The 288,358-nt window shown below is 41.7% G+C and overlaps 6 protein-coding genes and 1 long non-coding RNA gene across 8 annotated transcripts; 3 read left to right on the forward strand and 4 right to left on the reverse strand.

Moving 5' to 3' along the window:
• Window positions 1-10,604: 10,604 nt before the first annotated feature.
• Window positions 10,605-11,839, reverse strand: LOC136943067 (uncharacterized). Its single transcript, XR_010876656.1, has 3 exons — window positions 11,726-11,839; window positions 10,848-10,898; window positions 10,605-10,725 (listed from the first exon to the last, which is right to left on the reverse strand). It is a non-coding gene; the product is annotated as an uncharacterized lncRNA (long non-coding RNA).
• A 3,085-nt stretch (window positions 11,840-14,924) lies between these two features.
• On the reverse strand, window positions 14,925-16,974 carry LOC136944890 (Fc receptor-like protein 5). Its single transcript, XM_067238817.1, has 3 exons — window positions 16,944-16,974; window positions 15,270-15,542; window positions 14,925-15,187 (listed from the first exon to the last, which is right to left on the reverse strand). Exons 1-3 carry the CDS (start codon window positions 16,972-16,974, stop codon window positions 14,925-14,927), a joined length of 567 nt encoding a protein of 188 aa, XP_067094918.1.
• Window positions 16,975-40,924: 23,950 nt separating this feature from the next.
• On the forward strand, window positions 40,925-43,562 carry sycp3 (synaptonemal complex protein 3). The gene is made up of 8 exons (XM_067236081.1): window positions 40,925-41,027; window positions 41,129-41,186; window positions 41,345-41,379; window positions 41,526-41,643; window positions 41,733-41,832; window positions 42,562-42,660; window positions 43,194-43,298; window positions 43,509-43,562. The coding sequence occupies exons 1-8, from the start codon at window positions 40,925-40,927 to the stop codon at window positions 43,560-43,562; spliced, it is 672 nt and encodes a 223-aa protein (XP_067092182.1).
• Window positions 43,563-45,353: 1,791 nt separating this feature from the next.
• cept1b (choline/ethanolamine phosphotransferase 1b) lies at window positions 45,354-51,770 on the reverse strand. The gene is made up of 10 exons (XM_067235909.1): window positions 51,613-51,770; window positions 50,619-50,894; window positions 50,120-50,294; window positions 48,085-48,232; window positions 47,871-48,012; window positions 47,261-47,345; window positions 46,889-47,020; window positions 46,525-46,683; window positions 46,265-46,390; window positions 45,354-46,036 (listed from the first exon to the last, which is right to left on the reverse strand). The coding sequence occupies exons 2-10, from the start codon at window positions 50,810-50,812 to the stop codon at window positions 45,920-45,922; spliced, it is 1,278 nt and encodes a 425-aa protein (XP_067092010.1). The 5' UTR covers window positions 50,813-50,894; window positions 51,613-51,770; the 3' UTR covers window positions 45,354-45,919.
• Window positions 51,771-75,052: 23,282 nt separating this feature from the next.
• Window positions 75,053-90,487, forward strand: LOC136942888 (zinc finger protein 250-like). Its single transcript, XM_067235920.1, has 2 exons — window positions 75,053-75,275; window positions 89,491-90,487. Exons 1-2 carry the CDS (start codon window positions 75,083-75,085, stop codon window positions 90,468-90,470), a joined length of 1,173 nt encoding a protein of 390 aa, XP_067092021.1. The 5' UTR covers window positions 75,053-75,082; the 3' UTR covers window positions 90,471-90,487.
• A 16,443-nt stretch (window positions 90,488-106,930) lies between these two features.
• LOC136942577 (zinc finger protein ZFP2-like) lies at window positions 106,931-114,576 on the reverse strand. Its single transcript, XM_067235555.1, has 2 exons — window positions 114,318-114,576; window positions 106,931-109,032 (listed from the first exon to the last, which is right to left on the reverse strand). The coding sequence occupies exons 1-2, from the start codon at window positions 114,508-114,510 to the stop codon at window positions 107,552-107,554; spliced, it is 1,674 nt and encodes a 557-aa protein (XP_067091656.1). The 5' UTR covers window positions 114,511-114,576; the 3' UTR covers window positions 106,931-107,551.
• A 721-nt stretch (window positions 114,577-115,297) lies between these two features.
• On the forward strand, window positions 115,298-234,068 carry LOC136942599 (zinc finger protein 271-like). Of its 2 annotated transcripts, XM_067235588.1 has the most exons (5): window positions 115,298-115,516; window positions 132,923-133,786; window positions 133,867-134,030; window positions 221,304-221,309; window positions 233,126-234,068. In XM_067235588.1, exons 1-5 carry the CDS (start codon window positions 115,324-115,326, stop codon window positions 234,014-234,016), a joined length of 2,118 nt encoding a protein of 705 aa, XP_067091689.1. In that variant the 5' UTR covers window positions 115,298-115,323; the 3' UTR covers window positions 234,017-234,068. The 2 variants fall into 2 exon arrangements, with proteins under 2 accessions (XP_067091689.1, XP_067091695.1); XM_067235594.1 differs by lacking the exons at window positions 115,298-115,516; window positions 221,304-221,309 and adding an exon at window positions 141,090-141,096 and having other exon boundaries at window positions 133,715-134,030; window positions 233,055-234,068.
• Window positions 234,069-288,358: the final 54,290 nt, after the last annotated feature.

Raw genomic sequence — 288,358 nt, forward strand, 5'->3', positions numbered from 1 at the left:
TTGTTCACAATGTGTGCTTCATGTTTTGGCTACTCGCGATGTTTTGGCTATCTTGCTGTTATGATCAGTGACCTATGCACTTTGTAAAGCTCTCTCTTGGAAGTCGCTTTGGATAAAAGCGTCTGCCTAAATGAAAAAAAACAAAAAAACAAAACCCTCTTTAGTTTTTGTTACATTTTGTTACATTTTGTTTAGATAAGGGGGAGGGGGGGGCTCCCCTCCCTCCACATACACCACCAGATGCCACTGTAGAGCAGAGTACTCTCTACTACGCTCTCAACGAAGGCAGTCGCATTTTCTTTCCCTCTCCTCCCCCTGACCTTCCCTGCTTGCTTCCCTGCTTGGCTACTATCGTATTGTCTAGTTATTCACGGAGAAATGCTCTGAAGTTTCAATCATTTGGATAGTTTTTGAAGATATTACTCAAAATCAAATACTACAAAAAGGAACAACCTGAGAGGACTGAAGCCCAAGGAGAACAGAAGTATTTTTGGCTGCCCTCCAAGACTGACCACAGGCAAGCCAACTAAAGCTTGTTCCCTGTAGAACTATGGCTTGTAATGACTGCAAACAACTTACTCAGAGGATAGTCGAACTGGAGCTAAGAGTCAGAACCCTCTTAGATATCAGAGAGACCGAAGACTTCATAGATTCCATGCTACCTAGCCCGGAGGCTAAGCTACCTGCCAATGAGCCACCCTTGGAACCAGCTTTCTCTCCACCGGCCGTTGGACCGGATGAGTCATGGGCTGCTCTCGGCGCTAAACCAAAGAGGCCTAGCGCCGCTTCTACCTTCATCAGAGATGGGACTGTCACCAAGGATAAACAGCAAAAAAAGCGAGGCAGAAACTCTTCCCGCATCACCTCTCCTCCTGTCACACTCAGAAACAGTTTTGAACCACTGGGAACTTTCTCTCCCTTGTGTGTGGAATCCAAGGCGAAGAGGCACAGGAGTGCTAGCCACGCAGCTAACAAACATGAAGGGCCCAGATCGCCGACACACCATGATGGTAGCTACTACACACATGCAAATCCAACACATCATCGTCTGCTGCGACCGGGAGTCCCCCATTTCACTCCAAGCCCCTCTCGGACCACTCGGGGCGCTGTTCGACCCCCTATCAAGCCTAATCAGACAACAATATCACAGGATTATCAAGATCCAAGGTATGCTAAGACTACCCACAGCCCATCAACACTTAGAGGAGCTAACACTGCTAGCACTATAGAATCTACTGCTAGCACTAACGCAGTGTCTAACCTTGGTCTAGCACAAGGTCCTATCATTGCTAACCCAAATAAGATAAGAACTGGCCCCGCAGCTACTGATAAGGCAAACGTTAGAAATGCAAACACAACACCACATATGACCACTATCTTGATTGGAGATGCCATGACGGCACATGTTAAACTGGCAAAGACAGAAAATATTTGTCTTAGCAACACATCTGTCGAGGAACTGTCCTCAGAGGTACAAACAATCCTCAACAATAAACCAAACAACCCTAAGATTATCATCCACACTGGCTCGTTTGATATCCTACACAAGAAAACTGGCACTGAGATACTTAAAAAACATTTCACCCAGCTACTAAACACACTTAACAGATATCAAGATGTATTCATCAGTGGACCGATTGCATGCTTTCGCAGAGGAAAAGAAGCCTTCAGTCGACTACTATCTTTCAACACATGGTTGGCATCTGTCTGTCTGACACACAAACTGAGATTTATCGATAACTTCAATGTGTTCTGGAACTGTGCAGACCGTTTTCAAGCTGACGGACTCCACCCAAACCGTAGAGGATCTCGACTACTAACAGCAAACATCAATCACGTGCTCCTGACCACAAATCAAGCTTCCCTCCCTATCCCTGTTGTGTCTAAGCTGACTGACGCATCCCAAACAACCTCCCATGGAACAGAACAGAACATTCAAACAGCCTCCTGCAAGGACATGGGCCCTGCACAGATCTGCACCCCCCGGATGAATTCCCTTGTGATGGAACAGCTCAGTGACAGAGACTTTCCCAAAGAAAAGCTACGCTAGGACAGCCACCATGCTATTTCATTGGACATACCGGTCATCATCACAAACAGAAAATGGCATGGTAAAATGCATGGTTACAAACCTGAAACTAGTGTTAGAAGTCACAGAACTATCCATATTCTTCCAACAGATTTATCTACCCCTGTTTTATCTGTTAATACCCCACAGATGAAACTGGCCCTTCTAAATGTTAGATCACTAAATAACAAAACATTCCTAGTTAATGATCTGGTCAAAGAAAACAACTTACACTGCATCTGTCTAACAGAAACCTGGCTAAACAATGACACGGCAACAGCAACTTTGATAGAAGCGTGTCCGCCTGATTACAGCTTTCACCAAGTTTCAAGGACATCAAAAAAAGGTGGAGGAGTCGCAGCTATTTTTCCTCTAAACTGTTGTTCAAAATCACTGAGCTAGGTGAATTCACATCATATGAATATCTTGCTATAGAGCTCAAAACCGAATCAATACTTTTTGTTATTATATATCGGCCACCCAAGCACTCGTCAATATTCATACAAGAATTCTCTGAACTATTATCACTATGTGTCACTAGATATGACAAAGTAGTTTTAAACAGAGACTTAAATATCCAAGTAAATAAAAAAGCAGACCCAAGAACTATTGAGCTCTTAAATATCCTTGACAGTTTCAATCTAACTCAACACATAACAGACCCAACACACCGGCACGGAAACACACTAGATCTAGTGATAACAATAACTGATCTACCCCTCTCAGACCATCATTATATACTTTTTAATGTGGAAATGATCCTAACAAAAACCAAAAAAGAATTCTTAGTCCATAGAAGATATTTAGACGATACAGCTATGATGACATTTTCTGAACAATTTGCTCTATATGAGCCGACTAACCATGATTGCTCTCTGAATGAAATGGTAGAGAACCTCAATGATGCACTATTATCTGTGTTAGACTCTGTTGCACCACTGAAAACCAAAAAGAAGTGCACAAACAGAACCTCCCCATGGCTGAGAAATTAAAATGTTAGTGAAACGAAAAGAAAATGCCGTGCAGCAGAGAGAAAATGGAGGAAAACAAAGATCACTATCCACTACAATATCTACAAAGATACACTAACCACCTATAACAAAACCATCCGTCTAGCAAGGAGAGAATATTTCTCCAACATTATTACAGAAAATGCCAGAAATTCCAGAGTTCTTTTCTCCACCATTGACCAGCTGCTAAACACTGTCCCTGCCCCACCTCCATCCTCAGCAGTTAAATGTGAAGAGCTTGCTTTGTTCTTCAAGAACAAAATAACTTTGAGAGCGAGTATTATTAATAGTGGGGTCGAAACTGACATCAGTAGATTCTGCAACATAACCATGAGCACATTTACCTGTATCACACTTAGTGAACTTTCCAAAATTGTCAGCGAATCTAACTCCACAACCTCAGATATTGATCCTATACCCACAACATTCTTTAAGCGAGTGTTTGATAGTGTCTCAGGTCCGGTGCTAGAGATTATAAACACATCCCTTAGAACTGGCGTCTTCCCAGATGCCTTCAAAACAGCTGTTGTAAAGCCCCTATTAAAGAAACCCAAATTGGATAACAGTCTACTTGCAAATTACAGACCAATATCAAACCTTCCATTTATTAGTAAAGTACTGGAAAAGATAGTTTTAGTCCAATTAAATTCTTTTCTTGAAGAAAATAACATCCTGGAAGTCTCGCAGTCAGGTTTCAGAAAATATCACAGTACTGAAACTGCTCTCACCAAAATAATTAGCGACCTCAGACTAAACTCTAATGCAAATAAAGTCTCTATCCTTATCCTGTTAGATCTCAGTGCAGCATTTGATACAATTGATCACGACATCCTAATCAATAGACTGGAAAAGCTTATTGGGTTCACGGATAGTGTATTGAACTGGCTGAAATCATATATCACAGGAAGGAAGTTTTATGTTAGTTTAGGTGACCATAGGTCCAAGAAACATGAGAACTGCTACGGAGTTGCTCAAGGAAGCTGCTTAGGTCCATAATTTTTTTCTCTTTATATGTTACCACTCGGCGACATAATCAGAGAACATAACATAGATTTCCATAGCTATGCGGATGACACACAACTATATATATCCACTGAACCCAACGATGCAACGGCCATCAATTCCATTACCAACTGCCTGTTGGCAATAAACAAATGGATGAATGATAACTTTCTTAAATTAAATGAAGACAAAACCGAAGTCCTACTATGTGGCCCCAAATCCAAAAGAGAGATGCTTATTAAGAATCTTGGAGGCTTAACCCCCTGTCTTAAACCAGAGGTGACGAGTCTCGTTGTAATCCTGGACTCAGATTTGAAATTCAACTCTCACATTAATAAAGTGACCAAAACAGCTTTCTTTCACCTGAGGAATATAGCAAAGGTACGACCATTCATAAACCAAAATGATGCAGAGAAGTTAATTCATGCTTTTATATCCAGCCGGCTGGACTACTGTAACGCACTTTTCACTGGTCTTCCCAAGAAAACCACTGATAGACTACAGCTCATTCAAAATTCTGCAGCTAGATTATTAACCAAAACTAAAAGGAGAGAACACATTAGTCCTGTCCTAGCTACTTTACACTGGCTCCCTGTTACCTTCAGAATTGACTTTAAGGTCCTTTTCCTCACATACAAAGCTCTACACGGACAAGGACCTAGCTACATTGCTAACTTCTTTATAAACTACACACCAGCTAGAACACTGCGATCATCAAATGCAGGCCTATTAGAGGTCACCAGAAGCAGTCATAAGAAGATTGGTGATTCGGCCTTTGTCAATTACGCCCCAAAACTATGGAACAAATTACCCATAAATATTAGGGAAGCAAACACTCTAGACATTTTTAAAAGACAGCTTAAAACCTACCGAAGCATTTAAGTAATTTTATCTAAAAATGTTATCTCAAAAAGTTTTCCTACTTTTAAAGTTGTTTTCTCTCTTGAACAGAGATCTTATTGGGATTTTTATTTTTGTTTGAATTGTTTATCACTTGTATTATTGTTTTTATTGATTTTATGTAAAGCACCTTGAGCTACAATTCTTGTATGAAATGTGCTATATAAAAAAAGTCTTACTTACCCCACTGTTCCATAAAGCGAGTTTACCGAATAAGCCAGACTTATGTCAGTTAGTCGGACTCATTTCTAGTTCATTCGGTTCCATAAAGCTAGCTCAACGTAGTTCGAACTCGGTTACTATGGCAACATAGGCTGCGAAACTAGTCTGGTCAGGGTCAGGCAGGTTTAGCGTGACTTTGTGATTAACATGTAACTGTATCACTGACTTAACCTCTGTAACCCCACTGCATATTTCTGATCACTACTTTATCCAATTCTCTATCTCTCTCCCTCCAACTCCTTCTACCTCCCCTCCCCTTGTAACTTTCCGGCGCAACCTCCGCTCCCTATCCCCCTCCCATTTCTCCTCTATTGTAACATCCTCCCTCCCCCCCATTGACGAGTTCTCGTCCCACCCCACTAACACTGCCACCGACACCTTGTTAACCACTTTAACTGCATCACTTGATTCTCTCTGTCCCCTGTCAACCAGGCCTGCACGATCTTCTCCCTCCTGCCCGTGGCTTACGGATGTTATTCGTGAAGAACGGTCCACCCTTCGGGCAGCTGAGAGGAGATGGCGCAAGTCCAAAGGCGGTCTGGACCTTGATAAGTATCACTCCCTCCTCAAATCCTTCTCTTCTCACATAACTGGTGCTAAAACCCTCTACTTTCTGAACAAAATTAACTCTGCTTCAAACCCCCACAAACTTTTTTCTACCTTCTCCAACCTTCTTAACCCACCTCCCCCACCCCCTCCCTCCACCCTGACAGCAGACGACTTCTCCTCCTTCTTTGAGAAAAAAGTCGCCGACATTAGCAGTCGGTTCCCTAAACCCACCTTTCCTACCCTCTCACCCTCCATGACTGACCCAACTAAATGTCTAAACTCTTTTTCTCCCCTATCTGAGGCAGAGATCTCTGACCTCATTCTCTCTCATCGCCCCACCTCCTGTCCCCTTGATCCTATCCCCTCCCCTCTCTTTCAAACCATCTCCCCCTCCATCATAACTTTTCTTCTCCATGTCCTAAACTCCTCTCTTACCTCTGGCACCTTCCCCTCTGCCTTCAAACAGGCTAGAGTTACCCCTCTTCTCAAAAAACCCTCCCTTAACCCTGCCGTCCTCCAGAACTACAGACCGGTATCACTGTTACCCTTCCTTTCAAAAACAATTGAACGTGCTGTATCTAACCAACTGTTTAACTTTCTCTCTCAGAACAACCTGCTTGACCCCAACCAATCGGGCTTCAAGACTGGCCACTCCACAGAGACTGCCCTCCTTTCAGTCACCACTGCCCTCCAGTCTGCCAGAGCGGCTTCCAGGTCATCCGTCATCATTCTGCTGGACCTTTCTGCAGCGTTTGATACGGTTAACCACCAGATCCTGCTCGCCAGACTTTCTGAGATGGGCATCACTGGCACTGCACTCCAGTGGATCTCATCCTACCTGTCGGGAAGATCATACCAGGTTTCCTGGGGAGGCAAACTGTCAGGACCACCGCCAGCTCTCCACTGGTGTCCCACAGGGCTCCGTCCTTGGACCCCTCCTCTTCTCTCTGTACACCACCTCACTTGGACCAATCATCACCTCCCATGGCTTCTCCTACCACTGCTACGCTGACGACACGCAGCTGTACCGGTCGTTCCCCCCGACCGATCCGGGGATCTCAGCTAGGATTGAGGCCTGCCTCACAGACATCTCCGCCTGGATGACCGAGCATCACCTCCAGCTGAACCTCGCCAAAACAGAACTTCTCATCATGCCGGCTAAACCCTCCATCTCCCACAATCTCTCAATCACCCTGGGATCTGCGACGGTGACCCCTTCATCCTCTGCCAGGAACCTTGGGGTTACCATGGACGACAAGCTCTCCCTCACGGCCCACATTGCTGCGGTCTCCCGGTCGTGTAGATTCACCCTCTACAACATCCGGAAGATCAGGAGATACCTGTCTGAGCACTCCACCCAGCTGCTAGTCCAAGCACTTGTCCTCTCCAAGTTGGACTATTGCAACTCGCTGCTCGCTGGTCTCCCAGCATGTGCAACCCACCCTCTTCAGAGGATTCAGAACGCAGCGGCCCGCCTGGTCTACAATCTACCCAGACGCTCCCATGTTACCCCGCTCCTCATCTCTCTCCACTGGCTACCTATCATGGCCCGTATCAGATTCAACACCCTGGTATTGACCTTCCGAGCAGTGAACGGGACTGCACCCGTCTACATCAAGTCTCTCCTGCAGCCTTACACCCCCACCCGTCACCTATGGTCTTCTTCAGACAACCGCCTGGTGGTCCCACCGCTCAAGACCGCCCGGTCCCAACACAAGCTCTTCTCCTGTCTGGCCCCCCAGTGGTGGAATCAACTCCCCACCTCCATCAGAGACACTGACTGTCTCTCCACCTTCAAGAAAAGGCTCAAGACGCACTTGTTCCGGGAGTACAACGGTACTTAGGAATGGTTCGCTTGACCCGATGTTAGTTTCCTCAAGGATCACAATGACTCTTGCTCAGAGACTTGTTGCTCTTGTGGTTAGTGGTAACTGATTTACATTTTTTGTACTCGCTGTGATATATTGTTTTTATTATTGTTGCTTGTTTTTTCCACAGGTACACTTGCACTTATAGCGGTTCATGTTGTTTAATTGTAACTTGTTTAACTACATGCTCTTATGGTTCTTCCCTTTGGCACTTACTTTGGTTGTTCACAATGTGTGCTTCATGTTTTGGCTACTCGCAATGTTTTGTGGCTTGTTCTTGTTGTTATGATCAGTGACCTATGCACTTTGTAAAGCTCTCTCTTGGAAGTCGCTTTGGATAAAAGCATCTGCTAAATGAATAAATGTAAATGTAACCAGACCTTCCTGTAACACTGACCCAACGGGAAAACGATGATTTACCACGTATATTCTCATTTTCTTATTCTCATCAGTTCAATATGTTCAACATTCATAGAAAATCAACTTAAATAGCGTACATAGGCTACAACATTTAGCCTAATGCATTAAACGATGATGAACAATGATTTGATACACGCCACGTTAAACTTATGGCTATATAACCTAGTTTGTGATTGCATCAGGCATAGGCCTATCTCAATCTAAATTACCCGAGTATAATTATCATGGCTATATAGGCCTAGTTGTTAACAGTAGTCTACAATTGCAAAACTAACCTAAATCCATATGCTACATCAATATCCTCCATTTTCCCGACACAACAACCATGTTATAAAGTTAGGCTACTGGGTAATGTATTGATTAATAGTAGGCTATTTATTTAAAACGATGTCAAAAAAGTCTATTTACATGTGTTTAGAGGGTGTCTGTTTTTAATCAACGAAGTAATTAAAGGTCTAAAAAAGGACCTTGACCTACGTAGCCTATTGTTCAAGTCAATCATGGCGTGTCGTTTCACTTTGATGAAGCGGTGGATGAGGGAGCTGTCATAGTACACGGCTTAAAGGGAACGTTCTTTCTGGAAGAAGTCACGTGGCCGTGTGCATTGCTTTTGCCGTGGTGGATTGTATGATCCATTCATCAGTGACATGTTTACTAGTCTGTAAACAACAACAGGTCTCTTCATCAGTGACATGTTTACTAGTCTGTAAACAACAACAGCCACAATGACAACACACGTCTGGGTCACTACAGCTGGAAGCTGTTGAGGTCACAGTTCCAGTTAGAAAGTCCATCCTTGTATTGTCTGTTAGATGTCATCTTACTGGCTGGCGTGTCTGTGAGTTGACAAGTAGAGAGGCTCTTTCCCAACAGTTCTGATCAGTAGAAACACGAGGCTTCACACCTCAAACTGACACGTGTTGTTTGTTCCAGCAGGCGGTCAAAGAGCAGAGTTTCAATCAACAACTTTGTACGTCTACTCCAAGCTCTGTCTTGTGGTAAAGAGCAGGTTGCATGCCAGCAGAGTGCTAGGACAGAAAGAGCGGTCTACCACAGCTAAAACAGCTCATTCTTCCTCCTCTACAAATAACCCTGCTTCTGATCAGTACATCCTCTGTTTCTTAAGAACAGAGGATGGATGCCTTAGAGGTGTGAAAGGTGAGGGGCACAGATTGGGGGGCCTGTAGACAGAGGCTGAGAAGTAGAAAGGGTGGTAAACCGTGTCTTAAAACTCCCTTTGAAAACATGTACTGAGAGGTGTGTGTGTCTGTGGTGTGTTGCTGTTCATGTGTATCTGTTGCTATGTGCATTCATGTGTGTGTGTGTATCTGTTGCTATGTGCATTCATGTGTGTGTGTGTATCTGTTGCTAGGTGCATTTATGTGTGTGTGTGTGTGTGTATCTGTGTGTGTATTGTGTTGTTATGTGCATGTGCAACGTCTCAATCTTTCCCCTCGATCCCGGAACCTCAGCCTAGCAAGCGCAACTCCTTGTTCTGATTGGTCATAATGGTCCAGAGTGGGGGGTGTGGTGGTGGTGCAGAGTGGGGGGTGTGGTGGTGGTCCAGAGTGGGGGGTGTGGAGGTGGTCCAGAGTGGGGGGGGTGGTGGTACTGGTCCAGAGGGGGGGGTGGTGGTGGTGCAGAGTGGGGGGTGGTGGTGGTCCAGAGTGGGGGGTGTGGAGGTGGTCCAGAGTGGGGGGTGTGGTGGTGGTCCAGAGTGGGGGGTGTGGAGGTGGTCCAGAGTGGAGGGGGTGGTGGTGGTCCAGAGTGGGGGGTGTGGTGGTGGTCCAGAGTGGGGGGTGTGGTGGTGGTCCAGAGTGGGGGGTGTGGTGGTACTGGTCCAGAGGGGGGGTGTGGTGGTCCAGAGTGGGGGGTGTGGAGGTGGTCCAGAGTGGGGGGGGTGGTGGTACTGGTCCAGAGGGGGGGGGTGGTGGTGGTGCAGAATGGGGGGTGGTGGTGGTCCAGAGTGGGGGGTGTGGAGGTGGTCCAGAGTGGGGGGGGTGGTGGTACTGGTCCAGAGGGGGGGGTGGTGGTGGTGCAGAATGGGGGGTGGTGGTGGTCCAGAGTGGGGGGTGTGGAGGTGGTCCAGAGTGGGGGGTGTGGTGGTGGTCCAGAGTGGGGGGTGTGGAGGTGGTCCAGAGTGGGGGGTGTGGTGGTGGTCCAGAGTGGGGGGTGTGGTGGTGGTCCAGAGTGGGGGGTGTGGTGGTACTGGTCCAGAGGGGGGGTGTGGTGGTCCAGAGTGGGGGGTGTGGAGGTGGTCCAGAGTGGGGGGGGTGGTGGTACTGGTCCAGAGGGGGGGGTGGTGGTGGTGCAGAGTGGGGGGTGGTGGTGGTCCAGAGTGGGGGGTGTGGAGGTGGTCCAGAGTGGGGGGTGTGGTGGTGGTCCAGAGTGGGGGGTGTGGAGGTGGTCCAGAGTGGAGGGGGTGGAGGTGGTCCAGAGTGGGGGGGTGGAGGTGGTCCAGAGTGGGGGGTGTGGTGGTGGTCCAGAGTGGGGGGTGTGGAGGTGGTCCAGAGTGGATGGTGTGGTGGTGGTGCAGAGTGGGGGGTGTGGAGGTGGTCCAGAGTGGGGGGTGTGGTTTGGTACCTGCAGCTCAGCCTGGTCTCACTGAGAAGTAGATTACATCAGGTTCTGGGGGGAGGGGCTTCTCTGGAACACACACAGTAGGTCACACCTGCTCCTGCTGAACCTGACACAGGACAGAGATAAACTTGACTGTGAGGATATATGTGTGTGTGTGTGTATGATGTGCCTGTGTATTTGTGCATGTGTGTATGCATGTGTGTGTGTGTGTGTGTGTGTGTGTCTCACCTTTGTCTGTCCTCACTGCTGAGTAGACAGACTCTGCTGGAGAGGGTCTCTCTGAGGAACATCAACACTGGTCAGATACATCTCTGTGTCTCTCTGCATATCTTAATTCTCTCTACCTCTCTCTCTCTTCCTGTGTGTGTCGGATGTCAGTGTAGGTTACATCTCTGGGACCAGCTACCTCACCATGACGTGGAGGAACACACATACCACACACGCACACGCACACACATACACACACACACACACACACACATACCACACACACAAACACACACACACGGCAGAAAATACTCTGAACAACTGTCAGTAAAGATCCCATGACATGCTGTTTTTGAATGCTTTTATATAGGCCTTACTGGTCTAATACTGTATCTGAAGTCTCTTTCCCGAAATTCAGCCTTGGTGCAGAATTACAGCCACTACGGGCAGTCCCACAATGAGCTTTCCTCAGCACGTTTCTGTGTCTGTAGCTTTAAATGCTATGAGAAAGAAAGAGGCGGGGCTAACTGCTATACTTTGGTCGTTTGCAAGCCATGATGTCGCGAGGAAAAAACAATATCGCGCTCGCACGGTCGTAGCTCATCTTCTCATTGGTGGGCTAAATTCTCTGTGTGGGAAAAGCAGAGAAAGGGGAGGTAACCTTCCCTATTGTGATGTCACAATAGGGGAATTTTCAAAACCGAGCATTTGAGCTCTCATTTTCTCAAAGGCGGAGAAGAACACCCAGGGCTTGGTTTAAAAATTTCTAGCCACTGGGGGACCAAAGGCAGGCTAGGGGAACTCATTAATGTTAAATCACCTCCTAAAGTGAAGTTTTCATGTCATGGGACCTTTAAATGACTACATATTAAACACTGTGACATAACAGTGAGTCTCACCTTTACGTCTCTTCCTGAGGAGCAGCACCACCAGCAGAGAGACCAGAGAGACCAGAGCGAACGAGAGACCAGCCACCCCCACAGAGACCAGCACAGGGAGGGAGGAGGAGGGAGGGGAAGAGGGCGAGGGAGGGGAAGAGGGAGGGGGAGAGGAGGAGGGAGGGGAAAAGGGGGAGGGAGGGAGGGCTAGAAGAAGGAAATATCAACCATCAGATGTACTTGTAACATTGTGGTCTTTGGAACTGATTACCTAGCCTGGTCCTAACCAGACTCTCGTACATTTTATTTGTACAGAGTCTGGCCTCGCTCCATTGACAAGCGTTAACTTCCTTGAAGGCGGGTACTCTGTTGAAGTTTAAAACTATTGGATCTGCCCAGAGCCACTCTGATCTGCCATAACCAATCGCTAGCGTTAGCTTTAGCCAACTCCTTCACCACGGAGCTAGCTGCCGTAGCTGGAAAATCAAACTTTTCCTGAACCCCGTGGGGAGGAGGGCCACAACATCATGACCACCAACAAAACTCAGCAAGGATTGTTCTTGCTCCGGCTTGAACTTATGGCTCTGGTAGAGATCATTGTCAGTAACAGTGCGTGTCCACTGAAGCGACGCGAATCGCTTGCCATCGCTCGCCTTCCCACAGTTCACCACGCTCGGGGGCGTTTCAAACAGATTAATGTAGAATGTAGTTCTCTAAAGTCACTGTTGTAGTTGTCATGGCCAAGTGTGCAGACTTGGGTTTACGTACTCGCAACATCGATCAAAATACAACTTGTATACAAAATACAAAACTGTTTAATAGACATACACGTTGACATGTGTAAAAAACGTTTATTATATTACTCAAAGTCTCTGCTAATCTGTCGATACGATAGGGAGTTCCAGCCGGGCTAGCTAGTTAGTTACCACAGAACGAAGTTACGTAATGTGACTAGACTGAGTCTAGTTTCTCCTCCACCTTGAAACCTAGAAAGCTAGAAATGTTCACCATGGTTGCTACGTTACGAGAAACAAGAAAACACTCCGATTGGCCATCGCTAGCGAAAATCGCTCCTCATTTGCATAAAGTTGAGAAAATCTCAACTCGGTCGCGTCGCTACCCACAATGCACCACTCAAGCGATTCGCCTGGCTCCATAGAAAATGAATGGAAAACATGTTGTCGCTCGCATCGCGTCGCTGCAGTGGACACGCACTGTAACGACGCAAAGTGCCATATAGCCCTGTGTGGGGAAGCTGCCCCGGTAAATTGTAGTGATGTGTCGTTCGTGAACGATTCGTTCATTTTGAACGAATCCTTACGAGGACTCGGGAGTAACGAGTCCTCTCAAAGAGTGATTCGTTCATTTTCTCGTGGCCGCGCATCGGGACTGTTGCATAGGCTCGTCCAAGTAAACATAAATGATTAGTTCATTTCCCGACTCGGTCTTCGGGTACGAGTATTTGGATCATTTTTCACGTGACCTGCATAGGCTCTGTAGTGGTAGCTAGAGGAAACGCTAGAGGGAACGATTCGTTCGTTTCCCGACTCAGTCTTTCTACGAGTCTTTGGATAATTTTTCACGTAACCTGCATAGGCTCTGTACTGGAGGAAACGAACGATTCGTTCATTTCCCGACTGTCTTTCTACGAGTCTTTGGATCCTTTTTTCACGTGACCTGCATTGTATTTTTTAGTAGAGGAAACAGTTTCCTCATTCCCTTTCGCGTGGCCGCTGTTTTACTAAGACGTGAATGATATTCGCTCCAGTCATCATACTGACTGGTTTTGTTATTTTCACTTTACATTTATACTTACAGTTTAGTGCACCCCCACCCCCCACGTTGAAATGAACAAATGACTCGAAAAAAGATTTGTTCATTTTACTGAACGAGATTCAAAGAACCGAATCAGTAAAATGATCCGAACCTCCCCTCACTAGTAAATTGTACTACTAGTACATTAGACTACTTCGGTGTTCGTCTTGGTAGCGATTGCGTTGGTTGAATTGGATTTAACGTTCCGTACTTATTTTCATGAACAGATTGACAAAGTTTAGACTGTGGCAATGAAGTTCAGGTTAGTAGTCAGATAGTTTCACCTATTGAAAGAATTTTGATTTAAGTAAAGTGAGTGCCGAACATGTTCTGTCGCCGTTTGACTTCCTAAACAGCAGATGTTTTTGTAGTGTGTCTCGCGTAGCCTACAGCGTTGCAGTGAGCAACACTGGTTTGAAACCACAGGTAATGATAATTTCACCAACAAATCGTTTACTTGTAATGTAATGTCATAATAAATCCTACAACGAAAATGTATTTGTGAGGAGTGTTTATTTTAACGATTGAAAACAGATGCATCATAAACCACTGTAGTATGTATTGCCCGGGCAACAGAGGCTAATGTCATGATGCTAATGCTTCAGTGAAATAGTAGACTACCGTTTCCGAAAGTAGATGTGGGCCTACTTCCTTAATAATATCAGCTAATATTGTACATTACATTTCACAATTGTGTTTCACATCACAAAGTAAAATGAGTAAATAGTTATCACCCTGGCCTCTTTGCTTGTGGCGTTTCTGCAGGTGCTTTGCAGTAAAGCTATAGTTAGCCTAGCTATCCCCCAAGTTAACAGATGCGAAACGAATGTTCTGCTACAGGTAGTCACGCGTGTTTTCGTGACGTCAGTGACTGTGGCTGGCAAATTAGCCACCGTTAGCTTCACTTTTCGCCACAAAAACTTAACTTGAGCCTAAACCATGCAACGGAGGGTAAATCCAAATACAAGCAACTCAATCGCTACCAATACGAAACTTTTGACACCTAGGTTGTCTATATAGTCCAAATATTGACTGAGACTTAGGGGGGCAAAAATAAATAATTATAATAAATATATATGTGAGAGAACAAAGGTTGTGCCCTTGCCGAAGGCAAAGCACACCCAACTAGTGCACGACATCAACGTCATCGTTCTCAGCCACTCCCTCTGTTCGCTGATTGGACCTACACAAGTCAGTCGGTTTTCTTCTGAAAACCGACTGATGCACTGAAATCCCAGACCTAGTACAGGAGCAAAATCCAAATTGAGCGGAAGTACGTAGGAGGGCAGAGCCAGGCTACTGATTACCCCCAAGACAAGCTAAACTAAAAAAGAAAATGATCTAAATGATAATATCATTATTATTCAGCTAACAGTTTCAAACATTCCTCCAGTGAAATCATATTTTAAAAGAAAGTCTCACCTCTCACAGCCAGCCAGCTCTCTGGAGATCTTCCCCGCTCAGAGTTGCTGCACCTGTACAACCCTGCATCAGACGTAGACACAGCAGGGATGGTCATCTCTCCTGCAGCCTCAGTCCTGACCAGAGATCCATCCTTGTAGAAGGCAGCAGTACGGTCAGAGGGAGGAGGCTGGTATCTACAGTGTAGAGTCACAGCTTGTCCCTGGTTCACAGGGAGGACAGGACTGTCCAGGATCACAGCTCCATCTACAATAGAGGAGATAGATTCAAATGATCTTTCCAGAATTCAATTAAACGACAGTGATTTATTCAGACCATGTGAACGTACCATGTACTGTGATGTTGACAGCATGGCTGTGTTCTCCTGAGCCAGACTCACACCAGTACACTCCACTGTCCCCTGAGGACCCTGAGGACAGGTCTTTCACATAGCAGGAGGAACCCACTAAAGACCCCCAGCCTGCTCCACACTGTGAAGACCTTCCTTCTGTGGTGGTCCTCCTCACCCTCCCTCCAACAGAGCTCCCCTGCTCCTCACAGCTCAGGGTGAAAGTGTTATAATTGAAGAACTGAGATCTCCTGGGACTGACGCTCAGAGAGACTGCAGGATAGAGAGAGACTGTAGGAGAGCATGGGCAACACAGAGAGAGGAGATCACAGCTGTAAACTGTATGTCACATCATAAACAACTTTCAACCTGAATTGAGAAACATGCTCTGTAAGCTAGTCAGAGTGCTGAGAGGATAGAACTGTGAAACAAGGATAGAACAGTAGATGATGCAACAGTAGAACCAGGATAGAACAGTAGAATATGCAACAGTAGAACCTAGATAGAACAGAAGAACCAGGATAGAACAATGGAACAGTACTCACAGCAGCAGAGAGGTGAGAGGATGGAACAGCAGACACAGAGCATCAAGCAGAGTGGTGTGAACTCCATCCTGTCTGGCTGCTGACTGACTGTCTAACCAGCAGGGGGGCGGATACCATGATACACACACACACACACACACTGTCTAACCAGCAGGGGAGCGGATACCATGATACACACACACACACACACACTGTCTAACCAGCAGGGGGGCGGATACCATGATACACACACACACATTGTGTAACCAGCAGGGGAGCGGATACCATGATACACACACACACACATTGTCTAACCAGCAGGGGAGCGGATACCATGATACACACACACACACACACATTGTGTAACCAGCAGGGGAGCAGATACCATGATACACCCACACACTGTATCAAGGCCGTAGCCATGGAGTCAACATTGGGGGGGACGAATGACATTTTTTATGATACTTTCGGACAGCGTGCGTGGTTGCCTGTCGTAGCGTAGCACATTTATATTTTTATATCAATATATTAGGGGGACATTTTGACCAGATTTGAATATTGGGGAGGATGTGCCCCCCCCCCAATATGTATTATGATTACAGCCTTGCACTGTATAAGCAGCAGGGGCCTGGTACCATGAGATGCATATTTACCTCACTTCTTGCTTCCTGAGAGAGAGAGAGAGAGAGAGAGAGAGAGAGAGAGAGAGAGAGAGAGAGAGAGAGAGAGAGAGAGAGAGAGAGAGAGAGAGAGAGAGAGAGTGAGAGAGTAGGAGGGTATGAAAAGTATGTGTGTGTATCTATTGGTGGTGTAAGGAGAAGTTAGCTGTGAACGTGGGTTGCATGCAGTTTATCCACTAGGGGGTGGTGTTGAGTTGTAAAGGGTATCAGTACAAGATACTACACAAAATGTTGTCGACCACTAACTGTGAGTATTTCTCTCTCTGTGATTTGAACACACACAATATTGTAAGAGAAACTGCTCTGTAGGAAAACCTTTTCATGTTATAGGTACTGTGCAGCTTTGTGTATGCTGGTGGGGTTCAAGTTTGAGCCCTGTTATCTAGTGGATGAAACAGGGCACTACAGGGGTACTACCGCAAATTTTCGTTCGCCTTCAGACAGACTTATATATTAATAGACACCGCTACTTCTGTCTTCCAAGATGGCGTCCCCATTCATTTCTATGAAAAGTGCTCAGTGGCGCAGTGAGGCAAGCGAGAGCGCGAAACCGGACCGCGCCATCTTTCCAGTTCCGGCTCGTCCGGTCTTGCGCAGAACATTGGCTCGCCTTTTTCCTAGCTCCGAGCATATCGTGCATGCTTGCAACTAGCTGTACACGTCATACTTTGCGACAACCAGTCGCGAGCGTGTGAGCTAAGGCATTGCATTGGAGTTAATGGGGTACAAGTCCCATCAAGATGCAGATAGCCTACATCATGTGAACTTTACGAAAATCAATGGTCAATTGGTCAATCAATTGGTTTTTAGAAATATAGGCCTATTCTAGATGGAACATATGTTCCACACATGACTCAGAATCAGAATTCGGTTTATTCACCATGTATGTTATACAAACACAGAATTTACTGTGGCAGGGAACATATACGAATCTTAAATTAAGTAAAGGTACAGAAGTTGAACTATTCCTAAAAACTAAACAATCTAAGAATAAAACAATTTAAATAAAGAAAAGAAAATATATATAAAAATAAAAATAAGAATAAGAATGAGCAGCATGAGTGGTCAACATAGTGCAATAGTGCAATCAGATACTGGGTTAAATAATGAGTGAATGTCAATGGGAGTCCTTGGCCTTGTTGAAGAGGCCAGTAGCAGATGGAAAGAAACTGTTCTTATGCCGTGAGGTTTTGGTCCTGATGGACCGCAGCCTTCTGCCGGAGAGGAGTAACTGGAACAGGGAGTGACCAGGGTGGGAGGGGTCGGCCACAATCTTCCTCGCTCGCCTCAGGGTCCTCGAGGTGTGCAGGTCCTCGAGGGTAGGCAGATTGCAGCCGATCACTTTCTCAGCAGTGCGGATGATACGCTGCAGTCTGCTCTTGTCCTTGGCAGTGGCAGCAGCGTACCAGATGGTGATGGAAGAGGTGAGGATGGACTCAATGATGGCTGTGTAGAAGTGCACCATCATTGTCTTTGGCAGGTTGAATTTCTTCAGCTGCCGTAGGAAGTACATCCTCTGTTGTGCTTTCTTGGTGAGGGAGCTGATGTTAAGTTCCCACTTGAGGTCCTGGGAGAGGATGGTGCCCAGGAAGCGGAAGGACTCCACAGTGACTGGGGAGTCGCACAGGGTGATGGGGATGAGTGGGGCTGTGTTCTTCCTGAAGTCCACAACCATCTCCACTGTCTTAACCCTTGTGTTATCTTCGGGTCATTCTGACCCATCAGTCATTGTGACCCACCGTCGTATTGCGACAAATTTACCACATACAAAAACAAAGTGAAGCCTTTTCTTTTAACCGTTGGGCTGTCTCAGACCCCCCACATTGCAAAGGTTAAAAGAAAAGTATTTTTATTTGTTTTTGTATTGGGTAAAATTGGGTAAACACAACGATGGTTCGTTATGAACCTTTGGGTAACATGACCTAACGGTTAAAAGAAAAGGCTTCACTTTGTTTTTGTATGTGGTAAAGTTGTCGCAATATGACGGTGGGTCACATTGACTGATGGGTCAGAAAGACCCGAAGATAACACAAGGGTTAAGAGCATTGAGCTCTAAGTTGTTCTGGCTGCACCAGGTCACCAAGTTGTCAGCTTCCCACCTATAATCAGACTCGTCCCCGTCAGAGATGAGCCCAATGAGGGTGGTGTCGTCGGCAAACTTCAGACGTTTGACAGACGGATGACTGGAGGTGCAGCTGTTGGTGTACAGGGAGAAGAGCAGAGGGGAAAGGACGCAGCCCTGGGGAGATCCGGTGCTGATGGACCGGGAGTCAGAGACTTGTGTTCCCAGCTTAACGCACTGCTTCCTGTCAGACAGGAAGTCTGTGATCCACCTGCAGGTGGAGTCGGGCACGTTCAGCTGGGACTCACCAAATAGCCTATACGTTGTTATTTTTGCTTTGTGTTTTTAGTATGACTGCTTAAGTAATGTGGGTCAGGTGGCTGAGCGGTGAGGGAGTCGGACTAGTAATCCGAAGGTTGCCAGTTCGATTCACGGTCATGCCAACTGACGTTGTGTCCTTGGGCAAGGCACTTCACCCTACTTGCCCCGGGGGAATGTCCCTGTACTTACTGTAAGTCGCTCTGGATAAGAGCGTCTGCTAAATGACTAAATGTAAATGTAAATGTAATGTAATGTGTTGGATTAAAGAAACTGTAAATTTGAATATCTGGCTCCGTCGTTGTTCTAGCTCGGCAAAGCAAACAAAATTAAATAAGCCTATATATGTTAATATTATAATGATTATGAGTGTTGCTTTACTATTACTAGCTTACAGTTATTGTTAATGCCATCATTGTGGTGTTAAATGACATAACGTTACATAACCATAACAATATTGTGGTTATCAGCTGAAATCATGTCTAGACATGATTTATTGCTCTGATTGGTTGTAGGCCTATCCAATTGAGCGAAGAGGCTTTTTTTTTCCGGGTTCGGTTGAAACACGCCCCATACTCACAGCGCAACGGAGCGGTATCAGACTCGTATTCTGACTAGAATTATGAGTATGACAACGTCAGGCTAACGATTAACATGCCTTAACATGCCACGATATCACTTATTATATTAGGCTATAATTACGTTTGTCATGCCATGAACATAATAACGTTCATTACAAAATGGGTAAATCTGCTTTAAAATAACGGAAATAAACTCTACAAACAACCGTCATGTATGTGTGCAACCATTTGTAAAACTGGCTACAGCTAAGGCAGGCAACTGTAGATCATCAAGCCTAAAGAATGTATAATACATTACAACACATATTCTAGAACTGTAATCACCAGCTGCATATCAGGCACGGCACTAACTATGATCCCAGTTATTAATATGTGTGTCATTTGAATCACTGAATGCATCACGGGCACTGTGCACGAGTGAATATAACAACAGGATTTATGAAGGAGGCATGTCTTAAAGTTATGTATTGTGCTTATTAAAGTTATGCATTGTGCTTATTAAAGTTATGAAACTTAGAAGTGTGCTCAAGCTTAAACATTGGGTCTCACACTGAGTGTGGGAAGCAGGCTGTTCTTTGTGTCTCTATCTTTTCATTTTCAGAAACAACCTTGAATCTGGGTGGAGATGGCACCCAAGCAGGTGGGACGCGGAGGCAAGAACAACTCCCTGATGCACGAGAGAACAAGCTCAACCCTCTTTTCATCTTTCTGTTTTAATTGCACTGCATATTATATGCTGGGGCAGGGAAAGATAGCCAGTTGGACTTCGTGAACCAGCCCAAACTCTGTTGCGGGTAGGGAAACGTAGACAACCCCAGAGCTCTGTACTTGTTGATTTCCAACTGCTGCATTAAAGCTGATATTATCGGACCTCTGCGACTCCAGACCACTCTTTCTAGAACACAGATTTGTGTCATAGAATACCATCATTACTTATTGGAATAGACACAAAGATTTAGAATCCTTCAACTGGTGACCCCGACGCTGAAAAGAGGGAGTCCAGAGGGTTCCGGCCCGACCGACGGATCGGGGGAGAGACCCATACACCGGTGCGAGGAGACAGACGTAATCGTCAGAGGCCTCAACATAAAAAAAAAGTAAGCAGACACCTGTTAATTCAAAGTACTGCTATTCGGAACTGAGAACCAAATTTAGACGATTACTATGTTTCATCGTACCTAGTCAAACCAACAGTGGTGGGAAATCAACCGTTTTTGTGTTTTGTCTTGTCCAAGGGGAGGTTAGAGTCCTCTCCAGGGGTTAGAGTCCCTAAATTCGTTGTCTTGTCCAAGGGGAGGTTAGAGTCCTCTCCAGGGGTTAGAGTCCCTAAATTCGTTGTCTTGTCCAAGGGGAGGTTAGAGTCCTCTCCAGGGGTTAGAGTCCCTAAATTCGTTGTCTTGTCCAAGGGGAGGTTAGAGTCCTCTCCAGGGGTTAGAGTCCCTAAATTCGTTGTCCTTATCCAAGGGGAGGTTAGAGTCCTCTCCAGGGGTTAGAGTCCCTAAACTCGTTGTCCTTGTCCAAGGGGAGGTTAGAGTCCTCTCCAGGGGTTAGAGTCCCTAAACTCGTTGTCCTTGTCCAAGGGGAGGTTAGAGTCCTCTCCAGGGGTTAGAGTCCCTAAATTCGTTGTCTTGTCCAAGGGGAGGTTAGAGTCCTCTCCAGGGGTTAGAGTCCCTAAATTCGTTGTCCTTGTCCAAGGGGAGGTTAGAGTCCTCTCCAGGGGTTAGAGTCCCTAAACTCGTTGTCCTTGTCCAAGGGGAGGTTAGAGTCCTCTCCAGGGGTTAGAGTCCCTAAATTCGTTGTCTTGTCCAAGGGGAGGTTAGAGTCCTCTCCAGGGGTTAGAGTCCCTAAACTCGTTGTCCTTGTCCAAGGGGAGGTTAGAGTCTTCTCCAGGGGTTTGAGTCCCTAAATTCGTTGTCCTTGTCCAAGGGGAGGTTAGAGTCCTCTCCAGGGGTTAGAGTCCCTAAACTCGTTGTCCTTGTCCAAGGGGAGGTTAGAGTCCTCTCCAGGGGTTAGAGTCCCTAAACTCGTTGTCTTGTCCAAGGGGAGGTTAGAGTCCTCTCCAGGGGTTAGAGTCCCTAAATTCGTTGTCTTGTCCAAGGGGAGGTTAGAGTCCTCTCCAGGGGTTAGAGTCCCTAAATTCGTTGTCTTGTCCAAGGGGAGGTTAGAGTCCTCTCCAGGGGTTAGAGTCCCTAAATTCGTTGTCTTGTCCAAGGGGAGGTTAGAGTCCTCTCCAGGGGTTAGAGTCCCTAAATTCGTTGTCTTGTCCAAGGGGAGGTTAGAGTCCTCTCCAGGGGTTAGAGTCCCTAAACTCGTTGTCCTTGTCCAAGGGGAGGTTAGAGTCCTCTCCAGGGGTTAGAGTCCCTAAATTCGTTGTCTTGTCCAAGGGGAGGTTAGAGTCCTCTCCAGGGGTTAGAGTCCCTAAATTCGTTGTCCTTGTCCAAGGGGAGGTTAGAGTCCTCTCCAGGGGTTAGAGTCCCTAAACTCGTTGTCCTTGTCCAAGGGGAGGTTAGAGTCCTCTCCAGGGGTTAGAGTCCCTAAATTCGTTGTCTTGTCCAAGGGGAGGTTAGAGTCCTCTCCAGGGGTTAGAGTCCCTAAACTCGTTGTCCTTGTCCAAGGGGAGGTTAGAGTCTTCTCCAGGGGTTTGAGTCCCTAAATTCGTTGTCCTTGTCCAAGGGGAGGTTAGAGTCCTCTCCAGGGGTTAGAGTCCCTAAACTCGTTGTCCTTGTCCAAGGGGAGGTTAGAGTCCTCTCCAGGGGTTAGAGTCCCTAAACTCGTTGTCTTGTCCAAGGGGAGGTTAGAGTCCTCTCCAGGGGTTAGAGTCCCTAAATTCGTTGTCTTGTCCAAGGGGAGGTTAGAGTCCTCTCCAGGGGTTAGAGTCCCTAAATTCGTTGTCTTGTCCAAGGGGAGGTTAGAGTCCTCTCCAGGGGTTAGAGTCCCTAAATTTGTTGTCTTGTCCAAGGGGAGGTTAGAGTCCTCTCCAGGGGTTAGAGTCCCTAAATTCGTTGTCTTGTCCAAGGGGAGGTTAGAGTCCTCTCCAGGGGTTAGAGTCCCTAAACTTGTTGTATTGTCCAAGGGGAGGTTAGAGTCCTCTCCAGGGGTTAGAGTCCCTAAATTCGTTGTCTTGTCCAAGGGGAGGTTAGAGTCCTCTCCAGGGGTTAGAGTCCCTAAACTCGTTGTCTTGTCCAAGGGGAGGTTAGAGTCCTCTCCAGGGGTTAGAGTCCCTAAACTCGTTGTCTTGTCCAAGGGGAGGTTAGAGTCCTCTCCAGGGGTTAGAGTCCCTAAACTCGTTGTCTTGTCCAAGGGGAGGTTAGAGTCCTCTCCAGGGGTTAGAGTCCCTAAACTCGTTGTCTTGTCCAAGGGGAGGTTAGAGTCCTCTCCAGGGGTTAGAGTCCCTAAACTCGTTGTCTTGTCCAAGGGGAGGTTAGAGTCCTCTCCAGGGGTTAGAGTCCCTAAACTCGTTGTCTTTGTCCAGAGGGAGGTTAGAGTCCTCTCCAAGGGTTAGAATCCCTGAACACTGTCTATTTGTGTGGAGTCAGATTGAGTTTAATAAAAATAGAGAGGAGTGTGGTGTGTTTTTTCCTTTGACCAAGAAGTTAAAGAAATCCCGAGGAGAGTTGGAGAAAGGTGGGGGCTAAAAGAGTCAGTTACGTCGAGATCTTACAAAGGTTATCCCAGAGGGTATACCCCTGGTTTATAAATAGGTTCTAATACAATTGGAAGAGTTATACTAGAGCAAAATTAAGTGAATAGACGGTAAACGCTAAACAGCTGTGTTGGTCAAAGAATGGTTTGAGGAAATGTATGTGAAAAATTATGAGGAAGCAATTGGAAAGTTACATAAAGGATTGGTTTAGAGAGGATCATGGAAGGTTATGAAATTAAACAAGAACGTTTTGTGGATGTGAAGAGATGATTGGTTTAAACACTGATGTTTTGAAGAGGAAACTATGAATATACTTTGAAGGTATATGGGATAACATTTTAAGTCAAAATAGTAAAATCTAGGGTTTTTAAGAGTTTTGATAAAAGTATTAGATGTAATTTGGTTAAAAATGAGAAAGAGAAAATAAATAAATGTACTTTTATTTGGAGTTTAATTATAATTTGGTTTTAAGTTTTATTTGAGAGTTTTATCAGAGCCTGGCATACTGTTTGGGATAAACAGTTAGGCTGTGATAATGTTGTATTATGAAGAGGGTTATTATAACATTAAGTTCTGAAATAATTTGGGAAGACTCATCAAGTCTGATAAATTGTGGTTATGATGGTTTGAGCTAATTGGCTCGTTTTGAACTGCAGCAAAACGAGTTATGAAGTTCTACCTATCTGACCTTTATAGAAAATATAGTTGGGAAAAATGTTTGGTTAATAGCTACATTAAGAACATGATTTGGTTTATATTTCATTTAAGAAGCATACGGATTCTGGTTTGGCATAATGAAAATTGCTTTGATCATATCTTTGATAAAAAGAGCTGTGATTTGGTAAAATAGAGAATCTAAAACAATATTGGTCTTAAACTTAACTGTTTTAAAAGACAGAAAAGGTTTTTTGGAGTGAAAGAAATTAGACTAACAGTTGATTTTCTAAAGAAGGGAACAAAGAAACAGATTGTCATTTCTAGGCATGACTAATAGGAGTTGACTATCAAATGATGATGTATGGTCTTATTAGATGCTGTTACATGTGTTTGCTCAACAATAAGAAAACTGAAGGGTCAATACTGCCTGGTAATTATAGATATGTTTACATTGGATTGAAATCTTTCCCAGTCCTGTACCAGATGCATTAACAACATTTGAATTGAATTATAGAAGATCATAATTACACAACTTAAACCTAATGCTAACTAGAAAAGAGATGTCTTCTGCTAAATTCTGTTCCAGGTGAAGCAGTATACCAAAAAGTGGAGGAGTCAAACGAGGAGATTGGGTATTGATTAAAGTTATCAATGAAAGGAGGGATCTTATGAAATCTTTAAAATATCCTGTCTAATTTCTGGTTTTTCTATTTGTTTCGAATTTATTTAATTTTATTACAATTCTAAAAGCTTGGCTGAAGTTGTATCTATGTGGTGAAGGGGGCCTGTGAGCATGTCCAGGTCTGCCGTGGATACATGGATGTCGAATGTCCACTCTGTGGAGTGACGGTGGGTTTTCCCCTATAACATCATTAGGGTTTTCCCACTGTGTCCAGTGTGTCCTCACCACTTGGCCATAACGCTGCATAGTCTCATCATTATTGTTGATTTGTATGCCAACATTGTGTAATCAGTAATGGGATATTTTTAAATTTGTGTTTGTTGTCACACCCTAAAAGGGTGTGAGAGGAGGGATTTATTTGAACTTTAAAAATATCCACTTTAAATCCTTAAATGGGTTCTTGATTTCAATATCTGTGTTTAATCATTGGTGTTCGACTGTTCGCATCTCATTTGACTCAGTTACTGCTTGATCATGGGAGATAAGGTGATGCTGGGACTGTAACTCTTTTCTGCTTCAGGACGAGTCAGACCGGCGGGTCTGACTACCTAACCCCTGTTCTAAGGCCCCATTCCCCTGGAGACCCTGCCCCCCCCCCCCCCTTCTCACTGGATGATCTACCCATTCCCCTGGAGACCCTGCCCCATCTGCCCCTATGCCTCATCAGACCTATGAGTGGTCTGCCCCCCCCCCTTCCCCTTGAAGACCCTGCCCCACTTGCCCCAATACATCATCCGATGTTCGGAGAAGCCTGTTGTACATTTATGGACAGGACCATTCAAGGTCATCGAGAGAACCTTGCACGCCCTAAGGGTGCTGGGGAAAGGAAGTACGTGGTACCAGTGGAGCATGTGTTGTGCTGCTCCAGAATCCAGTTGTACGTTGCAGGAGTTGGTGGAGAAGGGCCAGTGAACCTTTTGCTATTGCTACGAATGTCCCTGTGTAACAGGATCATTGTCTCGGCTGAGGATAACCCGACGAAGGGGTTCCAAATGCCGTTGCTGGGGCTGGCTGACCAGGACGAGGAGGCGGTGGTTGGTCCGGGCTATGTTGATTGATCTCTGGTGTTTTCAGAGATCAAAAGAGGGATTAAAGAATGTATAATACATTACAACACATATTCTAGAACTGTAATCACCAGCTGCATATCAGGCACGGCACTAACTATGATCCCAGTTATTAATATGTGTGGCATTTTAATCACTGAATGCATCACGGGCACTGTGCACGAGTGAATATAACAACAGGATTTATGAAGGAGGCATGTCTTAAAGTTATGTATTGTGCTTATTAAAGTTATGCATTGTGCTTATTAAAGTTATGAAACTTAGAAGTGTGCTCAGGCTTAAACATTGGGTCTCACACTGAGTGTGGGAAGCAGGCTGTTCTTTGTGTCTCTATCTTTTCATTTTCAGAAACAACCTTGAATCTGGGTGGAGATGGCACCCGAGCAGGTGGGACGCGGAGGCAAGAACAACTCCCTGATGCACGAGAGAACAAGCTCAACCCTCTTTTCATCTTTCTGTTTTAATTGCACTGCATATTATATGCTGGGGCAGGGAAAGATAGCCAGTTGGACTTCGTGAACCAGCCCAAACTCTGTAGCGGGTAGGGAAACGTAGACAACCCCAGAGCTCTGTACTTGTTGATTTCCAACTGCTGCATTAAAGCTGATATTATCGGACCTCTGCGACTCCAGACCACTCTTTCTAGAACACAGATTTGTGTCATAGAATACCATCATTACTTATTGGAATAGACACAAAGATTTAGAATCCTTCAAGCCCTTTCTCCTTGTGCTCATTTAGCTCAGGTAAATCAGGGATCGGCTAATGTTCACTTTTGTGCTTGTGCCCTATTCGTATCTGCGAGCACATTTCCAGGCAACTTTTCATGACGTAAGCAAATAAATGGGGTGCTCGTTTACCCATTTTGGATTGGTTTCAAAATTAGCCAAAATCGGGAAAAAAAAATCTATGAAAAAGCTAGTAGTATGAACCAGGTTCGTGAATCGAATAAAAACTATTGGGGGACATAGTTTTTTTTCAATCAACGAACAGAGGGAGTGGCTGAGAACGATGATGTTGATGTTGTGCGCTAGTTTGTGTTGTAGTTCCGTAATGGCGGCGGAGAAAGATAAGAGCGAAGCTATTCGATCCGTTGTGGCAACACTGCCAAATATCTATAAACTAAAGCTGGAGCAAGAACAAGTTTTGCTGAGTTTTGTTGGTGGCCATGATGTTGTGGCCCTCCTCCCCACGGGGTTCGGGAACAGTTTGATCTTCCAGCTACGGCAGCTAGCTCTGTTACAGTAGTGGTGAAGGAATTTGCTAAGGCGAACGCTAGCGATTGGTTATGGCAGATCAGAGTGGCTCTGGGCAGATCCTATAGTTTTAAACTTCAACAGAGTACCCGCCTACAAGGAAGTCAACGCTTGTCAATGGAGCGAGGACAGACTCTCTGTACAAATGATATGTACGAGAGTCTGGTTAGGACTAGGCTACGCTCGCCTACCCTCGTCACTGTGAAGTATGCATTCAAAGTACCGCGAGAGAGTTTCGAGAGCAGACGGCTGGGTCTGAATTCTTTTTAATATCGAACTTCTAACTTAAGCTACTTTACCACAGTGTGTACATAACCATAATTATGTTTGTAGCCTGGCCCAAGATGTTCTTCCATGTTAATATACGTCAAAAATAACATGTAGGCGAATCCATCTTGTAGATGGAATAATGAGAGGGTTGTCATCGCCTGCTTCTCTAAAGTATGTTGTTATGCAGAACTAGTAACCTACATAAGCCACATTCTGCGATTGTCTGACAAGTTTTGCATGAGGTCACCCCAGGTTAATATTTGTATTTTCTTTGCATTTAAATTGTGATTTGTGAAATTGTCTCTGTATGTTTTGTTATCAAATAAAATACTGCAAGAAGGATATTTGTGTCTCCTCTGCTCATACGTACCTGTTCTATTATACCTTCACTTACCATCCTGGTTTGTTAGTGTTTGATTACATCAAATCCCAATAATTAGTCAAAGCGCATACACAACACACTGTTAGCATAGCTGACTTTATTATGTTGTAGGATGGAACATTGGTTAAATGTTTGATTCGTATGTTCATACTGATCAATGTGTTTTCCTTTGTTCAGATCCACCTTGAGAAGGGGCTGATCTAGAAAAATATCCATGGGGTGGCAAGAGAGTGGCAGGAGATTTTGAGGGGTGGCACTCCGTGGCAAAAGTGTGTGAGATAAAAAATGAAAAAACTAAAGGCTGTGCAACATGTATGCATAGTCAGTGAACACTCAAAAATGGATTTGAGGTATATAGGTCCCATGACCAAAAAGCTATTGAAGTTTCAAATTTTCAAAAATTAATCTAAAATAGTGTGAGGTGAAAATGAAAAAACTAAAGGCTGTGCAACATGCATGGTCAGTTAACACTGAAATGAATTTGAGGATTATAGGTCACATGACCAAAAAGCTATTGAAGTTTGAAGATTTATTTAGAATAAAAAATATTTTTAATAACCTGAGATGAAAATGAACAAAATAAAGGCTGTGCAGCATGAATGCATACACCTTCAACAGTTTAACATTATTTTGACGCTCCTAGTTGATGTTGTTGAAAAGCTATTGACTTTTGACATTTGTAATTTGTTGACGGTCCCTAAACATACGCGTTGTTTGGGCAGACAAAAGCATTGGCTAAGCGGCCGGTCATAGCGGTGCTAAACGTCGGTTAAAATAACACAATACTGGGCGTCCGAATATCTGTTGAATATCGAACTTCAAACTAACTTTACCACGGTCATCTTTGTTGTTGCTTTCCCAAAGCATTCACGAGTTAACGTTATTAACCTCAATTCAACAGGACAAGTAACGATGCAACTCCGTTAGCCCTGCACTTTTCAAATTATTCTTAGTCATTTATAGATAATTGCAAACACCTCATTCCTCCGGTGTGGTCTGCTGTCCGTGCCAACGATTGCTTCCTTGAGTTGGAGCCTTCTATGGTCAGATCGCGCCTTCCTTGTGTTCAAATGAAAGCAACTTCGGTCGGCGGAGTGAGGAGGGTGGTTGGAGTCGTCTAGTGCTGTATTCACTTGCAGTTGCACTTGAGCCACAACTTTTCTTTGTTTTCAAAACTGCCAACTGGGGTGGCAAGGCTTTTTATGCCACCCCGTAGATCCGCCCCTGAGACTTTAGTTTGGGCCGCCTATCAGTAGGCCTAGTGTCACTCACAATCCTGTATTGTCAACAAATCAATAAAGATCAATAAAGTCGTACATTAAAAAACCTTTAACAGGCCTACGAATAATTCTTCAAGCCACATTACGCGTTACCATGGAAACGACAGGGTATGTTTCTGAGAAAGGAAGCTGGCTACAGGAACCGAGAACTGCTGCAAAACCACAGAGGAGAGAGCTGTGGTTCGACCGGGGAGGGAGACAGCAGAGATCATTTCCTTTCATTGCGTGACCTTTCTTTTAATGTTTATTGTATCCATAACACAGGTGGACAGAGACAATAAACTAAGGAGTGAGATTGAGGGAAGACGTGCAAGAAATGGCCTCCACCAGATTCAAACCTTAGGCATTAGTCTTCATGGTAAACACTCATCCAAGTGAGCTAGAGCCATGGAAGAAAACAGGGTCCAATGGAATATAGAACACTGTATCCAGGGAAACATTGAAGCTTTGAGGTCAAAGGGTTACATTAAGAACTGTTTATGGCTTTCCATAGCCCCTTGTGGAGTTCTAACATTAAGTAAACTGTTTCTAGATGGCTCTATTGCTGTTACAAAGAATAAATAATATGTCACCTTCAGCAGCATCCTCTAGTGTACAGCCTCACAAAAAAACAGGCCTGTGTCTTTTAAAGTTTGGCGGAAAACACAGAGAATCAGACCGTTTTTTGAGGCACAGACCACATAACCAATCTTCTTTCAAGGCATCCGTGACCAAGCAGATGATAAAACAAAAATTAGATGATAAAACAAAAATTAGTAAAAAAAAAAAAGCTACTTTTGACAGTAAAAATGACACAAGTCATGCTTTCCATACACTGAGCCATTAACCTGAGGCTCACCAGCACCCCCTGCTGGACATGACTATACATGGCATCCCAGGATCCTGTGGACTGGGTGATGGTGTAACCTGGAGGGGGGTGGGTGAGGCTGGACTATGGGCGATGGTGTAAGTGGTGTGGGTTTGGTTTGAACATCGATGGGGAAAAACATATTTTTCCCCATCCAGTTTTGTTTCCTGGAAACCCTGCCTTGCCTGCCTCTATATCTGTTAACTATTAGCAGACATCCCAATCGGGCTGGCTAGATTTGTAGCTATCAATTACTGATTTGTTTTGATGCTAGTTATGATAATTGTTTTTACAGATCGCAAATAACACGAGAGTGTGTTCCGATCACTTCCCCGAAGAGTCCTTCACAAAGACGCTATGTGGAATCAGGAAACTGAAGGAGGGGGTTGTACCAACAGTTTTTACATGGTCCTCGATCAAGCCTGGCAGGCGGAAGATTGTTAGAACAGCAAGGTATTTATTTTTGGCAATGTTTAACAACCTTCGTCCAACAGTCAGTATTGATCAGTGACCATCGATTTAACTAAATACTACTGAATTGAATTAATGTGACAGTTTGTTTTTCAGTCATGTTGCCACTGCCACAGGTGGAGAGGATGCACTGGGTGAAGAATCAGATGTCAAGGTAAAACACCCAAAGCCTATATGAGCTAATTGGTTAAATCTAATGTACATTAATTTTCTGCTATCATTTGTTCCTTATACATAAATAACGTTATATTTGATCGTTTCTGCAGTCACTCAGTGGGACAAGACCCCCAAGAGGACATTGGCTGCACATCAATGTGAGCCCTATTAGGGAGTCAGGTGGCTGAGCGGTTAGAGAATCGGGCTAGTAATCAGAAGGTTGCCAGTTCGATTCCCGGCTGTGCAAAAAATGACGTTGTGTCCTTGGGCAAGGCACTTCACCCTACTTGCCTCGGGGGGAATGTCCCTGTACTTACTGTAAGTCGCTCTGGATAAGTGCGTCGTCTAAATGTAAATGTAAATTATCTATGGTAATTTTGTTGCACTGTCACACTAGATTCAGTTGAGATTATTTGGATGAAATGCTTGTGATTAAGAAAGGCATACCTACAGAACAGAAGCATTTAATTCAAATAATCACTGGAAAAAAACAAGGGTGGCAGTAAATATTTAAGATAGTTGTTTTGTTTGTGGAGGAGGAACTCATGTTTGTTCTTGTAAAGCATCTTACCATTTATTTTTTTAACCTTGCCATTCCAGCGAAGTAGAGACAAGCTTGCCATACGCAGATCATGACTATACTCAGCGGCCCCTGTCCTTGGAGGAGCAGCTTCAAGAGGCCTGCAAGACCATCGCTTGCCAGGAAGAAGAAATATCGACACTTCGTAGCAACCAGTTCCTCCTCAAACGCTTTCAGTGTGATGACAAACAAATCCAGTTCTACACAGGATTCAGAGACTATAGTACACTCAAAGCTGTGTTTACAGCTTTACAACCTACAGCTGAGCACATGGTGAGATGGAGTCAAGCACAGAAGGTAAAGCAAGCCGGTGAGCACATTAGACAGGGATTTAATGTGCAAAGCCTAGCTTTAATTTACCAATTTTTTCTTTATCTTTGCCGTGTGAGACTGGGCTGTCTACAGCAGGACCTCGCTAATCGCTTTAACGTATCACAATCAACCGTCAGCAGAATATGTATCACCTGGACAAACTTCCTCTACTTCATGTTGGGATCGCTCCTTATTTGGCCTTCAAGAGAGTCTGTAAATGATCTTATGCCTCAATGCTTCAAAAGTACATTCCCAAAAACCAGAGTTATTTTAGATTGCACAGAGATACATGTACAAAAACCAAGCTCAAAGGTACTGAATTCTGAAATTGACTCCCATTATAAAGGAACTACAACCTTAAAGTCCCTAATTGGTATAAGTCCGTCAGGTTTAATTACATTTGTTAGTGACCTATATACAGGATCGATATCAGATAAGGAAATTACCAGGAAGTCAGGCATTCTCTCTTTGCTTGAGGAAGGGGATCAGGTGATGGCAGATAAGGGGTTCCTTATTGGAGACCTTTTGTCTGACATCAATGCTAGTTTAGTTATTCCACCCTTTCTGGGTGCAAATGCACAGTTCAGTGAGGAGGAGGTGCGGCACACAGGAAATCGCCCGCCTTAGAATTCATGTTGAACGGGCCATAAGAAGAATAAAAGAATATCACATTTTTGATAGAACATTACACATGACAGTTATGGGGTCTGTCAACCAACTGTGGCCTGTGTGTGCCAGCCTTACAAATCTTCAAGGACCATTGTTCTGAACTTGAAGTAACAATCAAAAGCATGTAAACTGAGGAATACCTGGACTTATAAATGATGGAATACATTTATTGCAAAGATATTTAGAATTAAAACTCAGGTCATTTTCATTAAACGTGTCTACAATAAAGAGTGGAAAATACAGTGTGTGGTAGTTATTTCATTTTACTTATATATATATACACACATCTTTTGGATTACTGATTTACTTAGTTTTATAGTCAGTACTTTATTAATCCCTGGGGGGTTATACCTAAATAGTGCTGGCAAGAAATGCTGAAATTAGAAGCAGTCTAGTTTAGATTTAACTTCTTCCCACTTTTTGACATCGAAGTGTAGTCGCTCCAAGTGGAAGTCATTGTGAGACATCACAAAGAAGTCACACCACTTTGCTCCACTAACACCCATCTATCCGAGTATCTGAAATTGATATTCATGGTCAACTTTTAATGCTAAATCACCATCTGCCTGTCGGATAAGATACGGACACTCTGCACATGTGCTTTTGTCTGGGCACTTAATTTCTAAGAGGCTGTAGGGAGAATCTTCGGATTGGTCAATCACTCTTCCGTCTGGGGATGCTCCTAAGTGGGGAGCGTTCGGGTTTACCACAAAACCACATGGTAGAACAACGGTTCCTGTTAATGCAGTGTACTTTTCTGCAGCCACTGGTTCCATTTCAATTCCCCTCCGCATAGCTTTGGTATGCACTGTTTTTTTTTTTATCCCTCATGAGCTCTGCAGCAAGACTGTCAAAGTCAGCTCGTCTTGAGCACACCCTTTTAAAATTAGACGAGGTAATGCGCTGAGACCGCACGCGATGCCAGACCTTGTTCATGCTTTGGCCTCTTGTCTCGTTCTCCAGGAGTTCAGAGTCAGTCTGAGTCATACATATACCACTGTAGTAGTCCATCTCCTCTTCACCAAGAACAGTGGCATAGTCTCTTGGCTGTGGGGGCAAAGGGAAGGGGGGGTAGTCATCAGACTGGATAACTGCAGGGCGAGTCTGATAACTCAGGATGGAGCCCAGAGGTACATCACCATACGGTGAGGGCGCATACTGTGGCTGATATGAGGGCAAGTTCATTAGTGTGGCCAACTGACATGTACTACCTATGTCATTAAGATTTGACTTCAGCCTCTGTGCAAAATCCTTACAAGGGAGTGGGAGTGGCACTGGACAGTACAGATTGCTGACTATTCCTTCACTTCGCATCTGTTTGGCAGGGGGAAAGTCATTTTGCTGGGGTTTTATTTTATTTATTTGTACGTCAGTAATGGGTTTTGGACTTAACCCCATTGAGCGTCGGGGGATGTGCCAGGTTTGTGGTAAAGAAGTCTTGCTCTCCACAGGAGGGACAGACTTGCAGCCTAATTTTATATAGTGTGCTACAGTGTAGTGCAACCCAATAACATGTGCACAATGTCCTTGGCCTGCTTTGCAGTTGCATTCTGCCTTTTCAATAAAGGGACTCTCCAGTGAAAGGTCCACCTGAAAGGTGTAAATGACAAAAATAAATGTTAAGTGACAATCCTTGTGTTTAATCTGATTATCTATACTGTTCTGTGAGTATGATAATTTATCATAATATTATGAAATGCACCATACATACCATGGAATGTGTGTGCCAGAATACTCTAAAACCTCAGAACGTGAGCAACCTTTGAACAGCCTCTGAACGTGAGGAACTATTTTGCCTTAACATCTAACTTAGCTACCTGGACCATGTAGGGGGGCTCATTCTTTCTCATAGAGGGAAATGCCCTCGCTCTCACACTTGCCCTGTCGCTCTCTCTCTTTCTGTCTGCAAAAGCATTGTTATTCACAAGATCATCCCGGTTAGAGAAGAAAATATGCTATGAATCACCTGTCATTGTACACATTTTTGACTTATCGTGCTAGCAATTCTGACAGTATAACTTAGCTTCCAATTGCAAGCAAGCAAAGTAGTAGAGAATCACTTCCGCTCGACCAAGCCTCGTTTTCGTTTTCAATATGGCCTCGACGTGACTAACGAGGTAGAAGCAGAGCCTGTTTAAGGAGAGCCTGGCCACTCCCTATTAAGCCCCATACCGAATTTTTTTGCAGTTCCACCAGAGTTCCACTGGGAGTGATCGTGGTCAAGTGCAGAATGAATGGGAGTCTATGGAGCTAAACGGCTAAATTTGTCTCTTTCACCTGATTGTCGTTGAGAAATCTCAGATTTGGTTGTAGTTTTTGCATTCTCAACATGGATTAAAGGTCGAAAGTTGAATGAACGAGTACTTATGTCCTTTCTTTTTCTTACAGGATAAGTCGTTGTTGCCCATAACAGGCTAGTGTTACACCTGAGCTCTTACCTCCAACAGGTTACATACAACAACATTCAGAGCACAGTATTCCAAGTATTTCAACTGTCAAACGGAAAAAGCTTTTTTCGAACCACTCGACCTGTGCTGTGCTCTCTTTTTTGTATCTCGTCCGCACCAGCGCCACCTTTCGGCGGAGATATACAGACAGTTAAATCCAATGCGAACCAACCAACTAAGAATGTATTAGAACAATTCTATTAATGTTTTAGACAGTTCAGCCAACACTTGTTCAAGTGCTACACTAGCATTCTGCTAACGAATGCTGATTGGTTAGTGAACGACTGACTACGACCAGAGCTCCCGCTTGATGGCATCCGAAGTGGAATCAGAATGTCAGAGCATTAGCAACATTAGCAACAACATTAGCAAACCAAAACTCTTTCTAGAATGTGTATTGACAGGGAGAGCCTAACCTGTCAGCTGTGTTGTCATGCTTCGAGAGAAAAGTGGAAGTAATCAGAGCTTGTCGTCAAGCAGTATCTCGGGCCGTACAATGTGTATGACGTCATTGACATTTTAAAAGGCTTTTTAGAACAGAAAGGCAACCTTTAAAAAATCTATCACCCAGCGGTGTGTATTTTTTTTTGCCTCCCCTTTCGAATTCAGAATTCAAATTACTAGACAAAAAATTATATCCTGAGGAAAGTGGATTTTGACAGGTATAGCTCCATAGACCTCCATTCATTCTTCACTCGACCGTTAGCGCCTCATATGGAACTAGAGTGGAACTGCAACCAGTTCAGAACCCGGAAGTTTCCCGAGAGTGGCAGTTCTCTCTATATTAGACATTCTCTGGTATGTTCAAGTATAGAGTTAATATTACTAGAGGAAGCAACTTTTGTCTTCCAAGATGGCGTCCCCATTCATTTCTATGAAAAGTGCTCAGTGGCGCAGTGAGGCAAGCAAGAGCACAAAACTGGACCGCGCCATCTTTCCACTTCCGACTCTTCCGGTCTAGCTTTAAACAGTGGCTCTTTTTTTCCTTAGCTCGGAGACCTCGTGCACGCTTGCAACTAGCTGTACACGTCATACTTTGCGACAACCAGTGGCGAGCATAGATTTATATGGTTGCGAGCGTGTGAGCTAAGGCATTGCAGTGGCAGAATGGGGTACAAGTCCGATAAGAATCAGAGACATGATGCAAACTTTACGGAAATGTATGCTGTCACTGTATAGTATTCCTTTCACTTGGTTTCTAGAAATAGGCTATAGGGCTAAATATAGGGCTAGATGGAACTCATCACATATGTTGCTTTTTTTCTTTGTGATATGAGTATGATTTCCAACGCATTGTATCGGATTAAATAAACTGTTAACATGAACACCTAGCTCCGTCGTTGTTCTCGCCAGGCAAAGAAAGCTTAATAGTTATTTTTGTAACAGAAATCTTCCATAATGCAGACTTACCATAGCTTACTGTCAACTTTACATTCAAACGAAATTTCACGAAATTCACACTGCCTTCAATTTAACATCAGTGTAGAAATGTGGCCTGTGTTTTATGTTCAACCTACAAAACCAAACGCCTATTAATGTATATAACATGATCGAACAAGACTTGGTAATAAATTGAGAAGTGTGTCTAAAATATAGTCTACTTTATTGAACGTGCCTTTGAAAGGGGCATATTAACATAACTACGTATATACAAGACGTTTCCATCAGATATAAGTGGGGGTGAAACATAGTCACTGAGGACCTTCATTGTCCCACAAAAGCAGTCTGGCTTTGACACGATCAAAAAAAGAATAATGAGTGTGTTTAACAAAAGCTTCTGAAGGCAAGACTAATATTATTTAAATATATATCATTTCCTATTGTGGTTATCAGTTAAAGTATTAATCTTCGTCTTTGCTCCACATGTCAACAATCTATGCTCACGTAATATTAACATAATATAATATTTGCCATCATGTCATGAACATTTTTACGAAAAATCAAATCTGTTTTAAAATAACGGGAATAAACTATATTAACAACATTTCATGTATGTTTGACAACCATTTGCTAAACTTGCTACAACAGGGCAGGCAACTCAAGCCATTTCTTTCAGCTGCAGGTAAATCGGCTATCGGCCAATGTGAACTTTTGTGCTCGTGCCCTGTTAGTATCCGCGAGCACATTTGCAGGCAACTTTTATTGACATAAGAAAATAAATGGGGTGCTACTTTACCCATTTCGGATTGGTTTCAAACTTAGCAAAAATCAGGAAAAAAAAATCTCTGAAAAAGCTAGTAGAATGAGCCAGGTTCGAGAATCGAACACAAATTATTGGGGGAGATAGTTTTGTAAATGTTGACTGGGGTTAATAGAATAAAAACGACCGGAAGAGCCGGAAGTCTAACAAGAAATGCAATACCACCTACATCCACTTGGGCCGTTGCCCCAATAGTGGTTTCTCTTGACTTGTTATAATTATTTTTATTAATTTTTTACTTTACAAATCCTTCCTTTATTATTTTTTTTACCTTATCTTACATTATATATGATATCATGTTCCTCTTATAACATGACTCCCCCACTGGCATAGCCATGCACACTGAAGATTATAAGAGACAATAAGTCAACAATTAATCCTTCTCCAAATGTTGTCAGGTCTTCTGACCGCCCCCCTCTGACCCCATAACTGTTTCTCAGCTGTGGTTGCTGCTTCTTGAATCTCAGCCGTGTCTCCCTGAGTAAACTCAGTCTGCGTGTCCACTACAGCAGAGCGGGCGGCTCGTCGGCTTCCAATTCATTTTCAATGAAACCGGGCGTTGACGCTCGCGTAGGTCATTCGCGTACTTTCATCATGACTGCAGCGGGGGTGGCCCTCGCTGCCTATATTCCCATCTCCTCTGCATTGTTGTTACCTTTGTCTCATGCATCTGCACCACTGCATAGCCAACCTTCCGCCCATCCGATTCTCTGTAACAAGAACCGTCTACAAAAAATTACATCAGCACAGGCGAGCGGTTCTGCGCTCAGGTGGGATCTTAATTTAACATACTCAGAGACCTGTGCTTCACAATCATGAGGCTCGCCTTCATGCGGAAGTGGTATGCTGTCTGCTGGATTTGCGGTGGTGCTTTAATACTAACCTCTGGATACTACAAGCTGGTGGAGTATACCGTAAACCTTTGTTCGGTCCAGTACAAGCTGTTCCCTCTCAATCAGGCCTGCCAACTTGTAATGTGTATGACTGAGCCCAAAAGAACCTTGTCGATATACATAAGAATGGTGTTTGATAAAATACTTGGGTCATCACGGTACATTAGTAAGCAGTGTGTATGGGTTGGGTACTACTGTCTCAACTGCATCTGAGTGAGCTTTCTCAGTTCACTTCTGTCATTTTCCCACGTCTTTGCCTCCTGCTCTCTGAAATGTTCTATTGCATGGACCACATGATTGGAGAATTGATCTAAATCACTGTGCCTTTCTCTGGAGCCCCCCCCCCCCTTCCACATGACAGTCTTTTTAGTGCAGGGGCGTTCAGCTTCTTTCAGCTCAGCTCTGACATGAGCGTATGCTCCCTTACTACTCCTTCCTATACATTCTTCGGTGTCTTCATCTAAACTGTCATCTTCTTGGTCAGAGCTCTCTGTCCTTGCCCCTGAATTGAAAGACTTTTGGCTCCAGAGCTTGTACGATCGTCTGAGGCCCATATGGTGGGGGCCTCTCAGACAGCTTGGTGAGTGATAATGTCTTGGATTCAGGGGGTTGGAGGCTCTCTCGACAGGCCTCGGCGGTGGCACGGCCACTTATCACATGCCCTAATCCATAACTACTTATGGATTCTATTGGTTTTGGATCTATCTGATCACCCCATTTGGGTGACTTCATTGCTATCTGGGGATCTATCTATATACCCCCCCATTAAGGTGATATCATGTGTTATGTGTATGATAATGCACATCAACACATTTTATTCTATAATGTGTTGACATCTTACCATATGGAACCATTCAGTACAATCATTCACAAAACGTTCACCATGTACAGTCAGTAGTTTACATGGGTTTCTTTTTAAACTTCATTCTTTCAGCACTTTCTTTCAATTCGTATCTAAGTTAGACAATCATTACATCAACAACAACAAAAAACTCACTCAGAATCTTTCCTCATACATCAATAGCATTGTGCGTTCATACAGCACCATGCGACCACTGTTTTGCCAGATCTTTATTTCAGTCATTCACCATGCTTGGTTACTCTGCACTCGCATATGATTACTCATTCATTCATATAGCCGATGTTAGCCCTGACACTTAATGCTAGTCCTGGCATTGCTGCTGATACCTTCAGTAGCTTGTGTTTCCTCCAGAGACAGTCCAGCTGCCTGCAGTGTTCACACATCAACCAAGGCCTTCCTAGCGAATCCTTGGTATTTTTTCTAAAATATCTGTGGTCAGATGGCTGAGCGGTTAGGGAGTCGGGCTATTAATCAGAAGGTTGCCGGTTCGATTCCCTGCCGTGCAAAATGACGTTGTGTCCTTGGGTAAGGCACTTCACCCTACTTGCCTTGGGGGGAATGTCCCTGTACTTACTGTAAGTCACTCTGGATAAGAGTGTCTGCTAAATGACTAAATGTAAAATGCTGGCCCTTCATTCAGCTCTATGCTACAGCCTCATGGACCCAGTCCAACCCCAAAGAGATTTCCAGTAACTTAAAACAGAAGTGAGAGATTCTTTTTTATGAAAAGGACCTCTTCTTAAAACCCCCTTTAAAGGGTCATCAGGTGTTGCCTCATAAGCTCAGCAGCTTCCCAGGAATGCCAAGCTGACAGTGCATGAGACAACCCGCTCTTCCTCAGGAATTATGAGCGACTAACAGGGATGAGAGTGCAAGGAATTATTTTAAACCGAGAAAAAGGAGATGCTTAAATAAAACTTGAACATGGGTGAGAGATCAGACCAGAGCTATCGTGGAATGATATTAAAATCAAAAGGTTCCTGAATCAGGGTTCATCAATCAAGGCTCCTAAATCATTCCTAAATCAACCCACAACAAAGAACAGACACACAGAATCCATCTGTGTCATAAATATGTGTCATGGCATTTCTTTGAAAACTAGTTTTTAACTGTGGAAAAATAATCAAGCCCTACAGTAAACATGTAACCTTCATCTACAGTGTAAAGTAACCCACTCCTCCCTGCCACACGTCCCTAGAGAAATCTGACAGGTAAACTATGAACTACATTTTCAGAAACATGTTTTTTGTCAACACATCGAGTGTTCTGCATCTTGAGGGTAAATAGACTCACCAGCAGGAGTGCCTCCAGGGATGAGGAGCACCAGGAGACACAGTAGAACCAACAATGCTCTGGAGACGCACAATTATACTGCTTTATATTGATTGTTAGACACACACAAGTATACTGTTTATATTGACTATTAGACACACAATTATAATGCTTTATACTGACTATTAGACACACAATTACACTGCTTCATATTGACTGTTAGATACACAATTATACTGCTTTATATTGACTGTTAGACACACACAAGTATACTGTATTGACTGTTAGGTAGGCTACACAAATAGCCTAATGTTTTATATTGACTGTTGGACACGCACAATTAAACTGTTTTATATTGACTGTTGGACACGCTTGAACAATTATCCAAAGACTCGTAGCCGAAAGAACTTCACCTGCCGACCTTATTCTGGAAAAAGATTCGCTTATCTCCAGATCGTGTCTTCGGGTAAAAGATTAGTTCATCTGCCGACCGTGTGTTCGGGTAAAGGATTCGTTAATCTCCCGACTGTGTCTTCTCGTACGAATCTTTGAATCATTTTTTACATTATCTGTAGTCCCTATAGGCTCAGAAGAGGAAACAGAAAGTATTTGCTTACCTCATTCACTTTCGCGTGGTGTAGTTAGGGTGACCAGATTCTAGTTTAGTAAAGTAAGACGTGAATGTATTCACAAGTAGGCCTGCAGGTTTTGTTATTTTAACTTTTTAACTTTACTTACAGTTCAGAGCAGTGTTTGTTTGCCGCGATAATTAAATGCTAGTGTGATAATAAATGACAATTTCAAATAAACTGTCATGATGTAGCCTATTGTATTTAATGCATGAGTTTTTCTTAGAAAAATATTATCTGCCTCACAAATGTGTAATTCCCTTCTATCCTACTCAAATTTATCTTGGTTGGTTTAGATGCACTAAGAGGATCCAACGACTTGTAGGCTATCCGAAGATAGGTCACGTGAAAAATGATGCAAAGATCGTACCCGAAGACAAAGTAGGGAGATGGACGAATCATTTATGTTTCCTTTACTGAGCCGCAACAGACCGAATTACAACAGAATTAAAAAACATTTCTATCCATCCTCGTGCAGTGTCGTAGTGTTGCTTGGCGCCCTGGCCTGGCCGAGTGACACTCAGGTCTGGTACTATACGGTAGTCTACCTCAAAATTTGCTCAGTTAGAGAAGGTCACCCGCCCTTACAGCTTCTCTTCTCAGACCAAAGAGAACCCAAACTGTGGAAAATCACCAGTAAGTAAAACCACCATTACAACGTCAAACAGTTCACAATAATTACCAGTATGGTTATTCATGTTTTTAAAATGAGGTTAGCCTACAGTAGCTCAAACCCGCCAGAAATGAAGAGACAAAGCGAATGCTAATCTAGCTAGCTTAGCGGTTACTACTGTACAGGCTAGCCGTTGTAAATGTCGTTACGTTAGCTTGCTGGCTTTACCTGCTAAATTATCGGTTCATTCTCTTCACTTATCTTTCTGTTTTCATAAAAAAAGAATAGCTAAACCCAACAAGATGGCAACTAACAAAGGACGTGCTCAGAAAGCCAAAACGAAAGGCCATATTACCGCCTCAAGCCACTCTCACGGAAACGGCATGAACGAATCAGTGACTGAAGGTGCAAATCGACAGTTTACCACCACACTATTAATAAAGTTCTGAAGTTAGCTAGTTCTTTTCAGGATTGTTATCGAAAATTGGACATGCTTTCTGTGGCAGACGCATTGGTGGGAAGGAAAAGAATGGCCTCTGAAGAAGAAGATAATATCACCGAAGGGTACAGTAGCGTCGACACCGAATGTTTTTGTCTGTAGGCCTATTCTGCTCACGAATTTTAACTCCTTAGCGATGTAAAATACATGTGTATTATATTTGAAACACGGAGAAATCGGATCAAATGAAATGTCTGGTTTTCACCAATTTGTCTGTGTTCAGAGGGAATGTTACGATGATGCTGGACAGATTTGGAGGTAGGGTCAAGGTGGCACTTAAACTAATTCTCCTCTTCCAACAAATATTTGTTTTGCTCTGATGTAGATCGGTATGTGATCTGGAATGACGCAGCTATTGACAACGTTGCTGTCTGTACATCAGTCATGGTTCCTTTTGCTTCCAGCCGACATTACCAAGGCGTTCCAGGCCAAGCGGAAACGCTTAGAGACCTTCACCAAGGCTTCCGTGAAGACCAGCAATCACAAGATAGAGCAGCTCTGGAAGACTCAACAGAAAGACAGGTCAGATACTGATAAACTGCTAAACATGAGCATTAACGGAACAAAGAGAAATGCATATGAATCATTTGGACTTGATATCTGCCCTGCAGGAGTGAGGTGACAGAGGCGTACTCCACCCAGTTCAATGCAGTCTTCACACAGTGGGACACAGATGTACAGAAGTCTAAGGAGCAGGAGGAGAAACTTCTGGTAAGGGGCTGCCAGGCACCACACACCAACCATTCATCAGGAAAACTGAACTGTTATTCTTAAAACCACAAGGGAGTCAGGTGGCTGAGCGGTTAGGGAGTCGGGCTAGTAATCTGAAGGTTACAGGTTTGATTCCAGGCTGTGCCGAATGAAGTTGTGTCCTTGGGCAAGGCACTTCACCCTACTTGCCTCGGGGAGAATGTCCCTGTACTTACTGTAAGTCGCTCTGGATAAGAGCGTCTGCGAAATGTAAATGTAAAATGCTGGCCCTTCATTCAGCTCTATGCTACAGCCTCATGGACCCAGTCCAACCCCAAAGAGACTTCCAGTAACTTAAAACAGAAGTGAGAGATTCTTTTTTATGAAAAGGACCTCTTCTTAAAACCCCCTTTAAAGGGTCATCAGGTGTTGCCTCATAAGCTCAGCAGCTTCCCAGGAATGCCAAGCTGACAGTGCATGAGACAACCCGCTCTTCCTCAGGAATTATGAGCGACTAACAGGGATGAGAGTGCAAGGAATTCTTTTAAACCGAGAAAAAGGAGATGCTTAAATAAAACTTGAACATGGGTGAGAGATCAGACCAGATCTATTGTGGAATGATATTAAAATCAAAAGGTTCCTAAATATGTGCCGTTTTGAAAGCGACAACCAGAACTTTGGTCATTGAACAGGTCTCTTATACAACTCCTCAGTTTGACTTTTACAAACGCACTTTGTCCCTGAACACAGAGCATGTTCCAGCACCAGCAGAAGATGTTTCAACACATGAGGGCTTCACAGAGTCAGAGGCTGAAGACCCTCAAACAGCTCCTAGAGCAGTACATCCAGGTAAACACACCTCTATAGAGCAGTACATCCAGGTAAACACACCACCTCCATAGAGCAGTACATCCAGGTAAACACACCATGTCCATAGAGCAGTACATCCAGGTAAACATGTCACCTCTATAGAGCAGTACATCCAGTTAAACACACCACCTCCATAGAGCAGTACATCCAGGTAAACATATCACCTCTATAGAGCAGTACATCCAGGTAAACATGTCACCTCTATAGAGCAGTACATCCAGGTAAACATATCACCTCTATAGAGCAGTACATCCAGGTAAACATGTCACCTCTATAGAGCAGTACATCCAGGTAAACATATCACCTCTATAGAGCAGTACATCCAGGTAAACATATCACCTCTATAGAGCAGTACATCCAGGTAAACATATCACCTCTATAGAGCAGTACATCCAGGTAAACACACCTCTGCAGCAAAGCAATCATAAATGAATTGTTGGCATGCTAGCTGGAGGTAAGGATGTGAGTGAAGTGAAACAGGAACAGTGCGTGTCCTGGCTCTTCCCCGGTAGAGCCTGGAAGCGATGGAGAAGAACCACACCAGCCAGCTGACTGCCGTTCAGGGAGATCTACGCCAAGAGATGGCCTTGTTCCAGAAGAAGATTCTCATGGATACTGTGAGTAGACAGGAATGACAGAAGCCTGGTTGAAGTTGACTCAGGGGGTCTGATTGTGTCTGTGGCTGCACTCTGGTGGTGGAAAGACCCCTCAGAGTCTAGGTCTAACCCCATTCATGTTATAATGTGCTCCATGACTAAAGGGGCACCAATGTATATTCAAAAAACAAACATATTCTCCACCAACAATGGATCTGTTTGAATTCACAGCAACAGCAAGAGATGGCCACAGTTCGCAAGTCTCTCCAGTCTCTGCTGATGTAGGATGTCAGGGTGCAGGAAGCTGAGGAGAAGTTGTCCTACCTGAGAGCGTCGGGCGGTGATGGTTCACCAGTGTCGCTACAGCTAACGGTTCATGAGGAACGGCAGCAGGCTCCTTTATGCAGTGAAGATACAGCTTGTTCTGGTGGTTTGTTGACCGGTTAGTGTTTTACTGAGTGTACACCTTTTAGATGGCTGTGTTTACTTTGTCATTTAAGCCTGTTAGTTTACTTCATTGAAGCCATGTTGGGATGTGGATGGGATTTTAAAAATATCTCTATATATATATATATATTGTTACCAGTGAGTTATATAATAAAAATAATACATGTAATTGCGTTTGTGGACAGCACTAGTGTTTACATTAAGAGATTAATTAAATATGACAACTGACACACCCTACCTCAAGAAATAAAGAGTGAAATACTGGGACAAACAGACACAAACTGTTGCCAGTTTCCTTGTTAGAACATTTATTTGCATTGGTAGTTGAAGGAGAGATTGTCAAGTGATCTGTTTACTCTATGCCTTCGGAAAACATGGTTTTTATACCTGAGCTTGACTGTGGCCAAATGTAACAAGGACGGAATAAAATGCAAGCCTGTACAGGACAAAGATACCAAATGCCCAGCTATGAAAAGGCATGACCATTATACTGTAAAAACTGAAAAAAGAAAAAACTTTAAGGCAACTTTTACCAGTCAGAGAATGACAAGACAACTGATCTGACAACAGAACCAGCACATATATTGGGGGCTGTGTGAACTAAAAACATAAGCAACATTGTCACGTCAATGTAAAGGACTTTTCTGTAACACAGATGAAGTGAGGGCTTAAGTGAAGCACACGTCATTGTTCATATGTCGTACCCTCATACATTTGTCCAGTTCAGTAGCTCTACTCTCCTGGCAGAGGGTAAAATACACGTTTTCTGTAGACATGATACAACCATCAGAAAAATTATACAATAACCCAAACTACTCTTGAATACATGTGATTGTTTATATCTATGTTCATCTTAAAACTAAAACTTTGACAGAAAATATCAATGAATGGGTCTGGAGACTTACATTTGTAAAATGTATAGCCATTGGTTAGGTTCTTATCAGGCACACCAATAAACACTAGCAAATAATCTGCTTTACAGCATCACGCAGTGCAGACAAACATCTTAATTACAATATGTGACTTTTTTTTAACGCAAATAATTCATAATTTTCAATAAGTCATCAACATAATTTTGTTCTCATGGAGCACAGAGGAAGTTAGCATAACAGGAAAAATTAAAACAGGCACAAAGATGCAAAAGCCAGAAAACAAATGTTTACTAACAAAAATGATCTTGCTTATAGTACAGCTATAGATAGCATTACTACATAAAACAAATCTAAGCAGCAATGTTTAACATATAGAAAAGCAGCTAAGCAACCCTGCATATAGTGCTGTAGCTGAAATAAAGTTTAGTAGAATAAAAATAAAGTTCGTGGCCCAACAATCAGTGTGCGCATTATACGTCATGGGAGGTCAGTGCTCCAACATTTTAAAATGTGCAATATTATAGATGAAAGACGCTCTGAAATTAAAATGACGGACTTAATTTTTCAAGTATACACATACAGTAATGTACGTGGGACTGATGATGCCAAAGCAGCAAATATGAATCAACAGAAACTGCCCAAACAACACTTTTAACAGTTTGTTCATTTACGATGGCAAAAAGTGAGGTTATGCAAATATTGCTGAATTATATAGTATATATATATTCCCCCCCCCCCCCCAAAAAAAAAACCCAAACAAAACATGAATAGAAAGCAAAGCCTTTCAAACTATTCATGTACATTTCCTTTAAGATAAATTACATATTTTTGTTTTTGTCCACAGTGAAATAACTATTAAATTAACAAGGTACATTACCACCATTCTCAATCACACTGCAATCCTGAAATCTATTTTAATTTCTCATCAAAAGAACAGCATATATGAAAAGTAGCCATAGATTTCAGGAAGAAATGCTTTCCTGTTGCCTGTTTTCCTGGCAACACAGATTGGGCTACACACGCTTTTGCAATGATTAATAAAATAACTTAATTGAACTCAATTGATGAAGGGGACAAGATCCATCGTCTGTTCGTCCACATGAGCCTGTGCCGGAGATGGTACGTCACTTGTATTGCTCGGTAAATACCACCAGAGGGTGAAGACATGTGGAGCACTTGACAGCAGCTGCAGAAAGAGGCCAGTAGAAGGGAGTCGGGGTGTTTGGATCGTCACTGGCAGGGAGTCGGGGTGTTTGGATCGTCACTGGCAGGGAGTCGGGGTGTTTGGATCGTCACTGGCAGGGAGTCGGGGTGTTTGGATCGTCACTGGCAGGGAGATGGCGTCAGAGGCTTGAGTTTGAAGACAAAAATGTGAAGGTGGGAGGCAATCTGGTTGCAAACACTGACACAGTAACGCACCAAGTCAAAGAAAGACATGATCTGCAGGAAAGAGGGGAAAGAGCACACACAAAAATAAACAATCTCACTCGGCTTTTAAATACAACATAAGAGACAACATTTAATTCTGCCCCATAAATGCCTCATGCCTGCTTTGATTCTAAATCAGTGTCAAACAAGTTGCATGTCAGCAAATTCTACATGAGACTAGATTGGTCATATTAATTCAGTTGCGTTTTAACTGAAGATGTAGGCTGGCTGTGTACCTACCAGTGCAATCCACAGCACCAGGTATTCATCAATAAAACTGTTGAAATACTGATCCAGGAACAGCAGGCCTGGCCCCAGGAATGCTAAATCATGGAGATGCATCTCACTTTTTGTCATATGTGCTACCTAAGGAGAAAACAGGCAGGAGTCAACACAATCTTATTTGCAAAGACACATTACAAATCAAATGTATTATTAACACTCCCCATTATGACCCTCGTGATACAACGTGGTAGAAGTATACATTAAGCTATACTTACAACTAATTTATTGGTGATCTTGGCTGACACAAAGCCAAAGGCAAGAATATAAAGACAGGGGTGCTTCTGGAAGAGCTGAACGGCAGATTTCTTGTAGATCATCATTGCCAGCACTATTACTGAGCCGATGTGGAACACGGGAGACAGAACACTGGTTCCCTGACACGCACACACACACACACACATTTTAGAGGATGTGATAGGTATGCAAAGGAACCCTACATTCGCAAATGTAAACTGTGAAATTACAAATCTGTGAGGTAGACTGTTAGGAAGGGTTCCACCTAGCTCTAAGGTACCACCGCTGTACAGAACACATGCTGCGAGCAGGAACAGATACCGTTACAATAGGGTTAGAACTCACTGCTATTGTCGATCCATTTTTCCCCACACCTCCAGTGAAGATAACACGGAAGTAGTTTGTACAGGAAAACATGGCTCCTATGAAGGTGCAGATGGCAGGAACGATCTTCATCTGGATGTTTATGACAGGAATCTGTCGAGTTCAACAAAGTGTGTATGGTCACATGACGTGGTTACATTGAAAACAGTGTTCACTACTCGTCATGTTTATACATTTTGTTAACACTGCCAAACACAACAGAACATTTTTGTAAATTAATATTCAAATGTTTTGCTGATAAATTTGTTCTGGTTGGCGTTAGTAGTGTTATCGTCATTCAATTTATTCTATGTATCTGATGTAGTCCCAACGGTGGGTGATTGAGACGATTACCAGAATCTGCCAAAACGTGGATCCTCCCACGGCAGCCAGCAAATACATGATTATGATGAAGATCTGCACCTCGGTCACATCAATGCTACACCACAGGAGAGACAAGCAGAGACAAGCGAGCAGGGTTAGTGGAGAGACCACAGAGTCTCATTCAGCAGGCGCTCGGCGACCCCCCACAGCTCAGAGGATGCAGGGAAGCAGGCTACTGATTGGCTGAGAGGATTACCGGTAAGTTCCACAGCCGTGGTCCCACCAGAGCTGTAAACATATGTAACACCGCTAGACAGATCTGTAACGTCAAATCTACACACACAAACACACCTCTGAACTGCACTGAAGTTACATTTGTCAAATCATTTCATATTTCACACCATTATACGTACACATAAAACACAACTAATACAAATGGGTTGCTACAACCCTGGATCAACTTCTCCAAAGCTTTTTGCAAATGAGCTCCGTATTAAAGGCCAGGAGAGTTATGGAAGGGGAGGATAATCTCCACTGTGAGCAACCCCCCCCCCTTAATGAGCTTCTGTACAGCCTCCTTCGACCCTCCCTCTCCATGTTCTCTAACTCCTCCTAAGGAGACACACACACACACACTTACATGCCAAAGCGCAGGGTTCCAGAGACATACGTCTGCCAGTGGGCGCAGTAGAACATGAACATGCCAGCGAAGCAGCAGAAGAACATCCAGTCAGGGTTGGTTCCCAGCTGCACGGTGATGCTCGTACCCAGAACCACAAACACTGTTGAGAGAGGACACGTCTTAGCACACACATACGGAGAAACAGCTCCCCTGCATGTAGGGGCGTAGTTACCCGTGGAAAGAGAGTCACAGCCATGATCGAATAGCTCGCCCAGCGGAGAGCTGCTATTGGTTCGTCTGGCCTGCTTTCCGTCGATGGCGTCCAGTGATTGGTACACAAACAGGCCCACCGCACATAGCAGGTATGCCCACAGAGGTGCCTGGAGGAACACAACACATTACCTACTACAGCAGACAGGAGAGACAACAACATTATTCATCCAAATGTAAAAGCTTCCTCATAAATCTGACTAAAATGTACCAACAACTGATAAAATAACACAAATAAAGATAATGAGTAAAACTTGGTTGATTTAGTCAGATTTAATTCATACCCTACAGGTAATTTGCATGCTGTTCATACCAAACACTGCACTGCTGTACCCTGGCCTCTCTCTGGCTCTGCTGGTGTTATCCATCACTCAGGTCCAACTCGCTGTCAGTAACAGGACACATGGAACTCCTGGACTCTACGCCCCTTTTAAGAGGTCAGGGCATTCTGGGACATGGGCAGCTCACTTAGTGACATTTATCAACCTGATGTTGACCTGAGCCTGACAACATGAAGGTCAAACGTGTGAAGTATGACGCGTGGGAAGAGCAACATGTCTTAGAATGATGACTCCTTTCTCTAGTCCAGGTTGTACTAGAGTCACCCTATGTGACCAGAGCAGAGTAGGTTGCAAACAAATAGATAAACACCTTGTAAGCCATTATGCCTTTGTAGTTCTCAACCTTTGTCCTACACAAGGGAACTAAGGTAAGGGAAGGTCTGGACCAGAGAAAGAGATGGAAGCTGTTCCATTTTTAGAGAGTAAAACAAGTTTTACCACATTTCGCAGTGTCTTCCCCCATCTTGCCTTTGACTCCAGCAGAGTATTCAGCTGCCAGACTACTATCCTACCATGCAGCACATCTGACGCCTGAAAACAGATTCTACTGAGGAGGACTCTCCTTCTCCTCATACCTCAAATCTAATGTTAGCTCACCAGCATATTTACATATTTTTAAAGTAACTGAATTATGTTAATGTGATTTATTTAGCTATGTTAAGAAAGGGGTGCCATCAAGAGCAAGTAAGGTAGACTAGTTGAAATAAAGTAGCATCTGGGTATTTGTAGCCTGAGAAGGGCTAGACGAACCTGGCCTCGGTAATACTGACTGTGGTGTTTGTACGGTAAACAAGAGTTTCTTCACTTCCTAACTGCTTTAATCCTCTCAACTATTCCAAGGCCCATGTTGACCTTAGAGACTAAACCTCACAGGGTTACATTATGTAAAATGTGTACAGTAGTAGCCAAATTAGCCCTGTCTGGGCATGTTCTTAAAACAAGTGTCAACTCAGGGCTCTTGGGGGTGGGGTGGGGTGGGGGGTATCAGATGCGGCCTGGCGGTAACCTGAGCCCCCTGGGCACGGGGTGTCCTTCTAGAACAGAAGACCTGAACTATGCCAAGCGCTCGTCTAGCTGAGAGAGCGTAAACAAACATGTGGCGATAAAACTGTACTCTTGCTGCTACAACACAGCAGCCAAGACACTGACAGGTACCATTCATTTACTTGACTGATAAAGGTCGATGAATTGTTTAAAGTACCGTTAAAACTTTTGCTAGCACGTACCAGTTGCATACTGACAATGCCACCCCAGCCTGTCAACTGACAGTTTAGTTTAGATACTTAACTACTACAGCCTCCTACGTTCAGTGTTTGCCAACAGTGTAGCTTTGTTTGTAAAACATGTGTGCCCACCTGCTCAGTAGCAGTAGTAGACCAGGGTGGAGGAGACACAAACCTGCTCAGTAGCAGTAGTAGACCAGGGTGGAGGAGACACGAACCTGCTCAGTAGCAGTAGTAGACCAGGGTGGAGGAGACACAAACCTGCTCAGTAGCAGTAGTAGACCAGGGTGGAGGAGACACAAACCTGCTCAGTAGCAGTAGTAGACCAGGGTGGAGGAGACACAAACCTGCTCAGTAGCAGTAGTAGACCAGGGTGGAGGAGACACAAACCTGCTCAGTAGCAGTAGTAGACCAGGGTGGAGGAGACACAAACCTGCTCAGTAGCGGTGGGGCAGTAGTAGACCAGCACCAGGGTGGTGAAGACGTTGGTGGCCAGGCCCACGATGGTGATGAGGTTGGGGGCGATCCAGGCAGGGACACGGCCCACCAGCCACTCCCAGTAGCGCTGCATCAGGGGCTCCAGGAGAGAGCAGCCAGAACTGCTGTACCTGCACACACATACGCTGGTTAATACTGTACACTACTGTACCTGCACACGCTAACACTTCACAAGCACTTTGTAAGTTTATTTTTTATTTTTTTATAATACATTTACAGTGCATACAGCTATAATTTAAGGTTATTTTCCTCTGTGAACCATGTAAGTATCACTGACTTTGTAGCCCCACTTTATGGCGCAACTCAACAACTTAATACGTACCTATATCTGGTTGCATATGCTTTACATGCAACGACCGTCTAAAGTATGTTGTCTGTAATATAGTAAAGAGCCAAAACTACAAAAAAAGTATCACTGGCTCAATGTGTCTCACCTGTGCTCCTCCAGCCTCTTCAGCTGGTGTCTGGACAGCGGTGGAGCAGGGAGCTCGATGAGGCGGCGCAGAGCTCCGGGTGCTAGCCAGCAAGCCGCCTCCACGCCTCCGCCCTGCCCAGCGGCCCTGTCCTGGGCTGAGGCTCGCCGCCACCGCAGCGCCCCCCCCTGCTGCTGGTACCCTGTCCTGCTCATGGAGCCCCCCGGGCTCTGCCTCAGGCTGCCTCTGCCTCCCCCGCCGCCGTCGGAAGCTGGGGATCCACAATGGGGCCGCGCGCTGGAGTTGGGAGGAGAGGGTTACGGTTACCAACCCCTAACCATAATTCCAGTTCCATGTTTATGCTGCGGTAGATCACGACCAAAACCCTTCAGGGAATGCAGGCAATGTAAGTTTGGTAAAGGACTCAAAAGCAAGACTGCTGCCGTCATTAAAGCAGATGCAAACACGTGTCAGCATTCTTGTCTGTTTTTCTTATCTCTCTAGCACACAGTATTGTTCTTACTAGGGAAGATGGACAACATGGATTGGCGTTTATAGGGAAATCTCGACGAGCCTGCTACACAAGTCTACAATGGTCCAGTCCCTAGGCAGTACTATGTTCATTTGTATAATGAATAATACAAGTAGGTAGTGAAGATGCTGGGACATCAGCCAGCCCATTTGTGATCCGATCTGAGTTACCGATGGAACTAAAAGTTAGCTAAAAGATAATCAAAACAAACGGTAACATCTCAGTTACGGTATTGTCCCTAACATCTCAGATAGGTTAGCGATAAGTCAGAGTATACGCATCAAATGAATGCCCGTCCACACTATAATTATTTACCTTGCACCCCCTTTTTCATTTTAATACTTAGATGTCCATCTCCCCATCAAGTACACATAATCAGGTTCAAACCTCCCCGACACTGTACACTAGTACAGTACGCTGACAAGCAGATCGGTAGCTAGCAACGGTACGCCTGCCGCCGCGCCAAGGAGCAAGTCTACTGACCTGAGGAATAAACCAGAACGAAGGAAGACGAAGCACAAACACAAAGAAATGACTCCTCTTTATGTCTCAGCTGTGAATCTCCAATTGAATGTCACTTTCGAGCTCAGTGGACAATCCCTCTGCGAAGTATCTAGTAGAAGAGATCAACAACAAGTCCCACCGCTGCTGCTACGCTAGCTTGCTAACAAGCTAATACAGCTGCTGTCAGAATGAAACACACCTGTTACTTCCGTTACTGTTTCCTGTTGTTTAATAGAGCTGTGTTCAAGAGCGTCTTGGCCAGCGTCTCAAAGAAACCACTGCTTTGTTCGTAAAGGCCGCAATATGCTTCTCCGACTCCGTTTACGGACAGACGGACGAACGGAGTCGGACGGATTCGTTGAACGTATAGACCAATTATCACCCTACGTCACACGACTGTCAAGCATGCTCAACTGCGCATGTCGGATGCAAAAGACGAACTTCTCCCGGGTATAATACACTTGGAGTGTCGATCAGGTCATCATATATCTCTGGCCACTGGATTTCAGGGATTGACATGAACTTTTTCAGTAAATGTACTTGTCCTTTGGACAAGTACATTTACGTTTCATTTGTCCATGCACAAAAGTCACATAACCCGATACGTTTAAATAGCCTGACCAAGTGATCAGGCAAAACTAGCGTGGCTAACGGAGGTCGCTTTCTCAGGCAAATGATGAATGAAACAGGCTTGGTTAAAGAAATCCGAGATGCTGGCTATCTTCAGCAGGCTTGTATCTACATAAGGCAGTCCTCCCTGACGTTTATAGTGTAGAATGGAGTGAAATACAACATTGTGTACACTGCCAGTGAGCGACCCGAGTCTGACTGAAGGCCGCAATATGCTTCTGCGTCTCCGTTTACGGATGGGCGGGCGCACGGATACGGACGGATAGACTGCGTTTATGGTTCTCCGTTTATGTTACGCCTGGGACACACTGCCTGCGATCGGCTGCGATCTGCTGCGACGCGCCTGGACGCGCCTCCTTTTTTCTTTCGGCGCCCATGTTACCAAATGGGACCGACCACACTGGCTGCAAAGCGCCGCGATTGCCTGCGATCGCCTGCGATCTGCAGCGATCGTTTCAGCAGCTGGTCGAATTTTTTCGCAAGACGCTTGCGAAATCGGCTGCAGGATGATGAAATACACCATACTAGTTGATATATTTGAATAAAAAAACATGTTATTAAGATTTTACTCCATTAATTGTAGACTACGGTGAACATTTGTAAAGTTGTAGACTTTATAATTACACAATGTTGGTAACGAACGTCCTTTACATTTAGTAATTTAGCAGACACTTATCCAGAGCGACTTACAGTAAGTACAGGGACATACCCCCCGAGGCAAGTAGGGTGAAGTGCCTTGCCCAAGGACACAACGTCATTTTGCACAGCCAGGAATCGAACTGGCAACCTTCTGATTACTAGCCCGCTTCCCTAACCGCTCAGCCACCTGACTCCCCACTTTACATGTGGTTACCCTGATGAAAACGAATGAAAATAAACGGATTGATCCGTTGAGCTAGCATGCCCGTAGTTGTTTTGTTTGTTTGAGAGAAACGAGTTGTCACGTGTTGCACACAACACACAAGCAGACATAGCCTACCGAGAGAGAACCCCCAAGTCGATTTCTAAAATCAGCATCAAATGAATTCTCGAAGTTGAAAAGCACAGGGAGTTGTTGTATGTCAGCAACAATTTTACAAGGACAACGTAGATAAGGATCAATGCTGGGATATTGCCAATGCTCAGAGTAGCTGAAAGGCTTGGTGACCCGGCGCAGAGAAATGCGCGTCTGGTGTGAACAGCTTTTGGTCAGTCGTAGCCGATCGTGGCGCTGCGCGGCGCGTCCAGGCGCTTCGCAGCCATTGTGTCCCAGGCGTTATCGTTTCAACCCGCTCCACAGTCTGGCATCTACACAATCTTTAGCTCATAAAAAAGAGTCCTGCTAAGCTACCAAAAAAAAGTTTGTCGCTGAAATTCCAGTCGATTGTCGATGCGTCTATGTTTTATGCAGAACTAGTTTCTTCAGAGCGTAATAGGATTTTGGTTGCGCGGTTCGACACGTGATCCTTCTACACCAATAAGGTAGCTGCTTTTTGTCAACATGGATGGATATGGTTGTCAAATAGAGGATGGGACCTTGCACGTTACGGTGCGTTTACACTGCAGCGACGCGATGCGAGCGACAACATGTTTTCCATTCATTTTCAATGGAGCCAGGCGAATCGCTCGCGTGGTGAACTTTATGCAAATGAGGAGCGATTTTCGCCAGCGATGGCCAATCGCAGTGTTTTTTTGTTTCTCGTAACATAGCAACCATGGTAAACATCGCGTCGCTGCAGTGTAAACGCACTGTTACAGTGCGTATCCACTGCAGCGACGCGAATCGCTTGCCATCGCTCGCCTTCCCACAGTTCACCACGCTCGGGGGCGTTTCAAACAGATTAATGTAGAATGTAGTTCTCTAAAGTCACTGTTGTAGTTGTCATGGCCAAGTGTGCAGACTTGGGTTTACGTACTCACAACATCGATCAAAATACAACTTGTATACAAAATACAAAACTGTTTAATAGACAAACATTGACGTGTAAAAAACGTTTTATTATATTACTCAAAGTCTGCTAATCTGTCGATACGATAGGGAGTTCCAGCCGGGCTAGCTAGCTAGTTACCACAGAACGAAGTTACGTAATGTGACTAGTCTGAATTTGAAAGTACAAGCACCAACAACCTCGGCAACCTTGCGCCATGCATCGTTTTTTATTAACATCTCTGTACGAATACAGCTATGTATCGTACAGGACTGGGTAAGCAGCCACACAAACGATTAGTTTCTCCTCCACCTTGAAACCTAGAAAGCTAGAAATGTTCACCATGGTTGCTACGTTACGAGAAACAAGAAAACACTCCGATTGGCCATCGCTAGCGAAAATTGCTAATTTGCATAAAGTTGAGAAAATCTCAACTCGGTCGCGTCGCTACCCACAATACACCACGCAAGCGATTCGCCTGGCTCCATTGAAAATGAATGGAAAACATGTTGTCGCTCCCATCGCATCGCTGCAGTGGACACGCATTGTTAGTGTTTCTTATGTTTATGCCTATTGTTCACACACTTTTGCGTGTGAGACCAATGCAAATCTGGTGACAAAATCGTCAGAGAAAGCAAAAAGAACAAGATTTATTTGTTTTTGTATTGGGAAAATTGGGTAAACACAACGATGGTTCGTTGTGAACCTTTGGGTCATGTGACCCGAAGGCAGCACAAGGGTTAAAAAGGGAAAACAGACAACAGAGCAAGAAATATTTGTAGTCCAGGATCTAGTGATGCCACTGCTAGGTCTCCCTGCTATTCAGAGTCTACCGCTGCTCCAGCAGGTGGCAGCAGTCCAAGCCATGGGAAACAAATATAAGACAATGTTCCCAAAGGTTTTCTTAGGCTTAGGGAAGCTACAAGGTAGCTATAAGATTGAGTTAGCAGACGGTGCAATGCCATATGCCCTATCAGCTCCTAGACGTGTAGCATTACCCCTCATGGATAAAGTGAAGTCAGAGCTCCAGAGAATGGAAACTATGGACGTCATCCGAGAAATCCAAGAGCCGACCGAGTGGTGTGCAGGGATAGTGGTTGTCCCAAAGCCTAACGGAAACATCAGGATCTGTGTAGATCTAACGACGCTCAATGAAAGTGTGCGTCGCGAGAGACACATACTGCCAGCTGTGGATGAAACTCTAGCAAAGGTTGAGGGAGCCGTAGTTTTCTCAAAACTGGATGCCACTTCAGGATTTTGGCAAATACCCTTGCACAAAGACTCTTAAAGCCCTTAACAACATTCATCACTCCTTTTGGGAGGTATTGTTTCAGGAGACTCCCATTCAGAATCTCTTCAGCTCCGGAACATTTCCAGCTGAGAATCTCCCAGATCGTTGCAGGCACACCAGGAACACTGTGCCATGCCGATGACGTATTAGTGTTCGGCAAGGATGAAACTGAACATGACGACAGGCTGGGTGAGGTCCTCAGGAAGTTTGAGAGCGCGGGTATGACCCTAAATGAAAAATGTGAGTTTGGGATGAAACAAGTGAAATTCCTGGGACATAAAATCAGTGCTCAGGGGATAGAGGCTGATCCAGACAAAATTAAAGCAATTCTGAACATGCCCGAACCACAAAACGTTGAAAGCGTGAGGCGCTTCATGGGTATGGTGAATTATGTCGGAAAGTTTTCACCTCATCTGCCCACTCTCACAAAACCCCTGAGAGATTTGCTCAACCCTTGCGCTGCCTTCGAGTCACATGACCCAAAGGTTCATAACGAACCATCGTTGTGTTTACCCAATTTTACCCAATACAAAAACAAATACAAATAATTTTCTTTTAACCATTCCAATGTGGGGGGTCTGAGACAGCCCGACAGTTAAAAGAAAATGCTTCACTTTGTTTTTGTATGAGGTAAATTTGTCGCAATACGACGGTGGGTCACAATGACTGATGGGTCAGAATGACCCGAAGATAACACAAGGGTTAAGAATGACTGCACGTGGACGTGGGACATTCAACAAAAGACTGCTTTTGAGGCAGTTAAGGAAGAGCTGAGTTCACCAACTGTCTTAGCTCAATACAATTCAAAGCGAGAAACACTTGTCTCAGCCAATGCATCGTCTTATGGCCTGGGAGGAGTGTTAATGCAGAGACAGACAGATGGAGAATTCAGACCAGTGGTGTACATATCCAGAAGTAACTCTCACAGAAACTCGATATGCACAAATTGAGAAGGAGGCCCTTGCTCTGACCTGGGCGTGTGAGCGACTGAGTGCCTACCTCCTGGGATTAGACTTTACCGTGCGTACAGGCCACAAGCCTCTCATCTCATTGCTAGGCACCCGTCCGCTGGATGATTTACCGCCACGTATTCTCAGATTCAGATTGAGAATGATGAGATTCACGTACAAGATCATTCATGTGCCAGGAAAACAGCTGGTGCCAGGAAAACAGCTGGTGGCAGCTGACGTGTTGTCACGAGCACCCCTTGGACCTGAAACAGCACAGAATGTGACAGCCTGGAAAGAGAGTGCCAAGTCTACATTGACCACGTCATGGAACATATAGCTGCAACAAAAACAAAATTGGAACAGATAAAAAACTTACAGAACAGAGAGGGTACAATGACACAACTCAGAGCATACACAGACAGAGGGTGGCCCGTGCAGAGGAAAGCAGTTCCTGAGATTCTGCTACCGTATTGGCCATACAGAGCAGACATACATGTGGCTGATGGGATCCTCCTGAAGGGAAAACGAAGCTCCGATGCGCAGAGATGCTCGAGAGAATACACCATGGCCATCAGGGAATTACAAAATGCTTTGCCAGAGCACAGCAATCCATGTGGTGGCCAGGGTTATCAAGAGACATCAGAGAGCTGGTGGAAAGATGCGAGGTATGCTGCCAATACTCTGCTTACCACACAGAGCCACTGATCACAACACCGTTACCAGCTAGACCATGGCAGAGGTTAGCTGCAGACATCTTTCAGTGGGGGAAAGGACACTACCTGGTAGTGATTGAATATTTATCCAGGTACATTGAAGAAGCCAATCTGCCGACCCTCACAACTGCAACCACAGTGGAGAGACTGAAAGTCATCATCGCCAGATTTGGCATCCCTGTATTAGTGACGGACAATGGGCCGCAGTTCGCCTCATCTGAGTTCTTAGCATTTGCCCAAGAATATGATTTTGAAAATGTCACTAGTAGCCCCAGATACCCCCAGAGCAACGGGGAGGCGGAGAGAGCGGTCAGAACCATGAAGCAGATAATGAGTAAGAATCAAGATCAGAGAGCTCTCTTAGCCTACAGAACTGTCAGGGTGTGAGGAGGGGTAGGACACAAATGCACGAGAGATGCGAGGCATGGTCGAAACAAGGGTTTTAATTCTCAAAAAACTGGGAACAGATAGGGCACTCACAGGGACAGGTATTGTAAGGACAAGACAAAGACTGGACACAAAACAGAAACCTAAATACACAGAACCAAACGACACACAGGTGGACACAATAATGCTAACGAGAACAGGTGAAGACAATGACAGGGAAACACTAGGGCAGGACATAAAACTGAAACCGGAGGGGGCACGGCTGTGGCCGTGACAAGAACAACCCCATTAGCTCACAGAGTCTCACCTGCAGAACTTCTGATGGGACGAAAATTGAAATCTACAGTTCCAGTCCCACCACAAACTCTCAAGCCAAAGTGGCCAGATCTCCAAGTTTTCAGAAGAAAAGACACAAAGCTGAAAGAGAATCAAAAGGAAGCGTATGGAGCAAGACACAGAGCAAAAGAGTTGCCGATACTTGAACCAGGCCAGATGGTATGGATCAGGACGGCAAAGACCACTGGAACAGTCCAAGAACTGGCATAATCTCCAAAATCATACAATGTGGAGACGGAGCTGGGAACGCTGAGAAGAAACCGGGCTCAGCTGACTGTTCTTCCAGAACCGGGCCAGCCGCAGGAAGACCAGCCCGACTCTAATATGACTGACCAGATACGGGAGAGTCTCCCGCCCACCTGAAAGACTGGACTGGTAACACACACACAACATTGTAGCTTAGTAGGCCTGCTTTGAAAAAGGGCAGAATAACCCCCTGCAGCAGAGCCGGAAGGTTTTGGTAGTCTACCCATTCCTTCAAGGTTAGGAAAAGAAAAACACTAAAGAATGTTATACACATGTTGTTCATGTTTGATGGAAATGCACTATGCTGAAATGTGGTTTGTTCTGTGGCCAGATTATTGAGAGTTAAATGAAGTGTTAACAGGAATATGGTTAATGACCTAAAAGGGGGGGATGTAGTGGAACGTCAGGCCACTAGGGTGCGCTTGACCTTTGAGTAATGACTAATGTACGAGGCGGGAGATGGTTAATAAAGTTACATGAGATAATGAAGAATACACGTCGTCGTTACTGTCTGGTATAACAGAGCTAGTTAAAATCATACCATTGTACACATTTTCTACCGGCCAATCAGCGAAAAGAGGGAGTGGCTGAGAACGATGACGTTGATGTTGTGCGCTAGTTTGTGTTGTAGTTCCATAATGGCGGCGGACAAAGATGCGAGCGAAGCCATTCGGTCCGTTGTGGCAACGCTGCCGAATATCCATAAGCTAAAGCCAGAGCAAGAACAAGTTTTGATGAGTTTTGTTGGTGGCCATGATGTTGTGGCCCTCCTCCCCACGAGGTTCGGGAAAAGTTTTGATTTTCCAGCTAAGGCAGCTAGCTCTGTTACAGTAGTGGTGAAGGAATTGGCTAAGGCGAACGCTAGCGATTGGTTATGGCATCAGAGTGGCTCTGGGCAGATCCAATCGTTTTAAACTTCAACAGAGTACCCACCTACAAGGAAGTCAACGCTTGTCAATGGAGCGAGGCCAGACTCTCTGTACAAATGAAATGTACGAGAGTGGTTAGGACCAGGCTATGTCCTCCTCGACTTTTTTGGTCTTTTTAAATCGAGCTATTTGTATAATCCGTGTACTTCTCTAGCCATTATAAAGGCTATCCTTTCCTGGTTTTCTGCAGCCACATTGCGCGCGCATCCCGAATGTTTATAAACAAATAATTGGTCTATATGCTTGATATATATGATATATGCTTATATATATAAAATAGTCCAAAACGTTACTTTTTTCAATTGATTTTAGACTACTATTTTGGCCAGAATATGTTAAATTCAATATAAAATCTTGCACAACCATCTCCGGATGTAAATTATGTGTAAAGAATAGGATTATTTCATGAGTTACTAACTATAACCAACTATTAAAGGTGACATGACATGCTGTTTTTGGATGCTTTTATATAGGCCTTAGTGGTCCCCTAATACTGTATCAGAAGTCTCTTTCCCGAAATTCAGCCTTGGTGCAGAATTACAGCCACTACTAGCAGTCCCACAAGGAGCTTTCCTCAGTTTTGGTGTCTGTAGCTTTAAATGCTAATGAGGAGCGGAGGGGCGGCACCATGCGCTAATGTTTACAATGGATGTATCGCAATGGCTGTAGCCCCGTTGCTGTAAGATGCCTCGAATTTGCCCATTCTCATCTGATAACCCTGGTTTGCAGAGGTACACACTCAGTCATTTCAATGAGGGGAAAGGCGGATATCGCGTGCGCCATAACACCAACAGCAGAACGGTTATCCAAATAACAAAGAAGTGTACAACACTCACGTTACATCATGTAAAAGACCATTAAATCTCCCTATCTCTGAAGTGGGCCGTCTCTCGCTGAATTCTCAATATTTACATTGTATTTATTTGTTTTACAACAGCATCTGTTACTTATCTGACATGCTTTTATTTTGAAGCCCGTGAAAGGAAGTTCAGCGGGCGCACGCTTTGTATATGTTGGCGCACTTTTCATGTGACACACCATTAAATGCTACCAGTGAGTAAAGCGAGACGAATTTACGGTTGCAGACTGAATATAACTACAAACGAGTTGATTTCTACCTCTTAGCTCCTGGCTGATGAAGGGCACAAGCTCTTACGGTGTTTTGGAAGGTGTTTTTTTGGGGGGAAAATAAATTCTTCTTTAACATCAGTTATTGAGAGTGAATCGCATCTGTTCAGCCGGGAATGCTACACATCATGCGTATTCACACACATACTTGATGCTATCTACCTTTACATTAGCGACTGTAACTCAGCTGTTAGCTGCAGAGCTAATGTTACAGCCACATTCTAAGGGTAGCAAGCTAGGTAACCATATACAGTAAAGCTACAAAATGATATAGCGTTAGTTAACTTACTTGTCCGAGGTTAGTAGCTGGACGAAGGAGAGTTCGTACTGATCCAGAATTTAATTTCAGCAAGGCCAGTTTTGTATTAGCTCAAGTTGAGGAAACGGTCGTGGCTGAAGTGTTTGGCGCAGACATACAAAACAAATGCGCCTACACAACAGAAGTTGTGTAGGCGCATTTCCAGAGAAAATTCAATTAAGACACTGGGTCTTCAGAGGCTCGGATGAAGGAACTGTAAAAAGATTGTTGTTTTCTTTTACATTTACATTTTACATTTAGTCATTTAGCAGACGCTCTTATCCAGAGCGACTTACAGTAAGTACAGGCAAGTAGGGTGAAGTGCCTTGCCCAAGGACACAACGTCAGTTGGCATGACCGGGAATCGAACTGGCAACCTTCGGATTACTAGCCCGATTCCCTCACCGCTCAGCCATCTGACTCCCAGCTTTTGTACATCCAAACTGAGCAAATGTAATGCTTCGTTCGTATGCAAGCCATGATGTCTCTCGAGGATAAAAACACTTTTACCAGATTCTCTGGGCGGGCAAAGCAGAGAGAGGGGAGGTAATCTTCCTCCTTGTGACGTCACAAGGAGGAGATTTTCAAACAAAGCAATTGAGCCTTCATTTTCTCAAAGGCGGAGAAGAACACCCAGGGCTTGGTTTACACCTATCGAAAATTCTAGCCACTGGGGGACCAAAGGCAGGCTAGGGGAACTCATATTAATGTTAAAGATCCTGTAAAGTAAATTCCATGTTTTGCTTCTAAGTACATTATATACGTGTGAAATGAGTTCCTGAAAGCATGTGCAAAGCGCTAAAACTTTGTCGCACTGAAATGTGGAGTTAGACCGAAGAACGGTTTCTCTTCCGTTTTCAGATCAGGTTTTAATGGGCGGAGCCGAAAAATGCCCTATCTACGTAATTTCGCCTCATCTACGTCAGATCACTGAATGGTTCCTCCTGCTGTACTGTTATTGTAGCTTACATCAGCTAGATAGCTAGCTTCAGGATGTCTCCCACCACCCGCAACTGCATCTTCCCTGGATGCAAGAAGCTAAACTCCAACAGCCGCCTCTGCGCCACTGACCATTTCACGGCGGACAGTTTTAACATGGACCAGAGACAGACGGGGTTCACCAACACACGGCTTCTCTTGCAGCGCAGAGCCGTACCGAGCATCGCCCCCCCCGGCCGTTCATCCTTCGGTCGCACCTGGACCATCCACCGCCGCCAGCAGTTCATCACTCAGTTCTGTGTGCTTGTTATAATTATATTAGATAACTTTTCCAGAGGTATCTCTGCTATAATTAGTGCAAACCGCTAACTTGATAATAGGCTACTCGGTGTAGAATGATGGTATTTTGGTGAAATGGTAGCTAATGTGCTAGAAGTAGTTGGAGAGCTCACTGTCTGCTGTCTCTGCTGTAAATGTTTACTCCTGTGTTACAGCTCAGGGGAATATTTCATTTATATGCATCTGTATGTTTCACTCATTGAACAAATACATTCTAATTCTATACTGTTTTGTTCGGCTTGACGTAGCGTCCATTATCTGGGTCGTAGGTAGCTTACTTGAGAGAGGCGGCGCCTTCCAGCAAGCGGGCCGAGCTTCAGCTCCTTCAGGCGACATGCCCCCCCAGTCTCAAACAGAGAAGACTGCTGATTTTCTTACGATTTCAAAGCCTAATTTAACGTATGTGTTTTTTTTCATTCGAATTTGGATGGGTAGTTAATAACACATTATTCTGTGGTGTGGTGAACTTGAAACTCCTTTTTAATTCCACTTTACAGGATCTTTAAATAACCTCCTAAAGTGAAGTTTTCATGTCATGTCACCTTTAAAATAACCATTTTGCCAGATATAAACACTGGACAACACTGAAAAGGATGGACCCCTGGTGTCTTTTTTAAAGGGGTCATTGACTGCAAAACCGAGTTTACCTTGTCATGGTTATATATCAACAGTTCGGTGGGTAAAATGGACATTGAGCCTCAAAGTCCATTGACACCTTTTTCCAATGGAAGTTTATTTGACTCTTCATTCAATGAAATTCAATGTGCAAAGTGGCAATGCAATCCTAAATTCAAATGGCAAAGCAGTTGTCAAATGGCAATTTAATATGCAAATTGAAATGCAATCCGCAATTCAGTTTGTATTATTTTGAATTCAATTTTGAATGAACGCTTATTGCATTCCATTTCATATTGACAAGGTTTTTTCGACTCTTTATTTAAATTGAAAACATTTGTCAAAAAGCAATTCAATGTGGGACAGCGAAACAGCGCCCCAAGGCTATTGCATTAACATATACTTGTCACCACGCTCTTTTTGGTGCAAAATGGAAATGCAATCTGTCAGTGACTCGTCAAGGAGGGTCTTCAGTTTGAACGTCACTTCCTTGTTCAGTGACTTGGATAACATTGAACAGTTGGCATTTCCTGCTCTGGTTATCTCTTCATTTTCCTAAAGTCAGCACTTCTACTCAAAGTGAATCTCTCATTCTAAAAGTCCTACAATAAATTGTGTCGTTGTTCTTTTCCATCTCCAGACTGAGGCTATCTAAGGTCAGTTTTGGCCTCTCCATGTCTCCTGATTACTTGGTCTAACCTTCGGTCAGTGACAGTTCATCTTAGGTAACTAAGATCTTGTTATGTGCTGTGTCTTGTTCAGGGCCGACCCAAGCCTTTATGGGGCCTTAAGCAGAATTGATTTGGGAGACCCTTCGAATTTGTATAATTACCAATAACATAATATATCTATTTTTTTAATTAAGCTGTAATTTAATGTGCTCTTGGGGGTCCTCTGGTGGCCATGGGGGCCCTAAGCACCCGCTTAGTTCGCTTATGCGTTGGGCCGGCTTGTTCTTAGGTTACTCAGAATCAGAATCAGAATGGGATTTATTCGCCATGAAAGTTTGCACAGACAAGGAATTTGCTTTGGCAGGAAGGTGCATACAATAAACATATACCTAAAATTTAAATATGTGGACTATCTATACTAAGGGTACATAAACTAGCAGTACTAAGTGGGATTAGAATAGAATTAAATATACAATAAAATAAAATATAAGTTGCCGTAAATTACAATATAAAAATACAAAAATAAAAATATTACAAAAAATACAAATGTACAAGATACCATTATTGTAATGCAGTGCAAAAAGCAGTGTGTTTTAAGCAAGAAGTCATTAGAGTCAGTGTGGTCCCTTGGCCTTGTTGAAGAGGCCAACAGCGGAAGGGAAGAAACTGTTTTTGTGGCGTGAGGTATTGGTCCTGATGGACCGCAGCCTTCTGCCGGAGGGGAGTGACTGAAACAGGGAGTGTCCAGGGTGGGAGGAGTCGGCCACAATCTTCCTCGCTCGCCTCAGGGTCCTCGAGGTGTGCAGGTCCTCGAGGGTAGGCAGATTGCAGCCAATCACCTTCTCAGCAGTGCGGATGATACGCTGCAGTCTGCTCTTGTCCTTGGCAGTGGCAGCAGCGTACCAGACGGTGATGGAGGAGGTGAGGATGGACTCAATGATGGCTGAGTAGAAGTGCACCATCATTGTCTTTGGCAGGTTGAACTTCTTCAGCTGCCGAAGGAAGTACATCCTCTGTTGTGCTTTCTTGATGAGGGAGCTGATGTTCAGTTCCCACTTGAGGTCCTGGGAGAGGATAGTGCCCAGGAAGCGGAAGGACTCTACAGTGTTGACTGGGGAGTCACACAGGGTGATGGGGGTGAGTGGGGCTGTGTTCCTCCTGAAGTCCACAACCATCTCCACTGTCTTAAGAGCATTGAGCTCTAAGTTGTTCTGGCTGCACCAGGTCACCAGGTTGGCCGCTTCCCACCTATAATCAGACTCGTCTCCACCAGAGATGAGCCCAATAAGGGTGGTGTCGTCAGCAAACTTCAGGAGTTTGACGGACGGATGACTGGAGGTGCAACTGTTGGTGTACAGGGAGAAGAGCAGAGGAGAAAGGACGCAGCCCTGAGGTGATCCGGTGCTGATGGACCGGGAGTCAGAGACTTGTGTTCCCAGCTTAACGCACTGCTTCCTGTCAGACAGGAAGTCTGTGATCCACCTGCAGGTGGACTCAGGCACGTTCAGCTGGGAGAGCTTGTCCTGAAGCAGGGCGGGGATGATGGTATTGAAGGCAGAGCTGAAGTCCACAAACAGGATCCTGGCATAGGATGCTGGGGAGTCCAGGTGCTGTAGGGTGAAGTGGAGGGCCATGTTAACTGCATCGTCCACAGACCTGTTGGCTCTGTAGGCAAACTGCAGGGGGTCCAGTAGAGGGTCAGTGATGGATTTAAGGTGTGCCAGCACCAGGCGCTCGAAAGACTTCATTACCACAGAGGTCAGGGCGACGGGTCTGTAGTCATTATGTCCTGTTGGCCTTGGCTTTTTGGGCACAGGGATGATGGTGGAGGACTTGAGACAGGCTGGCACATGGCATGTCTCAAGGGAGGTGTTAAAGATGTAGGTAAACACCGGAGACAGCTGGTCAGCGCAGTGCTTGAGGGTGGCTGGAGAGACAGAGTCCAGCCCAGCTGCTTTGCGGGGATTCTGCCTCTTGAAAAGTCTGTTAACTTCACCCTCCTGAATGGAGAGAGTCGTCACTGTAGAGGGGGGGAGGTGGGAGGCCTCCTGGGTGGGAAGGGGTAGTTCAAGACTGTCCAATTGTCTTTCAAATCTGCAGTAGAACTCATTCAGGTCGTTGGCCAGGCGGGAGTCGTTAGTGGAGTGGGGGGCTCTGGGCTTGTAGTTGGTAATCTGCCTGAGCCCTCTCCAGACAGAAGCAGAGTCGTTTGCAGAGAATTGGTGTTTTAGTCTCTCTGAGTACAGTCGTTTAGCCTCCCTCACCGCCTTGCTAAACCTGTTCCTCGACTCCTTGAAACTGTCTTTGTCCCCACTCCTAAACGCGGCCTCTTTCTCTGACCTCAACCTTCTGAGTTTAGCTGTAAACCAGGGTTTGTCGTTGTTGTAGCTTACCCTGGTGCGTGTTGGTATACAGCAGTCCTCACAGAAGCTGATGTATGATGTCACAGCCTCTGTGAGCTCATCCAGACTATTGGTAGCAGTCGTGAACATGTCCCAGTCAGTGCAGTCCAAGCACGCCCGCAGATCCTCCATAGCTTCACTGGTCCACTGTTTTGATGTCCTCACAGCAGGGGGGTATTCGTCGTAGCTCGCTAAGCAGTTTAGCGAGCTAATTTTCAGGCTAAGATAAAAAACGCCCCTCTTTTTGGTTCGTGGAAGCAACTTTCGATAAATCACCATAGTAACATATCAATTAGCACTAACCTGCTCCAGAGCAGGCTAACGTAAGTGTAGCTGGATAAGCTTGCCACACCCCTGGAAAATAACATGGCAGCTCCCTTTTTGAGAGACCCAGTTGACCAAGGAGCTATATTTTAGTTCGATTAGCTTTCCATACCAATAGAGTTCTTCGCGATTGCCAAGATCGTTTATTTCACACGGATGAGTTCTTGTTTGAGCGATATCGATTCAGCCGACAAGGACTCATTTATTTGCAAGACCTTCTACATTGCCGCACATCACAAATATCACACGCCGCAGCAAGCTTTATGCTTTATTATGAGCTTATGCTGCTGTATGTGAATATGTAACGCTATGTTTTACGAAATGTCTTGTCTTATCTGTTGTGCCTGTGCTTTTTATATGTTTCACTGTGGGAGAGTGGGAAACGTCATATCGATTCCTTTTTATGTCTTGACATGTGAAGAAATTGACAATAAAGCTACTTGAAACTTTAACTGTTCTTCAGACTGCATAGCCTTGAGGTTTTTTGCGTCAGGTAGGCTATAGGCTACATTTTTATACAGTATAGGCGATGCAGAAAACATTGGTAAAGCCGCAGCATGCGTTGCTGTAAGAAAAGTGTACTTGGCGCTTAACCAGCTGATGAATCAATTCATCATATTCCCTGGCCATGTCCCAGTCAATTAAATCAAAGAGGGATTTACACATAGGCCTAAATGCACATATATAGTAGGCCTACATGATATAAGCGCAGTATATCCTCATAATTGTCTATGAATTCGTATCAATTAGATACTCTTTGGCCTTGTTTTTATCTAGCCTACTTATTCTGAAAGAGTTGAGATCATTATTTTCGCTAGCAAGATCTCATTCGATTATTAATTTCCATTAAGCCTATACCAGCAGGCACATTTAAAGAAATGTGATCTGATTGATTGGGGTAATGAGGCACTTAAAATGAGCCTATACATTTCCCCAAAACTTTCGCATTTAGCTTATTGGCAATTTTTTGCCAAGCTGCTTGTCTTGCTCTGGCAGCGGTGGCGGTGTTTGACTTAGCCATGATAATATATGCTTATTGTCTTATAGTGACTCATTATAATAGTTTTGCTCGGATGGCGAGAATAGCCTATCACCGCTCTCTCTTTCGTATTTTCCGCCATCATACCGTTAGAAAATCACGGTTTTGGTGATCGACCTTTCCTGCCTTTTGAAGTAGGACGTGCACGTGCAATTTCCCTGATAAGTTTAGCCTGATTGAAATTAACCACATGATTTGGATGCGGATCAGCCGTTGACGAACCGATATTTGCTATTCTCACTCATCTCGCTAATGTTAACGGGCTAAAGGGACAATTGATTAACTTAGCTTCAACCCTTACGACGAACGGGGCCCAGGCTTACAGCGCTTTAGCTTCTGCCTGTATGCAGGAATCAGGTGGACCATGGCGTGGTCAGAGTGACCCAGTGCTGCTCGGGGGACCGCATGGTATGCTTTGCTGATCGTAGAGTAGCAGTGATCCAAGGTGTTTCCTTCTCTGGTAGGGCATTTGATGAATTGTCTATATTTTGGGAGTTCTTGAGTGAGATTGCCTTTGTTAAAGTTGCCTAGCACAATAACCAAGGAATCCGGATTTTCATGCTCCACACTCAGTATCTGGCTGGCGAGCACACGTTGAGCCTCGTTGACGCTAGCCTGCGGAGGCATGTAAACGGCAACCAGAATGAATGATGCAAACTCTCGTGGCGAGTAAAAAGATCTACAGTTAATAAAAAATGATTCCAGATCAGGAGAACAGTGCTGCAGAATCACTGTCACATCTTCACACCAGCCACTGTTAATGTAAAAACAAATACCACCGCCTTTCGTTTTGCCAGAGAGCACAGGGTCACGATACGCTCTCAGCAGTTTGAAACCTGCTAGCTGTAGCGCAGAGTCTGGGATCAGTTCACTCAGCCATGTCTCCGTAAAGCACAAAACGGAAGATGAATGAAAGTCTTTTTTTTTCCACACCAGTAGCTGAAGTTCATCCAGTTTGTTGCTCAGTGAACGCACGTTGGAGAGAAATATCTCCGGTAACGCTGTGCGTGCCCCACGCCGACGGAGTCGCACCAGAGCACCGGCTCGTTTGCCTCTCCTACGGCGCTTCACTGCTAGGACGAAGCCGAGGGTGGCTTTGACTATAATTCCCACTAATTCTGCCGCTGGAAGCAGAAAAGTGGGAAATAAATCCACAGGAGTTGTAGTCCTGATGTTTAGAAGTACTTCTCTAGTAAGAGAACCCCTGAAATCTTGGCAGAACACTGAATTAACAGACAAAACAAGACAAAAAAGAGCGCACCTAACGACCGAGGCAGCCATCATCGGCGCCATCTTGGATCTTTTTTTTTTTACTGATAGTTCATCTAAGGTAACTCTTCAGTTCTTAGTCAAATCAAATCAAATGCATTTGTATAGCCCTTTTTACATGCAAGAATGTCACAGAGGGCTTCACATACGCCCATAGAACTGCCCCTCAAACAACCTAAACCCTCAAGGAAGACAAGGAAAAACTCCCATGAAAACTCCCAACAGGAGAAAAAATTGAAGAAACCTTGGGAGGAGCAATTCAGAGAGGGATCCCCTCCTACTCAGAGTTTATCTAAGGAAAACCTTCAGACAGTTCAGTGCTAGTTCACGTGAGGACACTCAACTAGTTCAGTGACGGTAAGTTTCATACAGTTTTCGGCCACAACACTAACTTTTGAATGACTAGCCTGTGGGGTCTGCTGCTGTGAAGGGGGAGGTGGATGCATGAGACAGAAAGAATGTGTAGAAGAGGGGAAATCTGTCTGTGTACCCAGGGGTGCCGACAGGAATTTCGGGCCCCATGGAAAAAATTCAAAGTCCCCCCCCCCCCCCGCGCGGTGCAAATCGCAAATCGGACATATGACGTGTCGCGGTTGGCGCCCTCTGCTGGTAGTGCGGGAGGGTCAATTAATGGATTGCTTCTTGGAGTTCGATAGTAATGGGGAGACTGGGGTGCTGCTGACTCATCTGTTGTTAAGTCTGTTAAAAGGGGCAGGGAGTCAGGACAATTATTTAATCTCAATATCTTGCTAAATGTTACCCTGCACTGATTAAATGTTGATGAAATGGAGGCTAACACTGTACCCAGCTAACAAAATGGCGTCCCCAGGACGTCCCTTGTTAGCTGGGTAGCTAGATAGCTTATATGGACATTAAACCAACAGGTTAATACCACTCACAGATTGGCTACCCACCTTTCTTGGTAAAAACTGAGTTACTGATTGAAACCCTCTCTTTAGTCTATCCTCTCTTTTTTCTCTGATCTTTTCCGAACCCCTGATTTGTGTTTACGACCCGACATTTGTCTTTCCTCTCTCTTTTTTCTCTGAACTTTTTTGAAAACCTGATTTATATTTACTAGGCGACATTGTGATCAGGGTTCTAAATTAACACCTGTCAACCCGCCAAATGCGGGTTAAAATTCATTTTGGCGGGTGTTAATAAAAACTCACTAGCCAGTTTGGCCGGTGATACATGAGGCATTAGATGAATGATACATAAGGCTCTGTTCTCGGCACGTTTCTCGGTCATTTATCCCCCTGGCAGTACTTCCTAAGCTTCCCATGAACACTGTGCCGTAATGCTACGTGATAACGTTTTATACGCCCATTGGCTGCGCGCAGTTGAAGTGAAACCAGCGCGAGAAACCGTAGAAACGAACGGAGCGTCCATCAGAAAACACAAGGAAGAAGTCAAACGAAGCATAGCGGATCATAGGAGGTAATAAGAGCTAGCTAGAGTAGTAAAGTAAAAAGTTAACTTAATGCGGCGGTGGTTAGGACAAACTTCTGGGGGCGAGAAGAGGAACGAGGCAGGGGATGAGGATATTGATAGCACTACAGAAACGAAGAAAAGAAAATGTAATGCCAAATGGCTGACGGGTCGGGAATGGCTTGTTTGACAATGAAAATGTTGTCATGTTTTGTAAGGATTGCCGCATGTAGTCTACGCATAAGAAAAATTATGTTGCTTACTGACACAGTCTAGTGTAATGTAAATACACTGTTCTTAATAAAGAGTATATTAGGTCAGTTTAATTAATGCCTGCTTAGGACAAAACGTTACTGTAAATGCATGGGCAGAAGTCAATCTCGTCATGACGCGAATGGACGTTTTAGCCATTTACAATAAATCGTGTCCTTACTTAGTCACGTGTTGGTGATTTCACATACCCTTGCTTCATGCTTCATTTTACTTCATTTTCTGTGTTTTTCATGCCAACAATGTTAATAAACCTGTTTTTAGACCAGGCTCGCCCGCGGGCCCGAAACACTGCCCCCTCCTCCCCCAGTTACTACGCACTAAATGTTAATAAATATATTTTTTAGACTACTACACATGTTATACATCATTGTAAAGCTACGATTCTTGTGCTTGTAGATATGTAAACCATTTCAAGATCGAGTCACAACAACAAGTTTAGTCAACGTCTTTGTCCAGTCACCACTTTGGTGTTGTTTACAAAGCCAAACGTCTCTACTTACCCTCAAAGGTTCCGTATCGTCCAGGTATGCAAACAACACATCAAAACTTGATCTGCGTACATTCCCAAGGGTTCGAAGTATCTAACCATGTAAAGTCATTCGTCCAAATACAATGTTTTACGTTCATGAATAGCCATTATCCTTTGTTTCATTATGCAATTTAGCCGACGGAAGAAACAACTTGTTCACATAAGTGTTCTTTTCTCTGGTTAGCAACGGAGTATTTACGATATGAAGGCATCAAAATGTCAGTTGAATCCTCCCCTTTTGATTGACACCTTGACCCAATAGGAGCTTCCATGCCCTGTTGACAGCCCTCTAAAGCCAACTAGGTCTGTGCGTCTGTGCGTCTATGCGTCCTGCGCATTATTCAACACCAGTAGGGCTGACAGGGATCCTGACAACAGGGGACATAACTTCAGAGTGTCAGCTTTCAAAAGAGGTCATTTACATGCATGTACTCCAAATGCTTTCAATTTGGGTATGCTGTTTAGGCGTTTTCAGGCAAATTTAACAGGAGTATGAAATTATCAAGTGCATTCAGTGAAACTCATTGTTCTTATTTTCACCGGAAAGAATTTGGCTAGTGGAAATTCTGATTGGCTGGTAACTTTAGAAATTTACCAGCCAAATTGGCTGGTGATCAAAAAAGTTAATTTAGAACCATTGTGATCACTATTTCTGGCGACTAGCGCGTCTACTGACTGCAACTAAACAGTCACCGATAAGTGCGCTAAGGCAGGATCAAACCATTTCATGCAGATACAGGGGGATGGTCAGTCAATATGGATGTTTACTTTTTGGTCAATAGGGATATTTAACCTTTATTGCCAAACACAAGTAAAAACAAAGAGATCATTCATTGTATTATTATATTTTAAATGTATTATATACTCGATGATGGTTTATATAATATAATTTTATATTACTTTTTGCCTATTTTTTGGGGCCCCTGTCAGTCAGGGGCCCTTAGAATCGTCCTAACTTTTCCCCCCTATACGGCGCCCCTGTGTGTACCTCATAGACAGTAAAATGTCTACAGTCAATGGTTTAACTTAACAGTGAGGGTGCAGACAGCTGACTAAGATGTTGAAGTCTCAATGTGACAGATGCAGCTCTCCACACACACACACTGAATGCCCTCACAGCTTCAAGAGGATGACGCCTTACACACTTAACTCAAATCACACAAACATAAAAACCAGCCACTACAAGCAATGAGCTTTCCTTAGGACGCGCCATTTCTGTGTCTGTAGCTTTAAATTCTATGAAGAGGAAAGAGGCTGTGCTACTGCCATGCTTTGGTCGTTTGCAAGCCATGATGTCTCTCAAGGAAAAACCAATATCGCACTTGTACGGTCATAGCTCATTTTCTCATTAGCGGGCCAAATTCTCTGGGTGGGCAAAGCAGAGAAAGGGGAGGTAACCTTTCCTCTGCCAGGAACCTCGGGGTTACCATGGATGACGATCTCTCCCTCACAGCCCACATTGCTGCGGTCTCCAGAGGTGGAAAGTAACGAAATACATTTACTCACATTACTGTATTGAGTAGGGTTTTTCCTGGGTCAAAATGGGTCTTCGGTGCTCCAAAAAAAATATCTATATGTATTCTTTTTTTCTTCCTTTTTCTAATCAATGTATTTATTCCCAGTTGTTTTGCACCCCCCCCCCCCCCCCCCCCCCCTGTAATAGTCTAACGGTGCTTGTCCACTGCAGCGACGCAAATCGCTTGCCATCGCTCGCCTTCCCACAGTTCACCACTCTCGGGGGCGTTTCAAACAGATTAATGTAAAATGTAGTTCTCTAAAGTCACTGTTCTAGTTGTCATGGCCAAGTGTGCAGACTTGGGTTTACATACTCGCAACATCGATCAAAATACAACTTGTATACAAAATACAAAACTGTTTAATAGACATAAACGTTGACATGTGTAAAAAACTTTTATTATATTACTCAAAGTCTGCTAATCTGTCGATACGATAGGGAGTTCCAGCCGGGCTAGCCAACTACTGTAGTTACCACAGAACGAAGTTACGTAATGTGACTAGACTGAATTTGAAAGTACAAGCACCAACAACTTCGGCAACCTTGCGCCATGCATCGTTTTTTTTTTACATCTCTGTGCGAATACAGAGATGTGTCGTACAACACCGGGTAAGCAGCTACACAAGCAATTATTTTCTCCTCCATTCTGAAACTGAGAGCTAGAAATGTTTACCATGGTTGCTACGTTACGAGAAACAGGAAAACAATCCGATTGGCCATCGCTAGCGAAAATCGCTCCTCATTTGCATCAAGTTGAGAAAATCTCAACTCGAATCGCTTGAATCGCATCGCGTCGCTACCCACAATGCACCACGCAAGCGATTCGCCTGGCTCCATTGAAAATGAATGGAAAACATCGCGTCGCTCGCATCGCGTCGCTGCAGTGGACAAGCACCGTAATAGCTAATGTAATATTGCACATATTTTCGTCCTATTTCCCCTAAAGCAATAAAGTTAGGCTACTTAAAGACACCTTACACTCAAAGTATGCTCTAAATGCTGCCAATTAATAATTGACGTAACAACTTATTGTAAATGGTCAGTAGTAGCCTAGCCTATCGATTAAGGTAGGCCACTCTGAAGCATGTACACTGCCTGCTTCATTTGATCTTGATAGGCTAAGCATTCTGTAGCAAACAATAACAATAAACCATTGACAAGACCAAAGTGATTTGTGTGTTTTGTCGTTGTGAACTGAGCTATCATCGCAGCACGTCCAGTCTGAAATACCACCTGATGGCCAAGCACACAGCTGATGCGAATTCTCTGCCCCCTCGTCAAAGCCAGGCGATTGCAATGTTGTTTTCAATTAAAAAAAAACATTTGCACTAAGAAATCCGATCACTTTTTCATGTTGATAAGAAAATATATAAAAATTGATAAAAAGTAATGGGACAAAAAGAAATCAATGGACATTTAGAATAGATAGGGAGTCAGGTGGCTGAGCGGTTAGGGAATCGGGCTAGTAATCAGAAGGTCGCTGGTTCGATTCCCGGCCATGTCAAATGACGTTGTGTCCTTGGGCAAGGCACTTCACCCTACTTGCCTCGGGGGGAATGTCCCTGTACTTACTGTCAGTCGCTCTGGATAAGAGCGTCTGCTAAATGTAAATGTAGAAAAAAAATTGCGATTAATCGCAAGTTAACTATGACATTAATGTGATTAATCGTGATTAAATATTTTAATCGTTTGACAGCACTAGTTTTATGTTGTTATTGCATTTGTATAGATTTCTATACATTTTTATAGATTTTACTTTAATTGAAAACAATAGTGTAACGACCATGACTATATGATCGTATGAACGAGTCAAGGCGACTTGGATGTCCACAGTTATACTTGTTTATTTACCCAACTGGGCTGTTGTTCTGGCTACAGCCCACGCCGCTAAATCATCACGCTAGCAACGAACAGTATAACAGAAACTCATACACGTCTTTCCACTTCTTAAGCCAAAACAGAGAGAGGGATAGCTCCATAGACCTCCACTATACCCCTCAAAATCCACTTTTCTCAGGATATAATTTTTTGTCTAGTAATTTGAATTTTGAATTCGAAAGGGGAGGCAAAAAAAATACACACTGCTGGCTGTTAGAAGTCGCCTTTCTGTTCTAAAAAGCCTTTGAAAATGTCATTGATGTCATACATATCGTACGACCAGAGCTACTGCTTTACGGCAAGCTCTGGTCACTTTCTTTTTTCTGTCAAGGCATCGACAACACAGCTGACAGGTTAGGCTCTCCCTGTGAATACACATGCTAGAAAGAGTTTTGGCTTGCTAATGTTGTTGCTAATGTTGCTAATGCTCTGACATTCTGATTCCGCTTCGGATGCCATCAAGCGGGAGCTCTGGTCGTATCAGTCCTTCACTAACCAATCAGCATTCATTAGCAGAATGCTAGCGTGTTATGGGCAACAACGACTCACCATGTAAGAAATCAAAAGGACATAAGTACTCGTTCATTCAACTTTCGACCTATAATCCATGTTGAACTTGCAAAAACTACAATCAAATCGGAGATTTCTCAACGACAATCAGGCGAAAGAGACAAATTTAGCCGTTTAGCTCCATAGACTCCCATTCAACATGCACTAGCTCGCAATCACCGCCAGTGGAACTCTGGTGGAACTGCAGCCAAATTCGGTATAATGGGGCTTAATATGGAGTGGCAAGGCTCTCCTTAAACAGGCTCTGGTGGCAGTTCTCTCCATATTAGACATTCTCTGGTAGCTCTTACTTATAACTTCCCAAACCCCACGAGAAACCCCACGAGATCCTACCCAACATCCCCCCAACATTACTGTCTGCCCTGAACTCTGAATGCATGAAAACAATAAAGCAATAACTATAACACAGGGTCGTTACAATAGTTTTGGATTTATGACCCCTTGTCCTATTTTCACTACATGGGAGAGATCCCCCCGCCCCGTTTAACAGTTTTTTTTATGTAACTAAGTAACTTTTACTTGAAGTACATTTTAAATGAACCACTTATTACTTTTACTTGAGTAATTTTTTAATTTCACTGTCCACTCCGCCTATCGCCATTGAAATGGAAAAGGGCATAGTTTTCTATGGCTCTGGGTCTATGCAGTCAAGCAACGAATTAACAAACTCCACCACAGCAGACAGCGCCGGAATCTGTTCGTTCGAAGAAGCCAGTGAACTGATCACCGGAAAAGCTTTACTTGTTTAGTTACATCCGGTTAGAAAGAACGCGCATGAAGAAGATAGCTAACATAATCGAACTACAGTTTTGTACGATGCGAGGTTTTTAACCACCAAAATGTCTCAACTAAATGTGTTCAGGGATTATCTCAACGAGCGATTAACAACGGCAGCTTTGGAGATATTCGCGGCCGCTGAGAAATCGTTTGCCAAATTCGAAGAGGAGATTTATCGTTCAAAGGAGGAGAGCACGCGACTGCAACGCTTGTTGGACATTGTTACTCAACCTGCGATCAAGCTTCACCGAACAGGTTCGATTAATAACTACAGTTGATTATAATCTGCTGTATCTATATTCATTATATCTTTAATTGTATATTTGGTCTAGCACGGCCATACCCAGGTGTCGTGTCAAAGTTAAGGTATTAAATAGATAAAAGCAGAATTTAGTGAGACCCGTTTCTTGCGATTGAGTGGTTTACTTCATTGAGCCAAGCGAATGAACAATAGCGGTAACTAGAGAGGGTACAATTTCTGGGGATGTGTGCTTGCTTGCGTCGGTTGCAGATGGGTCCTTTTATTATGAAACAAGTTGGGTCCGTGTACCTTGTGGCCATTGGTTTTTCTATTTTGCAACCCGTGATGACAAACGTAAAATAGGGCCGTAAGATCGTTTTGTCATTTTAGTAACTCAAACACACATTACGGCTTGTTTTTGGTTGTTTCGTTTTTTTTTTAAATAATGAAATAACCATATAACACAAATGGTATAACGAGCCATTTACTCGTTTGATTATTCCATATCCTTTATGATGGTATCTGCAAAAAAAAAAAAAAAAAATGGCCTCGTAATATCGTTTTGTCCATTTTGGATGTCCGAACCAGATTATGGGAAAGGCTTGGTTTCCGTTGTTTTGTTTCATTTTGGAATTACGGAATAACCATAAAACAAACAATATAACGAGCCATTTACTCATTAGTTTGATCGGCCGTATTATGCGTACTGGCACAAGTGAAAAAGAGAGAGAAAGGGGGAGAGACGTGTAATGATTGAGGGTGTTATTACTTCCGAACACCAGAGGGCAGCAACGACTAGCTTTTGATTTTTTTCTTGTGATCTGTAGGCCTACAATCTTTACGATATAGCAGCAGGTTCTTTAGTAGAAGACACACACACACCAAACTGGAGGCACATGTTGACGGAGTTTGCTAGTTGATACTTAGTTAATAAATCTTTGATGAACCCTAGTTTCTTTAATATATATTAGAAACATTACAAGACGGGGCTCCAGTGTGTGTTCAAACAAGGCCAAAAGTGCCAGATGGTATCAGTAGAAAAAGACAATCACACCCGTGCAAGAAACTCCCCAACCCTCCCTCCCCCCACCTAAATTACCGCTTTCAGTTCTGTTGTACGTTTTAATGAAGTGCATTGAGGCAATCATAGTAAGAAAGTTGAGGTCATGTGGGCTACCTTTGCAGTTTACATAGTATCCACAACTGACAGAGACTGTTGTGGATACTTTTTTCAAAGTTCTGATCATATTCTATGTCCAAATTCAACTTCTTCAAAGTCCAAAAACAGCACGGAGCAGCAACGAGAGGGTTCCCCGGAAAATCTGATTTCCTTTGTCTTTGTTGCACATTTTTATATCCAACAAATTAGGCCTTAGTAGATCAAATTGATCAGCATAGCTTGTCAGGGGATATCATTTTGGCACACATTGAAGATTTTGTAGAGGTACTTGGGTGGATAAGTGCTCTACAGAACAAGACATTGATCACAAAGTCTTAAATAGTTTGAGACTTATCGAGCACTGTGTTCGTGTGCAAGATGTACAAGTAGTATGGGGGGTGATTAGTGTCAGGTAATGTTAGCTAACAAAGCTAGCAACCGTCGCTACGCCTAACAAAGAAGACAATCACTGCCACCGCTACGTCGCTACATCTGCCATTATGTTGATAGCTAGGTCAATAAGAAGGCAGCTAGCGATAATGATCTAGCCTCACCATTATGCCATGCCGGTATTACCATTTAGTGAGACCTGAAGTGAAGCCAGACCATTCACGTTGCAATTTAAGTTGCAACTAACCAAGACGTGTCCAGACCAAGACCCATTCAACACGGTACACAATGCCCAAACCCAGATATTAACATTTATGTAATTCTTCATTATTAAATCAAACCACTACCACTCGACTAGTTTTAATGACCAGTCAGTGACAAAACGGGTTTGGCAGTTCAGTAGGGCTGCAACAAACAATTATTTTGATAATTTGATCTAACGATTATTAGAACGATTAGTCGACTAATCATCCATTTTTTCACTGATTAATCAGTAGGCTTTGAATGATCATTCAGCTTTTGCAATTTGTTAAAACATTGAGTTATACTTATTCTAACTAATAAATAAAACCAAGAAATCACTTCAGCTTTTGAAAAAAATATTTTATTGCACTTTGAGCCAACTGAACAGGCCAATGTCTTTTTGTCCAATTACTCACTGTTGTTCATTGAACATAACCCTGTTGTCTTACAAATGAAGCTCTTAATGCTGCTACCTAATTTAAGAGATTTGTTAATGTAGCCGGTGTGTGGTGAAACTCACTCCTCAAGTATGTAACAGGCCACCCGCATCAAAGAATTGCTAGCTTTTCGTTGGCGTAGTTGGTAGTGGTGGCGCTTGGGAAGTCAGAGGTGGTCAGTTCGACTCCTGGTCGGAGTGAACAGTGGCCCGTATACCTCTGACGGAGCTTGCAAGACAACGTCTGTTACATTTACATTCCTAGCTTTATGTCTGTAATGCATTTCTAACTGCAGTCAGTGGACATGTTTCTACGGTGTTAGTATGCATGAAATACTGCGTAATATCAACTGGTGTTGCTAACTGGCCATCCTCAGGGCCCTAGAGTGCGACCAAAATTTGTACGGGTGCGACTAAAATTTTTACTAGGTCGTACTGGTGCACCTAACCTCCTCGCATCCGCTGCCTCTCCAGGAACGAAGCGTTTGTTTCTTCTTTGACGGAACTCGCACTCATGGTTGGATCATATTGTGGTCTAAACTAATCAGAGACAGAGATGGGGCGGGTCTTTGCCTCTGATTGGCTGTGGTCCAGATATTCCTGTAGGCCTACACTGCTCCGTGCTGTGTGATTTAAATTACGACCTGAGCACCAGAGAATCAGTTACATTTAGTCATTTAGCAGACGCTCTTATCCAGAGCGACTTACAGTAAGTACAGGGACATTCGCCCGAGGCAAGTAGGGTGAAGTGCCTTGCCCAAGGACACAACGTCAGTTTGCATGACCGGGAATCGAACTGGCAACCTTCGGATTACTAGCCCGATTCCCTCACCGCTCAGCCATCTGACTCCCCAGTTATGGCAGACCTGGGCATTGTACGGCCCGCAGGGCCACAACCGGCCCACAGGCTGTTCCAATCCGGCCCGCGTGAGGTAAATCTAAAATTAAAAATAAATAAATGTGTTGAGCGGTTGTAAATATGTAGTCCTGAAACGCTAGTGATCAGGCAATTTACATATGTGCGCTTGCGCAACCTCACTGACAGGAGAGTTAGGTGGTTAGCCCTCGAAAATGAAAAACGAAAGGTTGATACAGAATGTAGAGTTTTTAACAAGACATGGACTTCTAAGTATCTGTTTACTGAGGTCAAAGCTGTGTTCTTAGTTTTGGAGAACAGGTCGCTGTGTTGAAAGATTACAATTTGAATCGGCACTAAGGGACTCTCTAAAAACTAACGCGGACATAATAAGAACTTGACTGATTCAGTGGGCGTGGGCTGATGGTTTGCTAGTTAAATTACAGACCCGGATCATCACCTGTCAGCTGTCCTTCGCATATCCACCTCAGACATTCAGCCAGATTCCGATGCACTTGTTCAAGCCCACTGGATTCCTCTCACATAACAAAATGAACTGCAAAAAAGTATTGCTTTTTGTATAAAGTTAATCAATTGCATATCTTTAACATACTGCAAAACAACTTTTCAGTGTTGGTGAAGATTAACTAGTTACAAATAAAATTAAACACTGATGTAATGATCATTTTAGTTTTTACTGTTACTTCGATAGTCTTTTCCTAGTTGACCAACATGTAAAATATTTATATAAATATTTACAGAATATCCTTATTCTTCTGATAACCAGTAGCAGCTAATCAAAATATATACTTTACTGCTTTTTACAATGGGGGAAAATGAATAGTGAGCAGAATTAAGTTCAATTTATCGTTGATGCGGCCCTCCAACACATTTCAGATTTCTCATGTGGCACCTTGTCAAAATTAATTGCCCACCCCTGAGTTACGGAGCTGGGCCATGGAGCTAACCCATGGAGCTAGGATGTTGATGCTAGGGAGAGTGTGGCAAGCTGGTTTAGCCAAGGCCAAGAAAGCCAAATTACAGGTGTTGGCCATCTGAAGGGCATGCGACAGCAAGGGGGGACCCGCTATAAGACTTTGAGCCATGAAATGTTAGGTCTCAGTTCAGGGAAGCACTTTTAAACAGTAGCACTTTCTATTTTAAAATGTTTTATTTTGCTTGCAATGTTTTAGTTTGGCAGCTCAGTGAAGCACTTAAAATATTTTTATATACAGTTTAATTGTGCGTCAAATAAAACCAATATTTACCTACACCTTATTCTTGTTTAAGGTCATTGATAAGATGTAAATTCTGGAGAAGGCAGGCCGGAAGGAGTCACGACAATTATAAAAAGGGTTGACTCGGTTTTATTAGCTCGACGTCGGATCATGCCACCAATCCACAACAGAGTGGCTAGCATGAGTGAAGACTCTCTCTTACAAGAGTGCTTAAATACAGTATCTGGACATGTTCAAACATAGAATTCACAGAATCGCTTCCTTAACCGGTCTTCAGTGGTGAGTACACTGATACACTAGAACGTTCAACAGGTGAAGTGGTTGTTAATCACATAAGCCTTATTTGTACATGATTTTCCTCACTGTCTCCCCACTGTCTGGACTGCATGCTATATTCTGCTCAGAGGGAGCCTTGCTGTATGACCTCTTGACCTTACAGAGACACACGCTGTACATGTACCCAGAAACTCTGCCTTAGTTATTTACATAATATATACGACTGTATATGGAGCGTGATTAAAAAGGTGACCTTGAAATTGTGGAGACGCAAGGAAAAATTTGGGTGCACCTAAATTTTGTGCTGGTGCACCTAAATAAAAAAGTTGGGCGCACCAGTGCAACCAAGGGAAAAAGTTAGTCTGGAGCCCTGCATCTTGCTTAGTTCCAGCTGCAGCACACTCACTTCTCACCGTTTCCATCTCCTCTCGTGCCGGGATGTTTCCTTTTTAAATGTTACAGCATGCACATTGTGCTCCCATGGAAAGCAAGTTCCGCCTTGCACGCATTACAGATGACAGTATTTTTTGTGACGTGACTTGTTCTGTTCCGTTTGCACGCTGACATTTTAGCGCTGTTTTCTTCTATTGGATAGCATACGGGAGGGCTGCATTAGTCTAGCACTACAGCGCCGCACTGGTCAAATCACGTTATTGCAGGCACTTAAAATAGGTCCTATGAGATCAAACGATTTGTCGACAACAGAAATATTTGAAAGTGTTGGGCTGTAATGGCAGAGACCTGAACAGAAATAAGCTGCAACGATTAGTTGTACTAGTTTTCGATAATGTCGACAGTCAACGGCACGACAAAGGGTGTGAACACACTTCTTGTTAACAGAGGGCGCCAACCACAACACGGACATATGACGGGAAGCAGTTGGCATCCTCTGCTAGTAGTGCGTTTGAAACTCAAGGATAGCGGGAAGGTTAATTTAATTGGATGCTCTTGGGAAATGGCCGCCCCCTCTTCATGCCGCTCCGGGCAGCTGCCCGCTTTGCCCGTGCCAAAAACCACCTAATGGAATACCTAGCGGAGGCAGTGATTGTCTGCTTTGCAGGCGTAGTAACGTAGCTTTGCAGAGTTACATGTCACATGAGCTAATGCAATGTTTACAAAGATAACTTAAGCGCTACGTCACAGCTATCAGACAAAGTCCCCACACGTACTAAGTCGCCGCCATCACTCCCATTGGGAACCAATGATAAGGCAGAGATGACACAGACATTGTGGGCAAAGCTTGTTTACATTGTATGCGTTTCGGCCGTGCGAGGGCACTTGTCACCCCCCATACAGGTAGCCCCCTGTAGCACAGCTGGACGCCGTTTCCAGACTACCTGGTTTCCGTAAGCATGCAAGCTGTGCGTTCACCTAACAGCAGTTTCCGCTGGCCTCTATCACCAGATTCGTCACAAATTCACAAACATTATTGGAGATTTTCAAGTTGCATCTTATATTTGCTGCTGTAGGCCAAGAAAATAAAACAGTTGCAAGCTTGCATTAAGTGGGATTCAATTGCACAAGAGCAAAAACACAAATATGATTGTTTGTCTGCTGCTATACAATGCGAGCTATTCAAGCTCATGGAGCAAATGAGCTTTCAGTCACGTATTTATTAACTACCTTTCAGGCAACATTTTGTTTTGGGTTCATCGAAAACAACTGGTGGGCACACCAGACAATACCCGCATGTAGGTTGATCACGTATTTGGGGTTCTCTCGAGGCAATAGCCATATTTACCACGATACCACAGCCCCTTATGAAACTACCGGCCGGTTTCGGAGACAAGGCTTAAGCCTAGTCCCAGACTAAAATGCTGTTTGAGCTGGCTTAACTGAAATTCACTTGCACAGACGTAGTTTAAAATAGTCGTGGATTAAGCCTGTTCTGGATTAAACAAAGCCGATTGCAAAATTGAGCATTAGAGTTACTCCAGGACTAAATTGGACAGAATTGAAGCTTAAACTAATCTGCCAAGGAGGCAGGTTTAACTCCCGCTTAGTAGGCTAGGCTACTGTTTGTGAAACTGAACTTGGATTGTTTGGGAGCATGGACTATTTGGAATATCTAAATGAGGACCAACATGCACGACAATGGCCAGCCAGACGAATACTGCTGGATAGGAGTGATCCATTGAATCAGTTTGATGAAATAACTTTTCGAGACCGCTTTCGTATGCACAAGGAAAATGCATTGGAGATAATTACTTTGCTTGAGCCTAGACTTTCCTCTCTGTCTCAAAGAGGAAGGCCTGTGTCCAATCAACTGCAAGTTCTGATCACTTTGAGGTTCTTGGCATGTGGAATCTTTCATCGTGAAACTGGTGATTTGTGTGGTGTCAGTGAACCAACTGTATGTAGAAAAGTCTGCAGTGCCATTTGTGAACTGAGGAGTCTTTACATCAAGTTCCCTGATGTTGCTGGGCAAGCCAACTATAAAGTGCAATTCTATGAATATGGGCACTTCCCAGGAGTGATTGGCTGTATAGACGGATGTCATGTTCCCATCAAGTGTCCATCAACTCCTGATGCAGAGGAATACAGGAATCGTAAGAACTGTTTTTCAATCAATGTTCAGGGTGTATGCACTCCTAATTGAGTTTTCAAACATTGTTGCCCGTTGGAAAGGTGCAACCCATGATTCAAGGATTTTTCTCAACTCTTCATTGTGTGCACAATTTGAGAGAGGACAACATAGTGGACTACTACTTGGTGATAGTGGATATGGTCAGAGTAACTATTTATTCACACCACATCTAAATCCCACAACAGCTGAGCAGCAAAGGTACAACAGAGCTCATATCCGTACTAGAGGGATGATCGAGCGTATGTTTGGAGTATGGAAAACCCGATTCCAGTGCTTACGAAATACGCTTTGTTTCAAGCCAAGAAAATGCTGCAAAGTGATCGTTGCTACAGCTGTGCTGCACAACTACCTGAAGCAGCATGGCTGTCCTGATCTGCCAATGGAAGATCAGGATGATGCAGATGTGCCCATGGTGGCAGAGGCAGCCAATGACCAGCGAGGACTTGCACACAGAGCTGCTTTCACAGTGCAGCACTTCAGCATTTAAATATGGAATGTATTCATTATGGTATAGTTTTGCTTGCATACTGTTTCTGTACAAAATTACAATAATGTAGCAAAATTAAACGAGTGAACCAAGGCTGGTTAAAATGTAGTTTGTGATGATTAATACTCACTCACACGCCAAATGACAATACATTTATTTTTATTTTTCACAATTCCTCATATTCACCATGGCTACTGGTATGCAGAATTGTTTTTTGGAGCATAGCCCTCTCTCCCAATATCCAGTTCAACCTCTAGAATTCTCATTTTCATTTCATGTTCTTCTTTTAAATATTCAATTTTACGCTCATGAAATTCTCTGGCTAACTTTTCATGCATAGTTATCTTTTTTGGTCTCTGTTGGATGGTAGCAGCTTCATCTCCCAGGGGTACCATAGCAGATGTGGAGGGTTCAGGCTCGTTGTGAACTGGCTCTTGATTGGTTTCCTCTGGAAAAAAAGACCACTGTTCCAAACTCAAATCAACTAATATGTTCCTGTAACCAATTTACTTCCTAAGGTATATTTACAATTTTTGCTCAGTTCTCCATGTTCACTGTCCAAATGGTCATTGTCTGGTATACCATCCAGAGGTTGCTGGTGCTCTATTATACCAGACACGTTTGTCTCCTGATAATTTAGGTCATGGTGGAGAAATGATTTTATTTTATATTTCTTTCCCCCTCACATATAGGTATGGATTTTCCTTTGTGCAACATATCTTACTCTACCACCATGTTTAACATGCATATGCCCCTTTAAAATAGGTTACTATCCTTTTAAACAGGATATTCATTCAATGTGAATGCTACAAGCAGCAGAGTATTGTAGAGTATTGTATTTGGGTATGCCATAAATAAGCAGGGTATAGGCAACAGGAAACAAACACATATTTTTGTGCCTAATAATGAAGATTAACTCACCTGCAGTTGTTGTACTGTTCTTGTGGTGACATCTTCATTTGCATTGAATTCATTGCCAATTGCAGTCTAAGCACTTCTTTTCTTCTGTTCAATAGCAGCAGTATGGATTTTGCTTTCAATGACTGGATGGTTCGATACAATTAGTTTTAGTAGTGTTTTTTCATGCTCACTATAATTTTTGGAGCAAATTCTCTTTGCCTCTGCCATTGTGTTGTCTCAAAATTCACTGCAACAATGGTGTTTCATACTCTATTTCAGGTTTTCATGAGCACAATTGGACCAACAGCCTGTGCTTCCACTTAGTCTAATGAGGCTTGAACCAGGTGTTCTCATTAAGCTTACTCCAGGACTCCATAGTCTCAGACTAACTAAGCCAAATGTATGCCATGTTCATGCAAGCCACTTAAATAGCCAGGATTAACTAGTCTGACTTAGGCCTACTCCAGTCTTGATTTAAGCCCTGTCTCCGAAACCGGCCCAAAATCTTACAAATCAGGGTTTCCCGCAGAAAATTTGTTAGTTAAGGTAAGTTAAGTGTACTAATATTTTTAGTTATTTTTGAAACTTTATGAAACGATGGCGGGACAATGCACGGTACGTGTCCACTACAGCGTTTTTTAACGCTCTTTTAACCGCTTGCCTTCCCACTAGTGCTGTCCCCGACTAAGATTTTCTTTGGTCGACCAAGACTAGACTGAACACTTCCGGAAATCCACTAATGTTTGTTTTACCTCACAGAAGGGAGATTGACAACTAGACAAACATAAATGTACAAACATTTTCCCGATCTGACTCAATGTAGCTGCTGGACATTCCAGATTCAGCCGCTATAAAATTAGCTATTACTAATAATAAGCCTCGTGTCACCAGTCCTGTTGTTACCGAATGCCGATATAATAAAAAATGCCTGATTGGTTAATATTTATGATCTCTTACAATGTACTACAAATTAAAAATATTGTTAAACATGCAATTCATCAGAGCGCGCTGGTCACTGCCTGAAAAAGTCCCGCATGTAAACTTACGAGATGAGTGGGGAACGGTGCAACAGAGAAAGATTTTGTTGTCTTGGCCGGAGAAGATAATGATTCGATTTGGATGTGATATCTTTAACCTAGATTATTCAAATTGTAAACTTCAATTTAGGGAATAAACCTGCAATCTTGCTTCATGTCTTTGATTATACACACGTATAAAACTAGCTATTTGACTAGTAACAAGATAATAATTTTTATTAGATCATTCCAATTTAGCACATTCAAAGCCGACATCATTGTTGAAAGCGTGCAGTCTCTCAAATCGACCTTTTGGGAAATTGAAAACTAGGCTGTTGTCCAAAATAAAATGCAGATGGTTAGACCTACAGTAGCACAGCATAAGCAGATATAGCCTAAAACATTAGTTCCCGAAACATAAAAATCCTAGGTCTATATGCTACACACTGTAAAATAATGATCCGATGACCAACTTACGGTTTTCAAGTGGCACATCATATTCAACGTCGAACTATGGAATATAAACCGTTGTTGGCAGAGTTTGCATGTTTTGAGTCACCTGGTACTTTGATAAAAAGCTTCCATACCACAGACATCTTTGCTATTTTGCATAAAGGATTAATAACACCAAATAAGCGCAGCTAGTTCAGGCAGGGCAATCGGGCAGCGCGCGTCAGTCATCGGGGACGTAAGGCGTCTTACTCCACCTTCCTTTCCTCCGCCCACTACCACACCCAGGTTAGCAGCGCATATCCATTGGGCCACGTCCGATAAGGCTTGTTTAAAAGACGCGCGGATACGCACACACTCACCCCGGTTGTTGTATGATCAGTGCTGCTGCCACCCTCCGCCATCCCCTTCTCCCCCATGCTGTCTGTATGTTCTTTCCACCAGGGGGATTATATCTCTATTGTTCCCTGCCTCATATGTCATGTATGGAGGTGTTGCATCGAGGAGGCAGGGAGTGCTTCCCTTAGATCATCCACTCCGCCAAAGTTAAATCTACATGTTCATGTCATGTAACAATAAATGCTTAAATCTAATTTAGGTTTAGGTTAACAGCTACAATTGTGCTCATGTGCCTTGTGCAAAAAACAAAACAAAACGCAGATTAAAGAAAGCTTTATTTGTCTTAAATAATATGATTTATAATTTCTGTAGAACATTTCTTTAATTCAGCAATGGTGACACAAGCGGGAATCAGATCTCACACTGCAATACGGCAGCTCGACAAAAACGATCTTAGTCGACCAAGAGCATATCGACCAAACAATCGACTAGTTGACTGAGTGGGGACAGCCCTACTTCCCACAGTAAACCACGCTCGGGGGCGTGTTAAACAAGTTAATACTGACTAAATTAGGGATGCGCATCTCCATCACTGAGGACGATGCGATACACATCTCGATGCACTGCCAACGATCCGATACATTAAAGATACATAAACACAACTACTAATGCGATACGATACGATTCACCCCTATTGCGATGCAGTGCGATTCGACACAATGCGATTCAATGAGATGCGATGCAAAAGAATATGATGCTATGCAATTTAATATGATTTATTTCTTTGTCAGACAGCAAATCATCAATTAACTAAACAAGTGAAAGGTTTACTTCACACTGTCATAACACCACACACTAAATTGAACTCATACGTCCTACTTTAAGGTTTTTCTCAATGACTCAGCTATCTCTCGTCTTTGTCGTACACAACAGGGATTTGTTTCTCGGAGAATAGCTTCCTATTCTTGCTAGGGGTACCGGTGGAGCTAGCCACTGACTGTAGCCATAGTTGAATCCGAGGGGGAGGCAGCCGTCTCCACACAAATACCATGTAGCCTCTTCAGGTGACTACCTAAATTAGCCGTGCTCCCTGTGTACTTTATAGCAAGGGGAGTCAGATGGCTGAGTGGTGATGGAATCGAGCTAGTAATCAGAAGGTTGCTAGTTCGATTCCCGGCTATGCCAACCAAATTATGTTGTGTCCTTGGGCAAGGCATTTCACCCTACTTGCCTCGGGGGGAATGTCCCTGTACTTACTGTAAGTCGCTCTGGATAAGAGCGTCTGCTAAATGACAATGTAAATGTAAAATAGCAGCACGACATATTTTGCCAATTGCATGGGTCTTGTCAAATTGCCCATCTTTTTTGTAAAATCTGAAGTGTTGCCAAACCTTGGATTTATTGCAATTCGTAGGAACGTGTAATTCGCCATGATAACACTCGCCCAAACACGCACGAAACGTGGCCGAGAGACTTGACGAGAATCGGCCACTGGCAGCAGTGGAGATGAGAGCGCGCTTAAGAAACAGTTAGAGAGGAGGAATCTATCTAAATATAAAATGATTGGTCGCAAATCATTGGTCACATTTCTAAATACTAAATGGTGTTCGCCTACACACGATTCTATATAAATACATTGGATTATACTGATGCAAAAATGTTAGAAACGATGCATCGCGATTCATCCCACATTGTATCCGCACACTCCTTACACTTTTTTGATCCGGGCCATCGCATCGTGAGCTTTTATGCCGATGCATCAATGCGAACCGGTGAATCTTCCCATCCCTAGACTAAATGTTATACAGAGTTACTGTAGCCAAGCGTGCAGACTTGGGTTCATGTACTCACAATATCGATCAAAATACCATTTTCACTTTTTTCTCGTGTGTCGGCTGGGCTAGTGAGCTAGCAGTGGCACAGAACAGTCAACGTTAGTTCATTTCTTTAGTCCTTCAGTGCCGATTCAAATTGTAATCCTTCAACACAGCGACCTGTTCTCTACAAACTAAGAACACAGCTTTGCCTTTGCCTTTGACCTCTGTAAACAGATACTTAAAAGTCCAAGTCTTGTTAAAAACCATACATTCTGTATCAACCTTTCGTTTATCTGTGCACGGACAATTTCGAGGGCTAACCAAAAGCTAACTCTCCTGTCGGTGAGGTTGCGCAAGCGCACATATGGAAATCGCCTGATCACTGTAGTTTGTAGTAGTGTAAGACGGAGGTGATTCTATTTGGTACCCCCAGATCAATTGGCGATTTATCAAAAAAAAATTGGCTCCTTGTCCACCAATGTGCACTCCCATGCCAGAAATTTGGGTGTTATCTTTGATTCAGCACAAAAAGTTGACAAACAAATTAATTCTGTTGTCAAAGGTAGTTTCTTTCATTTAAGGACTATTGCAAAACTAAAATCTTTCCTCTCTTTCAAGGACTTGTTCATGCACTTATATAGTCTAGAATTGATTACTGTAATTGGGTGTGCTCACGCCTTCGGCGAGCACAACCATTGTTCTCTCACATATATATATATATATATTATTATTATTTTTGCCCCCCTAAGGATCCGTCAATATTTGGACTACATAGACAACGCCGGTGTCAAAAGTTTCGTTTTGGTAGAGATTGAGTTGCTTGTATTTTTATTTACGTTCCGTTGCACTGTTTAGGCTGAAATTAAGTTTTTGTGGCAAAAAGTGCCTTGTGTCAACAAAGGGTATCAGTGCTAGCCTACGTCACAACGTCAGCACACTTTAGCAATGACGCATGGATACGACGTGCATAGATGTGCTAGGCTGGATAGACTGTTGCACAGTATGTACTATCGCATCGTGCCGTGGTGTACTAGCAGCATCATACATTTAAGCAATTCAAGACTTGCACGTACAGTAAGTAATGTCACATGAAATAATGTATTTAAACTCAAGCTTGTCTGGTGCGTCGCTGTCTTCAATGCCACAGGCTAAACTTGATGTCAAAAGAAGAAAAAATCATTTCCGGCACATTCAGTGAAGTTTGGCTAGCAACAGCAGCTAGGCTAGCTTGCTCGTAGCACAATTCAGCTTCTCCACGCAGGGCTCTAGACTGAGACCAAATGGTCGCTTTTGGCTTTTTTACTGACAAGGATCGCTTCCAGCAAACTTCTTTTGAATTAGCCATTTCCCCCTAAATAAATATCAAGCTTATTTACGTGTTTGGGGGCATATTTTCAGTTAGCAGATGGTACTGTTTGAATCGCGATTCCATCTGAAAAATACTGCTGGTGACAACGTTGTTAGAACAGCTTGTTTCAAAGGGGGTTTGGCTTGTTTCATAATAAACGGACCCATCTGCAACCAACGCAAGCAAGCACACCCTACAATTTCCCCAGAAATTGTACCCTCTCTAGTTTATTTTCCAATATCTATTAATAATAGGTTCGAACATACCTATTTTTTGTGGAAAATGCGAGTCAAATACTCGCACTGTAGAGCCCTACCCTTTTCATATATTTTTAACTAAAATCTGCATTCAAGTTAAGAACATACAGTAAATATTAGCTTATGTAACTTTGGATAGATAGGTAGACTGGTCACTGTATCAGCTCACAGCAGGCACTGCAGTAGGCTAACTAGCGAGCGCTTTGTAAAGTATTTAAAGCAGGTTGCACCATAACGATTATTTGCACTCGCACAAATGCTCCCAAAAATATTTTTGGAATCACACAGATACAATTTTGGGGGTAATTTCAAGCCTTCAATGTGTAGCATATTATGCTAAGATCACAATAATTGGTCTGGTTTTAGCTGTCAGACATGTTGGATTGCATAATAACTAAGTTGATCATAAACATACTCTTCTTTCCCCCAGATGTGCAGCAGCTCTCTCTCCCGGAACCCCCACAGATTAAAGAGGAGCTGTGGACCAGTCAGGAGGAAGAGCAGCTCCAAGGACTGCAGTCTGAAACTACACACTCCATGTTCACTTCTACCAGTGTGAAACACAACTGGGATCAGGAAGACTTTTCTGAATGTTTACATCTTGACCAAACTGTTAAAGTGGAGAACAGAGAAAGAGACTCCCTACCCAGCAACACAACTGAGGAGCAAATCAAAGCAGAGCCTGATGGACAAGACTATGCAGCACCAGAACCAGGCAGTGACTCTCAGCCCCTCTCTGTTGTATTTCCAGACTGTTCTACAGCTCAGAGTTTGGAGGAGGAGGAACATGGAGGAGTGCTGCTTCTTCTGAATAGATCACAAAATAATGAGGTTCTGCCAAGAGAACATATGCCACAGAGACATCACACAGGAAAAACAAAACATCAGTGTCAAGAATGTAACAAAACCTTTAGTGGAAAACGAGCTTTGGTTTTTCATATAAAGACACACACAGAAGATACATCCTATCACTGTCAACAATGTAACAAACTCTTTGCTCAGAAGGGTAATCTGGTTAAACACATGAAGACACACACAGGAGAGAAACCTTTTCAATGTCCGGAGTGTAGCAAACTATTTGCTCGAAGGGATACTCTACGTGAACACATGAGGACACACACAAGAGAGAAACCATATAATTGTCAACAATGTCACAAATCATTTAGTCGTCCATCTCGTTTGGTTATACACATGAGAGCACACACAGGAGAGAAACCTTATCAGTGTCAACAATGTAACACATGGTTTCGTCATAAGTATAGTCTGGTTTGTCATATGAGGACACACACAGGAGAGAAACCTTATCAATGTCAGAAATGTAGCAAACCCTTTTGTAAAAGTAGTTCTCTGTACAAACACATGAGGACACACATTTTTCAGAAAGAGTTAACTCCTACAACATTTTCGTAAAGCCACTGAGACTAACTTTTGATAGGAATGGGGAGAAATCTTGGGCTAAAACAAAGGGGGAAGGGGGGTTGAACTTGTTGCTCTGGATGATTTCAAGAGGCTTACTAACTATGTACACAGTGATTGGATAGGGGGGTGGATATCTGTAAATTATTTCATCATAGAAATATTGTATAACAAGGTATTATGTTCAGTAAGATGTTCATGTGTTGATGTGGGGTCTGCAGAGAGCATATTGTTTGATGCATTGTTATGTGTTCTGCTGATGGGTGGCTGAGGTATACCAAGTTCTTCTCCTCTGCATAGCTGCAGTTTCCCTGTGGCCAAGTAGTGTAGAGTTGTCAACCTTGATCTCCAGGGTTACTGGGTTGTTTCTGTAAGTGACTTTATCCTTGGGGTCCGTTTTTCGTATGTCGCTAACTGATTTGATTAATGATGATTTGTCATGATCTTGGATTGTTAGGTTCTTTGATGCTCATCCTGGACTGGCTGTCATAGCAACATGTCCGTTAGCTTAGACCTGCTCGGGGGCAGGCTTATTTTATGTACACAAGATTTTATTGTGGCTTTATAAGCAGAGGTGATACAGGAAGTCTGTCACAGCCATGTCTTGTCTGTTTATAGGACATTAACCTGTTACGGAGGGTGCAAGGCTCATTCGCGGAGAGTTTTTCATTATTGTGTGATAGACAGGATTCTTTAGCGCAGCACGATACTATACGCAGGGCTGCACAATTATGAGCAAAATGATAATCACGATTATTTTGATCAATATTCAAATCACGATTAATTATCACGATTATTTGTTGATTTTAACCAAAACAAATGTTGTCACATAGACTAATTATAGTTCAAGTTCAACTTTATTGATATAGCACATTTACAAACAGCCACACGGCTGGCCAAAGTGCTTCACAATACGTTTGACATTACACATACACTTAAAAATACACACGTACACAATAAAATAGAATTCAAAAAGCTAAAGTAAGAATTATTAAAAAAGAAAGTAGACAAAATAAAATAACCAGTTTAAAAGAAAGTGATATAAATATAAACCATAAAATATAAACAAACATAAACCTCAGAGCAATCATGAAAAGGCTAGAGAAAATAGGTGGGTCTTTAGCCTGGACTTAAAACTAAAAATGGAGGGTGCCATCCTAATATCTAATGGCAGGGAGCTCCATTGTCTAGGACCGGCCACAGAAAAGGCATATAACTGCTTTCACATCCATATTGTGCTACATTTCTGCATGTACAAATATGTACATCAAAATAAAATGGGTCCTTTTAATCACCAAAATTAAGTGCATCTCCTTAAAGAATGCTTAAGAATAAATAAAGAAAACAAAGAAAATGTAGCAAAACTTCAACAGGGCACTATTTTCCATTTTACGTTGTGTAAATATATTTTAGGAAGCAAAAAAAAAAAAAAATGATACTATGAACGGAATGACATATTTTAAATATCGCTCGATCATGCGAATTTTGATCGTGGGAAGCCTAAATCGTGGTTGTGATTAAAATTCGATTAATTGTGCAGCCCTAACTATACGTTTTGAGAAATATCGGTTTTCTCGTGAGGGTGTCATTTACATCATATATTTGTTGGAAGCACATTAAATTATAATACATTAAAGATGATAAACAAAGTAATTATGAAAATATTACAATACAAAAACATATAGGCCTAGCCTACTGTAATGAGTGATCTAACGTATCAACTAGGAAAAGAGCATCGTCTCACATCTACAACTCTGACCTCACTGTCACAAGGAGGTGTCACGTTCAGATCACCAGAACCTCTCCAGCTTTGCATACATGAACAAGGCCGCTTAGTGGATGTGGCTATTCCCACATATGAGGCTAATGCAAGGAATGGAGAAAAATTCAGGCGCTTTATTGCGGAACTAAACCTTATCTCTAGCTTCGCATACATGAACAAGGCGTGAACACATTGGATGCTGCTCTTACAATGGCTCTACAGATTGAGCAGACGCATCAGGCCAGCAAGATTCTGATGCCTTCACACGAAACTGTGGTCAACTCCAACAGCAGGACTTTTCCCTGGATCCACTGTTAAGGTTCCTCCACAATCTGCACCTGCCTCCTCCTGTGCTTCGGCAGCTGCAACTCCTTAGCGACATCCTGGGATGTCAGTACACTGCAGAGGACCTTGGAGAGTTTGTCGGACACTAGCATACCTCTGCCCAGTGTCTAATAGGCGTCCTTCTCCAGAACGTCAGGGTTCAGTTTTACCTGATGGGGGCACAAGGCCGCACATTTCAGCGGCATAAGTATGACAGACCTGCATATGACGCTTATGACCGACGTGGATCTGATCACCGGGACAGTAGTGTGATGGAATGTGCTATTTTATTTTACATGCATGTGGAAGTGACGTGTTTAGTTCAGGTTGGTTAGAGACATGCGCAAAAGGGAGAGCGCGTAGAATCGAGTCTGGATCGAATGTCAAGAAATGTGGCTCGGCTATAAAAAAAAGTCTGTACAGCTTTATTTTGTGTGCCTGCATAATTTTTCAACCTGGTTGGAGACTGGATTATTTACAAGCTTTCTTTAACCCCTCTTATAATATGGTTTACCAAAGCTACGATATGACAATGTGTTGGCTTTCTTAAAGGGGTCATTGACTGCAAAACCGAGTTTACCTTGTCATAGTTGAATAACAACAGTTCGGTGGGTAAAATGGACATACAGTGAACCTCAAAGTCCATTGACACCTTTTTCATAGGCAAATCTCGCAATTTGAAACTGCTGCTGTAATACAGTAATTTTCCAAAAAAGCCAATGGTGATTCCACCTTTTTTTGGCTCTGGTCTGTACCAGCCCACTGGTGTTCTGGCCCAGGAACATAAATGGATGTTGCGTAGATCTCAGACACTAGTTTAGCTGTGCGCTGCTCTGTGTACTTCCACAAAGAATTACAAAGAAGAAAGTTCAGAAGTTTTTCAAGGACATTGAAAACGGACCACGGTAAATGCAGTGTCCCAGGCTGTACAGGGAATGCTGACACTTTTCATAGTCTTCCCAAGGAAGCAAACACTCAACGGGCATGGCTAATGTTTGTCTATGAGAAGATCCCTGTGCAGTTCGACCCTCAATTACACATTTGCTTGACAATTTAAAGCAGGTTTTGCTAAGCTGCTGTTGCTGAAAAGAGGTGCTGTTCCGACCGTAGCCTATGCTCATCACAACCGCAAGCTGCAAGTATGATTTTGTCGCTAACAGTTATTAGCAATGCTAACCAAATCAAATCAAATTTATTTGTATAGCCCTTTTTACACGCAAGCATGTCACAGAGGGCTTCACATATGCCCATAGAACTGCCCCTCAACCAACCTAAACCCTCAAGGAAGACAAGGAAAAACTCCCAGAAAACTCTCAACAGGAGAAAAATGGAAGAAACCTTGGGAGGAGCAATTCAGAGAGGGATCCCCTCCTCCAGAGACGGTTGGTGAGAGAGAGGAGCAGAACACAGGCTAAACATAGTCATACAGTGTCGGTGGGTTTTTAAAACACCAAAATCCATTGTTCAACTTTATAGATGTAGGACAGGACCGGGAGACTCGCGACCAGGTCCAGCGTTGGCTGACCGACGACCAGGCAGGTGCTGACAACTCAAACCCCCCACACCACAAGGGATGTGTGTGGGGGGGGGACAGAGAGAGGAGAGCAGGGATTAGAGGATGCCAGGAGCAGATAACAGTTACAGTCATAATAGAATGAGATCCCCACCGGTCAAGTGTGGACTGGTGCAGCAATTTAACAGAGCAAAAAAGGGGAATTTGATGCAACCCCACACACCAAGACAGCGACAGCCCCCCCCATTTGGAACATGAAATCTGTTCCAGGGGAAGAGAACTCTAAAATAAGTTATACTTATAGAATAAGGATGGAAGCAACCCGTCCCCCATTGCCTCCAACTAGTAACATACTTACCTTTAACAGTCGTAGAATTGGCTAAACAATAACGTTTTTAACCTAATTTTAAATGTCGAAACAGTATCAGACTCCTTAATTGAGACGGGTAATTTGTTCCAGAGAAGAGGTGCTCTATATGAGAACGCCCTACCTCCAGCTGTCTTTTTCTTAACTTTGGGAACCACCAGATAGCCGGCATCTTGAGATCTAAGTGTCCTTGCGGGGCAATAGGGTGCAAGGAGACCGGAGAGGTACAGTGGTGCCAATCCATGCAGAGATTTGTATGTAAGTAGTAGAACTTTGAAGTCAGCTCTGGCTTGGATAGGGAGCCAGTGTAGAGAGATAAGAGTAGATGTTATGTGATCAAACTTTCTTGATCTGGTCAATAGTCTAGCAGCAGCATTTTGCACCCGCTGTAAATTTTTTAGGTGGGTAATTGGGAGGCCAGAGAACAACACATTGCAATAGTCCAATCGGGACGTAACAAATGCATGTATTAGTTTTTCGGCATCATCCTTTGAGAGAAATTTTCGTATTTTGGCAATATTACGTAGATGGAAAAATGCAGTTCTGGTAATTTGCTTAATATGGTACTCAAACGAAAGGTCTGGGTCCATTGTGACTCCTAAATTTTTTACTAGCTGGCTTTGAGAGACTTTGACGCCGTCTAGGTCTAAGGTCAGATTGGGAAAATTATTTCTATATTTTTTAGGACCGAAAATTTGAACCTCGGTTTTATCCGAATTTAGAAGAAGGAAATTTGCAGTCATCCAAGCTCTCAACCTAGAAACACATTTTTCCATAGCATGTGGAAATTCTCCAGACTTTATAGACATATATAGCTGAGTATCATCTGCAAAACAGTGAAAATTTACCCCAGAGCTTCTAATTATGTTTCCTAAAGGCAGCATATAGAGAGAGAATAACAGAGGGCCTAGAACTGAACCCTGTGGTACTCCGTATTTTACAGTGGAGCTCCTGGATGAGCAGCCATCATAGTGGACATATTGTGATCTATCAGATAGATACGATCTAAACCACTGAAGTGACGTACCAGAAATCCCAACATAGTTCTCCATACGTTCCAAGAGAATCTCATGATCCACCGTGTCAAAAGCTGCACTTAGGTCTAAAAGAACCAGGACAGAGATAGAACCCGCGTCAGAAGCTAACAGTAGATCATTGACTACCCTGGCTAATGCAGTTTCAGTGCTGTGGTGGAGACGAAATCCAGACTGGAGAGGTTCAAAAAGCTGATTTGAGGAGAGGTGCTCAGTGAGCTGTTGTGCCACAGCCTTCTCTAAAATTTTGGAGCTAACGTATCCTGTATCTAGCATAGACATTACATTTAGTCATTTACATTTAGTCATTTTCATGACTGATTCATTCAAATAAATAACCTGTGTTGTCATGTAAATCTACAATTCACGATGCATGTTTGGCTATGTTGCGTCTTTGCTCCGCAGTTTTGCTCGTTGTAAACCAACCAATCAGCGCGCAGTTCATCTATATATGAGCAGTGCCGGTCCTAGCACATTTGGCGCCCTAGGCAAGTTTTAGCCCCCCCGGGAGTGCAAATCGGGGTGCCAACCACAACACGCCCCTGCTGGTAGTGTGGGACAACTAATTAATGGATGCACTTGGGAAATTGCCGACCCCCTCTTCATGCCGCCCTAGGCGGCTGCCTATGTTGCCTATAGGAAGGACCGGCCCTGTTCATGAGCATACCATAAAAGGGAGAAAACCTATTCTTTTATTCCAGGGCTATTTCACAGGGTTGCATTAGGGCGCATAGAACAGCTCCCAGGCCATTTTCAGCCCAACCAACGTTACATACCCTATTCGGAAACCTTAAGGAACTGTGTGAAATACCCCTAAAAAACATTCTATGACCCCTTTAAAGCTCATTATCACAATGTTTATAAAATGTTTATGTTCCAAGGCAGTTTATGTTCCTACCCCTAACTTTTCACTGATTTTATGAGCTGGTTTTAGTGATAAACCGCATTGTGAAATACTCTTGAAGTAAAACGTGGAATCCTAAAATAAGGACTGACACGCCCATTATTTTTAAGAGTTTCTCCTGAATCAGCAAGTAAGGAGCTACTTTTAGCCTTGAGATGTTTTGTGACAATGGCTCCAGATCTTTTGCAGGAAGGCTGAAGCCTATACGATGCAAGTACAAATATACCTGGGCTGTTTTACTTTTAGTTACCTGGCTTCACTAAGCCTAACCAGGGTTTTTCCTGGCTCAGAATGGGCTTTTGGGCTACACACGACAGAAATCATGATCGTCACACAAACTGTAAAGGTAATAAGTTACCTTATAGAATAAATCTATGCATTTTTGGTAATGCATGACCATTTGATAAACAAAAATGTCTATCCTGCTTGTATAAACAAAACCCCATGAACTGGTAAAAAAAAAAAAACATTATTACATTGAAAAGGGGGAAGGGAGTGAGTTTGAAGTTGCTGGATGTCTTTGTCCATGATGCTGCTGTGCTCAACTGCATGGCTAGGAAGGATGAAGGATGTAAAGCAAATTACTTGTTTGTGTACACTTATAAATAACACGTTCAAACATTGTTAATTATATTCAGAGCATTCCAAACAGTATAAAAGTAATCATTAGCTGTTAATCTTGACTTACTGTAACTGATCAGTAGTTAAGGACAGACCTCTGTGGTGTAATTTCTATAATTAAATGTCTGAGGTCAGAAGAATTTGTCTTTATCTGTTTATTCTTGAAATCAAGGAGGAGCAGTTATAAAACAGTACCATAAATGATGTCTGGAGTAGAAAGGCTCTCTCAAAATGTCATGATCTGAGCACTCTTTTAAACCGTACTTCCAGACAGTTACATAATGAGTTCAATAGTTTGTCTATCAAAAGAGAAACTCCACAACAAACAAGAGAGTAAAAAAAGGAAATAGGTTGCAGAACTTAATACAGATGCTCAATATTAAAAACACAGCTCAATACAAGAAAGAAGAACTTGTCACAGTCAAATTTGTTAGATGTTTGTCAGCAAACGGAAACTCAAGCAATACTGTCTTAGGCCAAAAGGTTATGCTAGCTTTACAGAAGTTAAAACCTCAGCCATAATTGTTCTAGGCCAAAGAATACTGTAGACATCTTAAAGAATAGTAATTTTCTATTAGGGGAGAGTGGGGTGATTTGTGCCAGTGGGGAAGTTGTGCCAACCCCTGTTTCTAGGGAACCATATAAGAAATTGGTCACATTTTTGAAGAGTCAGTCTTTTTACTCATCCTGTAAAGAAGAGAGCCTCATTGCATGAGAGGTAAACACATTTAAGTTCAAAAAACAGTTTTTTGCCTTCCAAAGTAAAATTTCTATGATCAAGGTTTTTTGATTGTTGTGTCTGAACAGTTTGTAGCGGGGTTTGCTCGTTTAAAGATAGAAATACTTAATTTATCATAAAGTCTCGGGGCACCACCCTAATACTGGTTTAGGTAATAATCAGTCTCATCTTTAGGAATATCAGTCTCATCTTTTAGGAATGAATTCGTTCTAAGTGTAGAGCCAATCGTAACATCAGTGAACACGCACGTCAAAATATCTTTACAATGAATTTATTCAAGTAAGGTAAACAGATCTTATGAACAAGTTAGATTATGGGTTTGATATGAGAGATTGGTTTCAATGAACAGAATGAAATGGTCTAACTTAAAGAAAGACAAATCAGGCCCTTTGAAGCTTGCAAGCTAGCAGGAGGGCTGATTAGGTAGATTGGGGAGGCCCCCCCCCAATTCTATGGTTCCTTTGCATCGGCGTTTGGTGGGTAATCAGCATACTGAGGGTGTCACGAGAGCTGATTAGGTTTGTCTGATGTGATTGAATCACTCTTCAGGTGTGGCAAGATGTTGGCTCTGTGTGGTATTGTTGACCTCACTACAAGTTATAGACAAGTTTGAAAACATTTCACACATGTTTTAGTGCTATGGTAATCTACACAATGAGTCTATATAGCTAGCATGATTTTAGCTCAAAACTGCTGGATGATGCATTTTTTCCAAAAACGTGGGATTGGGGTGATTCGTGCCAAAGGGCCTGGGGTAAGTTGTGCCAGATCTGTGAAGAGAATTGCAGTCAATTTGGTCTTCATTTGAATTTCATTTTATTCTGAACATGTGTTCATGTAAATTACCTTTTAAATAGAATTGCTTATTTTTTTTCATTTGAACTGAACTTTGTTCTCATGTGTTCATGAAGCCCTAGGCCTTGTGAAAATTGACCATTGATGTCAGACATCCCAAGTCTCCCGTTTCAATAGCGGCTCGCTGATGCCCGCAAATGCTATACAGGTGCATATCGCACGTCCTGATTGCGTTCCGGGTGGTGGGGGAGGGGGGGGGGGATGTTTGTGGACTTTAGGAAAACCCAGCCTCACTCAACCCCATCACCCTGTGTGACTGAGGCGAGCAAAGAAGATTGTGTCTGACTCCTCCCACCCTGGACACACACGGTTACAGTCACTTCCCCCCGGCAGGAGGCTGCAGTCCATCATGACCCAGATTTGATGAACAGTTTCTTGCAATCTGCAGCTGGCCTCATCTACAAGGCCCAGAATTCCCAGCTGCCACTGAAACAGTCCATCGGTCACTTATTGCTCATTGCACATTGCACAAGTCACATTGCACTCTTCTTTATATCTTATTTATTTTCTTATATTTAATAGAATATACATGTATGTACTTGACCAGACACTTCTACCATGTCTGTATATAGTCTCCATGACGTGACACTGCTACCATGTCTCTCTTCTGATAAGTATCACCCTATTTGTTTTCTAATCCACCTAGAACATATTCATAGCTAGCATGTGTTTCTTCAGCATTCCCGCTCATTACACAACTCACAGACATAGATATGTCACAAAGTACATACGGTCCACTTCTAATCTTACCTACCTATCCAGATCTTCTCCACCTGCCCTCTCTCTTTCTATTGGGCTCTGGAACTGCCAGTCTGCTGTGAACAAGGCAGACTTTCTCCCGGCGTTTGTATCCCATGCTTCTCTTCACGCCCTTGCGCTGACAGAGACATGGATCCGCCCAGAGGTGGTGGGACAGGTTTGCTTCTTTCCCCACATATTAAATACACATCCACCCCACTCTCTGTCACTGCCAAATCATTTGAACAATCATTTGATCAATCTAGGAATACAGTGCCGCCGGAAAACTTCCTTTACACATTGAGTGGCATTTCTCATCAGGAAGTCCTAACAGAACTCCAATACTACACTTAACAATTTATATTATCTGGAAAATAAGAAATACCTTTTGACCAAAAAGTGTCTGGTCAAAAAAAAATTGTACACAAATAGCTGTACTTTCTGCTTACATTTTAAAACCTGGGGCCTCATTTATCAACCGTTCGTACGCACTAAAATGTGCGTAAACCGTGCGTACGAATGAATCCACGCAAAAGTAGCGATTTATCATGCCAAGAGATTTCTTGGAAGTGTGTGTAAATATAAGAATGGTCAATACTATGCGTAGCTGAGTACGAACAATTCCAAGTGGTGAAACAAGGCAATTGCATCGTGAACACGGGAAATATATAGGCCTATAAGATTGAAATCAACAATGAAAGCATTTTGCAAGGATTTCCATTAAATAAAATTAAAAAATCTTGTAATATGAAATATTGTAATGATATAGCCTAATTGAACACCATAAGGGGAGTTGTTAATATTGTCGAATTGATGTAATGTAGTGTAATGTTACAATATGCTTGTGGACCACTATAAAAGACAGTCAATTAACACGGAATATCTGAGAAGATGGCAGATCTAGCTGTGTTGGAAGATTTAGCACACGCCGCATTTCGCCGAGAGCGCATTTTCAGAGACAGATATGACTTCTTTGCAGAAAGTAATGAGTGACTCATTAGTAGATATTGTTTCCTAAACCCATTTTAGTGGAATTATGCGAGGATCTAAGACCAACTCTACAAAGACCAACAAGGAGAACGAATGCCATTCCAGTGCACATTCAGGTGCTATCCACCTTGGGTATCTTGGCGACGGGCACTTTTCAGCGTGAGCTTGCTGATCGGTCTGGCATCTCACAACCCTCCATCAGCCTAATAATGCCTGCTGTTTTAAATGCAATAATCAGTAGATCCCTTCAGTACATACTTTTCCCATATACAGTAGCACAACAGGTAGAAGTCAAACAAGGCTTCTTTGCGGTCGACGGCTTCCCAAACACAATTGGAGCGGTGGACTGCACCCACATTGCAATTAAAACACCATCCCTGAACGAGTTCAATTACGTGAACAGAAAAGGCTTCCACTCAATTAATGTGCAAATCATCTCGGATGCGCAAAAGAACTTGTTGAATGTGGTGGCGAGATGGCCGGGGGGAACGCACGACTCATTCATTTTGCAGAACAGCAACGTTGGCCTTCGCTTAGAGGAGGGAGCTGTTCAGGATGGATGGCTTATTGGTATGTATTGCCCAGGCATCAAGTACTTGCCATTAGTGTATTCTATTTACCTATTGGTTTCCCTGTAGGAGACAGAGGTTATCCATTGAAACCGTGGCTGATGACTCCTTTGACCAATCCTGTAATGGCACAGGAGAGAGCCTATAATGCTGCACACAGTCGCACAAGGTCGATCGTGGAGCGCACAATAGGAACTCTGAAAGGCCGGTGGCTCTGTTTGTCATCTGCTGGGGGTGCTTTGCAGTATACACCGGAAAAGGCTTGGAACATAGTCATGGCCTGTTGTGTACTACATAACATGGCCATCAAGCATGGCATTCCACTTGTTCAGGAAGACCAACCTGACAAAACGATGCCAGACGCACCACCTTTCCAACCTCCAAATGCCTTGGCAGTTCAAAGGAGGATGGAGATTATTCAACGTTTTCGAGTAAGTACCTCCCCAAGAAGAGAACAGCCCACATGCCTTCAGCTCATTTATTTAACATTTGACTGGCACAGTTAACCAGTTGTTGTAGGGATTTGTTAATGTCATTGAGTGCAGTGCAGATGCCAGTTAATTTCTCATTTATATCTTTGATCTTGTTTCTGTAGGACTGAGTCTGTCAGGACCCTTGGTTCACGGCTTGATGTGGCGCGGGAGCGTGGTGCCTCACTGTGGGGCGCAGCGGGGGGAATAATTGCCTCTCCCAGGATGACTCCGGAACTCTCTCCACTCACTGCAATTTATGGAATTATTTGATTACTGCATCAGAGCAGATTATAATTTCCTGTCAAATAAAGTGGTGACCACAATATTAACAACACTGTTGAAAATCTAATTATTCTACTTACCTTCAACCTGACCACGAGTAGACACCGGTGAATTGGACATGGTAGGACCTGCGACTAGGTCACTGTCTCCACCTGACACAATTCCAGACAGCGATGTTTCTCCAATAATTGCTGCAATTCTTAATTGCATGGGAGAAACGCTCGTCTCAACTTGTCCACCTCCAGTTGCAGCAATGTCTCGCCTGTGTGCGGCTACGGCCTTTTTTGCACTTGATTTTAAATCAAACCACTTTTTTTTTTTTATATCTGCCAATGAGCGCCTCTGAGAAGATGCTGCGTTAACAGCAATCGCTACCTTTTCCCAAAGCATATTCTTTTTTTGTTGGTCAAAACACCGCTAAGCGTTCCAAATAAAACTTTGTGGTTGCATTTACATTTATTCATTTAGCAGACGCTTTTATCCAAAGCGACTTCCAAGAGAGAGCTTTACAAAGTGCATAGGTCACTGATCATAACAACAAGATAGCCAAAAAACATCGTGAGTAGCCAAAACATGAAGCACACATTATGAACAACCAAAGTAAGTGCCAAAGGGAAGAACCATAAGAGCATGTAGTTAAACAAGTTACAATTAAACAACATGAACCACTATAAGTGCAAGTGTACCTGTGGAAAAAAGCAAGCAACAGTAATAGAAACAATATATCACAGCGAGAACAAATTTAAAACAGTTACCACTAACCACAAGAGCAACAAGTCTCTAAGCAAGAGTCATTGTGATCCTTGAGGAAACTAACATCGGGTCAAGCGAACCATTCCTAAGTACCGTTGTACTCCCGGAACAAGTGCGTCTTGAGCCTTTTCTTGAAGGTGGAGAGACAGTCAGTATCTCTGATGGAGGTGGGGAGTTGATTCCACCACTGGGGAGCCAGACAGGAGAAGAGCTTGTGTTGGGACCGGGCGGTCTTGAGCGGTGTGACCACCAGGCGGTTGTCTGAAGAAGACCGTAGGTGACGGGTGGGGGTGTAAGGCTGCAGGAGAGACTTGATGTAGACGGGTGCAGTCCCGTTCACTGCTCCGAAGGTCAATACCAGGGTCTTGAATCTGATACGGGCCATGATAGGTAGCCAGTGGAGAGAGACGAGGAGCGGGGTAACATGGGAGCGTCTGGGTAGATTGTAGACCAGGCGGGCCGCTGCGTTCTGAATCCTCTGAAGAGGGCGGGTTGCACATGCTGGGAGACCAGCGAGCAGCGAGTTGCAATAGTCCAACTTGGAGAGGACAAGTGCTTGGACTAGCAGCTGGGTGGAGTGCTCAGACAAGTATCTTCTGATCTTCCGGATGTTGTAGAGGGTGAATCTACACGACCGGGAGACCGCAGCAATGTGGGCCGTGAGGGAGAGCTCGTCGTCCATGGTAACCCCAAGGTTCCTGGCAGAGGATGAAGGGGTCACCGTCGCAGATCCCAGGGTGATTGAGAGATCGTGGGAGATGGAGGGTTTAGCCGGGATGATGAGAAGTTCTGTTTTGGCGAGGTTCAGCTGGAGGTGGTGCTCAGTCATCCAGGCGGAGATGTCTGTGAGGCAGGCCTCAATCCTAGCTGAGATCCCCGGATCGGTCGGGGGGAACGACAGGTACAGCTGCGTGTCGTCAGCGTAGCAGTGGTAGAAGCCATGGGAGGTGATGATTGGTCCAAGTGAGGTGGTGTACAGAGAGAAGAGGAGGGGTCCAAGGACGGAACCCTGTGGGACACCAGTGGAGAGCTGGCGAGGTCCTGACAGTTTGCCTCCCCAGGAAACCTGGTAGGATCTTCCCGACAGGTAGGATGAGATCCACTGGAGTGCAGTGCCAGTGATGCCCATCTCAGAAAGTCTGGCGAGCAGGATCTGGAGGTTAACCATATCAAACGCTGCAGAAAGGTCCAGCAGAATGATGACGGATGACCTGGAAGCCGCTCTGGCAGACTGGACGGCAGTGGTGACTGAAAGGAGGGCAGTCTCTGTGGAGTGGCCAGTCTTGAAGCCCGATTGGTTGGGGTCAAGCAGGTTGTTCTGAGAGAGAAAGTTAGACAGTTGGTTAGATACAGCACGTTCAATTGGCGTTCAATCGTCAATTGGTTGCACTCAACCTCCGACACTAAAACCTCAATTTCGTTTTGCGAAAAATTCTTTTTCTTTCCTTTCTTTTCTTGCTCCATTTTCATTACCAATTTCTAGTTGAACTTGTTAGCTCCCTTTTTATTGGTGGTGATTCAACCAATTTAGATAATATGGGGCGTTTCGTATGCAAATGCTTGTGTTCGTGCACGAGTTTATAGACTAAGAACAGGTGAGATTTATCAAGGATAATCTTCTTGAAGTGTGCGTACGGCGCTCGTAGGAATGTTTGATAAATCGCACCTTCAACTGTTCGTGGGAATATTCCAAACCTCCACGTAAGAACAATTTCTACGCACGCTTGATAAATGAGGCCCCAGGCTCGTTACTGTACTTTAGTTTTTTCATCTGTATTTGGTGGCATGATAAATATTATTTCTTGTAATTTTTTTTAACCCTTGTGCCGCCTTCAGGTCACATGACCCACAATTTTACCCAATACAAAAACAAATAAAAAGCATTTTCTTTTAACCTTCGCAATTTGGGGGGTCTGAGACAGCCCGACGGTTAAAATAAAATGCTTCATTTTGTTTTTGTATGCGGTAAAGTTGTTGCAATACGACGGTGGGTCACAATGACTGATGGGTCAGAATGACCCGAAGATAACACAAGGGTTAAGGCAAGAAAAGTTGCCTGGCACTGTGCTCGCGGATATGAACAGGGCACAAGCACAAAAGGAAACATTAGTCTATCGGTGAAGAGCTGACTGAGCACAGGGAGAAAGGGCTTGATAATCTACAGTTGCTTGCCCTGCAGCAGCCACGTTTACATATGGTTGCACACTGTAATGTTTAATACTGCAATAAGCAGGACTTTTCTTATGAAATCGCTCTGGATAAGAGCGTCTGCTAAATGACTAAATGAAATGCACAGGAACCGGAAACCAGTAGATTGTACCATGCACGGCATGAGGAATAAAACACTCAAGATACTCCCAGACAAGGTGTATACCTGGTGATGTTTTATAAGACAGGTACAAGTCACAACACACCTACATTAAATTAGTTGAAAGAGTTTATTCCTGTAACTTTAAAGCCATTTTTACAATTTTGTCATGAACATTTATACGTTTTTTATATTAATAAATGTATAGGTATCGGTATCGACGAGTACCAGAAAAAGAATTGCGGTACTCTCTCCTTAAAAAATGGTATCGGTGCATCCCTAATCATCATGATAATAGTAACATATATAACTTAGCTCGCTTTGCTGAGCTAGAACAACGATGAGGGTGTCATTTACTTCATTAATTTGTTGGAACCACATAAAATTATGACATTGAAGATGATAAACAAAGTAATTATGAAAATATGAAAATACAAAAACAAATAGGCTAGGCGCCTACTGTAGCCTAATAAGCGATTAAACATCTAACGTAGTCACTACTATACATTTAATTTGTCTGCTACTTTTTGCCAGCCCTCTCTCCTGGATTTTGCAGACTTAAGGTGTTCCCTGCCGTTCTGATTAAATCTTCAAATATGGAGTAACCTTCAAGCAAGCTCTTGCTGTTGCCTCTGTTGCAAAAAAAAAATGGGGCGCAGCCAATAGCAGTGTTGCTAATCAAGGTTTCTACTATCTATTCATACCCCCATTTAGACCAACGCATAACTCAATCCAGCTATACTAATCATAAACAACAAGGGTGTTCGAAGAACCCAATGGGCCAGATCATGATTAGCAAGATGATGTCATCTTAGATGTCATTTGATCTTGGATGTAATAAGCGACGTACGAAGGACCGACCCCAGATCTTGTTTGAGAAGTGAGGGGCACAACACCGGATTAAGTCCACCTACCATCCCCAGACCAACGGACTGGATGAGAAGACCAACCAGACGCTGAAGAGGGCCATCGGGAAGACTCTGGATGGGCATCAAGAACGGTGGGAGGATAACCTGAAGGTAATCTTGTTTGCACATAACACCAGGGTTCAGGCTTCCACCAGGTATTCACCCTACCGACTGATGTATGTGTAGCTGGTGTGAATCGGTGAAACTCACTCCTCAAGTATGTAACAGGCCACCCGCGTCAATGGATAGATAGCTTTTCTTTGGCGTAGCTGGTAGTGGTCGCGCTTGGGATGCCAGAGGTGGCAGGTTCGACTCCGGGTGGGAGCGACCATTGGCCAAGTGAACCCTCTGATGGAGCAAGACCACGTCTGTTACATACAACTGGTGCCATCAATACACAACGCAACGAGGAGTTTACAACTGGTGCATATGGTCAGGAGCCATGGCTGTCAACCGAGGTATGTAAACTTTTGATATTTTATTCTGAAATATTGCTATATTTGCAATAGAATTTAAAAAAACATGAACGTCATGCAGTTATCTGCTGCATGTTCTGTATTATCATGTAATTTCAGAACTCAGGCGACCTTCCTCATGAGGTTGACGGGCCTGGTAAGGGCGCCTTCGAAGACAACCTCCAGACCAGGGTCAACAATGATGAGGTTTTCGTGAGAGAAATTACCGAACGTTACATCACATATTACACTGTAGCTTTCACCACAAGGTGCAAGATACACCAATGTGTATCGCCCATTTGAATGATGCTAAGTAATTATTTACGTAATAACATTGCATCACAGACACTAAGTTATAAAGCATTAGAGAATATAAAGCTTAGCTGCTTTCCTGTCTCTTGGAACGGTCAAGGTCTGACTCAACGTGAAGAAGGCCCAGGAGAAACAGCAGGAGGCCTACCGGAGGAGGACCAAGAAGGGGACCAAGCGCTTCAAAGTCCTCCCAGGCATGGAGGTCTGAAGAAGGATGAGAGGAAGCATGGGAGACCTGGAATAACAATGGATCCAGAATGGTCAACGAAGTACCGGTAAATGTTAGACTTCATTCTAACAGTAGGTCTAAGCTAACTGACCTTTTGCTATGACAACAAGTCCAGGATGAACGCAGAAGAACCTAACAATACAAGATCATGATAAATCGTCTTTAATCAAATCCAGCTAACTGGACCTAGAAGAACTAGGTCACCTCAGCCATCAGAACCATCAGCTTCCCTTTGCAGACCCCACATCAACAATTCATACGACTACTTTAATGCATTTTCGCTATTTGTTTACGAGATACATGTATACGAGAATGACCTACAAATGAACATCTTTATTTGAATATAGAAAAAAAGTGATATCTAAATCTTTACATATTGCATCATAATACCTCATACAATATTTCCTATGATGAAATAATTTACAGAGATCCATCCCCCTATTAGCCAATCACTGAGGGCATAGTTAGTAAGCTTCTTACATTTACATTGTCATTTAGCAGACGCTCTTATCCAGAGCGACTTACAGTAAGTACAGGAACATTCTCCCCGAGGCAAGTAGGGTGAATTGCCTTGCCCAAGGACACAACGTAATTTTCCACGGCCAGGGAATCGAACCGGCAACCTTCCGATAATAGCCCGTTTCCTTGACCGCTCAGCCATCTGACGCCCCTCTGATTCTTGACGTCATCCATAGCAACAAGTTCGTTTGTTTAATATCTCATACAATATTCCTATAATGAAATCATTTACAGAGATCCATCCCCCTATTAGCCAATCACTGTGGGCATGGTTAGTAAGCTTCTTGACATCATCCATAGCAACAAGTTCCTTTGTTTTAGCTCCACATTTCTCCCCATTCCCACCAGTCTCAGCAACTTTGAGAATGTTTTTGGAGGAAACTCTTACTGAAGAACTTTTACTGCTATTTAAGAGAACTCTTAATGGTAAGATAAAGGAGGAAGCTCTGTCCGAAAAACGTGTGTCCTCATGTGTGCATACAGATAACTACTTTTAGAAAAGTGTTTGCTACATTTCTGACATTGATAAGGTTTCTCTCCTGTGTGTATCCTCATGTGCACAACCAGATTACACTTCATTGAAAACTGTTTGTTACATTGTTGACATTGATAAGGTTTCTCTCCTGTGTGTGTCCTCATGTGCACAACCAAACTACTATTCATTGAAAACTGTCTGTTACATTGTTGACATTGATAAGGTTTCTCTCCTGTGTGTGTCCTCATATGAATAGCCAGATTACCCTTCCGAGGAAACCGTTTGTTACATTGTTGACACTGATAAGGCTTTTCTCCTGTGTGTAACCGCATATGAAAAAACAAAGTACTTTTTTCACTATAAGTTTTGTTACATTGTTGACACTGAAAAGGTTTCTCGCCTGTATGTTTCTTCATGTGCACAACCAAACCATATGGACGACTAAATGATTTGTTACATTGTTGACACTTATATGGTTTCTCTCCTGTGTGTGTCCTCATATGAATAGCCAGACTACCCTTCCGAGGAAACCGTTTGTTACATTGTTGACACTGATAAGGCTTTTCTCCTGTGTGTACCCGCATATGAAAAAACAAAGTACTTTTTTCACTATAAGTTTTGTTACATTGTTGACACTGAAAAGGTTTCTCTCCTGTGTGTTTCTTCATGTGCGCAACCAAACTATATGGACGACAAAATGATTTGTTACATTGTTGACACTTATATGGTTTCTCGCTTGTGTGTGTCCTCATGTGTAAACGTAGAGTATCCCTTCGAGCAAATAGTTTGCTACATTCCTGGCATTGAAAAGGTCTCTCTCCTGTGTGTGTCTTCATGTGTTGAACCAGATTACCCTTCTTAGCAAACGGTTTGTTACATTGTTTACAGTGATTGGATTTATCTTCTGTGTGTTTCCTCATATGAAAAACCAAAGCACCTTTTCCACTAAAAGTTTTGTTACATTGTTGACACTGTTGTTTTGTTTTTCCGGTGTGACGTCTCTGTGGCATATGTTCCCTTGGCAGAGCCTCACTGTCTTGTGTCCTGTTCAGAAGAAGCAGCACTCCTTCATGTTCCTCCTCCAAACTCTGAGCTGTAGGACAGACTGCAGCTCCAACAGAGAGGGGCTGAGAGTCACTGCCTGGTTCTGGTGCTGCACAGTCTTGTCCATCAGGCTCTGCTTTGATTTGCTCCTCAGTTGTGTTGCTGGGTAGAGAGTCTACTTCTCTGTTCTCCACTTTAACAGTTTGGTCAAGATGTGAACATTCAGAAAAGCCTTCCTGATCCCAGTCGTGTTTCACACTGCGAGAAGTGAACATGGAGTGTGTAGTTTCAGACTGCAGTCCTTGGAGCTGCTCTTCCTCCTGACTGGTCCACAGCTCCTCTTTAATCTGTTGGGGTTCCGGGAGAGAGAGCTGCTGCACATCTGGAGGAAAGAATAGTAGGTTTGTGATCAACTTAGTCATTAGGCAACCCAACATGTCTGACAGCTAAAACCAGACCAATTGTGGTGATCTTAGCATAATATGCTACACATCCAAGGCTTGAAAGTTCTGCCGCATATGCTCCCAAAATTGTATCTGTGACCTCAAAATAATTTTGGGAGCATTTGTGTGAGTGCAAATAATTGTTATGGTGCAACCTGCTTTAATTTATTTAAAAAACTCTGGCTAATTAACCAGATGAACGCTGTTACTGATCGAGTAATTTCGTACATGAATATGGAGTTAGGTTTTGAAACATTTCGATCAATGACCCTGTCGGGTGTTATTTGGCTTATTTGACACACTGGTGTTCAGCATTTTAGCTATGCATCGTACATGGCTTTGTGGTGTTTTTTTAGGGTCGAATTAGGATGGTGGTGTTGCCCCGTGAGGTAGCAACGTTAGCCAGGCAGGTTTTGCACAATACTTGACACTGCACAGCATCTTTTTTAAAGGCAAAATTGGCAGTGTCTGTAGTGTCAGGTTCTGTCGAGCCTTAGGCCATCGTACAGGTCAAGGTAAAGTGTAACGTGCAAAGTTGATCCTTTGTCTGCAAACTGAATTACTCTCGTGTCATGTGACCAAAATAAAATCGCAGCCTTTGCGATTACAACATCTTGTTTTGTCACATCGCAATATGCAAATGCATTTAATCGTTTGCAATTAATTGCAGTATGACTATGTTAAGCCTGTGTTCTGCACCTCTCTTTCACCAACCGTCTCTGGAGGAGGGGATTTCTCACTGAATTGCTCCTCCCAAGGTTTCTTCAATTTTTTCTCTTCTTGTGAGTTTTTCCTTTATTTTATTATTTTCCTTTATTCCTTTATAGATTTGTTCACAAGTGATAATTACAGGTTTTGTTATTTTAACTTTTTTTTTTTCTCGGCCACGAGAAAATGAACGAATCACTCTCTGAGACTACGCGTTACTCCCGAGTCATACTCATTATTCGTTCAAAATGACCGAATGGTTCACGAACGGCACATCACTACTGTCACGTACCACTGGCAACAGTACAGTACAGTTTCGGTTCTAACTGCCTCTCGCTCAATGAGGCTAAGGTCTTCTAATCTGGTAGATGACACTCGGATAACTAGCTAGTAGCTAGTGACACAGTTGTCTGTGCTAGTAACACACTCAGTCGCAAGAAACGGGACTCTCACTACATTCTGCTTTTATCTATTTAATACAAGGGCGTAGGTTTGCATCGGGTCCATTGGGACTAGTCACGAACAAAGTTTGGGAAAGACAATTGTCCCCACCAATATTTTGTTAATTTTCGAAAAAAAAATGTTTTAAACAATATATTTGCAAAACTCATTCGTATTATTATCTATACTATGGTCGTCGCCCAGAAAAGTCAAAAATACATTTCCAAGTTAACCAATGCGCCCTCGAGCCTGCGAGACAAGATGATGTAATTTAATTGGCTGAAGTGGCAGTGTCAGAAACACTTTGTGAATCGTGACTTGCAGAAAAGAGAGCTGGCAGTAGTCTGACACGGTAAGCTACTAAATACGCCAGGAAATAATAAAGCCTCATATTAGTATTTTGTTTGGTCTCAGCATTGATATTTTTGACCCTTTTGTGCTTTGTAGATAGGAAAATGTCACCCAAAAAGAAGATAGATATCAGAAGTTTTTTCACCACCCAGAGAGTAAGTAGCTATCAAGAAAGGTTGTTGTTAGCTAGTAGAAAAACTACCCACACAGTGCATACCTGCTAGCCTTACATCGCCACCCATTCTACAATGGAAACATGTTTTGAAAGTTGTTGGTGTAATAGAGCATGTAACTTTTGCTTGTATTAAATCCATCCCTAGTGTCTGCAATCTTTCGACCAGTGTGTAAGCAGCAGCTGGGGCCTCATGTATAAAGGATTGTGCAGCTTTCATACCAGAAGATGGCGTACGGCCAAAACTCGAAAAGTACCTACGCACAGAAATATTCACATGTATAAAACCAGTCGTACGCCAGGTCCTGCGCACCTTTCCTTTATAAATCACAATCAACGTGAGATTGACCGCATGTGGACGAGCCACTGACCCTGCCACTGACCCCGCCTTGCCTCCTCCCATAAATGAATATGCAGATGGACTATAAATGCTATAATAATGCTGAGATCATTTCTTTGTCTGAATTACCGTATTTCTTCGAATAAACGCCGCACCAAAAATGAACATTAAACGCTGCTGCGTTTTTTCAAAGAAAAACGGTGACTGTGAGATCGAGGTTCTGACAAGAGGTGGAGGCAAGAAAATGTGTCCTGTTTGGCGGCCTGTAATCAGGTATTAGCGACAAAAGTCGGCGGAGTGGAAAACTCACTATTTGTGTCCTTGTTTTTAACCTGTAGGACCTAGAGATTTAGCTAAATGTAAAGTGCATTACAAATAAAATTATTATTATTATAGGGCCATAAATGCTGTGGGTTCAGAGAACCGGATCATGGCAGAAATTAAGAAGAAATGGTCCGGTCCGATGTAAAACTTTAAATGAAGAAACGAGTGGTGGCGCATCGTAACAGCATGGCAGCTATAGAGTTAGCGTGACTAAGAGTGATTTTGTCCTCAAGTTTAACAGAAGTTAAGTGGTGGCGGATTAAACAGAAGGCTATAGCATTTCCCGTTTTGGGCTTTGGCATTTTGATGTGATCATCCACATTAATGATCAAACTTTTATTTTTATGTTTTTTTTAAATAGTCAACGCAGGGCTCAACATAAAAAAAAAATGGCACTGGCCCCATTGGGCCAGTGGGTTTGAAACTTACTGGCCCCAAGACAGTTTTTACTGGCCCCCCCTCCAAAAGTTGTAATTTATCATTGTTATAACAAAACCAAAGACTTATAAGTTGTGTTATTCTGTTAACATGTTTAACTATTTATTAAACACATCCTGGATAAAAAGAACAAAAATGAAATCACATTTCTAGTGATAAAAAATGTAAAAGTAATAGTCAGCAAAACAATTGACTTTTAACCTCAAACATAACGTGCTCGCTTCCCTGCTGACAGCCATCTCTGCACAACTCTGTCTGGCTGAAACTGAAACCTCTGGTCCCTCAATGCTAATATATAAAAGCTTCCATAGCATTTCATCAGTATGATACTAAGTACCCAAGTCGACACCATTCTTCTGCTGCAGTTCAATAGCCTGGGGGAACGAGACGAATGGCTGGCCCGTCTTAATTAAGTGCTATGCCGTTGTTCTAAGTCGTGCAATAACACGATGGGCATCTACATTTAAATTCCTGATCAGCATGGTCAACGGCCTCGAAGATGGATTGTCAACCATCCGCTTAAATGTCACGCAAACCATGTGCTGTCTGCTAGCATGGCTGGTCAGGTATTGTTTTCGAAAATTGTCGGTGCCTCTGTAAAAATATCCACTTTTGTCTGCTTTAGACGGGAACATACGACAGACGACACAGTGCACCTTCGTTCCATAAAAAAAGTTGCTTCTGTTTGAGCTCGTAGCTCTACTTTGCTGCCATCTTCACTTTATTGTCTCGCGCCAGTTGTTAAAAAATTTATAGAGATTAGAGAATTACAATTTGACAACCAGTCGTCACTCACTACTCAAGTCTTGATTTGCCAACTGTGCGCCCCACGAGCTGCAAAGTTATTTATTCATTTAGCAGATAGCAAAACATATGAAGGATGTTAACTTTTACAATGCAAATTTTTTTTTCAATCAATAATTTGCAGTGGCCCGATCGGGCCAGTGAGTTGCTAGTTTAACTGTCCCGACGTTACTTTTTACTGGCCCCGGGCCATCGGTATTGTCGAGCCCTGCAACGTCAAACGTAGTAGTGAAACTTTATTTTGTAATGTTTGGTGAGTTTCGGCACTTTTCAGTTAGAATTCGCCATGTTACAGAGCCAGACAAGACTTTGCGGATGGTCCGCACAGTCTCACGTCTGCTCAAAACTTTCCGTGACGGCCCGCACATTCTCACGTCAAGTAAATGTTTACACATCACAAAGTGTGCGTGAAAACCAGCGTACGCAAGCTTTTTGTGCGTACACAACGTTTATACATGAGGCCCCTGGTCTTGTTGAAGCCAGAAGAATAAAGCTAACCTACCCACATAATGGGACTGTGCTAGTTTAGCCTAGTACCGGCAGGCTAGCAACTCAAAAGTGATATTAACTGGTAATAAATAGGCCTATATGATCCCTTGGATAGTAATATGGCTATCCCTGTAATCTCGACCAATGTCAGCAGTCAACTAGAGGGAGTCAGGTGGCTGAGCGGTGAGGGAATCGGGCTAGTAATCCGAAGGTTGCCAGTTCGATTCTCCGTCATGCCAACTGACTGTGTCCTTGGGCAAGGCACTTCACCCTACTTGCCTCGGGGGAATGTCCCTGTACTTACTGTAAGTCGCTCTGGATAAGAGCGTCTGCTAAATGACTAAATGTAAATTGTAACTAAGCATGGTCGCGTGTCTGTATTAAATATAAATATTATAATTATGTAGAGCAGGTTGGTGATGAATCAGCATCAGGGGTTCAGGTGAGAAGTTGAATTGTCCATTTTAGTAAAGATTGAATTAAATTGCTGTTTTTTAGGGGATGTTTAGACAATGTTACCCATGAATGTTATTCACACTTATATTTGTAGGTAGTAAAAAGGTGTTATAAATTGGGATGCCCAAATGTGTGCATCATATAATTCATTAATACATTATTTCATTGCTCAGAAGTCCAGTACAGATGATGTAGGCCTAGTACAGCTCCATAAAACCTGAACCAATTACGTACATATATATATATATATATATATATATATGTAAAAAGTCAAATTCTGAACAAACAAATGCATTGCATGTACTTCTCATTAGGTCATTTAGTTACTTATGGCATTATTTTAAAATTAGTGGTGGGCATAGATTATTTTTTAAATATTTTTGAGATGAGCTCCTGGTCTAATGGGCCACCCGGCTTGAGAAACCCGTTCTCAAAGACTTACTTTTAGTCATTATTTGGGTAGCACACATTCTGAATGGCTTCGGCGGAATTCAAATGAACCATTTTAATCTAGATTAACGCCAATATTACAGTGAGATTAATCTAGATTAAAAAAAACAATCTATGCCCACCACTAATATATATATATATATGGCGGGGGGCAAACCTACGCCCTAGATTTAATACCCACATTTTGATATAATTCAAGATATAATTAAGTGATACAGCAGATTATAATCAACTGTAGTTATTAATCGAACCTGTTCGGTGAAGCTTGATCTCAGGTTGAGTAACAATGTCCAACAAGCGTTGCAGTCGCGTGCTCTTCTCCTTTGAACGACAAATCTCCTCTTCGAACTCGGCAAACAATTTTTCAGCGGCTGCGAATATCTCTAAAGCTGACGTTGTTAATCGCTCATTGATAAAATTCCGGAACACATTTAGTTGAGACATTTTGGTGGTTAAAAACCTCGTATAATTTACAAAACTGTGGTTCGATGAAGTTAGCTTTCTCCTTCTTCATGCGCGTTCTTTCTAACCGGATGTAAACAAGTCAAGCTGTTCCGGTGTTATCGCCCAACTGTTTTTTTTACAAAAACACAAATCATTATGCCGAATGTTTCATCAATATCTTTGTCGAAAATGACCACAGAAACTTCAAACTGGTTTCACATTCTTCTAATACTATCTGACCAAGTTGTCCAACCTTTGGTTTGGTGATAAAGTTGATTATTGATTAACCCATAGCCAACAAATCAATAAAAACACCAATATTTCAGTGTTTCCTCAATATCTTTGTCAAAAATGAACATAGAAACTTCAAACTTGTTGCAAATGCTTCTACTACTATCTGAACAAGTTGTCCAACCTTTGGTTTGGTGATAAAGATAAGGACAACTTGGTCAACTTAATGGACAACTTGGTCAGCTAGGAGTAGAAGAATGTGTTCATTTTTGACAAAGATATTGATGAAACATTCGGACTGTCTACTCTTTTACCCCGGTCCCTAAATATGACGCGGAGCCTTAACGGAGGTACGAATATGAATGTCTGTTGAATCTCGAATATGAAACTGATTTCACCTCGGTACTGTATTACCTTTGTAATGATTTGTGTTTTTGCAACAACAAAAAAACCAGTTGGGCGATAACACCGGAACAGCTTGACTTGTCTACATCCGGTTAGAAAGAACGCGCATGAAGAAGGAGAAAGCTAACTTCATAGAACCACAGTTTTGTAAATTATTCTAGGTTTTTAACCACCAAAATGTCTCAACTAAATGTGTTCAGGAATTTTATCAATGAGCGATTAACAACGTCAGCTTTAGAGATATTCGCAGCCGCTGAAAAATTGTTTGCCGAGTTCGAAGAGGAGATTTGTCGTTCAAAGGAGAAGAGCACGCGACTGCAACGCTTGTTGGACATTGTTACTCAACCTGAGATCAAGCTTCACCGAACAGGTTCGATTAATAACTACAGTTGATTATAATCTGCTGTATAACTATTAATTATATCTTGAATTATATGTTTGTTTCCCCCCCCCGCCCTGCCAATATATATATTTTACATTTACATTTAGTCATTTAGCAGACGCTCTTTTCCAGAGCGACTTACAGTAAGTACAGTGACATTCCCCCCGAGGCAAGTAGGGTGAAGTGCCTTGCCCAAGGACACAACGTCACTTGGCAGAGCCGGGAATCGAACCGGTAACCTTCAGATTACTAGCCCGACTCCCTAACCGCTCAGCCACCTGACTCCCTATATATATATATAAATAAAAAGAGTTGAAATTAGGTTGAACAGGCAAACTTTATTAAAATATCTTAACATTTGTGTAACTTTGAACTGATTTAAACATAATTACAGTAATAAAACATTTCGGATCAGGCTGGTATGGTTCACTCCCCATGTCCAGGGCACTGCTACACTGACTTCCTTGAAGGTCACTGTCTCTCAAACTGACTTCCCTAAAGAGCAAAGAAAACTTAGCCTAGTCTGCACCTGCATGTTTTCATAATAATTATCTTAAAACAGGTAGACAATGTTTACACTGTCAGTCATGACAGTACACCTCAACACATAATCAATTTAAGACCTCACTTGCTTTGTTGGTCCAGCTCCTGCTTCCTCAACCTGCCCTACGTCTGCACTGGACTTCTGAGTTTCCTAAATGCATTTCAAAATGGTGCCTTAATGAATAAATGTAGACCTTATATGAGTAGTATATTAGGGATGCGCATCTCCATCACTGAGGACGATGCGATACACATCTCGATGCACTGCCAACGATCCGATACATTAAATATACATAAAAGCAACTACTAATGCGATACGATACTATTCACCCCTATTGCAAGGCATTGCGATTCGACGCGATGCGATTCAATGAGATGCGATGCAAAAGAATATGATGCTATGCAATTTAATATAGTACATAATGATTTATTTGTCAGACAGCAAATCATGAATTAACTAAACAAGTGAAAGGTTTACTTCACATATTAAGCAGTCTCTGACAAAAGATAAAATAACATCAGGCCTGGACCTTGCCTTAAACCAGTCCTTCTTTCCTGTTGTGTTCTCTGAATGTAAAAAAGGGTAAACTATTACTGGCAGTTACAAGCTGCTGTAAACAGTCATAACACCACACACTAAATTGAACTCATACGTCCTACTTTAACCCTCGTGCTGCCTTCGGGTCACATGACCCAAAGGTTCATAACGAACCATCGTTGTGTTTACCCAATTTTACCCAATACAAAAACAAATTAAAATAATTTTCTTTTAACCTTTGCAATGTGGGGGGTCTGAGACAGCCTAGCTGTTAAAAGAAAATGCTTCACTTTGTCTTTGTATGCAGTAAATCTGTCACAATACGACGGTGGGTCACAATGACTGATGGGTCAGAATGACCCGAAAATAACACAAGGGTTTAGGTTTTTCTCAATGACTCAGCTATCTCTCGTCTTACTTTGTTATAAGTAAGACTTTATTTGTATAGCACATTTCATACAAGAATTGTAGCTCAAGGCGCTTTACATAAAATCAATAAAAACAATAATACAAGTGATAAAAGTAAAAATTAAAATAGCAAATCTATAAAAACTATAATATAATTAATAAAAGTAGTAAAACCCTTCTGAGATAAAATTACTTAAATGCTTCGGTAAAAAGGTAGGTTTTAAGCTGTCTTTTAAAAATGTCTAGCGTGTTTGCTTCCCTAATATTTATGGGTAATTTGTTCCACAGTTTTGGGGCGTAATTGACAAAGGCCGAATCACCAATCTTCTTATGACTGCTTCTGGTGACCTCTAATAGGCCTGCATTTGATGATCGCAGTGTTCTAGCTGGTGTGTAGTTTATAAGGGAGTTAGCAATGTAGCTAGGTCCTTATGTTGTAGAGCTTTGTACGTGAGGAAAAGGACCTTAAAGTCAATTCTGAAGGTAACGGGGAACCAGTGTAAAGTAGCTAGGACAGGACTTATGTGTTCTCTCCTTTTAGTTTTGGTTAATAATCTAGCTGCAGAATTTTGAATGAGCTGTAGTCTTTCACTGGTTTTCTTGGGAACACCAGTGAAGAGTGCAGAAAATCCCTGTTGTACACAACAGGGATTTGTTTCTCGGAGAATAGCTTCCTATTCTTGCTAGGGGTACCGGTGGAGCTAGCCACTGACTGTAGCCATAGCTGAATCCGAGGGGGAGGCAGACGTCTCCACACAAATACCATGTAGCCTCTTCAGGTGACTACCTAAATTAGCCGTGCTCCCTGTGTACTTTATAGCAGCACGACATATCTTGCCAATTGCATGGGTCTTGTCAAATTGCCCATCTTTCTTGTAAAATCCGAAGTGTTGCCAAACCTTGGATTTATTGCAATTCGTAGGAACGTGTAATTCGCCATGATAACACTCGCCCGAACACGCCTCCTACTCGCGCAAAACTTGGCCGAGAGACTTGACGAGAATCGGCCACTGACAGCAGTGGAGATGAGCTTGAGAGGAGGAATCTATCTAAATATAAAATTATTGGTCACAAATCATTGGTCACATTTCTAGATACTAAATAGCAGGGGTTTTCCTGGGTCAAAATGGGTCTTCGGTGCTCAAAAAAAAAAAAGGGTGTATATATATTCTTTTTCTTCTTTCTAATCAATGTATTTATAGGTAGGCCACTCTGAAGCATGTACACTGCCTGCTTCATTTGATCTTGATAGGCTAAGTATTCTGTAGCAAATAATAAAAATAAACCCACTTTTTATTAATTAAAACTACTTCAGCATAATAATGCACCTAAAATATAAACCTGAGCAAGGGCATCAATCACTATCGAATCAACAGACAATTTAGCTAGCAGGGGAAGAATACAAACAACAAAAATCACCAGTTAACTTGATTTACATTTGCAAGAACTATAGACTTATACAATAACAGGCTTAAATGAACTGACAACATAAGTTACAGTGCGTGTCCACTGCAGCGACGCAAATCGCTTGCCATCGCTCGCCTTCCCACAGTTCACCACGGTCGGGGGCGTTTCAAACAGATTAATGTAGAATGTAGTTCTCTAAAGTCACTGTTGTAGTTGTCATGGCCATTGTGCCATTGGGTTTACGTACTCGCAACATCGATCGAAATACAACTTGTATACAAAATACAAAACTGTTTAATATACATACACGTTGACATGTGTAAAAAACATTTGATTATATTACTCAAAGTCTCTGCTAATCTGTCGATACGATAGGGAGTTCCAGTAGGGCTAGCTAACTAGTTATCACAGAACGAAGTTACGTAATGTGACTAGACTGAATTTTAAAGTACAAGCACCAACAACCTCGTCAACCTTGCACCATGCAAAGTTTTTATTAACATCTCTGTACAAATACAGCTATGTATCGTACAACACTGGGTAAGCAGCCACACAAACGATTAGTTTCTCCTCCACCTTGAAACCTAGAAAGCTAGAAATGTTCACCATGGTTGCTACGTTACGAGAAACAAGAAAACACTCCGATTGGCCATCGCTAGCAAAAAACGCTCCTCATTTGCATAAAGTTGAGAAAATCTCAACTCGGTTGCGTCGCATCGCTACCCACAATACACCACGCAAGCGATTCGCCTGGCTCCATTGAAAATGAATGGAAAACGTGTTGTCGCTCGTGTCGCGTCGCTGCAGTGGACACGCAATGTTATACGATTTACAGTTCTCAAGGACGCACACACGCAATCTCAACTGCGGTGTGAAGCGTGTGTCCGTGCAATTCTCCGACATGCACTCTAACAATCACTGCTGATAGACGGCCTAACATTTTGTACAGCCTGATTTCTGATACTGTGGCGGAAGAAATGTAGCCATAGAGGAAACACTGCACTATATATTATCATTCCAGGTTAAGAATACCAATGGAGGCTGCGTTGGAAATCGTAAATCAAACTTTTGTCAGCATTTTGAGTGGAAATTTCATTTGCATTTTTACAGGTGTATTTGTGCACGTCGGGCTGCCTTCGCAGCGGAACAACAGTTTACTGGTCGCTCTGTCCATTCGAGCACCTCACAGTTGCGTATTGATCAGACAAGAAGACACGCTTATCAACTCAATTACTATTTATCAAAACAGAACGAGGGTTCGGCTGTAGCCTACTTGAAACATACTATTGAGAACATATTCGCTGACATGCATTGCATGCATGATGAACACAGCTTTGTTTTTTGTTTTTCATCGCAGACTTTTTTTTGCCTTTGGCGCTTGGGGTTTGTCATTGGCATGTGGAAAACGGCTTTGGCGCGCGCCAACATTTTCTCTATGCAGGAAAAACCCTGCTAAATAGTGTTCGCCTACACACGATTCTATATAAATACATCGGATTATACCAATGCAAACATTTTAGAAACGATGCATCGCGATTTATCCCACATTGTATCCGGTGCAGAATACAGATTTTTTTTTTTATATATATATATGTAGGTAATTGGTTCAGGTTTTATGGAGCTATACTAGGCCTATATCATCTGTACTGGACTTCTGAGCAATAAAGTAATGTATTAATGAATTATATGGTGCACACATTTGGGCATCCCAATTTATAACACCTTTTTACTACCTACAAGTATAAGTGTGAATGATAACATTCATGGGTAACAATGTCTAAACATCCCCTAAAAACAGCAATTTAATTAAATCTTTACCAAAATGGACAATTTAACTTCTCACCTGAACCCCTGATGCTGATTCATCACCAACCTGCTCTACATCTGTAGCTTCAGGGTGCTGTTTCTCCTGCACATTAATTCATCAATTTAATACAGACACTAACCATGCTTAGTTGACTGTTGACATTGGTCGAGATTACAGGGATAGCCATATTATCATCCAAGGGATCATATAGGCCTACTTATTACCAGTTAATATCACTTTTGAGTTGCTAGCCTGCTGCTACTAGACTAAACGGGCCCATTATGTGGGTAGTTTAGCTTTATTCTTCTGGCTTCAACAAGACCAGCTGCTGCTAACACACTGGTCGAAAGATTGCAGATGCTAGGGATAGATTTAATACAAGCAAAAGTTACATGCTCTACTACACTAACAACTTTCAAAACATGTTTCCATTGTTGAATGGGTGGCGATTTAAGGCTAGCAGGTTTGCACTGTGTGGGTAGTTTTCCTACTAGCTAACTAACAACGACCTTCTTGATAGCTACTTACTCTCTGGGTGGTGAAAAAACTTCTGATATCTCTCTTCTTTTTGGGTGACGTTTTCCTATCTACAAAGCACAAAAGGGTCAAAAATATCAATGCTGAGACCAAACAAAATAGTAATATGAGGCTTTATTATTTCCGGGCGTATTTAGTAGTTTACCGTGTCAGACTACTGCCAGCTCTCTTTCTGCAAGTCACGATTCACAAAGTGTTTCTGACTGCCACTTCAGCCAATTAAATTACATAATCTTGTCTCGCAGGTTCGAGGGCGCATTGGTTAACTTGGAAATTTATTTTTCACTTTTCTGGGCGACAAACATAGAATAGATAATAATACGAACTAGAGAGGGTACAATTTCTGGTGAAATTGTAGGGTGTGCTTGCTTGCGTCGGTTGCACAGGTGGGTCAGTTTTTTTATGACATTTTTACAACTGATATTTCTGTATTTTATATAAAAATGCATACTTTATTATTTATAAAGATTACATAGATTTAAAAGCATATTTTTTTTGCTGCTCATTTACAACTCAAAATACGAGTGAAGTGTAGAATGAAATAGATGTCTTCTCATTTCCCCTGCAAGAGGCAGCCTCATAGTAGCCTGGTACTAACCAGACTCTCGTACATTGCATTTGTACAGTCTGGCCTCGCTCCATTGACAAGCGTTGACTTCCTTGTAGGCGGGTACTCTGTTGAAGTTTAAAACTATTGGATCTGCCCAGAGCCACTCTGATCTGCCAAAACCAATCGCTAGCGTTCGCCTTAGACAATTCCTTCACCACTACTGTAACAGAGCTAGCTGCCGTAGCTGGAAAATCAAACTTTTCCCGAACCCCGTGGGGAGGAGGGCCACAACATCATGGCCACGAACAAAACTTTGCAAAACTTGTTCTTGCTCCGGCTTTAGTTTATAGATATTCGGCAGCGTTGCCACAACGGACCAAATGGCTTCGCTCGCATCTTTCTCCGCCGCCATTACGGAACTACAACACAAACTAGCGCACGACATCAACGTCCTCGTTCTCAGCCACTCCCTCTGTTCGCAGATTCGCCGGTTGAAAATCAACCTGAAAAATCTGACTTGCGTACCTCATGGCCAGACCTAGTACAGAAGCAAAATGAAAATTGAGCGGAAGTACGTTGGAAGGCAGAGCCAGGCTAGCCTCATAGTTGAATCAAAACGAATACATGAATACAAGACCGGTGTAAAAATTGACCTACTCTCTATGACTTAAACGTCCTTTTAAGTTTTTCCCTTCTCGTGATATTTTCAGGCATTAAGCCTACTCATATTGCATTCATTCATGAATAAAGAACCCCCTTTGAAGATTATTCTACGACGTTACCGGCAGTAGAAGATGGAATCGCGATTCAAACAGTACCATCTGCTAACTGAAAATATGCCCCCAAAAACGTAAATAAGCTTGACATTTATTTAGTGGAAAATCGCTTTCATAAAAATCTCACTGGTAGCGATCATTGTCAGTAACAACGCAAAGTGCGATATAGCCCTGTGTGGAGAAGCTGCCCCGGTAAATTGTACTACTACAGTACAGTAGACTACTGCTGTGTTCGTCTTGGTAGCGATTGCTTTGGTTGAATTGTATTTAATGTTCCGTTGTACGGTTTAGGCTGAAATTAATTATTTTCATGAACAGATTGACAAAGTTTAGGCTGTGGCAATGAAGTTAAGGTTAGTAGTTAGATAGTTTCACCTATTGAAAGACTTTTGATTTAAGTAAGGGGAGTGCCGAACATGTTCTGTCGCCGTTTGACTTCCTACAGCTGTGTAGATGTTTTTGTAGTGTCTCGCGTAGGCTACAGCGTTGCAGTGAGCAACACTGGTTTGAAACCACAGGTAATGATCATTTCACCCACAAATCGTTTACTTGTAATGTAGTGTCATAATAAATCCTACAACGAAAATGTATTTGTGAGGAATGTTTATTTTAACGATTAAAAACAGATGCATCATAGACCACTGTAGTATGTATTGCCCTGGCAACAGAGGCTAATGTCATGATGCTAATGCTTCAGTGAAATAGTAGACTACCGTTTCCGAAAGTAGATGTGGGCCTACTTCCTTAATAATATCAGCTTATATTGTACATTACACATCACAATTGTGTGTCATATCACAAAGTAAAATGAGTAAATAGTTATCACCCTGGCCTCTTTGCTTGTGGCGTTTCTGCAGCTGCCTTGCAGTAAAGCTATAGTTAGCCTAGCTATCCCCTAAGTTAACAGATGCGAAATTAATGTTCTGCCAAAGGTAGTCACGCGTGTTTTCGTGATGTTAGTGATGTTAGTGACGTAGTGACGTTAGTAACATCAGTGACTGTGGCTTGCAAATTAGCCACCGTTAGCTTCACTTTTCGCCACAAAAACTTAACTTCAGCCTAAACCATGCAACGGAACGTAAATAAAAATACAAGCAACTCAATCGCTACCAAGACGAAACTTTTGACACCTAGGTTGTCTATGTAGGCCAAATATTGACAAAGATTTAGGGGGGCAAAAATAAATAATAATAAATATATATGTGAGAGAACAAAGGTTGTGCCCTTGCCGAAGGCAAAGCACACCCAACTAGAAACAGCTGTTCCTGCGAAACAGCAGTGAGAATGCTGAAAACCTGAATGGGGATAGCTGACCATGCTAAAAAGGCGGAAAATTGTGAAAATTTAGTAGAAAGTTATAAGCTGAAGTGCTTGAAAGGTATTTTTGAAAGGGGCTGGAGCTGGACGAAGGTATAAAACTACAGAAAAGAGAAGAAAAATGCAAAAAGAGAAATTATTCAGAAGAATTTGAAAATTTAGCAGGAAATCATTTACTGGAGTTTCAAAAGGCCTGAAATGTATGTTAGAAAGGACCTGCAGCAAGATGAAGGCAGAAAAGTACAGAAAAGAGAAGAAAAATGCAAAAGTACTGGCAGTTGGAAGGTACTGCTGTGAAAGGTATTTTTGAAAGGACCTGGAGCAAGATGAAGGCAGACAATAGAAGAAAAGAAGAAAAATGCAAAACAATAAGGGCAAAAATTCAGAAAGATGAGCTGCAGGAAAATTTGAAAATTTAGCAGAAAACCAGTTGCTGAAGTCTGGGTTGAACGAATTTGAAGGTAAAAGGACAATACTGGAATGACTTGAACTTGCTGGAAAAACGTAGCAACCGTTGGTCATTGGCAACAGACTGGCAACATTTCTAACCTAGAATCTAGGTTTCAGGTTCAAGACGGAGGAGAAACTAATCATGTGTGCCTGCACACCCAGTCCTGTTCAGACACTTTAAGATGACATCAAAATAATAATTCATAGTGCAGGGATGCCAATGTTGTCGTTGTCCCTGGTTAGTTTTTTATACTTAAATAATATCATGCTACATCTAACCAGCGGATCATTTATTGCAAGTGTGTCAAAGTGGTATTTTTACAGACTGTATTAACACCGTAGGCTTGAATAATAACCGAAGGCGTGAAGCTAGAGAGAGGATGCAATGGAAAATTTCCTACATAAGCTAGATCTACTGCTTCAAATTGAAAACGGAGACCATCTTTTGATTAAAGACAAGTTCCTTAACCTCTGTTGTCAATATCGGCAATAAAAAGTAAATACTCTTCAGTTACGAAGCATTTGTTTGTAGCTAGGTAATGAATGATAGTTATTAGATCGTATGTGACATGGTTTCGCCGTTCTATTAGCAGCCATGATGACAGTAGCGTCACTAGAATGGCCATAACCATAGATATATATAAACACTAGATGTCTTACGGCGGAGTCTAGAACGTCCGCACATGGCGGCCATCTTGCTGAGCGAGTTGACTGTAGCAAGATGGCCGCCATGTGCGGACGTTCGACTCCGTTGTCCGGCAACGCGGACGAGACATCTAGTGTTTATATACATCTATGGCCATAACTAACAAAAGATCAAATATCGAATCTGTCCGCTGTTCTACATTGCCCACATAATTACGTATATTTCATTCCAAGACTCTGCCGAAACCATAGATATCCTTTGTGTCTGTGCGGTCAGAAATACAACTCCTTTGGCAGTTTCAAAAATGTTCATGGTGCGTGTCTGTTTGGTTGCCACGGTGATGGCGCAGCTGTGATAGATAACGAGCTAGGCAGAGAGAAAAACGAACATTTACCTAGCATCCACACCTCAAACAAGTTGACTTAGACGCAAAACTACACGTCCAATCAATAAAATGAGGACATTTTCCGAGACCAAAGACTGCCGAAACTAGAGATGTCCTTTATATGTCTGTGCGGTCAGAAATATGTCTCTACCGGCAGTTTCAAAATCGTCTTCCTTCTTGCCTTCTCTGACGGATTTTACCCACATCTCCATTGAAGTTAGTGAGAGAATTTGAAAGGCTGCTCTCGCTTCAAGGCTCATAGCTGAAAATCTGTAAATGTGAGCTCTTTAGTAGTTACATTGGCTGAAAGAGGACAATCTTTCCTACATTTTAAGGTATAACTTGTTTCTGTAAGTTAAACTATATGAAAGTTAGAGGAATTTGTTTGACAATTTAGTTGAATGTCAGAAAAAGAGCAGGCAGCAGTGTGCCACTCTGCTTGCTGCTCATTCATAAAAATCAAGAAGGAGCAAACATTTTAATGTATTTCAAACTGTCATAATTCAAAATTGGCTGAATATTTGAAAAAGCTGAATCATTTGGGAATAGCTGAATGTCTTGTGAACATTTTAAAGGTTGAATGGTGTCTCTAGCTGAAAGTATGCTGAAGTATTTACGTTTGAAAGAGGAGGAAGCTTTTTAATGATTTGAAAGGATTTACCATTACTTTTAATGGGAGAATAATTTGCACAAAAGCCTTAATACATAAAAAAGTATGAAAGTGAGAAATTAGAAAAGTCATAGCACACATCTCCTGAAGGAGCTGAACGTTTTGATTCCAAAATTGTAGGAATCGGTGAAAGTATGCAGGACTAGTTAAAGATCAAAAAACGGCGGAAGAACTAAGAAGTTGATATAACTAGAAAGGCATTTCCTGCAAAAAATGCGTTGGAATGCTGAAAGATGAATTTTTTTTTTTTTAATTGCAGAAAATACAGAAATGAGAAAATACCCGCAAGCTGAAATGAATGTCAAAAATGTGTGAGTCACACAAAAGAGGCAGTGTGGAAACTGAACTGCATCATCTAACAACGCTAAGAGCTGAAATACAATGCAGGAGAAGCTGAAAGCTGATCTGTTAAACAGAAGAAGAAGTAGGCCTAGGCTAGCTAGTCATAAAAAAAATATTATAGTCTTAACAGCTGAAATTATAGTTGGGATAGTATTAGCAGTAGCAGATGTGTGCATTGAGTGCGTTTACTCGGCTTTCTTAGTAGGATTCAATGTGTTGATGGAATGAAACATACAGCAGTAGGGCCGATACAGGAAGACACAGCGACACTTTGATGCAGAAGGATGATGGTGCAAGTTTTGTCCGTGGAGCATACAACGAATAATAAAATAATCATGTAGACGCGTTTATTGAGTAATCACATAACTAATTACACATGTAAACGGAGTAATCGTATCATTGGCATAAACCGACAATTGCTAGTAATCGGGTTTCTCATGGTCAAGTAAACGCACTCAGTGGCATAAATAAAATTAAAAAATGACTAAATGTAAATAATAGAATAAAACAGTTCCATTAGCAATAGTAGTAAAAGAGATATTAGCAGAACTTTGCAGAGTCACCTCTTGTAAATTGTATTAGGTTGAAATCAGCGGTCAGGGGAGGCAAGGGAGGCAGTGCCTCCCCTGTGTCATCATGAAATGTAAAAAACGAAAGATATAAAATAATAATATTTGTCCACTGATCTGTGACAGAAATATAATTATTGGATGATTCCAATGATTTTATAGCCAATATCACTGAATTTGTGTATTTTCCTGTTCAAATACGGGGAAGCGTGTAAGCGTGACTTGCGTTAGCGACGTTGATGGAACACCCCCCAGGAGCAGCTAACAGTTACATCCCCCTAATACTTTTATTGTTGGTGCAATCAATGGCAGCTAAGCTGACATTCTCATTCGCACTATCAATTTGGTTTTGAAATGAGGTAAAAGGAATTAGATATTTGACTGTATAACAACCCTTTACGGACACAATGAAGCTTGAGTCACCATTGGCTAGTACATTTTTTATTTTATTTGCCAGACTTTGTACATTAAATGCATGAACAATGCAACTGAAAAAAGGTACATTATCTGTCTGAATTATTCTTTCTGTTGCATATAGGGCTGCAACAACAAATCGATGTGTCAGGTACTTTATGTTTGTTTGGTGACACACCTAAGTAGCCCCCACCCACCCCCCTTTATATATCAAAACTACCTTTAGCCTGACTATGGAAAATATGCAAATCACCATAAAATCCTATTTAATTACCTAAAATTGGAAATAAATATATTTTTTCAGTTTTATTGGCTTTATATTGGCTTTCCAACTGTCCCCATACACTTCCCTCCCCTCTTTGTTTATCATCTCAAATATATCCTTTTCAATTGATTACATTACACATTTACATTTAGTCGTTTAGCAGACGCTCTTATCCAGAGCGACTTAAAGTAAGTACAGGGACATTCCCCCGAGGCAAGTAGGGTGAACTGCCTTGCCCAAGGACACAACGTCATTTTGCGTGGCCGGGAATCGACCCAGCAACCTTCTGATTACTAGACCGATTTCCTAACCGCTCAGCCACCTGACATTAGGGCTAGGCAATATAGGTAAAAAATTATCGATATAGATATTTATATTTCCATTCGATAACGATAATTAAGACGATAGACCACAGATCCGTAGTAGTAGCAAAATAAGTCTCTTCCTTAGGTAGCGCGGTGTGAGAGAAATGTTTGCGGCCAGGGAACACGTACCTGGGGTCAAGTAACTTAAGCTTTTTAAAACCTTGCTTTTTATCAATACAGTGTTTCCGCTAGGATTTTTTTTAGCAGTGGGGGCAGGCCTGTCCGAACAACCCCCAAATTAAGCAGACACGGAATTGTCTGCTTAATTTGATCTTGACATATAGGCTAAGCATTCTGTAACAAATAATAACAGTAAACCCACTATTTATTACATTAACTTAATGCAGTATAACTACTTAAGCATAATAAGGCACCTAAAATACAAACGTGAGCAAGGGCGATCAGCAATCGCTATCGAATCAACAGCCAAGTGCAATTTAGCTAGCAGGTGAAGAATACAAACAACAAAAGTCACCAGTTAACTTAATTTACATTTGCAATAACTAAAGACTAATACAATAACAGGCTTAAATGAACTGACAACATAAGTTATACGACTTAAAGTTCTCAAGGACGCCCACACGCAATCTCAACTGGCTAATTATCCTCCGGACAGCGGAAGTCTCTTTTTTCTTTCTCTCCCTTTAACGCCGAGTGGCGCACGTGCCCGCTCGCGGTGTGAAGCGTGTGTCCGTGCTATTCTCCGACATGCACTCTGCTGATAGAAGGCGTTTTGTATGGCCGTATTTACATTTACATTACATTTAGTCATTTAGCAGACTCTCTTATCCAGAGCGACTTACAGTAAGTACAGGGACATTCCCCCGAGGCAAGTAGGGTGAAGTGCCTTGCCCAAGGACACAACGTCAGTTGGCATGACCGGGAATCGAACTGGCAACCTTTCTGATATGGTGGCGGCAGAAATTTTGCCGTGGCGGGCCAAATCAACATAGCGGAAACACTGCAATACCTTGGAGCAAACTCACACTTTCTGCATGTTCCAACGAGTGATTTTGCTTCAGGTGGTAAAAAAGGTTTCTTATATACTAGTATTATAATTAGACCAATACGCTGGTCGAGAGACGTTCTAAGAAGTCCGCAAAACGATTTATGGACCAGAACGGCGTATCTATGCGTCTTTGTTAACGTTTGCTGACGTTGTGTTAGGCTAGCACTAGGGCTGAACAATAAATTTCATTTGCATATCGCGATTAGGGCTGCAACTAATGATTATTTTGGTAATCGACTAATCTATTGACAATTTTTTCGATTAATCGACTAATCTAATGATTATTCCCCCCCCCCCCCCCCCCCCAAAAAAAAAGACTCAAAATGTTGACATTTGAATTCAAGTGTATTTGAGTAACAAGTTGTGTAAACATGTAAACATCATTATAAATAAATAAAATAGTAATACAAATTAAAGTGCAAATATGCTTTTAAAAGTAAAGTGCAAATAAAGTTTTAAAAGTAACTCAAAATAACAATCAAGCCTCTGCAAGTGCAAAATAACTCTGACATTCAAAGTCCAAAAGTTAAAAAAAGTCCATCCTTCCCGACAATTAAAGTGCAAGTAAGGGTTTAAAAGTAAATCAAAATGACTTCAGGGGAACGCACAATTCATACACGTTTCAAATTGCAATGTAAAAACGTGAGCATATTGACATGCTCTGGAGTGAGGCTGGCTCTCTTCTTGGAGGCGATGTTCTCAGCTGCTGAGAAGAGCCGCTCAGAGGGAGTAGAAGTAGCTGGAATGCACAAGAATTATTTGGCAAGTGATGCAAATTATTATTTTTCCACGATATGAAGTTTGACGAATGCTAAGTGGAGGAGGTTAACTATTCAGAACGAACGAAAAGACAGGCTACTCTGATAATTCACTGATTAACTACATTGCACGTAACATAACTGAAGACGCGTTAGCAAGCATCCTCCATGAGACGTTCTGATAATTCACTGATTAACTACATTGCACGTAAAATAACTGAAATAGCGTTAGCAAGCATCCTCCATGAGACGTTCTGATAATTCACTGATTAACTACATTGCACGTAAAATAACTGAAATAGCGTTAGCAAGCATCCTCCATGAGACGTTCTATTTCCAACATTTAAGCGTAAACCTTACGATAAGTTAACAAGGCTAACGTTACTTAGGCAGTTAAGTTAAACTTACCCATCAGCAGGAGAAGACGTGGTGGCTCCAGGATGCCTCCGTTTCAAATGTTCATGCTAGGGATGCTCCGATCTGATCGACGCTGATCCATATCGGCCGATATTCCCATTATTGGTTTTGATCGGCGTTCTCAAAACGGCCAATCAAACATGGCCGATCAGATGACATAAAATCTGCGAGAACTACTATCAGAGATGTTTCAATAAAACCTAAGATAGGCATTTCAAGCCACCACTGGTAAGAAATGATCTTTAACCTTTAGATGCGTGAGTTCTAAATATTTCCGACGCACAAGTTATTTTTCCAAAACAGAAGCTAGCTAGCTTTAGTTAGCTTGCTTTACCTAGCAACCTAGCATAATACTCGTAGCAATGCTACTACCTGCTAGTGTTACTTGTTAGCCTCCTAATTGTAAATTTTGAAGCCATACTATAGCGTTTGTCATAGTTTTTGTCTATCGGAAAATAGTCGGTTGGAATTTTCAGAATCGCACATGTGCGACGTTACTCTGTGAGACCCGCATTCGAACGAAAACAGTCACGGACAGCCACTGCTTTTTGGAAGGCCAATAAAGACCGCTTTCCTGCTATTGCACAAGCAGCACAAGTCTTCCTCTCCGCACCTTGTACAAGTGTAGATAGCGAACGACTTTTCAGCACAGCAGGACATATTTTAGATAAGAGGAACAGGTTGACTCCTACAAATGCTGATATGCTTATATTTATCAAGGCGAATCTTCCAGTGATGCTGCTTAATCAGAAGTAAGGTTTGAATACCCTAGTATGCCCCCTCTCCGAGTGAGTGAGTGAGTGAGTGCGTGAAGTGAGTGAAGTGAGAGAGTGAATGAAGTATGTGAGAGTGAGTGAGACACTATACAGATAGATATACATGTTTTGTTTAATTGCTGACTTCCTGTGCGCCTTCAATCTTTATTCTGTATGTTATCTCCTCCTAAATGCAGACTAATCGACTTGAAACTGACTGACTTGAAACATAATGGATATTTGGCTATAGCCTGTTTATGTTGCAGTTTACATTTACATTTACATTTATTCATTTAGCAGACGCTTTTATCCAAAGCGACTTCCAAGAGAGAGCTTTACAAAGTGCATAGGTCACTGATCATAACAACAAGATAGCCAAAAAACATCGCGAGTAGCCAAAACATGAAGCACACATTGTGAACAACCAAAGTAAGTGCCAAAGGGAAGAACCATAAGAGCATGTAGTTAAACAAGTCACAACCAAACAACATGAACAGCTATAAGTGCAAGTGTACCTGTGGGAAAAAGCAAGCAACAGTAATAAAACAATATATCACAGCGAGAACCAAAAATTTTAATCAGTTACCACTAACCACAAGAGCAACAAGTCTCTAAGCAAGAGTCATTGTGATCCTTGAGGAAACTAACATCGGGTCAAGCGAACCGTTCCTAAGTACCGTTGTACTCCCGGAACAAGTGCGTCTTGAGCCTTTTCTTGAAGGTGGAGAGACAGTCAGTGTCTCTGATGGAGGTGGGGAGTTGATTCCACCACTGGGGGGCCAGACAGGAGAAGAGCTTGTGTTGGGACCGGGCGGTCTTGAGCGGTGGGACCACCAGGCGGTTGTCTGAAGAAGACCGTAGGTGGCGGGTGGGGGTGTAAGGCTGCAGGAGAGACTTGATGTAGACGGGTGCAGTCCCGTTCACTGCTCGGAAGGTCAATACCAGGGTCTTGAATCTGATACGGGCCATGATAGGTAGCCAGTGGAGAGAGATGAGGAGCGGGGTAACATGGGAGCGTCTGGGTAGATTGTAGACCAGGCGGGCCGCCGCGTTCTGAATCCTCTGAAGAGGGCGGGTTGCACATGCTGGGAGACCAGCGAGCAGAGAGTTGCAAGTTAAGTTTGTATTATTATTTTTCCACAGGAAAGCTACTGTATAAGCTCCAAGTTCTCTTGAGAGCCTCTAGAGAGTGGAATGTTGCACATGTGATTCTATTGTTTAATATTTATTATTATTTACACATTTTATAGTAAGCGAGAAAGCTTCAACACTGGAATGTTGCACGTTCCCTGCAATAGAACGGATGGTTGTCAATTCAGGGGGTCAGATGGCTGAGCGGTTAGGGAGTCGACACCGTGATCGGTGATCGGTATTATCGGATCGGCAGATACTGATTTCAGTGATCGGTGATCGGCACCAAAAAACCTGATCGGAGCATCTCTAGTTCATGCATTGCCGTGGTGCTGGAATGAAATGCTAATTCCATTTCAATTCTTTTTGAAGCTCTCCGTCTAGCTTGTTTTGGCTCTCCCACACTCTGTTCCGCCATGATTCAAAAACGTTCTTCTTTGCCTTGGTGTATGTATGTGTATGCCTTGGTGCATATAGACAATGTAAGCGATACTGCCCCCTGCACTTCCGGTAGTGCATTGCAATGCTGAATGAAAATAACCGGCAGCTCTAAATCTTTTATAATATATATATATATAATATATGACGCGTCAACGTTAATAATCCACGTCGACAATTTTTTTTTTTTTTTGACTATTCGTTGCAGCTCTAATCGGGATGTGACAAAACAGGATGTTGTAATTGCAATGGCTGCGATTTTACTTTGGTCACGTGACGCGAGAGTAACGCAGTTTGCAGACAAAGGATCAACTTTGCACGTTACACTTTACCTTGACCTGTACGATGGCCTCAGGCTCCACAGAACCTGACACTACAGACAATTTTGCCTTTAAAAAGATGCTGCGCAGTGTCAAGTATTGTGCAAAACCTGCCTGGCTAACGTTGCTACCTCACGGGGCAACACCACCATCCTAATTCGACCCTAAAAAAACACCACAAAGCCATGTACGATGCATAGCTAAAATGCTGAAACCCAGTGTGCCAAATAACACCCGACAGGGTCACTGATCGAAATGTTTCAAAACCTAACTCCATATTCATGTACGAAATTACTTGAGCAGTAACAGCGTTCATCTGGCTAATTAGACAGAGTTTTGTAAAGAAATTAAAGCAGGTTGCAGTGCACCATAACAATTATTTGCACTCGCACAAATGCTCCCAAAATTATTATGAGGTCACAGATACAATTTTGGGAGCATATGTGGCTGAAATTTCAAGCCTTGGATGAGTAGCATATTATGATAAGATCACCACAATTGGTCTGGTTTTAGCTGTCAGACATGTTGGGTTGCATAATGACTACGTTGATCACAAACATACTCTTCTTTCCTCCAGATGTGCAGCAGCTCTTTCTCCCGGAACCCCCACAGATTAAAGAGGAACAGGAGCTGTGGACCAGTCAGGAGGAAGAGCAGCTCCAAGGACTGCAGTCTGAAACTACACACTCCATGTTCACTTCTCGCAGTGTGAAACACGACTGGGATCAGGAGGGCTTTTCTGAATGTTCACATCTTGACCAAACTGTTAAAGCGGAGAACAGAGAAGGAGACTCTCTACCCAGCAACACAACTGAGGAGCAAATCAAAGCAGAGCCTGATGGACAAGAGTATGCAGCACCAGAACCAGGCAGTGACTCTCAGCCCCTCTCTGTTGAATCTCCAGACTGTCCTATAGCTCAGAGTTTGGAGGAGGAGGAACATGAAGGAGTGCTGCTTCTTCTGAACAGGACACAAGACAGTGAGGCTCTGCCAAGGGAACATATGCCACTGAGACGTCACACAGGAAAAACAAAACATCAGTGTCAAGAATGTAACAAAACTTTTAGTGGAAAAGGTGCTTTGGTTTTTCATATGAGGAAACACACAGAAGATAAATCCTATCACTGTAAACAGTGTAACAAACCATTTTCTAAGAAGGGTAATCTGGTTCAACACATGAAGACACACTCAGGAGAGAGACCTTTTCAATGTCAGGAATGTAGCAAACTATTTGTTCGAAGGGATACTCTACGTGAACACATGAGGACACACACAAGCGAGAAACCATATAAGTGTCAACATTGTAACAAATCATTTTGTCGTCCACATGGTTTGGTTATACACATGAGGGGGCACACAGGACAGAAACCTTTTCAGTGTCAATGTAACAAACGGTTTTCTCGGAAGGGTAATCTGGCTATTCATATGAGGACACACACAGGCAAGAAACCTTATGTCAACAATGTAACAAACAGTTTTCAATGAATAGTAGTTTGGTTGTGCACATGAGGACACACACAGGAGAGAAACCTTATCAATGTCAACAATGTAACAAACAGTTTTCAATGAAGTGTAATCTGGTTGTGCACATGAGGATACACACAGGAGAGAAACCTTATCAATGTCAGAAATGTAGCAAACACTTTTCTAAAAGTAGTTCTCTGTATTCACACATGAGGACACACGTTTTTCAGACAGAGCTTCCTCCTTTTATCTTACCATTAAGAGTTCTCTTAAATAGCAGTAAAAGTTCTTCAGTAAGAATTTCCTCTTAAAACATTCACAAGGCTGCTGAGACTGGTGGGAATGGGGAGAAATGTTGAGCTAAAACAAAGGAACTTGTTGCTATGGATGATGTCAAGAAGCTTACTAACAATGCCCACAGTGATTGGCTAATAGGGTTATGGATCTCTAAAGTATTTCATTATAGAAATATTGTATGAGATATTAAACAAAGGAACTTGTTGGTTTGGATGATGTCAAGAATCAGAGGGGGGTCAGATGACTGAGCAGTTAAGGAAACAGGCTATTAATCAGAAGGTTGCCGGTTCGATTCAGGCCGTGCCATATGATGTTGTGTCCTTGGGCAAGACACTTCACCCTACTTGCCTCGGGGAGAATGTCCCTGTACTTACTGTAAGTCGCTCTGGATAAGAGCGTCTGCTAAATGACTCAATGTAAATGTAAGAAGCTTACTAACTATGCCCACAGTGATTGGCTAATAGGGAGATGGATCTCTTAATTATTTCATCATAGTAAATATTGTATGAGGTATTATGTTGCAATATGTAAAGATTTAGATATCACTTTTTTTCTATATTCAAATAAAGATGTTCAAAAAAGTAGTCGTATGAATTGTTGATGTGGGGTCTGCAGAGGGAAGCTGATGGTTCTGATGGCTGAGGTGACCTAGTTGTTCTAGGTCCAGTTAGCTGGATTTTATTAAAGACGGTTTGTCATGATCTTGTATTGTTAGGTTCTTCTGCGTTCATCCTGAATTTGCTGTCATAGCAACAGGTCAGTTAGCTTAGACCAGCTCAGGAGCAGGCTTATTTTATGTACACAAGATTTGATTGTGGCTTCATAATCAGAGGTGACACAGGAAGTCTGTAACGGGAGGTGCAGGGATCATTCGCAGAGCTTTTTGAATTATCATGCGTATTGAGTGATTGACAGAATCCTTTAGCGCACGATACTCTACTTTTAGAGAAATATTCGGTTTTCTCATGAGGGTGTCATTTACATCGTTCATTTGTTGGAACCACATTCAATTATATGACATTACAGATGATAAACAAAGTAATTATGAAAATATTACAATACAAAAACATACAGGCCTACTCTACTGTAATATGCATTAAAACATCTACTGTGGTCTTCTTCAAATACGGAGTAACCTTCGAGCAAGATCATGCTGTTGGCTCTGTTGCGGACAAAAAAATGGGGTGCTCTTTTTGGCCATGGTGAGCAGCCAACAACAGCGTTGCTGATCAAGGTTTCTACTACTGATACATACCCCATTTTAAACCAACATATGAACGCACAATTAACTCAATCCAGCTATACTAATCATAAACAACAGGGGTGTTTGAAGAAGAAGAGTAGAGTTTCTTCTAAATCAGCCTTAAGATGTTTCGTGAAAACGGCCCCAGATCTTTTGGGGGGAGGCTGAGGCCTATACGATGGAAGCACAAACATTCCTGAGAACAACCTGCAACGCACTCAGGTTGAATACTATCCGTGTTGCTTTTCCGGTCGATGAAAATTGAAAATTGTTTACAAAAAAATCAAAATCCATTTGTATAGCCCTTTTTACAAGCAATGTCACAGAGGGCTTCACATACGCACATAGAACTGCCCCTCAACCAACCTAAACCCTCAAATAAGACAATGGAAAACTCCCAGAAAAACTCACTAGAGGAGAAAAAATTGAAGAAACCTTGGGAGGAGCAATTCAGTGAGAAATCCCCTCCTCCAGAGACGGTTGGTGAAAGAGAGGTGCAGAACACAGGCTTAACATAGTCATACAGCAGGGAAGTGTCAATGGGTGTTGAAACACCAAAATCCAGGGTTCAACTTGAGTACCAAAAAGGTACCAACTTGAAGCTAAACACGGACGGCACTGTTTAAGTATTTAATTGTCTTTGTATTATTTTTATTATATACCAAACTAGCTAGCACTGACTATCGAACGATTGAAAACTTCAAATCGTAGAGTAGGCTGTTTTGAATAGGCCTAAATACAAAACTTGCCATGTGACAATGTTAACAAAGAGGTTTGTATATTACATCTTTAGAAAAACTACCTCTTACCTGTCCTCTATCTTAATGTGACAATCTTATATTTTGATCAGTTTGCTGTCATGCACTGTAATATTATATTAATGTAAGTCCAAATATATGTTTGCAACACAACAAGGATAGGTAATTCAAAACTATATTTGTTTATAATTATTTATTGTGTACAGATACTATGACTACATACTGTACATCCCTGGAACTCAATTAAAACTGCATGCACTATGCTAGGCTCAGAACTGATTTTATGAACCCATTTCAGCACTGATTTGACAAATTATATAACATATATGAAATACAAAGCTATAAAAAAAAACTCCACAACATACAAACCTACTCTGTGTCCTCGACAATCTGTAAAATACTTAACCCTTGTGTTATCTTCGGGTCATTCTGACCCATCAGTCATTGTGACCCACCATCGTATTGCGACAACTTTACCGCATACAAAAACAAAGTGAAGCATTTTCTGTTAACCGTTGGGCTGTCTCAGACCCCCCACATTGTGAAGGTTAAAATAAAAATATTTGTATTTGTTTTTGTATTGGGTAAAATTTGGTAAACACAACGATGGTTCGTTATGAGCAGGAAAAGAGGTGGTGACGAATAGCGGACTGTTCATACTCCATGCATGCTGGGTCCTCACCTCTGGAGAGAGCGAGACTGTTTGCGATTGCAAACAGCCCACAATCTGAGCTGCCTCTCTGCTGCTGGACATCAGGCCACTGCAGTCGAACCTGGAGACCTGGGAAAGACAGAAGACCAGTTATTAGAGAAATGAACTCCTGGGTTGTGCTGTGACCAGAGGAGTCATAAACATTAACTGTACCTACCTTGCAGTTGATGTTACTTACCGTTACCCAGTGGTTCGCACAAACATTTAAAATCTGAACAAACCCCTGGGTTGATGCAGGCACAGAGGAGAGGAAGGCGAGGGATGCTGTGGCGTAGAGGCCTCCTACATGGGGATGTTGTGCCTGTAAGAGAGCCTGGGAGTGGTCAATGGAAACATCATCCAGCCAACAACATGGGGAGAGAACTGTGGCCCTTAGTACCTCCACCATGCTCAGTGAAGCTGGACAGGCCAACCCCCGCTTAACACCTGTGATGATGACATCATCACAGTCCTGAACATCCTGAGAGAAGACAAATTGATTATTAACATGCTAGGCATTAACAACCTCATGTTTGATTAAAAAAAATTATAGTGATATAAAGCAGTCGTTCTCAAAGTGTGGTCCGCGTACCACTGGTGGTCTGCCAGTGCCCCCCTAGTGGTCCGCGACGGCCACAAGTATATTATTGCAACATTTCTAACATACAACTCAGAACGAAGAGAACACAGTCAGTAGCCTAATCTATTAAAGATTATTATACGGCTCTTCAGAATGTTCCAAAAAGTTAATTCTAAAACTGGTTGTTCCAATCCTTGATTGTGATTGGCTATATCGCGTTCCATGCCGTTGTAAAATCCAGCATTACCTTTCAAGTTGTCCTCATAACATTCTATTATAACTATGGTGGGCATAGATTAATTTTTTTAATTTAGATTAATCTCACTGTAATCTTGGAATTAAGATTAATCTAGATTAAAGTGGGTCATTTGAATTCCACCGAAGGCATTCAGATAATGTGTGCTACCCAAATAATGACTAAAAGTAAGTCTTTTAGAACGGGTTTCTCAAGCCAGGTGGCGCATTAGACCAGGGGCTCATCTCCTGTTTCCAAAATGCATCACAAACTGCTTGAGAAAGCTGTTCTACTATGATAATTGGTGATGAAAATAAATTATGTTCAATAAGATGTACTTGTGTTTACTAACTGTTTATTCAGTTAAATATGATTTTTGGCTGATAGAGCTGTGCTGACGGGCTTGCCTTGGTTGCACTCACACATAGTAGTTTGACGACGACTCTTCCCCTGCGTGTGACAATCAGGTCCCCCTGTCTCAGATCAGCATCACCAGAGTACTAAGAGGGCACTCCCTCTTCACACCTGCAAACAATGAAACCAATCAGTCCACTCCCTTCTGCTCTGTATTTAAGACAGTCACTCCCTTCACTCTGTGCTGAGTCTTGTTAACGTTATAGTGACATTTCTATGCAATATACAGATAGACCCTGTGATATACTGATCTTGTTTTTGCCCCTGACCTCGTATCTGCTCCACCTGAACTATTCCTAGACGCCGTGATCCAGACCTGTGCCTGTCCTGTGGAACCTGACCAAGCCTTGCCTTCATTGCTCAGTCCGCCCCTGTTTGACCTACGCCAGTGACCTGACTACCCTTTTGGATTTCCTCTCTGGCTCTGATAACTGTGTATGACCCCTGCTTGTCCGACCACACCTCAATAAACTTGCACTTGGATCCAGTACCCGTTGTCTTGGGAGTCTGTCCGTTACACTGCGCTACATCAGTGCGGCATCTTCCGCATTAACTAAGGGATGCTTTGCGTTTAGGTGGTATTTGAGACTGGAAGAACTCCTACAGTAAACTAATTCCGCATTGCACAAGGTGCAAACAACCTGAGGCCCCGTTTACACGGAGGAAAAACGCATATATTTTCATGCGGTTTGGCCTTTCATTTACACGAAAACAGAGGTTTTATCACGAAAAACTATCTTTTCTAAAAACTACGGCCAAAGTGGAGATTTCTGAAAACTCTGTTTTTGTGTTGGCGTGTGCACTAGGTTAAACGGAGTTTTAGGTTCTCAAACGTCACAGTATGTGACTAAAAATGCATCACGTCATGTGAGCGTCCTGTTTGTAGTAATGTAATGGGGTCATTTATTTGTGAATCGCGTTACATTTATGAATCATGAAATATATTTGTGCAAAGCGTTACATTTATTTGTAAATCATCCAAACAAATGAACCTCGCGCCATATTTACTATTGAAAGGAAAAGGAAGTTGATTGTGTTATTCGTAGTTGTTGATTTTGAGAATTCTGATTGGTTTGCATGGCTTTATCCTTCTCGTTACACTGCCGCCTACAGGTTTGGCATAGTTATGATAGCGCTCTGGGGCGTATTTATGCGGGTTAATGTAAACAGAAACATTTTTGAAAACGATCTTGTGTGTACGACGTTATTTTTGAAAACGGAGGGGCAGAAATATTCGTTTCTGTAAATACCTGGCTATGTGTAAACGTGGCCTTAGTCTTGTCGAGGTTTCCATTGGGAAGCTTCTTAAAAATACATTTTCCCTGAAGCAAACCCGGCGGCTTCATAGCTGCATCCATGTTAGCACGTCTCGTTTGATGTGGTAATTTCATACACAAGGCATACACACAGGTTCGAAGACTCGTTCTCGCCCCCTACAGTGCAATTCGGCTAGGTATACATCCGCGCAAAAATATCAAGGTGAAAGTCATCATAGCTTGCGTAGTATAGACCCAGCTCCCAACCCAACTTTGAGAATAGATTAACGGAAATATTTTTTTTATTGCGCGATAAGAGTCTCACGTTAACGCCGATAACGGCCCACCACTAATATATATATATATTTCATTTCTCACCTACACCATTGTCATAATAAAAAAACGTGAGGTATCGGTGTTTGGTATCGGGGGTATTTTTACGAGTACAAGTACTTGAGCTTAGGATCGGGCCCGATACCCATATTAGTATCGGTATCGGTGCATCCCCAAATTAATAATAATAATAAAACTAACGAAAACAATAGGTTCCTTCCTACCGGAGAAACCCTAATTACACATGCAACATTAGTCAGAGGGCTAAGTAGGCCTACTTTCTTAGCTAGGCTAAGTAGTTTCTACAACTAGCTATTTAGCTACTTGTATTAGGCTAGGTCAGCCTTTTCATATGACATTATATTTGTAATGATTTACCTGTCTGGTTAGGATGATATCAATAAAGACAAGATGATGAAACAATTGTTGGGTTTAGTTCTACCTCCGGTAGGGGTATCTAAAAAATGTGGGGTCAGTAGCAGGGTCGGACTGGGACCGAAAAACAGCCCGGCCCGCCCTCCACTTTCTTCCTTACTTTCTTTTTCCATACTTGTCTCTGTTTCTGCATTTGCTATTTGATGTTGCAAAAGAATAATAATCAGTAAACTATATTCAATAATGACAATCAATTCAACAAACTAATTTCCATATAATAAGCCTGTTAACAGACTGACTATTGTGTACAGTTGCAGTGCTGCACCTGTCAAAGTCTCTCCACTGGCCCCTGTCACCACAGCAGCCTCCATCTCTTTCCCTGTGTCACCTGTGCCTGCTTGAATACACAGAACAGAAAATCAAGACAATTGCATTTGAGCCACATAGCACATTTATTATTTAAATCCAAAAAACATGTTGAGCATATTTAGATGAGTACCTTTTTCTCTTGGCCATTTCTTTTACTTCATTTAAAATGTATAGCCTATATATTGGCTAACAGTAATACCAAATGTATAATGTTTTTAGAAAAATTTAAACAATATGGTTTGGAATGATATTTGAATGTTCTAAATGTCGAAAATACAGCTGCTTGCACCTGTCGCCTCTGGTACAGCCGCATCTTCGGACTGCAAACTCTCTCCTCCTCCGTCTTTTGATTTATTCTATACTTCTACATTGTGCAGCATTTGCTTGCAGTGCCCGTTGTTTTGTTTTTATCTCCAGCTTTTTCAGCGCCACCTTTTTCTCCTCTTCTTTTCCTTTCCATTTCTTTGCTAAAGAAATGGATGATTTTAGCTCAAATAGCTCCAACGAATTGGATGTACCCGGAAAACGATTGATTTTTGACCAATCGTGATCTGTAAAATGGACGGTCACGGACAAGTGCACCGTTCAAGTTTACACGGGGGAAATGCCCACCCCCACCCTTTGGATTTTGGATCACTCCAGTTAAACAGTTGCTTGGTATTAAGGCCGTCCTCAAAGTGAGCGTAAACTATTAGGATTTTTTTTTCTTGATTAGTGCCGTGGCCGTAGACCGGCCGTTCAGGAAACCTCCCGAGTCTCCCGATGGCCAGTCCGACCCTGGTCAGTAGGACCGCCACTGGACAGAACACCCTGATTTGTGATGCTATATTTAGGATTCCTCCGTCAGGTGAACCTTATTGTAATTGTTGTTATTATTAGGTACCTCCGGTAGGAGGGAACCTATTGTTATTGTTGGTATTCTTATTAGGTTCCTCCGGTAGGAGGGAACCTATTGTTATTGTTGGTATTCTTATTAGGTTCCTCCGGTAGGAGGGAACCTATTGTTATTGTTGGTATTCTTATTATTATTATTATTATTTTTATTCTCCTTGCGCCCCAATATCTCAAAAAGTCCCTGGTCATAAATTTTCGAATTTGGCACATTGATACTACATCCAAGTGGGTACCCCCACACCAAATATGGGCCACATCGGACCATAGGGGGCGCCACAGGCCACGCCCAAAAGTCCGATTTTCAAAGTGATGGCATTTCCACCCCATTGCTCCAATTCTTTTGAAACTTGGTGTGCATGCCTCATTTTTCATGAGGAACAAAAAAGCCTCAAGGACCCATAAGGTTTGCCATGATGGATTTTCCTGTACTGTGATAATTTGGGAAAACCTTCAAAATTCCTCTTCTCTTGAACCAAAGGTGAAGTTTACTTGAAATTTGGTACAGATATGTATCATTGACGTATTTAAAAACGTTACTTAAGGCAATTGAATCAAGTACAAAATGGCTGAAATGGGTGTATTTATGTAAATGTCCACATTGCCTCAATATGTTTGTGTCACTAAATCAAATGTATTTTTGAAGGATGGTTCAAACCTAATAGGCTTTAAGGTGACATGCCCCTGAAGTCCCATGCAAAGTTTCACCTTGATATGTTGAAATATGACTGAATTACAGCTGTTTGAACTTCGACCAAATCTGACAATGCTCGCCATTGGAGAAACAGCTTTTTTTATTATCCAGTTTTTTGTAATCCCTGTCTGGGAATGTCTCAATTGGCTGAGATGTTGTGCTGGTAAGCAAAGGGTTGTAGGTTCAAAACCAGTCAGAGTCATAGTTTTAAATTTTTTATTCTGACAAAACGGTTTCTAGTCTTCCGATCAATCCTCCGGTTGTAAAAACATAGCAATGCGTGTTTATTTGAGCCCATCACAACACTCTGATAATCTGTTTAGCGAGACTGTGTAAACCACTGCAAAACAAGCCAGGTTCACCACAGTATCTAACTACTTGTAGTCTACGCATGGTAGAGATAACTCTAATGAAGTAAATTGATTGTTCAGGTGGATCCCTTGCCTGTTGCACAAATTCATTTCAGTAACCCAAGCCAGGACACATTCCCACTAATGCTAGGCATGATTTAAAATTCCCTTCCATGACAAGTTATGGCACTCCAAACAACCTGTTTAAAAAAACGATGAGAAAGTTATTCTTTACAGCAGCAACCAGTCATCCCGTTGTCCGTTTTTATAGGAAATGTACAAGCAGTTTCAACTTAGGCTGAATCTAACAACGCTTACCACAGGAGAAACAGCTTACTTTTTTATACAGTAACTGAACATGACAATATTCAACACTGAGAATAGCTCAATGGGCTGGGATGTTGACCTGTAAAGTATAAGGTCGTAGGTTGGAATCCAGCCATAGTCGTTTGGCCTGTCATAATTTTGATTATCTGTTTAGTTCAACAGGATGACATCTTTCTGAAGTACCACAAACAATTTCACCTTGGTATGTCAAAATATGATTGAATTATAGCTGTTTCAACGTTGGCTGAATCTAACAACGCTTAACACAGGAGAAACACCTTACTTTTTTATACAGTAACTGAACATGACAATATTCAACACTGAGAATAGCTCAATGGGCTGGCATGGTGACCTGTAAAGTATAAGGTAGTTGGTTGGAATCCAGCCATTATCTTTTGGCCTGTCATAATTTTGATTATCTGTTTAGTTAAACAGGATGACATCATTCTGAAATACCATGCACAATTTCATGCAACTTCACCTTGAAATGTCAACCGTTTCTTAACCTTTGTCCAAAAGCTGACCAAAGCTAATACTCTGCCCTTTCTATTCATACAATCTCAACAGTTGGTGTGTAGCAGAGAGGATAGAGAGACTGATTTGTAACATTATGCTCATGAGTTCAAATCCCCACTCAGCCTGTTGTTGGCCAAACATGAAGTAGTTTTGCTCCCTTGTTGTCCAACTCTCGATCTTCTGCAGTGTACATGTTTATAATATTTTGCCATTTTGCGGAGGAACCCGCATCGCTGCTTGCAGCTATATTTATTATTATTTTTCTTCTCCTTGCACCCCAACATCTCAAAAATTCCCTGGTCATAAATTTTCTAATTTGGCACATTGATACTACATCCAAGTGGGTACCCCCACACCAAATATGGGCCACATCGGACCATAGGGGGCGCCACAGGCCACGCCCAAAAGTCCGATTTTCAAAGTGATGGCATTTCCACCCCATTGCTCCAATTCTTTTGAAACTTGGTGTGCATGCCTCATTTTTCATGAGGAACAAAAAAGCCTCAAGGACCCATAAGGTTTGCCATGATGGATTTTCCTGTACTGTGATAATTTGGGAAAACCTTCAAAATTCCTCTTCTCTTGAACCAAAGGTGAAGTTTACTTGAAATTTGGTACAGATATGTATCATTGACGTATTTAAAAACGTTACTTAAGGCAATTGAATCAAGTACAAAATGGCTGAAATGGGTGTATTTATGTAAATGTCCACATTGCCTCAATATGTTTGTGTCACTAAATCAAATGTATTTTTGAAGGATGGTTCAAACCTAATAGGCTTTAAGGTGACATGCCCCTGAAGTCCCATGCAAAGTTTCACCTTGATATGTTGAAATATGACTGAATTACAGCTGTTTGAACTTCGACCAAATCTGACAATGCTCGCCATTGGAGAAACAGCTTTTTTTATTATCCAGTTTTTTGTAATCCCTGTCTGGGAATGTCTCAATTGGCTGAGATGTTGTGCTGGTAAGCAAAGGGTTGTAGGTTCAAAACCAGTCAGAGTCATAGTTTTAAATTTTTTATTCTGACAAAACGGTTTCTAGTCTTCCGATCAATCCTCCGGTTGTAAAAACATAGCAATGCGTGTTTATTTGAGCCCATCACAACACTCTGATAATCTGTTTAGCGAGACTGTGTAAACCACTGCAAAACAAGCCAGGTTCACCACAGTATCTAACTACTTGTAGTCTACGCATGGTAGAGATAACTCTAATGAAGTAAATTGATTGTTCAGGTGGATCCCTTGCCTGTTGCACAAATTCATTTCAGTAACCCAAGCCAGGACACATTCCCACTAATGCTAGGCATGATTTAAAATTCCCTTCCATGACAAGTTATGGCACTCCAAACAACCTGTTTAAAAAAACGATGAGAAAGTTATTCTTTACAGCAGCAACCAGTCATCCCGTTGTCCGTTTTTATAGGAAATGTACAAGCAGTTTCAACTTAGGCTGAATCTAACAACGCTTACCACAGGAGAAACAGCTTACTTTTTTATACAGTAACTGAACATGACAATATTCAACACTGAGAATAGCTCAATGGGCTGGGATGTTGACCTGTAAAGTATAAGGTCGTAGGTTGGAATCCAGCCATAGTCGTTTGGCCTGTCATAATTTTGATTATCTGTTTAGTTCAACAGGATGATATCTTTCTGAAGTACCACAAACAATTTCACCTTGGTATGTCAAAATATGATTGAATTATAGCTGTTTCAACGTTGGCTGAATCTAACAACGCTTAACACAGGAGAAACACCTTACTTTTTTATACAGTAACTGAACATGACAATATTCAACACTGAGAATAGCTCAATGGGCTGGCATGGTGACCTGTAAAGTATAAGGTAGTTGGTTGGAATCCAGCCATTATCTTTTGGCCTGTCATAATTTTGATTATCTGTTTAGTTAAACAGGATGACATCATTCTGAAATACCATGCACAATTTCATGCAACTTCACCTTGAAATGTCAACCGTTTCTTAACCTTTGTCCAAAAGCTGACCAAAGCTAATACTCTGCCCTTTCTATTCTACAATCTCAACGGTTGGTGTGTAGCAGAGAGGATAGAGAGACTGATTTGTAACATTATGCTCATGAGTTCAAATCCCCACTCAGCCTGTTGTTGGCCAAACATGAAGTAGTTTTGCTCCCTTGTTGTCCAACTCTCGATCTTCTGCAGTGTACATGTTTATAATATTTTGCCATTTTGCGGAGGAACCCGCATCGCTGCTTGCAGCTATATTTATTATTATTTTTCTTCTCCTTGCGCCCCAACATCTCAAAAATTCCCTGGTCATAAATTTTCTAATTTGGCACATTGATACTACATCCAAGTGGGTACCCCCACACCAAATATGGGCCACATCGGACCATAGGGGGCGCCACAGGCTACGCCCAAAAGTCCGATTTTGAAATTTGGTACAGATATGTATCATTGACGTATTTAAAAACGTTACTTAAGGCAATTGAATCAAGTACAAAATGGCTGAAATGGGTGTATTTATGTAAATGTCCACATTGCCTCAATATGTTTGTGTCACTAAATCAAATGTATTTTTGAAGGATGGTTCAAACCTAATAGGCTTTAAGGTGACATGCCCCTGAAGTCCCATGCAAAGTTTCACCTTGATATGTTGAAATATGACTGAATTACAGCTGTTTGAACTTCGACCAAATCTGACAATGCTCGCCATTGGAGAAACAGCTTTTTTTATTATCCAGTTTTTTGTAATCCCTGTCTGGGAATGTCTCAATTGGCTGAGATGTTGTGCTGGTAAGCAAAGGGTTGTAGGTTCAAAACCAGTCAGAGTCATAGTTTTAAATTTTTTATTCTGACAAAACGGTTTCTAGTCTTCCGATCAATCCTCCGGTTGTAAAAACATAGCAATGCGTGTTTATTTGAGCCCATCACAACACTCTGATAATCTGTTTAGCGAGACTGTGTAAACCACTGCAAAACAAGCCAGGTTCACCACAGTATCTAACTACTTGTAGTCTACGCATGGTAGAGATAACTCTAATGAAGTAAATTGATTGTTCAGGTGGATCCCTTGCCTGTTGCACAAATTCATTTCAGTAACCCAAGCCAGGACACATTCCCACTAATGCTAGGCATGATTTAAAATTCCCTTCCATGACAAGTTATGGCACTCCAAACAACCTGTTTAAAAAAACGATGAGAAAGTTATTCTTTACAGCAGCAACCAGTCATCCCGTTGTCCGTTTTTATAGGAAATGTACAAGCAGTTTCAACTTAGGCTGAATCTAACAACGCTTACCACAGGAGAAACAGCTTACTTTTTTATACAGTAACTGAACATGACAATATTCAACACTGAGAATAGCTCAATGGGCTGGGATGTTGACCTGTAAAGTATAAGGTCGTAGGTTGGAATCCAGCCATAGTCGTTTGGCCTGTCATAATTTTGATTATCTGTTTAGTTCAACAGGATGACATCTTTCTGAAGTACCACAAACAATTTCACCTTGGTATGTCAAAATATGATTGAATTATAGCTGTTTCAACGTTGGCTGAATCTAACAACGCTTAACACAGGAGAAACACCTTACTTTTTTATACAGTAACTGAACATGACAATATTCAACACTGAGAATAGCTCAATGGGCTGGCATGGTGACCTGTAAAGTATAAGGTAGTTGGTTGGAATCCAGCCATTATCTTTTGGCCTGTCATAATTTTGATTATCTGTTTAGTTAAACAGGATGACATCATTCTGAAATACCATGCACAATTTCATGCAACTTCACCTTGAAATGTCAACCGTTTCTTAACCTTTGTCCAAAAGCTGACCAAAGCTAATACTCTGCCCTTTCTATTCTACAATCTCAACGGTTGGTGTGTAGCAGAGAGGATAGAGAGACTGATTTGTAACATTATGCTCATGAGTTCAAATCCCCACTCAGCCTGTTGTTGGCCAAACATGAAGTAGTTTTGCTCCCTTGTTGTCCAACTCTCGATCTTCTGCAGTGTACATGTTTATAATATTTTGCCATTTTGCGGAGGAACCCGCATCGCTGCTTGCAGCTATATTTATTATTATTTTTCTTCTCCTTGCGCCCCAACATCTCAAAAATTCCCTGGTCATAAATTTTCTAATTTGGCACATTGATACTACATCCAAGTGGGTACCCCCACACCAAATATGGGCCACATCGGACCATAGGGGGCGCCACAGGCTACGCCCAAAAGTCCGATTTTGAAATTTGGTACAGATATGTATCATTGACGTATTTAAAAACGTTACTTAAGGCAATTGAATCAAGTACAAAATGGCTGAAATGGGTGTATTTATGTAAATGTCCACATTGCCTCAATATGTTTGTGTCACTAAATCAAATGTATTTTTGAAGGATGGTTCAAACCTAATAGGCTTTAAGGTGACATGCCCCTGAAGTCCCATGCAAAGTTTCACCTTGATATGTTGAAATATGACTGAATTACAGCTGTTTGAACTTCGACCAAATCTGACAATGCTCGCCATTGGAGAAACAGCTTTTTTTATTATCCAGTTTTTTGTAATCCCTGTCTGGGAATGTCTCAATTGGCTGAGATGTTGTGCTGGTAAGCAAAGGGTTGTAGGTTCAAAACCAGTCAGAGTCATAGTTTTAAATTTTTTATTCTGACAAAACGGTTTCTAGTCTTCCGATCAATCCTCCGGTTGTAAAAACATAGCAATGCGTGTTTATTTGAGCCCATCACAACACTCTGATAATCTGTTTAGCGAGACTGTGTAAACCACTGCAAAACAAGCCAGGTTCACCACAGTATCTAACTACTTGTAGTCTACGCATGGTAGAGATAACTCTAATGAAGTAAATTGATTGTTCAGGTGGATCCCTTGCCTGTTGCACAAATTCATTTCAGTAACCCAAGCCAGGACACATTCCCACTAATGCTAGGCATGATTTAAAATTCCCTTCCATGACAAGTTATGGCACTCCAAACAACCTGTTTAAAAAAACGATGAGAAAGTTATTCTTTACAGCAGCAACCAGTCATCCCGTTGTCCGTTTTTATAGGAAATGTACAAGCAGTTTCAACTTAGGCTGAATCTAACAACGCTTACCACAGGAGAAACAGCTTACTTTTTTATACAGTAACTGAACATGACAATATTCAACACTGAGAATAGCTCAATGGGCTGGGATGTTGACCTGTAAAGTATAAGGTCGTAGGTTGGAATCCAGCCATAGTCGTTTGGCCTGTCATAATTTTGATTATCTGTTTAGTTCAACAGGATGACATCTTTCTGAAGTACCACAAACAATTTCACCTTGGTATGTCAAAATATGATTGAATTATAGCTGTTTCAACGTTGGCTGAATCTAACAACGCTTAACACAGGAGAAACACCTTACTTTTTTATACAGTAACTGAACATGACAATATTCAACACTGAGAATAGCTCAATGGGCTGGCATGGTGACCTGTAAAGTATAAGGTAGTTGGTTGGAATCCAGCCATTATCTTTTGGCCTGTCATAATTTTGATTATCTGTTTAGTTAAACAGGATGACATCATTCTGAAATACCATGCACAATTTCATGCAACTTCACCTTGAAATGTCAACCGTTTCTTAACCTTTGTCCAAAAGCTGACCAAAGCTAATACTCTGCCCTTTCTATTCTACAATCTCAACGGTTGGTGTGTAGCAGAGAGGATAGAGAGACTGATTTGTAACATTATGCTCATGAGTTCAAATCCCCACTCAGCCTGTTGTTGGCCAAACATGAAGTAGTTTTGCTCCCTTGTTGTCCAACTCTCGATCTTCTGCAGTGTACATGTTTATAATATTTTGCCATTTTGCGGAGGAACCCGCATCGCTGCTTGCAGCTATATTTATTATTATTTTTCTTCTCCTTGCGCCCCAACATCTCAAAAATTCCCTGGTCATAAATTTTCTAATTTGGCACATTGATACTACATCCAAGTGGGTACCCCCACACCAAATATGGGCCACATCGGACCATAGGGGGCGCCACAGGCTACGCCCAAAAGTCCGATTTTGAAATTTGGTACAGATATGTATCATTGACGTATTTAAAAACGTTACTTAAGGCAATTGAATCAAGTACAAAATGGCTGAAATGGGTGTATTTATGTAAATGTCCACATTGCCTCAATATGTTTGTGTCACTAAATCAAATGTATTTTTGAAGGATGGTTCAAACCTAATAGGCTTTAAGGTGACATGCCCCTGAAGTCCCATGCAAAGTTTCACCTTGATATGTTGAAATATGACTGAATTACAGCTGTTTGAACTTCGACCAAATCTGACAATGCTCGCCATTGGAGAAACAGCTTTTTTTATTATCCAGTTTTTTGTAATCCCTGTCTGGGAATGTCTCAATTGGCTGAGATGTTGTGCTGGTAAGCAAAGGGTTGTAGGTTCAAAACCAGTCAGAGTCATAGTTTTAAATTTTTTATTCTGACAAAACGGTTTCTAGTCTTCCGATCAATCCTCCGGTTGTAAAAACATAGCAATGCGTGTTTATTTGAGCCCATCACAACACTCTGATAATCTGTTTAGCGAGACTGTGTAAACCACTGCAAAACAAGCCAGGTTCACCACAGTATCTAACTACTTGTAGTCTACGCATGGTAGAGATAACTCTAATGAAGTAAATTGATTGTTCAGGTGGATCCCTTGCCTGTTGCACAAATTCATTTCAGTAACCCAAGCCAGGACACATTCCCACTAATGCTAGGCATGATTTAAAATTCCCTTCCATGACAAGTTATGGCACTCCAAACAACCTGTTTAAAAAAACGATGAGAAAGTTATTCTTTACAGCAGCAACCAGTCATCCCGTTGTCCGTTTTTATAGGAAATGTACAAGCAGTTTCAACTTAGGCTGAATCTAACAACGCTTACCACAGGAGAAACAGCTTACTTTTTTATACAGTAACTGAACATGACAATATTCAACACTGAGAATAGCTCAATGGGCTGGGATGTTGACCTGTAAAGTATAAGGTCGTAGGTTGGAATCCAGCCATAGTCGTTTGGCCTGTCATAATTTTGATTATCTGTTTAGTTCAACAGGATGACATCTTTCTGAAGTACCACAAACAATTTCACCTTGGTATGTCAAAATATGATTGAATTATAGCTGTTTCAACGTTGGCTGAATCTAACAACGCTTAACACAGGAGAAACACCTTACTTTTTTATACAGTAACTGAACATGACAATATTCAACACTGAGAATAGCTCAATGGGCTGGCATGGTGACCTGTAAAGTATAAGGTAGTTGGTTGGAATCCAGCCATTATCTTTTGGCCTGTCATAATTTTGATTATCTGTTTAGTTAAACAGGATGACATCATTCTGAAATACCATGCACAATTTCATGCAACTTCACCTTGAAATGTCAACCGTTTCTTAACCTTTGTCCAAAAGCTGACCAAAGCTAATACTCTGCCCTTTCTATTCTACAATCTCAACGGTTGGTGTGTAGCAGAGAGGATAGAGAGACTGATTTGTAACATTATGCTCATGAGTTCAAATCCCCACTCAGCCTGTTGTTGGCCAAACATGAAGTAGTTTTGCTCCCTTGTTGTCCAACTCTCGATCTTCTGCAGTGTACATGTTTATAATATTTTGCCATTTTGCGGAGGAACCCGCATCGCTGCTTGCAGCTATATTTATTATTATTTTTCTTCTCCTTGCGCCCCAACATCTCAAAAATTCCCTGGTCATAAATTTTCTAATTTGGCACATTGATACTACATCCAAGTGGGTACCCCCACACCAAATATGGGCCACATCGGACCATAGGGGGCGCCACAGGCTACGCCCAAAAGTCCGATTTTGAAATTTGGTACAGATATGTATCATTGACGTATTTAAAAACGTTACTTAAGGCAATTGAATCAAGTACAAAATGGCTGAAATGGGTGTATTTATGTAAATGTCCACATTGCCTCAATATGTTTGTGTCACTAAATCAAATGTATTTTTGAAGGATGGTTCAAACCTAATAGGCTTTAAGGTGACATGCCCCTGAAGTCCCATGCAAAGTTTCACCTTGATATGTTGAAATATGACTGAATTACAGCTGTTTGAACTTCGACCAAATCTGACAATGCTCGCCATTGGAGAAACAGCTTTTTTTATTATCCAGTTTTTTGTAATCCCTGTCTGGGAATGTCTCAATTGGCTGAGATGTTGTGCTGGTAAGCAAAGGGTTGTAGGTTCAAAACCAGTCAGAGTCATAGTTTTAAATTTTTTATTCTGACAAAACGGTTTCTAGTCTTCCGATCAATCCTCCGGTTGTAAAAACATAGCAATGCGTGTTTATTTGAGCCCATCACAACACTCTGATAATCTGTTTAGCGAGACTGTGTAAACCACTGCAAAACAAGCCAGGTTCACCACAGTATCTAACTACTTGTAGTCTACGCATGGTAGAGATAACTCTAATGAAGTAAATTGATTGTTCAGGTGGATCCCTTGCCTGTTGCACAAATTCATTTCAGTAACCCAAGCCAGGACACATTCCCACTAATGCTAGGCATGATTTAAAATTCCCTTCCATGACAAGTTATGGCACTCCAAACAACCTGTTTAAAAAAACGATGAGAAAGTTATTCTTTACAGCAGCAACCAGTCATCCCGTTGTCCGTTTTTATAGGAAATGTACAAGCAGTTTCAACTTAGGCTGAATCTAACAACGCTTACCACAGGAGAAACAGCTTACTTTTTTATACAGTAACTGAACATGACAATATTCAACACTGAGAATAGCTCAATGGGCTGGGATGTTGACCTGTAAAGTATAAGGTCGTAGGTTGGAATCCAGCCATAGTCGTTTGGCCTGTCATAATTTTGATTATCTGTTTAGTTCAACAGGATGACATCTTTCTGAAGTACCACAAACAATTTCACCTTGGTATGTCAAAATATGATTGAATTATAGCTGTTTCAACGTTGGCTGAATCTAACAACGCTTAACACAGGAGAAACACCTTACTTTTTTATACAGTAACTGAACATGACAATATTCAACACTGAGAATAGCTCAATGGGCTGGCATGGTGACCTGTAAAGTATAAGGTAGTTGGTTGGAATCCAGCCATTATCTTTTGGCCTGTCATAATTTTGATTATCTGTTTAGTTAAACAGGATGACATCATTCTGAAATACCATGCACAATTTCATGCAACTTCACCTTGAAATGTCAACCGTTTCTTAACCTTTGTCCAAAAGCTGACCAAAGCTAATACTCTGCCCTTTCTATTCATACAATCTCAACAGTTGGTGTGTAGCAGAGAGGATAGAGAGACTGATTTGTAACATTATGCTCATGAGTTCAAATCCCCACTCAGCCTGTTGTTGGCCAAACATGAAGTAGTTTTGCTCCCTTGTTGTCCAACTCTCGATCTTCTGCAGTGTACATGTTTATAATATTTTGCCATTTTGCGGAGGAACCCGCATCGCTGCTTGCAGCTATATTTATTATTATTTTTCTTCTCCTTGCACCCCAACATCTCAAAAATTCCCTGGTCATAAATTTTCTAATTTGGCACATTGATACTACATCCAAGTGGGTACCCCCACACCAAATATGGGCCACATCGGACCATAGGGGGCGCCACAGGCCACGCCCAAAAGTCCGATTTTCAAAGTGATGGCATTTCCACCCCATTGCTCCAATTCTTTTGAAACTTGGTGTGCATGCCTCATTTTTCATGAGGAACAAAAAAGCCTCAAGGACCCATAAGGTTTGCCATGATGGATTTTCCTGTACTGTGATAATTTGGGAAAACCTTCAAAATTCCTCTTCTCTTGAACCAAAGGTGAAGTGTACTTGAAATTTGGTACAGATATGTATCATTGACGTATTTAAAAACGTTACTTAAGGCAATTGAATCAAGTACAAAATGGCTGAAATGGGTGTATTTATGTAAATGTCCACATTGCCTCAATATGTTTGTGTCACTAAATCAAATGTATTTTTGAAGGATGGTTCAAACCTAATAGGCTTTAAGGTGACATGCCCCTGAAGTCCCATGCAAAGTTTCACCTTGATATGTTGAAATATGACTGAATTACAGCTGTTTGAACTTCGACCAAATCTGACAATGCTCGCCATTGGAGAAACAGCTTTTTTTATTATCCAGTTTTTTGTAATCCCTGTCTGGGAATGTCTCAATTGGCTGAGATGTTGTGCTGGTAAGCAAAGGGTTGTAGGTTCAAAACCAGTCAGAGTCATAGTTTTAAATTTTTTATTCTGACAAAACGGTTTCTAGTCTTCCGATCAATCCTCCGGTTGTAAAAACATAGCAATGCGTGTTTATTTGAGCCCATCACAACACTCTGATAATCTGTTTAGCGAGACTGTGTAAACCACTGCAAAACAAGCCAGGTTCACCACAGTATCTAACTACTTGTAGTCTACGCATGGTAGAGATAACTCTAATGAAGTAAATTGATTGTTCAGGTGGATCCCTTGCCTGTTGCACAAATTCATTTCAGTAACCCAAGCCAGGACACATTCCCACTAATGCTAGGCATGATTTAAAATTCCCTTCCATGACAAGTTATGGCACTCCAAACAACCTGTTTAAAAAAACGATGAGAAAGTTATTCTTTACAGCAGCAACCAGTCATCCCGTTGTCCGTTTTTATAGGAAATGTACAAGCAGTTTCAACTTAGGCTGAATCTAACAACGCTTACCACAGGAGAAACAGCTTACTTTTTTATACAGTAACTGAACATGACAATATTCAACACTGAGAATAGCTCAATGGGCTGGGATGTTGACCTGTAAAGTATAAGGTCGTAGGTTGGAATCCAGCCATAGTCGTTTGGCCTGTCATAATTTTGATTATCTGTTTAGTTCAACAGGATGACATCTTTCTGAAGTACCACAAACAATTTCACCTTGGTATGTCAAAATATGATTGAATTATAGCTGTTTCAACGTTGGCTGAATCTAACAACGCTTAACACAGGAGAAACACCTTACTTTTTTATACAGTAACTGAACATGACAATATTCAACACTGAGAATAGCTCAATGGGCTGGCATGGTGACCTGTAAAGTATAAGGTAGTTGGTTGGAATCCAGCCATTATCTTTTGGCCTGTCATAATTTTGATTATCTGTTTAGTTAAACAGGATGACATCATTCTGAAATACCATGCACAATTTCATGCAACTTCACCTTGAAATGTCAACCGTTTCTTAACCTTTGTCCAAAAGCTGACCAAAGCTAATACTCTGCCCTTTCTATTCATACAATCTCAACAGTTGGTGTGTAGCAGAGAGGATAGAGAGACTGATTTGTAACATTATGCTCATGAGTTCAAATCCCCACTCAGCCTGTTGTTGGCCAAACATGAAGTAGTTTTGCTCCCTTGTTGTCCAACTCTCGATCTTCTGCAGTGTACATGTTTATAATATTTTGCCATTTTGCGGAGGAACCCGCATCGCTGCTTGCAGCTATATTTATTATTATTTTTCTTCTCCTTGCACCCCAACATCTCAAAAATTCCCTGGTCATAAATTTTCTAATTTGGCACATTGATACTACATCCAAGTGGGTACCCCCACACCAAATATGGGCCACATCGGACCATAGGGGGCGCCACAGGCCACGCCCAAAAGTCCGATTTTCAAAGTGATGGCATTTCCACCCCATTGCTCCAATTCTTTTGAAACTTGGTGTGCATGCCTCATTTTTCATGAGGAACAAAAAAGCCTCAAGGACCCATAAGGTTTGCCATGATGGATTTTCCTGTACTGTGATAATTTGGGAAAACCTTCAAAATTCCTCTTCTCTTGAACCAAAGGTGAAGTGTACTTGAAATTTGGTACAGATATGTATCATTGACGTATTTAAAAACGTTACTTAAGGCAATTGAATCAAGTACAAAATGGCTGAAATGGGTGTATTTATGTAAATGTCCACATTGCCTCAATATGTTTGTGTCACTAAATCAAATGTATTTTTGAAGGATGGTTCAAACCTAATAGGCTTTAAGGTGACATGCCCCTGAAGTCCCATGCAAAGTTTCACCTTGATATGTTGAAATATGACTGAATTACAGCTGTTTGAACTTCGACCAAATCTGACAATGCTCGCCATTGGAGAAACAGCTTTTTTTATTATCCAGTTTTTTGTAATCCCTGTCTGGGAATGTCTCAATTGGCTGAGATGTTGTGCTGGTAAGCAAAGGGTTGTAGGTTCAAAACCAGTCAGAGTCATAGTTTTAAATTTTTTATTCTGACAAAACGGTTTCTAGTCTTCCGATCAATCCTCCGGTTGTAAAAACATAGCAATGCGTGTTTATTTGAGCCCATCACAACACTCTGATAATCTGTTTAGCGAGACTGTGTAAACCACTGCAAAACAAGCCAGGTTCACCACAGTATCTAACTACTTGTAGTCTACGCATGGTAGAGATAACTCTAATGAAGTAAATTGATTGTTCAGGTGGATCCCTTGCCTGTTGCACAAATTCATTTCAGTAACCCAAGCCAGGACACATTCCCACTAATGCTAGGCATGATTTAAAATTCCCTTCCATGACAAGTTATGGCACTCCAAACAACCTGTTTAAAAAAACGATGAGAAAGTTATTCTTTACAGCAGCAACCAGTCATCCCGTTGTCCGTTTTTATAGGAAATGTACAAGCAGTTTCAACTTAGGCTGAATCTAACAACGCTTACCACAGGAGAAACAGCTTACTTTTTTATACAGTAACTGAACATGACAATATTCAACACTGAGAATAGCTCAATGGGCTGGGATGTTGACCTGTAAAGTATAAGGTCGTAGGTTGGAATCCAGCCATAGTCGTTTGGCCTGTCATAATTTTGATTATCTGTTTAGTTCAACAGGATGACATCTTTCTGAAGTACCACAAACAATTTCACCTTGGTATGTCAAAATATGATTGAATTATAGCTGTTTCAACGTTGGCTGAATCTAACAACGCTTAACACAGGAGAAACACCTTACTTTTTTATACAGTAACTGAACATGACAATATTCAACACTGAGAATAGCTCAATGGGCTGGCATGGTGACCTGTAAAGTATAAGGTAGTTGGTTGGAATCCAGCCATTATCTTTTGGCCTGTCATAATTTTGATTATCTGTTTAGTTAAACAGGATGACATCATTCTGAAATACCATGCACAATTTCATGCAACTTCACCTTGAAATGTCAACCGTTTCTTAACCTTTGTCCAAAAGCTGACCAAAGCTAATACTCTGCCCTTTCTATTCATACAATCTCAACAGTTGGTGTGTAGCAGAGAGGATAGAGAGACTGATTTGTAACATTATGCTCATGAGTTCAAATCCCCACTCAGCCTGTTGTTGGCCAAACATGAAGTAGTTTTGCTCCCTTGTTGTCCAACTCTCGATCTTCTGCAGTGTACATGTTTATAATATTTTGCCATTTTGCGGAGGAACCCGCATCGCTGCTTGCAGCTATATTTATTATTATTTTTCTTCTCCTTGCACCCCAACATCTCAAAAATTCCCTGGTCATAAATTTTCTAATTTGGCACATTGATACTACATCCAAGTGGGTACCCCCACACCAAATATGGGCCACATCGGACCATAGGGGGCGCCACAGGCCACGCCCAAAAGTCCGATTTTCAAAGTGATGGCATTTCCACCCCATTGCTCCAATTCTTTTGAAACTTGGTGTGCATGCCTCATTTTCCATGAGGAACAAAAAAGCCTCAAGGACCCATAAGGTTTGCCATGATGGATTTTCCTGTACTGTGATAATTTGGGAAAACCTTCAAAATTCCTCTTCTCTTGAACCAAAGGTGAAGTGTACTTGAAATTTGGTACAGATATGTATCATTGACGTATTTAAAAACGTTACTTAAGGCAATTGAATCAAGTACAAAATGGCTGAAATGGGTGTATTTATGTAAATGTCCACATTGCCTCAATATGTTTGTGTCACTAAATCAAATGTATTTTTGAAGGATGGTTCAAACCTAATAGGCTTTAAGGTGACATGCCCCTGAAGTCCCATGCAAAGTTTCACCTTGATATGTTGAAATATGACTGAATTACAGCTGTTTGAACTTCGACCAAATCTGACAATGCTCGCCATTGGAGAAACAGCTTTTTTTATTATCCAGTTTTTTGTAATCCCTGTCTGGGAATGTCTCAATTGGCTGAGATGTTGTGCTGGTAAGCAAAGGGTTGTAGGTTCAAAACCAGTCAGAGTCATAGTTTTAAATTTTTTATTCTGACAAAACGGTTTCTAGTCTTCCGATCAATCCTCCGGTTGTAAAAACATAGCAATGCGTGTTTATTTGAGCCCATCACAACACTCTGATAATCTGTTTAGCGAGACTGTGTAAACCACTGCAAAACAAGCCAGGTTCACCACAGTATCTAACTACTTGTAGTCTACGCATGGTAGAGATAACTCTAATGAAGTAAATTGATTGTTCAGGTGGATCCCTTGCCTGTTGCACAAATTCATTTCAGTAACCCAAGCCAGGACACATTCCCACTAATGCTAGGCATGATTTAAAATTCCCTTCCATGACAAGTTATGGCACTCCAAACAACCTGTTTAAAAAAACGATGAGAAAGTTATTCTTTACAGCAGCAACCAGTCATCCCGTTGTCCGTTTTTATAGGAAATGTACAAGCAGTTTCAACTTAGGCTGAATCTAACAACGCTTACCACAGGAGAAACAGCTTACTTTTTTATACAGTAACTGAACATGACAATATTCAACACTGAGAATAGCTCAATGGGCTGGGATGTTGACCTGTAAAGTATAAGGTCGTAGGTTGGAATCCAGCCATAGTCGTTTGGCCTGTCATAATTTTGATTATCTGTTTAGTTCAACAGGATGACATCTTTCTGAAGTACCACAAACAATTTCACCTTGGTATGTCAAAATATGATTGAATTATAGCTGTTTCAACGTTGGCTGAATCTAACAACGCTTAACACAGGAGAAACACCTTACTTTTTTATACAGTAACTGAACATGACAATATTCAACACTGAGAATAGCTCAATGGGCTGGCATGGTGACCTGTAAAGTATAAGGTAGTTGGTTGGAATCCAGCCATTATCTTTTGGCCTGTCATAATTTTGATTATCTGTTTAGTTAAACAGGATGACATCATTCTGAAATACCATGCACAATTTCATGCAACTTCACCTTGAAATGTCAACCGTTTCTTAACCTTTGTCCAAAAGCTGACCAAAGCTAATACTCTGCCCTTTCTATTCATACAATCTCGACAGTTGGTGTGTAGCAGAGAGGATAGAGAGACTGATTTGTAACATTATGCTCATGAGTTCAAATCCCCACTCAGCCTGTTGTTGGCCAAACATGAAGTAGTTTTGCTCCCTTGTTGTCCAACTCTCGATCTTCTGCAGTGTACATGTTTATAATATTTTGCCATTTTGCGGAGGAACCCGCATCGCTGCTTGCAGCTATATTTATTATTATTTTTCTTCTCCTTGCACCCCAACATCTCAAAAATTCCCTGGTCATAAATTTTCTAATTTGGCACATTGATACTACATCCAAGTGGGTACCCCCACACCAAATATGGGCCACATCGGACCATAGGGGGCGCCACAGGCCACGCCCAAAAGTCCGATTTTCAAAGTGATGGCATTTCCACCCCATTGCTCCAATTCTTTTGAAACTTGGTGTGCATGCCTCATTTTTCATGAGGAACAAAAAAGCCTCAAGGACCCATAAGGTTTGCCATGATGGATTTTCCTGTACTGTGATAATTTGGGAAAACCTTCAAAATTCCTCTTCTCTTGAACCAAAGGTGAAGTGTACTTGAAATTTGGTACAGATATGTATCATTGACGTATTTAAAAACGTTACTTAAGGCAATTGAATCAAGTACAAAATGGCTGAAATGGGTGTATTTATGTAAATGTCCACATTGCCTCAATATGTTTGTGTCACTAAATCAAATGTATTTTTGAAGGATGGTTCAAACCTAATAGGCTTTAAGGTGACATGCCCCTGAAGTCCCATGCAAAGTTTCACCTTGATATGTTGAAATATGACTGAATTACAGCTGTTTGAACTTCGACCAAATCTGACAATGCTCGCCATTGGAGAAACAGCTTTTTTTATTATCCAGTTTTTTGTAATCCCTGTCTGGGAATGTCTCAATTGGCTGAGATGTTGTGCTGGTAAGCAAAGGGTTGTAGGTTCAAAACCAGTCAGAGTCATAGTTTTAAATTTTTTATTCTGACAAAACGGTTTCTAGTCTTCCGATCAATCCTCCGGTTGTAAAAACATAGCAATGCGTGTTTATTTGAGCCCATCACAACACTCTGATAATCTGTTTAGCGAGACTGTGTAAACCACTGCAAAACAAGCCAGGTTCACCACAGTATCTAACTACTTGTAGTCTACGCATGGTAGAGATAACTCTAATGAAGTAAATTGATTGTTCAGGTGGATCCCTTGCCTGTTGCACAAATTCATTTCAGTAACCCAAGCCAGGACACATTCCCACTAATGCTAGGCATGATTTAAAATTCCCTTCCATGACAAGTTATGGCACTCCAAACAACCTGTTTAAAAAAACGATGAGAAAGTTATTCTTTACAGCAGCAACCAGTCATCCCGTTGTCCGTTTTTATAGGAAATGTACAAGCAGTTTCAACTTAGGCTGAATCTAACAACGCTTACCACAGGAGAAACAGCTTACTTTTTTATACAGTAACTGAACATGACAATATTCAACACTGAGAATAGCTCAATGGGCTGGGATGTTGACCTGTAAAGTATAAGGTCGTAGGTTGGAATCCAGCCATAGTCGTTTGGCCTGTCATAATTTTGATTATCTGTTTAGTTCAACAGGATGACATCTTTCTGAAGTACCACAAACAATTTCACCTTGGTATGTCAAAATATGATTGAATTATAGCTGTTTCAACGTTGGCTGAATCTAACAACGCTTAACACAGGAGAAACACCTTACTTTTTTATACAGTAACTGAACATGACAATATTCAACACTGAGAATAGCTCAATGGGCTGGCATGGTGACCTGTAAAGTATAAGGTAGTTGGTTGGAATCCAGCCATTATCTTTTGGCCTGTCATAATTTTGATTATCTGTTTAGTTAAACAGGATGACATCATTCTGAAATACCATGCACAATTTCATGCAACTTCACCTTGAAATGTCAACCGTTTCTTAACCTTTGTCCAAAAGCTGACCAAAGCTAATACTCTGCCCTTTCTATTCATACAATCTCAACAGTTGGTGTGTAGCAGAGAGGATAGAGAGACTGATTTGTAACATTATGCTCATGAGTTCAAATCCCCACTCAGCCTGTTGTTGGCCAAACATGAAGTAGTTTTGCTCCCTTGTTGTCCAACTCTCGATCTTCTGCAGTGTACATGTTTATAATATTTTGCCATTTTGCGGAGGAACCCGCATCGCTGCTTGCAGCTATATTTATTATTATTTTTCTTCTCCTTGCACCCCAACATCTCAAAAATTCCCTGGTCATAAATTTTCTAATTTGGCACATTGATACTACATCCAAGTGGGTACCCCCACACCAAATATGGGCCACATCGGACCATAGGGGGCGCCACAGGCCACGCCCAAAAGTCCGATTTTCAAAGTGATGGCATTTCCACCCCATTGCTCCAATTCTTTTGAAACTTGGTGTGCATGCCTCATTTTTCATGAGGAACAAAAAAGCCTCAAGGACCCATAAGGTTTGCCATGATGGATTTTCCTGTACTGTGATAATTTGGGAAAACCTTCAAAATTCCTCTTCTCTTGAACCAAAGGTGAAGTGTACTTGAAATTTGGTACAGATATGTATCATTGACGTATTTAAAAACGTTACTTAAGGCAATTGAATCAAGTACAAAATGGCTGAAATGGGTGTATTTATGTAAATGTCCACATTGCCTCAATATGTTTGTGTCACTAAATCAAATGTATTTTTGAAGGATGGTTCAAACCTAATAGGCTTTAAGGTGACATGCCCCTGAAGTCCCATGCAAAGTTTCACCTTGATATGTTGAAATATGACTGAATTACAGCTGTTTGAACTTCGACCAAATCTGACAATGCTCGCCATTGGAGAAACAGCTTTTTTTATTATCCAGTTTTTTGTAATCCCTGTCTGGGAATGTCTCAATTGGCTGAGATGTTGTGCTGGTAAGCAAAGGGTTGTAGGTTCAAAACCAGTCAGAGTCATAGTTTTAAATTTTTTATTCTGACAAAACGGTTTCTAGTCTTCCGATCAATCCTCCGGTTGTAAAAACATAGCAATGCGTGTTTATTTGAGCCCATCACAACACTCTGATAATCTGTTTAGCGAGACTGTGTAAACCACTGCAAAACAAGCCAGGTTCACCACAGTATCTAACTACTTGTAGTCTACGCATGGTAGAGATAACTCTAATGAAGTAAATTGATTGTTCAGGTGGATCCCTTGCCTGTTGCACAAATTCATTTCAGTAACCCAAGCCAGGACACATTCCCACTAATGCTAGGCATGATTTAAAATTCCCTTCCATGACAAGTTATGGCACTCCAAACAACCTGTTTAAAAAAACGATGAGAAAGTTATTCTTTACAGCAGCAACCAGTCATCCCGTTGTCCGTTTTTATAGGAAATGTACAAGCAGTTTCAACTTAGGCTGAATCTAACAACGCTTACCACAGGAGAAACAGCTTACTTTTTTATACAGTAACTGAACATGACAATATTCAACACTGAGAATAGCTCAATGGGCTGGGATGTTGACCTGTAAAGTATAAGGTCGTAGGTTGGAATCCAGCCATAGTCGTTTGGCCTGTCATAATTTTGATTATCTGTTTAGTTCAACAGGATGACATCTTTCTGAAGTACCACAAACAATTTCACCTTGGTATGTCAAAATATGATTGAATTATAGCTGTTTCAACGTTGGCTGAATCTAACAACGCTTAACACAGGAGAAACACCTTACTTTTTTATACAGTAACTGAACATGACAATATTCAACACTGAGAATAGCTCAATGGGCTGGCATGGTGACCTGTAAAGTATAAGGTAGTTGGTTGGAATCCAGCCATTATCTTTTGGCCTGTCATAATTTTGATTATCTGTTTAGTTAAACAGGATGACATCATTCTGAAATACCATGCACAATTTCATGCAACTTCACCTTGAAATGTCAACCGTTTCTTAACCTTTGTCCAAAAGCTGACCAAAGCTAATACTCTGCCCTTTCTATTCATACAATCTCAACAGTTGGTGTGTAGCAGAGAGGATAGAGAGACTGATTTGTAACATTATGCTCATGAGTTCAAATCCCCACTCAGCCTGTTGTTGGCCAAACATGAAGTAGTTTTGCTCCCTTGTTGTCCAACTCTCGATCTTCTGCAGTGTACATGTTTATAATATTTTGCCATTTTGCGGAGGAACCCGCATCGCTGCTTGCAGCTATATTTATTATTATTTTTCTTCTCCTTGCACCCCAACATCTCAAAAATTCCCTGGTCATAAATTTTCTAATTTGGCACATTGATACTACATCCAAGTGGGTACCCCCACACCAAATATGGGCCACATCGGACCATAGGGGGCGCCACAGGCCACGCCCAAAAGTCCGATTTTCAAAGTGATGGCATTTCCACCCCATTGCTCCAATTCTTTTGAAACTTGGTGTGCATGCCTCATTTTCCATGAGGAACAAAAAAGCCTCAAGGACCCATAAGGTTTGCCATGATGGATTTTCCTGTACTGTGATAATTTGGGAAAACCTTCAAAATTCCTCTTCTCTTGAACCAAAGGTGAAGTGTACTTGAAATTTGGTACAGATATGTATCATTGACGTATTTAAAAACGTTACTTAAGGCAATTGAATCAAGTACAAAATGGCTGAAATGGGTGTATTTATGTAAATGTCCACATTGCCTCAATATGTTTGTGTCACTAAATCAAATGTATTTTTGAAGGATGGTTCAAACCTAATAGGCTTTAAGGTGACATGCCCCTGAAGTCCCATGCAAAGTTTCACCTTGATATGTTGAAATATGACTGAATTACAGCTGTTTGAACTTCGACCAAATCTGACAATGCTCGCCATTGGAGAAACAGCTTTTTTTATTATCCAGTTTTTTGTAATCCCTGTCTGGGAATGTCTCAATTGGCTGAGATGTTGTGCTGGTAAGCAAAGGGTTGTAGGTTCAAAACCAGTCAGAGTCATAGTTTTAAATTTTTTATTCTGACAAAACGGTTTCTAGTCTTCCGATCAATCCTCCGGTTGTAAAAACATAGCAATGCGTGTTTATTTGAGCCCATCACAACACTCTGATAATCTGTTTAGCGAGACTGTGTAAACCACTGCAAAACAAGCCAGGTTCACCACAGTATCTAACTACTTGTAGTCTACGCATGGTAGAGATAACTCTAATGAAGTAAATTGATTGTTCAGGTGGATCCCTTGCCTGTTGCACAAATTCATTTCAGTAACCCAAGCCAGGACACATTCCCACTAATGCTAGGCATGATTTAAAATTCCCTTCCATGACAAGTTATGGCACTCCAAACAACCTGTTTAAAAAAACGATGAGAAAGTTATTCTTTACAGCAGCAACCAGTCATCCCGTTGTCCGTTTTTATAGGAAATGTACAAGCAGTTTCAACTTAGGCTGAATCTAACAACGCTTACCACAGGAGAAACAGCTTACTTTTTTATACAGTAACTGAACATGACAATATTCAACACTGAGAATAGCTCAATGGGCTGGGATGTTGACCTGTAAAGTATAAGGTCGTAGGTTGGAATCCAGCCATAGTCGTTTGGCCTGTCATAATTTTGATTATCTGTTTAGTTCAACAGGATGACATCTTTCTGAAGTACCACAAACAATTTCACCTTGGTATGTCAAAATATGATTGAATTATAGCTGTTTCAACGTTGGCTGAATCTAACAACGCTTAACACAGGAGAAACACCTTACTTTTTTATACAGTAACTGAACATGACAATATTCAACACTGAGAATAGCTCAATGGGCTGGCATGGTGACCTGTAAAGTATAAGGTAGTTGGTTGGAATCCAGCCATTATCTTTTGGCCTGTCATAATTTTGATTATCTGTTTAGTTAAACAGGATGACATCATTCTGAAATACCATGCACAATTTCATGCAACTTCACCTTGAAATGTCAACCGTTTCTTAACCTTTGTCCAAAAGCTGACCAAAGCTAATACTCTGCCCTTTCTATTCATACAATCTCAACAGTTGGTGTGTAGCAGAGAGGATAGAGAGACTGATTTGTAACATTATGCTCATGAGTTCAAATCCCCACTCAGCCTGTTGTTGGCCAAACATGAAGTAGTTTTGCTCCCTTGTTGTCCAACTCTCGATCTTCTGCAGTGTACATGTTTATAATATTTTGCCATTTTGCGGAGGAACCCGCATCGCTGCTTGCAGCTATATTTATTATTATTTTTCTTCTCCTTGCACCCCAACATCTCAAAAATTCCCTGGTCATAAATTTTCTAATTTGGCACATTGATACTACATCCAAGTGGGTACCCCCACACCAAATATGGGCCACATCGGACCATAGGGGGCGCCACAGGCCACGCCCAAAAGTCCGATTTTCAAAGTGATGGCATTTCCACCCCATTGCTCCAATTCTTTTGAAACTTGGTGTGCATGCCTCATTTTTCATGAGGAACAAAAAAGCCTCAAGGACCCATAAGGTTTGCCATGATGGATTTTCCTGTACTGTGATAATTTGGGAAAACCTTCAAAATTCCTCTTCTCTTGAACCAAAGGTGAAGTGTACTTGAAATTTGGTACAGATATGTATCATTGACGTATTTAAAAACGTTACTTAAGGCAATTGAATCAAGTACAAAATGGCTGAAATGGGTGTATTTATGTAAATGTCCACATTGCCTCAATATGTTTGTGTCACTAAATCAAATGTATTTTTGAAGGATGGTTCAAACCTAATAGGCTTTAAGGTGACATGCCCCTGAAGTCCCATGCAAAGTTTCACCTTGATATGTTGAAATATGACTGAATTACAGCTGTTTGAACTTCGACCAAATCTGACAATGCTCGCCATTGGAGAAACAGCTTTTTTTATTATCCAGTTTTTTGTAATCCCTGTCTGGGAATGTCTCAATTGGCTGAGATGTTGTGCTGGTAAGCAAAGGGTTGTAGGTTCAAAACCAGTCAGAGTCATAGTTTTAAATTTTTTATTCTGACAAAACGGTTTCTAGTCTTCCGATCAATCCTCCGGTTGTAAAAACATAGCAATGCGTGTTTATTTGAGCCCATCACAACACTCTGATAATCTGTTTAGCGAGACTGTGTAAACCACTGCAAAACAAGCCAGGTTCACCACAGTATCTAACTACTTGTAGTCTACGCATGGTAGAGATAACTCTAATGAAGTAAATTGATTGTTCAGGTGGATCCCTTGCCTGTTGCACAAATTCATTTCAGTAACCCAAGCCAGGACACATTCCCACTAATGCTAGGCATGATTTAAAATTCCCTTCCATGACAAGTTATGGCACTCCAAACAACCTGTTTAAAAAAACGATGAGAAAGTTATTCTTTACAGCAGCAACCAGTCATCCCGTTGTCCGTTTTTATAGGAAATGTACAAGCAGTTTCAACTTAGGCTGAATCTAACAACGCTTACCACAGGAGAAACAGCTTACTTTTTTATACAGTAACTGAACATGACAATATTCAACACTGAGAATAGCTCAATGGGCTGGGATGTTGACCTGTAAAGTATAAGGTCGTAGGTTGGAATCCAGCCATAGTCGTTTGGCCTGTCATAATTTTGATTATCTGTTTAGTTCAACAGGATGACATCTTTCTGAAGTACCACAAACAATTTCACCTTGGTATGTCAAAATATGATTGAATTATAGCTGTTTCAACGTTGGCTGAATCTAACAACGCTTAACACAGGAGAAACACCTTACTTTTTTATACAGTAACTGAACATGACAATATTCAACACTGAGAATAGCTCAATGGGCTGGCATGGTGACCTGTAAAGTATAAGGTAGTTGGTTGGAATCCAGCCATTATCTTTTGGCCTGTCATAATTTTGATTATCTGTTTAGTTAAACAGGATGACATCATTCTGAAATACCATGCACAATTTCATGCAACTTCACCTTGAAATGTCAACCGTTTCTTAACCTTTGTCCAAAAGCTGACCAAAGCTAATACTCTGCCCTTTCTATTCATACAATCTCAACAGTTGGTGTGTAGCAGAGAGGATAGAGAGACTGATTTGTAACATTATGCTCATGAGTTCAAATCCCCACTCAGCCTGTTGTTGGCCAAACATGAAGTAGTTTTGCTCCCTTGTTGTCCAACTCTCGATCTTCTGCAGTGTACATGTTTATAATATTTTGCCATTTTGCGGAGGAACCCGCATCGCTGCTTGCAGCTATATTTATTATTATTTTTCTTCTCCTTGCACCCCAACATCTCAAAAATTCCCTGGTCATAAATTTTCTAATTTGGCACATTGATACTACATCCAAGTGGGTACCCCCACACCAAATATGGGCCACATCGGACCATAGGGGGCGCCACAGGCCACGCCCAAAAGTCCGATTTTCAAAGTGATGGCATTTCCACCCCATTGCTCCAATTCTTTTGAAACTTGGTGTGCATGCCTCATTTTTCATGAGGAACAAAAAAGCCTCAAGGACCCATAAGGTTTGCCATGATGGATTTTCCTGTACTGTGATAATTTGGGAAAACCTTCAAAATTCCTCTTCTCTTGAACCAAAGGTGAAGTGTACTTGAAATTTGGTACAGATATGTATCATTGACGTATTTAAAAACGTTACTTAAGGCAATTGAATCAAGTACAAAATGGCTGAAATGGGTGTATTTATGTAAATGTCCACATTGCCTCAATATGTTTGTGTCACTAAATCAAATGTATTTTTGAAGGATGGTTCAAACCTAATAGGCTTTAAGGTGACATGCCCCTGAAGTCCCATGCAAAGTTTCACCTTGATATGTTGAAATATGACTGAATTACAGCTGTTTGAACTTCGACCAAATCTGACAATGCTCGCCATTGGAGAAACAGCTTTTTTTATTATCCAGTTTTTTGTAATCCCTGTCTGGGAATGTCTCAATTGGCTGAGATGTTGTGCTGGTAAGCAAAGGGTTGTAGGTTCAAAACCAGTCAGAGTCATAGTTTTAAATTTTTTATTCTGACAAAACGGTTTCTAGTCTTCCGATCAATCCTCCGGTTGTAAAAACATAGCAATGCGTGTTTATTTGAGCCCATCACAACACTCTGATAATCTGTTTAGCGAGACTGTGTAAACCACTGCAAAACAAGCCAGGTTCACCACAGTATCTAACTACTTGTAGTCTACGCATGGTAGAGATAACTCTAATGAAGTAAATTGATTGTTCAGGTGGATCCCTTGCCTGTTGCACAAATTCATTTCAGTAACCCAAGCCAGGACACATTCCCACTAATGCTAGGCATGATTTAAAATTCCCTTCCATGACAAGTTATGGCACTCCAAACAACCTGTTTAAAAAAACGATGAGAAAGTTATTCTTTACAGCAGCAACCAGTCATCCCGTTGTCCGTTTTTATAGGAAATGTACAAGCAGTTTCAACTTAGGCTGAATCTAACAACGCTTACCACAGGAGAAACAGCTTACTTTTTTATACAGTAACTGAACATGACAATATTCAACACTGAGAATAGCTCAATGGGCTGGGATGTTGACCTGTAAAGTATAAGGTCGTAGGTTGGAATCCAGCCATAGTCGTTTGGCCTGTCATAATTTTGATTATCTGTTTAGTTCAACAGGATGACATCTTTCTGAAGTACCACAAACAATTTCACCTTGGTATGTCAAAATATGATTGAATTATAGCTGTTTCAACGTTGGCTGAATCTAACAACGCTTAACACAGGAGAAACACCTTACTTTTTTATACAGTAACTGAACATGACAATATTCAACACTGAGAATAGCTCAATGGGCTGGCATGGTGACCTGTAAAGTATAAGGTAGTTGGTTGGAATCCAGCCATTATCTTTTGGCCTGTCATAATTTTGATTATCTGTTTAGTTAAACAGGATGACATCATTCTGAAATACCATGCACAATTTCATGCAACTTCACCTTGAAATGTCAACCGTTTCTTAACCTTTGTCCAAAAGCTGACCAAAGCTAATACTCTGCCCTTTCTATTCATACGATCTCAACAGTTGGTGTGTAGCAGAGAGGATAGAGAGACTGATTTGTAACATTATGCTCATGAGTTCAAATCCCCACTCAGCCTGTTGTTGGCCAAACATGAAGTAGTTTTGCTCCCTTGTTGTCCAACTCTCGATCTTCTGCAGTGTACATGTTTATAATATTTTGCCATTTTGCGGAGGAACCCGCATCGCTGCTTGCAGCTATATTTATTATTATTTTTCTTCTCCTTGCACCCCAACATCTCAAAAATTCCCTGGTCATAAATTTTCTAATTTGGCACATTGATACTACATCCAAGTGGGTACCCCCACACCAAATATGGGCCACATCGGACCATAGGGGGCGCCACAGGCCACGCCCAAAAGTCCGATTTTCAAAGTGATGGCATTTCCACCCCATTGCTCCAATTCTTTTGAAACTTGGTGTGCATGCCTCATTTTCCATGAGGAACAAAAAAGCCTCAAGGACCCATAAGGTTTGCCATGATGGATTTTCCTGTACTGTGATAATTTGGGAAAACCTTCAAAATTCCTCTTCTCTTGAACCAAAGGTGAAGTGTACTTGAAATTTGGTACAGATATGTATCATTGACGTATTTAAAAACGTTACTTAAGGCAATTGAATCAAGTACAAAATGGCTGAAATGGGTGTATTTATGTAAATGTCCACATTGCCTCAATATGTTTGTGTCACTAAATCAAATGTATTTTTGAAGGATGGTTCAAACCTAATAGGCTTTAAGGTGACATGCCCCTGAAGTCCCATGCAAAGTTTCACCTTGATATGTTGAAATATGACTGAATTACAGCTGTTTGAACTTCGACCAAATCTGACAATGCTCGCCATTGGAGAAACAGCTTTTTTTATTATCCAGTTTTTTGTAATCCCTGTCTGGGAATGTCTCAATTGGCTGAGATGTTGTGCTGGTAAGCAAAGGGTTGTAGGTTCAAAACCAGTCAGAGTCATAGTTTTAAATTTTTTATTCTGACAAAACGGTTTCTAGTCTTCCGATCAATCCTCCGGTTGTAAAAACATAGCAATGCGTGTTTATTTGAGCCCATCACAACACTCTGATAATCTGTTTAGCGAGACTGTGTAAACCACTGCAAAACAAGCCAGGTTCACCACAGTATCTAACTACTTGTAGTCTACGCATGGTAGAGATAACTCTAATGAAGTAAATTGATTGTTCAGGTGGATCCCTTGCCTGTTGCACAAATTCATTTCAGTAACCCAAGCCAGGACACATTCCCACTAATGCTAGGCATGATTTAAAATTCCCTTCCATGACAAGTTATGGCACTCCAAACAACCTGTTTAAAAAAACGATGAGAAAGTTATTCTTTACAGCAGCAACCAGTCATCCCGTTGTCCGTTTTTATAGGAAATGTACAAGCAGTTTCAACTTAGGCTGAATCTAACAACGCTTACCACAGGAGAAACAGCTTACTTTTTTATACAGTAACTGAACATGACAATATTCAACACTGAGAATAGCTCAATGGGCTGGGATGTTGACCTGTAAAGTATAAGGTCGTAGGTTGGAATCCAGCCATAGTCGTTTGGCCTGTCATAATTTTGATTATCTGTTTAGTTCAACAGGATGACATCTTTCTGAAGTACCACAAACAATTTCACCTTGGTATGTCAAAATATGATTGAATTATAGCTGTTTCAACGTTGGCTGAATCTAACAACGCTTAACACAGGAGAAACACCTTACTTTTTTATACAGTAACTGAACATGACAATATTCAACACTGAGAATAGCTCAATGGGCTGGCATGGTGACCTGTAAAGTATAAGGTAGTTGGTTGGAATCCAGCCATTATCTTTTGGCCTGTCATAATTTTGATTATCTGTTTAGTTAAACAGGATGACATCATTCTGAAATACCATGCACAATTTCATGCAACTTCACCTTGAAATGTCAACCGTTTCTTAACCTTTGTCCAAAAGCTGACCAAAGCTAATACTCTGCCCTTTCTATTCATACGATCTCAACAGTTGGTGTGTAGCAGAGAGGATAGAGAGACTGATTTGTAACATTATGCTCATGAGTTCAAATCCCCACTCAGCCTGTTGTTGGCCAAACATGAAGTAGTTTTGCTCCCTTGTTGTCCAACTCTCGATCTTCTGCAGTGTACATGTTTATAATATTTTGCCATTTTGCGGAGGAACCCGCATCGCTGCTTGCAGCTATATTTATTATTATTTTTCTTCTCCTTGCACCCCAACATCTCAAAAATTCCCTGGTCATAAATTTTCTAATTTGGCACATTGATACTACATCCAAGTGGGTACCCCCACACCAAATATGGGCCACATCGGACCATAGGGGGCGCCACAGGCCACGCCCAAAAGTCCGATTTTCAAAGTGATGGCATTTCCACCCCATTGCTCCAATTCTTTTGAAACTTGGTGTGCATGCCTCATTTTCCATGAGGAACAAAAAAGCCTCAAGGACCCATAAGGTTTGCCATGATGGATTTTCCTGTACTGTGATAATTTGGGAAAACCTTCAAAATTCCTCTTCTCTTGAACCAAAGGTGAAGTGTACTTGAAATTTGGTACAGATATGTATCATTGACGTATTTAAAAACGTTACTTAAGGCAATTGAATCAAGTACAAAATGGCTGAAATGGGTGTATTTATGTAAATGTCCACATTGCCTCAATATGTTTGTGTCACTAAATCAAATGTATTTTTGAAGGATGGTTCAAACCTAATAGGCTTTAAGGTGACATGCCCCTGAAGTCCCATGCAAAGTTTCACCTTGATATGTTGAAATATGACTGAATTACAGCTGTTTGAACTTCGACCAAATCTGACAATGCTCGCCATTGGAGAAACAGCTTTTTTTATTATCCAGTTTTTTGTAATCCCTGTCTGGGAATGTCTCAATTGGCTGAGATGTTGTGCTGGTAAGCAAAGGGTTGTAGGTTCAAAACCAGTCAGAGTCATAGTTTTAAATTTTTTATTCTGACAAAACGGTTTCTAGTCTTCCGATCAATCCTCCGGTTGTAAAAACATAGCAATGCGTGTTTATTTGAGCCCATCACAACACTCTGATAATCTGTTTAGCGAGACTGTGTAAACCACTGCAAAACAAGCCAGGTTCACCACAGTATCTAACTACTTGTAGTCTACGCATGGTAGAGATAACTCTAATGAAGTAAATTGATTGTTCAGGTGGATCCCTTGCCTGTTGCACAAATTCATTTCAGTAACCCAAGCCAGGACACATTCCCACTAATGCTAGGCATGATTTAAAATTCCCTTCCATGACAAGTTATGGCACTCCAAACAACCTGTTTAAAAAAACGATGAGAAAGTTATTCTTTACAGCAGCAACCAGTCATCCCGTTGTCCGTTTTTATAGGAAATGTACAAGCAGTTTCAACTTAGGCTGAATCTAACAACGCTTACCACAGGAGAAACAGCTTACTTTTTTATACAGTAACTGAACATGACAATATTCAACACTGAGAATAGCTCAATGGGCTGGGATGTTGACCTGTAAAGTATAAGGTCGTAGGTTGGAATCCAGCCATAGTCGTTTGGCCTGTCATAATTTTGATTATCTGTTTAGTTCAACAGGATGACATCTTTCTGAAGTACCACAAACAATTTCACCTTGGTATGTCAAAATATGATTGAATTATAGCTGTTTCAACGTTGGCTGAATCTAACAACGCTTAACACAGGAGAAACACCTTACTTTTTTATACAGTAACTGAACATGACAATATTCAACACTGAGAATAGCTCAATGGGCTGGCATGGTGACCTGTAAAGTATAAGGTAGTTGGTTGGAATCCAGCCATTATCTTTTGGCCTGTCATAATTTTGATTATCTGTTTAGTTAAACAGGATGACATCATTCTGAAATACCATGCACAATTTCATGCAACTTCACCTTGAAATGTCAACCGTTTCTTAACCTTTGTCCAAAAGCTGACCAAAGCTAATACTCTGCCCTTTCTATTCATACGATCTCAACAGTTGGTGTGTAGCAGAGAGGATAGAGAGACTGATTTGTAACATTATGCTCATGAGTTCAAATCCCCACTCAGCCTGTTGTTGGCCAAACATGAAGTAGTTTTGCTCCCTTGTTGTCCAACTCTCGATCTTCTGCAGTGTACATGTTTATAATATTTTGCCATTTTGCGGAGGAACCCGCATCGCTGCTTGCAGCTATATTTATTATTATTTTTCTTCTCCTTGCACCCCAACATCTCAAAAATTCCCTGGTCATAAATTTTCTAATTTGGCACATTGATACTACATCCAAGTGGGTACCCCCACACCAAATATGGGCCACATCGGACCATAGGGGGCGCCACAGGCCACGCCCAAAAGTCCGATTTTCAAAGTGATGGCATTTCCACCCCATTGCTCCAATTCTTTTGAAACTTGGTGTGCATGCCTCATTTTCCATGAGGAACAAAAAAGCCTCAAGGACCCATAAGGTTTGCCATGATGGATTTTCCTGTACTGTGATAATTTGGGAAAACCTTCAAAATTCCTCTTCTCTTGAACCAAAGGTGAAGTGTACTTGAAATTTGGTACAGATATGTATCATTGACGTATTTAAAAACGTTACTTAAGGCAATTGAATCAAGTACAAAATGGCTGAAATGGGTGTATTTATGTAAATGTCCACATTGCCTCAATATGTTTGTGTCACTAAATCAAATGTATTTTTGAAGGATGGTTCAAACCTAATAGGCTTTAAGGTGACATGCCCCTGAAGTCCCATGCAAAGTTTCACCTTGATATGTTGAAATATGACTGAATTACAGCTGTTTGAACTTCGACCAAATCTGACAATGCTCGCCATTGGAGAAACAGCTTTTTTTATTATCCAGTTTTTTGTAATCCCTGTCTGGGAATGTCTCAATTGGCTGAGATGTTGTGCTGGTAAGCAAAGGGTTGTAGGTTCAAAACCAGTCAGAGTCATAGTTTTAAATTTTTTATTCTGACAAAACGGTTTCTAGTCTTCCGATCAATCCTCCGGTTGTAAAAACATAGCAATGCGTGTTTATTTGAGCCCATCACAACACTCTGATAATCTGTTTAGCGAGACTGTGTAAACCACTGCAAAACAAGCCAGGTTCACCACAGTATCTAACTACTTGTAGTCTACGCATGGTAGAGATAACTCTAATGAAGTAAATTGATTGTTCAGGTGGATCCCTTGCCTGTTGCACAAATTCATTTCAGTAACCCAAGCCAGGACACATTCCCACTAATGCTAGGCATGATTTAAAATTCCCTTCCATGACAAGTTATGGCACTCCAAACAACCTGTTTAAAAAAACGATGAGAAAGTTATTCTTTACAGCAGCAACCAGTCATCCCGTTGTCCGTTTTTATAGGAAATGTACAAGCAGTTTCAACTTAGGCTGAATCTAACAACGCTTACCACAGGAGAAACAGCTTACTTTTTTATACAGTAACTGAACATGACAATATTCAACACTGAGAATAGCTCAATGGGCTGGGATGTTGACCTGTAAAGTATAAGGTCGTAGGTTGGAATCCAGCCATAGTCGTTTGGCCTGTCATAATTTTGATTATCTGTTTAGTTCAACAGGATGACATCTTTCTGAAGTACCACAAACAATTTCACCTTGGTATGTCAAAATATGATTGAATTATAGCTGTTTCAACGTTGGCTGAATCTAACAACGCTTAACACAGGAGAAACACCTTACTTTTTTATACAGTAACTGAACATGACAATATTCAACACTGAGAATAGCTCAATGGGCTGGCATGGTGACCTGTAAAGTATAAGGTAGTTGGTTGGAATCCAGCCATTATCTTTTGGCCTGTCATAATTTTGATTATCTGTTTAGTTAAACAGGATGACATCATTCTGAAATACCATGCACAATTTCATGCAACTTCACCTTGAAATGTCAACCGTTTCTTAACCTTTGTCCAAAAGCTGACCAAAGCTAATACTCTGCCCTTTCTATTCATACAATCTCAACAGTTGGTGTGTAGCAGAGAGGATAGAGAGACTGATTTGTAACATTATGCTCATGAGTTCAAATCCCCACTCAGCCTGTTGTTGGCCAAACATGAAGTAGTTTTGCTCCCTTGTTGTCCAACTCTCGATCTTCTGCAGTGTACATGTTTATAATATTTTGCCATTTTGCGGAGGAACCCGCATCGCTGCTTGCAGCTATATTTATTATTATTTTTCTTCTCCTTGCACCCCAACATCTCAAAAATTCCCTGGTCATAAATTTTCTAATTTGGCACATTGATACTACATCCAAGTGGGTACCCCCACACCAAATATGGGCCACATCGGACCATAGGGGGCGCCACAGGCCACGCCCAAAAGTCCGATTTTCAAAGTGATGGCATTTCCACCCCATTGCTCCAATTCTTTTGAAACTTGGTGTGCATGCCTCATTTTCCATGAGGAACAAAAAAGCCTCAAGGACCCATAAGGTTTGCCATGATGGATTTTCCTGTACTGTGATAATTTGGGAAAACCTTCAAAATTCCTCTTCTCTTGAACCAAAGGTGAAGTGTACTTGAAATTTGGTACAGATATGTATCATTGACGTATTTAAAAACGTTACTTAAGGCAATTGAATCAAGTACAAAATGGCTGAAATGGGTGTATTTATGTAAATGTCCACATTGCCTCAATATGTTTGTGTCACTAAATCAAATGTATTTTTGAAGGATGGTTCAAACCTAATAGGCTTTAAGGTGACATGCCCCTGAAGTCCCATGCAAAGTTTCACCTTGATATGTTGAAATATGACTGAATTACAGCTGTTTGAACTTCGACCAAATCTGACAATGCTCGCCATTGGAGAAACAGCTTTTTTTATTATCCAGTTTTTTGTAATCCCTGTCTGGGAATGTCTCAATTGGCTGAGATGTTGTGCTGGTAAGCAAAGGGTTGTAGGTTCAAAACCAGTCAGAGTCATAGTTTTAAATTTTTTATTCTGACAAAACGGTTTCTAGTCTTCCGATCAATCCTCCGGTTGTAAAAACATAGCAATGCGTGTTTATTTGAGCCCATCACAACACTCTGATAATCTGTTTAGCGAGACTGTGTAAACCACTGCAAAACAAGCCAGGTTCACCACAGTATCTAACTACTTGTAGTCTACGCATGGTAGAGATAACTCTAATGAAGTAAATTGATTGTTCAGGTGGATCCCTTGCCTGTTGCACAAATTCATTTCAGTAACCCAAGCCAGGACACATTCCCACTAATGCTAGGCATGATTTAAAATTCCCTTCCATGACAAGTTATGGCACTCCAAACAACCTGTTTAAAAAAACGATGAGAAAGTTATTCTTTACAGCAGCAACCAGTCATCCCGTTGTCCGTTTTTATAGGAAATGTACAAGCAGTTTCAACTTAGGCTGAATCTAACAACGCTTACCACAGGAGAAACAGCTTACTTTTTTATACAGTAACTGAACATGACAATATTCAACACTGAGAATAGCTCAATGGGCTGGGATGTTGACCTGTAAAGTATAAGGTCGTAGGTTGGAATCCAGCCATAGTCGTTTGGCCTGTCATAATTTTGATTATCTGTTTAGTTCAACAGGATGATATCTTTCTGAAGTACCACAAACAATTTCACCTTGGTATGTCAAAATATGATTGAATTATAGCTGTTTCAACGTTGGCTGAATCTAACAACGCTTAACACAGGAGAAACACCTTACTTTTTTATACAGTAACTGAACATGACAATATTCAACACTGAGAATAGCTCAATGGGCTGGCATGGTGACCTGTAAAGTATAAGGTAGTTGGTTGGAATCCAGCCATTATCTTTTGGCCTGTCATAATTTTGATTATCTGTTTAGTTAAACAGGATGACATCATTCTGAAATACCATGCACAATTTCATGCAACTTCACCTTGAAATGTCAACCGTTTCTTAACCTTTGTCCAAAAGCTGACCAAAGCTAATACTCTGCCCTTTCTATTCTACAATCTCAACGGTTGGTGTGTAGCAGAGAGGATAGAGAGACTGATTTGTAACATTATGCTCATGAGTTCAAATCCCCACTCAGCCTGTTGTTGGCCAAACATGAAGTAGTTTTGCTCCCTTGTTGTCCAACTCTCGATCTTCTGCAGTGTACATGTTTATAATATTTTGCCATTTTGCGGAGGAACCCGCATCGCTGCTTGCAGCTATATTTATTATTATTTTTCTTCTCCTTGCGCCCCAACATCTCAAAAATTCCCTGGTCATAAATTTTCTAATTTGGCACATTGATACTACATCCAAGTGGGTACCCCCACACCAAATATGGGCCACATCGGACCATAGGGGGCGCCACAGGCTACGCCCAAAAGTCCGATTTTGAAATTTGGTACAGATATGTATCATTGACGTATTTAAAAACGTTACTTAAGGCAATTGAATCAAGTACAAAATGGCTGAAATGGGTGTATTTATGTAAATGTCCACATTGCCTCAATATGTTTGTGTCACTAAATCAAATGTATTTTTGAAGGATGGTTCAAACCTAATAGGCTTTAAGGTGACATGCCCCTGAAGTCCCATGCAAAGTTTCACCTTGATATGTTGAAATATGACTGAATTACAGCTGTTTGAACTTCGACCAAATCTGACAATGCTCGCCATTGGAGAAACAGCTTTTTTTATTATCCAGTTTTTTGTAATCCCTGTCTGGGAATGTCTCAATTGGCTGAGATGTTGTGCTGGTAAGCAAAGGGTTGTAGGTTCAAAACCAGTCAGAGTCATAGTTTTAAATTTTTTATTCTGACAAAACGGTTTCTAGTCTTCCGATCAATCCTCCGGTTGTAAAAACATAGCAATGCGTGTTTATTTGAGCCCATCACAACACTCTGATAATCTGTTTAGCGAGACTGTGTAAACCACTGCAAAACAAGCCAGGTTCACCACAGTATCTAACTACTTGTAGTCTACGCATGGTAGAGATAACTCTAATGAAGTAAATTGATTGTTCAGGTGGATCCCTTGCCTGTTGCACAAATTCATTTCAGTAACCCAAGCCAGGACACATTCCCACTAATGCTAGGCATGATTTAAAATTCCCTTCCATGACAAGTTATGGCACTCCAAACAACCTGTTTAAAAAAACGATGAGAAAGTTATTCTTTACAGCAGCAACCAGTCATCCCGTTGTCCGTTTTTATAGGAAATGTACAAGCAGTTTCAACTTAGGCTGAATCTAACAACGCTTACCACAGGAGAAACAGCTTACTTTTTTATACAGTAACTGAACATGACAATATTCAACACTGAGAATAGCTCAATGGGCTGGGATGTTGACCTGTAAAGTATAAGGTCGTAGGTTGGAATCCAGCCATAGTCGTTTGGCCTGTCATAATTTTGATTATCTGTTTAGTTCAACAGGATGACATCTTTCTGAAGTACCACAAACAATTTCACCTTGGTATGTCAAAATATGATTGAATTATAGCTGTTTCAACGTTGGCTGAATCTAACAACGCTTAACACAGGAGAAACACCTTACTTTTTTATACAGTAACTGAACATGACAATATTCAACACTGAGAATAGCTCAATGGGCTGGCATGGTGACCTGTAAAGTATAAGGTAGTTGGTTGGAATCCAGCCATTATCTTTTGGCCTGTCATAATTTTGATTATCTGTTTAGTTAAACAGGATGACATCATTCTGAAATACCATGCACAATTTCATGCAACTTCACCTTGAAATGTCAACCGTTTCTTAACCTTTGTCCAAAAGCTGACCAAAGCTAATACTCTGCCCTTTCTATTCTACAATCTCAACGGTTGGTGTGTAGCAGAGAGGATAGAGAGACTGATTTGTAACATTATGCTCATGAGTTCAAATCCCCACTCAGCCTGTTGTTGGCCAAACATGAAGTAGTTTTGCTCCCTTGTTGTCCAACTCTCGATCTTCTGCAGTGTACATGTTTATAATATTTTGCCATTTTGCGGAGGAACCCGCATCGCTGCTTGCAGCTATATTTATTATTATTTTTCTTCTCCTTGCGCCCCAACATCTCAAAAATTCCCTGGTCATAAATTTTCTAATTTGGCACATTGATACTACATCCAAGTGGGTACCCCCACACCAAATATGGGCCACATCGGACCATAGGGGGCGCCACAGGCTACGCCCAAAAGTCCGATTTTGAAATTTGGTACAGATATGTATCATTGACGTATTTAAAAACGTTACTTAAGGCAATTGAATCAAGTACAAAATGGCTGAAATGGGTGTATTTATGTAAATGTCCACATTGCCTCAATATGTTTGTGTCACTAAATCAAATGTATTTTTGAAGGATGGTTCAAACCTAATAGGCTTTAAGGTGACATGCCCCTGAAGTCCCATGCAAAGTTTCACCTTGATATGTTGAAATATGACTGAATTACAGCTGTTTGAACTTCGACCAAATCTGACAATGCTCGCCATTGGAGAAACAGCTTTTTTTATTATCCAGTTTTTTGTAATCCCTGTCTGGGAATGTCTCAATTGGCTGAGATGTTGTGCTGGTAAGCAAAGGGTTGTAGGTTCAAAACCAGTCAGAGTCATAGTTTTAAATTTTTTATTCTGACAAAACGGTTTCTAGTCTTCCGATCAATCCTCCGGTTGTAAAAACATAGCAATGCGTGTTTATTTGAGCCCATCACAACACTCTGATAATCTGTTTAGCGAGACTGTGTAAACCACTGCAAAACAAGCCAGGTTCACCACAGTATCTAACTACTTGTAGTCTACGCATGGTAGAGATAACTCTAATGAAGTAAATTGATTGTTCAGGTGGATCCCTTGCCTGTTGCACAAATTCATTTCAGTAACCCAAGCCAGGACACATTCCCACTAATGCTAGGCATGATTTAAAATTCCCTTCCATGACAAGTTATGGCACTCCAAACAACCTGTTTAAAAAAACGATGAGAAAGTTATTCTTTACAGCAGCAACCAGTCATCCCGTTGTCCGTTTTTATAGGAAATGTACAAGCAGTTTCAACTTAGGCTGAATCTAACAACGCTTACCACAGGAGAAACAGCTTACTTTTTTATACAGTAACTGAACATGACAATATTCAACACTGAGAATAGCTCAATGGGCTGGGATGTTGACCTGTAAAGTATAAGGTCGTAGGTTGGAATCCAGCCATAGTCGTTTGGCCTGTCATAATTTTGATTATCTGTTTAGTTCAACAGGATGATATCTTTCTGAAGTACCACAAACAATTTCACCTTGGTATGTCAAAATATGATTGAATTATAGCTGTTTCAACGTTGGCTGAATCTAACAACGCTTAACACAGGAGAAACACCTTACTTTTTTATACAGTAACTGAACATGACAATATTCAACACTGAGAATAGCTCAATGGGCTGGCATGGTGACCTGTAAAGTATAAGGTAGTTGGTTGGAATCCAGCCATTATCTTTTGGCCTGTCATAATTTTGATTATCTGTTTAGTTAAACAGGATGACATCATTCTGAAATACCATGCACAATTTCATGCAACTTCACCTTGAAATGTCAACCGTTTCTTAACCTTTGTCCAAAAGCTGACCAAAGCTAATACTCTGCCCTTTCTATTCATACAATCTCAACAGTTGGTGTGTAGCAAAGAGGATAGAGAGACTGATTTGTAACATTATGCTCATGAGTTCAAATCCCCACTCAGCCTGTTGTTGGCCAAACATGAAGTAGTTTTGCTCCCTTGTTGTCCAACTCTCGATCTTCTGCAGTGTACATGTTTATAATATTTTGCCATTTTGCGGAGGAACCCGCATCGCTGCTTGCAGCTATATTTATTATTATTTTTCTTCTCCTTGCACCCCAACATCTCAAAAATTCCCTGGTCATAAATTTTCTAATTTGGCACATTGATACTACATCCAAGTGGGTACCCCCACACCAAATATGGGCCACATCGGACCATAGGGGGCGCCACAGGCCACGCCCAAAAGTCCGATTTTCAAAGTGATGGCATTTCCACCCCATTGCTCCAATTCTTTTGAAACTTGGTGTGCATGCCTCATTTTTCATGAGGAACAAAAAAGCCTCAAGGACCCATAAGGTTTGCCATGATGGATTTTCCTGTACTGTGATAATTTGGGAAAACCTTCAAAATTCCTCTTCTCTTGAACCAAAGGTGAAGTGTACTTGAAATTTGGTACAGATATGTATCATTGACGTATTTAAAAACGTTACTTAAGGCAATTGAATCAAGTACAAAATGGCTGAAATGGGTGTATTTATGTAAATGTCCACATTGCCTCAATATGTTTGTGTCACTAAATCAAATGTATTTTTGAAGGATGGTTCAAACCTAATAGGCTTTAAGGTGACATGCCCCTGAAGTCCCATGCAAAGTTTCACCTTGATATGTTGAAATATGACTGAATTACAGCTGTTTGAACTTCGACCAAATCTGACAATGCTCGCCATTGGAGAAACAGCTTTTTTTATTATCCAGTTTTTTGTAATCCCTGTCTGGGAATGTCTCAATTGGCTGAGATGTTGTGCTGGTAAGCAAAGGGTTGTAGGTTCAAAACCAGTCAGAGTCATAGTTTTAAATTTTTTATTCTGACAAAACGGTTTCTAGTCTTCCGATCAATCCTCCGGTTGTAAAAACATAGCAATGCGTGTTTATTTGAGCCCATCACAACACTCTGATAATCTGTTTAGCGAGACTGTGTAAACCACTGCAAAACAAGCCAGGTTCACCACAGTATCTAACTACTTGTAGTCTACGCATGGTAGAGATAACTCTAATGAAGTAAATTGATTGTTCAGGTGGATCCCTTGCCTGTTGCACAAATTCATTTCAGTAACCCAAGCCAGGACACATTCCCACTAATGCTAGGCATGATTTAAAATTCCCTTCCATGACAAGTTATGGCACTCCAAACAACCTGTTTAAAAAAACGATGAGAAAGTTATTCTTTACAGCAGCAACCAGTCATCCCGTTGTCCGTTTTTATAGGAAATGTACAAGCAGTTTCAACTTAGGCTGAATCTAACAACGCTTACCACAGGAGAAACAGCTTACTTTTTTATACAGTAACTGAACATGACTATATTCAACACTGAGAATAGCTCAATGGGCTGGGATGTTGACCTGTAAAGTATAAGGTCGTAGGTTGGAATCCAGCCATAGTCGTTTGGCCTGTCATAATTTTGATTATCTGTTTAGTTCAACAGGATGACATCTTTCTGAAGTACCACAAACAATTTCACCTTGGTATGTCAAAATATGATTGAATTATAGCTGTTTCAACGTTGGCTGAATCTAACAACGCTTAACACAGGAGAAACACCTTACTTTTTTATACAGTAACTGAACATGACAATATTCAACACTGAGAATAGCTCAATGGGCTGGCATGGTGACCTGTAAAGTATAAGGTAGTTGGTTGGAATCCAGCCATTATCTTTTGGCCTGTCATAATTTTGATTATCTGTTTAGTTAAACAGGATGACATCATTCTGAAATACCATGCACAATTTCATGCAACTTCACCTTGAAATGTCAACCGTTTCTTAACCTTTGTCCAAAAGCTGACCAAAGCTAATACTCTGCCCTTTCTATTCATACAATCTCAACAGTTGGTGTGTAGCAGAGAGGATAGAGAGACTGATTTGTAACATTATGCTCATGAGTTCAAATCCCCACTCAGCCTGTTGTTGGCCAAACATGAAGTAGTTTTGCTCCCTTGTTGTCCAACTCTCGATCTTCTGCAGTGTACATGTTTATAATATTTTGCCATTTTGCGGAGGAACCCGCATCGCTGCTTGCAGCTATATTTATTATTATTTTTCTTCTCCTTGCACCCCAACATCTCAAAAATTCCCTGGTCATAAATTTTCTAATTTGGCACATTGATACTACATCCAAGTGGGTACCCCCACACCAAATATGGGCCACATCGGACCATAGGGGGCGCCACAGGCCACGCCCAAAAGTCCGATTTTCAAAGTGATGGCATTTCCACCCCATTGCTCCAATTCTTTTGAAACTTGGTGTGCATGCCTCATTTTCCATGAGGAACAAAAAAGCCTCAAGGACCCATAAGGTTTGCCATGATGGATTTTCCTGTACTGTGATAATTTGGGAAAACCTTCAAAATTCCTCTTCTCTTGAACCAAAGGTGAAGTGTACTTGAAATTTGGTACAGATATGTATCATTGACGTATTTAAAAACGTTACTTAAGGCAATTGAATCAAGTACAAAATGGCTGAAATGGGTGTATTTATGTAAATGTCCACATTGCCTCAATATGTTTGTGTCACTAAATCAAATGTATTTTTGAAGGATGGTTCAAACCTAATAGGCTTTAAGGTGACATGCCCCTGAAGTCCCATGCAAAGTTTCACCTTGATATGTTGAAATATGACTGAATTACAGCTGTTTGAACTTCGACCAAATCTGACAATGCTCGCCATTGGAGAAACAGCTTTTTTTATTATCCAGTTTTTTGTAATCCCTGTCTGGGAATGTCTCAATTGGCTGAGATGTTGTGCTGGTAAGCAAAGGGTTGTAGGTTCAAAACCAGTCAGAGTCATAGTTTTAAATTTTTTATTCTGACAAAACGGTTTCTAGTCTTCCGATCAATCCTCCGGTTGTAAAAACATAGCAATGCGTGTTTATTTGAGCCCATCACAACACTCTGATAATCTGTTTAGCGAGACTGTGTAAACCACTGCAAAACAAGCCAGGTTCACCACAGTATCTAACTACTTGTAGTCTACGCATGGTAGAGATAACTCTAATGAAGTAAATTGATTGTTCAGGTGGATCCCTTGCCTGTTGCACAAATTCATTTCAGTAACCCAAGCCAGGACACATTCCCACTAATGCTAGGCATGATTTAAAATTCCCTTCCATGACAAGTTATGGCACTCCAAACAACCTGTTTAAAAAAACGATGAGAAAGTTATTCTTTACAGCAGCAACCAGTCATCCCGTTGTCCGTTTTTATAGGAAATGTACAAGCAGTTTCAACTTAGGCTGAATCTAACAACGCTTACCACAGGAGAAACAGCTTACTTTTTTATACAGTAACTGAACATGACAATATTCAACACTGAGAATAGCTCAATGGGCTGGGATGTTGACCTGTAAAGTATAAGGTCGTAGGTTGGAATCCAGCCATAGTCGTTTGGCCTGTCATAATTTTGATTATCTGTTTAGTTCAACAGGATGACATCTTTCTGAAGTACCACAAACAATTTCACCTTGGTATGTCAAAATATGATTGAATTATAGCTGTTTCAACGTTGGCTGAATCTAACAACGCTTAACACAGGAGAAACACCTTACTTTTTTATACAGTAACTGAACATGACAATATTCAACACTGAGAATAGCTCAATGGGCTGGCATGGTGACCTGTAAAGTATAAGGTAGTTGGTTGGAATCCAGCCATTATCTTTTGGCCTGTCATAATTTTGATTATCTGTTTAGTTAAACAGGATGACATCATTCTGAAATACCATGCACAATTTCATGCAACTTCACCTTGAAATGTCAACCGTTTCTTAACCTTTGTCCAAAAGCTGACCAAAGCTAATACTCTGCCCTTTCTATTCATACAATCTCAACAGTTGGTGTGTAGCAGAGAGGATAGAGAGACTGATTTGTAACATTATGCTCATGAGTTCAAATCCCCACTCAGCCTGTTGTTGGCCAAACATGAAGTAGTTTTGCTCCCTTGTTGTCCAACTCTCGATCTTCTGCAGTGTACATGTTTATAATATTTTGCCATTTTGCGGAGGAACCCGCATCGCTGCTTGCAGCTATATTTATTATTATTTTTCTTCTCCTTGCACCCCAACATCTCAAAAATTCCCTGGTCATAAATTTTCTAATTTGGCACATTGATACTACATCCAAGTGGGTACCCCCACACCAAATATGGGCCACATCGGACCATAGGGGGCGCCACAGGCCACGCCCAAAAGTCCGATTTTCAAAGTGATGGCATTTCCACCCCATTGCTCCAATTCTTTTGAAACTTGGTGTGCATGCCTCATTTTTCATGAGGAACAAAAAAGCCTCAAGGACCCATAAGGTTTGCCATGATGGATTTTCCTGTACTGTGATAATTTGGGAAAACCTTCAAAATTCCTCTTCTCTTGAACCAAAGGTGAAGTGTACTTGAAATTTGGTACAGATATGTATCATTGACGTATTTAAAAACGTTACTTAAGGCAATTGAATCAAGTACAAAATGGCTGAAATGGGTGTATTTATGTAAATGTCCACATTGCCTCAATATGTTTGTGTCACTAAATCAAATGTATTTTTGAAGGATGGTTCAAACCTAATAGGCTTTAAGGTGACATGCCCCTGAAGTCCCATGCAAAGTTTCACCTTGATATGTTGAAATATGACTGAATTACAGCTGTTTGAACTTCGACCAAATCTGACAATGCTCGCCATTGGAGAAACAGCTTTTTTTATTATCCAGTTTTTTGTAATCCCTGTCTGGGAATGTCTCAATTGGCTGAGATGTTGTGCTGGTAAGCAAAGGGTTGTAGGTTCAAAACCAGTCAGAGTCATAGTTTTAAATTTTTTATTCTGACAAAACGGTTTCTAGTCTTCCGATCAATCCTCCGGTTGTAAAAACATAGCAATGCGTGTTTATTTGAGCCCATCACAACACTCTGATAATCTGTTTAGCGAGACTGTGTAAACCACTGCAAAACAAGCCAGGTTCACCACAGTATCTAACTACTTGTAGTCTACGCATGGTAGAGATAACTCTAATGAAGTAAATTGATTGTTCAGGTGGATCCCTTGCCTGTTGCACAAATTCATTTCAGTAACCCAAGCCAGGACACATTCCCACTAATGCTAGGCATGATTTAAAATTCCCTTCCATGACAAGTTATGGCACTCCAAACAACCTGTTTAAAAAAACGATGAGAAAGTTATTCTTTACAGCAGCAACCAGTCATCCCGTTGTCCGTTTTTATAGGAAATGTACAAGCAGTTTCAACTTAGGCTGAATCTAACAACGCTTACCACAGGAGAAACAGCTTACTTTTTTATACAGTAACTGAACATGACAATATTCAACACTGAGAATAGCTCAATGGGCTGGGATGTTGACCTGTAAAGTATAAGGTCGTAGGTTGGAATCCAGCCATAGTCGTTTGGCCTGTCATAATTTTGATTATCTGTTTAGTTCAACAGGATGACATCTTTCTGAAGTACCACAAACAATTTCACCTTGGTATGTCAAAATATGATTGAATTATAGCTGTTTCAACGTTGGCTGAATCTAACAACGCTTAACACAGGAGAAACACCTTACTTTTTTATACAGTAACTGAACATGACAATATTCAACACTGAGAATAGCTCAATGGGCTGGCATGGTGACCTGTAAAGTATAAGGTAGTTGGTTGGAATCCAGCCATTATCTTTTGGCCTGTCATAATTTTGATTATCTGTTTAGTTAAACAGGATGACATCATTCTGAAATACCATGCACAATTTCATGCAACTTCACCTTGAAATGTCAACCGTTTCTTAACCTTTGTCCAAAAGCTGACCAAAGCTAATACTCTGCCCTTTCTATTCATACAATCTCAACAGTTGGTGTGTAGCAGAGAGGATAGAGAGACTGATTTGTAACATTATGCTCATGAGTTCAAATCCCCACTCAGCCTGTTGTTGGCCAAACATGAAGTAGTTTTGCTCCCTTGTTGTCCAACTCTCGATCTTCTGCAGTGTACATGTTTATAATATTTTGCCATTTTGCGGAGGAACCCGCATCGCTGCTTGCAGCTATATTTATTATTATTTTTCTTCTCCTTGCACCCCAACATCTCAAAAATTCCCTGGTCATAAATTTTCTAATTTGGCACATTGATACTACATCCAAGTGGGTACCCCCACACCAAATATGGGCCACATCGGACCATAGGGGGCGCCACAGGCCACGCCCAAAAGTCCGATTTTCAAAGTGATGGCATTTCCACCCCATTGCTCCAATTCTTTTGAAACTTGGTGTGCATGCCTCATTTTTCATGAGGAACAAAAAAGCCTCAAGGACCCATAAGGTTTGCCATGATGGATTTTCCTGTACTGTGATAATTTGGGAAAACCTTCAAAATTCCTCTTCTCTTGAACCAAAGGTGAAGTGTACTTGAAATTTGGTACAGATATGTATCATTGACGTATTTAAAAACGTTACTTAAGGCAATTGAATCAAGTACAAAATGGCTGAAATGGGTGTATTTATGTAAATGTCCACATTGCCTCAATATGTTTGTGTCACTAAATCAAATGTATTTTTGAAGGATGGTTCAAACCTAATAGGCTTTAAGGTGACATGCCCCTGAAGTCCCATGCAAAGTTTCACCTTGATATGTTGAAATATGACTGAATTACAGCTGTTTGAACTTCGACCAAATCTGACAATGCTCGCCATTGGAGAAACAGCTTTTTTTATTATCCAGTTTTTTGTAATCCCTGTCTGGGAATGTCTCAATTGGCTGAGATGTTGTGCTGGTAAGCAAAGGGTTGTAGGTTCAAAACCAGTCAGAGTCATAGTTTTAAATTTTTTATTCTGACAAAACGGTTTCTAGTCTTCCGATCAATCCTCCGGTTGTAAAAACATAGCAATGCGTGTTTATTTGAGCCCATCACAACACTCTGATAATCTGTTTAGCGAGACTGTGTAAACCACTGCAAAACAAGCCAGGTTCACCACAGTATCTAACTACTTGTAGTCTACGCATGGTAGAGATAACTCTAATGAAGTAAATTGATTGTTCAGGTGGATCCCTTGCCTGTTGCACAAATTCATTTCAGTAACCCAAGCCAGGACACATTCCCACTAATGCTAGGCATGATTTAAAATTCCCTTCCATGACAAGTTATGGCACTCCAAACAACCTGTTTAAAAAAACGATGAGAAAGTTATTCTTTACAGCAGCAACCAGTCATCCCGTTGTCCGTTTTTATAGGAAATGTACAAGCAGTTTCAACTTAGGCTGAATCTAACAACGCTTACCACAGGAGAAACAGCTTACTTTTTTATACAGTAACTGAACATGACAATATTCAACACTGAGAATAGCTCAATGGGCTGGGATGTTGACCTGTAAAGTATAAGGTCGTAGGTTGGAATCCAGCCATAGTCGTTTGGCCTGTCATAATTTTGATTATCTGTTTAGTTCAACAGGATGACATCTTTCTGAAGTACCACAAACAATTTCACCTTGGTATGTCAAAATATGATTGAATTATAGCTGTTTCAACGTTGGCTGAATCTAACAACGCTTAACACAGGAGAAACACCTTACTTTTTTATACAGTAACTGAACATGACAATATTCAACACTGAGAATAGCTCAATGGGCTGGCATGGTGACCTGTAAAGTATAAGGTAGTTGGTTGGAATCCAGCCATTATCTTTTGGCCTGTCATAATTTTGATTATCTGTTTAGTTAAACAGGATGACATCATTCTGAAATACCATGCACAATTTCATGCAACTTCACCTTGAAATGTCAACCGTTTCTTAACCTTTGTCCAAAAGCTGACCAAAGCTAATACTCTGCCCTTTCTATTCATACAATCTCAACAGTTGGTGTGTAGCAGAGAGGATAGAGAGACTGATTTGTAACATTATGCTCATGAGTTCAAATCCCCACTCAGCCTGTTGTTGGCCAAACATGAAGTAGTTTTGCTCCCTTGTTGTCCAACTCTCGATCTTCTGCAGTGTACATGTTTATAATATTTTGCCATTTTGCGGAGGAACCCGCATCGCTGCTTGCAGCTATATTTATTATTATTTTTCTTCTCCTTGCACCCCAACATCTCAAAAATTCCCTGGTCATAAATTTTCTAATTTGGCACATTGATACTACATCCAAGTGGGTACCCCCACACCAAATATGGGCCACATCGGACCATAGGGGGCGCCACAGGCCACGCCCAAAAGTCCGATTTTCAAAGTGATGGCATTTCCACCCCATTGCTCCAATTCTTTTGAAACTTGGTGTGCATGCCTCATTTTTCATGAGGAACAAAAAAGCCTCAAGGACCCATAAGGTTTGCCATGATGGATTTTCCTGTACTGTGATAATTTGGGAAAACCTTCAAAATTCCTCTTCTCTTGAACCAAAGGTGAAGTGTACTTGAAATTTGGTACAGATATGTATCATTGACGTATTTAAAAACGTTACTTAAGGCAATTGAATCAAGTACAAAATGGCTGAAATGGGTGTATTTATGTAAATGTCCACATTGCCTCAATATGTTTGTGTCACTAAATCAAATGTATTTTTGAAGGATGGTTCAAACCTAATAGGCTTTAAGGTGACATGCCCCTGAAGTCCCATGCAAAGTTTCACCTTGATATGTTGAAATATGACTGAATTACAGCTGTTTGAACTTCGACCAAATCTGACAATGCTCGCCATTGGAGAAACAGCTTTTTTTATTATCCAGTTTTTTGTAATCCCTGTCTGGGAATGTCTCAATTGGCTGAGATGTTGTGCTGGTAAGCAAAGGGTTGTAGGTTCAAAACCAGTCAGAGTCATAGTTTTAAATTTTTTATTCTGACAAAACGGTTTCTAGTCTTCCGATCAATCCTCCGGTTGTAAAAACATAGCAATGCGTGTTTATTTGAGCCCATCACAACACTCTGATAATCTGTTTAGCGAGACTGTGTAAACCACTGCAAAACAAGCCAGGTTCACCACAGTATCTAACTACTTGTAGTCTACGCATGGTAGAGATAACTCTAATGAAGTAAATTGATTGTTCAGGTGGATCCCTTGCCTGTTGCACAAATTCATTTCAGTAACCCAAGCCAGGACACATTCCCACTAATGCTAGGCATGATTTAAAATTCCCTTCCATGACAAGTTATGGCACTCCAAACAACCTGTTTAAAAAAACGATGAGAAAGTTATTCTTTACAGCAGCAACCAGTCATCCCGTTGTCCGTTTTTATAGGAAATGTACAAGCAGTTTCAACTTAGGCTGAATCTAACAACGCTTACCACAGGAGAAACAGCTTACTTTTTTATACAGTAACTGAACATGACTATATTCAACACTGAGAATAGCTCAATGGGCTGGGATGTTGACCTGTAAAGTATAAGGTCGTAGGTTGGAATCCAGCCATAGTCGTTTGGCCTGTCATAATTTTGATTATCTGTTTAGTTCAACAGGATGACATCTTTCTGAAGTACCACAAACAATTTCACCTTGGTATGTCAAAATATGATTGAATTATAGCTGTTTCAACGTTGGCTGAATCTAACAACGCTTAACACAGGAGAAACACCTTACTTTTTTATACAGTAACTGAACATGACAATATTCAACACTGAGAATAGCTCAATGGGCTGGCATGGTGACCTGTAAAGTATAAGGTAGTTGGTTGGAATCCAGCCATTATCTTTTGGCCTGTCATAATTTTGATTATCTGTTTAGTTAAACAGGATGACATCATTCTGAAATACCATGCACAATTTCATGCAACTTCACCTTGAAATGTCAACCGTTTCTTAACCTTTGTCCAAAAGCTGACCAAAGCTAATACTCTGCCCTTTCTATTCATACAATCTCAACAGTTGGTGTGTAGCAGAGAGGATAGAGAGACTGATTTGTAACATTATGCTCATGAGTTCAAATCCCCACTCAGCCTGTTGTTGGCCAAACATGAAGTAGTTTTGCTCCCTTGTTGTCCAACTCTCGATCTTCTGCAGTGTACATGTTTATAATATTTTGCCATTTTGCGGAGGAACCCGCATCGCTGCTTGCAGCTATATTTATTATTATTTTTCTTCTCCTTGCACCCCAACATCTCAAAAATTCCCTGGTCATAAATTTTCTAATTTGGCACATTGATACTACATCCAAGTGGGTACCCCCACACCAAATATGGGCCACATCGGACCATAGGGGGCGCCACAGGCCACGCCCAAAAGTCCGATTTTCAAAGTGATGGCATTTCCACCCCATTGCTCCAATTCTTTTGAAACTTGGTGTGCATGCCTCATTTTCCATGAGGAACAAAAAAGCCTCAAGGACCCATAAGGTTTGCCATGATGGATTTTCCTGTACTGTGATAATTTGGGAAAACCTTCAAAATTCCTCTTCTCTTGAACCAAAGGTGAAGTGTACTTGAAATTTGGTACAGATATGTATCATTGACGTATTTAAAAACGTTACTTAAGGCAATTGAATCAAGTACAAAATGGCTGAAATGGGTGTATTTATGTAAATGTCCACATTGCCTCAATATGTTTGTGTCACTAAATCAAATGTATTTTTGAAGGATGGTTCAAACCTAATAGGCTTTAAGGTGACATGCCCCTGAAGTCCCATGCAAAGTTTCACCTTGATATGTTGAAATATGACTGAATTACAGCTGTTTGAACTTCGACCAAATCTGACAATGCTCGCCATTGGAGAAACAGCTTTTTTTATTATCCAGTTTTTTGTAATCCCTGTCTGGGAATGTCTCAATTGGCTGAGATGTTGTGCTGGTAAGCAAAGGGTTGTAGGTTCAAAACCAGTCAGAGTCATAGTTTTAAATTTTTTATTCTGACAAAACGGTTTCTAGTCTTCCGATCAATCCTCCGGTTGTAAAAACATAGCAATGCGTGTTTATTTGAGCCCATCACAACACTCTGATAATCTGTTTAGCGAGACTGTGTAAACCACTGCAAAACAAGCCAGGTTCACCACAGTATCTAACTACTTGTAGTCTACGCATGGTAGAGATAACTCTAATGAAGTAAATTGATTGTTCAGGTGGATCCCTTGCCTGTTGCACAAATTCATTTCAGTAACCCAAGCCAGGACACATTCCCACTAATGCTAGGCATGATTTAAAATTCCCTTCCATGACAAGTTATGGCACTCCAAACAACCTGTTTAAAAAAACGATGAGAAAGTTATTCTTTACAGCAGCAACCAGTCATCCCGTTGTCCGTTTTTATAGGAAATGTACAAGCAGTTTCAACTTAGGCTGAATCTAACAACGCTTACCACAGGAGAAACAGCTTACTTTTTTATACAGTAACTGAACATGACAATATTCAACACTGAGAATAGCTCAATGGGCTGGGATGTTGACCTGTAAAGTATAAGGTCGTAGGTTGGAATCCAGCCATAGTCGTTTGGCCTGTCATAATTTTGATTATCTGTTTAGTTCAACAGGATGACATCTTTCTGAAGTACCACAAACAATTTCACCTTGGTATGTCAAAATATGATTGAATTATAGCTGTTTCAACGTTGGCTGAATCTAACAACGCTTAACACAGGAGAAACACCTTACTTTTTTATACAGTAACTGAACATGACAATATTCAACACTGAGAATAGCTCAATGGGCTGGCATGGTGACCTGTAAAGTATAAGGTAGTTGGTTGGAATCCAGCCATTATCTTTTGGCCTGTCATAATTTTGATTATCTGTTTAGTTAAACAGGATGACATCATTCTGAAATACCATGCACAATTTCATGCAACTTCACCTTGAAATGTCAACCGTTTCTTAACCTTTGTCCAAAAGCTGACCAAAGCTAATACTCTGCCCTTTCTATTCATACAATCTCAACAGTTGGTGTGTAGCAGAGAGGATAGAGAGACTGATTTGTAACATTATGCTCATGAGTTCAAATCCCCACTCAGCCTGTTGTTGGCCAAACATGAAGTAGTTTTGCTCCCTTGTTGTCCAACTCTCGATCTTCTGCAGTGTACATGTTTATAATATTTTGCCATTTTGCGGAGGAACCCGCATCGCTGCTTGCAGCTATATTTATTATTATTTTTCTTCTCCTTGCACCCCAACATCTCAAAAATTCCCTGGTCATAAATTTTCTAATTTGGCACATTGATACTACATCCAAGTGGGTACCCCCACACCAAATATGGGCCACATCGGACCATAGGGGGCGCCACAGGCCACGCCCAAAAGTCCGATTTTCAAAGTGATGGCATTTCCACCCCATTGCTCCAATTCTTTTGAAACTTGGTGTGCATGCCTCATTTTTCATGAGGAACAAAAAAGCCTCAAGGACCCATAAGGTTTGCCATGATGGATTTTCCTGTACTGTGATAATTTGGGAAAACCTTCAAAATTCCTCTTCTCTTGAACCAAAGGTGAAGTGTACTTGAAATTTGGTACAGATATGTATCATTGACGTATTTAAAAACGTTACTTAAGGCAATTGAATCAAGTACAAAATGGCTGAAATGGGTGTATTTATGTAAATGTCCACATTGCCTCAATATGTTTGTGTCACTAAATCAAATGTATTTTTGAAGGATGGTTCAAACCTAATAGGCTTTAAGGTGACATGCCCCTGAAGTCCCATGCAAAGTTTCACCTTGATATGTTGAAATATGACTGAATTACAGCTGTTTGAACTTCGACCAAATCTGACAATGCTCGCCATTGGAGAAACAGCTTTTTTTATTATCCAGTTTTTTGTAATCCCTGTCTGGGAATGTCTCAATTGGCTGAGATGTTGTGCTGGTAAGCAAAGGGTTGTAGGTTCAAAACCAGTCAGAGTCATAGTTTTAAATTTTTTATTCTGACAAAACGGTTTCTAGTCTTCCGATCAATCCTCCGGTTGTAAAAACATAGCAATGCGTGTTTATTTGAGCCCATCACAACACTCTGATAATCTGTTTAGCGAGACTGTGTAAACCACTGCAAAACAAGCCAGGTTCACCACAGTATCTAACTACTTGTAGTCTACGCATGGTAGAGATAACTCTAATGAAGTAAATTGATTGTTCAGGTGGATCCCTTGCCTGTTGCACAAATTCATTTCAGTAACCCAAGCCAGGACACATTCCCACTAATGCTAGGCATGATTTAAAATTCCCTTCCATGACAAGTTATGGCACTCCAAACAACCTGTTTAAAAAAACGATGAGAAAGTTATTCTTTACAGCAGCAACCAGTCATCCCGTTGTCCGTTTTTATAGGAAATGTACAAGCAGTTTCAACTTAGGCTGAATCTAACAACGCTTACCACAGGAGAAACAGCTTACTTTTTTATACAGTAACTGAACATGACAATATTCAACACTGAGAATAGCTCAATGGGCTGGGATGTTGACCTGTAAAGTATAAGGTCGTAGGTTGGAATCCAGCCATAGTCGTTTGGCCTGTCATAATTTTGATTATCTGTTTAGTTCAACAGGATGACATCTTTCTGAAGTACCACAAACAATTTCACCTTGGTATGTCAAAATATGATTGAATTATAGCTGTTTCAACGTTGGCTGAATCTAACAACGCTTAACACAGGAGAAACACCTTACTTTTTTATACAGTAACTGAACATGACAATATTCAACACTGAGAATAGCTCAATGGGCTGGCATGGTGACCTGTAAAGTATAAGGTAGTTGGTTGGAATCCAGCCATTATCTTTTGGCCTGTCATAATTTTGATTATCTGTTTAGTTAAACAGGATGACATCATTCTGAAATACCATGCACAATTTCATGCAACTTCACCTTGAAATGTCAACCGTTTCTTAACCTTTGTCCAAAAGCTGACCAAAGCTAATACTCTGCCCTTTCTATTCATACAATCTCAACAGTTGGTGTGTAGCAGAGAGGATAGAGAGACTGATTTGTAACATTATGCTCATGAGTTCAAATCCCCACTCAGCCTGTTGTTGGCCAAACATGAAGTAGTTTTGCTCCCTTGTTGTCCAACTCTCGATCTTCTGCAGTGTACATGTTTATAATATTTTGCCATTTTGCGGAGGAACCCGCATCGCTGCTTGCAGCTATATTTATTATTATTTTTCTTCTCCTTGCACCCCAACATCTCAAAAATTCCCTGGTCATAAATTTTCTAATTTGGCACATTGATACTACATCCAAGTGGGTACCCCCACACCAAATATGGGCCACATCGGACCATAGGGGGCGCCACAGGCCACGCCCAAAAGTCCGATTTTCAAAGTGATGGCATTTCCACCCCATTGCTCCAATTCTTTTGAAACTTGGTGTGCATGCCTCATTTTTCATGAGGAACAAAAAAGCCTCAAGGACCCATAAGGTTTGCCATGATGGATTTTCCTGTACTGTGATAATTTGGGAAAACCTTCAAAATTCCTCTTCTCTTGAACCAAAGGTGAAGTGTACTTGAAATTTGGTACAGATATGTATCATTGACGTATTTAAAAACGTTACTTAAGGCAATTGAATCAAGTACAAAATGGCTGAAATGGGTGTATTTATGTAAATGTCCACATTGCCTCAATATGTTTGTGTCACTAAATCAAATGTATTTTTGAAGGATGGTTCAAACCTAATAGGCTTTAAGGTGACATGCCCCTGAAGTCCCATGCAAAGTTTCACCTTGATATGTTGAAATATGACTGAATTACAGCTGTTTGAACTTCGACCAAATCTGACAATGCTCGCCATTGGAGAAACAGCTTTTTTTATTATCCAGTTTTTTGTAATCCCTGTCTGGGAATGTCTCAATTGGCTGAGATGTTGTGCTGGTAAGCAAAGGGTTGTAGGTTCAAAACCAGTCAGAGTCATAGTTTTAAATTTTTTATTCTGACAAAACGGTTTCTAGTCTTCCGATCAATCCTCCGGTTGTAAAAACATAGCAATGCGTGTTTATTTGAGCCCATCACAACACTCTGATAATCTGTTTAGCGAGACTGTGTAAACCACTGCAAAACAAGCCAGGTTCACCACAGTATCTAACTACTTGTAGTCTACGCATGGTAGAGATAACTCTAATGAAGTAAATTGATTGTTCAGGTGGATCCCTTGCCTGTTGCACAAATTCATTTCAGTAACCCAAGCCAGGACACATTCCCACTAATGCTAGGCATGATTTAAAATTCCCTTCCATGACAAGTTATGGCACTCCAAACAACCTGTTTAAAAAAACGATGAGAAAGTTATTCTTTACAGCAGCAACCAGTCATCCCGTTGTCCGTTTTTATAGGAAATGTACAAGCAGTTTCAACTTAGGCTGAATCTAACAACGCTTACCACAGGAGAAACAGCTTACTTTTTTATACAGTAACTGAACATGACAATATTCAACACTGAGAATAGCTCAATGGGCTGGGATGTTGACCTGTAAAGTATAAGGTCGTAGGTTGGAATCCAGCCATAGTCGTTTGGCCTGTCATAATTTTGATTATCTGTTTAGTTCAACAGGATGACATCTTTCTGAAGTACCACAAACAATTTCACCTTGGTATGTCAAAATATGATTGAATTATAGCTGTTTCAACGTTGGCTGAATCTAACAACGCTTAACACAGGAGAAACACCTTACTTTTTTATACAGTAACTGAACATGACAATATTCAACACTGAGAATAGCTCAATGGGCTGGCATGGTGACCTGTAAAGTATAAGGTAGTTGGTTGGAATCCAGCCATTATCTTTTGGCCTGTCATAATTTTGATTATCTGTTTAGTTAAACAGGATGACATCATTCTGAAATACCATGCACAATTTCATGCAACTTCACCTTGAAATGTCAACCGTTTCTTAACCTTTGTCCAAAAGCTGACCAAAGCTAATACTCTGCCCTTTCTATTCATACAATCTCAACAGTTGGTGTGTAGCAGAGAGGATAGAGAGACTGATTTGTAACATTATGCTCATGAGTTCAAATCCCCACTCAGCCTGTTGTTGGCCAAACATGAAGTAGTTTTGCTCCCTTGTTGTCCAACTCTCGATCTTCTGCAGTGTACATGTTTATAATATTTTGCCATTTTGCGGAGGAACCCGCATCGCTGCTTGCAGCTATATTTATTATTATTTTTCTTCTCCTTGCACCCCAACATCTCAAAAATTCCCTGGTCATAAATTTTCTAATTTGGCACATTGATACTACATCCAAGTGGGTACCCCCACACCAAATATGGGCCACATCGGACCATAGGGGGCGCCACAGGCCACGCCCAAAAGTCCGATTTTCAAAGTGATGGCATTTCCACCCCATTGCTCCAATTCTTTTGAAACTTGGTGTGCATGCCTCATTTTTCATGAGGAACAAAAAAGCCTCAAGGACCCATAAGGTTTGCCATGATGGATTTTCCTGTACTGTGATAATTTGGGAAAACCTTCAAAATTCCTCTTCTCTTGAACCAAAGGTGAAGTGTACTTGAAATTTGGTACAGATATGTATCATTGACGTATTTAAAAACGTTACTTAAGGCAATTGAATCAAGTACAAAATGGCTGAAATGGGTGTATTTATGTAAATGTCCACATTGCCTCAATATGTTTGTGTCACTAAATCAAATGTATTTTTGAAGGATGGTTCAAACCTAATAGGCTTTAAGGTGACATGCCCCTGAAGTCCCATGCAAAGTTTCACCTTGATATGTTGAAATATGACTGAATTACAGCTGTTTGAACTTCGACCAAATCTGACAATGCTCGCCATTGGAGAAACAGCTTTTTTTATTATCCAGTTTTTTGTAATCCCTGTCTGGGAATGTCTCAATTGGCTGAGATGTTGTGCTGGTAAGCAAAGGGTTGTAGGTTCAAAACCAGTCAGAGTCATAGTTTTAAATTTTTTATTCTGACAAAACGGTTTCTAGTCTTCCGATCAATCCTCCGGTTGTAAAAACATAGCAATGCGTGTTTATTTGAGCCCATCACAACACTCTGATAATCTGTTTAGCGAGACTGTGTAAACCACTGCAAAACAAGCCAGGTTCACCACAGTATCTAACTACTTGTAGTCTACGCATGGTAGAGATAACTCTAATGAAGTAAATTGATTGTTCAGGTGGATCCCTTGCCTGTTGCACAAATTCATTTCAGTAACCCAAGCCAGGACACATTCCCACTAATGCTAGGCATGATTTAAAATTCCCTTCCATGACAAGTTATGGCACTCCAAACAACCTGTTTAAAAAAACGATGAGAAAGTTATTCTTTACAGCAGCAACCAGTCATCCCGTTGTCCGTTTTTATAGGAAATGTACAAGCAGTTTCAACTTAGGCTGAATCTAACAACGCTTACCACAGGAGAAACAGCTTACTTTTTTATACAGTAACTGAACATGACTATATTCAACACTGAGAATAGCTCAATGGGCTGGGATGTTGACCTGTAAAGTATAAGGTCGTAGGTTGGAATCCAGCCATAGTCGTTTGGCCTGTCATAATTTTGATTATCTGTTTAGTTCAACAGGATGACATCTTTCTGAAGTACCACAAACAATTTCACCTTGGTATGTCAAAATATGATTGAATTATAGCTGTTTCAACGTTGGCTGAATCTAACAACGCTTAACACAGGAGAAACACCTTACTTTTTTATACAGTAACTGAACATGACAATATTCAACACTGAGAATAGCTCAATGGGCTGGCATGGTGACCTGTAAAGTATAAGGTAGTTGGTTGGAATCCAGCCATTATCTTTTGGCCTGTCATAATTTTGATTATCTGTTTAGTTAAACAGGATGACATCATTCTGAAATACCATGCACAATTTCATGCAACTTCACCTTGAAATGTCAACCGTTTCTTAACCTTTGTCCAAAAGCTGACCAAAGCTAATACTCTGCCCTTTCTATTCATACAATCTCAACAGTTGGTGTGTAGCAGAGAGGATAGAGAGACTGATTTGTAACATTATGCTCATGAGTTCAAATCCCCACTCAGCCTGTTGTTGGCCAAACATGAAGTAGTTTTGCTCCCTTGTTGTCCAACTCTCGATCTTCTGCAGTGTACATGTTTATAATATTTTGCCATTTTGCGGAGGAACCCGCATCGCTGCTTGCAGCTATATTTATTATTATTTTTCTTCTCCTTGCACCCCAACATCTCAAAAATTCCCTGGTCATAAATTTTCTAATTTGGCACATTGATACTACATCCAAGTGGGTACCCCCACACCAAATATGGGCCACATCGGACCATAGGGGGCGCCACAGGCCACGCCCAAAAGTCCGATTTTCAAAGTGATGGCATTTCCACCCCATTGCTCCAATTCTTTTGAAACTTGGTGTGCATGCCTCATTTTCCATGAGGAACAAAAAAGCCTCAAGGACCCATAAGGTTTGCCATGATGGATTTTCCTGTACTGTGATAATTTGGGAAAACCTTCAAAATTCCTCTTCTCTTGAACCAAAGGTGAAGTGTACTTGAAATTTGGTACAGATATGTATCATTGACGTATTTAAAAACGTTACTTAAGGCAATTGAATCAAGTACAAAATGGCTGAAATGGGTGTATTTATGTAAATGTCCACATTGCCTCAATATGTTTGTGTCACTAAATCAAATGTATTTTTGAAGGATGGTTCAAACCTAATAGGCTTTAAGGTGACATGCCCCTGAAGTCCCATGCAAAGTTTCACCTTGATATGTTGAAATATGACTGAATTACAGCTGTTTGAACTTCGACCAAATCTGACAATGCTCGCCATTGGAGAAACAGCTTTTTTTATTATCCAGTTTTTTGTAATCCCTGTCTGGGAATGTCTCAATTGGCTGAGATGTTGTGCTGGTAAGCAAAGGGTTGTAGGTTCAAAACCAGTCAGAGTCATAGTTTTAAATTTTTTATTCTGACAAAACGGTTTCTAGTCTTCCGATCAATCCTCCGGTTGTAAAAACATAGCAATGCGTGTTTATTTGAGCCCATCACAACACTCTGATAATCTGTTTAGCGAGACTGTGTAAACCACTGCAAAACAAGCCAGGTTCACCACAGTATCTAACTACTTGTAGTCTACGCATGGTAGAGATAACTCTAATGAAGTAAATTGATTGTTCAGGTGGATCCCTTGCCTGTTGCACAAATTCATTTCAGTAACCCAAGCCAGGACACATTCCCACTAATGCTAGGCATGATTTAAAATTCCCTTCCATGACAAGTTATGGCACTCCAAACAACCTGTTTAAAAAAACGATGAGAAAGTTATTCTTTACAGCAGCAACCAGTCATCCCGTTGTCCGTTTTTATAGGAAATGTACAAGCAGTTTCAACTTAGGCTGAATCTAACAACGCTTACCACAGGAGAAACAGCTTACTTTTTTATACAGTAACTGAACATGACAATATTCAACACTGAGAATAGCTCAATGGGCTGGGATGTTGACCTGTAAAGTATAAGGTCGTAGGTTGGAATCCAGCCATAGTCGTTTGGCCTGTCATAATTTTGATTATCTGTTTAGTTCAACAGGATGACATCTTTCTGAAGTACCACAAACAATTTCACCTTGGTATGTCAAAATATGATTGAATTATAGCTGTTTCAACGTTGGCTGAATCTAACAACGCTTAACACAGGAGAAACACCTTACTTTTTTATACAGTAACTGAACATGACAATATTCAACACTGAGAATAGCTCAATGGGCTGGCATGGTGACCTGTAAAGTATAAGGTAGTTGGTTGGAATCCAGCCATTATCTTTTGGCCTGTCATAATTTTGATTATCTGTTTAGTTAAACAGGATGACATCATTCTGAAATACCATGCACAATTTCATGCAACTTCACCTTGAAATGTCAACCGTTTCTTAACCTTTGTCCAAAAGCTGACCAAAGCTAATACTCTGCCCTTTCTATTCATACAATCTCAACAGTTGGTGTGTAGCAGAGAGGATAGAGAGACTGATTTGTAACATTATGCTCATGAGTTCAAATCCCCACTCAGCCTGTTGTTGGCCAAACATGAAGTAGTTTTGCTCCCTTGTTGTCCAACTCTCGATCTTCTGCAGTGTACATGTTTATAATATTTTGCCATTTTGCGGAGGAACCCGCATCGCTGCTTGCAGCTATATTTATTATTATTTTTCTTCTCCTTGCACCCCAACATCTCAAAAATTCCCTGGTCATAAATTTTCTAATTTGGCACATTGATACTACATCCAAGTGGGTACCCCCACACCAAATATGGGCCACATCGGACCATAGGGGGCGCCACAGGCCACGCCCAAAAGTCCGATTTTCAAAGTGATGGCATTTCCACCCCATTGCTCCAATTCTTTTGAAACTTGGTGTGCATGCCTCATTTTTCATGAGGAACAAAAAAGCCTCAAGGACCCATAAGGTTTGCCATGATGGATTTTCCTGTACTGTGATAATTTGGGAAAACCTTCAAAATTCCTCTTCTCTTGAACCAAAGGTGAAGTGTACTTGAAATTTGGTACAGATATGTATCATTGACGTATTTAAAAACGTTACTTAAGGCAATTGAATCAAGTACAAAATGGCTGAAATGGGTGTATTTATGTAAATGTCCACATTGCCTCAATATGTTTGTGTCACTAAATCAAATGTATTTTTGAAGGATGGTTCAAACCTAATAGGCTTTAAGGTGACATGCCCCTGAAGTCCCATGCAAAGTTTCACCTTGATATGTTGAAATATGACTGAATTACAGCTGTTTGAACTTCGACCAAATCTGACAATGCTCGCCATTGGAGAAACAGCTTTTTTTATTATCCAGTTTTTTGTAATCCCTGTCTGGGAATGTCTCAATTGGCTGAGATGTTGTGCTGGTAAGCAAAGGGTTGTAGGTTCAAAACCAGTCAGAGTCATAGTTTTAAATTTTTTATTCTGACAAAACGGTTTCTAGTCTTCCGATCAATCCTCCGGTTGTAAAAACATAGCAATGCGTGTTTATTTGAGCCCATCACAACACTCTGATAATCTGTTTAGCGAGACTGTGTAAACCACTGCAAAACAAGCCAGGTTCACCACAGTATCTAACTACTTGTAGTCTACGCATGGTAGAGATAACTCTAATGAAGTAAATTGATTGTTCAGGTGGATCCCTTGCCTGTTGCACAAATTCATTTCAGTAACCCAAGCCAGGACACATTCCCACTAATGCTAGGCATGATTTAAAATTCCCTTCCATGACAAGTTATGGCACTCCAAACAACCTGTTTAAAAAAACGATGAGAAAGTTATTCTTTACAGCAGCAACCAGTCATCCCGTTGTCCGTTTTTATAGGAAATGTACAAGCAGTTTCAACTTAGGCTGAATCTAACAACGCTTACCACAGGAGAAACAGCTTACTTTTTTATACAGTAACTGAACATGACAATATTCAACACTGAGAATAGCTCAATGGGCTGGGATGTTGACCTGTAAAGTATAAGGTCGTAGGTTGGAATCCAGCCATAGTCGTTTGGCCTGTCATAATTTTGATTATCTGTTTAGTTCAACAGGATGACATCTTTCTGAAGTACCACAAACAATTTCACCTTGGTATGTCAAAATATGATTGAATTATAGCTGTTTCAACGTTGGCTGAATCTAACAACGCTTAACACAGGAGAAACACCTTACTTTTTTATACAGTAACTGAACATGACAATATTCAACACTGAGAATAGCTCAATGGGCTGGCATGGTGACCTGTAAAGTATAAGGTAGTTGGTTGGAATCCAGCCATTATCTTTTGGCCTGTCATAATTTTGATTATCTGTTTAGTTAAACAGGATGACATCATTCTGAAATACCATGCACAATTTCATGCAACTTCACCTTGAAATGTCAACCGTTTCTTAACCTTTGTCCAAAAGCTGACCAAAGCTAATACTCTGCCCTTTCTATTCATACAATCTCAACAGTTGGTGTGTAGCAGAGAGGATAGAGAGACTGATTTGTAACATTATGCTCATGAGTTCAAATCCCCACTCAGCCTGTTGTTGGCCAAACATGAAGTAGTTTTGCTCCCTTGTTGTCCAACTCTCGATCTTCTGCAGTGTACATGTTTATAATATTTTGCCATTTTGCGGAGGAACCCGCATCGCTGCTTGCAGCTATATTTATTATTATTTTTCTTCTCCTTGCACCCCAACATCTCAAAAATTCCCTGGTCATAAATTTTCTAATTTGGCACATTGATACTACATCCAAGTGGGTACCCCCACACCAAATATGGGCCACATCGGACCATAGGGGGCGCCACAGGCCACGCCCAAAAGTCCGATTTTCAAAGTGATGGCATTTCCACCCCATTGCTCCAATTCTTTTGAAACTTGGTGTGCATGCCTCATTTTTCATGAGGAACAAAAAAGCCTCAAGGACCCATAAGGTTTGCCATGATGGATTTTCCTGTACTGTGATAATTTGGGAAAACCTTCAAAATTCCTCTTCTCTTGAACCAAAGGTGAAGTGTACTTGAAATTTGGTACAGATATGTATCATTGACGTATTTAAAAACGTTACTTAAGGCAATTGAATCAAGTACAAAATGGCTGAAATGGGTGTATTTATGTAAATGTCCACATTGCCTCAATATGTTTGTGTCACTAAATCAAATGTATTTTTGAAGGATGGTTCAAACCTAATAGGCTTTAAGGTGACATGCCCCTGAAGTCCCATGCAAAGTTTCACCTTGATATGTTGAAATATGACTGAATTACAGCTGTTTGAACTTCGACCAAATCTGACAATGCTCGCCATTGGAGAAACAGCTTTTTTTATTATCCAGTTTTTTGTAATCCCTGTCTGGGAATGTCTCAATTGGCTGAGATGTTGTGCTGGTAAGCAAAGGGTTGTAGGTTCAAAACCAGTCAGAGTCATAGTTTTAAATTTTTTATTCTGACAAAACGGTTTCTAGTCTTCCGATCAATCCTCCGGTTGTAAAAACATAGCAATGCGTGTTTATTTGAGCCCATCACAACACTCTGATAATCTGTTTAGCGAGACTGTGTAAACCACTGCAAAACAAGCCAGGTTCACCACAGTATCTAACTACTTGTAGTCTACGCATGGTAGAGATAACTCTAATGAAGTAAATTGATTGTTCAGGTGGATCCCTTGCCTGTTGCACAAATTCATTTCAGTAACCCAAGCCAGGACACATTCCCACTAATGCTAGGCATGATTTAAAATTCCCTTCCATGACAAGTTATGGCACTCCAAACAACCTGTTTAAAAAAACGATGAGAAAGTTATTCTTTACAGCAGCAACCAGTCATCCCGTTGTCCGTTTTTATAGGAAATGTACAAGCAGTTTCAACTTAGGCTGAATCTAACAACGCTTACCACAGGAGAAACAGCTTACTTTTTTATACAGTAACTGAACATGACAATATTCAACACTGAGAATAGCTCAATGGGCTGGGATGTTGACCTGTAAAGTATAAGGTCGTAGGTTGGAATCCAGCCATAGTCGTTTGGCCTGTCATAATTTTGATTATCTGTTTAGTTCAACAGGATGACATCTTTCTGAAGTACCACAAACAATTTCACCTTGGTATGTCAAAATATGATTGAATTATAGCTGTTTCAACGTTGGCTGAATCTAACAACGCTTAACACAGGAGAAACACCTTACTTTTTTATACAGTAACTGAACATGACAATATTCAACACTGAGAATAGCTCAATGGGCTGGCATGGTGACCTGTAAAGTATAAGGTAGTTGGTTGGAATCCAGCCATTATCTTTTGGCCTGTCATAATTTTGATTATCTGTTTAGTTAAACAGGATGACATCATTCTGAAATACCATGCACAATTTCATGCAACTTCACCTTGAAATGTCAACCGTTTCTTAACCTTTGTCCAAAAGCTGACCAAAGCTAATACTCTGCCCTTTCTATTCATACAATCTCAACAGTTGGTGTGTAGCAGAGAGGATAGAGAGACTGATTTGTAACATTATGCTCATGAGTTCAAATCCCCACTCAGCCTGTTGTTGGCCAAACATGAAGTAGTTTTGCTCCCTTGTTGTCCAACTCTCGATCTTCTGCAGTGTACATGTTTATAATATTTTGCCATTTTGCGGAGGAACCCGCATCGCTGCTTGCAGCTATATTTATTATTATTTTTCTTCTCCTTGCACCCCAACATCTCAAAAATTCCCTGGTCATAAATTTTCTAATTTGGCACATTGATACTACATCCAAGTGGGTACCCCCACACCAAATATGGGCCACATCGGACCATAGGGGGCGCCACAGGCCACGCCCAAAAGTCCGATTTTCAAAGTGATGGCATTTCCACCCCATTGCTCCAATTCTTTTGAAACTTGGTGTGCATGCCTCATTTTTCATGAGGAACAAAAAAGCCTCAAGGACCCATAAGGTTTGCCATGATGGATTTTCCTGTACTGTGATAATTTGGGAAAACCTTCAAAATTCCTCTTCTCTTGAACCAAAGGTGAAGTGTACTTGAAATTTGGTACAGATATGTATCATTGACGTATTTAAAAACGTTACTTAAGGCAATTGAATCAAGTACAAAATGGCTGAAATGGGTGTATTTATGTAAATGTCCACATTGCCTCAATATGTTTGTGTCACTAAATCAAATGTATTTTTGAAGGATGGTTCAAACCTAATAGGCTTTAAGGTGACATGCCCCTGAAGTCCCATGCAAAGTTTCACCTTGATATGTTGAAATATGACTGAATTACAGCTGTTTGAACTTCGACCAAATCTGACAATGCTCGCCATTGGAGAAACAGCTTTTTTTATTATCCAGTTTTTTGTAATCCCTGTCTGGGAATGTCTCAATTGGCTGAGATGTTGTGCTGGTAAGCAAAGGGTTGTAGGTTCAAAACCAGTCAGAGTCATAGTTTTAAATTTTTTATTCTGACAAAACGGTTTCTAGTCTTCCGATCAATCCTCCGGTTGTAAAAACATAGCAATGCGTGTTTATTTGAGCCCATCACAACACTCTGATAATCTGTTTAGCGAGACTGTGTAAACCACTGCAAAACAAGCCAGGTTCACCACAGTATCTAACTACTTGTAGTCTACGCATGGTAGAGATAACTCTAATGAAGTAAATTGATTGTTCAGGTGGATCCCTTGCCTGTTGCACAAATTCATTTCAGTAACCCAAGCCAGGACACATTCCCACTAATGCTAGGCATGATTTAAAATTCCCTTCCATGACAAGTTATGGCACTCCAAACAACCTGTTTAAAAAAACGATGAGAAAGTTATTCTTTACAGCAGCAACCAGTCATCCCGTTGTCCGTTTTTATAGGAAATGTACAAGCAGTTTCAACTTAGGCTGAATCTAACAACGCTTACCACAGGAGAAACAGCTTACTTTTTTATACAGTAACTGAACATGACAATATTCAACACTGAGAATAGCTCAATGGGCTGGGATGTTGACCTGTAAAGTATAAGGTCGTAGGTTGGAATCCAGCCATAGTCGTTTGGCCTGTCATAATTTTGATTATCTGTTTAGTTCAACAGGATGACATCTTTCTGAAGTACCACAAACAATTTCACCTTGGTATGTCAAAATATGATTGAATTATAGCTGTTTCAACGTTGGCTGAATCTAACAACGCTTAACACAGGAGAAACACCTTACTTTTTTATACAGTAACTGAACATGACAATATTCAACACTGAGAATAGCTCAATGGGCTGGCATGGTGACCTGTAAAGTATAAGGTAGTTGGTTGGAATCCAGCCATTATCTTTTGGCCTGTCATAATTTTGATTATCTGTTTAGTTAAACAGGATGACATCATTCTGAAATACCATGCACAATTTCATGCAACTTCACCTTGAAATGTCAACCGTTTCTTAACCTTTGTCCAAAAGCTGACCAAAGCTAATACTCTGCCCTTTCTATTCATACAATCTCAACAGTTGGTGTGTAGCAGAGAGGATAGAGAGACTGATTTGTAACATTATGCTCATGAGTTCAAATCCCCACTCAGCCTGTTGTTGGCCAAACATGAAGTAGTTTTGCTCCCTTGTTGTCCAACTCTCGATCTTCTGCAGTGTACATGTTTATAATATTTTGCCATTTTGCGGAGGAACCCGCATCGCTGCTTGCAGCTATATTTATTATTATTTTTCTTCTCCTTGCACCCCAACATCTCAAAAATTCCCTGGTCATAAATTTTCTAATTTGGCACATTGATACTACATCCAAGTGGGTACCCCCACACCAAATATGGGCCACATCGGACCATAGGGGGCGCCACAGGCCACGCCCAAAAGTCCGATTTTCAAAGTGATGGCATTTCCACCCCATTGCTCCAATTCTTTTGAAACTTGGTGTGCATGCCTCATTTTTCATGAGGAACAAAAAAGCCTCAAGGACCCATAAGGTTTGCCATGATGGATTTTCCTGTACTGTGATAATTTGGGAAAACCTTCAAAATTCCTCTTCTCTTGAACCAAAGGTGAAGTGTACTTGAAATTTGGTACAGATATGTATCATTGACGTATTTAAAAACGTTACTTAAGGCAATTGAATCAAGTACAAAATGGCTGAAATGGGTGTATTTATGTAAATGTCCACATTGCCTCAATATGTTTGTGTCACTAAATCAAATGTATTTTTGAAGGATGGTTCAAACCTAATAGGCTTTAAGGTGACATGCCCCTGAAGTCCCATGCAAAGTTTCACCTTGATATGTTGAAATATGACTGAATTACAGCTGTTTGAACTTCGACCAAATCTGACAATGCTCGCCATTGGAGAAACAGCTTTTTTTATTATCCAGTTTTTTGTAATCCCTGTCTGGGAATGTCTCAATTGGCTGAGATGTTGTGCTGGTAAGCAAAGGGTTGTAGGTTCAAAACCAGTCAGAGTCATAGTTTTAAATTTTTTATTCTGACAAAACGGTTTCTAGTCTTCCGATCAATCCTCCGGTTGTAAAAACATAGCAATGCGTGTTTATTTGAGCCCATCACAACACTCTGATAATCTGTTTAGCGAGACTGTGTAAACCACTGCAAAACAAGCCAGGTTCACCACAGTATCTAACTACTTGTAGTCTACGCATGGTAGAGATAACTCTAATGAAGTAAATTGATTGTTCAGGTGGATCCCTTGCCTGTTGCACAAATTCATTTCAGTAACCCAAGCCAGGACACATTCCCACTAATGCTAGGCATGATTTAAAATTCCCTTCCATGACAAGTTATGGCACTCCAAACAACCTGTTTAAAAAAACGATGAGAAAGTTATTCTTTACAGCAGCAACCAGTCATCCCGTTGTCCGTTTTTATAGGAAATGTACAAGCAGTTTCAACTTAGGCTGAATCTAACAACGCTTACCACAGGAGAAACAGCTTACTTTTTTATACAGTAACTGAACATGACAATATTCAACACTGAGAATAGCTCAATGGGCTGGGATGTTGACCTGTAAAGTATAAGGTCGTAGGTTGGAATCCAGCCATAGTCGTTTGGCCTGTCATAATTTTGATTATCTGTTTAGTTCAACAGGATGATATCTTTCTGAAGTACCACAAACAATTTCACCTTGGTATGTCAAAATATGATTGAATTATAGCTGTTTCAACGTTGGCTGAATCTAACAACGCTTAACACAGGAGAAACACCTTACTTTTTTATACAGTAACTGAACATGACAATATTCAACACTGAGAATAGCTCAATGGGCTGGCATGGTGACCTGTAAAGTATAAGGTAGTTGGTTGGAATCCAGCCATTATCTTTTGGCCTGTCATAATTTTGATTATCTGTTTAGTTAAACAGGATGACATCATTCTGAAATACCATGCACAATTTCATGCAACTTCACCTTGAAATGTCAACCGTTTCTTAACCTTTGTCCAAAAGCTGACCAAAGCTAATACTCTGCCCTTTCTATTCTACAATCTCAACGGTTGGTGTGTAGCAGAGAGGATAGAGAGACTGATTTGTAACATTATGCTCATGAGTTCAAATCCCCACTCAGCCTGTTGTTGGCCAAACATGAAGTAGTTTTGCTCCCTTGTTGTCCAACTCTCGATCTTCTGCAGTGTACATGTTTATAATATTTTGCCATTTTGCGGAGGAACCCGCATCGCTGCTTGCAGCTATATTTATTATTATTTTTCTTCTCCTTGCGCCCCAACATCTCAAAAATTCCCTGGTCATAAATTTTCTAATTTGGCACATTGATACTACATCCAAGTGGGTACCCCCACACCAAATATGGGCCACATCGGACCATAGGGGGCGCCACAGGCTACGCCCAAAAGTCCGATTTTGAAATTTGGTACAGATATGTATCATTGACGTATTTAAAAACGTTACTTAAGGCAATTGAATCAAGTACAAAATGGCTGAAATGGGTGTATTTATGTAAATGTCCACATTGCCTCAATATGTTTGTGTCACTAAATCAAATGTACTTGGACCAAATCTGACAATGCTCGCCATTGGAGAAACAGCTTTTTTAAATTATCCAGTTATTGAACTTTGTGTATTCCATGCCTGGGAATGGCTCAATTGGCTGAGATATTGTGCTGGTAATCAAGGTTCAATACCAGTCAGAGGCATAGTTTTTAATTTTTTATTCTGACCAAACGGTTTCTAGTCTCCCGATAAATCCTCCGGTTGTAAAACATAGCAATGCGTGTTTATTTGAGCCCATCACAACACATCTGTTTAGCGAGACTGTGTAAACCACTGCAACACAAGCCAGGTTCACCACAGTAGCTAGCTACACATGGTAGTGTTAGATTCACAACTGAGTTAGCTCTAATGAAGTATATTGATTATTGAGGTGGACCCCTTGCCTGTTGCGCAAATTATTTCAGTGACCTAAGCTAGGACACACGGCCACTGATGCTAGGCATGATTTGAAATTCTCTTCCATGACTTATGTTGAGTTATGGCACCCCAAACAACCTAATCTAAGCACTATGAGTAATATATTCTTTACAGCAGCAACCAGGTCTAGCCTGACGTTGTCATACTCATAATTCTAGTCAGAATATGAGTCTGAAAACTCTCCGTTGGGCTGTGACTACGGGGCCTGTTTCAACCGAACTCGTAAAACAAATGCCTCTTCGCTCAATTGGATAGACCTACAACCAATCAGAGCAACGTAATATGTTGTTTGTTGAAAACGAATTCAACCCAAGGGCTCTTTTGTGACGTTGTTGATTACGTTACTGTTGATCATCTGTCCATCATCGTATAAAGCCCGCCCTGGCAATTTCATTGGTCCGTCCAGATCCTGGTTTTACGTAGTTCCCAATACGAGACCCTCCAGACCCAACTTCCCGACCAAATTATTTTGTGGGCGGGGAGAATTTGGGCTGGCAGCCAGGCTAAACCAGGTCATCCCCATGTCTTGTTTTTATAGGAAATTTACATATCTTGATTGTGGACAACTTTTTGTTCCCCAATCTCAATGAACAGCCAAATACAGCAACAGCATTGACATTGTTTAACAATTACCACAGTCATTTTCTCACTTTTTGTACTTCTAAACTCGCAGAATGAAATCAAAACAACCACTAGCGCGGTGGTTTCATTCATCCTTAGATTTAATGAATGGTCACATTTATAATCTTTGAAATAATTTGATCAGTCTTCAAAATATTATAATTATATATGCATATGGAAAACGTTTCAACAACAATGATATGGTATGCAATGCCATAGATTAATTATACATTACATGTTTATAATATTTTGCCATTTTGCAGAGGAACCCGCATCGCTGCTTGCAGCTATATTTATTATTATTATTGTAATTTATCTCATGAACACATTGGTAAAAATCTTTGAAATTTGGCATATTGATACAACATGCCACAAATACCGCCCAAACACAGACTGGCCCACATCAGAACATAGGGGGCGCCACAGGCCACGCCCAAATGTCCACTTTTCAGAGTGATGGCATTTCCACTCCATTGCTCCAATTCTTCTGAAACTTGGTGTGCATGCCTCATTTTTCATGAGGAACAAAAAAATCTCAAGGACCAATAAGGTCCACCATGATGGATTTTCCTGTACAGTGATAATTTGGGAAAACCTTCAAAATCCCTCTTCTCTTGAACCAAACCCTAATTGACATCGAATTTTGTACAGATATGTATCATTGATGTATTTAAAAACGTTACTTGAGGAGGGGAGTCAGGTGGCTGAGTGGTTAGGGTGTCGGGCTAGTAATCTGAAGGTTACCGGTTCGATTCCTGGCTGTGCCAAATGACGTTGTGTCCTTGGGCAAGGCACTTCACCCTACTTGCTTCAGGGGGAATGTCCCTGTACTTACTGTAAGTCGCTCTGGATAAGAGCTTCGGCTAAATGACTAAATGTAAATGTACTTAAGACAGTTGAATCAAATATAAAATGGCTGAAAGGGGTGTATTTATGTAAATGTCCACATTTCCTCAATATGTTTGTGTCACTAAATCAAATGTAATTTTGAATGATGGTTTTGGATGAGATGTTGTGCTGGTAAATGTAGGGTTGTAGGTTCAAAACCAATCAAAGGCAATTTTATTTTATTTTTTTGACAAAACGGTTTCTAGTCTTCTGGTCAATCCTCCGGTTGTAAAACATAGCAATGAGTGTTTATTTGAGCCCATAACAACACTCCGATCATCTGTTTAGCGAGACTGTGTAAACCACTGCAAAACAAGACAGGTTTACCACAGTAGCTAGCTACTTGGAGTCTATGCATGGTAGTGTCAGATTCACAACCGAGTTAGCTTTAATGAAGTATATTGATTGTTCAGGTGGATCCCTTGCCTGTTGCACAAATTCATTCATTCAAGTCAAGACAAATGGGCACTGATGCTAGGCATGATTTGAAATCCCTTCCATGACATGTTATGGCACCCCAAACAACCTTTTTAAAGCACTACGAGTAAGCTATTCTTTACAGCAGCAACCCAGTCATCCCGTTGTCCCATTTTTATGTCCCATATTCAAATAGGACAAAATTACAGCTGTTTGAACTTTAACCAAATCTGACAATGCTTGCAACTGAACAATCAAATGTCTAAGTCTGCGAATGGCTTAGTAGGATGAGACGTAGTGCTGATGTGCAAAGGGTGGTGGGTTTTAATCCAGGTAAAGGTGTAAACTTTGTTTTTTTTATGACAGAAATTACAGTTTCAAGTCTTCTGGTTAATCCCAGTGTAACTATCTATTATGTCAATTTTACAACATTTTGCCCTGTTGAAGGAGGAATCCGCCATTGCTGCTTGCAGCTATATTTACATATTTGGTATTGCTGGATTCACCACAAGCCCACCTTTCCAACAGGCCATCATATGTGCTTCTATGATAATCCCTGGCAAAGTAACCACAAATTAAATGAAAACATTCTGCATAGATCTTGATTTTTGGCAGGTTCGCCTCTTTTAGGTATGTGTTTATATGTCTCTATTCCATACATCAATATATTCACATCCAGTCTTTTCTTGTAGGTAAAGCAACTTCCTAACTACAAAAATGCCAAGTTTCAAAGCTCTCAGAGCTTGTGTGATTGATCTGCATTAGTTGATATGCCTTAACTCCCATACGGACAGGCTACATTTTAGTCCTTTTTTGGTTTTGTGGTGTATAACAATAAAAAGGCGGTGCTTCCAGGGGGGTATTCGTCGTAGCTCGCTAAGCGGTTTAGCGAGCTAATTTTCAGGCTAAGATAAAAAACGCCCCTCTTTTTGGTTCGTGGAAGCGACTTTCGATAAATCACCATAGTAACATATCAATTAGCACTAACCTGCTCCAGAGCAGGCTAACGTAAGTGTAGCTGGATAAGCTTGCCACACCCCCGGAAAATAACATGGCAGCTCCCTTTTTGAGAGACCCAGTTGACCAAGGAGCTATATTTTAGTTTGATTAGCTTTCCATACCAATAGAGTTCTTCGCGATTGCCAAGATCCTTTATTTCACACGGATGAGTTCTTGTTTGAGCGATATCGATTCAGCCGACAAGGACTCATTTATTTGCAAGACCTTCTCGGGCCGTACATTGCAAATATATCACACGCCGCAGCAAGCTTTATGCTTTATTATGAGCTTATGCTGCTGTATGTGAATATGTAACGCTATGTTTTACGAAATGTCTTGTCTTATCTGTTGTGCCTGTGCTTTTTATATGTTTCACTGTGGGAGAGTGGGAAACGTCATATCGATTCCTTTTTATGTCTTGACATGTGAAGAAATTGACAATAAAGCTACTTGACACTTTAACTGTGCTTCAGACTGCATAGCCTTGAGGTTTTTTTGCATCAGGTAGGCTATAGGCTACATTTTTATACAGTATAGGCGATGCAGAAAACATTGGCAAAGCCGCAGCATGCGTTGCTGTAAGAAAAGTGTACTTGGCGCTTAACCAGCTGATGAATCAATTCATCATATTCCCTGGCCATGTCCCAGTCAATGAAATCAAAGAGGGATTTACACATAGGCCTACATGCATATACACATATATAGTACATGATATAAGCGCAGTAGCCTACATATATCCTCATAATTGTCTATGAATTCGTATCACTTAGATACTCGTTGGCCTTGTTTTTATCTAGCCTACTTATTCTGAAAGAGTTGAGATCATTATTTTCGCTAGCAAGATCTCATTCGATTATTAATTTCCATTAAGTCTATACCAGCAGGCACATTTAAAGAAAGGTGATCTGATTGATTGGGGTAATGAGGCACTTAAGATGAGCCTATACATTTCCCCAAAACTTTCGCATTTAGCTTATCGGCAATTTTTTGCCAAGCTGCTTGTCTTGCTCTGGCAGCGGTGGCGGTGTTTGACTTAGCCATGATAATATGCTTATTGTCTTCTTAGAGACTCATTATAATAGTTTGCTCGGATGGCGACAATAGCCTATCACCGCTCTCTCTTTCGTCTTTTCCGCCATCATACCGTTAAAAAATCACGGTTTTGGTGATCGACCTTTCCTGCCTTTTGAAGTAGGACGTGCACGTGCAATTTCCCTGATAAGTTTAGCCTGATTGAAATTAACCACATGATTTGGATGCGGATCAGCCGTTGACGAACCGATATTTGCTGTTCTCACTCATCTCGCTAATGTTAACGGGCTAAAGGGACAATTGATTAACTTAGCTTCAACCCTTACGACGAACGGGGCCCAGGCGCTTCGCAGCCAGTGTGTCCCGAAGATATTGGGCAATCTGGTGTGAAAATGGTCCTAACCTATATTAGGCTAGTGACAAAATGTTGAGATACCCAACAATGTTTTTCATCATCTCTAAGGTCTCCCATATATGAAATGAATTCTTGCTAAAATTGTTAAATTTATATCCTATTATATATTGTTTTCGACCTGTCTGAGTAACCCACCCTACGCGCAGGCTAACTGCATTAAAATCGCATGCCTTTGAACCTATACATTAGTATGAAGAGCCATGTTAAATACTTTGAACCTGCAACACAAAATACATTTCCTTTGGTAATCATAGCTGGGGTATCACCGGAACAGCTTGACTTGTTTACCATCCGGTTGAAAAAACGCGCATGAAGAAGGAGAAAGCTAACTTCATCGAACTACAGTTTTGTAAACTATACGAGGTTTTTAACCACCAAAATGTCTCAACTAAATGTGTTCAGGGATTTTCTCAATGAGCGAATTACAACCTCATCTTTGGAAATATTCGCGGCCGCTGAAAAATTGTTTGCCGAGTTCGAAGGGGAGATTTCTCGTTCGAAGGAGGAGAGCACGCGACTACAACGCTTGTTGGACATTGTTACTCAACCTGAGATCAAGCTTCACCGAAAAGGTTCGATTAATTCCTACTGTTTATAATAATCTGCTATATATACATTAATTATATCTTTAATTATCTAGCCTATTTGCTTTAGCACGGCCATACCGAGGTGTCGTTTCAAAATTAGGGTATTAAATAGAAAAAAAGCTGAATGTATTAAGACCCGTTTCTTGCGATTGAGTGGTTACTAGCATAGAGCACTAGCTGTGTCCCAAACTACTAGCTAGCTATCTGAGTGTCATCCACCAGATTAGCTGACTCAGGGCTCTCAAGTGTCACGCATTGAGCGTGACAGTCACTCATTTCGGTCTTTTGTCACGCCCTCCCGCCACACAGTGTATTTCTCACGCAGAAAAAAGATTTATTATATATTTAATATGCCGCAGCACCCAACCAGAATTCCTCTGGCCGCGCCACTCTCACTATGGAACCGGCAGGAATCAAGCGTCTCCCTTGGAGTTCTTAGTCGAGCCTGGCACTTATCAGCCAATCAAAAAAAAGAAAGGGTCTACACAATAGCCAATCGGAAAATAGCAACATTGTATCTGGGTAAGATTTAATGCAACAACCAATGGAAAAAAAAGCATATCCTGTAATTTTTCACGTAATTTCTGCTACGTCTTCCGAAAGTTTCGTTCACCTACAGAGCAAACCACTGGAGCTCGAGCAGAGTAGGCCAAGTCATGATCTCCTGTTTTAAGTTACAACAAATTCACAACTTGTTTGACACAAACAATGACAACTTGACTGCTGTTAGAAAATGTTTCCCAGATAATTAGCATCAGTTTTCCATGAGTGTCTGTAACTTAACCAACAGTTTTACAGCCTGTTCACTGACAACACCTGCTCAGAACAAGTAGTTCATAGATGTAGCTGGTGTGTATCGGTGAAACTCACTCCTCAGGTATGTAACAGGCCACCCGCGTCGACGGATTACTAGCTTTTCGTTGGCGTAGTTGGTAGTGGGGGCACTTTGGATGTCAGAGGTGGCAGGTTTGTACCCAGTGCGTGACGAACATAGGCCCGATACCTCTGACGGAGTTTGCAATACCACGTCTGTTACTTAAAATTGGCCTAGTCATATTTTCGTTATCACACGATGACTGACATATTGTTACATTATAAACATCTCTTTCCAAATAGGCGTAACAATTTTATTAGCACTAAATACATTTAAGTGTTTTGCATAGTCGATGTTATAGGTCACTTTTAAAATAATGTAATATTTTATCATTATAACCTGGCCATCAAGTTTTGAAGACAGGCAAGAGTGACATTCTCCCCCCCCCCCGGGAGGGGTTCAAAATTAATTAATTAATTGCGTTTTACCTGACATTAATCATTGCTGCCTGTCAGGGCAGCAATGATTAATGTCAGGTAATTAATTAATTAATTAATTAATTTTAATTTTGCCTGTCTTCAAAACTTGAGAGCCCTGCAGACTTTAGCGTTATTGAGGTAAGCCAACAAACATTAGAAGTAATAACTCAATTCTAAAGAAAAGGCCTAGCTAAGTGCTCCATACTAACTTTTTTCCAAGGAATACATGTGCTCCTAAATGAGGAAATGTAGGTGATGAAGTAAATGTTTGTAGAAAAATATTTGCTGCTAGAATATGTTAAAGGGGTCATTGACTGATTTTATAGGGTACACTGTTCCTTAAAGGGGTAATTGATTGCAAAACCGATTTTACCTTGTCATAGTTGAATAACGACAGTTCGGTGGGTAAAATTAACATACAGTGAACCTCAAAGTCCATTGACACCTCTTTCCTATGCAAATCTCAAAATGAAAAAATTTGGCTGTTAAACGCTAGCTTTTCAACAAAGCCACCGGACTGACGTCAGTCCAGGGACCGCCTTTTTTGGCTCTGGTCTGTATCTTTGTCACGCCCAAAAATTTAGATCCAGACCACTCCACTCACTGGTGTTCTTGCCCAGTCCGAGGTAGCGTAGATCTCCGATGCTAGTTTAGCTGCGCGCTGCTCTGTGCAGGCTACTTCTAAGCAATTACAAAGAATAACATTTTGAAGTATAACAAGGATATTGAAAATGGACCACGGTCGTAAATGCTGTGTTCCAGGCTGTACAGGGAAGGCTAACACTCATAGTCTTCCCAAGGAGCCAAACATTCGACAGGCATGGTTGCTGTTTGTCAATGAGAAGATCCCGGCGAAGTTCGACACTCAATTATTCATTTGCTCTGAACATTTCACCCAAGACAGTTTTGACAACCTTGGACAATTTCAAGCAGGATTTGCTAAGAAGCTGAACCTGAAAAGATGTGCTGTTCTGACCGTACGCTCATCGCAACCGCAAGCTGTAAGTAGGCTACAGTATGATTTTGTCGGTAACAGTTATTAGCAATGCTAACGTCTCCTGTATCTAGCATAGGTAGAATGCTAAATACGTTTCTAAACACATGAACATACTTTACTTAGCAAATGACTCTAGCTAGACTAGCTGTAGTCGGCATTAGAAGGGAAGCTTCCGAAAAAATAGCCAGAAAACAAATATAAAGAACTGGAGAAAGGCAGGTGCTAGATACAGGATACGTTAGCATTGCTAATAACTGTTACCAACAAAATCATACTACAGCTTGTGGTTGTGATGAACGTAAGGTCGGAACGCATAGCAAATCCTGCTTTAGCTACATTGTCCCAGGATTTCAAAACCGTCCTTGGTGAAATGGTTTGCACAAATGTGTCGAGGGTCGACCTGCACAGGGATCTTCTGCGCTACGGTATAGACAAACATCAGCAATGCCCGTCTAGTCAATGTTAGCTAGACTCTGGCTCATCTGCTTTTTATTAACGCTGATTTGCAAGGAATGCAAGAACAGCTAGATAGCGAAAACACCTACACTGTAGGCATGTAAACTAGTTTAGCTTGCTAACGCAAGAGCATAGGTAGAATGTGTGATGATTTAGCCTAGTTTATTGGCAATGGGGCTAACGTTGTTTCATGTTCCTAACTGTTTCATTCAAATACATAACCTGTGTTGTTATGTAAATCTACAATTCACGATGCATGTTTGTCCAGATCTTTGTCAGGTTATTTTTCATCAAGATGTCTAGAGCTAGCGAACTGAAGCTGAGTTGAATCACGATATAGTTTGGTTGCTATAAGCTGTAACTATCTACCCACCTAAGTCAATCCAGTTTGCTTCGACAACAGAAGTGGAAACAACTAACGTTATCATTTCAAATATCTAGTCAATCTATTGAAAACAGTGGTGTGTAGACACAATAGATTTATTCGCGCCTTCGGTGTTTCAGTAAGTGCTGTTGGCCGTGTTGCGTTTTTGCTCCCCAGCTTCACTCGTTGAAAACCAACCAATCAGCGCGCAGCTCATCTAAATATTAATGAGCATACCATAAAAGGAGAAAAGCTAGTGTTTTTTCCCGGGAAAATTTCAGAGGATCTATCAGGGGGCATAGAACAGCACCCGGGCCATTTTCAACCCAACCAATGTTACATACCCTATTCGGATACCTTAAGGAACAGTGTGAAATACCCAAAAAACCCAGTCAATCACCCCTTTAAGGTCTCCGAATAGGGTCTGTAACATTGGTTGGGCTGAAAATGGTCCGGGTGATGTTCTACGCGCCCACGAGAGGTTTTCTCCCTTTTTATGGTATGCTCATTAATATTTAGATGAGCTGCGCGCTGATTGGTTGGTTTACAACGAGCAAAGCTGCGGAGAAAAGATGCAACATAGGCAAACATGCATTGTGAATTATAGATTTACATGACAACACAGGTTATTTTTTCGAATGAAACACAGTCAGGAAAATGAAATATGAAATTATTTATTTAACGCTGCAGCGTTTATTACACAATGTTCATTTTTGGTGCAGCGTTTATTCGAGGGCGGCGTTTAATCTAAGAAATACAGTATTCTAGGCTAGCTGTGCTAGCATGCTAACGTGTCTTTAGACTAGGGATGGGCAAACCGAGGCTTTCCGAAACACAAAGACAATTGAAACATTTGAGTCGGGGCCTTTGAAACTCTCAAATCTTTGAATCAAATCTGTCTCAAATCTGCTGGCAGCTACGACTATGGCATACACAACAGTCTTATAGCTAATTCCACAACGTAATCGTAATGGTCCTTGTGGTTGAACGGAATTATTGCCGTCCTGCAAAGCAGATGGTGTGGTATCGAATACGAGAGCGATGGTTTTCATTTAACCCTTTGACACTTAAGTTCTAAATTTCTTGACTGCCCCCACAGTGTGAGTTCTTTTGGCGCGTGAGTTTGTTATGAATTTCAACGTTCCAGAGGTTGATTATGATGCATTAAAACGAATTTCCAGGCAATTTCAGCACTTCTCGGTTCGCATTTGAAATTGACCTAGTTTGCACCCCGTATTAGTGACGACTACTCAATTAATTGGTTATTTTGTTTATCCCACCTTCTCGTGACGTATTTCTCTTTCAGTTTTTGCCAAACTAGCTAGCTCGTAGTGTAGTAAATTGTCAATCAACAAGTTAGCTGCTAATTATCTAGGCTATGTAACGTTGTTTGTGTGGTCAGACTATAACGAATACACAATAATTCAGATACATCCAGTCAGTCTAACTTGATTGCTATGCATCTTTTTGTTTTCTCTAGCTGGCTTCCATTTCGTAAACCTACTGAGTTGGCAACACAGCCTGTGTTCACAAAATAAGTAAGGAAAATAAAACGATGCATCCTAGCAAGTCTGACTGGATGCACCTGCATTATTTTGTACTCGTTTTAATCTGACCACACAAACAACGTAACATAGCCTAGTAAATTATCAACAACTGTTGATAATTACTACTTTTCTGGGAAAACCTTTCTGGTAAGTAGATTATTTATACACACAAGTTATACACATACCTGTGGCATGATATTGAGATGAAAGCATGACCTGTTGTTGATTTCCACGATCTGATGTCTTTGCTAGCTAGCTCATAGTAACTTGCTATGTTTAGTCTAATTAGAGCAAACACAATAATGCAGACATCCATTCTAAATTGATGGCTGTTTTGTGATCTCTTGCTACCATCTACTGCCATTCATTTCCGTGTTGATGGAACATTTATTATTCCTCATTTATTGTCAGGCCACAGTTGAAGTATTGCAAAAATGAGGCAAGTGTAATTCGTTTGGAAAATCTAGGCTAGGGCTACTTGATGGATGACATGTAGAATAAACCAGACGTTATGCTTATTCAATATAACAACCTATTGAAATGACAAGACAGTAATGTATGACTGTAACGTTTCATAGGGTAATAAACACACCTCTTGTCATACCACTTGACTGCCTGCTGTTGACCGTTTCTATATATTGAACATCTCCCTTTCTAATTTTACAGGTGAATGTGAATGTTGGCCCGCACAGGCCCCGTTCCAAAAGACAGAAACTGTTGAAAGAGGATTGCACTGCTGTACAAATTGTCCATGTATAGTACTACATGACCGTCTCTCAGGTGTGCAGAGCAAGTAAGGTCAGCACAAAGCGACCCATCCCTGCTGAACATCAACTAAAACGTTGAGCACCTAATTCCTTGGTGTACCAGCAGTGGCTAAAAGCCCATCTCCCATCCCACATCTTCACCACATTGCATAGAGGGACTATAGAGAGCATCCCGAGGAGCTGCATCACGGCCTGGTTTGGGAACTGCACCGCTTCGAACCGCAACTCTGCAGAGGATAGTGAGGATGGCCGGGAAGATAGGGGGTCTCTCTTCCCTCCCTCACAAACATTCATACCCAACGCTGCATCCGCAAAGCCACACGCATTGTGGACCAACCCATGCACCCCACACGCACCTGTACATCATCAGACTCCACTCAATATTTTTGCATATGGATGCTACCTCAATAACTGATGTTCACATATGGTATTAGTATGTTATGTTTACATTCACATATTGTATATTATCTGTATATTTATATGGAAGCAAATCGTGACCACAATGAAAATGCATTTCCAGAAATGCTTTTTCATTTTAAGAATGTGGCTGCATTATTTGACTCATAAATGAAATTAGTAATCAATCATCCTATTTGCATTTTAATTTTCTTCTTCAAGAGTGCTCAATCTTTCACTTAATTAAAATGAAAAAGAAATAGACATTTGAGATTTAATTTTCAAAACATGCCCCAGCAAATAGATACCAAAATTCAATTTGAAATGTAAAATTTGAAAATGAAAATGCATTTCCAGAAATGCTTTTTCATTTTAAGAATGTGGCTGCATTATTGGACTCAAATTTGAAAATGAAAATGCATTTCCAGAAATGCTTTTTCATTTTAAGAATGTGGCTGCATTATTGGACTCAAATTTGAAAATGAAAATGCATTTCCAGAAATGCAAAGTGAACGAAAAAGCATTCTGAGCGGCGCAGCAGAGTGACGTCAGTAGCCGCTCTTCTTCAGCTCCCTGCTGACCGAGCTACCCATCTTGTTCGGTAGGGGGCGGTGTGCACATCTGCGTTGCATTACATTGCAAATGTGCCGGGAAATTGATTGAATTGCCGGGTCTTTAGAGGACGCATCACAGACTGAGCAACTTGATGTCAAACAATGACTAAAACAGTGGCAGAGCTGTATGTAAGACATATTTTCACGGACCGGCAGGGACGGACTGGGAGGAAAGATGGGTAGCTCGGTCAGCAGGGAGCTGAAGAAGAGCGGCTACTGACGTCACTCTGCTGCGCCGCTCAGAATGCTTTTTCGTTCACTTTGCATTTCTGGAAATGCATTTTCATTTTCAAATTTGAGTCAAATAATGCAGCCACATTCTTAAAATGAAAAAGCATTTCTGGAAATGCATTTTCATTTAAATTTTGGTCACGATTTGCTTCCATATATTTAGGAGGTTCCCTATATTTTAGATTATCATAGATGTAATCTATGTTCTGTGTACTTATATGTTATGTTATGCCAGGTTGCCTTGCGTTGTCCTAAGAATTTCAGTGCCCATTCTGACCTTGTGGTGTTCTGTGCATCTGACAATAAAAGACTTGAACTTGAAGTATCCCCACCTCTTTGTGTCTTGGGGAATTTGTCACAAATTTCATCTTGTCTTGTTGGATCAATTTTATTTACCTAATTCTACTTAGTTGTTGTAGTTGTCTAGGTTATGTCTAGGTCCTGGAAGAATGTTGTTTTGTTTCATTGTGTAATGTAAGTGTAGGATGACAATAAATGCCAGTTGACTTGTCAAGACAACAGACCCAGATATCCCAAGCCCATCATGATCCTGGATGTCCATAGTGGATCCTGTGTAAAGGTCCTAAATATAGCAGTGATGTTTTATGGCTCAATGTTTGTGCTAATGATATTCCTTGATATGTAATGTGAGAGTGACGTGATTGTACCCTTTCCTGGACATTTACCTGAAAACGCCTGAAACAAATTCGGTAATACTGTGGTAAAAATTAAGAAACGTGTTTGTGTGGGTTTTTTATAGGTTGTTGCGAATTAGGGTTATAACTTATTACTATCATTACTGTTCCGAATTTGAAATATTCATATAAGTGAATCTACAGTGATCGGATATGGTATAGGATCGAATATAGCTGTCGACAAGCTAACTTGGCTATAACCGATCGTGTGGGCTGCCATGTTTTTTATTTTGATCAGTACATTTACATTTATTAATTTAGCAGACGCTTTTATCCAAAGCGACTTCCAAGAGAGAGCTTTACAAAGTGCATAGGTCACTGATCATAACAACAAGATAGCCAAAAAACATCGCGAGTAGCCAAAACATGAAGCACACATTGTGAACAACCAAAGTAAGTGCCAAAGGGAAGAACCAAAAGAGCATGTAGTTAAACAAGTTACAATTAAACAACATGAACCGCTATAAGTGCAAGTGTACCTGTGGAAAAAAGCAAGCAACAGTAATAAAAACTATATCACAGTGAGAACAAAAATTTAAAACAGTTACCACTAACCACAAGAGCAACAAGTCTCTAAGCAAGAGTCATTGTGATCCTTGAGGAAACTAACATCGGGTCAAGCGAACCATTCCTAAGTACCGTTGTACTCCCGGAACAAGTGCGTCTTGAGCCTTTTCTTGAAGGTGGAGAGACAGTCAGTGTCTCTGATGGAGGTGGGGAGTTGATTCCACCACTGGGGGTCCAGACAGGAGAAGAGCTTGTGTTGGGACCGGGCGGTCTTGAGCGGTGGGACCACTAGGCGGTTGTCTGAAGAAGACCGTAGGTGACGGGTGGGGGTGTAAGGTTGCAGGAGAGACTTGATGTAGACGGGTGCAGTCCTGTTCACTGCTCGGAAGGTCAATACCAGGGTCTTGAATCTGATACGGGCCATGATAGGTAGCCAGTGGAGAGAGATGAGGAGCGGGGTAACATGGGAGCGTCTGGGTAGATTGTAGACCAGGCGGGCCGCTGCGTTCTGAATCCTCTGAAGAGGGCGGGTTGCACATGCTGGGAGACCAGCGAGCAGCGAGTTGCAATAGTCCAACTTGGAGAGGACAAGTGCTTGGACTAGCAGCTGGGTGGAGTGCTCAGACAAGTATCTCCTGATCTTCCGGATGTTGTAGAGGGTGAATCTACACGACCGGGAGACCGCAGCAATGTGGGCCGTGAGGGAGAGCTCGTCGTCCATGGTAACCCCAAGGTTCCTGGCAGAGGATGAAGGGGTCACCGTCGCAGATCCCAGGGTGATTGAGAGATCGTGGGAGATGGAGGTACTCAATGCATTGTGGGTGTCAAAGGGTCAACGAGATAACCTACTCTTCTCACGAGAAAATACTGATGTGTACGGTGTCAAGTGGTACATCATCAAAGTTCATCTTTGTTGCCGGAACACAAAAAAATCTGTGTCCAGTCTGCATATTCTGAATCCTCTGGAGAGGATTCAGAATATGGCAATATGGCAGTGAAATTATTGACAACTTTATTTTGTAAGCTACTGGTTACTTATTGAGAAAAAAATCAAGCTTGTATCCAATATGATGTTTACATTTAAATAAAGATTTTAATTTAAAATTGTTATGGATTAACCCCCACAAGTTGATCTAAGCCTACAGAACAGCTCAAAGCAGACAAAAGGGGGTGGGTAAGTTGGTCCCAACTTCAAAAAGGGGTAGGTATGTTAACGCAAAATTACAGGTTTTGGCACATTTGGCTTTCCATATTCCACAGATGTGTCCCTAAATGCACACACACACTCACACAATATACATATCAGTGTTTCCCATTCATTGGCAAGACTGTGGCGGCCTGCCATTATTCTAAATTGTCCCGCAATAATTTCATTTAGTTTCAAGATGAATATTATTGCACTTCTGCACCGTTGCTATAGCAACATATCTCTCTGTCCCAGTCACCCCCTTCTGCCCCACCCGTGGTATGTGTGCTTTCAGTCACTTACACATGAGCTTACTGGAATGTTCCTGGCTATCTACTTCCAAGACAACATGTCATTTCGCAGACATATCGTATGACTGCCAACTAAGTTAGTCCAGTCTTCTCGCTCGAAGTCAGTCGCCTCACATATCTAGCTAGCTGACGTTAGCTACTAATGAATATTAATGTCGTAATTACAAGCGGCTCTAACAACATAACTATTTTCAGCATCTGAGGAGTTGACTCCTCATGCTCTAAATTAAGTGTAAGTAGTTAACACTTGTGTTTAACGCTTAACCAGGCAAAAAAAATAGGCTTAGGTGGTGGGTTGTGTAACACCACTAATATGTAATAAATAGTTTGTAAAACTCTGTTACATTTTTCACTGTGCTCCTACATTGTCTTTGTGTGCTCTTATATTTTTTTATTTAGGAGTGCATGTATAGCCTGGCTCTGCCCTCCTACGTACTTCCGCTCAATTTTGATTTTGCTTCCGTACCAGGTCTGGCCATGAGGTACGTAAGTCAGATGCCTCCGGTAGACTTTCTACCGGCGAATCAGCGAACAGAGGGAGTGGCTGAGAACAATGACGTTGATGTTGTGCGATAGTTTGTGTTGTAGTTCCGTAATGGCGGCGGAGAAAGATGCGAGCGAAGCCATTCGGTCCGTTGTGGCAACACTGCCGAATATCTATAAACTAAAGCCGGAGCAAGAACAAGTTTTGCTGAGTTTTGTTGGTGGCCATGATGTTGTGGCCCTCCTCCCCACGGGGTTCGGGAACAGTTTGATTTTCCAGCTACGGCAGCTAGCCCTGTTACAGTAGTGGTGAAGGAATTGGCGAAAGCTAGCGATTGGTTATGGCAGATCAGAGTGGCTCTGGGCAGATCCAATAGTTTTAAACTTCAACAGAGCACCCGCCTACAAGGAAGTCAACGCTTGTCAATGGAGCGAGGCCAGACTCTCTGTACAAATGAAATGTACGAGAGTCTGGTTAGGACCAGGCTAGTGCATGTACTCCTTGGTAAAAAAGTTAGTGCAGATTCCTGAAAGGTGACACTGACTTATCGGTGGGACGATATTAGGCATTTTCCAAACTATCAGTATCGGCATTTATTATTATTAATGGCCAATTAATATTTATATGATTTTTTATTTTTTTTACGGACGAAACATTCTTTATGTTATGAGTTTTGGCGTTGCTTAGTTTGTCCACCAGAGGGCACTTTACAACGTCCCTGTTGGCAACACTCGTTTAGAACGTCACAAACCCTACAACCAGCTGATCCATCCACTCCACTGAATGTACCTGAAAATGTCAAATGGAGTAACCAATATTTATTTTGGAAATACACATTTTGCCCACCTGGATGCGCTCATTAAAATAATTACACCATTGATGTTTCTGCGTGGGTGCACTCCTTGTATTGTCTATAAATTTCGATCAGAGTGGTTAGGCTACAAACAATTAAATATTGACCGAGGTGAACATTTTAACAACAGTTATAGAGTGAGCACAAACCTTATGTTTTCAATGGTACGGGATACTTATTGGAACTATATTGTATTAACTGTGAAATTGCAGAAATGTAATGAATTGTATTTCATAGATGAATATTAAATATTTTTGAGTAACTTTTCTCCTGTCACTGAATTTTTGGAGTTTAAGGTATTTTAAAGCTGTCGTTCATGCTCAACAGGAGGTGTCAACAAAATATGTATTTAATGCAATATTTATGTAAGTGTTAGGTAGGTGTAAAATTTGCTTTCACTAAATCAGCATAATAAACTATTGTTGTTTGTCCAAGCCTGGCCCTAACAGACAGGCTTGTAATATGAGTCACATGGTGTAACCGGTTACACCATTTGACATTTAAATTTAAAATAAATGTTGACAGTGGCTGGGTGTCAGCCTTACAGCCTTTCAAAACTGAGCTCAAATGCTCGGTTTTGAAAATCCCCTATTGTGACGTCACAATAGGGAAGGTTACCTCCCCTTTCTCTGCTTTGCTCGCACAGAGAATTTGGCCCACCAATAAAAAAACGAGCTACGACCGTGCGAGTGCGACATTGGTTTTTCCTCAAGACATCATGGCTTGCAAACGACCGAAGCATGGCAGTTAGCCCCGCCTCTTTCTTCCTCACAGCATTTAAAGCTACAGAAACAGCGCGTCCTGAGGAAAGCTCATTGTGGGACTGCTCGTAGTGCCTGTAATTCTGCACCAAGGCTGAATTTCGGGAAAGAGACTTCAGATACAGTATTAAAGGGACCACTAAGGCCTATATAAAAGCATCCAAAAACAGCATGTCATGCGATCTTTAATAAAAAGCAGATGAGATAGAGCTAACATTTACATTTGCTCGTTGCTTAATCGGTGATTTAGAAGACCGTACTTTTAAAACTAGCTAAGAACATTAAATGTAGCGAACTAGAAAGCTTGTCTAAAGTAGTGATGGACCGCTCGGTACTACGGTGTCGATACTGTGTCGACATATTCAACACTCACTGCATCGGAACGTTTTGAGACGGGTTCTAAGAACACTTCCGGTCACGTGACAAAGTGTTTCGAAACGTTTTGTGACGTGATCTTGAACGGAACGTGTCGAACTGACATGTCGGGGTATAAAATGAGGCGGCAAAACCAAAAGTTTTGAATGCGTGAGACCTTGGCTGAGAGAATTGTAAGTTTGAGAGAGATTTAGAAAGTTAGAGACAGTTAGAAAACGTTACAGAAAGTTAGTTGCTTGTGTACCATTAGCGAAATCCTGTTTGATAATTTTACTGCCACTTCAAGATGTATAAATTAACATGTAACAACTTTACACTGAGTTTATCGTCTCAAACAGTTTTCTAAAATCATGATTTGACCCGATTGTTTTGTTAACCCTTTGACGCGTACGATCACACCTGTGTGATCAGTTCTGGCTGGGCCCAGGAGCGTACGATCACACAGGTTTGATTAGAACGCGTCCTTAGAACGTCGCAGTTTTGTTTATAAACGTCACAATAGAGAGTCAAACATTAGCCTACGTGTATATTATAATCATAAGACTCAATTTACTGTGTATTTTGAGAAAGTTTACCTTTATTATCTATATGAAAACGTTCAGACAAGGTAGTTTTAGCTAATGTTAGCTAACAGCTCACCAAAAATAACTCACGCTTTTACTCACGCCACCTAGTAAACCATAATATTATCCGTATTCCTTGACTTGGCTATCACTTTCATTTCACTTTCAACATATTTTACTATTGTACAACTCGTATTTACTTGCGTCCATCTTTGATTTTTTTGTGTTCCGGCAACAAAGATGAACTTTGATGATGTACCACTTGACACCGTACACATCAGTATTTTCTCGTGAGAAGAGTAGGTTATCTCGTTGACCCTTTGACACCCACAATGCATTGAGTACCTCCATCTCCCACGATCTCTCAATCACCCTGGGATCTGCGACGGTGACCCCTTCTTCCTCTGCCAGGAACCTTGGGGTTACCATGGACGACGAGCTCTCCCTCACGGCCCACATTGCTGCGGTCTCCCGGTCATGTAGATTCACCCTCTACAACATCCGGAAGATCAGGAGATACTTGACTGAGCACTCCACCCAGCTGCTAGTCCAAGCACTTGTCCTCTCCAAGTTGGACTATTGCAACTCGCTGCTCGCTGGTCTCCCAGCATGTGCAACCCGCCCTCTTCAGAGGATTCAGAACGCAGCGGCCCGCCTGGTCTACAATCTACCCAGACGCTCCCATGTCACCCCGCTCCTCATTTCCCTCCACTGGCTACCCATCACGGCCCGCATCAGATTCAAGACCCTGGTACTGACCTTCCGAGCAGTGAACGGGACTGCACCGGACTACGTCAAGTCTCTCCTGCAGCCTTACACCCCCACCCGCCACCTACGGTCTTCTTCAGACAACCGCCTGGTGGTCCCACTGCTCAAGAGCGCCCGGTCCCAACACAAGCTCTTCTCCTGTCTGGCCCCCCAGTGGTGGAACCAACTCCCCACCTCCATCAGAGACACTGACTGTCTCCCCACCTTCAAGAAAAGGCTCAAGACGCACTTGTTCCGGGAGTACAACGGTACTTAGGAATGGTTTGCCGGACCCCATGTTAGTTTCCTCAAGGATCGCAATGACTCTTGCTTAGAGTCTTGCTGCTCTTGTTGGTTAGTGGTAACTGATTTAAATTGTTGTACTCGCTGTGAAATATTTTTTACTGTTGCTTGCTTTTCTACAGGTACACTTGCGAATTCATGTTGTTTAATTGTAACTTGTTTAACTACATGCTCTTGTGGTTCTTCCCTTTGGCACTTATTTTTGTTGTTCACAATATGTGCTTCATGTTTTGGCTACCCGCAATGTTTTTGGGGCTATCTTGTTGTTCATATCAGTGACCTATGCACTTTGTAAAGCTCTCTCTTGGAAGTCGCTTTGGATAAAAGCGTCTGCTAAATGAATAAATGTAAAATGTAATGTAATATTATTTCTTAACTTATATTGTTTTAATTAAGGTTGAGTGGGGAATTGTTTTCTCTCTTGCAATGATCGTTATCTGGTTTCCCCTCAGAAATAAATGAAGTAGTAGCACCCAATTTTAAACGTCTTAAGATGTTCAAAACGGCCGTGTTTAAAACCCCTCTACGTTCCTACGGCCCGCTGGCGCCCCCGCCCCCCCCCCCCTTTTGACTGCTACACATACCGTATATGTGTGGCGGCCTGGGGAAACCCTTCACATGGTGAAAATTTGACTTTCTGGGTGGTATACATCTTTGGAAACTACAAGCTCTCCTAAATACAAATCAGTTTAAATCACTCAGATATCTTTATCACAACTGAAGTTACATAATTTTAAAGTTGACCTGTGTCAAAAAGTGATAAGGGAGAAAACTGCATTCAAAGATTCCACTCCGTTTCATTCTAATTCTATTGTGATGCATGAGGGAAACACCAACACTCAACTCGACTGTTCATAATCACGTTGTGAATGTCAGTTTAACTACTAGGCTACATTAATAACTTCTCAGCAAGTTATTTTTAAGTTTAACAGCCTGACTTCATTGATCAGTTGTTTGGGGCTGCTGTGATACACCGACACACAGCGATATCAGCAAGCCCTCAGCATTAGTACCGTAGCTAAAAGTCTAGGAAAGTTGAGGCTACTTTTCGCTAGGTACCTACCTACAAACATGTCTTAATCTGCTAGACAAGTGGGTTCCCCTTCGTTCTTTTGATGAGCAGTCTCACAAGCCATACTTACCCGGCGTCATGGAGCCGACCATCTAAATTGTTATTTAGCACTATCGTTGCTACCTGCATATACCTACAGCTGGCAGCTATGCTCCGTTTTTCTCCTAGATTCAGACCTAGCCCCGGTAAATTGTAGAACTAGCTAACTACTACACTTCTGTTGTGTGGGAATCGCAGGAGCTAACCAGTCGAAGGGCGTACAAAAATACAGGAACACCCTACAATTTCCCCAGAAATTGTACCCTCTCTATTTAGTTATGTTATTAATTTGTTTACAATATTTTCAGGCTTCAACCAGTGCTGCTCAAGCAGAAAGACAAGGTCAGGGAGAGAGAGAGATTCGTTAGGCATTGCAGAAAGAGTAGGAGAGGAGGACAGCATCCAACATGCTGCTGTTAGAGAGCCAGCTGAAGCAACAGGTGAGGTGGACAAATAGATGTAGAAACAGGCAGGTAATGCTGGGTACGCACCACAGGATAATTAGGCCGATTTCGCCCCTTCCGAAAATCCTTGGTAATGTCCCGATTATCAAAAGAGTATTATTACTATCGTAATGACTCTGACCTAGATCTGTCTCGACAGGAAAAGCACACTTCAAACTCAGCCCAGGTCAAATCAAATCAATCCTTTATTTGTACAGCTCTTTTTACAGCCAACGTCACAGAGGGCTTCACAGATGCCCACAGATCAGCACCTATGGCCAAGCTGAAGCCTCAAGCCACAGTGAGTGGACCCACGCCTCAGTCAGGACCGCAGATGAATCCCCTGCTCTAGTCTTTACTGGGCGACATGGCAGGCTTCCCTTCATCTGTATAATACGAGAATCACGGTGGCTTTTAGGTTACACAGTAATAAGACAACACAGTAATAAGTCATATTCATTGCTATTGAAATCAAAACATTTACTTGCATATTCAGTTCACTGTGAACGGGCTTCTGGCTAGTGAGAAGTCCAATGTCAGGTTCCATTCCTGTCACAGCCAAAGACTGATGCAAATGTTCATCAGTGAGTCTTGATCTCATTGGATTCATGCGTGAAAAGGTTTGCTCAGAGATGTACGTGCTGCCAAAAAGTGTGGACATCTTCATTGCATGCTTTTTTATGTTTGGGTATGTCTTGTTGGGGAGGGCAGCATAGAATTCAATGAGACTGTTGGGTTTAAATGCGTCTTTCAGAACATCACAGTTCTGCAACTCAGCCAACTCAAACTGATAAGAAGGCATGGCTTCAGGCAGCAAAGGGGTTCTGTAAAAGGCGGATTTCTTTAGCGCCCCCTTCCCAGCTGATTTTTCAGCTGGGAAGGGGGCCGCTGGTTTCTCAGCTGAGGCTTTGGGTAACAGGGAGATGGGTAAAGTCTTGCTTTTGCACTTGTCCCACAAGCATTGCTAGTTTCACCTCAAATGCTTTTATGTGGAATAACATGTCACATATTAGTTTCCCCTTGCCTTGGAGCTGCAAGTTGAGGCCGTTCAACATTTCTGTCACATCTGTTAAAAAGGCGAGGTCCCATTTCCATTCTGTGTCGATCAGTTCTGGGACAGTTTTGCCCTTTGTCAGAAGAAAGGCGTTGATTTCGGGTAGCAGCTCGTAAAATCGCCTCAAAACTCTGCCCCGGCTTAACCATCGGACTTCAGTGTGGTAAAGCACATCTCCGTGATCAGATTCTAGCTCGGAGAGAAAGGCTTGGAACTTCCTGTGTTTAATTCCGTTTGCTCTAGGGCTGAACGATTAATTGCATTTGCGATAATATCGCCATGTCACAAAACAATATTTTGTAATCACAAAGGCTGCGATTTTACTTTGGTCACGTGACACGCAAGAGTAACGCAGTTTGCATACGAAGGATCAACTTTGCACGTTACACTTTACCTTGACCTGTACAATGGCCTCGACAGAACCTGACACTACAGACTCTTTGCCAATTTTGCCTTTAAAAAAAGATGCCGCGCAGTGTCAAGTATTGTGCAAAACCTGCCTGGCTAACATTGCAACCTCACGGAGCAACACCACCAACCTAATTCGGCCCTAAAAAAAACACCACAAAGCCATGTACGATGCATAGCTAAAATGCCGATCACCAGTGTGTCAAATAAGCCAAATAACACCCGACAGGATCACTGATCGAAATGTTTCAAAGCCTAACTCCATATTCATGTACGAAATTACTCAAGCAGTGACAGCGTTCATCACGAAATATATGATGCTCCTCGATAATACAAATACAGTAGGATCACTATGGCTGTCAGTGCCAAACTGTTTCTGTAAAGCTACTGACTGGATCAGAAATATTCAGACAGTGTTTCTTTTTCTTTTAAGATTTAACCTTTAGATGCGTGAGTTCTAAATATTTCCGACGGTCCCCACAGCGCAAGCTTTTTCCAAAATGGTAGCTAGCTAGCTTTTAGTTAAGCTACATTTAGCTTTGATTTACCAAAATATTTTCGAAGAAGTACAGGCGATATGTAATAATCGCAATTAGCTTATTCTCCGAAATCGTTCAGCCCTAGTTTGCTCTGATGAAGTTTATACATGACACCACCACCTTCATAACCGATTCCCACTTCAGAACTTTGCAGCACAGTGCTGGTGAATCAGGCAGTGGACTTGTATCGGGGGGGTGAGACCTCTTTCCTCCATTTCTCTATTTATGTGTTCTATTAGCCCCCTCGACGCGCCAACCATACTAGGAGCCCCGTCGGTCGTGATGCTGGCCAGTTTAGACCAGTCTAGATCCAACTCTCCCATCGTTTGGCACAAATATCCTCCCCTGTTGTAGTGCCTTTGAGACTTTGTAGGACTGCTAGCTCCTTGGACCCTTCAAAGTTTGAGCTAACTAAAAGAAAAATGAGCAGCTGTGCTGTGTCCTGCACGTCATTGCCCTCATTCAGTGCTAATGCAAAAAAATCGAATTATTTCACTTTCTCCTTCAGCTGGGCATATACGTTATAGCCTACCCCATTTCTTGAATTCGTCTGGTGATTGTACTTGCGGACAGACTCACCACATTTAAGACGTCTTTCTTATTGGGGCACACCTCCTCCGCAACAGCATTTATACATTTCTTGACAAACTCACCATCACTGAATGGTCTACCTCTGGTTGCAATCAGTTTAGCTACCTGAAAGCTAGCTCGAACGGATGGCTGGTTCAACTGGGTTTGACGTGCAAACGTATTCTGCTGAGCTAATAGTCCACTTTTTAGCTTTGACACTTTGTCTGCTCTCATTTAGCCTTGTAAACTGGCATACTTGTCTCTGTGGCGGGTTTCATAGTGTCGGCTCAGATTGTATTCTTTGAAAACAGACATGGTTTCTTGACAGGTGAGACAAACAGCCATTTCTTTTTATTGAGCAAAAAAATTATCCCTTGTCTACCCTTGCCTGCATTCTGAATCTACCTTTCTCTTTCCTAACCGTTGGTGGTGGGTGAATCTAACAAATAATTAGTTTACTTTAATAATTATAGTTAATAACTAAGGGACATTGTAATAGTTAATAACTAAGGGACATTGTAATTGGTAATAACTAAGGGAAATTTTAGTTTGAAAGCCAACCTTCATTATCAAATACAGATATGCTGTGTTGGCGCATAGGCTACTACTTGTGAAATGTGGGACTTTTTTAAACGGGTTGAATAGATTTCGATAGTTTGTAATCTTTAGGCGGTCACTGTGCTGGTAATTTTTTAACCGGTTCGCACATACCTATTTTTAGGGGCAAATGCGAGTGAAATACTTGCACTGTAGAGCCCTGCTTTTTCATCTTTTTTTTCACTAAAATCTGCATTCAAGTTAAAACATAAATATTAGGTTTAACTGGTTGTGTAACATTGGATAGAAAGGTAGACAGACCGGTCACTGTATCAGCTCACAGCGGGCACTGTGCAGTAGGCTAATTAGCCAGCGTTTTGTAAGAAATTAAATCAGGTTGCACCACAACAATTATTTGCACTTGCACACATGCTCCACAAAATATTTTTGAGGTCACATAGATACAATTTTTCAAGCCTTGGATGTGTAGCATATTATGCTAAGATCACCACAATTGGTCTGGATTTAGTTGTCAGACATGTTGGGTTGCATAATGACTAAGTTGATCACAAACATACTCTTCTTCCCCCCAGATGTGCAGCAGCTCTATCTCCCGGAGCCCCAACAGATTAAAGAGGAACAGGAGCTCTGGACCAATCAGGATGAAGAGCAGCTCCAACGACTGCAGTCTGAAACCACAGACTCCATGTTCACTTCTCCCAGTGTGAAACATGACTCTGATCAGGAAGGCTTTTCTGAATGTTCACATCTTGACCAAACTGTTAAATTGGAGAACAGAGAAGAAGACTCTCTACCCAGCAACACAACTGAGGAGCAAATCAAAGCAGAGCCTGATGGACAAAATTATGCAGCACCAGAACTAGGCAGTGACTCTCAGCCCCTCTCTGTTGTAGCTCCAGACTGTCCTACAGCTCAGGAGGAAGAGGAACATGGAGGAGTGCTGCTTCTTCAAAACGGAACACGAAACAGTGAGGTTCTGGAAAGGGAAAATATGCCACAGAGACGTCATACAGAAGAGAAATCCTATCAATGTCAACAATGTCACAAACAGTTTGCTCAGAAGGGTAATTTGGTTAAACACATGAAGACACACACAGGAAAGAAACCTTTTCAGTGTCAACAATGTAACAAACAGTTTGCTCAGAAGGGTAATTTGGTTAAACACATGAAGACACACACAGGAAATAATCCTTTTCAGTGTCAACAATGTAACAAACAGTTTGCTCTGAAGGGTCATTTTGTTGTGCACATGAGGCAACACACAGGAGAGAACCCACATCAGTGTCAACAATGTAACAAGCAGTTTGCTCAGAAGTGTAATCTGGTTATTCATATGAGGACACACACAGGAGAGAAACCTTATCAATGTCCTGAATGTAACAAACTATTTACTCAAAGTAATAGTCTAGCTGGACACATGAGGAGACACACTGGAGAGAAACCATATCAGTGTCAACAATGTAACAAACAGTTTACTCTGAAGTCTAATCTGATTGTGCACACAAGGACACACACAGGAGAGAAACCTTATCAATGTCAGGAATGCAGCAAACAATTTGCTCAACGTAGTAGTCTAGCTGGACACATGAATAGACACACTGGAGATAAATCATATCCGTGTCAACAATGTAACAAAAAGTTTACTCTGAAGTCTAACCTGACTGTGCACATGAGGAAACACACAGGAGAAAAACCATATCAATGTCAACAATGTAACAAACGTTTTGCTCAGAGGTGTTATCTGGTTGAACACATGAGGACACACACAGGAGAGAAACCTTTTAAATGTCAGGAATGTAGCAAAAGCTTTACTCAAAGTAGTTCTCTGATAAAACACAAGAGGATACACACAGGAGAGAAACCTTATCAATGTCAGGAATGTAGCAAACCCTTTTCTCAAAGTAGTGCTTTGTATGCACACATGAGGGCACACACGAGGACACACAGGAGAGAAACCATATCAGTGTCAACACAGTAACAGGGACCGTATTCACCAAATGTTTTATATTACCACTAAGAGTTCTCCTAAATAGCAGTAAAAGTTCTTAGGTAAGAGTTTCATCTTTAAAAAGGGGAGAAATCTTAAGCCAATACAAAGGGCGGGGTTGAACTTGTTGCTATGGATAATGTCAACAAGCTTACTAACAATACCCACAGTGATTGGCTAATAGGGGGATGGATCTCTGTCAAGTATTTCATCATAGAAATATTGTGTAACAAGGTATTATGTTGTGATATGTAAAGTTTTAGAAATACAATTTTTCCCATATTCAAATAAAGATGTCCAAGTGTAGGTTGTGTCACTAATAAATCAAGTATGTATATATATAGCTACTTGTCAGTCTCTTACACATGCATCTCGTAAACAAATAGCGAATAAAGGCAGTCGTAAGAATTGTTGATGTGGAGTCTGTAGAGGGAATATTGTTTGATGCATTGTTATGTGTTCCATTTACATTTAGTCATTTAGCAGACGCTCTTATCCAGAGCGACTTACAGTAAGTACAGGGACATTCCCCCCGAGGCAAGTGGGGTGAAGTACCTTGCCCAAGGACACAGCGTCATTTGGCACGGCCGGGAATCGAACTGGCAACCTTCAGATTACTAGCCCGACTCCCTCACCGCTCAGCCATCTGACTCCCACTGATCAATATAAAATACAAATAGATAATGCAACAACTTGCAGGGTTAATTAAGACTCATAAGTTCTGCTAAAAAGAAATTCTCGACTCTGATTGTACAGATTGATTGTATTGTTAGTGTGAGTGAGCCATTGACAGATGAGACATGGGACAGCTGCATGTCTGTATGGTGATTGTGGATGTACCAATGACTTTTGAGAACTGTGCTATAAAATGGTCTGTTGAAGGATGTTCTTGGGGGTTCAGGGCCATCAGCTGCGTAATGCTGGTGTCTGCTGGACTCTCTGGTTCCATTCTAGAATGCTAGATGGAGCTGTATGGAATTGTCTTTGTGTTATTGTCTTATGTTTGTGTGTCGATGATATGTTGGTAACGTTAATATGTACACGTCATAATTCAAATAAACATTAACTCTGTACTTCACCCGACTTCAGCTCAACGGTTGATTCTCTTAAAAACTTCCATGACAACATCCACCCTCATTAGAGGGTATTTCTCCCCTTGGTTCTTGTCTAGGAGCGCATCAATAGGAGCTCTCATTGGATAGGCTCTCAATACCTACAGCCTCAGCAGTGGAAACAATAGTGTAGTAGAAGACCCCAGCTTCTACAGACGACCACTCAAAGAACTGGTGGTCTGTCCCCTCAGCCACATCTGTTGGGACTGTCCTCGCTGTCTTGTGTTTCTTCCAGTCCAGTGGAACTGGTTCTGAGTCTGGCTCACGGTACTGGAGACCAAACTTCTCCCCTGTGTCTCTGCTCGACGGTTTATTCAACAAGTCAGCACTCGTTCATACAAAGGCAAAAAGACAATCTCAATGCCCCAACACTCTCATTTTATAGCCTAGATGAGAAGAATTCCGCCCCGCCCTGGTTAATATTACACAAGTCCCAGAAACTTCTAGAAGGTTCTATGAACGCCTTATCTGGCTGATAAAGTTGTTGATGAACTCCTCTACTACTGAAAAAGCCCATTTCTCCTGACCCCCACCCTCCGATGTTCTGGCCTCCTTATCTTACTTTCAACAACCCCTCAGCAACTTACCTCAACCAAACTTTCCATCTCCTTTATCACTCTTAATTCTGGCCTAGATCAGCAGAACCCATTACTATTGGTACTGTGATCAAAGATCAGTTAACTCCACCAGCTGTTCTACATTTACATTTATGCATTTACCAGACGCTTTTATCCAAGGCGACTTCCAAGAAAGAGTTTTACAAAAGTGCATAGGTCACTGTTCTCCCACTCATTGTTGTGCAACAACAGCCTATTCTACTCTGGACACATTCTCTTCTCATCTTAAGTTTGCCAAACCACTCTCCATTTCATATTTCCTCCTGCTCTAGCTAAATCCAGTTAATTAACTGCGCAGTTTTCTTAACTACGCAGTTAACAGGCAGCCATCTTAGGCCCCAAAATCTGACCTCAAGTACCCCTCCTTGCTTTATCTTGCTCTCCCATAATCAATATCCCACTACAGAGAACATGAGAGGGCTGATCACACAGCCCTGGGGGGTGCCTGTGTTGGTGATCAGTGTGGATGAGGTGCGGTCACCGATTCTCACCACCTGTGGCCTCCCCCGTCAGGAAGTGGAAGATACACTTGCAGAGGGAGGCGCTTAGTCCCAGGTAGGGATGCACCGAATCCAGGATTCGGTTTCGACGGATCCTTAAAATTGTTTTCCACCAAACCGAACCCTACGCTTGCACTACACGTGCTACACTGGTCGACGTAATGACGCCGCCGTTGATTACGGGAAGGTGTTTACGTAGGTGGACTGTTCCATGCTGTAGGCTGAGAGAACGTGAAAATGGAACTTGCGAGCAGAAAGTGTTGTTTGGCAGTACTTTCAGTCAAAAGAAGGCGATTCAAGTCAAGCTATATATTCAATTTGCAATGCCTATTTTTCTTGTGGTGGCAAGGACCCTAAACAGTAAACAACATCTCCGCTGTTAAAACATTTGCATATGAAACATCCGAAAGAAATTCAAGAAATCTAAAAGGCTAATATTTTGGATATTGATTGGATCTTGAGATAGGGTAAACATAGGCATATGGTATTTGTCCAAATAGTTTTTCCCACTTGTCTTCCTGGCATAATGCTGCCTATTCTTTTTTTTTACAGTTAAAATAAAATAAAATGAAAAATACACTGCTGTGGACGTTGTTCAGCCTACGTCATGTGTTTACTGCGTTAATGGACTGAGGATGGGGGTAGGATTCGGTATTCAGTTGAACCCAAAAAATCTGGATTCGGTGCATCCCTAGTCCCAGGTCCACAAGCTTGGAGACCAGTCTGGAGGGGATGATGGTGTTGAATGCTGAGCTGTAGACAATGAACAGCATCCTCACATATGTATTCCCTTTGTCCGGGTGAGAGCGGTGTGCATAGTCAGGGCGATGACATCGTCTGTAGACCTGTTGGACCGGTATGCAAAGGGTCCCACACTGGACCCAGGGTCCAGGGTGGGATATGCCGTCTGGGCCTTGCGAGGGTTGAGCTTTTTTGGAGCAATGCCTCAGCTACAGTTAGTGTAGGCACACCACTGGCTAGGCCTTCAGGTATCTCCACTGCAGGGCGGTCACTGTCCCTCTCAAAGCGAGCGTAGAAGGCATTCAGCTCGTCTGGCAGTAGGACAGAGGACTAGGTCTCACTGTAGCCTCTCCCTTTGTAGTCTGTAATGGCTTTAAGTCCACTCCACATGCGCCTGGGGTCAGAGCCATGGTAGCTGGACTCCACCTTGGTCCTGTAAGCCCTTTTCGCTGCTTTGATGGCCTTCAGAAGGTCCTGTCTGGCCTTCCTGTACTGATCAAGGTCCCCAGAGTTAAAGAGGCAACAGTGCGGGCTCTTAGCTTGGCCCGGACCGCGGCATCAACCCAGGGCTTCTGATTGGGGAAAGACCGGACAGCCTTCTTGGGGACGACGTCATCGATGCAGTGTTGAATGTAGCTGGAAACAGTGTCCGTGTATTCGTTAATGTCCCCATCTGCTGCCTCCTTAAACATCAGCCAGTCAGTGGTATCAAAGCAGTCCTGGAGGGTTGTCACACTCTCGTGCTCCCCACCGGCAGCACAAATGCATACTTGAAATTTCCGATTTTCGGAATCAACTGTTCGCTTTTTGTCGGGTTTAGAGCACGGCATGATTTTCGCTAAGGAAGAAACAGGTACCGTTAGCAAATCGATTAGCCTGCGTTGTTGCGAATGACACACACAACCTGCGTGACCCACAGAGGTTGCAGCCAACGTTGAGTGAGTTGTCATGGTGATTACAGTTATTACAGCTCCTGATTGGACCTTTGGATTGGACACGGAAGATAGAAACCACTAGCCTGGGTGCCAGCCGAACTTAGCCCCGCCCACAACATTTGAGGACTATAATTATGAGTATGACAACGTCAGGCTAAGAAACCACATCTAGTAGGAACAAAATATAAGCTAGGCTATAGCGCGAAATCACGCACCAATGAAAACTCGCTTGGATCATGACTAAATTAGAATGTTGCTTTTGGCTTTGGTCCAAATTGTATTGCGTCTGGGTCCGGATCCGGGCCGCGGTCCACCTATTGAGTACCCCTGTTCTAGACCATTGATAATCCCAAAGCAGCAGCCTTATCTGCCTGGGGGGGGGGGGTGTAGACTGCACTCATGACCACCGCAGTGAATTCCCGAGGCAGATAGATGGGTCTGATTTTTACAGTTAGCAGCTCAAGGACTGGGGAGCAGTGAGATGCTAGTACCGCTACATCCGTGGCCCATAGAGAGTTAACCATAACACAGACCCCTCTGCCCCTGCACTTGCCTGAATCAGCTGTCCTGTCCTGGCGGTATATTTTGAATCCCGACGGTGTAACCGCCATGTCGGAGATCTGCGGAGACAGCCAAGTCTCAACGAACACAAATACACAGCAGTTCCTGATGTCACTTTGGAATTTGACACAAGCATTAAGTTCATCCATTTTGTTGTCGATGGACTTGAACGTTAGCAAGTAGGATGGTTGGACGAGAACTCCAGCACGTCGGCCTTGTTTCTTCTTCTCTGCCTTTGAGAAAAATGAAAGCTCAAACACTCGGTTTTGAAAATCCTCTCCTTATGTCGTCCTAAGGAGGAAGGTTACCTCCCCTTTCTCTGCTTTGCCCGCCCAGAGAATCTGGCCCGCCCATGAGAAACTGAGCTATGACCGTGTGAGTGCGATATCGTTTTTTCCTCGAAAAACATCATGGCTTGCAAACAAACGAAGCATAACAGTTGCTCAGTGTTTGGATATACAAATGAAAACAAAAGTATTTTTTTAGTTCCTTCATCCGAGCCTCTGAAAAACCAATGTCTTAATTTTATTTTCTCTGGAAATGCGCCGACACAACTTCCCAAAGTTTTGCATGTCTGCGCCAAACATTTCAGCCACTGTTTCCTCAACTTGGGCCAATACAAAGCTGGCCTTGCTGACCGTCTGAAATTAAATTCTGGATCAGTACCAACTCTCCTTGGTCCGGCTACAAACCTTGGACAAGTAAGTCAACTAACGCTACATCATTTTGTTGCTTTACGGTTACCTAGCTTGCTACCCTTAGAATGTGGATGTAACTCTGCAGCTAACAGCTCAGTTTATGTCGCTAATGTAAAGGTAGATAGCATCAAGTATGTGCGTGAATACACACACTGTAACGCGAGTGTTGTACACTTCTTTGTTATTTGGATAACCGTTCTGCTGTTGGTGTTATGGCGCGCGCGATATCCGCCTTTCCCCTCATTGAAATGACCTCTGTGCACCTCTGCAAGGGTGATCAGATGAAAATGGGCAAATTCGAGGCATCTTACAGCAACGGGGTTACAGCCATTGCGATACATCCACTGTAAACATTAGCGCATGGTGCCGCCCCTCTCCTCCTCATTAGCATTTAAAGCAACACAGAAACGGCAAGTCCTGAGGAAAGCTCATTGTAGGATTGCTCGTAGTGGCTGTAATTCTGCACCAAGGCTGAATTTCGTGAAAGAGACTTCAGATACAGTATTAAGGGACCAGTAAGGCCTATATAAAAGCATCCAAAAACAGCATATCATGGGATCTTTAAGATAGCTCCAGCCCAACTCAGTTGGAACATGAAATCTGTTCCAGGGAGAGAAACTCTAAAATACGAATAAGAAGCCCCGCCCCCCGTCGTCTCCAACTAGCAACAGAAACAATAACAGTAACAATATCAGTAACAGGTTTACTTTATTTGTAAATTCAAGTCGGGCCTCCAGGGAGATATAGATGCTTTATTTGTAATTGAAGTTATATATGATAAATATACAGACAAACACACACTTCAGATTTACATTAAAAGTACACACTGTCATTTAGCAGACGCTCTTATCCAGAGCGACACACACACACACACTTTAGCAGTCGTGAAGATGCTGAAAAACTAATTAATGCATTTGTTACATCCCGATTGGACTACTGCAATGTATCTCTGGCCTCCCTAGCACCTACATAAAACATTTAAAGCTGGTGCAAAATGCTGCTGCTAGACTACTGACCAGAACCAGAAAGTATGATCAGATAACATCTACTCTCGTCTCTCTACACCAGCTCCCAATCCAAGCCAGAGCTGATATCAAAGTCCTACTACTAACCTACAAATCTCTGCATGGATTAGCACCACTTTACCTCTCTGGTCTCCTTGCACCCCATCACCCCGTAAGGACACAAATATCCCAAGATGCTGGCTATCTGGTGGTTCCCAAAATTTATAAAAAACTGCTTGAGGCATAGAGTACCTCTTCTCTGGAACAAATTACCTGTCTCAATTAAGGAGGCTGATACGGTTTCGACATGAAGTGAAGCCAGGTAACTAAAAGACAACCCAGGTATATTTGTACTTAATAATAAACCTATATACCTAAAATGTCTGTTGTTGGCAATCCGCCTTGGAAGGTTAACATTTTAGAAACATTTTATGATAATGAGCTGCAAATAAGGTATCGTCAGTTTTATTATTGTAGTAGAGTTATCAGGGATAGTCACTTACAGAAACAACCCAGTAACCCTGGAGATCAAGGTTGACAACTCTACACTACTTGGCCACAGGGAAACTGCAGCTATGCAGAGCAGAAGAACTTGGTATACCTCAGCCATCCATCATCAGAACACATAACAATGCATCGAACAATATTTCCTATGCAGACCCCACAATTCATACAGCTGCCTTTATGCGTTTTAGCTATACAATTGAACATCTTCATTTGAACATTTTAATTTCTAAAACTTCACATATCGCAACATAATAACTTGTTATACAATATTTCTTGGAGGAAATTATTGACTGAGATCCATCCCCCTCAGCCAATCACTGTAACCAAAGCTTGTTGACATCATCCATAGCAATAAGGTCAACCCCGCCCTGATTTAAACTAATGTAATATGGTCCGTTACATTGTTGACACTGATACGGTTTCTCTCCTGTGTGTCCTCATGTGTTTTATGAAATAACTATTTTGAGAAAAGGGTTTGCTACATTCCTGACATTGATAAGGTTTCACTCCTGTGTGTGTCCTCATATGAAAAACCAAAGCACCTTTTCTACTAAAAGTTTTGTTACATTGTTGACACTGATGTTTTGTTTTTCCTGTGTGACGCCTCTGTGGCATATGTTCCCTTGGCAGAGCCTCATTGTCTTGTGTCCTGTTCAGAAGAAGCAGCCCTCCTTCATGTTCTTCCTCCTCCAAACTCTGAGCTGTAGGACAGTCTGGAGCTACAACAGAGAGGGGCTGAGAGTCACTGTCCAGTTCTGGTGCTGCATAGTCTTGTCCATCAGGCTCTGCTTTGATTTGCTCCTCAGTTGTGTTGCTGGGTAGAGAGTCTCCTTCTCTGTTCTCCGCTTTAACAGTTTGGTCAAGATGTGAACATTCAGAAAAGCCCTCCTGATCCCAGTTGTGTTTCACACTGCGAGAAGTGAACATGGAGTGTGTAGTTTCAGACTGCAGTCCTTGGAGCTGCTCTTCCTCCTGACTGGTCCACAGCTCCTGTTCCTCTTTAATCTGTTGGGGTTCCGGGAGAAAGAGCTGCTGCACATCTGGAGGAAAGAAGAGTATGTTTGTGATCAACGTAGTCATTATGCAACCCAACATGTCTGACAGCTAAAACCAGACCAATTGTGGTATATTAAATATGAATCCAAAATGACACCTTCACAAAAACAAACAATTTCCGCATATGCAGGTAGCAACGCTAGTGCTAAATAACTATTTAGCTGGTCGGCTCCATGACGCTGGGTAAGTAGCTATGGCTCCTGAGACTTCTCACGAAAAGAACGAAGAGGAACCCACTTGTCTAGTCAAGACATGTTCGTAGGTACCTTGAAAAGTAGCCTCAAGTTTCCTAGACCTTTAGCTACGGTACTAATGCTGAAGGCTCGCTGATATAGCTGTTTGTCTTACTAGAATGGTATGCATCGTTGCTAACGTGTGCTGACGTTGTGCCTGTGTGTCTATGTGAGAAAGGCGCGTGAGTGACAGAGAGACGGAGGGAAAGCAGGGAAAGGAAATGCAGATGAACAAATATGCTCCGTGTTTTAGCCTAAATAGCGTTAAAAAAAAGTGTTGATTCTGTGGCGCACCGCCACGTATTAGTCTATGTGTGGGAAACACTGCCATTCATTTTCAATGGAGCCATGTGAATCGCTTGCGTTGTGCATTGTGGGTAGCGACGCAACGTGATCCAAGCAATTCGAGTTGAGATTGTCTCAACTTTATGCAAACCTTATGCGACTTTCGCTAGCGATGGACAATCGGATTGTTTTCTTGTTTCTCGTAACGTAGCAACCACGGTAAACATTTCTAGCTTTCAGTTTAAAGATGGAGGAGAAAAAAATCGTCTGTGTGGCTGCATACCCAGTCCTGTTCGATAAGTCTCTGTTTTCGTACAGAGACATAAAAAAAAGAATGATGCATGGCGCAGGGTTGCCGACATTGTTCCGTACTTTCAAATTCAGTCTTGTCACATAACATAACTTCGTTCTGTGGTAACTAGCTAGCGCGGCTGGGACTCCCTAGTTGTATCGTCAGATTAGCAGAGACCGAGTCATAGAATAAAACGTTTTTACACGTCAACGTGTATGTCTATTAAACAGTTTACAACACATTAATAATAAAAGTCAACATATATGTAGCCAACATTTGCAATCAAGGGGTGTCATTTATTCTGCACATTCTACATTGTTCTTCATATGAAAATAATGAACTATTATTAACAACTATATTTACTCAGAGTATCGAAATGCAAATGCAAATCTATATGTTGACTTCAGTTATTACAATTAATGATATACGCCACTAGGAGGCGCTGATAACAACACAATGATGCATGAGACGTAGGAGTCTACAACGGTGGCTCATGTGCACGCTTAAATTCAGTTACACCGAGTAAAATAATTTGTTACCAATTCATTACATGTGTACAAGTGTGCTTTACATTACAGTCACACCATTAAACTATATGCAACAATGTCTAAATCGACTACTTTGTATGGTGAGCTTGTAGTGAGACGTCAAAAGTATGGTTTGGAGTCTGTTAGCACAAACAGTTTAACTTATATTTCCAAAATAAAAGTTTATAGCCTGTTCTCCTATTCTAAAATGGCCGCGGGGCAGTTACACGACAGTAACCAAAAGCTGCAAGCAGTGGCGGTCCTAGCACCAAATGTGCTAGGACCGCCACTGCTTGCAGTTTTTGGTCCCCCCCCCCCCCCTTGACTACGTTTACCACTGCCGCCCCCTCCGCCGCCCCTACCAAGTACACGGAGCGAATGGCACGAACACAATGGCAATACCTTTTTTATGCCAGCAGAGGGCGCCAAACACTTTCTGACTACTCCTAGGTCATGTACCGAAGTATCCTTGAGCAAGACTCTGAACCCCAAGTTGCTCCCGATTGGCAGGCCGGCGCCTTGCATGGTAGCTCGCTGCCGTCGGTATGTGTGAGTGAGAGTATGAATGAGAATGAGAGGCAAACATTGTAAAGCGCTTTGAGCCGCTAAGGTAGAAAAGCGCTATATAAATGCAGTCCATTTACCATTTAACAACCACACTGGAGAAGCATGAAAGAAGTCGCTGATGTTACTAACGTCGAATCTATCGGTAGCATGGTTGTTATGTGACTGAAATCACAAAACGTGATTGGTGTGGTGTCACAGAAACGGTCAGTTAATCAGCTCCGATGAGAAAATGCATGCAAAAAATGTCCCAGATTACCCGAATTCACCCTACACTAAAGGCATTAACACCATGCAGCCCCTTTACTTTTGGTGTATGGAATACAGTTCGTTTTCCCAAAATAGCCTGATGTAAACTAAGTCTCTACAGACTGTAGCTTGCTTTGCTACAGTAGCATGCTAGCTAGCAAGCATTCACGATAGGTGAGACATTTTATTTTTAAGATGTTAACCCTCGTGCTGCCTTCGGGTCACATGACCCAAAGGTTCATAACGAACCATCGTTGTGTTTACCCAATTTTACCCAATACAAAAACAAATAAAAATAATTTTCTTTTAACCATTCCAATGTGGAGGGTCTGAGACAGCCCGACAGTTAAAAGAAAATGCTTCACTTTGTTTTTGTATGAGGTAAATTTGTCGCAATACGACGGTGGGTCACAATGACTGATGGGTCAGAATGACCCGAAGATAACACAAGGGTTAAATACCCATGCCATTTGTCTCTAAGTGTTTCACATAAAAATTGGTTTGTATAGTAGTTAACATAAGTAACAACATTTGTATTGTTCTTCTGCTAAGTTTAGGATAAGTGGAAATCATGATCCTGGCTGACTTCAGTCATAAGCTGAGATCTATACTGACTGCATATTGTTTAGACATTTAGGCTACGTCAATTAACCCTCGTGTTATCTTTGGGTCATTCTGACCCATCAGTCATTGTAACCCACTGTCGTATTGCGACAACTTTACCGCATACAAAAACAAAGTGAAGCATTTTCTTTTAACCGTTGGGCTGTCTCAGACCCCCCACATTGCGAAGATTAAAAGAAAATTATTTTTATTTGTTTTTGTAAATTGGGTAAACAACGATGGTTCATTATGAACCTTTGGGTCATGTAACCCGAAGGCAGCACAAGGGTTGAATTGAATGCAAATCCATAAATACTTTTCAGTATACAATACAAAAGAAAAAATACTCAGAATTCTAGGGCTGACGTGAGGTGAACATAATATTATTATTGAGCAATGTGAACTTTCTTCTTCAGCAACTTTCTTCTGACTGAGGCTCAGTCAGGGTTATAGGGAGAGAACAGCCAGGCAAAATGAAACGTTCCAAAAATATTGTTTGTTCCTTTTGAAGAAACGACATTTTATTTATACCTCCATTTACTGTTCTAAAGATATTATATCTAAATGCACACTCAGGTTTAAGAGTTTACAATCATATTTGTGTTAAGAAACATTTATTTGGTACAAATGTGACATATGTATTTAAATAAAACAATAATACAAAATGTGGGGGGTTTAAAGTTATGGGTCGAACTTCACCTATAGAAAATCACACTTTCCAATGCCCAATTACAGAAAATATATATTGTTTATGTTTGTTATTACTCTAGGAATCTATAAATAATGGTAACATTACTGAATAAAGGGTTTGTAAATGTATGAGTAAGCCTACAAATAATAAATCTGTCATTTCAAGATTGCAGTTAGAAGGTTTCTGGTGTGTATGACTGGTAGAATCATTGAAGACTTATTTCTAGATTTTTGAAAATGATTATAAATACATTGAAATAAATCCAAATTTGCCATAGGAAAATCCCATATGCGGGATGCTCGATTTAGATTAAGGATTAAGCATTTACTAATAACTACACACAGGAGGAAAATCTTAATAGAAATCGTTTTAGTTTATTGAGATATAACACGCAGTGTTTCATTACCTACAACAGAAAGGGTAGATAAACATTTTTAAACTCGAGTCTCGATACGTGGTTGATGGCCACCCTGCTCTGGGGTTGTGCCCCTGCCTGGCCACCCTGCTCTGGGGCTGTGCCCCTGCCTGGCCACCCTGCTCTGGGGCTGTGCCCCTGCCTGGCCACCCTGTTCAAAATGTTCTAGACACGCACCTGCTCACAGCCAAATCGGCCAGGAGAAGATACGCTTCAAAGAATTTCAAACCAAACTATTTTTGTGGAAAAAAAGTGGAAGACTTGTCTATGAAATAAACTGTTAAACGGGATTTGATGATCACTAGTCTAATGATTACGTTATTCTGTGTTGTCATCATTCATTTTTTTTATACTAGTTGACTTTTTTTTTTACAAAGCAGCTGATATTGCCGAAAGCGACAGCAAGTTAGTAGTGATGGGCATTCCGGCTCTTCTTCGTGAGTCGGCTCGTTTGGCTCAGCTCACTGAAAAGAGACGGCTCTCTTGGCTTTTTTACTATGAATTTGACTATGATAGGTGTGAAAACAATTTGAACTAGAGAGGGTACAATTTCTGGGGAAATTGTAGGGTGTGCTTGCTTGCGTCGGTTGCAGGTGGGTCCGTCCCCTTAAGTTTTTCTCTTGTAGTGACATTTTTCAAGCATTTAGCCTACTCATATTGCGTAATTCATTAGGAACCCCTTTTGAAACAAGCTACTGTAACAACGTTGTCACCGGCAGTATTTCAGATGGAATCGCGATTCAAACAGTAATAACTGAAAATATGCCCCCAAAAACGTAAATAAGCTTGACATCTATTTAGAGAGAATTGGCTAATTCAAAAGAGGTTTGCTATGAGCAAGCTAGTTGCGGTGGCTAGCCAAACTTCACGTGAGTGAGGGGATTGTCTGAAAGCGCCGGAAATGAGAATGTTTCTTTTGACATAAAGTTTAGGCTGTGGCACTGAAGCCAGCGATGCACCACACAAGCTTGAGTTTAAATACATTATTTAATGTGACATTACTTACTGTACATGCAGGTCTTGATTTGCTTAAATGTACATGTATGATGGTGCTAGTACACCACGGCACGATACTCGCTGTGCAACATCACATCTATGCACGTTGTATCCATGCGTTGTTGCTAACGTGTGCTGACGTTGTGACGTAGGCTAGCACTGATACCCTTTGTTGACACAAGGCACTTTTTGCCACAAAAACTTAAGTTCAGCCTAAATCGTGCAACGGACGAACATTTTGACACCGACGTTGTCTATGTAGTCCAAATATTGACTGATCCTTAGGGGGGCGAAAATAAACAATAAAAATCATAAATATATATGTGAGAGAACAATGGTTGTGCTCGCGCACACGATCATCCTCGTGTGGCCTACAAGTATTATTTTTTTTAATGTTCTTTGAATTAGTAAATTATTTTAAATACAATTAAAATTGTCAGCCAGTTGAGGTGGCTCGGGCATCTGATCAGGAAGCCTCCTGGACGCCTCCCTGGTGAGGTGTTCTGGGCACGTCCCACTGGGAAGAGGCCCCGGGGAAGACCCAGGACACGCTGGAGGGACTATGTCTCTCGGCTGGCCTGGGAACGCCTCGCGGTCCCCCAGGAAGAGCTGGTGGAAGTGGCCGGGGAGAGGGAAGTCTGGGCCTCCCTGCTTAGGTTGCTGCCCCCGCGACCCGACCCCCTGACAAGCGGCAGATGACGACGACAATTCGAATTCATTATTTCATAATTATTAAATTTTTATAGGCTATATTAATCTATTAAAAACAGTGTCGCCTCTTCAGATATGCGAGCCGGCTCATTCGCGAACGACCAATCACTAAGCTAGTGGACTGCCGAGTCGCTTTCACCCCAAAATGGCGGAAACGTAGCGCTACTACTGGGCACTGGGTTTTGCAATGGAACGTTCTATTGGCTTTCACTTCTTGTCAATATAGAGCTAAAATCTTTGGCCTGGCTCAATGAGGCTAAAATCTGATAATCTGGTGAATGACACTCAGATAGCTAGTAACTCGGGACAGTTAGTGCTCTGTGCTAGATCTAGTAAATCACTCAATCGCAAGAAACGGGTCTCACTACATTCTGCTTTTATCTGTTTAATACCTTAATTTTGACACGACACCTGGGTATGGCCGTGCTAGACCAAATATATAATTAAAGATATAATTAATATAGATACAGAAGATTATAATCATCTGTAGTTATTATTCGAACCTGTTCGGTGAAACTTGATCTCAGGTTGAGTAAAAATGTCCGACAAGCGTTGCAGTCGCGTGCTCTCCTCCTTTGAACGATAAATCTCCTCTTCGAACTCGGCAAACGATTTTTCAGCGGTCGCGAATATCTCCAAAGCTGACGTTGTTAATCGCTCATTGAGAAAATCCTTGAACACATTTAGTCGAGACATTTTGGTGGTGAAAATCCTAGTCGTTTACAAAACTGTAGTTCGATGCAGTTTGCTTTCTCCTCCTTCATGCGCGTTCTTCCTAACCGGATGTAAATAACTCAAGCTGTTCAGTGTTCCGGTGATCAGTAGGGGTGTGCGATAGGCTACTGCAAAATTTGGTATCGATCTGATGCCAAGTAAATACAGGGCCAATACCGATACTTTTTACTTAGAAAAAGCAGTGTATCTACTTTCGTGTAGGGGAAAGCAATGCCTCATAATTTATGAAGTGAATGCATGATCAATATGCAACTTTGAATGAAAATTGAAAATTTCATTTTCATGATCATTGAATGATTTTGTGAATTTTCCTTTAATTAGTTGATCATGATCATAATAAAACACAGGACAAAGAGTTTTGTCAGAAATACTGTTATTATAGTGTGCTGCTGAGTCATGTTACTGCACCTGCCGGTGTTGTGCCGAATTCACACTCCCTGCCGAAATGTAACCCACCTGCTCGTGAACGCGTTGCTTCTGCATTGTTGCGACTCTCTTACTTGTAGACTTTGCTATTCACTTCGTAATCAATTTATCCTACGTTTCGCTGTTCTTACTGAATGAATACATTTTTATTGGAGTCCTAAGACAAGATTTAGTTGTTGTTTTGTTATTGAAAATCATCTTGGTTTGTTCGCGTGGGCGACACGTATAACGTGCAGTTTTCTCGTGTACACTATTCGTCTATACATTCGTTTATACAAAGTATATGTCCTTATACGAGCAGGGGGGTTAAATTTCTGCAGGGAGTGTGAATTCGGCACAACACCGGCAACAACTCACGACATATCAGGGGAGGTGGGGGAGGGGCAAAGTGAGCTGTTGTGGGAGCAGGGAGTTATGTACTAAATGTAGAGAAGAGAAATTGAAACTTAAGTTTCAATTTCAATTTCAGTTTAACTCATCAAGCAAGTATTGATCAATACTGATACCAACGTTGGTATTGATACTATCGATACTTTAGATCGATCCACCCACCCCTATCAGTTCACTGGGTTCTCGAACCAATAGATCCTGGCACCTGTTGAGTCTTAATGCCTAATTAGACAATCTGAATTGAATCAATAGCAGCCCACGCGCTCGCTTCAGATAAACTTCTTTATTAATAACTCCTCCCCCCACCGTGGCGTCATATGTCTACCCAATACATGACACCCCCCTTTTCCTTGGAAATAAACTTAACACTCGGCCTCCCACTTTACATGGGGTGAGAACATACCCCTATGAAATGAGACACCACTTGGTTACGGTTACGTCATCATTATATGTAAAGCACGCATCGATGTCTCCAAAGCAAGTAGGCTAGTGTTATGCACAAACGAAATTCGCTGCTAATGGAGTTTAGTTAAAACTCTAGACATGCATGGAGTCCATTCAAGGCTAGTCAGAGAAATGCGGAACTGTTGTGCAAATCAGCAATGTAACGTTAGCGTAGCAAACTATCGATTTTTAAAACCGTTTCAATTTAGAACATGGTTGCAAATATATATGTACAGGACTGTGTAGAGCACAAAAGAAGACTGTCGTAATTTTTAAATCAATTATTTAAGCCGAAAATACATTTATGGGACTCTGGATGATCTGGCCGCCATTGTTGCTGTTAGCAAGGGAAGTGCACAAACATTTGGAGGGGCTATAGACAAGTTTACGCGCCACATACCAGGGGGCCGCCATAACTCTACACAAATGCACTTCATTTCCGCCGGAAGTGGTTTGCAAAGCGTCTGCCGGTGTAAACAGCGATGTCGATGCTAGCTTGGGATCACGGTTCAACTACTTTGACATATTGGTCGTTTGACATTTACTACTGGATAAGTTGCCAACGTCGTCGCCATACTTTTAAGTACATTTTAGAGTAGATTTATAGTTCTAAAGCTTTTGCCAGTCCATCATTTTGGAGCTTTTAACATGGAGCAAAGGCAATGTCAGAAGATGACTTTAGTCGGTGATTCATTAGAACATTTGTTGTCTAGCTCTTCAATCTCTCAGCAAAATGTAGGATAATTATTTGGCTAAAGGATGCCACACGTATCAGACAGAAGTTGTTCTATAAATTCGTAGCCAGACATTAAAAACATTTATAGTCGGTTGACTGATCGCGTTGTTGTACCCAGTCAAAGGAATAAACACACAGGAACATCATGAACATTCAATGGTCTTGCCAGTTATCCTGGCAAAACATGTAGCATAATGTTCTTTATTTATTGCCAGGACACGGTCCAAGTAGCCTAGGCATACATAACATTGAAAGCTAATTCGTTTGGAATTTCTAGGCTATTGATGTTACATGTTGATGTTCAGCCTATTCAATTTAACAACTTCAGAAGGACAAGACAGGCAGTACACTGTTATCCTTATTTAAGTGGCTTGTCACTGCCTGAAGTGCCTACTTATCTATCTATTCTTCCTATGAACCCGGTTATGACTGCTTTAAACAAGCACCGGTTGGCTACACACCTCATGCCGGGCTTTTACAGATGTGTGTATTGGCACTTTGAAAGCTTTGAATTATTATATCCACATATCAAAGTATAATTGTTAAATCCACTGCAACAATAGGACAAAGGAACACCAACAAAATGTGAATAGCCTACAAACAATAAGCATACTACTGTAGTATAACTGTAACAGGCTAGAGGCGATTCTAGGTTTTAAAACTGGTAGTCGTAGCACTCTATCTAACCACTCGTTCAGGTGCTTTCTGGAGTGTTTGCAACCAACTACCGCACACGTCGTTCCCGAACCACTTTTCTTCATGTTGTAAATTGTATATCCTCTTTGTCACTGCGATATCAGTGCTTTGTCGGCACAACGGAGCTAGCTAGCAAAACAAACCCAGCCCGCCAGAACGGAAGTGGATTGCATCGAAGGGAGGAGTTTAGGAAGTAGAGCGGAAACGGCTCCAAAACGTGTCTATTGCTCTAACATGAACCCCCACCCCCCACCCATACATTTATTTAAAAAAATACCAAGTTTATTGCGTTAACCAATTGGGACATTAAATTATCATCTCATAACAAAATAAGCCAGTGTGACTTATCAGCTTACACTAACGTAACATCTGGGCCCCGTTCGTCGTAAGGGTTGAAGCTAAGTTAATCCCTAGTTAGTCCCTTAGCCCGTTAACATTAGCGAGATGAGTTAGAACAGCAAATATCGGTTTGTCAACGGCTGATCCGCATCCAAATCAGTGACGTGCGGTCAGGGGAGGCAAGGGGGGCAGTGCCTCCCCTGTGTCATCATGAAATGTAAAAAACGAATAATATAAAATAATAATATTTGTCCATTGATCTGTGATAGAAATATAATTATTGGATGATTCCAATGATTTTGTATAGCCAATATCGCTGAATTTGTGTATTTTCCTGTTCAAATACGGGGAAAGAAGCGGAAGGAGGCAGCGACTAGCTGTGCCTCCTCTCGGATTGCGCAATCCCACACAAACTGGGCTGAGCTGCTAATTTTTTTTTCTCAATTTGTACATAACACTGCAGTGAAAAAGCAGGAGGGGAGGCAGCCAGTACCTCTGCTTCACTGAGGGGGGCGTGTGAGCACACTGGCTTGTTCTGCTATTGTTCTTCTTCATGTATTACAGACAAATGCCATTGTATGGTTGTTGCTAGCTAAAAAAGTCAAATAGAAAAAGTGCACCCTATCGTTTATTTGTATTTTTTTGACCTGACTGATTATAAGATTATATATATATATATATAATCTTGCATATCTTGCATATATATAAGCTTAACATTTCTCAAAACTGGACTTTCAATCAAAACTGGAAGTGATAAATCATGGAAGATCGATGCCCGGAGCTAAAAGATTTGCTTCAAACGACGGGAAAGAAGATAACAAAATTATATAAAACCAGATAAGAAAAATTAAGTTATTTTAAAGAACAAAACAACATTTGTCTTTTTGTTATGGACTGTATATACTTTCATTTCTATTGAATGAGTATGAATTGTGGAATTGTAATGGCAAATTAAGAACACGGAGGATGCGGAGCAAATGTGCGCTCTCTGACCCTCTATAAATTTAACGCATTTCTTTGGCCAAATATGTGTGTGTAAAGAATGCTGATATGGGATATGAAAATAACCATTTGTCAATTTGCAAGCAGCCAGTTGAATGGTGAATTGATGCTGCTCTGTTGAATTCATATATTTGTAAATCTGACTTTGAAAGAGTCAGTTCCTCCCCAGCCACGAACCTCACCGCACGTCACTGATCCAAATCATGTGGTTAATTTCAATCAGGCTAAACTTCAGGGGAAATTCAAATTGCACGTGTACGTCCTACTTCAAAAGGCAGGAAAGGTCGATCACCAAAACCGAGATTTTCTAACGGTATGATGGCGGAAAAGACGAAAGAGAGAGCGGTGATAGGCTATTCTAGCCATCCGAGCAAACTATTATAATGTGTCTCTACGAAGACAATAAGCATATTATCATGGCTAAGTCAAACACCGCCACCGCTGCCAGAGCAAGACAAGCAGCTTGGGAAAAAATTGCTGATAAGCTAAATGCGTAAGTTTTGTGGAAATGTATAGGCTCATCTTAAGTGCCTCATTACCCCAATCAATCAGATCACTGTAGCGGGGTTTGCTCGTTTAAGATTATCGATACTTAATTTATAATAAAGTATGTAGTTCTTGGGGGCACCACCTCTTATTTGTTGAAGGGACAGAGGAAACCTTATTGAATAATATTGAATAATAGCCTTCGTAATAATCAGTCTAATCTTAAGTAGTGAATTTCTATGAAAGTAGAGCAGATCAGATAACGTGAGGGATAACGCGAGTATTATAAACAATGATTTATTTAAGAAAATGTAATTATAATGAACAAATACCAGAGAAGTTATAGGTTAGTTGAAAGTGAGTTGAGTTGAACTGTATACAGTAGGTCCTAAACTATGATGAGGGTTGGTACAAGATGGTAGGTTGAGAGCGCGTGGGGAGGGGGAAGGGAGAAAGAGAGAGAGAGATAGGCTTCTGGAGAACAATGGGAGAGTATGTTAACTAATCCTAACGAAAGTTAGGTTAAATCATTTGCAAACTAAAATCAAACGTAACAAATTAAATCACAATATGCCAATGTTCACAAGTAAGAAATGTAGCAATATCGCAGTTACTGTTGTCAGTTTGAAGACTCAAAGTTCCGTTCGTCGTTGTCAAACGGTTAGAGCAAAGGAATCTTTCGTTCAAGTTCCTAGTGGTCCAGTGAGTTGCTGATTGAGAAGGATAGGTCAGATGTGTCGCGAACACTTCTGGTGAATCCTTGCGAAAAAGCCAGGATTGCTTGTGCGTCGAGATTTTATAATCCTTGAGAAAGGGGGGTATCCTTTTGGAGGTGAACTCTTTGATTGGTCAGTTACTCCCACCTGGGCGTCCATCCTGAGATTGATGTATGGGTGTGAAGTGGTTGATAACTTTTCAGAGTTCAGCTATTTCAAATGTCCATGTATTGCTTATACTTCGAAATATAACAATACAACATTAATAAATGGTTTAGTTTGTAGATTAGAATCATTTTGATATCAAGATTGACTGATTTATCATAACAGGAAAGGAAGTTACATTAAAACATCAAATTATATCAACACAGCATTAAAGGGAAAGCATACATTATAACACATCAACTACTGTCATTGAAATAGTGTCCATGAGCCATGTAGTCCTTGAGAATATGTTTGTAAATTCAGAAAAGTTAGTTCTTCTTTAAAATCCTTTGTCTCCATACTGTAAGGCCATTTTGGTCTACCTTCTGACCCCATGCTGGGCCAGAAGCTTTGAAACTCCTGCTCTGGAGATAAGGACAAGGGGGGAAACCCCCTTTCTCCTTGTCGGGGGTAGGGGAAAGGTGTGATGGTACGTGGTTTGTCTGTTGGCTCTGCTACATCACATTTCTTTAAATGTGCCTGCTGGCAGTAGGCTTAATGGAAATTAATAATCGAATGAGATCTTGCTAGCGAAAATAATGATCTCAACTCTTTCAGAAAGAGTATCTAATTGATACAAATTCATAGACACTTATGAGGATATATGTAGGCTACTGCGCTTATACTATATATGTGTATATGCATGTAGGCCTATGTGTAAATCCCTCTTTGATTTCATTGACTGGGACATGGCCAGGGAATATGATGAATTGATTCATCAGCTGGTTAAGCGCAGCAACGCATGTTGCTGTAAAATACGTGCCCCACAGCACGTATTTTACAAAGACTACGGCAACAAAAGCCAAACGTTGCCACGTTATGTTGGGAATGGGATGCTGTTGCAACAGTTGTTGGAGCAACAAGTTGCCTAATTAGCCTGTAGCCTATGCCATGTTTATGTACCATGTCAGCTTTACATGTATAAAAGTAAAGCTCAGAGAAGGTAAAAGGCTTGGTGACCGGCGTGGAGAAATGCTTGTCTAGTGTGAACAGCATCGCGCCATTCGTAGCAGATTGTGGCGCTTCAGGTCGCTTCCCAGCCAGTGTGTCCCAGGCGTTAGCTAGATTGAAATCTATGGCACTGGATTGATTGCAATGTCTGAACGTCAGTTTCCACGCCAACTGGCCTCCTCTCATTATCATATTGGGAACAATGAATGAATGAATAAATAAATGAATAAATAAATGAATAAATAAATGAATAAATAAATGAATAAATAAATGAATATATAAATGAATGAATAAATCAATCAATAAATGAATGAATAAATGAATAAATGAATAAATTAATAAATTAATAAATTAATAAATTAATAAAGTAATAAAGTAATACATTAATAAATTAATAAATTAATAAATTACTAAATTACTAAATTAATAAATTAATAAATAAATACATACATAAATGTAAACTATATGTAACTATTGATTGACAATTGTGCATTAATTAATACATATATTCGTTTATTTCTATCTAAATGCATGGATGTGGACATTTATTTATTCATTCATTCATTTGTAAATATATGGCAGGTTTGGTCCTCCATATAGTATAGATAGTCCACATATTTAAATTTTAGGTCCCTATATGTTTATTGTATGCACCTTCCTGCCAAAGCAAATTCCTTGTCTGTGCAAAGGTCATTTCTGAATTAGGCTACCGTGTTTCTTTGAATAAACGCCGCCCTCGAATAAACGGCGCACCAAAAATGAACGTTATTTAATAAACGACGCAGGGTTTATTAGAAGAAATACGGTGACTGTGAGATCGAGGTTCTGACAACAGAGGCGGAGGCAAGAAAATGTGTCCTGTTTGTCGGTCTGTCATCAGGTATTAGCGACAAAAGAAAGTCGGGGGAGTGGAAAACTGTCACTATTTGCGCCCTTTCTTGTTTTTAACCTGTAGCACTTTGAGATGTAGCTAAATGTGAAGTGCATTACAAATAAAATCACTATTATTATTATAGGGCCATAAATGATGTGGGTTCAGAGAACCGGACCATGGCAGAAATAAAAAAGAAATGGTCCGATGTAAAACTTTAAATGAAGAAACGAGTGGTGGCACATCGTAACAGTATGGCAGCTATAGGGTTAGCGTGACATGCATTTCCTGAGTGTTTTTGTCGTTCGTTTGACACCCTCAAGTTTAACAGAAGTTATTAAGTGGTGGCGGATTAAACAGAAAGCTATATAGCATTTCCCGTTTTGGGTTTTGAAGCGTTCCTTATTGCTTTTCTAAAACTGTTACTACAAATATTTGATATGGTTTCATAAATAAAGACAATTAAATTTAAGAAACAAAATAGTTTAAAAATAAACCGTCATTCTTCCGCCACCCATCCATCCATCATCTTCCGCTTGTCCGGGGGTCGGGTCGTGGTGGCAGCAACCTAAGCAGGGAGGCCCAGACTTTCCTCTCCCCGGCCACTTCCACCAGCTCTTCCTGGGGGACCCCGAGGCGTTCCCAGGCCAGCCGAGAGACATAGTCCCTCCAGCGTGTCCTGGGTCTTCCCCGGGGCCTCTTCCCAGTGGGACGTGCCCAGAACACCTCACCAGGGAGGCGTCCAGGAGGCATCCTTATCAGATGCCCGAGCCACCTCAACTGGCCCCTCTCGACGCGGAGGAGCCACTACAAAGTATAGTTCCTACATAAATCAGCCAGATGGAACACTTGCGCTACCGACAAAAAAGGTGTGCTTATTTATTCACATTAATTTGTATAATGCCATTAATAGTGCAATTGTTGAAATCATTTTCAAACGGGCTCCTCTTTGCTGGTGCAGCGACAGGGGTATCTTGATGTTGACGCTTCAGTGTCCCAGATGTTGTTGCAAGGATGTTGCTCCACTCCTTCCTCTCGCTGTAATTTGGACGCCAGTATGATTTCAGTGACGACTCGCACCTATGTCCCGTCACTGCCATAATCTCTCTCCCCTCTAGGCCAGCGTCAGTGAGTCTTTGTACGGTGGTGCTTCGCAAGCAGTGATTTGTGTATATTGCGGTCCCCGCTGCTTTACATATCCTAGGAAGCATCGAGCCAATGAAATTTACTCCCATTGGTTCCCTGGTATACCTATGGTGCACATAAAAAATCCCATGGCAGTTAGGATACATTGAATTTGTATCCAATGTGAAAGATAAATGTGTAGTGTGAACAGTTTGGTTAACCCTGTAAGACCCAAAAATAAAAATAATGTCTAAAAAATGTTTTTAGTCAGATGTTGTTGTAAGAGTCTTCTGATGAAGATAAAGAAGGATTAATTCCAAAAATATGTTTTTGTAAGTTTTTAGGGAAACGTTGTAATAATGCAACGTTGGGCCTAGTTGGGAGCAGAATTTCAGCATTTGCTCTCAAACTGTCAGAACAAATACACAAAACAACTAATGGTTAATTTGGAGTGTGGATTGCTTACATAGCACTATAACAGTACATTTCATTAATAATAAATAAATATTATAAAAACAGAATGAAAACTTCAAAGACCCCGGGGTCCATTGTTCACGTGCAATGGTAGTCCCAAAAGCAGTTCCTTTCCTCTGAAAAGCAGACAGAGATTGCACTTTCTGCAGAGCGTATTAGAATATCCTTTCATGCAGTGTCTGCAGCGTCCTCTCGTTGTCTTGACCGGAAATGTGCGACCATGTCCCTGCGCACATCCGTTGATGGTTCACATGCCCTCTTGGCTGGGACCCCATTTGGTGGACCCCGATTACCCGAGGATGGTCTCTTCTGAGCAGTCACAGGTCTCTGAGGTGTCACAGTTATCTATGTCAAAGGGCTCCCACTGGCTGAAGATGGCCACCCTCTCCTTGATGTGTTGACAGCTGTGTTTGTCAGGATGAGAGAGGAAGCTAGTTGCGCCTGAAACAATCTCCTGTTCCACATCTTTTTCTTGGGAATATTGAGAGCCTTGCAGTCCCGTTTGTAGAGGAGACAGGCGTTGATCACAGTAATGATAATAGTGTGCCAGAAGATGTAACTATAAGCGGCGCAATTTCATGAGGAACTTGTATTTGGCTCCAAATGAGTCCAGCAAATCCACACCGCCCACGTATTTGTTGTATGCACCCACAATATGGGGTGTCTCAACTTCAATGTAAGATTTGGTGACTTTGTTCCAGCATTGAATCTTTTGCACAGGATCAATGCCAGCAAAGGATGACACAAGTGTGACTGCTCTGTTGTCATATCACTTGACAGCGCATATGTTGTGGTTTGGTTGGCTTGTGTTGGTTTGCTCGATGTCCTTACCATCATCATCATTAGTTGGACAATCAGTGGGTCTTTGATTCTCTTTTTCCACTTCCTCAACATTCTCAACCACCTGCTCATCACTTGAATCACTGGTGTCTGATTCCATGTCAATATCACTTTCTCCATTTTGGATAGCATCAATGAAATCATGCATACTGAAGTAAACTCTTCTTGCTAGTGTCATTCTGAAATGGAAATAATAGAGTATGTTCAAGTATACCTAATTCCAATGCAAATGAATCTTATTCATGCAATACATTCCACTGAAGGCACACACTACTGTCTGGCTAGCCTAATGTACTCTCTACTTAACATTCTAAAAGGAAGATACAACCCCCCAGACCTCATTACATCCCCATTCACACCTGTCCCTGAACAATGCACCATACATGCAACCCCCACATTCCAAAACATTTACACAAAGCATTCCACAAACAGTATCTGCCTTGCAGATATTTGGGCAAACAAGCAAAGTACAGATTTAAAAAAAACAGTTGACTATATTTCACTTCTAACAGAAATAACATTGATTTAGAAATCTTCAAATCTGGTCTAAACTGAAAATTATAACAAATAACCCATTTGTAAAGTGTGAATCATCAAATACATTATATTTCTGTAAGTATTTATCCTGTATCTGAACATTCGAGAAGTGTAATATCTCCATGTAGAGTGCAAGGTGCAATTGCTATTTTAGCTACCATTTTGACCCAACGTTGTAAAATTACAACAAAGACAAAACAAGCTGAAAATCAAATGTGATGCATGAATTCCACAATAACTTAGTATTTACATGAACTACATATTCTAACAATCACCCAAAAAATTATTTCATGGAATTTACTTACTTTAATGTTGATATATCCAGTCCAAACAAGGAGATTCACTTCCAGGAAAGTTGGCTGATGGAATGAGTTCATGGCCTTATAGCCAGATCTATATACACATTTAGTATCCAATGGCATTGCAAGGCAAAACAATAAGACCCAATGGCTATGAAAATGTGGTCTTTCAAAAGATTTTGGGGAAAATGTGCTTTTTGGACAACTAAGGGTGACGTTGTAATATTACAACAAGGGGTGTTACAGGGTTAATGCTTACCAGACAACATCTGCTGCGTAATTTGAGGGGAGTCTGTTGGCTGAGCGGTGAGGGAATCGGGCTAGTAATCCGAAGGTTGCCAGTTCGATTCCCGGTCATGCCAACTGACGTTGTGTCCTTGGGCAAGGCACTTCACCCTACTTGCCTCGGGGGAATGTCCGTGTACTTACTGTAAGTTGCTCTGGATAAGAGCGTCTGCTAAATGACTAAATGTAAATGTAAATGTAATTTGTCCGCTTTGCATGGAGATAAAAGGCCGGTGGATTGGGCGGTAGCAAGGAAAGGTACTTCTCCAGAGAGGCAACAGGGCACAGTGGATTCCCCGGCAGTTGGTACATGAATCCTCGCAGTCGTTCTTTATTGACCTCTGTGCCATCTTTATGATTTTTAGTGCACTCATTGAAGGTCAGCGTTGCGTATTTTAGGCCATTCTCGTCTATGCGAATGGCAAACAACTCTGGCTTAAGTTGACGATTTCCCTCTTTCGCTCTGCGTCCCATATGGAGCTGTACGTCAAACCACACCTTGTACACAAGTCCGACAGGTGTGTTGGGGTTCAGTGCGTCGGAGTGCTTTATTTTCGCCAGATCGCTCTCCAATAAGGCTTGGTGGTGGGTTGTTTTATCCCGGCCCTCTCTGCGAAGTTGCTTAATCACTCCAGAAAAAACGTTGTTGCTAGTGGCGAATTCAGAGTCGTTTAAGAGGCACCAGGACTTGCTGATGGGTGGGTCGTTAAGGTGACGGCTCAGTGCAGCTCGCAAGCAAATATAGCTGCTCAAACCGTAGGGCTCACCTTTGCCTTTCTTCACGGTGGCATAAAAGTGACGCAGCGTTGGATTTAGGCCGCTTTTGGTGACCGTCTTTAAGTCCATTTCAATCGCGAAATATTGATTGCAACCTGTCAATCACTTTGTCTGCCGTGGTGGAAGTCATGATGATGATTCGTAGTAGCGACTATAATAGTCTACTACAACCAGGATTGAATGGTTCGATGGCAAAGGTCCCAGTATGTCTATGGCTAAGTCCCGCCAAGGCCCATCTGGCAGTGGTGTAGGCCTTAATGGCTCTCATGGGTCTGGTCTGGCTACTACCTGGCAACCGTGGCAGTCTTTGCAGTGTCTCTCAGCTGCCTTGTCCATGCCAGGCCACCACACCTTTGACCTGAGGTGCAGCTTTGTTCCTACTATTCCTAAATGTCCTTCGTGAGCCAACGTGAGTGGTCTTGCCCACAGCGCCTGGGGTAATACTATTTGTGTCCCTCTTAGTACTAGATGCCCAATCACACATAGCTCATTTGCTACTATGTCATATTGTGTGCACTTTTCAAAATGTCAGTTTAGTATCGCCTTATGTACCTCCATCAGTTCAGGGTCGGCGGCAGATGCTTTTTCCAACTTTTTGGTGGTGAGTGCTCTGGGTGTAGCATTCACAGCCACAAACCTGACGTATTTCGTCTGATCCGTGCTGGTGGTTTTCTTGCCTCACCGACTTCCCCAGTAATCGGGACAGGGGATCAGCAATATTCTCCTTCCCTGGAATGTGTACAACTTTGAAGTTATATGGCTATAGCCGTAAGACCCACCGCTCCATGCGGGCACAGGGTTTAGAGCGCTGGCCGTATATCACTTCTAGAGGCTTATGGTCTGTATCCAAGTCGTATGTTCTCCCATATACATATGGGTGGAGTCTCTCACAAGCCCACACAAGCCCTAAGGCCTCTCTTTTGTCTGCGAGTACTTGCATTCACAATCGGTTAGGCTTACATAGCACACACCAGCACCGCCCCCAAGCCTACCGGACTAACGTTGGCAACTACCTTGGTTGGCGCATCCTTATTGAAATAAGGTGCCGGCTCTGGCCAGTTCTGCCTTAATCTTGTTGAAGGACTGTCTCTGCTCATCTTCGAATACAAACAGTGTGTCCTTTCTTGTCAGGCCTCTCAAAGGCTCTAACAGTGTCGCAAATTGTCGGATGAATCTGCTGCTGTATCCAACGAGTCCTAAGAAACTCCTCACCTCCGTGGCGTCTGGTTCCCGGGTCTCTGTCACAGCTCGCACTCTTTCCTCTGTCGGTCCAATGCCTTTCTCTGATAACAGAATTCCCATGTAAATCAGTCTGTCCATGTTAAACTGCCACTTCTGCGGATTTAGCGTCAGTCCACTTTGTGCTAGCCTTTTCATGACGGCATGTAATCATCATGTGTCTTCTGGTCCTGAGCATGTAAAATGATGTCATCTGAGATATTCTCTACTCCCTCAATTCCAGCTAGCGCATTGGCAATCTCATGTTGATATTGTTCACTGGCAGTGGCGGAACCAGACTTTTATATATGGGGTGTCCAAGGGGTGGCCAGGGCTACTTCAGGGGGTCCAGAGACAAGATTGAAAATGTGTGTGTAACCTTAGCCTGGCATCTAAAGTGTCAATAATTCATATGATTGCTGATTAGTGGTAGAAATTATAATTCACTTAAGTTCTTCAGAGTGGCCTGGTATGGTCCACTAGGGTTACTTTAATCAAATTCTACATTTACTATGAATAGACTGTGTCTCTACATGGCATGTGACTGACTGCCGAGTATGTTCTGACATGGTGCTGGTAGACAGCGTCCTTGTGACTGACTGCCTAGTGTGTTTTGACCTGGTGCCGGTAGACAGGGTCCTTGTGACTGACTGCCTAGTGTGTTCTGACCTGGTGCCGGTAGACAGTGTCCTTGTGAAGTCTGACCACATTGACTCTGACTAGCCTTGGGGAGGTAGCTGCTCTGAAGTCTTGGGGTGGTGCAAAGGCTGGAGTCTATTTGCACCTGATCCTGTTTGCTCAGCTTTTTGAAGAAGTCTGCTATCTCACCATTACTTTTCATGTTTGAAGTGAACCCTATGCAAAAACAACATGTAGGCCTACACATCCAATTACCCACATTTAAGTCCAATCTCAATCTTAAACATATCCCCATTATTATCTTCAATCAACAACCAGGCTTTAAGTTACTAGATCATGGCTAGTCCTACTCTGAAATACGTATTTAAAACAGGCATTATACAATAGCAAACAGGGTAGCTATCTGACGTGTTAATCTTTTGAGTAATGGTAATAGATTGATAAAGCATCTCATCAAGGAATCTTAGCAGTTAAAGTACAAAAATAGTGTAGCGCCCGCACAGAGAGATGTGTGTTAAATGTTAGGCTGTTGGTTGGTTGTGTTGTATTTACCAGTACCCAGTGTTCGCGGGGTCCGACATGCCAATCAACCTGCTGTCTGCCAAAAACGGGAATGCCCGGAATGTTCTGATGCCGGGCATCCTGGTGGTTGGCGGAGGGGCATGGAGGGGGGTTGGGCAGTGGGGGTGGAGCATTGGAAGTTAAGACCAGGTTTAGCCTTTGTTCTTCCTGTTACGTCTGGGTTTCACAAGAGATGGTCACTATTGTTTTGTGGGCTACCTTTCTTTTATTTGGTGTGGGCTATGGCCAAACAGTAGCCTGTGCACCGTGTGGTTAATAAACGTTCGGGAATGTCATCTTATGCCTGGACGATTGTTCCTTTCTGACCTAGTCAGGTCATTACAATAGATTTCAAATGGCTAAATGATAACAACTGTTGTTGTTTTAAGTGTGCTATATAAATGAAAATGAAAAAAACTAAATTGACTTAGCACTACTAAGGTAGTGCTAAGTGCTAAACAAAAACAGACATTTCTCTTATCTGAATCTGTTATGGAATCAAATTGCCAATATTTATCTGCACAGCATAGCCATTTTTTTTCTATGGCTCTGCGGCCCAGCAACTCGACTTTCATTTTCACTCAACATTCACTCAACATTTTGTTCAGGAAGCCTCAACCCCAATGCTAAACCTTAACCATGTTTCTGTTAAACAAATACAATCCACACTCATCAACCGCTTATGTGTTTGAAGATCCAGACAGTAGCACTGAGGCTCTGGGGTCTCATTTATAAAGTTTGCGTACGCACAAAACGTGGCTGAAAATGTGCGTACGCCACTTTCCACGCAAAGGTTGTGATTTATAAAAAACAAACTTGACGGGAGAATGTGCGGTCCTCCACGCAAACTCTGACCCTCCCGTAGGCCTACGCACATTTTGGAAGCAGTTGGAATTGCCGACGCAGATGACTGTACTGTAGTCAGACTGCAGAAAGTGAATGTGGGAAGAACATTACTCGTAATATTTATATATTTTGTTTTGCTTACACATGTTTTTTTCACTCGGTTTCATAATTCAGGGTTTCCGCAGGGTCTTAAAAGTCTTAAATTCTGAACTTAAAATATAAGGACTTAAAAAGTCTTAAAAATGGCTAGATTTGCATCCGAGGTCTTAAATTTAATCTAGTCAAGTCTAAAAAAAGTTTTACCCTCGTTCATTTCCAGAAACGCTGGACGCAGCGTTTTTATAAAGTAGCAAAAAAAAATTTTGGGTCGTAGCCTACAGAGCGGGGCTCTAGAGTCGTTGCAACAAAACCAGTCGCTCTGGATAAGAGCGTCTGCTAAATGACTAAATGTAAATGTAAAACTACAAATCCTGTGATAAATGCAATACCTGCCCGCGAAATACGTCTGCGTCTCCTCACAGTTTGTTAAAGTTTGGCTACGTGTGGAAAATGGGAAAGTGTACTTTCAACGAGACATGGCTAGATCACAGCGTTTTCTGCTGTTGGCAGGGTTGCCAGGTGTGTGTGACAAAACCAGCCCAATGGCCAATCAAAACCAGCCCAATGGCCAATAAAACCAGCCCAATATCAGAACTCAAAATATGCCCCTGCCAAACCATATACACTGCTTTTAAAGTCCAACAGCATTGCTATCATTGCCATATGTATTGTAATATCTACAAAGTAACACCAAATGTTTAGTATGCCAGCATTAAAAGCAGTTTTCAGTAGGTTTTCTCAGGAGACGGAGGGCCTCATGTACGTACATTCGCAAACGTAGGGTTATTAGCGCCATGGCCAACCCGCAGATTGCGCACTCTGTGATACTTCAGTTTACGTCGTATTTACGAAACCTGCAGGTCATCAGGTAATCAGCGCCTTTCTCCGCCCACTATACCGTACATTGCGAGCATTTGAACGTGCAATTGAATGGGATTCCTTCTTTCTCTCTATCATGGATCAGCCACCAAAGTCAAAACCGCAATGACTGTTTGAAGTGATCCTGATGCCAATATTTGTAATGTAGTGAAGAGTTTAACAACTGCTGGAATGGAATGTGAACGCTGAATCTTTGATTTCTTTCAGTAACTGTAATATTGCATGGCTGCTTAATCTGTAACGCGTAATGATTTTGTGTTCACTCAACTCAAAAAGTGTGATCCTTGTGGCAAAAATTGTTTTGCCTATGTCTTCGTCTTTCTCGGGTTACGGCTGCCATTTCACAAGGAGGCATATGCGCATCCTGGTTTACGCCTGCTTTTAACAGGCGGAAAATAGAGTTGCGCTTTCACAAGCGGGTTTTGGACATACCGCGGAATACATAATTAGGGGCACTTTACGCATCCCCTCCCATCTCTTTATGGGAAACTCCCACTTTCGCATTGACCCTCCCGTGAATGAATATGCATGACACGGAAAAGCGCAATTTGCCATTTTCAGTTCCTGCGACAGGCAGTCTGCGCTTTTACCTCAGTGCGGCATGTTTGTACATACCTCGCCATGCATTTACGCGCAAATAGCGAAACAAATACGCCTGAAGTGGGCGCAAAAGCGTTAGTACATGAGGCCCTGAGAGCATTAGGCACGTGTGCACACGCACAGTGTGTGTGTATATGTGGGCGTGTCCCATGTCACGTACACCATGTGTACATGCTGATCTGGAGTCAGTTTGATAGGATTTGGGTATAAATAAATTATTTCATTTAAAATATGGATTTTTATTTTAAGATATTTATGTAATTTGCATGCAAAATAGGTCTACCCGAACCAGTGGACCAAAAATTCAACCCACGGCAACACTTCAAAAGTAGCCCAATTCCGCGGGAAAACTGCGGACCTGGCAACACTGGCTGTTGGTTACAAGCGGTACCCAGCTCCAGGTACGAGGCTCGCTGCAAACTTTGCCAAAAAAATATTAAATTGGGTGTGAACTGTGAAGGCGCTGGAGTCACACACTCACTCACACACTTTCTCTCTCTATCTGAGGGCAAGTTTGTTTTACCCTATTTTTATTTTGGGGGTAAAGTTTTGGAGATTTGGCACGTTGTTGGGTGTGGAAGGTTACTAATGTGATTAACCTATGTGTAAAATTAATGCTTTTTCAATGACTGAATTAATTTAAATAAATAAAAAATTCTGATTTTTTTAAATTTGATTTGAATTTTGGTAATGCGTCGTGTAGGTCTTAAATTTCGATCTTTATGGTCTTAAAATGTCTTAAAAAGGTCTTAAATTTGACTTACTGAAACCTGCAGAAACCCTGTAATTATCACGAAGATTAAATCCAGCAGTGTTATTTGCGCTTGTACTGACTGATAATTGTTCGATAAACACCTTGTACAATCCAACTCAAATTTTAAATCAAAATTCAGAGCTGTATGTCTAACCATCAGATTGTCCACTACGGGATGTAGGAGGGGGAGATGCCCGAGCCCGACTGCATCGAATACAGGATAACATCACATATCCTACCTTTAGATAACTGCAGAACACATTGTATAACTAAATATATTTCTTTAATACTGTGCATATATCATCATATGTCAAAAACTGGAAATACAGTCGTTAAGATCCCGCGCAATCGCTACACTCTACGTCCTCATAATCAGTCCAGACTTCAATAAACTACTTGTTCATAACAAAACACTTTAGTTTTCAAATTGTATCTCGATTTGCGGTATCACTGGCACAGTTGATGCCACTCGCACTGTTTTTTTTATTATTGGTGATCCAACGGCCACCAAATAATGTGGTTTTCGGGCCTCCACCAATAGGTTAACAGTGTCTGAGAAGTTGTCATGCGCCATGATTCACCGTGAAGAACAATCGCATGCCAGGGTCATTAATATTGTAGCGTGCGGGGAAACAGAAAGGACTCAGAACACAAGAGCCAGAGACCACGTAGTCAGGTTGATAGCTCGAAAGCCCAGATGTATTTTTACACACAGCTACCCGGGGTTGAGATGTCCGCCCAAAACACAACCCCCCCCCCCCCCCCCCCCCCCCTTTCGGTCAGGTCCCAAACAAAACAAGCCCTGTATGTTAACCCTCCCCCTTCAACGTTTCCACCAATACCCAAACCAGGATACACATCTCCCCCAATGAACAAATGACACTTGAACTTGTGTAAACCAAACCCTCCCAGCGTTACACTGCCTCCCCCCATGTCAAATCTCCTCGCCCCCGAGGAGCCCCATCTCATGATCCCGTAACCGCTGTGGGACCCTCTGCCGTCTCCTCGGCCGTACATCCTCCCTGGGTTCCTCTTGTACCCCTGCCATAGGAGGAACGACTGCCCCCAAGGGCGTGACCTGAACTTCAACCTGGGGCGCCCTCCCCTGTTGCACCGGACAACCTGCAGCGCCTCCCCCCAGGTCTCTCCCTCGTTGTGGCCTTAAAGTTGATGCTGGCTGGTCCAGTGCAGATTGGTCCCTGACTGGGGATGGGCATGAGGGTCCCCTGCCGTACCCAGGTTGAGCGTTACCCAGATAGGGTGCCAGACGATCACAATGCAGCACCACCACTCTTCCCCCGGGAGCCATCTTCACCCTGTACACCACCTCTCCAACCTGCTCCAGCACCCAACATGGCCCGATCCACTTGCTGTCCAGCTTAGGCGACCTTCCCTTAACTCGCTTAGGCCCGTACACCCACACTAGGTCCCCTCCTTGGTAGTGAGCCCCCATTGTGTGTTGGTCATAGGCTCTCTTCTGCCTCATTCCTGCCTCCGCTGCCTGTTTCCTAGCGAACCCATGTGCCACTTCCAGCCTCTCCCATAACTGCTGGGCATATTCAGGACCCGCCGCTGCCTTCGGTGTATCCGGCGGCTGCCCATACACTAGAGCAGGCGGCGTGCGAAGCTCCCTCCCGAACATAAGCAGTGCAGGGGTGCAGCCCGTTGACTCTTGTGTTGCTGACCGATAAGCCAACAGAACCAACGGCAGCTGCAGGTCCCAGTCCTTCTGGTCTTTTGCCACCACGAGCGCCAGCTGAGCCCCGAGCGTGCAATTAAACCGCTCCACCAACCCGTCACTCTCGGGCCGAAGTGGTGTGGGTCTTGTGGATGGCCAACTGCCTGCACATCTCTGCAAAGAGTCGGGCTTCAAAGTTCCTTCCCTGATCGGAGTGAAGCACAGTTGGGACCCCAAACCGACTGAACATCCCTCCAATGAGTGCCTCACAGACTGTGGCCGCCTCCTGATCAGGGACTGCATACGCTTCGGGCCACTTAGTGAAATAGTCCATCGCCACTACCACAAAGCGGTTCCCTCTGGGGGTGCGCGGGAAGGGTCCCAGAACATCAACCGCCACCCGGTCCATGGGAGCTCCAACCTGCGCCTGGACAACCCATCTGTATCGGTGTGGGCCTCACCCTTACGGTGGACGATAGTGAAGTTGTACTCTTGTAGCCGCTCTATCCATCTTGCCACTTGACCCTCTGGCTCTCGGAACAACAGCAACCACTTGAGGGAAGCATGGTCAGTGCGAATTAGGAACTTAAGTCCACACAAGTAGTGTTTAAATCGATTCACCGCTTCCACCACCGCCAGGAGTTCTCGACGTGTGACACAGTAATTCTTCTCCGGTCTTGAGAAGGTTCTACTGTAGTAGGCGATCACTCGTTCCCCCTTGGTCGTGACCTGGCCCAGGACTGCTCCCAGCCCCTCATTTCTGGCATCTGTATCGAGCACAAACTCCCCTCCAGGCTCTGGTGTTGACAGTACGGGAGAATGGCACAACAACGTTTTGAGTGTGTCGAATGCCTGTTGCTGCTCTGGTCCCCATGCAAACCGGATGTTTTTGTTCGTCAATTGGTTAAACGGAGCTGCTTTTGTAGCAAATCCCGCAATGAACCGACAGTAATAGGACGTCAATCCTAGGAACGATCGTAGCTCAGTAAGGTTTTGCTCCTTCCCCACTGACCTTATGGCCCAAGAAGACCAGTTCCTTCCTCATCAACTTGCATATCTCTGGGTTCAACTTGAGTCCAGCCTGTTGGATCTTTGACAACACTGTTTGGAGGGTTGTTAGCGCGGTTTTGAAGTCGATTCCGTGCACCAGCACATCATCTAGGTACACCTGCAGGTTGCTGGCCGGGACCCCCGCCAGCACCCTCTCCATTAGCCTCTCGAAGGTCGCTGGTGCGTTGCACAGTCCAAATGGCATGGCAGTGAACTGCCATAGGCCTGAGCCTGTTGAGAATGCAGTCCTGTATGTTAACCCTCCCCCTTCAACGTTTCCACCAATACCCAAACCAGGCTAGAGATCTCCCCCAATGAACAAATGACGCTTGAACTTGTGTAAACCAAACCCTCCCAGCGTTACAATATACTGGATTAGCATTCATGAGGTGCTTTGCATTGACCATTTATGGTTAAAAATGGGCGTGTTCAGGGCGGGGTAAAATGCAGATTCACGTACGCACACTTGTGGGTAGTCTGTGATTTATAAAGGGAACATTGCTTACAGGTGTGCGTACGCACGGTTTTATACGTACGCTTTTGGGCGTACGTACACTTTTAGTAAGAATCCTACGCACAGTTTTATAAATGAGACCCCTGGACATTATGAAGCGCTATAATTAAATTAGACGGGTTTGTCAATCTGTCCTCTTCCAAAATGAATGCAGGCATGGTGTTAATGGCCTCTTGAATTTTTTCATTGTAAAATATGGTAGACTCTTTGAAATCCTCAATAATTAGTCCACTGAGGCTTCTTACCCGACTTGTCCTACAGCAAAGATTTTTGCAAGTGAAACAACAGCTTTGTCCACTGTCAGTCCTTGTACTTTGTGAACTGTGCAAGCCCATCTAAGTGGAAACTGACGTCTAATGCCACCATCATTTGTCACCTGATCTTCCTGTAGTTCTATTACTGTAACATTTTGGAACGATGTCTGGTGTGTTTTTGACCGTTGATGTTTTCCAACTCTTGGATCATCAAACACCACATGAATAGCAGAGGGGAAGCCAACATTAGCACCATTTTATTTAGTTGATATATGTTCAACTGGTCCAAATACCCCAATAACAAGACCATCAGACACGTCAATATTCTTCTTAACCCTCGTGCTGCCTTCGGGTCACATGACCCAAAGGTTCATAACGAACCATCGTTGTGTTTACCCAATTTTACCCAATACAAAAACAAAGAAAAATAATTTGCTTTTAACCTTTGCAATGTGGGGGGTCTGAGACAGCCCAACGGTTAAAAGAAAATGCTTCATTTTGTTTTTGTATGCGGTAAAGTTGTCGCAATACAACGGTGGGTCACAATGACTGATGGGTCAGAACGACCCGAAGATAACACAAGGGTTAATCTGATTATCTATACTGTTCTGTGAGTATGATAATTTATCATAAAATTATGAAATGCACCATACACATACCATGGAATGTGTGTGCCAGAATACTCTAAAACCTCAGAACGTGTAGTGGACACGCACCGTTATGATATTGTATAAATCAACCTCGTTGTTGGTAGCAAACATGTGAAGTGCAGTGGATGGATGGCTCTCCAGTTGCACATTGTTTTAGCGTTTGAATATTGCTGGCACTTAGTTTCTCCTTTTTATGTACCCTGAGGCAATTCAGCATCTCTGCAAAGGTCGCATCATTTTGTTGTCTTACAATTTTTGTCAACAGGGCTATTTCCAAATTATTTTCCCATAAGTTAACTGTTTTCACATCACTATACAGAGCGGCCCCTTTCACAGGTGGCAACTGATAGAAATCACCGACTGCAATAATGCTTACTTTACCAAACAGGGAATAGTCTCCAGTCTGTTTAATTTGACGCAATCTCCTGTGAATGTAGGCTAAAAGGCGATGGTCTACCATGGACATTTCATCAATGATTAATATCTGTAAATCTCATCTATTATCTATTCATCTATCATCACCTCCTCTCTTAGCTCAAGGCACTCAAGACGTTCTTTTTCTGTCTCAGAACAGATCTGAGCCCGTGCATCCTCCAGTTTATCAATTTTTGGGATGCATACTGCATAGACTGTTGTGCACAGTACTGGCAGTATCATACATGTAGGTAATTCAAGACTTGCATGTACAGTAAGTAATTTCACATTAAATAATGTATTTAAACTCAAGCTTGTGTGGTGTGTCGCTGTCTTCAATGGCCACATCCTAAACTTGATGTCAAAAGATGTCATTTTCGGCGCATTCAAACAATCCCCTTAAGTTTGGCTAGCAACAGCAGCTAGGCTAGCTTGCTCGTAGCACAATTTACCGAGGTCAGCTTCTCCACCGTGCAGGGCTCTAGTCTAAGATCAAATGGTCGTATTTGGCATTGTTACTGATGATGATCGCTTCCAGCAAAATTCTTTTGAATTAGCCATTTCCCCCTAAATAAATGTCAAGCTTATTTACGTTTTTGGGGGGCATATTTTCAGTTAGCAGATGCTACTGTTTCAATCGCGATTCTATCTAATATCAGAATCAGAATGGGTGTTTATTCGCCATGAAAGTTTGCACAGACAAGGAATTTACTTTGGCAGGAAGGGCCTACCTAGGCAGCCATTTTCGGCGCCAACTAGAAAGTTACAGCATAACATGAGGAGAGAGGAGAGAAAAAGGCTACCCCCAGACAATGCTTCTAGAGGAGTACAGTGTGCAGGCCCGTAACGGAAACACATGAGGCCCCCCCGCAGAATAAGCCTGAGAGGCCCCCCCACCACATATGTAACGGATAATGTAATACAAATACCGACGGGACGAACAGGACCCCGACGCGATCAACTGAACTTTTTGGAACATTCTGAAGAGCCGTGTAATAAATGCAAGATATCAAAACTCAAGCTTGTCTTGTGAGGGAAATGTATTCAATAAGAAAAAAACGCTCAAACCGTTTGAGCGTTTTTTTTTCTTATACACATGTGCGCGTCTTTTAGCAAATCTGTGTGCAAAGTCTTTTACAACACTCTTTACATCTAAACTGCGCGCACATTCATTTTCTATGCTAAGGATGGCCAGACCTGACAGCCTCTCTTGTGACATGGAGCTTCTGAGATATGTTTTGATCAGTTTTGTCGTGTGAATCTTGTAGAAAGCAATGACTGTACGTTTTACACGATCATAATATGTATAAAACTGAAATACAATGACTTATTGTAACTTTGATTATGTTTTTTGTATGTTTAAATAGTCAAACGCAATCGCTGCAACTGCACGATACTACTGTCGCATAGCGTTACGTTATCATGTTTGCTAATAATGTCAGTTATGTCATATATTTTATAATTAAGCACTTTTTCTACTTTCTCTTTTTTTGTAGTTTCACTCCATTTCAATGTTGTCAGCTTGATAGGAAGTCAATAAAGGAGCAAGGCTAATTTTCCTGGCTCTTGGAAAGGAGGCTCTGTTAACGCTAGGAAGCACAACACAGACAGAGCAGTACAGCTGTCAAAGTATAGGCTAACGTTAGCTACGTGGTACAGTAATGTTAGCTATAGCAAACAGTACAATACCTGTCTCTTCTGGCAGATGAGTGCATCCTTCACCGGCTGGTCGAAAAAGAAATTTGTAATTTTGGGAAGTTTGGCATTTAATTCAGAAATTTTCTGTTTTGAATGCCGCTTTTGGGCACCGCTTTTAAATGTGCGTTTCATTTTTCCTACGCTACGCTACAGTTAGCTACCTATTTGCAGCGGGCTCGCCGGTCTGTGTGACCATCTGACCTACTTCGTCATGTCACTTACCTAGCTAACAAAGAAAGCACAATTACATATACTTTCCTTTATTTTTATATCAACTCTGGAAACACAGACAAGACAATAAGACATCCCATGAAATTCAAATTGGATAAAAAAAACAGGGGGGAGGGAGGGAAGAGCAAGATAGTCTCGATTCAGCCCTCTCCAGGGGAGTTGTTTTCCAGCAACGGCCTTGGCCAAGGCCTGTGCTGGTTATGGGGCCGAAAGTGGATAAGATTGGGGTAGTTGTTTTGACGAGTAGCCACGACTCAATTTTCACGTCCACCCTTCAGGAAGGTCTCCATCTCCTCCATCTTCCTTTGCAGAGCCGCAAACTTATCCCTGTTGTAATCCATACTGCCGGTGACAACGTTGTTACTTAGAATAGCTTGTTTCAAGTTTGTTTCAAAGGTGGTTCTTAATGAATGAATGCAATATGAGTGGGCTAAATGCTTGAAAATATCACTACTGTAGAAGGGAAAAACTTCTTCTGCATGCTCTGCATGCAGAACAGCCTGGGTACAAGGCTGTGGTGATCACTGCCGAAGATACAGATGTCCTCGTGCTGTGTCTTGCCTTCAATAAGGACATCCCATGCCCTGTGTATCAGAAGTGTGGTACACAAACCCACACACGGTTCCTAGACATTGACAAGCTTGCTAGATCGATGGGAGGCAGTGTCTGTGATGCCCTGGTTGGACTGCACGTGTTCTCCGGTTGTGATACAGTCAGTGTCTTTGCAGGCCGGGGAAAGATGGGCGCCTTGAAGCAAATTAAGTCGGATAAGACCTACCAAGAGGCCTTCAGTCAGCTCGGTCATTCATGGGAAGTATCCACCGAGCTCTTTCAGAAGCTGCAAGAGGTCCCCTGCCACATGTGCGTGCCGTCTACCAACACCACGAAAGTCAATGAACTCCGACATCAACTCTTCTGTGCCAGACGGGGAGAGATAGAGTCCAGTCAGCTTCCACCATGTGAAGACCTCTTCATGCACGTCCTCCGTGTAAACTACCAGGCTGCTATTTGGAGGCGCTCTCTGCAATGCCAACCCTATGTTCCAAGTCCCAAGGGTTGTGGATGGACCACTGATGATGACGGGAAGCTGGCCATCGAGTGGATGCAGGGTTCTCCAGCACCGGATGCAGTGTTGCAAGTGTGAACGGTCGTGCAAACTCCCAGACTGCACGTGCCTTGCCAATAGCCTGAAGTGCACTGACGTGCATGTTGCGAACCTGCAGAATCGGGCCAGTAATCAGAAGGTTGCCAGTTCGATTCCCGGCTGGGCAAAAATGACGTTGTGTCCTTGGGCAAGGCACTTCGCCCTACTTGCCTCAGGGGGAATGTCCCTGTACTTACTGTAAGTCACTCTGGATAAGAGCGTCTGCTAAATGACTAAATGTAAATGTACTGATCCATGGTGTGAATGTTTTGGCACAATCACAAGGACATTCATGCCTCCAAATATGCATGAGTAAAACATGAGATTTGCATGAGTACATAAACATGCCACAGTAGTGTGGTGAAATTTGGGTTATCCGTAAATTTCACATTTTGGACACTTGTTGGAACTAGGGTTAAATTCCTTTAATTGTGGTGAAAACTTGTAAAATGTTCATAAATGTTTTCCTCATACAACATGTGCATGTTGTAGGCTACTGCGGTTCAGTAGCACTACCCAGGGAACTTGTATGACAATATTATAAATTAAAATGTACTGAAAATCAGCAACATTTTGATAGGCCCTATTGTTCGCCCCTTTCTGCCATAAAACAAATTATGCCTTCAGGAATGACAGAAAGGATTATTCGGATGGTATAAATAAACATTTCAGACATGTATTTGTGGTTTGTAGTTCATTCTAGCCCCATGTGGAAACAGCAACTGCATCATTAGTGAATGTTTCAAAGTTTGCCTTTTCGCTTTCATTATGCGGAGGGTGGGTACATTCCAGAGATGATATGTCGTGGGCCAGAACTGGATGAAATACCCCAGTTGAGGCCTAGGTGGAAAACCACAAGTTGGACAAACCTTGTCTTGACATTTGACTCTCTCAGCAGAGAAACAGGGGACAGTACGAAGGGGCGATCATATGACTTGAGATAACCATGTATCAGCGGTCACAACGAGAACATCACATATTTACAAAACACAAGCTCACAGTAGATAAAGGGAGACATTCACAGGAGACCAACCCTTATACAAATTAGACAAAGGGCAGGGCAAACTGACATTTAGTGTTCTAGTGTTCACAGATAACTACCAAGAGGCTGCCAGTCTGCAATGGTTATCACATCAAAATATGATCTATATACACTACCGTTCAAAAGTTCACTTAAAAATGTCCTTATTTTTCAAAGAAAAGCCCTGTTTTTTCAATGAATATAACGTTAAATTAATCAGAAATACACTATACATTGTTAATGTGGTAAATGACTATTCTAGGTGGAAACGTCTGGTTTTTAATGAAATATCTACATAGGTGTATAGAGGCCCATTTCCAGCAACTATTACTGTATGTGTTCGAATGGTACATTGTGTTTGCTAATTGCCTTAGAAGACTAATGGATGATTAGAAGGATTAGAATTAGAATGCCAAAGGTCTGCAATGTTGTAATTGCTGCAAATGGAGCATTATTTGACGAAAACAAAGTTTGAAGAACAAAATTTATATTTCAAATAATAATAATTAACCTTGTAAATGTCTTGACTATATTTTCTATTCATTTTGAAAGTTATTTGATAAATAAAAGTGTGAGTGTTCATGGAAAACACGACATTGTCTGGATGACCCCAAACTTTTGAACGGTAGTGTATATACACCAATTCAAAAATCATAACTAGGATTGGTTTCCTTAGATGGTACCGACAAGTGGAATTTCTGGCCTGGGCCCATGGACTAATGGGAGCCTTTGTTGGCATAACTCATCTCCTTCATGCATGAGTGTACACCTGGCATGACCCTTTTTGTCTACTTTTTTGAGACAGGGAGAAAGTGTGTTTCACCTTATTGACATCTGTGGTGGTGTCTACTTTTAACCATGCCCAGCTCGAACTACACTTGCATCCTGCATCCACCTGCTTCACTTGGAATGCATCACGCTCCCCATATTCTTTCATTAAAAAAATTACAAAAATACTTGGTAAACCTTCCTTTTACAGTCCCTTAAGTACTAGGTATTTACTTAGAAAATAAAGGGTATGTTTTGTGTATTATTGGGTATTACCGATTGGTACCAAGGTGGTAAATAGAGAGATAATTCGAAGTCTTTACCCATTAACTAAATACTAACGTGCTGGTTTTTACTGGGTAATTTTCACTGGTAATAATTAGGTAAAGACAGAAAACAAAACTTAGTATTTACCTGGAAACGTATAAATATTACTATTTCAATACTGCTGGTAGTAAGTTGGTAACTACAGGAGATATATATGGTAAATTATAATGTGTTATTGGGTAAATACCACTGCTACTAAGTAGGTAAAGACAGCCAAGCTCCAGTAGAATTGCTAAGAAAAAACTCTACTATTACCCTGCAGTTACCTAAGGTTTATGTCGGTAACAGTCCACGTCTAATTAGAATATAAGATAGTACTTTCCAATAAAATACCTTTTCAGATACATTTATCGATGATGGCCATACTCATTTACTTGGCTGGTAACAACCTCCGTGGGAATAGTTTTCCTTTACCATCATGGTAAATCTTCTTGGATACTGGGTAAGTTCTTGCGCATGTTTGGACTATTTACTCAGTAAGTAAGCTGACACTGTACTGTAAAAGGAAGCTGTGTTTGTTTCCATGGTGTTACCAGGCTCTTACCATATCCTTTGTAACCGAATATTACTTTGTCAACGTTACCCTTATTATGAACTTGTAATAAACATTCCACAGTGATACCAGGTAACACAAGGCTATTTACTCAGTAAGTAAGCTGAAACTGTACTGTAAAAGGAAGCTGTGTTTGTTTCCGTGGTGTTACCAGGCTCTTACCATATCCTTTTCAACTGTTCATTCCCTTTTCCATGCAATAAACACAAACTTGGATTATGTTTTTTTGGATGTTAGTAAGGAAAACGTGACACTTCACTTCACAAATTGTAACATTATTTTAAATGAAAGCACTGTTTCCATGGCATGACATGAACAAATACAAAGGTTAAATCACAATTTCCCCAATGATGGCAGTCAAAGCTATAATTTACCTACGTGTTTAGGAGTATACCCATGGGTCTCTACACTATCTCCCATCTTTTGCTAACACATCTGGACAAAAACAGCTGCCCAGTGCGACTCCCGCCTTCCCTCTCATACGCCAGAACACAACACAACATTTATACACAACGACATCATCAGCCTAATTGGCCCAATTAGACACAGCCGCGCCAGTTCCGGGTCATCGACATCGGGGCACGCACACCGACGTCGTCACCGTCACAGGAACACACAGGAGCACCTAGAACACAGAGACAAGACATACAGGCAACGACACACACACCCTTCAGGTAGGAATGGAAGTCGTAACACCTAGCACTTTTGGTGCCCCGGGCAAGGTTTCCCCCTGCACTACGCCCCCCCCCGGGACGAAGTTCACCCAGCTTACACCTTTAGAGTGACTGTCTAACTACCCAAGCTAAGAGCTACCACCAACACACAATTGTAAATAAACACAACCTCAGCAACACACAAATAAAGAAGGCTTTTTTAAAGTACATCAATCCCCCAACCCTATCCTTTTTGTCCTGCAGAATGTTGGGAACCAAGAGCGTCCTCAGTACAATGCTGTAGTGTTCTTTTAGTGTTGTACATACCAAGTACATAAGGTTAACGTAACAATGATTTTGTTGTCAAAATTGTTCTTGTATGCTTGTTTAAAGGTATAAATTGTATTTATAAAAAAATTATAAATACAAAAAATATGTGGCAGACCATGGGTACGGTGTTCATTTTAGGACATTCTCAGACTCAAGTCTCAGACTCAAGTGTCAGACTCAAACGAAAAGGCGTCAGGTCTCAGACCAAAAGTCTTCAGACTTTGGTGAAACGGCTTCAGTCACAGAAAAACCTCTGTCATTCTCAGACAAAACGCCGTCAAACCAAACGCTATTTTGTGATAATGTTCACCATACGTAACGCTAGCCGCAATGCTAATTTCCGCTATGTTAAACACTATTAACTTATGCTAAAACCGAAGATCAATGTAAGTTAGCCTATTAATATAAATAGACTACAATATCCTCCGACCAGCAGTGGCGCTAATCCCTCGGCTACACCTGAAAAGAGGGGCCTGAGGAGAGAGTTCCGGGCCTTCTCGTTTGGTTTGACGTCGTTTTGTCTGAGTCTGAGGATGTCCTAGGTGTTCATTTTAGGACATGGTGGAGTTTGTTTGTATCCATGGCAACCGGAGGACTAAACATGGGTTTACTTTACACGAGTGAAGTAGCTTGCAGAAAACAACTATTTCGGATTATATCAAAAGTTTTCTTGCTGTACTAGTTAACAGAAACAACACAGTATTCACTGTAAAAGCTGCTATCTACTTTAGCTAATTCAGAAAGATAGTCAACAGTTCCCTCATCTAGCTCTGACAACTTTTTTTCTGACAAAGTTTTGTTTGAGAATGACAGAGGTTTTTCTGACGCTGTTTGGTTTGACAGCGTTTTGTCTGAGAATGAAGCCGTTTCGCCCGAGTCTGACGACTTTTGGCCTGAGACTTGACGCCTTTTCGTTTGAGTCACTTGAGACACTTGAGTCTGAGGATGTCCTAAAATGAACACCGTACATGGGACCAAACTTAAAACCTTCTGTCTTGAATACATGTGTCCTATCTATTACACCACTGATTCTACTCTATAATTTCAGGTTTTCTAAACCCCTGATGCTAGAAATCCGATGCACTGACTAGCAAGATCTTATCTTATCTACAAAGCACAATAGTTCTGGCTCTTCATGAATAGAAATCCCCTCAGAACTAAACATTACCATTATGATTATACTGCCAGACAGCTACTGTGATGTACCTGAGATTGTCTTATCCCAGTGAGCTATTGTCAGTGCTGTGACAATGCTTGTGAAAGTGTGCCCGAGCGGTTGTTTCGGTCAGAGGTGAAGAATGCACGCAGGCACAGCAGGATTTCCGTGAAACAAAATAGGCTTTAATTTGAATGATAATTACTCCCATAGGACCTGCTCCTGCCAACCACGCTCACAACTCAGCTGTGCGGCACACCTTTATTTACCTGGGCGATACCATATGACATGCGTCACAATCAATTAACATGCTCACCCGGTTTTCCCCCTTTAACACCATATTGACATGACACATTTCATATAAACATTATTTCTTTATCACGCAATGCCTTAAAATCACTTCATACATTAGTTCTTTAAAACACTGAGGACCCCTGCTCCCCGGATCGCTTTCCGCCCTCGGTGCGCAAAATACACATAACCACTTTCCCTGCCCTGCACCCTGGTTTGCTCCCACCTTACTGGCAGACAAGGCAACAGGGAAGGACACCGCTACACCTGTTGACACTGGTCAGTTCCTTGAAATCGGCTGAGAGCCACTGATTTATGTGACAAACGCCTTGCGGTCTTGCATCAATTTGGCTGGTATCACAAGTTAACATGTGTCAGACATGGGATCTCCCAAGTTATCACAAGACACAGGATTCACTTATTTAATGTAAACAAAACAGTTATTGGCCAAAATGCATTTTTGCTTTCTGCGGCCCTTCCCAGTAGTCACATGACACCAAATTGTTTGGACATCCTCAGAAGAGGGTCCCAAGTCCCTGTACCAAGTTTGATGTCAATGCAGCAAAGATTTCCCTGAGATATGACCTCAGTTCCTTTTTGGTGGCTTCGTTGCCATCTTTAATTTGCTGTAACTGACAAACGATTTGAAGAATCAAAAATCCATTCAATAACCTTTGTGAGGCTTGGTCTGAAGATCATGTGTGCAAAATCTAGGGATGATTGGACAACATTTGTGACTTGTGAAACATTTCTAAGCCTTTTGATAAAAATGGAAACAGCGGAAAATCCAAATAACCGGAGAGGACGCCCCTGAGTGCGTTGAACTCGTCTTGATCCAGGGAATCCAAAGGTACCTCATTTTTGAAAATAGGACATATTAGGGCTGCACAATTAATCACATTTTTATCACGATCACGAGTTTGGCTTCCCACGATCAAATTCACATGCACTGAATTTTGGTGAATAAGAGAACCTATTTTATTTTGATGCACATATTTGTAAATTAGCAGGAATGTAGCACAATATGGATGTGAAAGCAGTTATAATTAGCCTATGTGACAAGACAATTTCTTTTGGTTAACATCAACCAATAATCGTGATCATTAATCGTGATTTCAATATTGATCAAAATGTGTCACTACGGTGGCCGACGTGCAAACGCGCTGCAAATATAGAAACACGTTACAAATACATAAACACGTTGCAAAAACGAAAGCAAGCAAACCAAAAATGGTTGCATCCAGTTTTCACAAAGGAAGTGCTCCAGGAGGAGCGCTAACGGTGCTTGTCCACTGCAGCGACGCGATGCAAGCAACGCGATGTTTTCCATTCATTTTCAATGGAGCCAGGCGAATCGCTTGCGTGGTGCATTGTGGGTAGCGACGCGACGCGATTCAAGCGATTTGAGTTGAGATTTTCTCAATTTGATGCAAATGAGGAGCGATTTTTGCTAGCGATGGCCAATCGGATTGTTTTCCTATTTCTCGTAACGTAGCAACCATGGTAAACATTTCTAGCTCTCAGTTTCAGAATGGAGGAGAAAATAATTGCTTGTGTAGCTGCTTACCCGGTGTTGTACGACACATCTCTGTATTCGTACAGAGATGTTAATAAAAAAACAATGCATGGCGCAAGGTTGCCGAAGTTGTTGGTGCTTGTACTTTCAAATTCAGTCTAGTCACATTATGTAACTTCGTTCTGTGGTAACTACAGTAGCTAGCTAGCCCGGCTGGAACTCCCTATCGTATCGACAGATTAGCAGACTTTGAGTAATATAATAAAACGTTTTTTACACATGTCAACGTTTATGTCTATTAAACAGTTTTGTATTTTGTATACAAGTTGTATTTTGATCGATGTTGCGAGTATGTAAACCCAAGTCTGCACACTTGGCCATGACAACTACAACAGTGACTTTAGAGAACTACATTTTACATTAATCTGTTTGAAACGCCCCCGAGCGTGGTGAACTGTGGGAAGGCGAGCGATGGCAAGCGATTCGCGTCGCTGCAGTGGACACGCACCGTAAGTGGATAGCTTTATTTTCGACCCCACGGAGCAAGAGAGAGAGAGCATATGAGAAGTTTGTTTTGGAAAGGGGCCAAAATAGAAGTAAAGAGGCAACATAAAAAGCTTAGTATTCATTTGTAAATGTGGCCCTCGTCCTCTGTATATGAATGTTTACCCTGTGTTTTGTTTAATTATTTCACCTCTTTTTTTCCTTGACACCTTTCCCTGATTTGTATTTCTTCTTGAGCATATCTAATGCTCCTTCCTCTTATGCAAAGTCACCTCGCTGATCAATAAAGTATTCTATGTAGAAACTATGTAGAGGAGATGAAACTAACGGAAATGCAATCAAAACACTCGGGTGCCCAGTAAGGTAGTTAGTTATCCTTACCACTGACTAACGTTAGCAATGCAAGATCAGGCACACAATGTTGTCACTAGCAAACTCTTTTGAAGTCAATCTCTAACACAGTAGCTACGTAAACCTGTTGCTCTTTTAAAATACTGTAAAAGAGGAGGGCCACGTAAAAATGTATACTAACCTTTTTATGTTTCCTCTTTACTTAGCTTTTGGTCCCCGTTCCAAATTCCTTTTGCACATGTCGGCCACCGCATGTCGCCCTTGTGCATACACAACCCGTAGGAAAACTTTGTCTAAAAACAGTAGTTAGAACTGAGCGGACCACCCACTGTATTTTTGTTTTGGTTAGTAGTCAGCTACGTGGTTCTTGAGGCAGGCAAGTTCAGTTTAGGGGTATTTTGGACTATATCATTTCATTTCTTGGGTCCTGCTCAGCCCCTTTGCCCTAATGTGGTGGAAATTTTGGAATACAGTTATAATGTGTGTGTTTTATATATGAGGAATGTGTTTTAAGGGAAGTCTAAAAGTTTGTTAAGAAGCTTGATACAATGAAAGTTGATTCAACTCATTTGGCAGAGATGCCACCTGTAGTTTTATAACACCTAACTAGGAGACGTGAAGTCTAGGGACGGGAAGTCTGGGTGACCTGGGAGAGTTCTTGTCACCTGGGGAGGATGAGACAGCTGGTCTGGAGACAATGTGGATTCAATTGTATTGTTATTGTGATCTGAGGGAGCAGTTTAAGATAGATGAACTGATCAAGCTGCTCTGACCCTTCCTGTTGCATGGGTGGTGTTAATTAAATACTTGTTTGAAGTTGCCCACACAAAGGACAGTTGACCATTTGACTGATCAACTTCTGTGGCTTTAGTATCTACTGATTTGGGGAGAGATGCCACATCAAAGAACTGTGGGACAAATGGTATGGAGATATATTGTTTCAAACTGTCACTGAATTGAGTTAGCCAATCACAGACTTTGTTACATTGATGGATTGACCTTATAGAATGCCATTTGATCTAACGTTTATATAAGGTAGCGTTTATGATTGTTCTTCATCACTCTTGCGAACGATCTGTGGCTAGCACCTCCTTTGTTAGACTGATCACAAATTACTTTGTTAACCCTTGTGTTATCTTCGGGTCATTCTGACCCATCAGTCATTGTGACCCACCGTCGTATTGCGACAGATTTACCGCATACAAAGACAAAGTGAAGCATTTTCTTTTAACAGCTAGGCTGTCTCAGACCCCCCACATTGCAAAGGTTAAAAGAAAATTATTTTAATTTGTTTTTGTATTGGGTAAAATTGGGTAAACACAACGATGGTTCGTTATGAACCTTTGGGTCATGTGACCCGAAGGCAGCACGAGGGTTAAATCTTATGCTAATGTACAAGCTAAATAAATTAAATTGAAACCGCCATCTCTTGACTATTCAAATCTACACAGTGCCACTAGAATTCTGCCATTACACTAACCCCTTTACCGTGTGGTTAATAAACATTTTATGTTTGACGGTAGCTTTGGTTGTCTGTGTCGATTGTTCTCATTGTGCCTTTGCACTCTGCATTATGCAGTGTTATGTTACGGGTCTTTGTAACCTAGACTGCTAGAGCCACAGGGTTCGTGTAACAGTCCCAACACCATGAAGAGAGCTGCAAAGCTTTAGTGATTTATTCCTCAACACCAACCCCATCCCTCTACAACCTTCCCCCATATTAGCTCAGTCATACTGCACTAGACAGCCACTGCTCCTCCTCCCCTGCTCTTCTCTCCCCCTCTTTCTCTCTCTCCCAGTCTCCCACCAACAGAGCCAGCTCTAAGGGTTGGTTGCCGCTGGAGTTCTTGTAGAGGAATGATTCCATAGCACAACCAGATCCTGCCCGCAAGAGCCAAATGTCTGGCCCACGCTGACAGCTTTAACTCTATTCATGCTATCAGTTTTAATGCAAACTACCCAGAAAAATCTGACCAGCGCAAACAAAAAATTGCTAGTTAACATCATACAAGCACTCGGTTTTAACTATGTGTAAAACAACATCGGCACAAGAGAGCGCAACAGCTGCCTCGTTACACGTTTCTTGGAAGCTTGCAAGAGCTAAGAAGCCATTCGCCGATGCCGAATTAATTAAACAATGTGCCATCGACATGGCTGCCTAAGTCTTAAACTAAAAGAAAAAAAATCCAAAAAAAGGTTGTTGAGCTGTTGAAGCAAGTGCCGCTGTCGGCTAGCACGGCATCCAGAAGAGTCAAAGTCGGGTATTATGATTGTAGTAGAGTTCAGTGGTTAATAAGCAACGTTCTTCGTACGTCGCTTATTATATCAGAGATCAAATGACACATCCAAGATATCTTGCTAACCATGATCTGGCTAATTAGGCTTCACCTCTGTTGTTTAGGATTAGTATAGCTGGATTGAGTTGTCTGGCATGCTTGCGCGTTCATGCGTTGGCTTAAAAGGGGGTATGTATCAATAGTAGACAACACATGGCTGTGACAGACTTCCTGTACCTCTGCTTATAAAGCCACAATCAAATCTTGTTTACATTAAGTTAACGGACCTGTTGCTGTGACAGTCCAGGATGAGCGTCGAAGAACATAACAATCCAAGATCATGACAAATTGTCAATAATTAAATCCAGCTAACTAAAGATCCATGTGTAAGAGACTGACATTTAGCTAAACAATATACTTATTTAATAAGTGACAACCTACATCTGGCCATCTTTATTTGGTTATGGAAACTTTTATTTTTCAAAAACTTTACACAAAATAATACCTCGTTATACAATATTTCTATGATGAAATAAATGACTGAGATCTATCCACCTATTAGCCAATCACTGTTAGTAAGCTTGTTGACTTTATCCATAGCAACAAGGTCAACCTCACCTTTTGTTTTCACTCAAGATGGCTCCTTATTGCCAATAAAAGTTGGTCTCGACTGCTTTGTGAATATGTTTTAGGAGGAAACTCTTACCAATGAGTTTTTACTGCTATTTAACCCTCGTGCTGCCTTCGGGTCACATGACCCAAAGGTTCATAACGAACCATCGTTGTGTTTACCCAATTTTACCCAATACAAAAACAAAATAAAAATAATTTTATTTTAACCATTCCAATGTGGGGGGTCTGAGACAGCCCGACAGTTAAAAGAAAATGCTTCACTTTGTTTTTGTATGAGGTAAATGTGTCGCAATACGAAGGTGGGTCACAATGACTGATGGGTCAGAATGACCCGAAGATAATACAAGGGTTAAGAGAACTCTTAGTTGTAAGATAAATGTTTTGTAAATACGGTCTATGTTACATTGTTGATACTGATACAGTTTCTCTCCTGTGTGTCCTCCTGTGTAAATGCAGTGAACTACTTTTAGAAAAGGGTTTGCTACATTCCTGACATTGCTACTGTTTCTCTCCTTTGTGTGTCCTCATGTGTTCAACCAGGTTACCCTTCACTGCAAACTGTTTGTTACATTGTTGACACTTATGGTTTCCCTCCTGTGTGTCTCCTCATGTGTGCAGCTAGACTACTGCGTTGAGTAAATAGTTTGCTACATTCCTGACATTGATAAGGTTTCTCTCCAGTGTGTGTCCTTGTGTGCTGAACAAGAATAGACTTCACAGCAAATTGTTTGTTACATTGTTGACACTGATATGGTTTCTCTCCTGTGTGTCTCCTCATGTGTGCAACTAGACTACTACGTTGAGCAAACAGTTTGCTACACTCCTGACATTGATAAGGTTTCTCTCCAGTGTGTGTCCTTGTGTGCCGAACAAGCAGAGACTTCACAGCAAATTGTTTGTTACATTGTTGACACTGATATGGTTTCTCTCCTTTGTGTGTCCTCATGTGTGCAGCTAGACTACTATGTTGAGTAAACAGGTTGCTACATTCCTGAAATTGATCACGTTTCTCTCCTGTGTGTTTCCTCATGTGCGCAACAAAATTACCCTTCATAGCAAATTGTTTGTTACATTGTTCACACTGAAATGGTTTCTCTCCTGTGTGTTTCCTCATGTGCGCAACAAAATTACCCTTCATAGCAAATTGTTTGTTACATTGTTGACACTGAAATGGTTTCTCTCCTGTGTGTCTCCTCATGTGTGAAGCTAGAGTACTACGTTGAGTAAACAGTTTGCTACATTCCTGACATTGATAAGGTTTCTCTCCAGTGTGTGTCCTTGTGTGCCGAACAAGCATAGACTTAACAGCAAATTGTTTGTTACATTGTTGACACTGAAATGGTTTCTCTCCTGTGTGTGTCCTCATGTGTGCAACTAGACTACTACGTTGAGTAAACAGTTTGCTACATTCCTGACATTGATAAGGTTTCTCTCCAGTGTGTGTCCTTGTGTGCTCGACAAGAATAGACTTCACAGCAAATTGTTTGTTACATTGTTGACACTGAAATGGTTTCTCTCCTGTGTGTCTCCTCATGTGTGCAGCCAGACTACTATGTTGAGTAAACAGGTTGCTACATTCCTGACATTGATAACGTTTCTCTCCTGTGTGTTTCCTCATGTGCGCAACAAACGTACCCTTCAAAGCAAATACTTTGTTACATTGTTGACATTGATATGATTTCTCTCCTGAGTGTCTCCTCATGTGTTCACCTAGAGTATCACTTCGAGCAAATAGTTTGTTACATTCCTGACATTGATAAGGCTTCTCTCCTGTGTGTGTCCTCATGTGTACAACCAGATGATTCTTCTGAGCAAACCGTTTCTTACATTGTTGACACTGATAAGGTTTCTCTCCTGTGTGTGTCCTCATATGAAAAACCAAAGCACGTTTTCCACTAAAGATTTTGTTACATTCTTGACACTGATGTTTTGTTTTTCCTGTGTGACGTCTCTTTAGCATATTTTCCCTTGGCAGAGCCTCACTGTCTTGTGTTCTGTTCAGAAGAAGTAGCACTCCATGTTCTTCCTCCTCCAAACTCTGAGCTGTAGGACAGTCTGGAGCTACAACAGAGAGGGGCTGAGAGTCACTGCCTGGTTCTGGTGCTGCATAGTCTTGTCCATCAGGCTCTGCTTTGATTTGCTCCTCAGTTGTGTTGCTGGGTAGAGAGTCTCCTTCTCTGTTCTCCACTTTAACAGTTTGGTCAAGATGTGAACATTCAGAAAAACCTTCCTGATCCCAGTCATGTTTGACACTGGGAGAAGTGAACATGGAGTCTGTAGTTTCAGACTGCATTCCTTGGAGCTGCTCTTCCTCCTGACTGGTCCACAGCTCCTGTTCCTCTTTAATCTGCTGGGGTTCTGGGAGAGAGAGCTGCTGCACATCTGGAGGAAAGAAGAGTAGGTTTGTGATCAATGTAGTCATTATGCAACCCAACATGCCTGAGCTAAAACCAGACCAATTGTAGTGGTGATCTTAGTATAATATGCTACACATCCAAGGCTTGAAATTGCGACCATTTTGGTTGCATATGCTCCCAAAATTGTATCTATGTGACCTCAAAATATTTTTGTTTTTGTTATATAATAATATATAATTCACAATTCATGAAACAGCGTGAGCTATCTGTTGATATTATACATGTTACAAACTTACAAATTAATGTCTGACTGCACTGAATAACAATATGAGTCCAATGTACTAGTCTTTATGTTACATACAGCTCCCAAAACATTATTTTGTATTAACAGGATTAGGCTAATGCCCCAAAAAATCAAGACTAGGCATGGGTCAATGTCTGATTTAGAATAGAATAGAAAAGCCTTTATTGTCCTTGTATTTGCATACAACGAAATTTGGAGTGCTTCTCCTGTTGGTGCAACGAGGGACAACATAAAACACAACAACAACATATAACACAACAATATTAGAACTATCTAAAAACAGTACGAATAGCTTAAAGGGGTGATTGACTGGGTTTTTTGGTTATTTCACACTGTTCCTTAAGGTCTCCGAATAGGGTATGTAACATTGGTTGGGCTGAAAATGGCCCGGGTGCTGTTCTATGAGCCCTGATGCATCGTGTGAAATAGCCCCAGAATGAAACGCTAGGTTTTCTCCTTTTATGGTATGCTCATGAATATATATAGATGAGCAGCGCGCTGATCGGTTGGTTTACAACGAGTGAAGCTGCGGAGACGCCAACACCACTCGCTGAAACATCAAAGGTGGAGACTTGAAATAACGTACAAATAAATCTATTGTGTCTACACAACACCGTTTTCAACAGATTGACTAGATATAATTAGAAATTATTATGTTAGTTGTTTCCACTTCTGTTGTCAAAGCAAACAGGATCGACTTAGGTGGGTAACGTTAACACTACAGCTTAGCAAACAAACTATCGTGATTCAACTCTAGCGCTAGCTATCTTGCTGAAAAATAGATCTGGACAAACATGCATCTTGAATTGTAGATTTACATGACAACACAGGTTATTTATTTTAATGAAACACAGTCAGGAACATGAAATGACTTTAGCCCCATTGCCAATAAACTAAATCATCACATATTCTACCGATGCTAGATACAGGCAGGATATGTTAGCATTGCTAATAACTGTTAGCGACAACATCATACTACAGCTTGCGGTTGTGATAAACATAAGGTCAGAACAGCACCTCTTTTCAGCAACAGCTTCATAGCAAATCCTGCTTTACATTGTCCCAGGTTTTCAAAACTGTCCTCTGTGAAATGGTTTGAGCAAATGTGTCATTGAGGATCGAACTCCACAGCAATCTTCTCATCAGGGGTGCAAACTCATCAGGGATGAAAAAGGTGACAAGGATCCGAACCCCCCGGGGGGTCCGGGGCATGCTCCTTGGGGAATATATTTTTTTAAATATATATATATATGCATAGTCAGTGAACACACTGAAATGAATTGGAGGATTATAGGTCACATGACCAAAAAGCTATTGAAGTTTGAAGGTTTATTTTGAATGAAGAAATTATTTTTAATAACGAGATGAAAATGAACAAAATAAAGGCTGTGCAGCATGAATGTAGTGCTGCAACAACTAATCGATTAAAATCGATTATTAAAAGCGTTGGCAACGAATTTCATTATCGATTCGTTGTGTCGCGCCATTATTATGCCACTCAATATGTCGCGGAGATGTTTGAGTATTTTTAAAAAAAAGTTTAGTTGAGCGCGGAGCGGAGAGGAGGTAGAGGGAAGGCCATCGGAGAGACGTTGTTGAGTAACGTTGTTCTGAAACACATGGCGGAGGCAGAGAAATCAGTACGACCCAAGTCATCCAAGGTGTGGGAGCATTTCACACTAAATACATCGAAACAGTGTGTTAGTTTCATATTCGACATTCGTCTCACATTCGGAAGATGCTACTTTGTAGCATCGCGTTAGGGACCGGGTGAAAACAACCCATACCATTTTGAAAAATGTAGACTTTTATAATATTTTTTGGAATATAAAACCTCAAACAGACACCAGAGTATCTTAACAATGTCTGGTATACTTCCACAGCCTTTACCTTTTCAATGAAGTTTCAAATAAAATGATAAAAAATCACTAATCTTTGAAAATAGCGTAATCCTCGCAAATCTTAACTTTTTTCAAAATTGTGTCAAAAAATCTTAAATATACACCAGATTATTCTAATAAAGTCTGGCCTACTTCCACAACCTTTCAATTTTCAATAAAGTTTTAAACAAAACTCAAATAAATAGCTCATTTTGGAAAATAGCATAAAATCCACGCTAATATTAATAACTTTTTCAAAATGTGTGCCTGTTTGTGCACATTCTGAAGATCTTTTGCACTGTGAATTTGCACTGTCAGTTCTGTTTTTGAATAAAGGGTTGGAAATTAATGCTTTTGTTTTTTTTATCCGATTCATTGATTAATCGAAAAAAGAATCGACAGATTAATCGATTATTAAAATAATCGTTAGTTGCAGCCCTACATGAATGCATACATCTTCAACAGTTTAACATTATTTTGACGCTCCTAGTTCATGTTGTTGAGAAGCTATTGACTTTTGAAGCGTGTAATTTGTTGATGGTCCCTAAACATAC

The sequence above is a fragment of the Osmerus mordax genome, chromosome 1 (genome assembly GCF_038355195.1).
Source record: "Osmerus mordax isolate fOsmMor3 chromosome 1, fOsmMor3.pri, whole genome shotgun sequence".
Taxonomy (NCBI): domain Eukaryota; kingdom Metazoa; phylum Chordata; class Actinopteri; order Osmeriformes; family Osmeridae; genus Osmerus; species Osmerus mordax.

What these genes read in the sequence shown, in the direction of transcription:
- LOC136944890 (XM_067238817.1), bottom strand. Translation starts at nt 16,974, where the DNA reads ATGAATGGGGACGCCATCTTGGAAGACAGAA. An exon ending in CGCCATCTTGGAAGACAGAA is followed by an intron (nt 15,543 to 16,943) that starts GTAGCGGTGTCT and finishes TCTATCCTGCAG; the next exon opens with TCTCTCTGAGCGTCAGTCCC. An exon ending in TGTCAACATCACAGTACATG is followed by an intron (nt 15,188 to 15,269) that starts GTACGTTCACAT and finishes CCTCTATTGTAG; the next exon opens with ATGGAGCTGTGATCCTGGAC.
- sycp3 (XM_067236081.1), top strand. Translation starts at nt 40,925, where the DNA reads ATGGCAACTAACAAAGGACGTGCTCAGAAAGCCAAAACGAAAGGCCAT. An exon ending in AAGACTCAACAGAAAGACAG is followed by an intron (nt 41,644 to 41,732) that starts GTCAGATACTGA and finishes TCTGCCCTGCAG; the next exon opens with GAGTGAGGTGACAGAGGCGT. An exon ending in AGCAGGAGGAGAAACTTCTG is followed by an intron (nt 41,833 to 42,561) that starts GTAAGGGGCTGC and finishes CCCTGAACACAG; the next exon opens with AGCATGTTCCAGCACCAGCA.
- cept1b (XM_067235909.1), bottom strand. Translation starts at nt 50,812, where the DNA reads ATGAGCAGGACAGGGTACCAGCAGCAGGGGGGGGCGCTGCGGTGGCGG. An exon ending in CTGTGACTCTCTTTCCACGG is followed by an intron (nt 48,013 to 48,084) that starts GTAACTACGCCC and finishes CTCTCTCAACAG; the next exon opens with TGTTTGTGGTTCTGGGTACG. An exon ending in CCACGTTTTGGCAGATTCTG is followed by an intron (nt 47,021 to 47,260) that starts GTAATCGTCTCA and finishes TGAACTCGACAG; the next exon opens with ATTCCTGTCATAAACATCCA.
- LOC136942888 (XM_067235920.1), top strand. Translation starts at nt 75,083, where the DNA reads ATGTCTCAACTAAATGTGTTCAGGGATTATCTCAACGAGCGATTAACA. An exon ending in GATCAAGCTTCACCGAACAG is followed by an intron (nt 75,276 to 89,490) that starts GTTCGATTAATA and finishes TCTTTCCCCCAG; the next exon opens with ATGTGCAGCAGCTCTCTCTC.
- LOC136942577 (XM_067235555.1), bottom strand. Translation starts at nt 114,510, where the DNA reads ATGTCTCAACTAAATGTGTTCCGGAATTTTATCAATGAGCGATTAACA. An exon ending in GATCAAGCTTCACCGAACAG is followed by an intron (nt 109,033 to 114,317) that starts GTTCGATTAATA and finishes TCTTTCCTCCAG; the next exon opens with ATGTGCAGCAGCTCTCTCTC.
- LOC136942599 (XM_067235588.1), top strand. Translation starts at nt 115,324, where the DNA reads ATGTCTCAACTAAATGTGTTCAGGAATTTTATCAATGAGCGATTAACA. An exon ending in GATCAAGCTTCACCGAACAG is followed by an intron (nt 115,517 to 132,922) that starts GTTCGATTAATA and finishes TCTTTCCTCCAG; the next exon opens with ATGTGCAGCAGCTCTTTCTC. An exon ending in TCATATGAGGACACACACAG is followed by an intron (nt 133,787 to 133,866) that starts GCAAGAAACCTT and finishes GGACACACACAG; the next exon opens with GAGAGAAACCTTATCAATGT.